This window comes from Barbatula barbatula (genome assembly GCF_947034865.1).
Source record: "Barbatula barbatula genome assembly, chromosome: 9".
Classification (NCBI taxonomy): domain Eukaryota; kingdom Metazoa; phylum Chordata; class Actinopteri; order Cypriniformes; family Nemacheilidae; genus Barbatula; species Barbatula barbatula.
Genome location: NC_136772.1, coordinates 16,289,188 through 16,577,545, shown reverse-complemented (window position 1 = coordinate 16,577,545; position 288,358 = coordinate 16,289,188). Strand labels below are relative to the sequence as shown.

Below are 288,358 nucleotides of genomic sequence, written 5' to 3'. Positions count from 1 at the left end.
TTCATTGGCCTTTTCAAAGAGTCGGAGATGACTGGTTCTCAAGTCAAACTCCATTCTGTCAGTCTCGACACAACGTCTCGTTCCCTCCATCAGGGAACCGAGGTTACATACGTAACCAAGACGTTACAAAATGTGAGGCCGTGAAGGTGGGAACGATTTAAAGAGATCGCTGAAAGACGGCATCGCTCCAAAATAAAATGACTGTTTTCGCAGGTAAACAAATCTCCATACTGTTGACTGTTTGAGTCCTTGCTGTGTACATCATCACCCCTCCGCCTTTCAATAACACTCACCTAAAAACATTCCTTCACTGTTAGTCACTCTCTCTACACACACACAGATCTCAAACAGCGCAAAAAAGCCCAACACTGCTCTGATTTAGTGTCCTGCTGGTAAAGATCAGGTTTCGATGATGGCAAGGGTTCCCCTGCTAAGCATCTCATGCATGCAGTGTTTTACCTCCTGTGCTGGCACAGTGGAGGATAAGCCGTTTGTACACCAGCAGAGAGCTGCTTGACAGCTCACCAGAGATCCAACATCTGAGAGACAGAAATGTTGTGGTGAGTTTCTGACTGAGAGTGATGTTATTCAAGCTGTTTAACTGAGGGTGAGTCACTGATGCCTTACCTGAAAAGACTATAGTTTCCAGTTTGGAAAAATGATGGTTATGCTTTTCTGCTGCTTGTGATAAAGAACAAACATAAACATTAAAATAAATGTTTCGAAACATTGAGTATAATATAATGAAAAGTATTGATCAAATGTATTTTCTCGCTGTCCTTCTGAAATCTTGGATGTCCAAATTCACAGTTTTCGAGGAAACGGAAATACAGTACTTTTAAAATAATTAAATAGTACTGTATTGTTAAAATTGACTAGCACTTTTAAATGCTTTGCAAAATCCAGTGACAAAGATAAATGGTGACTTATAATAGTGATTAATGGCAACAAAAAACAAATCACAAAACATGGAGATACAAAGATTCAGCAGCAGGGATTTGCTAACTGAATTTGGCTGTCTACACTGGAAGTTTCAAGTATACAAAGAAATCCTTTGGTGTGTTAGCATACTTGGCAATAAAGCTCTTTCTGATTCTGATAAAAAGCAAATCTGTTTATTCCCAGAAAGTGTGGACAATGAAATCTGTTAAAAGACGTAAACAAAGCAACAGATTTGCAGAGAGACCAAATATAGCCACAGGACTGTACTCAACTGGTAGACCATGAGACTTGCAATGCCAAGGTCATGGGTTCAACAGCTTAAACGGAAACCAAAGTAGGCCTTAGAGTCCTCATGAACTCAAAATAAAAGTTTTGGGCTTTTAATATCATCACAATCCCTTATGTTCACCTGCCAGTTTCCCCGTGTTTTTACCCTATGGACTTCATTCCCCAGTATGCACCTCACCACGTCAACCATCTTTGATTTCACCCACACCTTACTCTCATTACCTGGACACTATATATGTTACTTACTCTTTGTAAGTCGCTTTGGATAAAAGCTTCTGCTAAATGACTAAACGTAAGCGTAAATATGTTTGCCCATTGTCTTTGTAAGTTGATACATCTAGTTGTTTATTTGTGTTCACTAGTTCAGACCATATGATTATTCCTATGGATACCTGTGGATGTTACCTGTTTGTTTTCCTGTGGCTATATACTCACCTGTGGATAATACCTGTTTGCTTCACGTTGATATACCAGTCATTAAAACATTGAAATTCATCTGAGTGCACATCATTCACCTGTTATCGATAAAGTGTTACAGATGGTCTTAAAAGAATAGTTCACCCAAAAATGAATATTTTTCCCACCATTTGCTCACCCAACCTTGTTCCAAACCTGTATAAATGTATTTGTTCTGTTAAACAAAATGGGCGATATTTGGAATAATGACAGTAAGACCAGTAACTCATCCCCCATTGACTCCCGTAGTATTTATTTTCCCTACTATGGCAGTAAATGGAGGATGAGATTTGTTTGGTTACAGTGTTTCTGTAGCTCAGATTGTGTAATGGGTTTGCTTCCCTGTACAAATGCATTCTGATAAATGTACAAGTCTGCCAAATACTTGAGATCATATAATAGTATTCACCACAACTCAAATATTTACTTACAGAACGTATATCAAGCAATGTTGATATTTTAGATGCAACCAGTCACCAAACCAGTAGCGTAGCCACTAGGGCTCCTTAACATGGACGGCCCCCTCAGATTTTTGATTGCTTAAAATAAACAATTATTGATTTGTAACTCTGGTTGATCAACCAATCAGTCCTCCCCGCCGTTTGAAAGTTATTTGTTTAATTATGTCACTGAAATTAACTTCAGCCGATTTCCTGTGTGCAGGGAGTAGAGAGCAATGAACACTGGTGGTCGCGAGGCCCAGGATTTAGAACCACTAGGCAAGGTTTATGTTAGCTAAAATGGTGAAATGTGCTGTAAAGTACTGGTATATTATTTTGGTAATAGATAGTAACCTAATGATATGGCTATATACATATACATAATGGTCCCCTAATTTACAGACAGGTCCCCTCAAAAATAAAAAATTCTGGCTACGCCAATGCACTGTAATATAAGACAATGGCATTAGCTCACCCATTACACTCCAGCAATTACCTTTGTTAGAGACAGGCTGTGTGTAATGAAGTATGATGATAGGACGGTCTCCGAGCCGGGCTTTCATCATGTATTTAACTGACAGCACTTTCCTGCAACTAATCCGCCAAGCTCCTCCATTTCTGACTTCACTCAGTTTCCCAGGGCTGGACTGTATGAACATGCTTACACTGGACGCATTGAAGCGTGCACAGCTGAATTGAGTACAGGAATGGAATTTTGGTCTTCTAGACGGATTGTCACCACAGCAGGGTGGGCTCAAGATAAGGACTGTGTAGAGAAAATAGTGCCGCAGGGGCCCATTTGATAACCTGATGGAACCTTAGATGGGTACATAGGCCCTGAAAGAAAAGAGTTTTGCCTTTTACAAAGGCTTAAGTTTCATCTTAGTCAATGGCTAATCTCAGAATTGATAAAAAGTGGGCCAATACTACTGATAAGATATGTATCTTAAAGCGATAGTGTTGCAAATTAACAGCAGAAATATGGAGGGAGGAATTTGGTTGAGGTAAAAGCAGGGTTTCCATTCCAAAATAAGTATTTGAAAGAGAAAGAAAAGGGTAGAGAGGAACTGTTTTCTTCAAAGAAACATGAAACAATTGAGTCAAAGTCTCTGCTCCGCAACCTATGACCTTACAACCCCCCGGAGTCCCGACTCAAGAGTAGAGATGGCAACAACTCTCGAGCCAGTTTCCAAAAAGAGAGAGAGAGAAAGGAAAATTTGAGTGGAAAGAGGGAGGGGCAGCTGCCAGTTACCAGTTTAATAGCAGCCTCTGAGTTTTAATAGAAAGGGGTGTTGACTGATTAATATTTATGAATTTGGGAACAGTTGTGTTTTTGTGTGGGACTCCACTTCTCAGGCAAGGTGGGTTGGCCAAGAGGAGGAATGTATTACCACTCTGAAGACCAGAAAAAGAAAAGAGGATGACTGAAGAATGCTGAAAGAGAGAAGCTGGACAAAAGGGGAAGAGTGAGAGAAGGTCTTCTCTGCCTTACGTCAAGTGAAATAAAGAAGGCTGACAAAAGAAAAGGAGCTGTTCCCTGAGATGGGGTGATATCAGATTTCTCAAACGTTTGAGAGGGCCGAACATGATCCAAACTATTGGCTTGGTGACAATACAAGTCGGTGCTGACTGAATAATTTTTCAGACCATTAATCATGGTATAAAAGTGCTGACAGACATTAAATATAGGCAGACATTCCATACCAGATACTTCATGTGGACCAAGTGGTCATTAAGAAACAACAAAAGTAAACAAAACCAATAACAGAGTTAGAAAGATAAATACATTTCTTTGAAAACTTGTTCCTGTCCAGATAGATGGCCCTTGTGAAGTGATCATTAGTCTTTGTGTCTATTACCTTGTGTATTCTAAGCTAATTTTATTTTCTTGATTTGTTAACACACATTCCTGCTGTAATTAATGATTAGTTAAGTTAGTTATAAAACATTTACTAGTTGTTAGATAACTCGATTTTGTGTGGTTTTTGCCACTTAAAATAAAAAAGTACAAAATAAAAAATGTCAAGCTTCATGGCTGTGTTAAAATTCTTTGTCATTTTATATCAAATCGTTTTATATTCATTAATATGTACAGTTTAATTTATTTTGCCTCTCATGTTCTGTATGCCTCTGTGTTGTGTTTTCCTTTTTCTGTTTAGAAGATAATTGAGCCTTTAACTCTCATTTGTAAATGCTTTACAAGGCATAAATAGTCCTCACTTTAGATGAGCTCACAAAAAAATAGTTATAAATGTTTTATAACTACCTTAACTAATCATGAATTACAGCAGGAATGTGTGTTAATAAACCATTTATTAACACATTGTAACTGTTACTATATGTCTGAATAATAAGATATATAAATGTGCATTAGAATAGTTTATTAATCATTTACTGACAACTCCCAACTAACTGGTTTGTAAGTAAGGTAATCCTTAATTTTGAAATGATGAATTTATCCTTAATAAAGTCTGAAATTTGATTATTAAGCATATTATATACATGCTTATAAATCAAGAATAACATTTTTATAGCTGTATTTATAAACTGCTTACTAATGTCTATTAATATGGGGCAAATGCTTCATAAATTATCAATTAACTATTTACTGATGCTTAACTAATGATTCATAGTGTGCAGTTATAGTAAAGAGTTACCAAGTTTTTAAGACGGGTCTAAAAAATTATAATCTGAATTAACTAATAACCTGTTAAAATGAATTTAGATTAATTAATATCTATTATTGAAAGTTATTATAACAGAAAAAGGTAGGCTACTTGAACATTTTAAAGAATGGAGTTGGGCATGGCACAAGCTGGTAAGACAGTTACATGTTACATACATATGACAATAACATCTGCAGAAATTTGTATTATGCCTCACTTATGTGTTACACTATGATCCTTGATAAGTAAATTATTGGGAAGGGCTGGTGACTAATTGTTTCTCTGTCTCTCTTCCTCTGAAGGAGGAGGGTTTTGTTCTCTCTCTCTCTCTCTCTCTCTCTCTCTCTCTCTCTCTCTCTCTCTCTCTCTCTCTCTCTCTCTCAGTGCAGCCTGGGGCCCATAACTTGTCTTGTTAATGGCCCTGAATTACACAGTAATGGGATGTAAGTACCATTCCACTTTTTTAACATAGCACCAAAGCACACCCATTCAAAAGTAGCCTCTCCCTATCTATTCAAGATTTCTGTCACCTATCTATAGGCGACTCTTAAAAACAATAATGAAAAAGATAAAACTTTTAATAGGAGATGGTCAAGGAGTGCTTGGTGGTTTCGTTGACGTATATCGAAAGCAGAGGGCCACTAGTTTTGGAATGCCAGGATAGAGGGGTAATGAGGGCTGAAGGGTTTTAGGCCACTCACAGACAGCAGCTATTTCAGACTGTTATACACCCGTATTACTCACAACTCCACTGTCATTAGGAGATTAAAGACTCAGCCATAACCATGACAGGCTTTTAACATGAAATTACACACAGAGAAAATGCTAAGAGCACAATTAGGCAGTTGAATGGGTCATGTTTATAGAGTAAAATAAGACAACTTGCCAGTCTCAAGTATTCTTGGAGCATCCTTATAGTAGATAAGTACACCAGTCTGTCTGTCAGCCAATTACTGGCGTTTATAGTCATCTTATCCTCTGGAACGCTGCCAATTTACATGCTTTCAAAGTATTCACAATTTTAGTAGCCAGGACTACATAGAAAACATAAAAAAAGAAAAGCGTTCATTAAAATTCATGTAGAGATACATAATACAGTGGAGTTCAGAAGTCAAAGACAACTTTGAAACCTGATTAAAGAAAAATATATTGTTTTGAAAATGTTTAATCAATAAGGAGTTGTGAAGTATCAGCCTGATCTCACTGTAATTCGTACCTACAAACTTTACAAAATGGATCATTTGTATGAATGCATATAAAATGAATCATAAGAAAAAACACCTGACTATTGGAAAAATATTACTGACCACTACTCAACCTAACCATGTTACCATGAAATTGTATTAGAAATGTTTATTTCCAGGTCACATGTGAGCAAATCTGTGACATTGTTTGTGCCATTGTAAGAAAAAAGGTCAAGTTTTCTCGATTCCATTAAAGCATGCAAGATGAACAATCTACATCCTGCTGGGATAACACAATCCATGCTGTCATTAAAGCAAATGGGAAACACAACAAATACTATTAAGAAACGTTTCATGTTTCACTAATTGTTATGATGAAAATATAATATATCAAATTTATTTTACAAATAAAAGTGAAATTGTGGCAAGCAAATGCAAGCCATCGCAACAGTGACTTATCTTGATTTTACTGTCTGTGCTCATTATAGTACATGAAGGGTTTATGATGGGTGTAACTAGTTCGATTTTTGCTCAAGGACCGGAAATGATCAGCCATGTGTGTTAGAATGACTCCACACAGACAGTTCTTGAAGAAAGGATTCAGCAGAAAAAGAATTTGAGGATGGAGAGAAGTTTAGAAGACATGACGGAGGAAGGAGCTTCAAGCTGGAGTGATAGGGTGGAGTAATAGAGATATGGATCCAACGAAAGGAAGAAAGGAAGGGGGTCAGCCTCCTGCTGGGGGCATTCTAGCTGATGGTCCCCACCATGGTTTTAGCTACCCTTTCTTCCTTTGTTTTAAGCTCTTCCTCCCTTAATTCCCTTTATCTCTGTTTCTTTTTTCCCCTCTCCCTACCCCTTTTTCTACAAGCACTCCCGAAAGAGGAAGATAAAGTCCTGGATATTCCTATAGATAACTTTAGATGTGTTTGATGAAGCACACACATGTGACCAAAGTGAATCATTCTTAGCCATTAATTGGGATGTTATTGCATTTTGAACGACAGAGAATACAATTTTGCTCTCAGACTCTTGCATCATGCAGCTACACTCTAAAAAAAATAGGGCACAATATACTGTATTTATATAAAGGAATTGTCCTTATTCATTTTTACAGTTATTTTATCTGTATGTCAAATCAAGTCAACTTTATTTATATACCGCTTTTTACAATGTTTCTTGTTACAAAGCAGCTGTACAAGAAAACATATTGACTATAAGCAAAATATAAGGTTATACAGATACAAGTCAAAACATAAAAGGTGAAAACACAGAAGACAGACACACCCACACACAAAACACTCCACACATCACACACCAACACACACAGACACACATACTGTACAAACGCGCACACAGACAGACATGCAGACACACACACACACACACACACACGCAGGGTTCGTTACCTAGAACCACACACCCAAGATAAGGAGAGAGAAACACAGGTCAAATATTAAACAGACTATAAATTCTTATATGCAGTATTAATGAAATAAAACGTAAACATTTTAGCAGCCCCTGCGGCCAGGCAAACAATACTATGCCAACGGTGGCGACGAACCCAAAACTCCATTGGTGGGAAAAAAAAAACTCAGAGGGAAACCAGGCCTAACCAGGGGATTCCAGTTCCCCTCTGGCAAAAGCTGCAGCCTCTGTACAAGCTCGACAGTACTTGCACAACAAGACAAAAAAACAAAAGATTTAAGATTATCTTTAATAATCTAATAGCAGCTGAAATTTTGTAGTGAATGTGTCAAATCGCCGCGTCCGAAAGCGGCACGAAAAATGGAGCGCAACTTTAAGAAAACTAAATTAGAGGTATTTTGTACTGCCTGGAAGGATAGTATTAAAAAATACAGGGAAGCCCTAAAAACGTCTCGATCTGCCTTCCTTTTATCACTAATAGAAGAAAACCAGCATAACCCTAGGTTTTTATTTGATACAGTGGCTAAATTAACCAAAAATAAATCGTCAGCGACTTCTGATTCCTTATACCAGCATAGCAGTGATGATTTTATGAACTATTTTACAAATAAAATCCAAGATATTAGAGAAAAAAATATAACTATGCAACCAGAAGTGAATCCCGCTGAACAAACGACTAACTACAGCGCCTCTAAGGAGAAATTATGTTTATTTTCTACTATAGATCACGATGAACTCTCTAAAATCATTAGATCATCTAAATCAACTTCATGCATGTTAGACCCTATACCTACAAATCTACTGAAAGAGATGCTCCCAGAAATTAAAGATCCTCTACTTAGCATTATTAACTCATCTCTGACATTAGGACATGTGCCTAAAGCATATAAGGTGGCTGTTATAAGGCCCCTTGTCGAAGAAACCCCATTTGGACCCTGGAGAACTAGTTAACTACAGACCTATTTCGAATCTACCTTTCTTATCTAAAGTTCTGGAAAAAGTAGTCTCAACTCCTCCAAAGGAATGAGATTAATGAAGATTTCCAGTCTGGATTTAGAGCACATCACAGTACAGAGACTGCTCTTATCAGAGTTACAAATGATCTGCTTATGGCGTCCGACCAAGGTTGTATCTCCTTATTGGTGCTGCTAGATCTTAGTACTGCATTCGACACCATTAACCACAGCATGCTCCTACATAGACTCGAAAATGATGTCGGTATTTAGGAAATAGCTTTGAAATGGCTTTGATCTTATTTATGCGACCGTTTTCAATATGTAGCAATAAACAATGAGGTATCACGCAAATCACAAGTCCAGTACGGTGTACCACAGGGCTCAGTCTTAGGGCCTATGCTCTTCGCATTATACATGCTACCTCTAGGAGATATAATAAAGCGACACAGAGTAAGCTTTTACTGTTATGCTGATGATATGCAACTTTATATTTCCTCGAAGCCTCATGAAACACAGCAATTCCATCGAATAGTGGAATGCATAGTCGATATAAAAAAGTGGATGAGTAGCAATTTTTTATTACTGAACTCGGACAAAACTGAAGTGTTACTTATCGGACCGAAAACCGCCCTACGGAAAAACCAAGAATACTGCTTAACTATTGATGGATCTTCCATAAAACCCTCATCTTCAGCTAAGAATCTTGGCTTTATATTCGATAGTACTCTGTCATTTGAGAACCAGGTCGCCAACACCTGTAAAATTGCGTTTTTCCATCTTAAAAATATATCTAAACTACGTCATATGCTGTCACCATCAGATGCAGAGAAGCTTATACATGCCTTTATGACATCAAGACTATATTACTGTAGTGCACTATTAGGTGGTTGCCCTGCAGGCATATTACAAAAACTCCAACTGGTCCAAAATGCGGCAGCTCGAGTTCTTAAAAAAGTATGAGCATATTAGCCCGGTTCTGTCAACCTTGCACTGGTTACCTATAAAGCATCGCATAAATTTTAAAATCTTGCTTATTACCTATAAAACCTTACATGGTTTAGCTCCCCACTACTTGAGAGAACTTCTAACGTATTATAGTCCATCACGTGCACTACGCTCTCAGGTGTCAGGTCAGTTGGTAATACCTAGAATTTCAAAATCAAGTGCAGGCGGCAGATCCTTTTCCTATCTAGCGCCTAAACTTTGGAACAGTCTTCCCTGCACTGTCCGGGAGGCAGACACACTCTGTCAGTTTAAATCTAGACTAAAGACGAATCTTTTTAATCTTGCATACACTACACTATCATAATATATATATATTTCAAAGATCTAGGCTGCACTAGTTAGATCAACCGGAACCAGGGACACTTCCAATAACAACTGATGAATTTGTTGCATCTCATTGTTCCAAGGTTACTAGAGCGGGCAGGATGAAGTCCAAGGTTACCGGAGCGGGCAGGGCGCAATCCATTCCCAGACCTGACAAATGCTGGACGAAGGACGTGGCGACTCTACACAACTTCAGTCGCTATTAGATTATTAATGATAACTTTAAATCTAACTTTTTAATTTTGCCTTGTTGTGCAAGCACTGTCGAGCTTGTGCAGAGGCAGTAGTTTTTGCCAGAGGAGAACTGGAATCCCCTGGTTAGTTTTTTTTTCTCCTCCAATGGAGTTTTGGGTTCCTCGCCACCATTTGCATACTGTTTTGCACTGTTTGCCTGGCCGGGGGTAGTCAATGTTTTCTTGTACAGCTGCTTTGTAACAATTAAAATTGTAAAAAGCGCTATATAAATAAAGCTGACTTGACTTGACTTGACTTCTTTATCCAGCTCATCTCAGCTTTTGTTAGTTCTGGGCATGAACTGTGTGAGACAATGGGATCAGCTATGGCCTAGTGGTTAGAGCATTGGGATCGTGATCAGACTCTACTCTACGGCTTGTGCCGGTTCAAATCTCAGTGCCAGCAGGTCATGACTGAAGTGCCCTTGAGCAAGGCACCTTTCCCTGATTGCTCAACAGTAATGTGCCACTGTAGAAAACTACTTGTAAGACGCTTTGGATAAAAGTGTCTGCCAAATGAATAAATGTAAATGTTGATGCAACAAATACATCAGTTGTTAGTGGAAGTGTTCCTGGTTCAGGTGTGTCTAAGTAGTGCAGCCTAAACCTTCAGAATATTTATATTATGATAGTGTAGTGTATGCAAGATTAAAAAGATGCATCTTTAGTCTAGATTTAAGCTGAGTGTGTCTGCCTCCCGGACAGTGTGGTGAAGACGGTTCCAAAGTTAAGGCGCTAGATAGGAACATTTTACATTTTGCAATGCATTCCATTGCATTTTAGCATTCAATTCAATTCAACTTTATTTACATAGCGCTTTTCACAATTTGCTTTGTTCCAAAGCAGCTTTACATGGAAAAAAATTAAAAATAAAACCCCTCGCCACGCTACATTGTGTTTTCTATAGTAAATTATATTATTCTAGTAAATAATATCTAATGTCAGCATCTCCTGGTGGTTTATTTAGCATATGTTGCATTAAGTGAATGCTTGGCTGAAAAGATGCGTCTTTAGTCTAGATTTAAATTGGGCGAGTGTGTCTGATCCTCGAATAATATCAGGAAGGCTATTCCAAAGTTTAGGTGCTACGTATGAGAAAGCTCGGCCCCCTTTGGTGGATTTAGTTATTCTAGGTATTATCAAAAGTCCTGCGTTTTGAGATCTTAGAGAGCGTGAAGGGTTGTAGTGTGATAGAAGCTCTGTTAGGTAGGTAGGGGCTATACCCTTTAAGGCTTTATAAGTGATTAAAAGAACTTTAAAGTCAATACGATACTTAATGGGTAGCCAGTGAAGGGTTGATAAAATTGGGGTTATGTGATCGTATTTTCTGGACCTGGTTAGAACTCTGGCAGCTGCATTCTGAACTAACTGTAGTTTGTTTATTGATGATGCATGACAACCACTAAGTAGCGCATTACAGTAGTCAAGTCTTGAGGTCGTAAATGCATGAATAAGCTTCTCCGTGTCAGCAACACATAGAATGTTTCGTAACTTGGCAACATTTCTTAGGTGGAAAAATGCTGTTTTTGTGACATTTGAGATGTGATTTCGAAATGACAGGTTGCTGTCTAATATAACGCCTAGATCTTTTACAGTATTAGTTGGAGGAACAGTACATCCTTCAACTTGCAGTTTATAATCAGAAATATTCGGTTTGCGTGTCTTTGGTCCGATAAGTAATATTTCTGTTTTATTAGAATTTAAAAGAAGGAAATTACAGGTCATCCAATGTTTTATATCTTCAATGCACTCTGCCAATTTGGATAGCTGGGAGGAATCATCTGGTCTTGATGAGATATATAGCTGAGTATCATCTGCATAGCAATGGAAGCTAATTCCATGTTTTTTAATAATGTTTCCGAGGGCCAGCATGTATATGGAGAACAGCACGGGTCCCAGAACCGATCCCTGAGGTAATCCATATTTTACTTGCGTTAGATTTGATGATTCCCCATTTAAATGGACAAATTGATGTCTGTCTGACAAGTAAGATCTAAACCATTGTAGTGCCTGTCCCTCAATACAGGCATAATTGTATAAACGATCTAGAAGTATGGTATGGTCTACGGTATCGAACGCAGCACTAAGGTCAAGCAGGACCAGGAGTGAGATGTTACCTTTATCTGATGCTATAAGCAGGTCGTTTGTAATTTTAACAAGCGCAGTTTCAGTGCTATGATGCGCTCTAAAGCCTGACTGATGTCGTTATTTTGTAAGAAAGAGCACAACTGAGTGCACACTTCTTTTTCTAGAATTTTAGACAGGTATGGGAGATTTGAAATCGGTCTATAGTTCCCTAGTTCATTTGGAATTAATGGAAAGGTAGGTAAAATAAAGGATTATTTTACAGTGTAGGGTGAGGCCAGGTGATTCCTTACTGGCGCAAGCTAAAAAAGGCCACCCAAGTCTTTACAACATTTTGGTCCCAAGATGTTCATCAAGTCCCAATGTGCATCTTTGGGAGATTTAAGGATTTTAAAAACTTAAAGCTATAAGTATGAGCAAAAGTCTATTAGGAAAATGTATGATGTTACGCTGTGGTAACTATTGAGAGCATGGTAACTTTGTAGTTGCTATAATTTTACAACTAATAAAACCAACAAACTTTCATAAGTGGTAGCAAGCACCACCAAATGTTATGCCTTCTTTATATTTTCTACTACATCCATTCCAGGCGCATAATCTTTTGTGGACCCTAGTGAACTGGATAGTGAAAAATGTGAAGTGATGTGATCGTTCAACCAGCTGCTGAAAACATCTGGCCAGCTAATCCTGAAAGATTCACCTGAACCGAGAAGTTCAGAGGTGTGTCATGGAGAGAGGGGCAAAGTAGGGGGTACTAATTATCTATTAGTACCCTTCATTAAAGACGTGTTTTTAACCAACCACAAAATCACGCAAGCAGTTTCTAATCATGTGACCCACACTTCTGCTTCTCTAAAGTAATCTTTGTTGTTTTCCCTTCCTACCCTGCTTTCTTCGCTTCTTTCTCACTCTTTGGCTCCAAATCATCTATCATACAACTGTGATATCGGCCTCTCTGTCTGAGATGATAATATATTCCAGCCTCAAAGCCATCTGAACAATGCAGGCTAAAGAAAAGCCTCTTGCTGCCTTCCTGAGCACTGTATAGCCTCAGCCCAGTGTTTTGAGTTTCCCCCCTTCTTTAAATGACAAAGTAAATCCTCCTGGCAACCCCCTCTGAGGGGCCCCACCCCCCAACCATTCCCCCTGAGCTCCTAAGCAGACCAACAAAAGGGCCCATTTGCACGGTGTGAAGATATAATGCAGTTATTAGTGTGATGAACTCCAGAGGAACCACCCCCCTGCCCCTGGACAATGCAGGACAGTGGGCAGAGCCGGGTGCTCGTCATCCTTACCTTCTACTGTGACTGTGTCTCATAGAAAACCTGTCAGAGTCACTGCTTTATAATTATCCTGAAACAAAATGAAAAAGTATGGTTTTTGGAACCGTTTCATTCACAAATGAGACTTGATTTCTTACATGAAAGATTAAAGTGTCGTAAAGATTAAGATTTAAGTGTTTTTTATTAGCCTTTCAACGAACGCATACTTCAATTAACTATCTATCCTTACTGTGCGTTCACACCTCCGCCGTCGAGAGCGTCAAATTGGCCGGAAGTCATTCATATTCAATGTGAGCCGGCAGCGAGCAGCAGCGTGTGTTGAGGGCCGTTGAGGGCGAGTTGGAAGACCTCAACGAAGGAGAGTTGAAATGAGGTCAACGTTATGGTAATGAGCTATAACGCGGTTCGGCGGTAATCTATCGGAACGTAGAGGTCCAACGCTTGAGAAGATTCCAGAGAACACAGCCCTGTAAACTTTGATTCCGAGCACATATGTCAGAGCGTCCACGAATCTTTCTACAGCATTGTTGGCAGGGCGGCCAGATCGATTTTTATGCTCTCAACAGCGGTGGTATGAATGCACAGTTAGTGGTCGATAAGACAGGTTTTGGTTTTCACCAGGTGTACGCATAGGTTTAAAATCATGTATATCAACATCCTAATAAAATGTGTATATTATTTATTTTGTATTATTTTTTTAAACATTATTTATGTTATTGAACATTTTTATAATTATAGGCTAACATGAAATATATGGCAATTCATATTTTTATGGAATACTGCATTTTTTATAAATGATATTTTTTTCATTGTTTTTATTCCTGTGCTGTCAAAATCTCTCTCATTTTTAATGACATCTTGGCCTGAAAGTGGGACTATATTGATAGTCCAATGGCCAAGCTTCCAACATCCAACAATTAAATCACATCCCAAAGGATAAAATAAAGCCACCCCAACATTTTTCTCCTTCCAAGAAGATACACCCTATTACGTCGCCATTTAGAAGAAAAATATTCACCTCTGTTTCATGCCAATATAAATATAACCTGTCCAGTGGGGGTAGCAGGTTGGAATCACATGACCAAATAAAGCTTTTTTTTTAATTTGTATTAATGATTAACAGGTATTACAAAAATACAACATATCACATACAAGGGAGCAGTACCTTCATATTAGAAGAGTCAGAAATCAGTCACATGTATATTTTCAAATCTTCAAGAAAACTTCAAAACAAAAAACCTTACGCTTACAAAATTTACATTTATGAATAAAATATTTGGCCAGAAACAAAATAAGGTTGAATAAATAATAAACATCAGATGATTTTTCACTCTCATCTGTATATACCCAATATGCTTTTACAGAGATTACTCACAGTACCAGAAAAGAATACAAATCTTCAGTTTGGTGACAACAAAAAGAACAATTTACATCAGAGTCTTCAGAAATAAACCTTTGGAGAAAACACTTTGTGGGATAGCATCGATGTTTCATTTTTCAAATGTATTAAAGTCACAAAGACAAAGAATTCCTGAGGTAAAGTCCATACTTTTGCCAGTTAATGTTACACTACATGTCTATTCTAATAAAAGACAGCATTAAGGCAAGAAACTATACCTCACGCTGGAGCGGTTAGAGATAATTTACCAACAGCTGTTAAAAACACATAAAGATGTGGCACAACCTGAGAAAACTGATAATTAAAACCTTTCATAAACATAACAATCCCAGAAGGAATGGCTCCAAAAACAATAGCAAATTCTCTTGCTGAAACTGGGATTTTATGTAAACCAAATAAAATACCACTCCCCATATCTTTTAAATTATCATGCAACGTTTCTGCAACAGCATCAGTAATTGCAAAGCATTTGCTTTACACTGCGTCCACACCAGACGTGTCGTATAATTTAAAGCAAATTAGTTTAAAACATGTATTGTAGCTAAGATTGAATAATGTTTTGACTTTTTAAACATTAACTAGCTCCCTTGATTCTTCTGGTCAGTTTTTCCTTCTGTTCAGAACATACTAAACATGGTCTTAAGACATCAGAGGACCCTGAATCATCAGTCTTCCTAACTATGAGTTAAAAGACAGCATCTGCAGACTGGTCAAAGCTCCATCCTCTGCCTTAAAGCCCATCCTTTCATTGGCCCCCTCTAGATAATTTTCTCTATTTGCACAGACTTCACTTGTCCTTTGATCCACGTCTCTGATCTATTTCTATTTCTCATCCAGTTAAGGTTCCTGTGACCTTTGATGAGGCACCTGGGTGATAAAGACTGAAGGCCGATCACGCAGCACATCATCAGTCTGATGCAGGGTCAGTTAGCATGAAAGAAACCTCAGACACACATGGGGAACTCATCACTCGCTCCTTTTTGCTCGCAACATGGCAAACAAGAGTGCAACTAAAGATCCACCACCTTCTCAATATGATCTCTGCCTCCAGATCTCCTTTTTGGACTTAAAGGCATAGTTTACTAAAAAAAAATTGACATTATATATTAAGCTTCATGTTCCTGTATTTGACTCTTTGTTCTGTGGAACACAAAATAAGATACAGTATTTTGAGAAATGTTCCATACAATGGAAGTTAATGTGGGCCAGTGTTGTCTTGTTACCAACGACCTTTAACGTTCTTCTTTTGTGTTTTGCACAAAGAATTATAATTTTTAGGTGAACTATCCCTTTAAGATTGTGATAGAGGCCTCATGACTCTCTGAAAAGATTCACACATGCCAGACAGAGCGTCTACCAGTCTGAGACGCTGTACTAGATACGGGTCATATGACGACAGGCCTGGCCACTGTCTGTTTACTGCAACAACGCAGATTTACAATATCCAGTCTCCTATCTATCCTGGAATCCAAGGAATGCGCTTTGTCCACCTCTACACATAGCACTATCAGGACAGGGTTAAAGACTCCTTCGGTTTATTGATAAAACAGACTCTCTCTCTCTCTCCCTCCCTCCTTCCCTCGTCCATTCTTTTTTATTCTGCTTTCTAGAAAGGACCAGTAAACACTCTCTGTTGAAATCATACTTATAAACACAGTACAAAAAACTAAGTTTGAAATGGAGATAATATAAAACAAATTCAGACGAGTTAATTTAAGCCAAAGCGGCGGATTGCAACCGCAACACAAAACTCTCAGACGCACACCCACATTTTATATTCCATATCCATTGCAAGTTTTATGGGAGTGTGCCATGTCTCATGTCATTCCAAACCTGGAAGGCAACCAAACAACACTGGCCCCCATTGACTTCCATTTTATATACATAAAACCATTTCTCAAAAAATCTTATTTTGTGTAAAGACAAGAGTGTAAATAAATAGATCAATTTTGGGTAAAATATCTTTAATCATCTAATTATTTAATAGTGTTTGTGAGTGTGTGTCTATATATATATACTGTATAGTACATACAACATAAAATAAGCAATATTTTGTGGTATATGCATTTGTGTTACATATAATGATGGATTATGTACTGTGGATTGTGAAGGGTTGGTCCCAGGCTGTTCACAAGTTAGTCTATGCAGATAATAACATTAGAGTGATGGCAGAAAGGTATGTGTATTTGGCGTGTTGTCCGAGGAACGGGAACCAAGCCCTGATTGGGGCGAAAAGCTCGGAACCGGAGTGCACCCCCGGGGTATTGCGGGACAAAGTGGGCTCAAGGAGAGTACCCACTGTGGTGGAGGGATGTTGAAGACTTGTAATAATGCAGGTAAGACAGCTTTGTCTATTTATGGGAGAGCTCGCTTGAGCTGATAGAGTAGATGCAGTGATATCTGCTCCGACTCCTCCCGAACTTTGTTATTTAAACATAATTTATTAACCCTCAAGACCTCTGCATTGAGCAAATTGCGTTTTCTTTCCTCGTTGGGGGTAAAAGGAAGTTTGAAAATGCTGAGAGACAGTAAACTGTTTTCGAACATTTCAAAGTCCCTTTGTTTCTGTAGGTGGGACATAGGATGAGTATATATGTTATATATATTACAACATTGCCTATGTGTTTTTACTAATATAACAGATTATAATATATATTAATATAACAGACAGACATTTCTGTTAAGTCTTGTCATTAACACTAGCTACGGTTAAAAGAACAAGCACTTATTCCGGGGATAACAATAGTCTCATGTTAAGCTTGTTTATTTTAAAGAAACCACATAACGTGGCTCAAGGCAGCGACAAAATGAGAACATAAACCTTTTCTGTTATCATGTTAATGTTTGATATCAGTGAAACAAAATCTATTTAAATTTGGGTTTCCATGGTTTTTGTTTCGGTATGTTAAGCTGTTTCCTTAAAATGAATTTTGGGAAAGAAACGCTTAGCGCAAGATTTTGTACTTTATATATCTAATAAGGGCTCGTTCTTTTAACAGAAGCTGGTGTTTATTACAAGAAGGTTTGGCAGAAATTTGGGCTTACCTGCTCATTGTTAAACATATTTACATCTAGTCATTTAGCAGACGCTTTTATCCAAAAGGTAAAAATGGAAGCAATTGGAACAACGTAAAGACAACAAAAAGCATAAGTGCAATAAAAAACTGGTCTCATATAGCCTACCACAGTATACAGAGCTAAGTTTGTTTTAAGAGTAGAAGAGAGATAGAAGTCAGAACTGATCAGTCAGGTGCTGACAGAAGAGATGTGTTTACAGCCGATTCTTAAAGATTCTGCTGGTCTTGTAGCAGCAGGCAGATCAACAATCCAGAGAAGGTGAGAGAGATTTTTTACCTTTTTGGGATGACGACATTTGTTTGCAGAGCATAGGGATCTTGCAGGTACATAAGTCTGCATTAGCGATTGGAGATAAGGGGGTGCCAAATCAGTGGTGGTCTTGTAGGCCAAGAGCAGAGTCTTGAATTTGATGGGAGCGATTATAGGGAGCCAATGTAATTTAATGAAGAGAGGAGTGATGTGTGCTTTCTTCGGTTCATTAAAGACTACTCTTGCCACTGAATTCTGGATCATCTGTAGAGGTTTTCTCGTGCAAGCAGGAAGACCAGCCAGTAGTGCATCGCTGTAGTCCAGTCTGGACAGAACAATAGCCCGGACTAGAAACTAGCCTTTGTTTGCAAGTTTCCTTGCCTTCTGTGTCAATGTAAATCCACTCAGGAAACACACGGAGTTTCACCTCACTGCAGCGGAATCGGTTTGTTGTATCACTGCACTTGTACTTTCTTTCATATTAGTGTATTTTATTCATAGCATACATTGTAACTTATCACTGCTGTTGCTAAACTTATCCTGATATCTCAATGACCATCTCCTGGTTATTTACTTGAAGATCTTAAACCAAAACACTCAGCGCCGTTAGCATAGCACAAGCGTGCTAGCGGGCTTTCTGTTTACACTGCTAAATATCATCTCGCCTTCTAGTTTTCTTGTGTGCTAACGGTTTCTCTCTTAAGCGTATATACTAAGAATCACCAACCAGCCTTGGTAAATTGGAATTACTCTTCAAACCCGGTGAGTTATGGCTTCTTCTCTTATTATTGTCACTTGCACCTCATGTCAAATGTTTAGCTTAGCCTTCTCTGTCAGCGGTGAGGGCTTTACATGCGATAAATGCAGGGAAATAGCTAGGCTGACAGAGAGGATCTCAGAATTAGAGTCTCGCATCCAATCTTTATCTGAGGATAGTAAGAATGTAAGGAGCTTAGAAAACACTTTGGATGCGAGCAAATTTAGCGCGCACAGTTCGGTTCCGGTTGAACAACCCCCGCAGCTGGGAAGCTTTGTGACTGTGAGACGGTGTAGTCGCAGGTCAAAACATCACTCAACCGTTCCGACTACAGTCTCGAACAGGTTTGCCCCGCTCAGTGACGCACCGACTGAGAAACCTGCTGAAAGTGCCCTAGTTATTGGTGATTCTATTGTTCGGAATGTTAACATAGAGACACCAGCCACCATAGTCAAATGTTTACCGGGAGCCAGAGCCCCTGACATCAAGTCAAATTTAAATGTGCTGGCTAAGGCTAATCGTAAATTCAGTAAGATTGTTATTCACGTCGGCACAAATGATGTTCGACTCCGTCAATCGGAGATCACAAAAGATAATATTAAAGAGGTGTGTGAGCTCGCAAGCACGATGTCAGACACTGTAATATTCTCTGGCCCCCTCCCCGCTTATCGTGGTGATGAGATACATAGCAGATTATCGTATCTAAATGGCTGGTTGTCTAAGTGGTGCCTGCAAAATGATATTGTTTTTATAAATAACTGGAAGAGTTTTGAGGGCAGACCTGACCTGTTGAAAAGTGATGGTCTCCACCCCTCCTGGGCTGGAGCTTTTCTTCTGTCTAGAAATATGGCACATAGTCTTAATGCTAAAACTTGACTCACTGGGGCCCAGGTCAGGGAGCAGACAGAATGGCTTAACCAACGGTCTGCTTGCCGTCTCACGTTGCAGAACACACTAAATACACAACATGCGATTATACTTTCTCCCAAACATCATAAAATAGAGACTGTGTCTGTCCCCCGGATTAGCAAACATAAAATAATGCGTAAACCTCTCAAAGGTAATTTAATTAACGTTAAACTAACTAAACATGAACATAATACAGATAATCAACTGTTTCGACTCGGATTGCTAAATATTAGATCTCTCTCTAATAAAGCACTTTTTATTAACGATATGATAACAGATCATAAAATAGACATGATCTGTCTGACAGAAACATGGCTGAAGCCAGATGATTATATTGGTTTAAATGAGTCTGTCCCCCAAGATTATTATTATAAACACGAGCCTCGCCTAAAAGGCAGAGGGGGTGTCATTGTAAGTTGTTTGCCTTTGTATGCCTTTCCCCATGCGCTACCTGTTTGTTGGATTATTCGTATCTTGAATTATTGTTACCTAGTAAGCTTGTCTTGTCTTGTCTTGTCTTGTCTTAGTATTTTATTTTGTTCAGTCTAGTTAGTCCGTGTCCTGTTGTTGTTATTATTTATCTATTCTTGTTTTACCTCCTCGTGGGTTTTTGTTTTGTGTTTATTGTCATTAAAGCTTTTGTTAACCCCTTCATCCCTGTTTTTGGCTGCCTGCACTTGGGTTCTCCTTCCACGATCGTGACGGGGGAGGTGTTGCTGCACTTTACCGTAACTCTTTTAGCATTTCTCAGAAGTCTAATCCTAAATATAATTCTTTTGAAGTCATGGTACTTGACGCATCAATACCTAATACTAAGGACAAAACATCTTTAAAATGTATTCTGGCTATTGTATATAGGCCTCCAGGGCACCACACAGATTTTATTAAAGAATTTGGTGGGTTCTTATCAGAACTAGTACTGGCTGCAGACAGAGTCCTTGTTGTTGGTGACTTTAACATTCATGTAGATAATGATACAGATGCTTTAGGAATGGCTTTTAAAGACACTCTTAACTCCATGGGCGTTAGTCAACATGTGCGGGGACCTACTCACCTTCGTAATCATACTTTAGATTTAATATTGTCTTACGGTATAAACGTGGGCGACGTAAATATCCTTCAGCAGAGCGAAGCCATTTCGGATCATTATCTGGTATCATGCTTGCTTCACTACCCAATGGTGGCAAATCAAACTCCAAGTTACAAATATTGTAGAACAATAACTTCGACTACAAAAGGTGCGTTTCTTGATAATTTGCCTGAATTGTCTCAAATCTCTAGCATTAGTAATAACATTGACGATCTTGACTTTACCATTGAAAATATTAATGCCACCTTCTCGGAAACGCTAGACATAGTTGCTCCTCTGCGCTTAAAGAAGATTAAAAATGACAGACCGACATCGTGGAATAATGAACTCACTCAGGCTCTAAAGAAAGCGGCAAGAAAAATGGAGCGAAACTTTAAGAAAACTAAATTAGAGGTATTTCGTACTGCCTGGAAGGATAGTATTAAAAAATACAGGAAAGCCCTAAAAACGTCTAGATCTGCCTACCTTTCATCCCTAATAGAAGAAAACCAGCATAACCCTAGGTTTTTATTTGATACAGTGGCTAAATTAACCAAAAATAAATCGTCAGTGACTTCTGATTTTGTATAACAGCATAGCAGTGATGATTTTATGAACTATTTCACAAATAAAATCCAAGATATTAGAGAAAAAATTATAACTATGCAACCAGAAGTGAATCCCGCTGAACAAACGACTAACTACAGCGCCTCTAAGGAGAAATTACGTTTATTTTCTACTATAGATCTCGATGAGCTCTCTAAAATCATTAGGTCATCTAAATCAACTTCATGCATGTTAGACCCTATACCTACAAATCTACTGAAAGAGATGCTCCCAGAAATTATAGATCCTCTACTTAGCATTATTAACTCATCTCTGACATTAGGACATATGCCTAAAGCATATAAGGTGGCTGTTATAAGGACCCTTGTCAAAAAACCCCATCTGGACCCTGGAGAACTAGTTAACTACAGACCTATTTCGAATCTACCTTTCTTATCTAAAGTTCTGGAAAAAGTAGTCTCAATTCAAATATGCTCCTTCCTCCAAAGGAATGAGATTAATGAAGATTTCCAGTCTGGATTTAGAGCACATCACAGTACAGAGACTGCTCTGATTAGAGTTACAAATGATCTGCTTATGGCGTCTGACCGAGGTTGTATCGCCTTATTGGTGCTGCTAGATCTTAGTGCTGCATTCGACACCATTGACCACAGCATGCTCCTACATAGACTCGAAAATGATGTCGGTATTAAGGAAATAGCTTTGGAATGGCTTAGATCTTATTTATGCGACCGTTTTCAATATGTAGCAATAAACAATGAGGTATCACGCAAATCGAAAGTCCAGTACGGTGTACCACAGGGCTCAGTCTTAGGGCCTATGCTCTTCGAATTATACATGCTGCCTCTAGGAGATATAATAAAGCGACACGGAGTAAGCTTTCACTGTTATGCTGATGATACGCAACTTTATATTTCCTCGAAGCCTCATGAAACACAGCAATTCCATCGAATAGTGGAATGCATAGTCGATATAAAAAAATGGATGAGTAGCAATTTTTTATTACTGAACTCGGACAAAACTGAAGTGTTACTTATCGGACCGAAAACCGCCCTACGTAACAACCAAGAATACTGCTTAACTATTGATGGATGTTCCATAAAACCCTCATCTTTAGCTAAGAATCTTGGCTTCATATTCGATAGTACTCTGTCATTTGAGAACCAGGTCGCCAACACCTGTAAAATTGCGTTTTTCCATCTTAAAAATATATCTAAATTACGTCATATGCTGTCACCATCGGATGCAGAGAAGCTTATACATGCCTTTATGACATCAAGACTAGATTACTGTAATGCACTATTAGGTGGTTGCCCTGCAGGCATATTACAAAAACTCCAACTGGTCCAAAATGCGGCAGCTCGAGTTCTTACGCGTACAAAAAAGTATGAGCATATTAGCCCGGTTCTGTCAACCTTGCACTGGTTACCTGCAAAGCATCGCATAAACTTTAAAATCTTGCTTATTACCTATAAAGCCTTGCATGGTTTAGCTCCTCACTACTTGAGAGAACTTCTAACGTATTATAGTCCATCACGTGCACTACGCTCTCAGGTGTCAGGTCAGTTGGTAATACCTAGAATTTCAAAATCAAGTGCAGGCGGCAGATCCTTTTCCTATCTAGCACCTAAACTTTGGAACAGTCTTCCCTGCACTGTCCGGGAGGCAGACACACTCTGTCAGTTTAAATCTAGACTAAAGACGCATCTTTTTAATCTTGCATACACTACACTATCATAATATACATATTTCAAAGATCTAGGCTGCACTAGTTAGATCAACCGGAACCAGGGACACTTCCAATAACAACTGATGCATTTGTTGCATCAAAGAGTGCAGAACAGTACTCTACTCTCAGCCAGTCTTGTCTCATTGTTCCAAGGTTACCAGAGCGGGCAGGACGCAGTTCAAGGCTACCGGAGCGGGCAGGGCGCAATCCATTCCCAGACCTTACAAATGCTGGACGAAGGATGTGGCGGCTCTACAAAACTTCAGTCGCTATTAGATTATTAATGATAATTTTAAATCTAAATTTGTTTTTTATTTTGCCTTGTTGTGCAAGCACTGTCGAGCTTGTGCAGAGGCAGCAGTTTTTGCCAGAGGGGAACTGGAATCCCCTGGTTAGGCCTGGTCTCCCTCTGAGGTTTTTTTTCTCCTCCAATGGAGTTTTGGGTTCCTCGCCACCGTTTGCATACTGTTTTTCACTGTTTGCCTGGCCGGGGGGGCTGCTAGAATTTGATAGTCTTATTTAATTAACTCTGCATATAGTAATTTATTGTGTGTCTGATATTTGAACTGTGTTTTGACTTCCATAACCTTTTATGTTTTACTTATAGTCAATGTTTTCTTGTACAGCTGCTTTGTAACAATGAAAATTGTAAAAAGCGCTATATAAATAAAGCTGACTTGACTTGACTTGACTTGCGTAGCATGCTCGGATAGGAAAGGTCAAATTTTCTAATATTGTTTAGGTTGAATCTAAATGACCTGATGGTGCTGTCAACCTGAACTTTGAAGTTTAGCTGATCGTCGATCACCACTCCCAGGCTTCTGGATGTTCTGGAAGATATCATGGTTGATAAGCCCAGTTGAATGGTTGATGAGCCCAGTTGAATGTAGAAGTTGTGATGAATCTTTGTGTGGGCCGGGATTACAAGCAGTTCTGTTTTTGCAAGGTTCTGCGGCATCCAGAGCGGAATGTCGGCCAGGCATGCAAAAATGCGTGCAGAAACTGTCGGATTGTCAGGCTTAAATGACAGGTGGAGTTGTGTATCATCCGAGATAGCAGTGACAGGAAACGTTTTGAGCCTAGGGATGTCATGTATACAGAAAATAGCAACGGACCAAGCACTGAGCCCTGAGGCACCCCTTTGTCGAGATATTGGGACCTCACCTTTCCAGGATACTCTAAATGGCCTACATGAGAGGTAAGACCTGAACCATTGTAGCACCATTCAAGAGACACCCATAGACTTGAGGGTCGACAGGAGGATGTGGTGGTTAGTGGTTTCAAATGCGTGCAGAAAGATTCAGTAGTATAAGTACAGATGAGTTAGAGGCTGCTCTTGCCAGTCTCAGGGATTCAATGACAGAGAGCGGCACAGTCTCAGACTGGTTGCTGTTCAGGAGGTTGTTTTGGGTGAGAAAGGATGAGAGCTGTTTACATATAACACGTTCAAGTGTTTTAGCAATGAAGGGGAGGAGAGATACCGGTCTGTAGTTAAAAGTGCAGGATTAAGAGTGGGTTTCTTCAGTAGTGGGGTTATACAGGCCTCTTTGAAGACTGTGGAAAATGTAACAGTGGTGAGAGACGAGTTGAAAATGTGGGTCAGAACGGGAACAACCAAAGGAGAGATGACCTGGAGATCTTGTACTCTAGTACTGAGTTTGTCATAGTGAATTCCAATGGCAATAATCACTTGCTTTCGTCCACGTGATTGAAAATAACCTTTCAGTGAGCTATTTTTAGAGTGTGCTTGCGTTACCTGCATCGAAACAGGCAGGCTGCTTGATGATGGCGTGCTAACAAACAAATTAGAAATTGGGGGGGACACGAACAGGATTTTGAAAAGTGGAGGGGACATTTCCCCCGTGTGCCAAGTGAAAATTACGCCTCTGCACCTACATATGCACCTACAATGGCCATGAACCAATAGTGGCTTGAAAGTGTTTACCGGTTCTGTTTGGTTTGCAGTGCCGAACTAGTGAAACAAATTGTCGTTTGGACCAGAGTTGTCGTTTTTTAATTTCAAATACAGTGTGTTGGGCCCTTTATAATGAATCCCTGGATACACTGCTGAGTCATGAAAGCTTTCAGAAGTGTACTGCTGGGACACAATCTAAGCACTGAGAGTAAAAATGGGAGTCGTGGCAATCTAACTTCTATTTCCCAAACAGCCAAAATGTGTATAAATCCCTTCCTGCAGCAATGCAAGGGCAGTGATCTGTTAATCCGGTTTACAGAGTTCATTTCTAAATTCTGAGTGTCGTAGAAACACAAAAAGTGCTAAAATAAACCCTGATTGCTGTGTGTATTTAGGGGCAGATTAGTTGGCATGGATATTAAGTTGGCTGCTTTTTTGTGTTGCAGTATATTCTGTGAGCAGAGGCAATGAGAAGTGTTCAAATTGGAGCACTAGTAAACAGATGGTAACAGCGGCAAGCAAGCATTGTTTCAACTTTCTGATAGTAGTCATGGAAACTGGAGACCTGTCATGCAGAGTTCAGAACATGCAGAACTACATGTCATCACAAACGCACACTCATGCCAAAACAAGACACAAAAAATTTAAACAAACCATCATTGTGTTGCTTTTACACTGGGACAATCTTTTAAATTGTCCCATCCTTGCCTACACTTTATTAAGAATTCTTCTTTGTAGCAGACTATATTTTTATACTGTACTATTTTTGACTAGATAAGATTCTTCAACAGGCTTTACGGTTCTTTAGAGAATACAGATGTCTTCCCTTTGCCTTTTACCTGTCATTAATTATGGAAAGCTTATTGATGCATGGCAAGCCCCTTTCTCTGTGGTCTGGCACTCCCTGATCCACTATCCTCTGATACCAACCATTCCCTCATCCATTCACATCATTCAGGCTTTCTTCCACCTTTCCTGTGAAACCTCCACTTCTTCATTCATATAAAGCACAGGCGGTGTCTGAATGAACAGTATGGATGTCTAAACTGATAGGAAAGGGCTGTGATGGGTACTGTCAGGAAAGTTTGAAACCGTGGTAGCATTTGACCCCGATTCTGCGTAGCTTTGAGGGTTTTTCGATACTATTACTGAGCATTCAGACCACCAGTGACATCCAACGACAAAGCAACATGATTCCATTCCTTTCACTGAAGAGCTGGCAACTTCCGTCGACACGAGTGACCGTTGGTGGAAGTTGGGCATGTCTACCGCAAGACAAAGTTGAGAATTGCTTAACTTTTTGTGAAAAAATGATGAGCAACTTTCGGAAGCAACTACCAAAAGGAGTAAAGCAGCAGACCTCACCTCATCCGTCTCTCGTCAGTTACTGCAAGGTTTGATTATAAATGTTACTAGAGCAACCAAAGCTAGGAACACCTTCTAACGACCTCGTAGCAAGCTACTAGCGACACACAGCGACACAGTTGATGGCCGTTTGAATGCACATTTAGGATCTATCAAAACCAAAATAGAGCACAAACACACACACACACACAAATTTTTCCACATAGCCAGAGGGGTCGAAACCGCATCCCGGCTCTCATGGGGCCAATTACTAGGAACATCTTCAAGCTCAAAAGAACTGCTTTTATAAACACAAATTATCTATATCTCCCTCTCCAAATTGCCCTAAAAAACACACATGCATGCAATATTCACCATGCACTGCAAGTACTGTGTTCAGAATGCAAACCCACCAAGGGCCGGATTATCCAATGGATATTATGGGCACCAGCCCAGGGGCCCATGCGCTTGGGGCCCACGAAGGGGGAGAACAATGTTTTCGCTATATTCATTCTGCCGGGTGCCTCTCCCGGCCCGCACAGATGCAAGTGTGCACACAAAACAGTGTTTATAACGTACGCAAGTCTGTCTCTTGATTTAGTAAGTTTTAAAAGCCCATCAGTAGCTTTTGTGCGTTAAGTCAGAATTGACAATAGAAACTGAAAATATGTAAATGAAAATATAATCTATTGGCTAATATTAGAATACATTTACACTTACATTCATTCATATGGGAGACGCTTTTATCCAAAGCGACTTACAAGTAGTTTTTTACAGTGGCACATTACTGCAGAGCAATCGGGGTAAGGTGCCTTGCTCAAGGGCACTTCAGTCATGGCCTGCTGGCACTGAGATTCGAGCCGGTAACCTTTTGAACACAAGCTCAACGCTCTAACCACTAGGCCACAGCTAAGAGTTTTTTACATGTATTTGGTGGTGAATCTTCACCAAGAATGAACTACACGAGTAGTGGGGTATCACAAATAAAATTTATCAAATGGACAAATTACTTTATAGTGTAATCATTGACAAAGTCTGACCTTTTATTCTTTGAAAAATGAATACGCTTATAAGAAAATATTTGAGAATTACACTTAAGAATATTCTTAAATACGTCCTATAATTTATCTAAATAAAGTTATTAGCTTTCCTGTAGCTCAGTGTTTGGAGCATGGCACTAGCAATGCCAAGGTTGTGGGTTTGATCCCAGGGCATTGCACACACTTAGAAACAAATGTGTGGTATAATGCAATGTAAAGTTGCTTTGGAAAAAAATGTGTCTGCCAAATGCGTAAATGTTAAGTTCTTATATTTTCTCATAAAAACTGTTTTGTTAATCCGTCGTGTTTGTGTGTTAATTATGGACGAATCTGATAGAATTGAATTGATAGGTAGAGATGAGGAAGTGTGTGCTTGCAAATGACAGTGAGTTACAGTATGCAGGGAAATGTCTTGATATTGTTGTTGCTGGTCCATAAAAGCATTGTTCTGGGGTAAATCCTGTATGATGGAGAATGTGTACAGGTGTTGATAATGTCCTTCAGGTTGTGATCATAGTTTGTAACTTGGCAATGTAATCTTGTATAAGACCCTGTAGGCTATTTCAAAACTTTATTGTGTGCCCGTGCGTGGGGGGGTGGTCTACAAGACACTTGTTCCAAGGGGCCCCTGAATTCTTAATCCGGGTCTGCACACACCATGGTCCCTCTTAAGGACATGCACGGCTAGACAGCCATCAAAACTCTCTCATCTCCCAAGCTGCTTAGTCTGTATTAAACAGCGTAATGAATGCGGTTTTTGAATTGTTCAGCCCCACGCTCAACAGCTCACCCAACGGGACTCATCCCTCTACTTGTAGCTGCTGTCTTGTAGCTGCTGTTAATACACTGTAAACAAAACTGTAATTTTACAGAATTTGTATGTATTTTTTATACGGCCAACTGCATTTACAAGAAAAACAGGAGGAACGTGTAATTTTACAGTTTATTTTATAAATACGGTCAAAACTATAAAATTACAGATCAAGACAACACATTTACGAGAAAAAAACAATTTAATAGTCAAGTCAAGTCAAGTCAAGTCAGCTTTATTTATATAGCGCTTTTTACAATTTTCATTGTTACAAAGCAGCTGTACAAGAAAAAATGACTATAAGTAAAACATAAAAGGTTATGGAATTCAAAACACAGGTCAAATATCAGACACACAATAAATTCCTATATGCAGTGTTAATTAAATAAGACTACCAAATTCTAGCAGCCCCCCCGGCCAGGCAAAACAGTGCAAAACAGTATGCAAACGGTGGCGAGGAACCCAAAACTCCATTGGAGGAGAAAAAAAACCTCGGAGGGAAACCAGGCCTAACCAGGGGATTCCAGTTCCCCTCTGGCAAAAACTGCAGCCTCTGCACAAGCTCAACAGTGCTTGCACAACAAGGCGAAAATAAATAAAAAAATTAGATTTAAAATTATCATTAATAATCTAATAGTGGCTGAAGTTTTGTAGGGACGTCACTTCCTTCGTCCAGCATTTGTCAGGTCTAGGAATGGATTGCGCCCTGCCCGCTCCGCTCTTGTAACCTTGGAACAAAGAGACAAGACTGGCTGAGAGTAGAGTACTGTTCTGCACTCTTTGATGCAACAAATGCATCAGTTGTTATTGGAAGTGTCCCTGGTTCCGGTTGATCTAACTAGTGCAGCCTAGATCTTTGAAATACATATATTATGATAATCTAGTGTATGCAAGATTAAAAAGATGCGTCTTTAGTCTAGATTTAAACTGACAGAGTGTGTCCGCCTCCCGGACATTGCAGGGAAGACTGTTCCAAAGTTTAGGCGCTAGATAGGAAAAGGATCTGCCGCCTGCACTTGATTTTGAAATTCTAGGTATTACCAACTGACCTGACGCCTGAGAGCGTAGTGCACGTGATGGACTATAATACGTAAGAAGTTCTCTCAAGTAGTGAGGAGCTAAACCATGCAAGGCTTTATAGGTAATAAGCAAGATTTTAAAATTTATGCGATGCTTTATAGGTAACCAGTGCAAGGTTGACAGAACCAGGCTAATATGCTCATACTTTTTTGTACGTGTAAGAACTCGAGCTGCCGCATTTTGGACCAGTTGGAGTTTTTGTAATAGGCCTGCAGGGCAACCACCTAATAGTGCATTACAGTAATCTAGTCTTGATGTCATAAAGGCATGTATAAGCTTCTCCGCATCTGATGATGACAGCATATGACGTAATTTAGATATATTTTTAAGATGGAAAAACGCAATCTTACAGGTTTTGGCGACCTGGTTCTCAAATGACAGAGTACTATCGAATATAAAGCCAAGATTCTTAGCTGAAGATGAGGGTTTTATGGAACATCCATCAATAGTTAAGCAGTATTCTTGGTTGTTACGTAGGGCGGTTTTCGGTCCGATAAGTAACACTTCAGTTTTGTCCGAGTTCAGTAATAAAAAATTGCTACTCATCCACTTTTTTATATCGACAATGCATTCCACTATTCGATGGAATTGCTGTGTTTCGTGAGGCTTCGAGGAAATATAAAGTTGCGTATCATCAGCATAGCAGTGAAAGCTTATTCCGTGTCGCTTTATTATATCTCCTAGGGGTAACATGTATAATGCGAAGAGCATAGGCCCTAGTACTGAGCCCTGTGGTACACCGTACTGGACTTGCGATTTGCGTGATACCTCATTGTTTATTTTTACATATTGGAAACGGTCGCATAAATAAGATCTAAGCCATTTCAAAGCTATTTCCTTAATACCGACATCATTTTCAAGTCTATGTAGGAGCATGCTGTGGTCAATGGTGTCGAATGCAGCACTAAGATCTAGCAGCACCAATAAGGAGATACAACCTCGGTCGGACGCCATAAACAGATCATTTGTAACTCTAATCAGAGCAGTCTCTGTACTGTAATGTGCTCTAAATCCAGACTGGAAATCTTCATTAATCTCATTCCTTTGGAGGAAGGAACATATTTGAGTTGAGACTACTTTTTCCAGAACTTTAGATAAGAAAGGTAGATTCGAAATAGGTCTATAGTTAACTAGTTCTCCAGGGTCCAGATGGGGTTTTTTGACAAGGGGCCTTATAACAGCCACCTTATATGCTTTAGGCACATGTCCTAATGTCAGAGATGAGTTAATAATGCTAAGTAGAGGATCTATAATTTCTGGGAGCATCTCTTTCAGAAGATTTGTAGGTATAGGGTCTAGCATGCATGTAGTCGATTTAGATGATCTAATGATTTTCGATAGTTCATCGTGATCTATAGTAGAAAATAAACGTAATTTCTCCTTAGGGGTGCTGTAGTAAGTCGTTTGTTCAGCGGGTTTCGCATCTGGTTGCATAGTTATAATTTTCTCTCGAATATCTTGGATTTTATTTGTGAAATAGTTCATAAAATCATCACTGCTATGCTGGTATACAGCATCAGAAGTCGCTGACGATTTATTTTTGGTTAATTTAGCCACTGTATCAAATAAAAACCTAGGGTTATGCTGGTTTTCTTCTATTAGTGATGAAATGTAGGCGGATCGAGACGTTTTTAGGGCTTTCCTGTATTTTTTTGTACTATCCTTCCAGGCAGTACGAAATACCTCTAATTTAGTCTTTTTAAAGTTGCGCTCCATTTTTCGTGCCGCTTTCTTTAGAGCCTGAGTGTGTTCATTTTTCCACGGTGTCGGTCTGTCATTTTAATATATATCCTTGTATCCTATGATTTTACAGAAAAACGCTTTTATTTACATTGTATATAAGACTAATAAGACTATGAAGCTCTAACCTCTTCATACCGCAGTCATGTAAAGTCAATTAGGTTTTGAAAAGCGCCTTGAACTACACTGTAAAACTACAGCCCTCAGCCTCACTAAATGCTTTTCTTTTTTCTCGCCAGCATAAAAAAATCTGCTGTAAAATCACCCGGGAACATTGATTTTACGTCAAGCTAAGAGCAAAACTTTCCAGACACAATGGCTACCTGCTTCAAATTGAACTTTCTGAGCTACGCGCTGGGCTGTTTGTTTAAAGAGGTTGATCGATACAGATGCCCATCAACACAGAAGGGTTTTCTCCATGGGGCAGCACAGAGAAGAACCAGAGGAGAAAATAATCGAAAGTATAAAAATAAAAGAAGACAAATGAATAGGGATAATGTCTCTTTCATCTGCCTTGAGATCGGTTTGGTTTTGTCGAGATATTAAAGCGGTGTCTTTATTTCAAAAATCCAAAGAAACAACATATCAAGACAGGTCTAAATGCATGAGGGTGGACAGCAACACACAAAGAGTCTGAGATATGATAGAGATAAGTGCTTTTTTACAACCCCCCTTGAAAAAAGCTTGGAGCAGCTGTTTCCTTCAGACCTTTGATTCAACTTAGTTTGCAGCTGTCAGGGTGCAAGGGATGATATTTGACAATATAGAACAGGCACTTCATTGTTTTATCACATGTCAGGCTTCACATGTGCTAAAACTGTTGCTAGCTAATCTAAAAATGTGCTTTCATAAGACATCATCACCTCCAAACAGTGACACACATACACAGTGTTGTCCACAATGTATCATAAACACAGAAAGGAACACTCCTCCAGCAATGCAGCACAATCGGTTCGCAGTGTTTATTAATCCAACGTTAAAATGCCACTTTCAAGTAACACCGAGCTCCCAGAGGTGCCCCTGCCTTGCTTTTTTTCGGACATTCGATAAACACAAGATGGCTACCCCCACCCCAGTTGGTTTACATAAGACTGTTAAAACATCCCTCCACCCCTGCCCTCTAAATCGGCACCACGTACGCTTCTCAGCACAGCACCACCATCCTGCTCATTTGCCAGCGGGCCGTACATGCTGTGTATTTGTGCTGCATAAATCACCCTTTCATCGCACGGTTTCCCCTGCCCGCCATCTTTTTTTCCAGGTTTGTGGAGGTAACATACTTCTGCCCTGTACTGTAGCAGCTCTGTAAACCATTGATAGATCCAGTCCAGCTGGCTGAGTGGGTGAGCAAACCCGGCCTCAACGTTCTCGCCCTCTTCTAGTCCGATCTGGGCAGGCTGAAGGCCCCCCGTCCTCCCCTACCAGCTTCAGTGACCATAAACAACCTCTTTTTCATCATTGTAAATCAGTGAAAATAAATTCTATGTGGAAAAACAGTAAATGAATGTTATGAGGAAGAAACATGATGCAGCTACAATGCAAGACACAACAAGGAGAGATTTTATTCTGCAAGACTAAAGAAAACATCTTAGTATGAATACCATTGTGTCTATTGAGAGGTCCTCACAGCTTTTAAGATCTGCGTGTATGTGTGTCCACGTATGTGTCTGTACACATGACTGCTCTTTCAATCCTGCCTTTGAGTCCACGTTTCTCTAAATTGTTTCCCCTAAAATGTATATTGCCAGACGGCTGTGTTTAGGTTAACGGTATAGTGTGTTTATATGGCAAGTACATCTTGCACTGGAGGAAAAAAGAAACTCTGAATCAAGGGATTATATAGGACGCTTGCCTGAACTCTGACAGCTGGCCACTTGAGTTTTACAAATGACAGACAAACTCCATCAGTAGAAAGTTTCAGAAGTATGTCGACCAGAACAGGAGGGGGTGGACTCTGTACATAGTCAGGAGAAACACACTAAGAAAAAAGCAAGAGCGAAGTATGAAAAATAAGATGAAACAAAATATGCACACGACAAAATGAACCTTGCGAATAAATTGAGATAATACCACTAATATGTGACAATAAAACATCATTAGCATCAAATTGTGGCATGGCTATTTGCAAACAAAAAGTATTGCGGAGAAAGCCTGGAGCTCTGTTTCCATAACACAGTGGGATGTTCAGTAAGTTGGATGATCAGATGCCTAAACCAAAGCTTTCCTGCCCTTTCTTGTCCCCTGTGACAACAGTACATGGAATGCTGGAAAGGGACTGAACTTTGGCACAAGGAGTTTTACCTACTAATTAATTGCAGATCAAGCATACACACATACACACACCCTAGAAATTGCCATACATGCTGACCCAAGTAAACTCTCTCAAACACACAAAACAAACATTGAAAAGCTCTGTCACAATGTGAAAGGTTTGAAAAAATTCCTCCTCCCCATAGTGAACTTTAGATGCAATATTTCTGTCAACAAACATACAGAATGAAGATTCTGCTATTTATTGTAAAGGGAAAACATTCACATAAAAGGATTACTTTGTTCAAAAATGGTAACTCTGACATAATTTATTTACCCTTACATTGTTAAAAAACTATATGACTTTCTTTCTTGTGTGGAACACAAAAGAAGATATTTTAAGAAATATCTCAGTGGTGTCCATACCAAGGACGTCATTGCGACGACTGTGCTGTTTGGTTACCAACGTTCTTCAAAATATCTTCTTTTGTGTTCTGCAGAAAAAAGAAAGGCATACATGTATGGAATGAAATGAAGGTAAATAATGAAGTAAGTTAAATTTTTGGGTGAACCATCCCTTTAAGCAAATCAGTGATCCCTTTAAACCCTGTAAAAAAGTTCTCATGCAATCAAGCAAAAATGTTTATTGCCACAAGATCATATAATATTATTAATAGCACTGCACAGCAGAGCCTTCATGAACCCCTCGACATTACACTGGGCCCTATTAGGCAAGCTGAATAAGCCCCTGTCATTTATGATTCACTGCCTGCAGCCTATCCTCAGGCAAAGCTCAAGAGTCCAGCATAACCTGCATTTCCTGTGGCTCTCGCAAACTCTTTCTGTGTCTCTCTTTCTCTTATGACTATCTGCATTCATTCCTTCAGTATATAGACAGCATCTCTTCATCTGCTGTCTGCACCTCTCTGGTGCATGAACTACTGTCACATGCACATTTGCCTGGGGCATTTTAAATATGGATGTGAATCATGATACTTTTTCTTGCCACTATGGAAATACTGTATAAGGCAAACAAAGGACATTTATATGGAGCTGAATGTTGATGTAGGCAGTGTTATCCTGCAGGTCCAGAAAGACGGAAAAAGTTACATAAACCTATCGTCTCTTACCTCACACATATCACTTTCATTAGTCTTAAAGGGATAGTTCGCCGCAAAATAAAAATTCTGTTCTCATGTTGTTTCAAATGTGACAAAAAGATGATTTGAGTTGAAAATTAACACAGCTGTGTATTTTGAAGTCACCAAATCGCTTTGTTGAAACAAGTTGAAATTTAAGGTATTCACTGAAAATTAAACTGCAAATTCAAACTGCCATAACACATTCAGTTACAATAAACACAAGCCAATGGTGCATACATAGTGCAACTGTTGTTTATCTTTCAAGGATTTCCATTGCATGACCTACATTTCTGTCTGTTCCTATCATTTTACTTTTAAAGGACATAGAATACAGAAGAATTGCCATATGGACTACTTTTGTGTTATTTTTAATGGTGTTTCAAGTCCTTTTGGAGCTTGACAGATATAATGAACTGCCAATGATTAATCTTCTTCAACATATTTTTGTTTTTTGCCTAGAAAAATAACAGCATAATGATTTGATGAATAATGTAAATAATGACAGAATTTAATTCGGTTAGTAAACCGGCACCAGAAAGCAGAGGTAAACAGGAAGTGGGTCTTTCCTCAGTTAAAGATTTCCAGGGAGCCAAGGCTTAACAGACTGACACAGTAGCTAAATGACCACAGTGATATACACTTGGCCCTGGATAACGCGACCCAAAGCGCTCACTGACCATCCTTAAGTGTTTTATTTGGCTTGTTTGTGTATGCAGTGCTGAGTTATGTGCCACAGGGTTCAGTAAGTTAGAGTTAGTGCCAAACTATGGGATACCCAGGGCTTGACCAAATCAAAACACACTCACCCACAAATGTACAGACCTGATACAAAGAGAGCTAAATAGCAGGGGGAGCATTAATTCTTTTCATTTTTCAAAGTATAGGCATATTACCTTTTTTAATTATTTACATATACATGTATTCATTTTGGCAGACGCTTTTATCCCAAAAAATTTTTACTGCAGAGCAATCAGGGAAACATGACAGACGAAAGCCTCGCTTCAGGACAACTATATATAAAAGGATGTCTAATACAGAATATTTATGAAAAATAAATGTCATGAACAGTTTTTTTGCATTTTTATATTGATTTCCTTATTGGTTAACCAATTACCAAATGGTTAACCAATTACTAAAATAACCAATACTTAAAGACAGAAAGTGTATCACAGACATTATCTGCCAATCTCATATTAATCTTGAGTGCCTATACAGTAGTATTGCATATGTCGTATCTTCGAAGAGTATTTAGTTTGATCAAATTTATGAAAGAGAGATACAGCTGTACGATTATTTCCGGAAAAACACGAGCTGCCAGAGGTGAGACTAGTGGGGAGAGTGGGATGGAACTAGACTAAGTAACACATCATTACATTAACCCTTCCTGTTTTTTATAATAAGCACATACACCCAATACACCCATCTTTCAGTTTCAAACGATCTCCAAATCCAGCATAATATCCACCGTTTATATAACATCCATCACTGAAGTGCTGTGAACAAACAAACCCACCTCAAACTGCTCTCCCTATTGCAACAATAAGCTGCAGGCCCACGGCTCTCACCAGACAATCTTGATAGTTGGCGGGTCTTCTTGCTCGTCGGTTGGCGCATGGGCTTTCTTTCGCCTTGCTGTGCTTTCCCGGGAGAATTGCCCATTAAAAGGAATAGACTTAGAAGTGCTGGGGGAGTGTACCAAGCACAGAAATTCTACGTCATACTTCCAACTCGTCTTTGAGCAAGATGACCATGTTAAGCATGAGAAGCCAGCATGTTCAACAGTGTAAAAAGTCAGAATACATGGCAAAGCATGATAAATACATCTCTGGGAGAGCATAAATGTAATAACATTTCCTCATGTCTAACACACCCTATCATGAGACTTTGATGTGAGAGACATCAATAGATCTATGAAACTGTAAAAAAAAATTGGGAAACATGTTAGGGTTTTTTCTTAAAGTGTAAGTGATTTAATCATAGCACCAAGGGGTTCTAATTGCATCCAGTGACAAGGGTCTGATGAGTACTAGTGGGTGTGCCTGAGTGACTCTCTTGGGAAATCAGCTTATCTGTAACTCATACTCACTGTCAGAATAAATAAACATACAATTCAAGATGTTTCACAAACCTGTAAACTAGTTGAAAAACTATTTCTTCAATTCCTTTAAGGGATACTCCACCCAAAAATGACAATTCTGTCATGAATTACTCACCCTCAAGTTGTTCCAAACCTGTGTAAATGTCTTTGATTGGTTTAGAATTTTAGAATAATGTTAGCAACAGAGATTTCTGGGGTAGTCAAAAAAATGGTAGTCAAAGGTGCCCTAGAACTTGTTTTGCGACATTCTTCAAAATATATTGTTTTGAGTTTAACAGAACTAAAAAATATACAATATTTGTTATACTATGGTAGTCAACGTGCCCCAGAAATCTCAGTTACAAACATTCAGCAAAAAATCTTTCAAAAACATTTATACAGGATGAGTAATTCATGACAGAGTTTTCATTATTGAGTGGACTAACCCTGTAAAATGAAATTTCTTCCCAACCAAATCTTTCAATAAATAAAGAATGTTTTTTCTTTCTAACCAAATGCATTTTGGTTAGAATGACAAGCAGTACATTGCCAAATGAAAGAAAATGCATAAAGCATTAATTTACTTGTCCAATCATCCAAACAAAAAAGGAGAAACACAGACTTGAAGATGGCCTATAAAACCCCGGAAGGACAGTAAATATTGACACACTAAAGCAGTTCTCATCTTGATTCGATTTTTTAGTCAAGACAGTTCCCTCTAATTCAATTAATCTCCAAAACAAGTAGCCTCAACAGGTCTATAAAGAACAGAGGATTGCAGAATTGCAAGCTGAGAGCTCACAAGTGATAGTTCAAATTATGCAAAAGAGTACAACAGATACAGTTTAATTTCACCAAATATTACTTTTATTTTTCTCATTTTCCGCGCAGAGTGAGCGCTAATAAGGTCCAGTGAGAAACCACAAATATTAATGAAGTCCATTTAAAACTCATTTAAACTACCCAAACTGCTCTAATCATCCAATTCATCGAAAAACATTTAGATATTTTTTGCAATGTAATCTTATTCATACCAACAAAATATATGTTAAGATTGTTTCATTGCAAATAGTTGGTATTGTTAAACATATTAAGCATTACAATCTATGCTATTTACAAAGGGGGTACATTAAAAAACAAATGATATTACAAATCACTCCAAAAGAGCACCATTCCATTTCAACCCTGTATTGTGAATAACGTAAATGTTCTGTTTCAAAACGGTACAGGAATCATAAATGTATAACGCCAGGGTGATTTCGTTCTACTAAAAAAACATTAACACAACTTTTTTCGAAACCAATTTATATGACCTAAGCCCAAAAAACTGAAAAAAAAAACATCCATCTATTACGTTACATGTTTTATGAAAGATTGAGTGAGTGAATGTTCTTGATGATCAAACACGGGATGCTGTAGAGCTGTGGTGGGAGAATCAGAATAAGCATGCGATGCTGCTCATTTACCAGGCAGCCGCTTTGGGCTCTGTGTGATTGATGTTGAAGTCCATGGAGCAGATCATCTCCCTCAGCCCTCACATTTACATATGGAGTAACCAGGCATGTGGCTATACGGCTCAGATCTATTTTTAAAACACACTCCAGAGGAGAAAATGTTTCTTATTCATGATTAAGATAAGTTATTTAATAAGCCAAAAGCTATGACTACCACTAGTCTCTGACTATTATTAATCAAATGTTTTATAATAGTAACAAGCTGTGATTTTTTTGCATTTCTGCACCACCGAAAACTATATCCTATAGTTTTTCCTTATTATCTTCAAATGCTGTTTTTTCCTTACATGAGAAATAGTTTTATGTTGCATTTGTATTACTCTGTATTCTTCATCCATATGTATTCCAAACTGTTTAGCTGATGGTCCCCTCCCTCCACAGTTGAGAATAATTCATATCAAAATGATTGAATGTTTATCCGATTACTATCACGGTATCCATGACTGAATAGTGGGTGTGGAATGGGTCTTTGGGGGGTGTATTTTCTTTTTGTAATGCTTAATTGACAGTTCATTAACACTTTGACCAGTTGGATAATCCCTCTCTTAATGTTAAATTAGCATGAAGATCAGACAAAGAGAATACTGCAATAAAGTATCAAGTAAAGAATATGAGTGAACTAATAAACTAATAATCAATGTAAACATTATGCACTGTGGAAGGAATTTGTGCATTCATCTGAAATTTTGCAGAAATCTGAATCTATTTATCTTACTTTGTCAATAGATTATGTGACTGTAACAAGAAAATGTATCATAAATTGGACACGTTTTTCCCTAAACCAATATCCCCCGATTTTATCTTTACATTATGTTTTCAAACGTTTAAATATAAGATGAAAATGAGTTTGGCAGAGAATTAATAATGTGTATAAGGTTTGAAATCTTGCGTGCACTTTTTTTCACATTGCCCTAGAAGGAAAGTTTTTGATAGTTGAAACCCTCCGCAATTATGCCCAATGACCAATCCAAAGCAAGATCCGAAAGACAACAAACGATGTGATTGGTCGAAAATATCTTGGTTTCAAGGCGCCCCGCAACGAAGGATAGTGAGTGTGAATGAGGGGTGTGTGGAAACCGACTACACATTATTGAATGTGAACCTCACTTGCGCTCAAACACTCAGTGAGAAGCGCATCTACACAGCAGGCAGGAGAAGAGAGTAGAAAAATACTTCCTTCTGGAGTTTTCCAGTACAACTTTAAATTCCGCCGAAGCCGGACTGAAAACTTGAGTAACGTTGAGGTGATTATCTCGCAACCCTGAAGAAAAAAGACGATCTTCTTGTGGATTTTGTTTGGATGTATGTTCGACTCTACGAACAAGTCAGATTTTTTTACTTTTTAACTACTTTTTGTCAGGGGTTTCCTCAGAAATTTGACTAACATGATTGCTTTTGGACTTCAAGTGTCGAATTGTTGACGAACGGGGAGCGATACGCGAAGATTTTGGTCCCGCATAAAACCGGTTGGCGAGAGTTGCGCAGGGGGAAACTTTTATTTGTCTTTTTCATTTTAAAACACGAATCGCGAATAATTTCCTCAAAATGCAGCACTGTTGTGGGATTATCAGGCATTTTCTTTTGTTTTTCTGTCTGGCCCTGCAGCCGACATTCGGTCAGTATCACGGAGAGAAGGGGATCTCCATTCCCGAGCACGGCTTCTGTCAGCCCATATCCATACCCCTCTGTACGGACATCGCCTACAATCAAACAATCATGCCTAACCTGTTGGGTCACACCAACCAGGAGGACGCCGGACTGGAAGTGCACCAGTTTTACCCCCTCGTCAAAGTGCAATGCTCAATGGACCTTAAGTTCTTCCTTTGCTCCATGTACGCGCCGGTGTGCACGGTGCTCGAGCAAGCCATCCCACCATGTCGCTCCTTATGCGAGCGTGCGAGACAAGGATGCGAGGCTCTCATGAACAAGTTTGGCTTCCAGTGGCCCGAGAGACTCCGCTGCGAGAATTTCCCGGTCCACGGCGCGGGAGAGATATGCGTGGGCCAGAATACGTCCGACACTGGAAGCCCGACCTCGGACCCGACGCCCTACGTTCCCGAACTGATCACATTACAACCGAAAGTGGACAGACCCAGCCACCAATTTACATGTCCACTGCAGCTGAAAGTGCCCACTTATCTCAAGTACCACTTCATGGGTGAAAAAGACTGCGGTGCGCCGTGCGAACCCACTAAGCCCAACGGATTTATGTATTTCCGAGAGGAAGAGGTCAAATTCGGTAGGCTCTGGGTGGGTATTTGGTCTATTTTGTGTTGCGTTAGTACACTGTTCACCGTTCTCACGTACTTGGTGGATATGAGACGGTTTCGGTACCCCGAGAGGCCCATTATATTTCTCTCCGGTTGCTATTTCATGGTGGCTGTGGCATACGCTGCGGGTTTCTTCCTTGAAGACAAAGTCGTTTGCATTGACAAATTTAATGATGATGGTTACAAGACGGTGGCCCAGGGCACCAAGAAGGAGGGCTGCACCATTCTTTTCATGATCCTCTATTTTTTCGGCATGGCGAGCTCTATTTGGTGGGTCATTCTGTCTCTTACATGGTTCCTTTCTGCGGGAATGAAGTGGGGTCACGAAGCCATAGAGGCCAACTCTCAGTATTTCCATCTCGCTGCTTGGGCTGTGCCAGCGGTCAAGACCATAACCATTCTTGCCATGGGCCAAGTGGACGGTGATCTCCTCACTGGGGTGTGCTATGTTGGCATCTACAACGTGGACTCTCTACGTGGTTTCGTCCTGGCGCCCCTATTCGTCTACCTCTTCATCGGCACCTCTTTTCTCCTGGCTGGGTTCGTGTCACTGTTTCGTATCAGAACCATCATGAAGCACGACGGAACCAAGACGGAGAAGCTGGAGAAGTTGATGGTGCGCATCGGTGTATTTAGCGTCCTCTACACGGTTCCTGCTACTATTGTCATTGCGTGTTATTTCTACGAGCAGGCGTTTCGGGAGCAATGGGAGAAGACCTGGCACATGCAAACGTGTAAGCGTTTTGCCGTGCCTTGCCCCGTCAATAACTTCGCCCCCATGTCTCCGGACTTTACCGTCTTCATGATAAAATACCTGATGACCATGATCGTAGGAATCACCTCTGGTTTTTGGATATGGTCTGGGAAAACGCTGCAGTCCTGGCGCAGATTTTATAAAAGACTCAGTAATAGCAACCAAGGTGAGACAACAGTATGAGAAAAAAATAAATGTTTATAGTTTGTGTCAATTTTGATCATGAAACTTTAGTCAGAGATACGTGTCTCAAGTGGAGCCATAAAAAGTGACTCGTCGACTGAATGATATGGACACTATAATGTGCTTAACAATTTCCACAATGGAAACGGACCACATGACCTCACAAACAGTGTTATCGAGTAAGTTTTAACTATGGGTTTTTGTTTATACACGCAAAAATGACATTCGACTATGTTTCTGTGTAATGCAATATAATTTACAGCTATACATTTCATGCCGTGCTCCGGCTGGTTCTGTACCAGAAAATTGGAAATTGCCTTATATGTAGGCTACCATCCCTTGTTTTAACTAGGGACTTGTATAACTTTCGCAGTGATCTGTTGACAATCATGCATACTTCTTTGTCAGAAATGGACCGTCAAATACGCAGGACAGGGATTGTAGTAATATGCATGTTCACAGGTGTGAATTTATGCAAGCTCCCTATAAACTATGTAACGTGTAAATACACCCTTTTCTTAAAGAATATATGTATTTATGAAAATAATCTTGCTGTTTTTACTTGATTTTTTCAAATTTGTATCTGTACAGTTTCGCTGAATAAAATGATTAGATTTTTAACAAACTGTCTCACTTTAATTCGGGTTGGCCTATGCCCGGATTTTCCCTTGTGTAATTTAGTTTGCGTTTATACTAACTTAATTTAAAGATTCTGAACAAGACGTATCAAGATAAAGCACATATTCTGTTATATAAAAATGTACAATTTATTGTAAAGAACGACATCAGAGATTGATAACAAAGACTATTTTTACATTTATATATATATATATAGAGAGAGAGAGAGAGAAACTTTACCTCAATGAGTGATTATATTAATGTGTAAATGGTCTATGCACATTTTTTATTTTAGATGTGATTTATGATGCTTTTATCGATTTGTAAAAAAAATACTTTTAAAATGATGTCCAGTGCTTTGGCGCCATCAATAGGGGACTGATGGTTTGTCACATATATTAGCTAATCAAATAAGACAAAGATGTGAAATAATGCTCCAGTGTGATCAGCTGTTTACACTTGCTGCAGATCAACATACATTAAAGCAAAGAAACCAATAAAAAATGACAAAAAATCATCACAGACATTCTGCAGGTCTCATACTAGTTGTATCTATCAACCTAATCTCCTTTATACTGTATATTTGATTGATGGTGTATTTGTGTGTAAACTGTTTTTCTTGTGTCAATATTCAAAAACACTTTTTATGTCATTTTGAGCTTTTGGCTGGATGGGATTTGGGACTTGTTTCGTTAAACTCTCTGAAAACCAAATACAGATTATTCACAAAAGGTTGTTTGGAAAAGTCAATCATCTTCCTTTTGTTTGTATGGGTATGGTGAGTTTGCAAAAAAACTGCTGGCTTGACAGGGAGGGTGTAATTTTCTTGGCTGCAACCAAGGCAACATGAAAACAGTGCTCTGCTGAGGAGTTGTGGAGAGCTTAGCAACAGCAAGGCTCAGCAAACAGAGACATTCGTAACATGGTCTGAAATTATTTTGCAGTGGTGTTAAAGCAGCCGGAGGGGATGCTGAAGAAACATCAAATGCATTCATAATAAGAGAGAAATGGTCACTGAGGAGAGGGTTGCTGGGGAAGAAACAGAGGTACGAGAGTGATAGTGTACAGAATGGTGCAATGAATGGATATGCAAATTACTGGTTTGAGTTCAATTTAAAATTCTAAAATGTAAAAATTAAAATGTTTTTACCAAATCTTTAAAACTTGATTAATAAATGTATTATAATAACTTATTGCTTATCATGAAATATATAAAAATTTGAAGCTGTTACCTTGACAAACTATTTTGACCCGACTATAAAAATGACAATTTTTGCATATTGCGAAGTATTAAGATAAATTTAGATATATTAATACATTTTTTACCTAAAAAAAGTTTACATAAACCACATTTAAAGGGTACCTGAACACTTGAATGATAATAGTATAACATTTATGAGAGAAAAATCTTTTTTCAGCATTCTTTCAAAGAAACATTATCAACACCACAATGAAAGATTTAGTTTTGTCTTTGCTGAGTCGTGGATTTGGTAAAATTGTGCCAGATGAAAGTTGTCATAATGGAAGACTGGAGGTCTGTTATGAACCCGAGGTAATATTTTTATATAACTGTCTGTATGTCCAACACACTTGAACACAATCAATGTTTGTGCATTGAACATTTTGTGATTCCCATTGTATTTTCTTCACTAGGACTACTACAACTGGAAATCCCAGCCTCCACTACTTCGTACTGGCTGTGGTCAGTTTCTTGGAGGCATGGAGCCAGTTCCTCCTAAAACCTACAGTACACGCAGAGGGCCGCTTATTCTCTATTCAGAGGACCTAGCCTTTTCATACCAAACCGGCCAGATTAACAGGAAAGGAAATACACCTACTGGCCCAAAACAAGACGTAGATAATCATCTACACACACTGCAAGATCTGACCGGAGCTATCTTGGCTTACGGAAAAAAGCAGGTATAGTCATGTAATTTAAGAATGTGGTGAGAAATGTTAAAACCACTGCAATATTCTATTAGTACAGTGACATAATACAATGTTTAGTATTCACACTGGAAAGTACTTCAAATCTTTGTGAGCCAGAAGTTGAGTTCTGTATTCTGACGCATTTTTGAGTGAAACGGAATTACGAATGAGAAAAATAGTGGGCAATGCTTGCTTTTTTCACTGCGAACTGAAACAGCCGGTGCATTTTGAAAGGGAACCAGACTCACAGTTGAAGGGAAGGAATTAATGGAATCTCGCACAAGCCGTTTTATGTCATTTGAGATGGATAGTCACTAGAGGGCGGAAGTTCATTTTCAGATTTGAATTGATTATGAGGGCACATGAATTTTAAAAAGTGAATGATAAGTTATTTACAATAAACACTGCGATATCAAAACAAATATTTCACTGGGACTTTAAAGAGATAGTTCACCCAAAAAAATGCTGTAATCCTTTACTCACCCTCATCTTTTTTAAATATGTATGGTTTTCTTTTTTCTGTAGAACACAAAAAAATTGGTGACCAAGTTGGTAGTTGGTAACCAAACAGTGACAGTACCCATCAACTTGCATTGGTTTTGTGTGCATAAAATGGGTACCGCCATTGTTTGGTAACCAACATATCCCTTTTAGATGGTCCACTTCTATATTTTGTTATTGTTATTCAATACTAATATATAAAATTAAATCGTAGACATTAATGTTAAGTGACTTAAATATTTTAAACAAAAAGGGCAACATGGTAAAAGGGATGAGACATTCAAGAACATATGCAAAGGTCATAAGATTTTGGAAACATCACTCAGATTTACTGTTCTGGATATGGCAAGTCTACATAACATTTGGGGCTGGAAGGGCTGCTGAATAGAACAGTCGTTTGATTAATGTATTAGTTAACATACACTAACATGGCCGCACACTGCATGGAACTGTTCCTTATCTGTCAAATTTCTTAAGCTAAGAGACCCAGACCGGCTATAAATGAACCATTGTGCAGACCAGCCTGAAGTTGCCGTCTGATTGCAGGAGAGCAAAAGAGTTGGGATGTAAAATTAAGAGACATGCCAGTGCTAAGTAAATCTTTCAGAATTTTACTGCCCAAAAAACTTGAAACTCGGGTTCAGGTCAGGGTGACAGACTTGGCTGCAGTATTAGTTTACTGGCTCTGATTATAGGACCACTTCTCTCCTGGCCTGAGAAGAGAGTAACCCCATCCTGAAGGCAAGTCAGTGAGGTGTGGTATTTTAATTTAACTTTTTTTTCCCCCTATACTGATCGCTTTAGCTGCACCTGGGCTAGGTAGATAAGGCTCTAGTCAATTTGAACCATACGCATGTGGTCAGTCCTCAAGGTGTCTCCAATTTTCCACACATTCCAGGTCATTCAAACTGGAAATTTACCTACAATTTGTTGTTTGACCTCCGGGACATGTGAGCTGCATATCTTAGTAAAGGTGTCCTTAGGGATTTCACATAAGCACAGTAATCTATCAAATTCCTGTCCATGTCAATCCGTTAATGTGCCAAAGCCTCCAACTGTTCCCTCATTATACACACGTAAATCTGTCCACTTTTTGCACTACAAACATTCCTCTTCTAATGCAGAAGGAGATCAAAAGTAGCCATGAACAAATCAGCTGTGAACTCCATGGTGGCCTTCTTTTTCCAATGTCCAAGAACAAGCTCCCATCATCCAAGCACCAACCCACATTAACCAGCCACAGAAAAACTGCACAAATATCAAGTCAATAATCGATGCTCATTCTCTCTATGCTTTTGGCAGAATTTGACAAAATGTTCATTTTACAAATTCTCCCAGATTTCATTGACCACACTAAAACTGAACACTCAATGGTCGTAAGAAACTTAGTGTTGGAGAGATGTGCAAGTGATCTGAAGGAATGGAGTAACTTCTTCTTACTTCTTCATCTTGTTGGGCAAAAGGGGGAACAATTGAATTGATGAGAGCTGAACAGCGTGTTTACCTCACAGAGATGAGGGTTTGGTCAGGGATTTGGATGGTTTCCAAAGCAAAGCGTCTTCTGTGTGGGTGGCCGGTGTGCAATCGATCCGTCACATTCTTACTCTGGAAGAACGTAACTAACATAGGTGTGCTCAAGAGCCACAAAACCTGAAAAATGGCCGCTGTAGTCATCCTCACCACCACCTGGAAAAAGTGGAGACAAATAATGCTCATAATCACGAACATTACAACGTGCAAATATTTTTTAAATAATTCTACTGTTACAAAATATTGTTGATCCCACTGTTGAAGGTCTGGCACTTGGCTTCTTTTTTTATTGTAAAACCTTCAACCCGGGAAATCATAACATTTTAGTTCTCTTATACTCTTTTGAATGAATTTCAAGGTATTTCATCCAAATGAATTCCAGTGTGACTTCAAGCACTACATTCACTTGCATTATCTGCTGACATTGACTACAGAGGGGAGGCTATGTGGAAAACATCCATCATACTAGTAATGATCATGTTTCATGTTTTGAGGGGTTTCAAAAGAGGCTGTTGCAGATAGATAATGTGGAACATTTCCATGTTTGGAAAGCCTAAAAATCATCAAGTGAAATCAAACACAGCTGTTCTTTACATCTGATTATTTGTTTCTGTCAGTCAATAGCTGGATCTCTTGCCAGTGTAACACACCCTTTAATACCAGGTACTAAACATGCCAGCAAGCACATCCACGAGCATCAGACAACAGGAGAGAAGTGCTATAATTTAAGCCCTAGTAAAGGTGAGCAAAGTCTCTAAAATTATAGGGCAGTATAAATTTACTATTTATGTGTTTACTGTAGGTAAAATGATAATTCTGTGGACTGCTAACAATATTTCTCCCAAATAACAAAAACAAAATGGTTTCTTTTGGCATTTAATTGCAGAAAATGATCAGTTAAATATACTGCCAGATCTTTATTTTTGAAGACCAACTTTTATACCAGAGGTTCTGGACATCTTGTTCAGATACAGTGGGGCAAAAAAGTATTTAGTCAGCCACCAATTGTGAAAGTTCTCCCGCTTAAAAAGATGAGAGAGGCTTGTAATTTTCATCATAGGTACACTTCAACTATGAGAGACAGAATAAGAAAAAAAATACAGAAAATCACATTGTCTGATTTTTAAAGAATTTATTAGCAAATTGTGGTGGAAAAGAAGTATTTGGTCACCTACAAAAAAGCAAGATTTCTGGCTCTCACAGACCTGTAACTTCTTCTTTAAGAGGCTCCTCTGTCCTCCACTCGTTATCAGTATAAAAGACACATGTCCACAACCTCAAACAGTCAGACTCCAAATTTCACTATGGCCAAGAACAAAGAGCTGTCAAAGGACACCAGAAACTAAATTGTAGACCTGTACCAGGCTGGGAAGACTGAATCTGCAATAGGTAAGCAGCTTGGTGTGAAGAAATCAACTGTGGCAGCAATAATTAGAAAATGGAAGACAAACAAGACCACTGATAATCTCCCTCGATCTGGGGCTCCATGCAAGATCTCACCCGTGGGGTTAAAATTATCACAAGAACGGTGAGCAAAAATCCCAGAACCACACGGGGGGACCTAGTGAATGAGCTGCAGAGAGCTGGGACCAAAGTAACAAAGGCTACCATCAGTAACACACTACGCCGCCAGGGACTCAAATCCTGCAGTGCCAGACGTGTCCCCCTGCTTAAGCCAGTACATGTCCGGGCCCGTCTAGAGAGCATTTGGATGATCCAGAAGAGGATTGGGAGAATGTCATATGGCCAGATGAAACCAAAATTGAAGTCTTTGGTAAAAACTCAACTTGTCGTGTTTGGAGGAGAAAGAATGCTGAGTTGCATCCAAAGAACACTTTACCTACTGTGAAACATGGGGGTGGAAACATCATGCTTTGGGGCTGTTTTTCTGTTTTCACTGCTCTAGAGGAGATCTGCAAGGAGGAATGGGCCAAACTACCAGCAGCAGTGTGTAAAAACCTTGTGGAGACTTACAGAAAAGTTTGTCCTCTGTCATTGCCAACAAAGGGTATATAACAAAGTATTGAGATTAACTTTTGTTATTGACCGAATACTTATTTTCCAACATAATTTGCAAATAAATTCTTTAAAAATCAGACGATGTGATTTTCTGGATTTTTTCTTCTCATTCTGTCTCTCATAGTTGAAGTGTACGTATTGTCATGACACTGAGACAAGGAAGAAGATTCAGAGACTCAGATGCAGGGCAAACAAGAGAGGTTTATTGAACAAGGCAGATAATCCACTCTGGCACCAGCATGGAGACAACCGCGTAAGCCCGGCGGGGAGGGGTCTCGACCCATCGGGACCTACGGGAGAACACGAAACCCACAACGGGAGAACAGTAACGGAGAATCCGTAGAAACCACAGGAGTCCGCGGGGAGGTGACTCGACCCGACACTCACGGGAGAGCTGCTTGAAGACCCAGACTGGGAGAAGTTCTAGAAGTGGATAAGGCGCACGGCGGGGAAAGCCTCGACCCGTCGGCTAGCCAAACGAGAGATGCTGGTTGAGTGGAGGTGAGCCAGCACCGTGCAAAGCACGAAGGTCCAGAGCGTCAACGCAAACTAATGGGCAAACAAAAACAAAACTTGCTAACAAGTGAACAGAACTATGAAGACTTTGACTAGACTAAGAAAATAAATAACAAGACTATGACTATGACTAATTTTCACTAAGACGATGACAAGAGGAGCCAGGAACGAAAGTAACACATACAACGATCTGACAAAGAACGAGAGGACAAGAGGGACTAAATAGGGGGGAACTACACAGCGGGGACAAGCTACAGGTGAGAATTAATTAAATATTAATGGGAACGAGTCAAAGGGGCATGAGGGAATGAATGAGTGGTAAAGTGATGTGATGGAAACCCGGTGCGGGGAAAAGCCTAGCGGAGACACGGAGGGCGGGGCCAATGACGTAGACACCGAACACATGCGGAGCTGTCAAAACAGCTCTGCACGAGTTCGACAACAATAACACAGTACACACAACCAAGACAAGGCTAGGATCATGACAGTATCCCCCCCCCACCGGCGTCACATGACGCCTAAGGAGGGGGCTTACCTTGCCTCCGGTGAAAATCCACAATGAGCGACTGGTCCAGATTGTCGCGAGACGGCACCCAACACCTCTCCTCTGAACCATAACCCTTCCAGTCCACCAAATACTGGTGCCCCCGGCCCTGCCGACGTACATCCAACAGCTTCCTGACGGTGTAAGTCGGCGTACCTTCCACGAGACGTGGGGGAGGAGGGGAGGGGCGTTTACTAGCTGGGTTGAGGGAGGAAACGACTACAGGCTTGACCCTGGAAACATGAAAAACAGGGTGGACCAAGATTTGGAGAAAGCTTGAGCCGGACGGCCACCGGATTAACCACCTTGGTGATACGGAATGGCCCAATGAACCTGGGTGCCAACTTCCGAGAGGGCACCCGAAAAGGAAGGTCCAAAGTGGAGAGCCATACCCGCTGACCACACACATAGATCGGGGGAGAGGTCCGGTGCCGATCGGCCGCTGTCTTGGTTCTCTGAGAGGTTTGGGCCAGAACCCCTCTGGCCCTCGTCCAGGTGCGACGACAGCGCCGAACGAAGGCCAGAGCAGAGGGAACCGCAGCGTCGAGCTCCTGAGAGGGGAACAAAGGCGGTTGGTAACCCACAGAACATTCAAAGGGGGACATACCTGAGGAGGAGACCAGAAGGGAATTATGAGCATATTCAATCCAGGAGAGCTGTTGGCTCCAGGTACCGGGAGTCTGAGATGTTAGACAGCGGAGTCTACGTTCGAGATCCTGGTTGGCTCGCTCACACTGCCCATTAGTCTGGGGATGAAAACCTGAAGACAGACTCGCTGAGGCCCCGATCTGTCTACAGAACTCTTTCCAAAACCGGGACGTGAACTGAGGCCCCCTATCGGACACAACATCAGAGGGCAACCCATGTAGCCGAAAGACGTTGTCCACCATCAATTGAGAAGTCTCCCGGGCAGAGGGAAGCTTGGGCAGGGGAATGAAATGGGCCGCTTTGGAGAAACGGTCCACCACCGTAAGAATGACGGTGTTGCCGCCAGAGGGAGGAAGACCAGTGACAAAATCCAAGGCAATGTGTGACCATGGGCGGGAGGGAATGGGAAGCGGACGTAGTAGACCAGCAGGAGGACGATGAGAGGATTTACATTGGGCGCAGACGGGGCAAGCCAACACAAACTGACTAACATCTGAGACTATGGAGGGCCACCAAAACCGCTGACGGACGGAAGCCAGGGTTCCCCGATTACCTGGATGGCCGACCAACTTGGAAGAATGAACCCACTGCAGGACCTCGGGACGCAACTTGACCGGAACAAACAACCTTCCCACCGGACACTCTCCCGGTACTTGCACCTCTCGGCCGGCCAGCTCCACTCGCCGTTCGAGATCCCAAGTGATCGCACCGACCACCATATTGCTGGGGAGAATGGCAACAACCGGAGGATCACCCCCTGGGGCCTCGAAGAGACGAGAGAGTGCATCAGGCTTGATATTCTTAGAACCTGGCCGGTACGAAATGGTGAAGCGAAACCGACCAAAGAAGAGTGCCCAGCGGGCCTGGCGTGAGTTAAGCCTCTTGGCTGAACGGATATATTCGAGGTTCTTATGATCCGTCCAGACCAAGAAGGGCTGTGTTGCTCCCTCCAGCCAGTGACGCCACTCACCCAAAGCCAGCCGAACCGCCAAAAACTCCCTGTTACCTATGTCGTAGTTTCGCTCGGCAGGGCTGAGGCGATGGGAGTAAAAGGCACAGGGAGACAGAACCGCGCCTACTCCGACATCGGACGCATCAACCTCGACAATGAACTGGCGTTCAGGTTCTGGAAAACAAAGCACAGGAGCAGAGACAAAACGGGACCTTAAGTTATCAAAGGCTACCTGTGCTAGGGCATTCCATCTGAACGCAACCTTGGTGGAAGTTAATGCTGTGAGCGGGACGGCAATCTGGCCGAAACCCCGGATGAATCGCCTGTAAAAATTGGTGAAACCCAGGAACAGCTGAAGAGCTTTACGAGAGTCGGGAACGGGCCACTCGGCGACGGCTCTGATCTTGGCAGGATCAGGGTTAATGCCCTTGGGAGTAACTACATAGCCAAGGAACGAAACTGAGACAGCATGGAATTCGCACTTCTCCTCCTTGACAAAAAGTTGATTCTCTAATAAACGCTGGAGAACCTCTCTAACGTGTCAGGTGTGTTCCTGGAGAGAACGGGAAAAAATCAGAATGTCATCCAGGTACACAAACACAAGGCGATTAAGCATGTCGCCCAACACGGCATTGACGAGGCCCTGGAAAACGGCAGGAGCATTGGTCAAACCGAAAGGGAGAACTCTATACTCAAAATGCCCCGAAGGTGTATTAAATGCCGTCTTCCACTCATCCCCCTCCCGGATACGAACCAGGTGATAGGCATTGCGTAGGTCTAGCTTAGTAAAGACCTGAGCTCCCTGCAAGTGTTCGAAAGCGGTTGACATGAGAGGTTAGGGGTACTTATTCTTAACAGTAATCTCATTCAAACCTCGATAATCAATGCAGGGACGCAAAGAGCCGTCCTTCTTCTGGACAAAAAATAATCCAGCACCTGCCGGGGAGGAGGAGTGGCAAATGAGTCCAGTCTGTAGGCTTTCCTGGATATACTTGTCCATCGCTTCTCTCTCCGGAGCGGACAATGAATAGAGACTCCCCTTGGGCGGAGAAGTGCCTGGAAGGAGGTCAATGGCGCAGTCGCAGAGGCGATGCGGAGGAAGTGAGGGGGCTCGCGATTTACTGAACACCGGACTCAAATCGTGATATTCCTCCGGGACCCCAGACAAGTCAGGGCTGTCAACCTGCAACACAGAAGACACACAGACAGGATACGGGGCAGCGCCCAAACAAGACACGTGACTAGAAGGCCTCCAGGCTAACACAGAATTCTTAACCCAATCAATGTGAGGATTGTGCTGTGACAACCAGGGATGCCCTAATATGAGTGGGGTATTGGGGGAATCGATGATGTACAGCTCAATACTCTCACAATGATTACCAGAAAGAAAAAGTCTTACGTGAGGCGTGACGTGAGTAATAGTGGCGAACGGGAGTCCTGCTAACGTCTGGACCGAAATTGGCTGGACGAGAGGCTTAATGGGAATCCTCCACAAGGCAGTGATGGTGGAATCAAGAAAGCTACCCTCTGCACCCGAGTCGAGAAGAGCCTCGCCGGTATGACTCCGCCCCTCAAACTGGATCCGGACGGCAGCATGGAACGAGAAATGGGAGAGGAAAAAGGGATGACGCCCACCCGGACTCTCCGCTCTACGGATGGGCGTGGTCTTTTAACGGACACCGTATTACTTGATGCCCCGACTTCCCACAATAGAAGCATAGTCCGCCGAGCAGCCGCTGTTGCTTCTGTATAGACGTCAGGCGAGAACTACCCACTTGCATCGGCTCCTCCATGGAGCTTGTTTCAGCAGACCTGGGACTCGCACTGACGTCTCGACCACGCCAGGGGGGAGGAGAAAGCTGCCGGCGTCGTCGGTTGTTGATACGTGCCTCGACGCGAAGGCAGAGGTTGGTTAGAGCCTCCAAATCCCGGGGGGCATCGAGGGCAGCAATCTCATCCGCGATGATCGGATTTACCCCGTCCAGGAACCGAGCCCGAAGAGCTCCCTCATTCCAGTCGCAAACGGCCGCCAAGGTCTGGAACTTTATAGAATAGTCCGTAATAGAACTCACAGTACAGAGTACACACAACCAAGACAAGGCTAGGATCATGACACGTATGATGAAAATTACAGGCCTTTCTCTTTTTAAGTGGGAGAACTTGCACAATTGGTGGCTGACTAAATACATTTTTGCCCCACTGTATATGGCATCATGAATTAACTAAAATACCAACAGATTAAAATATAGCTAGAAATGGGGTTGTGGTTAGATTTTCCATCAGGGCATTGGTTAAAATCACATAAAATATGGACCTAAGAATTATTGGAAAAACTTAAACTAAATGAAAAATATTGAAAGAAATATTGGAATTTTGTAGAATCTTTCAATAGAAAATCAAAAAGAGAAACAATGCAGATACATTTTCACAGCCTTCTTTGTTTTTTTCATATTTAACAAGGGTACCAACAATTGTGTCCACATATGTATGCATATATGTCTTTTTGACATTAAATGTATTATAAAATTATATTGTATTGTATTTCAGCAGGACAAGGAGGACAGGTCCCATACCAGCCACGTTTTCTCTGTTCCTCTCGACTCCGCAGGGCAACTCTGGGCCCTCTACCTCCCATGACAACAGGTTTATTACATGTACAAAGCCAGGAGTCAACTCATCTGGACTCAGGTAAAGCTAATAAATGCAAAACAAATTATACTAACAGTCAAATAAGGATAAGATTTACTATTACTTTAAAACTGGTTAATTTCATGGTTAAATGTATATGCATATTATCCTTTATATACTATACATTCATATGATTGAAATTCATGTCAGCAGAGACAGATGGACAAGTCAGACACAAGCCACATTTCTTCTGTAGTCCCCGGGCCCGTCCTGAACCTCTACCACCCATAAAGGAGGGTTTGGTACACATACAAAGCCAGAAGAAAAGTTATGAGAAACCAGGTAGAGCTTATGAAATCGAAAACAAATGACAGAAACAATCAGATAAGGGTTGGCAATTCAAAACTTTTCAACAACACTTCAACAACATCCTGTGAAGCATGAGATGCTTCAGATGGTACATCTTTATGAAACGCATATCAGATATTTGCTTCTGAATGTACTCTATTCATCTGATAGAACTGATAAAATTATGTTTGAATGTTTGCTGAATGTTTGCTGATCACACAAGTACAAAAAGCAAAATGTAACCAATTCTAACTTTACTGGACAAAAGCTCATTGACATCCATTTAATTAACAGTTTATATGTTTTCTGTGAAATACAGTTTCATTATTTTGAATCTAAGGTCTATATCAAACATAATTTCAGATGAACAAATGTCCCTTAAAACAAAAGGCCAACAGAAGCCAACAGTGAAGAGGAGTGTGAGGACAGTGGCTGACATATGCGGAAATCCAATGAGCCCAATCCCTGAGACAACAGTTGCTCAGACAGAACCCCTGGATCAGACAGTGGGTCAATAATCGATGCTCATTCTCTTCTATGCTTTTGGCAGAATTTGACAAAATTTTCATTTCATCAACATTTTACAGATTCTCCCAGATTTCATTGACCACACTAAGGATCTCAATGGTCGTAAAAAACTTAGTCTGGATGAGAATAAAATTGGTGTTGGAGAGATGTGCACTCTGAGGTCAGTGTATGTGGACTCATCTTTGGAAAGCTGCCCCCTCTCAAGGCTCAACTATTATGGGGGACACATGGAAGGATTTCGCCAGAGTAAGATTCAAAGATGACAACTAAATTACAAGGAGATTCATTAAATCAATATCCTTTAATACTTATTCTATAATCTGGTATTAGTGTTGAATAAATCAGGTATGATATGATGTCTGTATATGAATAAGAAGTTGTAACTATATATGTTCTCTGAACTTTGTTTGCTACAGTCAGACATTGTACAGGTGACACTCAGGTGAGGAGAGTGGCAGCAGATACAGATCCCATCTCTCATTTACCTCCCATTAAGACAAACCCAATGGTCAACTCAGCCTCTGACTTTAGCACTTTAAAGGTAATGATTCAATATTTGACAATTACAGTTCAGGGAAATACATGTTTGTCATATTTTATTTTAGATAGAAAAACAGACAACATTAGAGATAATACATTTAAGCAATATCCTTTTTTTAATATAATCTTATCATCAAACTCCTTTACCCCAATCCACAATAATAATAATATACTTCTAAAGATCAAAGTTAAGAATTGCCGCTTTAAAGAACAATTTTTTACTTTAAGTTAAGCAACCTTATTTAGTCACTCATTCAGTCATATTTTTTAGGTAATTTAGCAACCACCATATGTTGGGCTACTTCAAAAACATTTAATTCAGTAAACAACACCTTTGTAAGACACCTGTTAATTCCCTTTTACCTATTTAGAAATTATTATGTAGAAGTAGATACAATAAATCATTGTTTGTGATTTGTCGTGAAGAATAAATCGAAAACAATCAACATGGGAAGCTGTGAGACTTCACCACAACAAGAACTAAAAGTACATCTCCCTGACATCACACTTGAAACTACGCATTTTAAACACCCTGATAGAAGTGTGCACAGCAAAGTGCTGGTCCTTCTGCCTTCACAAACAGAAATCACAGAGACCCCTGCACTAGCTGGTAGGCAATATCATGTTGTGAGTTTTAACAATAAAAACAGCATCGTTTAATGCAAAAGTCAATGTCATAATTTTAGATGAACTGCATGAGACCCTCATTGAAGAGAATAAGCCTTGTGGTGACAAGGAGCTTACTGAAGAGGCCCCCCAAAAAAGACAGGACCCTTTCTCTGACATCAAGTGCAGGATTATAGAGATGGACCTAGGACGTGTTGTTTGGTCCAATGCTCCAGAACAGAGAGGTAATGGTATTCTACTTTCTTATTCATGGTCAACCCAGCATGGCAGCTGATCACAAAAAACTGTACTGTAGAGAAAGTGCTGACAGACCGAAATATTATGAATCATGAGACAGGAGGTAGCGTGATGCAGCTTGACAAACACTGTGTGCCAAATTATTTTGGTGTTTTTGATCTTTAATCTTTTGTGATTTTGATTGAATATCAACAAATATGCCTTCTGCACAACTTAGGTCTTAATAAACCAAATCAAAACCAGGTGTCAAACATTTCAAAACAGACTTGATATTACTATAAAATGTTATGTAGGCCTACTGTAAGAACACCTGGAGTTCAAGCGCAAATATCTGTTATAGACTCAACCTGTTGAAAGTTGATGTGATGACAACATTTACATTTATGCATTTGGCAGACGCAAAGCGACTTACATTGCATTTTCCTATACATTTGTTTCTAAGTAAGTTTCATAAAACTGCCAAACTTTGACCTGATGCACAAACATCAACAATCATTTGTTATAGGAATAAAATATTTTTATAGGAATATTTGTTGGTTCAAATGAACTTTTATAATTGCATCTTTACCATTCATACTTTTTATTCTGATGGGTGAAGTTACCATTAAAGCTACAGTTTGGCAAGTAAGCAGAATAAAAAATCAGTTAGCAAGTACATGTAGAATGTTCAAAACGTTCTCCGTATCTCACCACAATTCACAATGGTAGCCTTATTATAATGTCAGTTCATTTTAAACACAGTATAAACTTTAAAAATGACTTGAAAATGCCTTGTATAAAATCTTAAAAAGCTTAAAGTTTCAAACACGTTCTAGCTATCTATATTCACATACTAGAATGATTTAGAATTTTGTTTGCTTAAATTAACATTTCGCTCAAACGTTTCAGCATGTTGTTAACATAAATTAACTTTGCTAACATGATTTAGAATGAATTAGCATAATTGAAAAAATTGTTAACATGCTACTATAATGTTTTGGCATGTTAATAGCATGAATTAGCATATGCAAATATTTTAGCACTTTGCTAACAAGATTAGATTAGATTCAACTTTATTGTCATTACACATATACAAGTACAGTGTAACGAAATGTAGTTTAGGTCTAACCAGAAGTGCAATTAGCAAGTGCAGGATATGCAGTTAGAATTAATACAGAATACAATATTATGTTTAAGAATTATGTTATATAGGCCTATTTTGAGCTTTTGGGTCAGATTTAACAGGAAATCTGTTAGGTTTTAAACAGAGATGGCAATAGAGAGGTAAAAGTTACGGATTGCAGCTTGAATTAAATAATTCACCAAATTTTCTAAAGCAATTTTAACTTGCCACCATGCAATCCAACACATGTCATTCCAGTAAATAACTTTTACTGGTCCAATTTTTTTCGGATCATTTTTCTATATGGAAATGCAAACGCCATTTTCTCTTGTCATTAGTTCAAACATACTTTTGCCATACAGAGCTCAAATAAATTGTAAACATAAAGTCTGAAGTCAATGCTAGCAGCAGTAGCACTGGTGTAAAAGCACAACCCCCCTTTGAGGGCCGAGCACCTCTTCATGTGTGGCTCCGCTTGTTGTTTGATGCAAATTAAGTTAAGTGTTCTATAGGAACAGCCTAAACAGTAGGGATGGAGAACAGCAGTGTGGTGGAGAGATCTCAGGGTCTGATACGATAAATAACAACACAGAGGCAAGCATCACTTGTCCACTAGCGCTCTGGGGCTCAGGCAAAACAAGGGCCTCTGAGAACACTGTACTGTACACTTCCTGAACTATGCTGCAGGGTACAAGAAGAGGTTTAAGATGCAACAGAACTAAACTGCTCTTTTTCATTTGACATATTTCTGGAGTTAAGGCATCAAGAAACCGTTCGACAAACACTTCCTGTGCCAGGTTTTTTCACAGATAGAAATGCCTCCTTAGGTCCACTTCCCCCTCTGATGGGTCGGAGGGGTCCAGGTAAACAGAGCTCAATGGCTATCTACAGTCAGAGCGTAAAGGACCCTGTAGACATAGAAGAAGCCCAGACTGGAAACATCAGAGGCTGTCTCCCTCCAGAGTTGAGAGGTAACCTGTGTGCCTCTTTAAGTCTATTAAAAAAAAGCACGTCAGCCATGAGCTGGGCACTGTAGGGTTCATCCTAGAAATTGTGGGTGACAAGTAGGTCAAGGGTTAATCATTCATAAAGTCTATTCGAAAAACTATTCACAACAATGAACGAGAAAATGTCATACAGCATATAGTTTTAGTGAGCTAATTCTCCTTCAGTACAATTTACAAAGCCAATTACAACAAACAGTAAAATAACATGATTTCCGCAAATATGTAGAAATTTAGTGACCCTAAAAAACATAAAGATTAATAAATGTCACTATATTACATTATAAAATATACAAACAAATATTTAAACAAATGATGCTACACACTTTCTAAAAACTAAATGGATTTGCTTAGGTACTGCTAGTTTATAAATCATCCGTTATCCTCAAATTCACACAAGATGCCCTACAGTATCCAGAAGTCCATTCGGTTTCATTTTCTACATTTCTTTTGTGTGTGTGTCTCGTTTATACTTTACAACAAAGAATCTGAAATTTATCAAATTGTGCATGTGCTTTACAATTTATAATTTTTGGTTTGATGCTTTCTTGGCTCATCAAACAACACTGTTACAAGTGTGGCTTAAATCCCTCTAGCACATGTTGTTTTCTTAGACTTTTCCATTCTTTATAGGAAGGTTAACCTCAAAATAAAGTTTCTTTCATCATTTCATCACCTCTGCAGAACACAAAAGATTATATTTTTTATAAAGTTGGTAATCAAACAATATTAGCCCCATTGACTTTCATTGTCTGGACCTTGTTCATTGCCCACATTTCTCAAAATATCTTAATTTGTATTACAAAAAAAAAGAGTTATATACAGGCTTCGAACCACATGGGAGTACATTTATATATATAATTTTTGTGTGAATCATCCCCTTTACATCTTACTTGAATCTGTGTTTTCAGAAAGGCAGGCTGGTGAAGCAGTAGGCACCTTAATAATGGGTCCTGATGGTGAAATAATACGCTTGTCTCACTGGGATCCTGCGGTTGACACTGAGGACTACCCAATAATGAATGATGTCACTCAAGGCCACGGTAATCAAAGCATTACTTCGTTTTATATTATACCGAACCAAATAAACACTGAAAACAGAAATGTCTATACTGGCTTTGCTTTGACCACATTAAAACATTCAACAAGATGTTATTCTCACTGTGTATTATCAGGCTTATTATGTTAAAAATGTGACTTGGATTTTCAGGGGAGTCTGTGTTAGTGTATTACAAGGACAGAGGAGATGTTAGGTGAGAGTTTAGGTCTAATAGAACTCCAGAATAATGTCTATCTTTGTCTCCAGTTCTTAAAGTTGTGACTTCCGAGGGGGATGTGAAACAGCCTTGGATGATTCTTATACAGGACTGTACAGAAGATAAAGGTCAGTGATTCTATGTTTTTTAGTAATAAAAAATAGATTTAATCAAATGTCTCAAACTATAGATAAGCCTGCAACTAAAAGCCAAGAGATTTTAATATAAAAGTCAAGCATTTCAAAATTGTCTTCCAAGACCAAATTATCTAAACTAATCTCTCAATATTAACTTCACAGCTCCACACTTTGTACATCTGAGTTGATTGCTATTGCAGCTGTAATTGTTGATATATGGGCTCAGTGTTGGGTTCACTTATAAAACATCCACCAAACTAGCAATTTTATAGAAGCAATCTTTCTCAAGTAAATTTCAGTGCAAATAGTACAGTGTAACAAAACACAAGAGTAAATGCAAACATGCATTTAAATAGCACACACATCCCCCACCCAATGTTCTTTTGGCTGCTTCACATCTGCTAGTGGTTTGCAGTAGTGAGGTATTCCGGACAGAGAAACCTGATCGCCCCTCAGACTGTGGCCTTATCCCGGTCAAAGAAGTTTGTGTGACTGACAGAGGATGTGTTTTATCAACCCGACCTCTGGAGCTGCTCTGTTTCCTTTATCCTGTCACTGGTCAGAAACCCAACCCCCACCGATCCTCCTCTGCTCAGCAAAACCCCCTCCTACATCCTTCAGCTTTCCGTGCAAGCTTTTCTTTTCATCTCTTGAAAGAGATGCTCTCTAAATAAAGAGTTTTTGAGCAAATGGTTATGAGGGCCTACACCCACACGAACTATGACAAGAAGTCTCTAAACCCAGTGTGCTGGCATTCTTTGAAAAACACGCAACAAACATTTTTTTAATCATACATTTTAATATGTTACAAAATTATCAATTTGAGTCATTGTTTTCCACAGTTCTTGTAAATCCTTCCTATGCATTGATTTTCCAAAGAACCTAATGAGATGAAAAATACTCTAAGACATGTTAGGGCTACAGAATGGCCAGACGTGTATAGTCATTGGTGGTAAATCATCCATTAACAGACCCTAGTGCTGCAGACAGCTCTTTATGTTAACCTAACACCAAATGCCAATACGTGTGTTCTTGGGCTTATTCTGTGACGTTTAATGCCCGTCTGTCTTGACACTGACAACTTGCTTACAAGTCGTTCACTGAAAATAGCAAGGAGTGCCCCACAGCATTCTGGGGTTTCTGGAATGTGTGGGGGGGCTTCGTTACCGGAAGAGCTTCTACCAGCAGTGAAGATGTACTGTACAGAAGAAAGGGTGAAGAAAAATAAAAGACAACAATATTCCTCTTCTCAGAGCTCCTTTCATCCTATATGTATGATTTAATTTCTTTTGACCCAAGATTGATATACATTGGGTTGATTGGCCGATCATTCAGCGAAAGAAAATCGAAAATAGAAGAGGTGTTCACAAGGACCGCAGCAATGGACACATTTATGAATATAACATAACTTTGGCTATTATAAAGGTAAAACCTATTTCAGAATTATCAGTATTAACTGCAAAATAATGGGCATTGCCTGTACATGACTTTCCAAACTACTTTCTTAATAAAATTTATGGGAGCTAGATTATAAAAATACAAAAAAATCTGACAACAAACAGAATTTAGTGGAATAGTAGTCAGTCTCATATTGAAATCGTAGTAATTTGCACAATAATTCCAAAGACTTCCAGGACTGAACGTTAGCTTTTTTGGCACATAGCACCAGTGCTACAGAGGTTTAAAGTTTTGAAGCAGAGGCCAAACAGATGTAGCACAATTTTTCTGAGTTCTGTATTTTCAATGCTTTATGGTTATTGATGATGTAGAGGGAGAACACATGGACACAAGACCGCTGAAGAACGCAGACAAATCCACAAGTGTCACACTTGTAACATGTTAAAGTATGCAACTCTTTCGGTCATAGACAGGTAGAACAAGCAGAGGACATAATAAAATAGTAGAATTCCTCCTTCTGGATTGATCAATGGTTTGAATGCATCTGGAAAGTAAGTTTTATTTGCAAAAATGGAATAAGAATGAAAATAAATAGTGGTGCACCATTGGTTAACCTCACACACGAACAAATGGATATCACACAAACAAGCGGTTCTATCTAATGCACACTATTAAATATAGTTGTAGCACAGACCGATTTTCCGTAGCACCCTTGTCCTTGGCATTGTTAACGCTCTAACCACTTAGCTTCACGAAATATTTAAAATTTTATTTTGCATTTATGTGTACAACACATACATTTCTATTTATTTGTATTTTAAAATTGGCATGTCAAAAATCCATATACGTCATTGACCATACACACAGTAAATATACGTTCTATACATCACAGATTTTGCACTCGCATTATCGCATTCTTAATTTTGACTTGATAGATTTTGAAGCACTGTAGCAATATTCTGCACATCAATTATCACGATAGTGCACGTCTAGTGGCCAGTCTGTGCAACTACATGTAAATATAGAGGCAAAGAAGAGAAACGTCCTAAACTGCACCATACATCCCAACTCTTGGGTTGCTGTGTTTCATAATAGTGGGCTAAGATTGATGCAAGATTTTCTATACAGTTTGTCTTTGATTTGTAGGAAAATAAGTAAAAGTGCCAATCCAGATTAAACTGATATTCCTACCTTGGATGTTTTCGAAATTAGTTCAGTCATTTTTTGTCATGCAGGTTGAAGGATTGGCGTTGTTGGGTGGGTAAAATCAGAGGGCATGGAAGGGTAAATGGGGCGTGGAGAGAAAGAACAGAGGTCTCACTCTTAGCGCACACAAAGAATGTGGAACAAAATGCAGCCCTTCTCTCCAGAGGATGGGCTTGCTCCTATGCTCAGAGTTTTACAGGCAGAAATGCCACACTAGTTGGTTCTGTCCATCCAATCCACATACCCGTTTCTTTGCTTCATTGACATAAAAGCAGCACTGGAACCCATTAAAGCAGACAGACCTGCTGAAAAATAAACCACCACTGGCTGCTGCAGAATAACTTGCCGCTGTGTCCACTGTACATACTAATGCTCCTTGGCTGTTCAGACTTTGATCCAATGAGAGGCACAAAGAAAACAACACAGATCCTAAACCAGGACACTGAACATGCTCACTGTACAATGGTTTAATGTTGAAGACTGAAATTCTCCATGAGTCAAATACACTCAACAAGTGGTGCTACAAGAATTTGACATGTAAACATGCTATTGTAGATCAATTTTATCTGTAAAAAAGTTGTTTTTTGGTGCTTGGGACAGGCTTGACTTACTTGTGCCCCCTGGTGGAATGCTGCACACCTTGTGTTTCTGTCATTAGAGAAACCTCTAATAAGTTTAAAAAACATATTCAAAATTTCATTTAGTGGCACTAAAGGGATTTGTGTTTCATGAAGACTATATTGGCACGCATATGTAAGGGTTAAATGTAAATTTGTGAACCATTAGCATCATCAAATATACTGTAACAGCAAAAATAAAGACATTTATACATACAGTAAACAGGTTTCTCATTGGTTGGTCTAGAACACACTCATAAGATGTGGCTGAATTTGAATAAGTACCTACCTATCGTTAAAACAGTACATTTTGTATAGTCCATGCATTCCATTCCGAAGTGATCATCCATATGCCCAACTCCCTACGAAGAGAAAATTTATTCTAAATTTAATCCATCTCCATTTATTCTAACTGTATATCCTGCACTTGCTAATTGCACTTCTGGTTAGACCTAAACTACATTTCGTTACACTGTACTTGTATATGTGTAATGAAAATAAAGTTGAATCTAATCTAATCTAATCTAAAAAAAAAAGCTTTTGATGTGTAAACTCTAGATGTAAAAGGCAATAGTATCTCCTAATGTAATTAAATTGGCGAAAGCAAGTCAATGAAAAAAACTAAAATTATTCTCTTTATTTGGAGTGACGTATTGTGTTCCCTTCCCGAAGGGCCCTTCAGAGACGGTATATCCCATTTGGAACGCATCAAGTATGAGTGGAAGTATGAACACATACATATGAGATGTACTGCATCCCACATGTTTTATTGTCATGTGACCCATCTGCTCTTTGACATTTGAACTATGACGTATTACCAACAACATGTTTGTAGGTGTTGGTAAATCATCATTTTGTCTTGAAAATTTTATTTATCTGTTCTAACATTTGAAAAACGGTCTTGAAAGTTTTTCTCGCTATTTCTATTACTGCTACTATTTGCATGCTGAGGTTTTGAACGTACTATTCATGACTTATAGGCCTACTGATTTTTCCCTACTACTGTATATAGTTTGGAAGTATGCAACTTCGGCACAGGTATAGTCTTGGTACTAAACTCATTGCCATTGATACAGTTCATGTGACTGCGTCAGGATGTTAAAATAATTTTTTTTTGAAAGCACCACAGAGCCACGCTGGCTACACGGTGTTTTCAGGCAAATCAACATATGAATGCTGTTTTATTGTTGTATTTCCATAAAAGAAAATCAACATATAATGAATCATCTTAAGAGACAATTTGTCAAATAATTACTTATGTCATTAAAAACTTACTAAACGTTCTTCTGTGGAATACAAAAGAAATTATGCAAAATGTCTTGCTGTTTTTTTTATCCATGCCATAGAAGTCAATTGGGGCCAATGGCCCTTTTAGAGTGAACTATCTCTTTAAGGTCATAATAAAAGTCATGTAGAAAGGCAGTACAAACATCCCCAAAAATGTCCCTAAAAAAAACTGTTCTGTTCCTCAGGGGATGTCTTCACATACAAAACTGAAGCAACTTCTACTGTCAAGGAACAGCTTGTCTCTCGTCAAGAGGTATGACCCTTTTTACGCAAACTCATTTATTCCACCTGGAGCACCCAACCTCTCACTATATCCACTGAGTGCGCAGAAAACTTTAAATCTAATTTGAAATATTTTTACAGAGAATCAAAGACAGGAATTAACTGTTAGCTAGATTACAGTACACACCACCACTTTAAGACAAAATCAGATCATTCAATCCCAGCCAGCTATTTCTTTCTAATTGTTGTTGTTTTGACAATGTCTTGTAATAACAAGCCAAAATGATTCCCCCGTTAATAAATATTCCACTTGTACTGATTGTAATATTTGCTTCTTTATTACAAATTTAAGAATAACGTTTAACTGCTTTTTTGGCACTCAATGTATTCCTACCCAAAATGTTTAACATTGAGCAAAGCAATGGCAGAAATTAAATAACTTTACACCCCGAAGTAATTAAAGTAATTTTCTTTAGGGTTTTTACCATAACTAAGTCTTGATGATCAATGAACCATGTGTGGTGATGTTTTCTGTAGGTGTTTATAGCCAATAAACATGCATTGCAAACTGATGCCAAGAGAGGGAAGAATCATTTAAGATCACACAATAAGACTTTAAAGACAGAGGCAAGTATTTTTCCTTCTCTGTGTAGTATTTGCTTATAGTACACGCTAATATTATGAGCCCAAACCCCCTTTTGTGACAATCACAAACAAATGTGTGAGGTCCTCTTTTCTATAGACGTGTACTGTTAACACACGTACAAAGACTAATGCTGAGGAGGTAGAGGAGGAGGAAGATGAAGATGAGGAGGAAGATCATGAGCAGGAGGAGTATGTTGGGTTTCTTGAGGAGGAAGACAATTATTTAGGCTTTGACAATGAAATCAGTGATAAGGCACGGGTGAGTCTACATCTTTAACTAATTAGACAATTAAACACAATATTTTTAAATAGGGCTTTGCAATATTGAAGAAAACTGTAAAAGACGATAAATTGCTAAATAATGCGATATACTTTAAAGCATTATCGTATTGCGTAAGTTCAATGTGTAATTTTTTGGAGGATCTATTGACAAAAATTAAATATAATATACATAACAATGTCTTCAGGTGTATAAAGACCGTTATGTTTTTATTATCTTAGAATGAGCCATTTCTCTCAACATACACCTTGGGTCCTCTTGCATGGAAATTGCCATGTTGTTTCTACAGTAGCCCTAAATGGACAGACACAGACACAGACACAGACACAGACACAGACACAGACACAGACACAGACACAGACACAGACACAGACACAGACACAGTCCAAAAGGGCCAAAAAAAACTCTCTCCACACAAAACATGAGATTCTGTCATGATCCTGCCACTAAACCAAGAGAAACATGACATGATGCGGCAGAATCATGACAGGGAGGGGTGGAGTGAGCCATTGGTTGCAATTTGTAACCTAAAGATGCTGCAAAATTCCATACACTAGACCTTTAAGTCTGTAAAATGACTAAAACCTATATTAAAATATATTTAAAAACTGAAAATTATACAAGCAACATACATGTTTCATATTCTTCCTCAATACTGATCAACTACCACACATCAGGCAGAGTCGCTCTACTATCTGCATCAACTTGAACTTAACGTTCGGAATTTAAATATTTAGTTTAGCAAACCATTACGATATGCAATATTTCAATAATTTGTGCAGCCCTATTCTGAAATGAATTATAAAGGCAACAAAAAAACATTATATTTTAAATATGTGTAAAACATCTGCTTGACACATAAAAATATCTACAAAATAATGTAATATATTATAAATTAAAGGACCAGTCAGTAATATCTAGCAGCAAGGTTGCGAATTGCAACCAACCGCTCACTCCACCCCTCCCTTTTTACATGCAAGGGGCATGGAAGGGTGTTTACATGCAAGGGACCCAGCGGTGTATGTATATAGAAATATCTCCTTCAAAGATAATAAAAACATAACACTTCATTGTGTAAGCTCTTTATACACCTCTGAAGACATAGTTATGTATATTATGCATTTCTGTCAATAGATCATCCCAAAAAATACATAATAAAATAAATTATAATATAAATTGTGTGATGGATGGAACCAAAGAACAATGTTACTGTTAAGACAGAATGTGGTTGTTTTTGTAGGTGATTTTTGTGTATTCTCATGCAAAAACAAATTATGCAGAGGACAATGAAAACCATTTTGGTTCTGACAGTGAAATATTTCAGGAGGCACAGGCGAGTCTCTTTCCTTTACTTGTATACCATTTATCACACTATTATGAGATTAACTGAGGTGCCAGAAACTCTTAGTAACTTTTATGAAACCTATACCATATTGCAACAGTGTAATGTGTTGACACATGTGAGCTGCTGTTTCTGTAGGAGTTTAATGTTAGTTCTCGAGTCAAGCAGACTAATCCCAAGAGGAAGAAAAAGCATTTAGGCTCTGACACTGAAATAATTCAGGAAGCACAGGTAAGTCAGTACTTCCTTCAGCTGTATTGTAAGCTATTATGAGATTAGTTCTGTGTCATATGACCCTTAAAACCTACAGGATAAGTATTTTTTTGTAAATTACAGTAACATAATTTGGTCCTGTTTTGTATAGGTGATCAAGGTCAATTCACATGCAAAACACACCATTGCAAAGACGAATGAGGATTATTTAGGCTCAGACGATGTTATAGATCAGGAGGGACAGGTAAAATTTTCTCTTTTACATGTATACCATAAAATAAATTATAATTGCAACAAAAAAAGTAAATAATAATCCTAATTGTTTTAACCATTTCACAACCACAAGATAACTATCATACGAGTTCCATTATTTTGGTTAATCACGATCAAATATGTAAAGCGTTATTTCCGTACGTGTTGAAGAACAATTCCCATGGCAAGAAAACTACATTTACACTTACATTTAGTCATTTAGCATTTATACTCGGATACTGAAATAAATCATAATGAAAAGGTAAGTCTTCTGATTTTGCCATTCGGTGGTAAATATCCTATTATGGGTTATTTATTAATCTGCCCTATCTCTAAGGTCTGTTTACCTGAGGAGGACTTAGAGGAACACAGGTTCTCTACAACTCACCAGCCCGGCAGACGAGGTAACCAAAGACTGAGTAAAGTTTATGATCTAGTATACAATTCTGCTACAACTTGTTTCATTTTCAAAGAATGAAGAAGACAAAACTATCTATAATTTAATGTCATACATCTCATGATGTTCAACTGCAAAAAAGGGAAGATGGTTGACCGTGGCTAGTAAAAAAAAGTCAGGTGTGGACACTAGCACAAAACACACATTCTGGTTACTTCACCATATTTTATCTAAAAAAGTGAGACCCCGAAAACTGTTCTAAGTAGACTACCCAAAAATCTACCAATCCCCATCACCTCCATTCCCCTTTTGTATCGATACTTCACTACAACCTTGTATATTTTAGCAAGTTGATTCTCTCCGTAGGGGAGGGGACCACTGCAGTGCAAAGAAACAGAAAAGGAAAGACAACAACTTTACAGCCGGAAATAGGGGTGACACTGGGGTCAAGGAGGTCCAAAGGTGCAGCATCTGTTATTAACCCAAAATCAACCCAATTCACTCCCACAACAGATACACCAGAGCAATCTCTGTCTCCTCACAGACGGGCAGAAACAGGATTACCAGCGGAGGCAGCGTGAGTCTCAGTCTCTTGTGTTTAAAAAAATCTGTCCTGATATGCAGGATTGGAAAGTATGACTGACATGGTTGTGTATTTGGATATGAAATGACAATAAATTCCATGGATAATGTTCCCAGTGTGCACATGTAGCCCTCTTTCCTAATAAATGATTAATAAGGCATTGTGATTAGCTTGAAGTGATAATAATATTTTGCTAAATTGTGACCCGGTCAGAGTAAAATGGTAACAAAATACAGTTACAGTTAGTATAGTACTCATTGTTTACAATTATAGTTCCTGTAGACATTCATCAAAAGAGGATTTTTTAATAAATAAAAAAATCCTTATTACTTTAAACCCCCTCCCCTTCATTTTCTGCCATTTCATTGGCTCTTAACTCTTCAATCATCCGCCAGTATGTGTTCCATTTGTGTTTTGGGTGTACACAAACCAGGTTGCGAGTTCAGGTCAGAGGTCAGATTCAGGTCACCCAGCCTGGCTCCAAGGTTTTTAGGACTCTTTAATATCCTGTCTAATTACTGTTTGCTGTCCACTCTTGCCCCATCTCGTCACTCCATCTGCCCTGCTCTCCAATGCTCTTTGAAAACAGCTCAAATTTCAGGCAAAGCCCCCTGTGAGCAGTGAGAAAGCTGAGAGGAGATTAGGTTATCACTTCACATCTGAGGTCTTATCAGCAAATCTCTCTCACTCCCTTTATCACTCCTATCTCTCCATCTGGGCTGGTTCTTAACCAAAATTTCCAACCCTCCCTGCCCGTCGATTTCAATTAATATTTGATTTCCTCTGTTGTTAGTTTTGACAGCAAGGGTTATTCTAAAGGCGCACGTGGGGCAGAAGATGCAGAACATAAATCAAGTGTGAAAAAAAATAAACAAATGAAGCAAACCAGCAAATCAAAGAGGAAGACCGTTGAAATTCATAAAGATGATGAGACCAAGTACAGGGTCTTTGAGGACAACACTGCAACCTCAAAGCAAGTGAGTTACATATTAGTCCTTCTGCTTTTATCTCACACTTGCAGTTTGTACATTTGTCATAGTATACGTTCAATCTGCAGAAGAAAAAGAAAACTAAAGAAATGGCAGAAACTACAGAATCCCAGAACACAAAAGTGAAGACTAAAAAGAAGAAAAAGGGGCAACCAGCATTTGTTGTAGGTAAGAATATTTAGAAACAACAGAACAGGGCACGTATTTACAAAACATTTTATCTCACCACTAAGAGCTTTCCTAAACAGCAGTAAATGTTTTTTAGTTAAGAGTTTCCTGAGAGCAACTTTTACTAAGGAGCAGAAAGAAATCATAAAAGGGTTGTGGGTTTCATGCATTCTGACTTCTTTACAATGTTAAACCTGCTGGCTTCTCATGCCTGACATGGTCAACTTTTCACAAAATGGAATTGGATGTATCACATAGTATTTCTGTGCTCGATACACTCCTCCAAAAACATGAAAATCCATTTCACAACAACTTTTCTGAATCCCTTATTGGACAAAAACTTGTTAACATCCCATTTAAAAATACAGCTAACAAATTAGATAAAAGTCAAGTCAACTTATTTATATAGCGCTTTTTTTAAATTTCATTGTTACAAAGCAGCTGTACATGACAGCATATGATGTAGTTTAGATATATTCTTAAAATGGAAAAACATGGTTTTACATGGCTTTCAAATGACAGATTACTATCAAATAAAAGATTCTTTGCTGATGAGTATTTTATAGAACATACGTCAATAGTTAAGCAGTATTCTTGGTGGTTAAGTATGGCTGTTTTCGGTCCAATAAGTAACACTTCTGTTTTGTCCGAGTTAAGAAAGAAAAAGTTCTTACTCATACAGTTTTTATATCAACTGTGCATTCCATTATTCTATTGAACTGTTGTGTTTCTCGAGGCTTCCAGGAAATATAAAGTTGAGTAATATCAGCATAGCAGTGAAAGCTAACTCTGTGTCCCTTTATCGTATCTCCTAGAGGTAGCATGTGCGAATAGCAGATGCCCTAAAGATAAGCTCGAGATAGGTCAGTAGTTAACTAGTTATTTAGGGTTGAGTTAGAGTTATAACAGCCACCCCGCTTTAGGCTGTTTTGAGTTAGTTAGTTAATAAAGAGGATCTTTAATTTCTGGGAGCATCTCTTTCAATAGATTTGTAGGTATAGGGTCCAGTATACACACAATAAGCACATGATAACACAATAAAACATCATTTTTAAAATATTTTATGTTTTTGCATATAAACGATATGTTCATATAAACGATATGTTCATATTAAAATTATGTTCATATAAACGATATGTTCATATTAACGATATGTTCATATAAACGATATGTTCATATAAAGTATATGTTCAGAGTCCGTGTATCTTTTGGTCATTTCTTTTTCAGTTTGAAATTGAACAAACAGGAGTGAGAAAATGGTGCCATTTTCGTTTTTGTGAACAAAATGAAATCATTTATAAGCTCTCATTGGGTTATTATTTTTATATTTAGACGTACACTTTTTGTTATAAATATTTTGATAAATGCAGAACAACAAGCAGGGATGTGCAGTTAGAATGAACGCCATCTTAAACTAAATATAAATTGTCAAAATAAAACGTAATGCTAATTGTTTAGTCTGTTTAGTTGAAATATACAGAGCCTCAATATAAATTACAACGGAACACAGCTAATATTTTATGAAATACAATAAGTACATGCATCCACTGCGTCCTCTTCAGTGTTTCTCCAGCTTTGCCACGCACATTTAACCCTGGACAGCTAGTAACATGCAAACTGCATTAATATTTGTCATATAAATATTTATATGATATGGTGCCACAGAAGAAAGTCCAATGATCTGGCCTATATGGTTTGTGTAAGGTTGTTTAATGAGAGAATTGAAGAATCCACACTGTACTGCAGCAGAGGACTATTTATTCTGTTCATTCATTGAACCGAGGGACAGCCGAAGACGTCATTGCTGATCTTTGGTTTGCCAATCAGCGTAAAGGGGCGTTTTATACCACATGTGAAAAACCTGTTTTCAAGCTGTTTATTCGTTTTTATTCGTAAAGTCGAAAACTGAACATTTTGTTTAATAACCGATTAATGAAAAAAGGCGCAGTTTACTCACTCCCGTTTGTTCAGTTTCAAACTTAAAAACAAATGACGAAAAGATAAACGGACCATGCTGTCTGCATCTCATAAACAGTAAGCAGATATTAGTTGTCTATGGTTTATAGATGTAACAATGTTAAAATTTCACATCACAGTTATGCTGATGACATTATCACGGTTATAAATAATACCACGGTTTAATTTACATTTTATGTAGATGTCAGAAAAGTATTGATGCAAACTAAATTTAATATTGAGTTTACCTGTAAATGTACTTTTGTTTGATTTACATAAAATAAATAACATTAATATTAATCCTGGCACTTTGGGGGCATGAAGTAAAAGTTCCTAGTTCAGATTAAACAACCTTACGTGAGTAAATCAGATTTTCATATAAACACAACACAATTCAGCAGATCATCTGTGTGTGTTGTGAGAAAGGAGTTTCAAACTCATCATATAACATCATTTAATGAAAAATGAATAGGAATGATGGGTCTGTATGTGTCAGCATATTTCCACAAATGTGCACATTTTTTGGATTATAGTCATAATTAGCGAGGCCCTGTCATCACAAACTCACAGGAGCAGACGTGAATAAATAGGTATGTCTCGCTTTATTTTGTTATAATACAGTATATACAATATAATGTCAATACTCCTGATTCCTGATTTACTCTCCTGACATAAATGAACAAAACCCATGTTTCATGTTGCATCTACGTTATACTATTGATAACTTTGTTTGATACTGGACGGGGTTTTTTCAAGCTGTAACACTGGTACGCTTTAAAGGTCATTAAAATATGACGCAGTAATACTAACCATTGGAAGTTTTTATATCACAGTAAACCATTAACCGGTAATCGTTAAATCCCTATTATGGTTCATAGCTCATTGTCATGAAATCTTTCTAAAATGTTTACAGCCATTTTAGGATTGTTGTGAGTTAGTCTTAGTCCTTTTCACTTCTTCTAACGTTTCACAGATTTAGGATCTAGTTTTAGTGCAAAAACGCTTGGTGAAATACGCCCCAAAATTAGGAGTGAGACTAATTTTGGCCTTAGGATGTTTTGTGAATACGGGTCCAGAACAAAGAAATGTATACAGATTTGGATGTTAATGTTAACTTGAAGGTGAGTAAATGATGACAGAAGTTTTATTTTTGTGTGAACTGTTACTTTTAATGTGACTCCCATATAAAAATTGGAGGGTAAAAATTGAAGAAACTCTGAGAAATAAAAAACATTTGTTTGTGTCCCTGTGGTTTAATTACATTTAAAAAAATGTACCTTTCAAATTAATTTGCTAATTACTTGCATGCATTTTCTTTTTGAGGACCAAGACTGAAAATCTGTTTTTAATTCTGTAATGAAGATCCATAAAGGGGAAGGAAGGAGGCGAGAATAGTGAACTAACAACAAACTTTAATCAAAATAAACAAACAATAACATGGAAGTCTCCGTGAGATATGCCGACCAGTGTGCACAGCTGATTCCAATTATCACTCAAGCAACTGGCCCCGCCTCATGGCTCTCGTCCCGCCTTCCTCACCACAAATTAATTTACAGAGAGTATTTGGGGAATGATTGCAGAAATGTCAATGTGATTTAACTGCAAAAACTTAATACAAACAAATTCATCTTAACAAATGGGAAATTCTCACTAAAACACAATATAAACTGGCATAATCTTACATTAGTCATATTTAATAGTAAATAAAAGTAAATGTATATTTAAATATAATTATAAACAGGAAAATTAATGTGTAATAAAACAGAAACATCTAGTTAATGTTTTAACGTAATTTTTTGCAGTTTTAACATAATTGGTTTATTGTATATATGGATTATTATAACTTTAAACCATTTACATTATAAAACAAAAACTTAGTCTTAAGGTAATTCATTCTGACTTAATTCCTTAAAAATGTCTTTCTGATCCTTAGCCTCCTCTTATAATATTGAAAGGCTTTAAAAGCCTTTATCCAAATTACAATTAGCCTTTCTGGATAGGCCATTTCCACCTCTTTCAATATTTGGAAAGCCATGGCCTTTTAGCTAACAAAGTAAAGAAAAAAACGAACATATTTTAAACATTCACTTAAAGGGGATATATTACATGACATATTGGACATGTAACTGTGACGTTCAATCCTCTTGTTCTGTCACAGCAGACCTTCATCCTCTGATGCAAATTAATTATATTGGTTAGTGTGTACTGAAGTGTTAAACAAGTTTTTTTTCACAACTGTAGCAGTGTCTACAATTAAAAGAGCCTCCATCAGCAACTGTTCAAAATAAAGCTGATACATTGCAAAGTCAGTTTTCACAAAACCAAATAAAAGTTGTTATTTAAAGGAACAATTAAGAGGTTCAATATACAGCCTACACAATTAGCAATGTAATTAAATACAATAGACAAACAATAGACATGGCAAAATAATGGTTACAAACAAACATTATCTCAACAAATCTAACAGAGAAGAGCCATGAAGAATATATATTTTAAATATCTTAGTATAACAATACTTACAGTATATATAGTAGTCTACATATATCTAAACTATCTTTATATTTAATAGCATTGATAGTTTATAGTAGCTTCTTGGCCGTTTCCATAGTGACTCGTGAAATCTGTGATCCATTGGCAATGTCTTCATGTTGTTCCTGCGAGTGAGCGTTAACTCTTGGTAATTTGCTTGGTAATTAGGTTGATTAAAGTTACCATGTGCATACATTTTTCATAACAAAATATATGAAAAATATATTTTGTATATTTTGAGATCACTTACAATACATTTTCTTGTGAAGATATATTATTTATGAGTATGTTAACACTCCATTTGGTGGATTAAATATTAAATATGTTTCATTCTTTTTCAGTTACATAATTGACATTTTCAGGTACCCTATGTATTTACTTTTATACAAAATAGTGCAAATGTTATTTGTAATTACACAAAATTAACATAAATACATTAAGTACATTTTAAAATACCTGATGCATGCTTTTTATAAGATTCTTGATTTTCTTATCTTGCCAATCACTTTTTGTCTCTGACTCATGCCCTTGTTGATTAAACAATGTCATATTATCATATCTAAGTATAGACACTTTGAAGAAATTGCTATTTACATTTAACAGGAAAACCTCGAACACAGGAGGTAGAATGGAAAGCAAATCGAGTGGATGAGTCAGAGAGACAGACCCCTGAGACCTATGAGGGAGAGACCTATGAGGAGTCCTATGCAACCCATCAGAGAGAGGTGCTGTCCCACAACACAGATGATGATGATGATGATGATGATGATGATGAACTAGACAACAGTGTTTTACAAGAGCAAAACTATACTGACTCTGAGGATGACATGGATGCTGACACAAACTCAGTCAGTACAGAGGCGCATGAAGCACAAGACTCTCCCAGATCAGCATACACTGCTCCCAGATCCAATTATTCCCAGTTTTCAGCGCGCTCACATCCCAGCACACACCGATCCTCAGTGGGGGTGGTGGCCCAATGTGATCCGTGTAGCCCAGCACCTCTTTCCCTCATCCACCTACCACCTAAGACAGCACAACATCCTGCTTCTGACCCCACCAAATCTCAGTCAGGCAACAATGTGAGTATATAATTTAAATGATTTCTACCACATTATTACTATTACAAAATTATTTACAGACGCTATATGACAACTTTTGTAGTTATAATTTCACATTACTGTGATTAGGTTAAAAGCAGTGAGGAGCCAAATGCCAAAAAGCAAGTAGACACAAAAGCCTCAGCACTGGCTGAAAGGGCCGAGCGGCGGCGTATGGAGGTCGAGAGAAAACGAAAAGAGAAAGAAGAAGAAAAGAGCAGACACCAAGAGAAAGAGGCAACAGAGGAGAGGATGAGGATGGAGCTGGAAGAGGAACAGAATAAGAGAGCAGAGGATGCAAGGTACTGTACGTTCTACAGCTATGTAGTACACAAACTGTTACGCATAGACATCATAAGAATCTCTCACTGTTGTATGTGCAGGTTAAGAAAGATTAGAGAAGAGGAGGAGACACAGAGGAGACAAAGGGAAGAGATGGAGAGACAGAGGAGAGAGCAGGCAGAGAAGGAAAGAGGAAGACGACGACAGGAGGAGAAGAAGAGGCTGGTGGAACGGCTCCAGAAAGAAAGGAAGGAAGAGGAGAGACGGCAGGCTGGTAAATACCTGCGCAGATATTGCTTCTATTTGGTTGAGGCATCTTTTTGACTCTCACTGAAGTCCTGTGTGACCCTAAAGTGAAAACATACGAAAGGATTTGAATAAAGATATACATATACTGCATGTATGACTTAACACTGTGCTGATTTAAAGAAAGAGATGTTACTGCGTTTTATATAAATACATTTCTGTTGACAGCAGGCATATTGTTAAGTACAAATAAGTAAAAATAATTAAAACAAACAAGTTTTGATATGTATGACAAGAAGACATGCGTTGGTCTAAGTTAGATGAGAACAGAGGCGAAAGTAAAACTGCGATTTTTTCAGAGCCGTGACTACATTTGCATTCCAAGCTAAGACAGCATGTTCAGCACACAGCCCTTTAAGGTGCTGCCGAATATCATATGATTTTATCATCGTTTCCTGCAGTTAGGTCAAAAACAAGTAGTTTTTTCAAAAACAAGTTGTGTTTCTCATTTCATGTGTCACTGTATTGATTAATCTACAGGTAATTTAGTGCTGTAACACATCCTAAAGTTTGCTTTACTTGTTACCTTTGTCCTTTTGCTGATGTCATTATTTAGCTATATTATGCCAATTTAATTACATTTTCACATTGTTCATACTATGTTAACATGTTTTATAAAATGCATTGACATTGCCAATCATAAAGTATTCTAAACATTGATAAAACTGAAATTTAAAAAAACGATACAGGGTTTTTTAGGATGATCTATTGACGAAAACATTTCTTCAGATGTGTATAAAGACCATACGTAATGAACCGTTATGTTTTTAATACCTTAGAACTAATTATGTATATCTACATACAGAGCGGGCCTACGTTGAATTCGCTGCCATGTTTTGTACAGCAGCAAAATATCTCTGTCTAAAAACATTTATTTTAAAATATGTTTTTTCTTAAAAATGGTGCTTTCATCCCTGCTCTCCCCTATATCAAATGACGAGTGTTTAGAATTATATCTTGAACACAGCACTTTAGCTGTAAAACAAACTTTGGCCGCTTTCTTTGGTCAAGGCACGCCTACGAGGCCTTATGACTGACGGGTAAAGCAACCAATCACGTTTCGTTGTGTGCCGAATCATATTTAGAGGCTTAGAAATGTCAGGTCATTAACAGACCGCTACCAAAGAGAATCGAATACCAAGAGGCTAAACTCTGGTGCTTCGGTAGCTCGCCCGCCACTTTGGGGGTGGGGGGGAATGCCAGCTGGACAAACGTTGCGCGCTACTGTTTCCAGGTTGAATGACATCTTTTTCATTTACATTTATTCATTTGGCAGACGCTTTTATCCAAAGCGACTTACAAGTAGTTTTTTTACAGTGACACATTACTGCAGAGCAATCAGAGGGGTAAGGTGCCTTGCTCAAGGGCACTTCAGTCAAGACCTGCTGGCCCTGAGATTAGAACTGGCAACCTTCTGATCACAAGCCCAACTCTCTAACCACCAGGCCACAGCTGACCCCTAACTGATGTATTTTGCAGCATTAAACACGTATTTATTTTCCAAAAACACTACCCTTTGGCTCAAGACAATTCATTTTCAAACTGGACAAACTTATTCGATCTTTGTGTTCCAGCATATGGATTTAAGTTTTTATTGACATGTACGCGTCATTAAACATGGTGACAACAAGCGTCATCAAATTTGATAAATTGTACTGTAAATATCAGGCTTTTTGCATAAATGAACATATTAATAAATTATTTACCAGCTGAACTGGAACGTAAACGTTTGGATGAGAAAGCCGAGGAAGAGGAAGAGCGCATGAGGTTGTTAAAGATGGAGGAGGCTGAGAGACTGGAGTATCTGTGCAGACGGAAGGAGGAAGAGGAGGAGCGGAGGAAGGCTGCAGATGAGAGGAAGAGGAGGGAGGAAGAAGCAGCAATGCAAGCTGAAGAAGAGGCCAGACTGCAGGCTGAACTGTTTGCCAGGTAAATCACAGGTGTAAGACACAAGTTTACAAAGTGTTTGTTCATGTGATCATAATTTATTTCAAAATTACACCAAACTCTATAAAACAGCCAGTGTAGTTTTGTGATTTTTTTAAGCTTCTAATAAAACTTAATAGAGATTTTATTGTTGTAAAGGGCAAAATATAGGCCTACTCTAAATCTAAACTTCTCCCAAAAAAAGTGGGTTGTACTCAAACCGTCAGAATACTTTTGTGATGTCTTTTGTATTTCTCTGTAGGCAGAGGGCAGCACTGGAGCGGCACCTTAAGTTTCATCGAGGTCTGTTTGTGGAGGGTGGAGGGCTAGACCAGACACAGGATATCTCTCGTCCCTGGGTTTTCTCCTATTTTGCATTGCTGAAGCTGCTTGGTTTGGCTGATCACACATCTGCTCATGAAGATGCACCCACAGATATACTGTGATATTTTTATGTAAACCATAAAAATACATTTCTCACCAATACTTTCAACTATTGGCTCAGTTATGCTTTTTCATCTAATAAACAGTTTTGACTTGAGAAAAATGATAAAATGCTGGATTGTTCACAATGTCAAACTGCAAGCGAACGAACCCCCCATCAGCTGCCAAAGGTCCAGAATTTAATTTCTGGGTTGCTGTTTCAAATTAATATGATTATTGTTGCTGGGCGTGTGCGTGTATGTGTGCGCCACGCGTGCAGACAGAGAGAGTTCTCGCAATACACTTTTCAAAGCAACGTGAAGAAGCATCGCCTCTGAATGATGCGGGGGGTTATATATATATTTCTAATTAAAAGGATTTAGCCACTCAATACAACAGGGGTCCACAGACTACGTCCCGCGGGCCGAATGTGGCCCACCCACAGATTTGGAACGGCCCTCTGAACAATGCCTTATAGTGCGTCCACACCAAACGCAAATGAAGCGTTAAGCGCGAGTGATTTACATGTTAAGTCAATCCAAAGACGCGATGACCTATTTGCGGCGCGTTTCGCGCGCGATTCGAGCGTACGCGTCGCGCGAGTTGAAAATTTTAACTTTGGCGAAAATTCGCGCCGCGTCAACCAATCAGGAGCTTGCTCTATAGGGCCGTGAGCGAGCGTTGAAGATGCACGAATTTCACGCGCGAACGATGCGATGCGAGTAAACTCAAAATGTTCAAACGTCCAACTACATGCGAATAGTTTGGTGTGAACACTCTACATTTTAATGAGACATTTTAAAACTTTTTTTAAGTATAGGCCTACAGTTTCACTTATATTATGTCTATATTTGATAATAAATATTTGCTTTCAGACCCAAGTTACTCACATCTCTCGCACGAACCATCGGAAAATTTCAAAGAGATGACAAAATGGAAAGAGAAAGGTTAATTAATATGCATAAATAAATGTTTTGAATTTGAGTATCACTAAACTATTAACTATTAATAAACTATTCTACCATTAGGAGGCATAATAAATACATTTCAAATCATAATTAAATCTCCACAATAATTAAAGTAGTACCTCCGGCCCATGTCATTTTCTGTTACAAACCGACCCGGCTCCACATTAAAGTCAGGGAGAATTATGTGGCCCTTGCAGAAAAAAGTTTGGGGACCCCTGGTCTACAATATAATAGCCATATAAACGTAGCGTAATTATAATAATAAAACAGCAAAAAGGCATTGACAGAGAGTCAAGAAATGATAATGAGAAGAATTATTATTAATAGTTCAGTAAAGTTCATTAAATCTATTCTTTTGTTAGTGTGGTCTTTAAACTTATGAACTGTGTATGGACTGACAAAAGTGTTACATGAGGAAGCAATTTGACAACATTGCAATAAATATTTTAGGTGCATCAAAAAAGCGTGCTGGTTAAGATACCAGCAGACAAGCTAATCCAGCAGAAATTAGAGCATAAAGGTCATCAAAATGAAGTTTTGAACCTCATAATTAAATACAAAATGAGGAGAAAACTGAAAAAAGGTCCACTTTTTGAAAAAAGAACCTCCCCTTTCAATAGGCTGACTACGGACCTGAACTGTGTATCTGTTTACATCTTCAACAGAACTTTTATATCGCTTATTTTTCCCTGAATTCTTTATAAGTCACTTTGGATAAAAGAGTCTGCTAAATGACTAAATGTAAATGTAATGTTGTCCTAACTCAAAATAAACAATTATAAAAAATAATATTTTCATACGTTTTTCTGTGCAGCGCATATTTAGATAATAATATATTTCTTAGTGTTATTAAAATAAATACAAAAAAGCAAAGTGCTTACAATTGAAAAAGAATAAAGTCAAATATCATTACATGTGTGATCGATATACAAACAAAACAAAAGATAAAGGAAACATAGTACCTTAATTAATCAAAGGTCAAAGGGTTCATAAACAATCCAGAAATACTTTCCAGGTCTTTAAAAAACATTTTCTTATTGCTTTTAAATTATTGATTTAAAATATAACAGAAAATTATACTAAGCCATCAAGCAACCCTGGAACCAGTGAGTAATTGCTTAAACAAAACGTGCATATTTTAAATGTGAAGTAATAAGGGGTTCAGGGAAAATAACAAAATGGCTTGTTAATATGGCAAATTATCTTGACTAACTGTGGATTTAATCAAGGATATATGACCCTGTCAACAAAACCTGTCTATGGCTAAATGTTTCGAAATTTAGATGTTTACATCACCTGAATAATGAAGCTTTCTATTGATGTATGGGCTGTTAGGATGGCAATATCTGGCGATAATACAACCGTTTAAAACTCTAGAGTCTTGAGGTTGTAAAAAAATCTGAATGTTGAGGAAATTGCCCTAATTTTGAAAATGCTAACGTTTGCCTGCTGGCAGTGCAATCATACAATCCCTCCTTCTCGCGAATCACATTCCAAAGCCATGCCTCCTCTAAAACACATGTGTGTGCACAGACTAAATCTTGGATCGGTTCCAGTGAAGTCATGCCACATTCATGTTTACATCTTTTTTCTATATATACATTATTTAAAATAACAAAGACATGAGTTAGGAAGATCACACTAATTTTAAGAAACAATCTTTAATAGAGGTATAAATTCACTTCACTGGATTATTGGTTCACAAAACATATTGGCAAATATTAAACCATTTGTAAAATAACATTTATATGCAATTTATGTTTCCTATAATTTTAATTGCCTGTCACATCAATATTTTATTTACCCATCTCTTATAAACCATTTCGCAAGATTTAAACACTGGTCCAGAAGCATTTCCAGGTTTAAGTTGTATTTACTTATTATGATTATTTAAAATCCTGCATATATAATTAAATCTTAAAGATATTTGTTTAACATTTTAAATTGGATATAAATATTCTGTTGTTGGTATTTTGTTCAACCATTGTAGAAGTCTGGACCTTTGGAGAATACGTATGGAACATTGAAATCTAGCAGTTGAACATGAGATCGCAGTCTAAATTCTGAATATTGAGTCAAGTCTGGTCAAGTCAGCTTTATTTATATAGCGCTTTTTACAATTTTCATTGTTACAACGCAGCTGTAAAAGAAAACTTTGACTATAAGCAAAACATATAGGTGCGGTTTCCCGGACAGGGCTTAAGCCTAGTTCGAGACTAACTTAAATGTTAGAGGTGTCTTAATTGAAAACAACTTGCACTGACATATTTTAAAATATATAAATGTGATTGTTATGTCTCAGGATGTCCACCAGCAATTTTTATAAAGTATGTTTTTAAAACGACTTAAATATCCTAATTTAATCAAGGCCTAGTCTTGGCTTAAGCTAATGCATGTCCCGGAAACCACCCCATAAGGTTATACAAGTCAAAACACAGGTCAAATATCAGACAAACTATAAATTCCTACATGCAGTGTTAATTAAATAAAAATATTAAATTCTAGAAGCCCCCCCGGCCAGGCAAACAGTGCAAAACAGTATTCAAACGGTGGCGAGGAACCCAAAACTCAATTGGAAGTGAAAAAAAAAACTTAAAGGGAAACCAGGCCTAACCAGGGGATTCCAGTTCCCCTCTGGCAAAAGCTGCAGCCTCTGCACAAGCTCGACAGTGCTTGCACAACAATAAGATTAGATATTAGATTTAAGATTGTCATTAATAATCTAATAGCGGCTGAAATTTTGTAGAGTCGCCATGTCCTTTGTACAGCTCTATCATCACAGCATTTGTCTGGTCTGGACTGCGTCCTGCCCTCTCTGGTAACCTCAAACTGCGTACTGGCCGCTCTGGGAACCTTGGAAAATTGAGACATGACTGGCTCAGAGTAGAGTACTGTTCTGCACTCTATGATGCAACAAATTCATCAGTTGCTATTGGCAGTGTTCCTGGTTCCGGTTGATCTAACTAGTGCAGCCTAAACCTTCAGAATATATATATTATGATAGTGTAGTGTATGCAAGATTAAAAAGATGCGTCTTTAGTCTAGATTTAAACTGACAGTGTGTCTGCCTCCCGGACAGTGCGGGGAAGACTGTTCCAAAGTTTAGGCGCTAGATAGGAAAAGGATCTGCCCCCTGCACTTGATTTTGAAATTCTAGGTATTACCAACTAACCGGACGCCTGAGAGCGAAGTGCACGTGAAGGACTGTAATACGAGAGAAGTTCACTCAAGTAGTGAGGAGCTAAACCATGCAGGGCTTTATAGGGAATAAGCAAGATTTTAAAGTTAATGCGATGCTTTATAGGTAACCAGTGCAAGGTTGACAGAACCGGGCTAATATGCTCATACTTTTTTGTACATATAAGAACTCGAGTAGTCCCATTTTGGACCAGTTGGAGTTTTTGTAATAGGCCTGCAGGGCAACCACCTAATAGTGCATTACAATGATCTATGTCATAAATGCATGAATTAGCTTCTCTGCATCTGATGGTGACAGCACATGATGTAGTTTATATATATATATATATATGTCGTGTTGGCGACTTGTTTCTCAAATGACAGAGTACTATTGAATAAAACGCCAATATTCTTTGCTGAAGATGAGGGTTTTATGGAACATCTATCAATAGTTAAGCAGTCCAATAAGTAAAAATTCAGTTTTTTTCAGAGTTCAGTAATAAGAAATTGTTACTCATCCATTTTTTTATATGGATTATGCATTCCACAATTTGATGGAATAGCTGTTTCATGAGGCTTCGAGGAAATATAAAGTTGCGTATCATCAGCATAACAGTGAAAGCTAACTCTGTGTTGTCTTATTATATCTCCTAGAGGTAGCATAATGCGAAGAGCATAGGCCCTAAGACTGAGCCCTGTGGTACACCTTACTGGACACCTCATTGTTTATTGCTACATATTGGAAACGGTCAGATAAATCAGATCTAAGCCATTTCAGAGCTATTCCTTTAATACCGACCATTTTTGAGTCTATGTAGGAGCGTGCTGTGGTCAATGGTGTCGAATGCAGCACTAAGATCTAGCAGAACCAATAAGGAGTTTAGTTTAGTACCAAGTAATGGTTCTTATTATCAGCTTTTTATCAGAAATAATCTGAGTGAACTCTTTGCGGATGGGTAGAGGAAGTTACGTTTGGGCCACAAAAGCGTGCATGCACAAACAGTAACGTTTGTTTATGTTGTTGCTTTGAACGAATCTTTAATGGGACTCGGGAAGAACGAGTCGTCTCGGGGAGTGATTCATTCAGTCGCGCATGCACATTTCGCAACATTCTAAAGGTTATGTACTGGAATCAGTTCACCTGTCTCGAGTCTTCGGGTTTTTCGAGTCGTTCGTTCGTCACGTGACAGCCCCGTAGTCACGTGACGAACGAACAACTCAAACCAGAGACTCGAGAGATGAACTAATCAATTCTCTTTCCGGCTCAAAATGCATTAGTAAAGCATACGGGGCTGTCACGTGACGAACGAACGACTCAAACTCGAGACTCGAGAGGTGAACTAATCAATTCTCTTTCCGACTCAAAATGCATTAGTAAAGCATACGGGGCTGTCACGTGACGAACGAACGACTCATTTTGCTGAACGAGACTCAAAGGTCCGAGTCTATAAAATGATCCGAACTTCCCATCACTATTTGAAACCGTCTAGAAGAACACACAAGATCACATAAGAAAATTTAATAATTGTTTATGTGGAAGACATAAATACATACATGACTTCTAGCTATACATAATTAATTTTCATCCCTAGTCAAGTCGCTTGAATAAATAAAAATAGCAAAATGAGATCATAAACAAAAATATAAATAAATCTAAAATAAACATTGCATGTACTACAATGTTCACATAATACTGGAATAACTGCAATTAATCAGTCTCCAGTAATAAAAACAAATGTCACAGTGAAGCATCGTTTGCAGTCACAAATAAAGAAAAGCAAAGTGTACATTTATTTCTGTTCTCGTCTCATGATTGTAAGTGTCTATTTAAATCCTGCTCACGGTTTTGCAGAGGCTCAGGCTTTACCTGAGTGTCATCCGTGGAGGGAGTCAAAGCTGAGCAAAACCAAACAACAACAGAAGAATGAACCAACAAGCATCACTCTATGATTATTTCAAAGCAAAAGAATTGCTAAAATAATTTGTTACATATAAATGGTCATGGACAATATTAACATTATAATAAAGATATACATGCAAACTCACTTGGACTAGATGCGCCCACAATCTGGACTTGAATAGTCTGTCCATCCTCTAACAGGATCCGTGTGATGCCACTGTCTGTTCCAGCGTTAGTCACTGAGGTCACACTCACTAGCTGACTGGTGCTGAGCAGGGCCGGGGCGTCACACAGAGCTGTACTTTCTCCAGTGGAATTCGAATGAAGGAACTGGGATGGACTCAGCAGGAGAGCTTGTGGTGGTGGAGGACTTGTTGGATGGAGGGGTTCTGGTGTTGCTGGTGGATGCTGAGTAGTAGATTCTCCTGGACACAGGACAGGCTGTAGCTGGATAGCCTTGTTAGAAAAGAACATAAGCCAAGTGGTCAATATGTTTATAATTGATTTATTTGCAATAATCGTGCAAATGAAAGATTGTTCAAACACGTACAACAAGAGACTACATGGAGTTTATAATGAAATGTATCAAGGTTACCTGGAGCTGTGCAAAGATCTTGGGCTGCAGTGAGGTCAGAGAGCTAAAGAGCTGTACAGCTTCTGGAGAAAGTGTGTCTATCCCTTCTAAGAGTGCCCCCTTCTGAGAGGATACTGTCAATACAACACCAGTATATGAACGTAGTATGGTAAACAACAACAGTTTTGTAAGGATGACAGTCAAATTATCAATTTAATGAAAATTCTGTCTTAATTTACTCACCCTCAAGTTGTTCCAATTCTGTATAAATGTCTTTCTTCTAAATGTGTGGGAAGATATTATCAAACTGCCATCTAATATTTCAGTTTGCAATAGATTCAAAGAAATGCAATTTAATATTGTACATAGAGCGTACATATCTCCATACAACTACAGTAAAATAAATAAATCAGTATCTCCTCTATGTCCTAAATGCAAAAACAGTACTGGTACACTTTTTCATTGTCTTTGTGTATGCTCTAAGATCTCTGACATATGGAGCAATGTTTGTGATTAACTGCAAGCGAAAGGTTACAGCTTCACCACTCATGTGTCTATTGGGTATATTGCCAATTTTCATTTCTGGAATTTGCAGATGTTTTTAAAACTTTGCTGATGCTAGGTAGGAAGCTGATTATGAATGAGTGGGTCGGCAATGACCCACCCTAGACAGGCTGGCCCTGACTAAAGAAATTATTATCCTAGATAAAAACTGGATGCATGTTAAAAGGTAAATCTGAATCGTTTTATAAGTTGTGGGCTAGTTCTTTGGAATGTTTTGATATTGATTGCAAGCTCACTTACATATCCTTAAATAATACTGTAACATAAGATGATACTAGATAAGATGATGTATCTTTGTGATAGTCTACACTGCTTTTGTGGTTTTAACTACTTTTTCTTATTTTCTCTCTCAGTACTTCTACCTATTGTTGTTCTCTTGAAAATCCAAATAAAAATTATCTTCATCTTGTTTAAATTGATTAAATGATGACAGAATTTTTATTTTTGTTGAACTGTCCCTTTAAACATAGTATTTTACCATCCACAGTAGCAGGTTTCAAGGTCACATTGTCTGGTATCAGGTAATAAGGATCTGCTTTCCACTGTGAGAAAACACAAACATGAAAGATGTTTTTACACCTACCATAAAAATTATTTTACTGAATAAATGTAATGCTTTGGAAATGCATGTTGTGTTCACCTCTGTATCTGAGGTAACTCCCGCTGTCATCTGAAGAGCTTTCTGAGCCTCATGAATGTGGTTCTTGATGTCATTGACAGTTGGAAAGTAACACAGATTGTGTCTCTCAGGAACTTTATCTGGCTTGAACATCTCACGTTCCACAAACTTTCTAGAATGATGCAAGTAGCTGAAATGCCACTGTGTTCAGATACAGTATACGCTTTTTTGCAGGTTTTTTAAATTTGTAATGCTGAATCTGTACCTGAGCTGCTTGCGGACAGTGTAAACCTGGTTATGGCCTTGTGCCACCATCTCGCAGATCTTCTCTGCCACCAGTGGGTGCAGTCGAGAGGGTACGCATGTTCCGTCTTCCATCTGGATGTCCTGCATTGCATCGATTCCCTCCTCCTCTGTGTTGTCCTCTTCGGTTTTTTGTTCCTCAGCAAAGTAGATCTGTTCTGGAAGTTCAGGAAGGTTTGCAGTCTCCACATCATGGTAGAGATGAGCTTTCTCTGTAGGGAGCTGGATGTAATATCTATTTATGAATGCAACAAATAATAAACAAAACAGTGAGCGCTGAAATAATGCTGTAATGTTGATAGAACTGTGAAGATGTTATACTGTACCTCAGAACCCCTCCAACATTCCACAAGCTCTTCTTGAGGTTGATGAAGGCTTTCTCCTGATCCTGCCGCACTACTTTCTTGTCCACTGTGGGATCCATTGGAACCTTGTACTCTAGGAATTTTCGCACTTTTTTAATATATATCCTGATGGATGAATGAAGTCAGTTTAATCAACAGCATGGATGTTTCAAACAAATCTAAACATAAATCTGGTATTTGCGTCTGCTCAGACTGAAGGTTGGTTACCTGGCAGGGCATGTTGCTTTGTAATGGGTGTTTTGATGTGTTTCTGGTCCTTTTTTAGGCTGAGCACCTTTCCTCCGTGGACCAAATTGGCATTCCATCACAATGGCTCTGCTGCCTTAAAACCCACATAAAAAAACAAACATGAAATGACATGACATGACTAATCTTGAAAAACTTTTACATGATCTGTAACAACAGCATTAGAATAAAATATTGAATAACCAAAATTAAGTAAACAACTCCTCAATATGGTATTATCGGTTTTTTAACTCTTGCATTAGAACAGCTAAAACATTTTAGACTTAAATATTTAAGTGAGGAAATCTGATTACCTGCATTAACAAAAGGAATGCCATCATAGGGCACATACTGGGATTTCCACATGAGTCGGGAAGCAGGTTTTGCAGGTGAGGGTGATTGACGGGTGCCAAACACAGTGTGGGTCTGTTGCTTGTGTAGAAGCAGGATTGACTCCATCTCTACCTCTGTGTAACAGTAACCGCGATACGAGTCTCCGATTTTCTGCTCCCCATGAAACAATCACAAAAACACTTTAGCAAGCCACATAAGTGTGAGTTCAAAAGGTTGTCTCACTGAAATGAAAGTATTATGTTCTGTCATAAAACATGCAGCTTTCTATAGCACACACCTCACATTCACGCAGTCTCAAGGCCCAGTTTGGTGCTCCTGGAGACAATGCCTTCACCGGGGGCCCAAATACATAAGAAGAACTGAAAGAGATGAAAAAAATCAATAACTTAACTCAAATGTGTGACATTTAACAAGGTCTTAAATTTATCTGAAACCAGCTAGCCAATTCCTATTCATTCCAAATAAAAGAGCACCGTTAAATATTTTAAATAATCAGTGCTTCTTTAAAAAACCTTTTAATAAAAAGGAATAAACACTTTGTTATAATTAATGCCCGAAATGGTCGGAAGGACTCTTGCGTCCCACTGTATATGACATTTGCATAGCATTTATCTATCTGTGTAGAAAAAAGGAAATGCTATACACTGTATCCTCTATAATCCACGACAGGTAGAACTCCATCCCCCCATAAAATTCACTCTCTGGACTCCGACGCCTACGTTGCCCTCCATTTCCAGCCCTTGACCCTAGATTTACTCACCCTTTACTTTGAATCTTAGGATCAGTGACATTCTGTGTTGTGACTGTAGATGAAGTATTAGTGCCATCACTGTCTTTCATGGAAGTAACAGTTACTTGGGGTTTTGTTTTCTCTAAAAACACACCTGTTTAACAGAAGACACAGCAGTACTGAAGCGTGGCATGTATCTTTTTGAATCAGTTGCTTTTGATAGATTAAGATGAAAATCTATTTCTAAAGTCGATACAAAGTGGAGTGCCTAAATATATTGTGAGAATTTTGAGTTATTGTATGCCCACCAGACAATGCAAGTAAAGCATGGCAATAAAATCTCTGCTCCTTTCAGGGTTAGTAATGGTGTGAGACAAGTAGGAATTTTGTCCCCAGTCTTGTTCAATCTCTATATGGAAGATGTCTCTAAATATTTGAAAGACAGAATGATTGGGAATATTTTAGTGAATCACATCATGTGCTGGGCTTCAGGAGATTTTGTACCTATGTTCTGTTTATTGGCTTTGAACATGATATTTTATACAGAAAAATGCTGACAAGAGTACTATTATGGTTTGTAGAACGGAGGAGAAAAAGAGTTCAATTTCCCAGTTTTCACACTGTCAGATAAGAATCTAATGGTGGTTGAGAAAGTAAAATATCTTGGGTATTTTATTACTGAGTATTGGACAGATGATGATGATGATATAGAGAGGCAACGTTGAATGATGAATATACAGGCTAACATACTTTTACATAAATTTGGTTTCTGTACAGATGAAGTGAAAATATTATTATTTAAAGCATATTGCACAGCATTATATACTGTATAGTTCCATAATCTTGCAAAGGCTCCAAGTAGCCATAATGATGCAATGAGAATTTTGCTGCAGAGACCTAGGTGGCAAGTGAAATGTTTGTCGGACTACAAGTAAATACTTTCAGGCTGTTTTATAAAATCTTATGTATAAATGTATCTGTCGGCTTAATGATCAAAAAATGAAATTATTGAGGGCAAACTAATATAAGTGTAAGTTCTACACGGTATCAGTCCAGGCTGTGGAGGCATTGGTATCACTGTATTTATGTACTACATTGATTTCTTATGTGGTTACTGCTGTAACGGTGTTGTGTATTTATGTGTTTTATATCATTTGTTTGTAAAAAAATTTATTGGACTTTGAGTTTGTAATAAAAGTGATGATGATGATGCTGTACTATTCAATAACTGACCTTGAGGTAGTAACATTTGAGCGCCACCTAGAGTGAGAGGTGGGACACCATACAACTGTCCATTCTGCTCTGTCAAAATCACCTGTAAAATAAAATAAAAATCTGTTTAGTGTCGATGGCACGAAGCAAAACAGGCCATTAATGTGCATTATAGTGCAATGTCCTCACCAGCCGCTCATAGCGTACAGAATGTCCACTTTGGTCAATTAAGAGAATGTTTTCTGTTTGCACAGGAGCTGCAGAGAACTTCTGACTGTCCGTTGGATTGGCTGGTGGATATTCAGGACTCTCAGTTTCTGAGTTTTTGTCAGATTCCTTACACAACATAAAACAATACTCAGAATAGTTAGAACACCAACCACTAATAGCTGATACTTTTCAATAATGTTTACATTTTAGATTCATCCATTTAATCATAAATCATTAAATTGAGAAACCCCGTCCAGAAAATGTTCATGTCATGTTCGATGCTCAGGTTATAGTTTAACCAAACAAATTACACATGAAATGATACTTTAATTGTACATACAATCATTTTTATAAATTACTTTATACAAAATACACTTTATTGTATATTTAATTATTTGTCGCTTTTTAAAAATGGAAAAAATATGCCCAGGACTTTTTCGATAGGTTGAGAATGATGAAATATCTTGTCTTACCGGCTGAATTTTAGTTTCTACAGTCCTGTCCTCTCTCTCATCGGACTGAAGCTCCTCCTCCACCTCCTCCTCCATCTAACAGATATACACCGGTTTATTTCATGACAGAAAGACGGAGATCATATGGGGTGTATGAATTAAAATGTGGGTTATATTTTATACAGTTTAAAAATGTTGGGTGTGAAGGTTATCACATTTTATGTACAATTAGATGTTTTTTTAAATAATCATCTCCATCTTTTTAATGTACAGTTTGAAATTGAACAAAGCATCAACGGTAATCTATGGCAAAGCATCAATGGTAATCTATGGCAAAGCATCAATGGCAAATCTTACAACATTTCACCTTGAATTATAACTAATTTCAGAAGATAGTTTGTTAAAAAACTTTTGTTTCTTTTTTGGGCAGAATTCAGAGTTCGCTTAGTTACACGGACGTGATAAATTAATGTTATTTTAAGAATAAACGCCATGTTGGATTGCCGCTGGCTAACGTTAAATGACAGAACATTGCCAGACAAGCGAAAGACTACATCTGCAACCTCATTATGAATCTGTCCGTCTGACTACATATACCGACACACGGGACTCAGTGGAGTCCGCTCTTTATATCCAGGAAGGAGGTTAAAATGAAAACGAGTCTACTCAACCTCGTCTTCGTTCAGGATTCCTCACGTCGACAAACGCGGAAACCTGCGCGTCATCCGCATGTTTTTGTAGCTTCGCGGCTTCCGTAAGAATCACACCACGTTCTTTTTGTTTACAGCTGTTAAACTGCTTTGCACTGTTCTTTTTTATAATATTTATTTTCTTATTTCTTTTTTACAGAAAGGGAATAATTGGCAAAATAAGTGGCATTGCTTCCATGCAGTTTTGCTTTAGACATTTAATTTTTCATCTTAATATTCTTTGTATGAAGGGTTGTAAACTATGTAACGTTTTATTCTGTATTTTATCCGTATGTATTCCATTAAACCGGATGCATTATTTGTCGTCATAGTCACGGTATACTTGTAAGAAAATGCTGTTAACGTTATCCTTACAAAAATGTTCCAGTCCATGGTAGTATGGATAGATTACGATAAGCTAATTACTTACATGAAATACTTTTGGGAAGTTGATATTGTGTGACATGCTGCCCTTCATATAAACCTATATTACAGTGTATTTGTATTATTTTAGGCTAATTGAAATACAAAGAATACATGTACTTAACGCAAACGTGTTTTTAATTGTAAAAACGTGAGTATCGGTTGCAGCACCGAAACTACATTGTTTTTCTAATACAATCATATACGTTTTAAAACTTAATTTTTTTTTTTTAAATTTAAAAATGTTAATGCCTACATTTATATAAAATACCTTAATGTCTGTTGAATGCCTTTGCGAAAAATGTCTTACATTTATACCATATGTGCTATACATACTTCTACCGACAAGTGGCACTATGTTACCTCTTAACAAACAAAACCCGATGAATACTGATGTTTTAACTATAAACATTTACCTTTATTTTAATTCATGTAAGACATTTTTAAAGAGCTGAGCTTGTAACAATAAGTCTAGCATGCTCACTACATAGAGAAACGCAAGGAATCTGTCTGGGAGTCTACCCTTGTTTTTTCCCCACAGTGTGAGAGAATATATTATGAGTTGCCCCAGGGCCTCAGATCAGATGGGACCGAGCTCGACTCTGTCAGACGCATGTTCACACTTGGGCTTAGAGTCTCACAATGGTTTTGATGGAGCACATCAAAAGGCCCATTTCAAGAAATAAACAGTGAATAGAGAGCAGAGAAAACAATTTGGTGTGTAAAGGTTCTTTTGTAAGAGATCTGCCACTAAGAATTGACAAATGCCTTAACATACAATGCATATTAAAAATAAGTGGTGTTTCATAGTTTGATTGATCAATTTGCTCCCCCTAGGCTAAACACTTTCATGTCATATTGTTCAGAAAAAAAGGTTTCTCTAAGGACTTATTTTAGTTTTAAAGGGGTGGTGCCACAGTGTTTCGTGCATTCTGATTTCTTCACAATATTAAGTGTGCTGGCTTCTCATGGTCAACTTGTCAAAAAACGAGTCTGACATATGATATTGTATTTCTGTGCTTGATACACTCCCCAGCATTCCTATAGCGAGAGAGAGTTTTTTTTAACATGAAATTCTGTTACGTTACAACTTTTCTTAGTCCCTTATTAGACAAAATGCTGAAGGATATTGCGTGACATATGTCTGCTTTGAGGCCCAGGACTGTTCTGAAATACCGCTGTGTAATGTCTTCAGCAATGGATGAGGTGGGGGTAGGGAGTCATGGGGAAAAAACCCTGTTTTGACTACCCTCCGTGTGAACATTTTTGCCCCTACATTCACAAAAGCACAGACAAAAAGCAAAGGTGGGGGTGTCAGTGGACTAGGCCTACTGGACACTGGCTGAAGTGCTTGCATGACTGAACCATATCAAACACCTTTCAGCTACACTTGCACACACAACAGCTCGCTGGAACAACAGCACCCGTATGATATTACTGATGGCTTCACTAGAATTCATTTAATAACTTCACAAAAGGTTCATGAAGCAGCTGGCCTGTAATTGTGGTGGGACATCAGTTTGAGATCTAAATTGAGAAATAGGGTGTTTTAATATCGGACTCCTTTTTATTGTGATTGTAAATAGATGCGTTATTATGAGCAGCTGTGACCACATATACTTCAGCTCTGGTTTGCATGAACTAATACTGTGTGTGTAACACAGTGTGTAAAATCCAGGCTTCTTTATTTATATATTTTTCACATTATATAATAGTAGTAAACTCATCAAAACCATGGGATGATACAGCTTGGCTATGGGAATTACTGTATGTTGTGACTAAAGCATTTAAAATAAATGAACTCTACATTCTATTTTATCATAAACTAGAATTAGCAAAATCGTTCTCTTTGCATTTATAACCCAGCTTCTTGGTGTATCAACCTGGGACGCTTTTTAAACAGCATTAAAGGAATTTCTATCTATGCTGGACTCTTATTGGCAGCTTTCTTTTCATTATTTTGTCCATGTGATCCATAATTTATTTTTATAAAAATGTAGAATGTAAATGTTTATGTTGACATAAAATATTATGTTGACATAATTATATTTTTGTCCACACAAGTAATTTCAAACATTGAAACATACACCTTCAGATAAAAAGATTTTTAAGGGCATGAGAAACATTTTTGTCAAGGGATCCCAAACCATTGGCCGGTAGTGTAATATTACACTAAATTATATTAGTAGATGAAATTATTTTCTTTTAATTTTTATGTAGCCTAATGTTTTAATTTTATTGTTTGTGTCAGTCAGGTGAAGACATGCCTCTTTACCATGCATTGACCGCAAGTTGGTGTCTGTGCGCTGATCCCATTTTTGCCAGCACATAACTTTTTTTGTTAAATTGTTCTTAATGCGAAGTGAAACACTTTTCCATTGATGCTCTCAGACTTGGGCTGTTTTTGATATAAGCACAAAGTAGCTGACACTTTACATCCAATATATGAGGATATAATGGAAAATATATCGCACAATGTTAGCCAAGTGCTTATATTTTTCAATAGACAGTTTCATCGGATGCACATTCCTGGCCTGAAGCTAACTTCCTAAAATAATTTATTTTATTTTTAACTTATATTATTATTTTATTGTATTCAATTACATTAACACTACTTAACAGTTATTGATTCTTTGTGGAGGTCTACCGGAAAGTTACGTTTAGGCCACATACAGTTTATGTTGTTGCCTTGAAATAGTCTATATATGAAAAAGGGAATATCTTGTATAGAATAACACATTGTTAATATATAACAATTTATTGAATAATACATATTTCAAACATGTATAAGAAAATATATATTTTCTTTGCATAACACATATCAATAAAAAACCAATCCGCAAGGCTTGAAATAACACTCTCAGTCATTTAGTGCGAGTGCAACTTTATTCCGTTGACTATCATACGGCCACAAGTGGTGTTTGTAATGAGACAAACATCATACATCACTGTCCCAATGTTAATAAAACTGTCTGTGTGGATTGTTAATATCTGTCAGCTGCACCGCCATGTAACTTTGCCTCTGACTACATGTCACACTATGTAGAAAGATCAATTTAAGGCCACTATCCATTTGAAAGTGTATTAATATACTGGACCTATGGCGAGAAAGTTCTCTACTTCAAAACATATCCTAAGAAGATATACAAAGCGGTTGATAAAACATCAATTTGTATTCAAGCGAGAAACATTTGAATTCTTGTGTGGTTGCCAGAGGAGATTGCTGCTTTTACATTCCTGAGTACTGATCTACGCTAGTAATCACAGGCCAGGAGCTTATTATAGTTTAAACATAGCGCTGGTAAAAGTGCTAAAATATGCCAGGTTCATGTTGCTGAAAAGAAACCTTAACCTAGAACTTTAGATAAAAAAAACAGGAACTTCAGGAGGAAATTCCTCCAAACAAAACAACTGTGAGGAACTCCACCCCGCATACAAAGCACATACGTAAATGGAGGCACTGAGAGATGGTCTCAAGCCAAGCGGCTGGTGTGAAATCCACCAGAACTTAAGTTTTGAGCTACAATGCCTACATTTATTATTTACTTTATTGACACGGCATTAGACTAGTTCATGTTACATTTAATCAACTTATTCTGTCCTTTATATTTAAGAGCCATAGGAAGTTATCTTTGGCTAGTCTACTAAAGCACTTGTGTGAGTCACATAAAATGGCAGCCTGTTATCACGTTCAAATTATGAATTTAAAAAACAGGACTGTACAGGTATGTAGTGTTGGAAGAAGTCCGATACGTAACAGAAATAAAGCAGCCAAGTCATGTTTGATGATATTTTGGCTTCAAAGAACACTGGTCCTACTTTAATTTATTTATTTCTAACAAAGATGGAGGCACATTCCCCAGAATGCAATGCACCATCATTCATACATGACCATTTTGTGCTGTCTTTGTAAACTATTTAACTGGATATCATAGGCAACATTACATAAATGTTTGGATACATATCTCAAGTCGCTAATGTCCCTGCACATTTTTTTCAGTTTTTTTTTGTCGTGTGCTTTTTATTTGCTATGCCCTCCTTTCAAACATTCTTCCAGCTAAATCGGCTTAATCATTGAGAGAGGTGAGAAAACATCTCATCTGTTCTCCTCTCACACACTTTGTTCCTTGTTGGGTATAAAGTTCGGATCCGCAAGCATTTGAAATGCATTTTATAGCTATGCTAACAATAGAATCAGGTTTACAGGGTGCTTGTCCTGTAGTGGAATGGCAGTTCTAATGGTGATGCTCTCTCACAGTGTCAGAAGCACAGATCTCACTCTCTGTTCTCATATTCAGCACCCTTCTGTCTCTTATGAACAAGCGAGACAGGAAGAGAAGAAAAGGCTGACAACTGGTCCTTACTGTTCCCTTAAGGATTTGTTCTGGACTGAACAGAAAAGACGGCCTGCTATTTCATCAGAAAATACCTTCATCAACCTGGACTCATTTAACCAGGTCTCTCTGCCTCTATTCCAAATGCTTAAAGAAACAATTTAACATCATGTATTCACTTTCATGTTATTTCAAATCCGCACTACTTATTTTTGTTTTGCAGAATGTTCTGGTCTCTATTTTAAATTAAAATGAATGGGGACTGGAGCCCTCAAGCTTCACAAAGAATGTAAAGCACAATTAAAGTATCATATAAATTGTGACTATGATTTAAATACTATATTTCAAGTTATCTTAAGTCATATGACAGCTTTGAGTAAGAGAAAGAGCTTATTTTAACTTGCTGTTTACTGAAAATCTTTCTCTCCAGTGAGATGACTGGAGCAGTGAATTCAACTTTTTAACTGTATTAGTTTAGATATCTTGTCAGATGTCAAGATTTTCAGTAAATAAAGCTCACTTTAAGTTATTGTATAATTCAGAATACATGATGACATAATGGACAATTTATAGAGATATTTTGATACTTTCATGGTGCTTCTGAAGTTGGAAAGACCCAGTCACCATTAACTGTAATTGGATAGAAAAGTGTAACCGATACTTCAAATACGTTTTTGGGAATTCTGCAAAAATTAAGTCAGACTGGTTTGGAATGACACGAGTGTGAGTAAACAATGACCAAATAATTTTTTTGTATGAACAGCCCCTTAAAAAAGCATCATTTGTATTAGATGATGTGCTGGTCCTCTTAATATATAGAAATCATTTCACACAAAAGAGATCCACTGCAAACTATTATAAAATATACATCAATATCTCACAAAAATCTGCTCCATGCAGCTCCTGAAAAACTGAGGAAGCTCATGTAGATCAGATTGTACGAGTGTGCGTTCATAGTGATTTCATAGTGACACATTCTCAGTCATATGAATGGTAGAGGAATAATACAAAACTAATATATTCATCACAAATATATGTTTATCAAAAACCTAACCCCAAAACTGCCTTCTTACTCTGGGAACAAGCACAAACCTGATCAAACACAAGCAGACGTCATTCACAATCACTTTGTCCTCTAAGTGTCGACCACTTTTGATTATTAAAATGAGCCATGCAGAGTTTGTGAACAGTCGCTAGGACGCTTGTTGAGGGGGTGTGTCTAACTCTGACAGACAGGAGGAGGAGCCTGAGGGTTGCTGGGAAGGCAGGCAGGTTCTCCAAGATGCTCTCTGCTCGGGTTCCGGCACAAGACGACTGTTGCTTTGATTCTTGAGGTTGTTAAGCTCCTGTGTGGGCATTGGTGGTTTGGCAATACTGACCACGCAGAACGCAGAGCCACTCTTGGGGATGAAATTGACCTTGTTCCTATCTGGGCATAAGAACTGAGGGATCTCCTGCGCAGGCCTGGCCCTGAGCAGATGAAAATAAAGGAGAGATAAGAGACAACTGAAGGCACATACTCAACATTGAAGTCACGCTATCATCATTTCAAGGCTCTGCGGAGCAGAACGTGACGCTGAAGAACAGAATGCAAAGACAGAGCAGATAAAATAGTGGATTAGGAGAAACTCCAGCACTTACTGTGTTTCTTCTGTGAAGACCTTAACTCGCTCACAGCCCTCAGGTGGCTCACGTTTGAACATGTAGCTGTTGTTTGGCTTTGGGGAGGAGGCGTACTTGAGCTGAGGTGAGCCAGGGGCGAGATCTGTGGATGCGGTAAAAGACAAAAATGATGATATATGTGTATTAAGTGGAGTGCAATCTTGTCTGTCAATCAGATTTCCACAGTATTGAAACCCCCATTATTAAACAAGTTCTGCACATTCCTCGGCCTTTGAGTGAAGTTTAAGGGAATTTACTTTTTCTACTAATCATACCTTTTTATACGATTCACCTCGCAAAAATTAGCCACCTCATAAAGTAGTTACAAATACCTGTGAGATCAGGCTGGTTCAGCCCTGAGTGTGTTCGCTTGTGGTTTGTCCTGTGTCTACACTGTACCTTTCTCATGGCCATCAGTCAATGCTTCGTCCTCGTTGGGAGAGGGACTATCGCTGCAGGGCTCGCTGGGAATATTCAGGAACGTGGGTGAGATGGACTGAGAACGGCTGCTGCTGTTGCTGTGGTTACTGCCCGCCGCTGTGTCCAGGGGCGTCTGGGTGTCAATGCTGCGGGAGCTAGCGCTGCGCTGGAAGATGGGAGGAGGGGCCCTGTGCCCATCCGGGGCCTCCTGAGGCTGGAGTAAGAGAATGGGGTCGAGGAGTTATATAGATTATTGTTTTGATCGGTAGACACAGTGTTTCAGTATTTGGACATACCATGGAGAAAAAATTGCTTTATAAAATGTCTTTGTTCTGTTGAACTCAAAATATATTTTGAAGAATGTAGAAAAGCTAACAGTTCTGGGGCACTTTTAACTACAATTGTAAATTCTCCTACTAAGGTAGTCAATGGTGGCCACTGTTTGTTTCAAGCATTCTTTCAAATATCTTTCTCTGTGTTCATTAGAACAAAAAAATACACAGATTTAGAGTAAATGATGACAGAATTTACATTTTTGGGTGAACTGTCCCTTTAAGTAAGATATTAGTCTGAAAACACTTAAAACCCATGTGTATTTTACAGCCATTTATTTGGATATGTTGTAATCCAAGTATTTAGACACTTATGGTTTATATTGTGTTACTTTGTTTCTCTGATGACCCAAAGTTGTACAACACACTGCATTGGAGAAAACCTCCATCTGAATCACATTGTAATCCCTTACAATAAACAGCTCCTCTCTGTTGCTTGTGTCTCGGATAATGATGCGTTCAATCTCCTGATTTAGCCCTTCCACGCTGTTCCGGAAACGTGAAACGGAAGACTTAGAGATGGGAATTGAGATCAGAACACTCTTTGGAATAGGAGCCTGGAACAGGAAAGAATATGTGTGTCATTATTTGGTGAATGTGTTCTTTTTTAAATGAGTCACAGGTGTTAAACTGTGTTTTTTGTATTTGTTCTAACATGTTGAGCTATGGTGCTCATATTACAAAGGCTGGTTTGACTCAGGCTTGGAACATGTTCCCATCATCCCTATTCCAATAACAATAAAATATATGTACCAGGCAGAAAAGGTTTTTTATTAAGCTTTATTTTTTTAGCTCCTCTTGGGCATTTTCACTTTCTTGAAACATTGTGTTTGATACTTGGGTGAAATACATGTTATAAACGAATTCAAATTGCTCTGTGTGGAAGCACATGCCCTTGTGTGTTTGATCCCTCGTGGGAAGTTTGCAGTGGTGATTAGTTTTTCCCCATCGTGGGTTGTTTGCTGTTAAAGTTTTCTTGTTTGCTACATCGCTGTCTGGATTTGGGATCTCTTTCCGATACCCTGACAGAGTGAACAAGGCTGTTATGAACCCAGCAGACAGCACCTCGTCACCTGCTAGCATCGGTGTCAGTCAACTTCTGCCATGGTCCTGAAGGGTGAGGCCTGTTTCCCCCCAGGGCGATCGGCCCTTTGGGAAGTATGCCCGGGCCTCTGCGACTAGGAGGGGTATTTTTCCCTAGATCTTGATGAACGTCTACTTCATTGCAGGCCTCGGCCCTGCTCCTCCCCTAGCGGAGCGGAAAAGGATGATCTGTGCTTCATTCCAGGAGCTGGTGAACGACCTCAGCCCGACCAAGAGGGAGGACTCCAGGGCCCCTTCTGACCCTTCACGTTCCTGGCTGCCTCCCATTCTGGATAACTGCACCCTGTGTGGCAACATGCTGCACTCAGACTGTGGGGAAAGCGGATCAGGAGGATATCCACAAAGTCCACCTACGAGTCTGTCGACCCCTCACTCGCTACCCCTGTGCCAGCACTTCTCTTAGCTACCTCCTCGGAGGCAGGATTATAAATCCTGGAGCCTGCCCTAAGAAGAAGAAATGCATGAAGGGGTCGCTGACACCCAGCCGGCATCCAGTCCCGTCCAGCCAGCTCTCACGGAAGCACCGGTCCATTCGGCATTCATGTCAGCCCCAGTCATGGCTAGCCCTTCCTGCTCTGTCACCCCACCTCTGTCTGTTGCCCTGGTCTAGTCTGGGTTCCGAGTTACTGTTTCCCCTAGGACTTTCCCCCCGCCCTGCCCCCTGAAGTTTGGACCTCCCAACGAACTGACAGCACTACATTGGAGCATTGTGCCTCTGTGATCAAGCCTCAAATAATTGCAAAAGTTTTTCTATTTTTATTATTTGTAGGTATATCTTGAAACAAACAGCCTGAATCCTTTCTCCTTTTTGCTTGTCGATGTATGACTTAGTATTTGGGTATTTGCAGAAGAAAGTCATACAGGTTTGAAATGACAAGAGTAATTTAGTAAATAATAACATAATTTATTTATTTTTGGGTGAACTATCATTTAAAGGAACGATCTTTGTTTGTTACGGTGATAATCAGCCAAAATAACTAAATAGTAATGGAGTATACGTTTGTTGGTGTGTGTGTATAACATCAGATAGAGATATGACTTGAAATTAGCCCTATCTGATCTCTGTTAAGTAAATAACAGCGATTGCTCTTCAGTATGTGCGCAGCAACAGCATCTCTCAGCAGCTGAATCAAGCCTCACATATATATTCTCACAGTGTCAGCAGAAATCTCAGTTTGAATGTAAAACTAACAAGGGCTATGTGTTATCAGACCACAACACACACAGAGGACTTGTGTGCTAGGGCACTTGGCTGCAGCATTGCTCATGATCACACCAGGACATACAGTGAGATAGGCTAATGGGCAACAATCACACTCATGCAAAACACACGCTTACTGTGTTAAATCAGTATGCATGTAAAACATGGAGTCTATGCTTTGGTGGCGTTAGATACAAACTGAACAAATGTGTAATCTTTTCTGAAAGCTCACTTCCTGTCATCCTGAGAACAAGTCCTCTTTAGCCTGTCCCCTGGCTTCTGGTGTCTCTTTATAATTTAAAAATGTTCTGATCATTCCTCTGCATTTCTAAATTCTACCCTCTTTCTTAAAACGTCAACCACCGCTGTCCCCCTCGTGCCTTCCTCCTATGAGGGAACAATGTAAGGGCATAAGCAGTGTTGTGTGACCCTGCAGTGGCCCTTGCTTGAAGCACGCCAGATCTGCTTCATTAGCATGTAAATAGAGCGGCCCGGGCTATAAACTCACACGCACTCCATCCCTCTCCTCACTGACCTTAACGTGCATGTGTGCGTAACGAACATCATACCGTTTAACATAAAACTCATTTCTCCTAGGTGGTTTGGTTGTTTATAGGCTCATCAAAGCATACAGAATACAAAACAACTGAGTGAAACGTTCTGATCCGAGAGGTCTCAATGCACAGTTAAGTGATCTGGTCCATTTCCTAGCAACTACATAGTGTGCGGTTGCTAGGAGACAAATATTTGTTTACTTATCAGATTTCCAGGGGCGTGCTGTGACATTCACAGGAGTAATATATGACCTAACCGACACGTGGTGCGTTTAGATCCTCGGGTCATTCCCACACCAACAGCAGCATCATTCCACACTGATTGCTGTCATCTTCAGACAGAGGAAACATGGATCAGCACTTAGTGGGATCCATAGAGACTGTAGAGTTAACAAACCCATTCCAACTGCTCCACCACAGATGGCAGGCTTTCACATGTCCACATTAACCAAAACAAGTGGAAAAGGTGTCTGATAGAGAATCAAAAGTCAAAGCTTACCAGACTCAAACCTGTACATGAGAATTCATTTATAAAATAAATTAAAAGTTCAGTGTAATCCATCGTGACTATTTCAAACTATTCCAATCGGATATGCACAAAAGTCTGATTTGGACCGACAGCGTGAACGCAGTCAATGTGAACATAGACCAGGATGTTGACTATGTGGGGAGCAGACAGCAGAGCGGCTAAACTTCAGCATTTGTTTTTGTGACTCCTGCATTCCTAAAGTAAAATAAAAAGACTAGAATTACAGGGGTGAACACGAACGCAATAAAACAGAACTTCATTTGCGGGAATGTGACATCTGTGGGTTATAAAAGAACAACAATTAGTTTTTTAACTCTATAATTACGAGAAACTGTGTCCATGGCCAGTGAATTCTTGGTAAAAAAGGTTACTGAAAGTCTACCTGACAGCATGTAAAAGTCTTTCTGTACTCTTATGGAGGTTTGTATTGGTTACCACAGTCTGCTTTTAAAACAAGAGGTTAGACAGAAGAATCTCTTTGAAAGGTCTCCAGGCCTTGATAGCTATACTGAGCACTTTCACATCAGCCTGTCTCTGACCAATGTGGTCTTTATAAAAACAAGAGATTCATGGGGCTGTAGTTGTTGACCAGTGCTTAACTAAAGGTTTGTGCAGAGACTCAAAGGCATGACCCCTCCAAAGCCTCACGCAACTCAAGTACAAATGACTCATGAATACATACAAGTCTCCCTGGATTCACAGCACACCCTAAATTCTAGGGTGTCCCTCACAAGAGATCAAACATAATCTGACAGCCCTCCATTGTTGTGGTCACGGTTTGGATACAAGGTTAGTCATAAATCACCAGAAAAGCTAAACTATCTGAAGTCCTGCCAATGAATAAATCAAAACCTCTCTGTACCCTCAAAAAAATTAGCAAATATTTTCTACATCCCACCCGCGGACAACAACCGGCTAGAGGCCCAAAATGATATACTGTACAGTCACAGTCCAGGGGTCTCATGTATACAACACTGCATACATTTTATTCTTAAATGTGCGTAGAGTATTGCATACGCACAATTCAATGACCATTTTGTTTAAAGTTGTGTTATAGCCAGTATATTTCTTGACATGGTGTCTAACTCATTCCTAAATAAAAGACTGAAATTTGATCAGACTAAAGCTAAACAGAGTAGAATGCTTCATCATTTCCTTTGAATGCTCCAGGGATGGAACAAACCAAACACTGCCTCTGCACATCTAATTTCTGACACTAGCAGGCGCTGTGGTCTCCAAACAGAGAGAACGGCAAGAATGCAGGGAAAGACATGCTCACATAAACATATGAGCAGTCAAACTGAGAAACCAAAAACTGCTTATTATTTATCCTCGTTCATAGACTGTGTGTTAAGATGCACAGTTAGGATTTGTTATCACCTGCAATGCATAACACATAAACATCAAACTCCAAATATCTTAAGGGACTTAACATTCTGCTAATATACGTGAACTAAAAAGTAAACAAACCGTTTTCAGATCATATACCTATGGTACGACAAGTTATTGTATGCTCTGTTATTGGATTTATTTATTTTATTTTATTATTACTAATGCTAATACACCTAGCATGGCTAAGAAGTATGTTATGAACATTAGTCTGTAAACCAAAATGTATTTTGAAGTTTTAAAGTTAGGGATGGGATTCTGTTTAATGTGGTAACATTTTACATTCCTATGAAACAACTTTGTCAGTCTGATTTGTGATCATTTGTGAGGGGCAGTGGCTGAAACCAAAAAAATGGGCAGGAGAAGATAGCACACGCTCTTAGAAATGTCTTTCTACTTATCACACTTTAGCACTCAATAAATATGTCAATCTATATTGTATGTTGTATTATGTTAACAATGTTTAAAACATTTATAGTAGGCATTACAGCATTTTCACAATATTGGTGATTTGTTGAATTTTGACATTATTTGCGGGTGCAAAAGTTATATTTACATTTATTCACTTGGCAGACGCTTTTATCCAACGTGACTTATTTTGCATTGTACCAGAGGTGGAAAGTAAGAAATTACATTTACTTGCGTTACTGTATTAAGCAGGTTGCGTTACTGTATTAAGCAAGTACTTGTAGTTTTTTGAGTAGCTTTTAAAATCTGTAATTTTACTCAAGTATTATTTGTGTGATGTATTTACATCGTTATATTTCAAATCACAGTAAAAAAAAGAAAACATTGCAGGGAAAAAAACACGACCAGAAATCACACCAGTGAATGATGTGCACGAGTATGAGTTTGCGCCAATACCAGAAGAGTGATCGGTAAGACTTCAGTCTTAGTGCACCTGTCCTAAAGGTGAAACCCCATCAAACTCTAAATGCTGAAGACAACGAAGTAAACCCCTGGTCATATTTCAGCAACCATTTCAGCATCAAGACAGAGTATGGACGCTGTGCAAACTAGCATTTTAAAAAAATCCTTATTTGCAAGAATTTAGAGGTTAGATAAAAAATATTTGTTTAAATAATGCTCGTACCCTTAGTTGCATTGGTAACTAATAAGAAGTTTGGACAGTTTAGTAAAAGCCAAAACGACATTGGGGCAATGCTATATTTTACGCGTTTAATCCCGTTTTGTAGACGCATGGCTCACTATCTATACCACATTTTCGCAGTGTGTATGGAACCGAACTGAGCAACTTCTGCTATAATGACATATTTAAACGTGCATCATATCTCTCTCTCTTCTGTAAGCGCGGTGCAAGAAAGTGTTTTGAAAAGCCTCATCAGCACTGCCATAAAAATGACCAATGACAAGCCCAAATATCTGCAGCTTCATAAGAAAAGACTAAACAACAAATGCAAATCTCTTAAAAATGTGTGAACATGGCAACACTGAAAGAGCGCGCTGTGAAGCACTGAACATAAACAAAACACAGCGTCTATGTCTGTATTTTAGTTAAAATGGCCTCACTTAACCAGTCGTTGGCCAAAACAGCAGAGACATATCAAATGGATTAAACTCTTGGGATTCATGTTTCTTGCTCACTGCGATCACAACTGTCAATCATCACATTTCTCTCACTCTTTTCCTGGATGCTTTTCTGTAGCTCCTGTTGTTAGAGCATGGTGCTAGCAACGCCAAGGTCAGGGGTTCGATCCCAGGGATTGCACATACTCAGTTACAAATGAATAGAATAATGCAATGCAAGTCGCTTAAGAAGCGTCTGCCAAATGCATACATGTAAATTATGTACAAAAGTGAAACCCTGTGGGGAACGATTTATATCTGGTTTCAATACTGAAACTTAGGAGTGTGAACCTTTTATAATGTATTAATACAATAAGGCTTAAAATATTTTAGGCTTAATTTTGCTTCTGAAGAAAATGTATATTGTTTTAATAATTGTTTAGTTAATATTTCTGCTATATGATTATGTGATATTTCTGCAAAAAATAATGTAGTTGTTGCAGTGCACTTGTAACCCGTTTTAAGATATAAAATTAGTCACTGATGACTATTGTTGATGTTGCACAAAACAGGAAAGGTCTCCCTCACGCTTTTAAAAAGTAACTTTTACTTTGAGTACATATTAAACAAGCTACTTTTTACTTTTACTTGAGTACATTTTTTTGACTGGAAATTTTACTTGTTCTCAAGTACAATTTCATCAAAGTAGTAGTACTTGTATTTGAGTTTCATATTTTTGTACTTTTTCCACCTCTGCATTAGATTATAAATTTGTCTCGGAGCATGAGTAATCCCAATCGAACCCATGATTTTGGGGTTGCTAGTGCCATGCTCTAACCACTGAGCTATAGGAAATAGTGAAGCATTAACATTTACATATGATTCAATGGTTTTCACATGCTCTCCTGCTATCTGGGCTCCAATCAGTTTGGTCTTAATAAATGTTTATTCATATGATATATGTTACAGATTACTGGTTTCAACTAAGAAAATATATAATGTGAAATATACAGCATAGCAGTTACAGTGTGACAAACTGTCAACAAGCCATTCAACAAGTTTGATTTGACAAGAATTCTCATTTTCTTATGAGAACATGGATATTTTGTACAAGTTGTTAGCAGTTAGCACCCATAATAGAAAACCAGGACCAAAACATAAAATGAACTTCTGAAACTGTCGTCTTCACACACGTATGCGCACAGAGACTGTCTGTGATTGACACTGGGCCTGGGGAGCGAGCGAGAAAACGTGGAGCAGAAAAGTGGAATCAGATGATGTTTAGCGGGACGTATTTTAGCAGGAATCTTAAATTGATGCCAGGAGGTGGGGGTGGGGTTGAGAGGGGCACCTTAGAGATTGAGGGCAGAGAGGTAGTGGCCCTAGCCACCGGGCCACCCCCCTGTGCACGGATGTAGATGACAGTGAGTGAGAGAAAAATGAAAGTGTATGATAAACTTTGTGGTTATTCTATATCTGAGATTTACCAATGAGTGTTACCAAACACACACACACACACACACAGAGCGAATTAGGGCTGTGTATTGGCAAGGGCCACACGATACGATACATATCACGATAGATGGGTCCCGATACAATATATCACAATACATTCGATACGATACAAACGTTCGACATATTGAAATAATTTGTTTTAAATAAATACAAATTAAGAGTGAGCTAAAAATACATGTTGGTGTGTACGATCTATGGTATTCTGGTATGTTCATCACATTATAGTGATAACTCTGCAGACACAAAAGATTCCATTCAATTTTATTAACAAAGCTATTTATAAGAGGTATTTGTCATCTTGCTTACACAGTGTTACTGAACTGCGAACATATAATGTTTAAAGTGCATATTTAGTCATTAAACATTTAAATGCAAATGCCACAAAAAACGTATTTTTTTCAGTATGTTGTTAATAAAAAACAAAGTACATTAAAATGTATTCATAAAACTGAAATTGTCAGTATGACTCTCTTTTATATCCCACTCCACCAGTGCAGTTTTCAGTAACTCCGCAATGTTTATGCCAGTATGGCTCGTCTCATGCATTGCACGTGTCTGTGGTTGTGATGTAATCCTAACATACGATGCATTGCAAGTCAGGGTCACTCGCTCTACCGAGCTAAGGGATTTTTTTACATCTTCATAAATCCCGGGTATTTCTACGTCCGTTATGTGCCTGCGAATCGGAATCACATAACACAGCTAGTGTTCACCATATGCCCGAAGCCGGGGTTTTCAACCACACTGTCGCAAATCCTTACAAATAAAATACACCACCGACTCTGTTATTTTCTTTGCACGAGCTAAGATATACGGAAGCTTGTTGGTGATATTATATGAATGAATCTACTTTACGCCATTTGCTTTCTCGCACCCGCTTACTTTTGAGACATTGTCCGTATGACAGCGAATCACAGCGACATCAACAGGAACGGAAAAAATGGTTATGCAATGAAACGTCATTTTGAATCCATTCAAAACATGACTTATTTAAGGTATCGATACTATTGGTTGGACTATCGATAAACTATCGTGAAAAAATTTATCGCAATAGTTAGCTGTATCGATAATTTTGCACAGCTCTAGAGCGAATACATACAGGTAAGTTCAGCTGAGGTAATTGTAAGGATTTGATCTACAGTCCATCAAAAATAATATGAGAAAATGAGGTCAAACTGAACGTATGGGTCTCAAGCATCTTTAAAGCTAAACAATTTGTAACATCTTAGAAATGATGCAACGCCAAAAGGAGCCTGTCTGCATCATATTACAAAATCTAACTATTTAACTTTATTAACTAATCAGTCATTATGCCAACTAGTCCATGGTGTCCCATCTCTAATCCGCATCACCCCTTCTATGCACTCGACAGGCACTCAACCTGACAGCCCGGCCGAGAAACATCACAAGCACTCAAGCCCGAGGCATACAAACATGACCTCTCACCTCACATCCAAATAAATCCAGGCCTGTTATAATCACCAGGCCTGGGCATACACAAGAGCCTGTTGCTTTCTCTTGTGTAGCTAAAAACTCCATCTCACCTGCTTCAAATTACAGCTAATACACAGCAGAGAAACCCCACAGAATAAATAAACCACCAAAAGACGAATCCAACTACCACCACGCCTGCTATGAAGAGAGTTAAAAGTTAAGTTCTCAGGCCGAACGAGACAACCGTGCAATCACATCTGCCGGAGGAGTTCGGGTTTACAAATGCAAGTGTGTATTTGTGTCTGAGGCAAAATGATCACATGGTTCTTGGAATGGTAAATTACCACTTCCATATGTTTTCTCATAGTCAGGCGGCGCTGTGAAACTCTCACTGAGGCGGAGTGTGGGGAGAGAAATCAAGCACACACATCTCTGCAAAATCACAAACCTCACCAGTTTGATGTTCAATATTAATAGTCATTATATGAATTAATAACATTTAGAAAGTAAAGAAATATCAATTTAATCTTCAGAATTTTGTTAACCATCAGTGCATCTCTTCAAAACTTCTGAAACCCATTTCTTACCCTATTGCTCACATTTTATAATAAAAATAAACTCATCAAAACTGTGGAAAAAACTAATTGTATCTGTAGGAATTATATCATGAAGTTATCATATTTAAAAGTAAAAAAATATGTATTTATCTTTTTTAATGAAAAAGTACTATGATGGCACAATTATATTTTTGTCAACAAAAGTAATACAAAAAATGTCATATACACACCTTACAGTTAGGTGTTTTAAAACCTAAACATTACTGTATATTAATGTGAGCTTTCCTGTACGCAATACTGACAAAATGTACCTTGAATGCACTATTCACTTTTAATAAAAGCATTTGACTAATCCACAAACTTTTACACAGTTTTACTAACAAAGTATATATTGCATCAAAATGCAAAAAACACTTACAAATACAAGAACATTTTAAAACAGTTTGACTAGATTTAAATGATCTGCATAGCTTTTCGTGGCTGTTTTACAAAACACTGTATCCCACAATGCAATGCACTTGAACTGACCCTGACCAGAGCAAGTCATTAAAACTGCAGTTTTTACAATTTTTCTACTAATTATTTAATCAGACTGCCATAAGACAGATACGTAATTGAATTCCAAATGCAAAGTAATTTAATTCCAATAACCGTAAATGTTTATATCTGTACACTGTGCAATGTGAGTCACGTGACAAAATTTAAGCACATTACTGCTTGAAATGTTTATCTACATATAATCTCAAAAGCTGCAATTTGAAGCAGTATAGTGACTTTTGTCACTATAAAAGCAGCCTAAAAAGATTTTTCACAGTGCACACCAGTCAGCTGTGAGCGAGGAACCTGTAAAGTTACATCTAAAGGTGTTCAGCGTTGATCTCAAATCAGTATTCTTGTCCAGTCCGGGCGTGCCGTGAATGGTTTGGTGTTTTGTGCAACAGAGGGGCTGAGTACAGTTTAGAGGATTAAACACAAAAGATGAATACAGTGAGACGACAGATGGTGCTTGAGCCCGCCACATGCACTTTAGAAAAAAAATGCCCAGCCTCACAACAGGCCTCTGAAACACACATCCAGCAGGCCAGACAGAGTGTGGTCTTTAATTGACTGGCTGGCAGCTATAGTACAGTAAAGACCAGGCGTGCGGCACATTCGCCACATGCTGAACTACTTCATAGACAAAAAAAAAGAGTGAGACAGCGAGAAAAAGACTAAGGGAGAGGTAGGGAGGGGTGAAACCGAACGAGAGGGAGACACGGCTGAGTGAGAGGCCACAGTAATTTATTCACTGTTTCTGTCTTTATGAAGAGAGCTCTTTCACTCTGAATCAGCCTTCGAGCTTGCACCTGGCCCTGCCAATTAGGACCAGTGTGTAAAGTACACACACAAAGTACGCACGCTTTCATGCGCCACCATGCTTAATCACAAACAAACACGCTCGCAACATGAGAGAAGACGACTTCAAAACCAAAGAAATACAAAATAAACTAGGTATGGTTTAAAAGTACTACAGCTAAAACAAACTGAAATAGTTGAGTACCAAAATGGCACATTTCTGAGCTTGTACTTGAGGAAATTTGCTAAAGGATTCGTGTGTAATACCTTCTGTTTTTGTAGCATACATATGTGCTTGTATTATCAAAATCTATAAAATCTATCAAAATAATTGCATTGCTTGTATATCTATAAAGCTTTACTATATTTGTAAAAATGCTAAACAATATTTAAACATTACAAGACACCTTATTTTTGTAGTACTGCAATAATGTTTCCAGAATTATTGGGTTTGGCTCTGAATGTTTTCATTTCATTGCATCCCCAAGATAATATCCAACCAATGAACAACAGACTGACCCCAAAACTCTTCTTCTCTTGGTAACGGTTAACACAACACCTCAGTATCTCATCCATCTGCGTCTGCTGGAAATAACTCACCTGTGATTGGCTTATAGCAGTGTGGTTGCCATTGAAGGGTGATTTGCGGTCCTTGTTGCGATGGTGATGGCTACTGTGTTTACTGCGCTGAAGCTGCTGCCTCAACTTTACAATCTGAAACACAGAGACAGACTTTCTCACCAACTGTCACTCTCAACAAAGCTCTCACAGAATCACATTGAAGGAATCTCTTTAGTATGTTAGTTGGTCAGAATAATGTGCAAGAGTAGTATGTGTCTCATGGCTGTATTATATAACATCCTTCACTGACTTTGGTGCAAGGTGTATTTAGGTCAACCGAATGCAGTGCTTGGACCAGAAACTTTAGCTTCACCCCTACACTGAAGATACTAAGGATGGGCATTTAAAAAACAATTATATTCAAATAAATATATTATCTTAATAAGTTAATAAAGGTGTAATTTTTTACGTTTTTATTTAGTAGCAATTTCACATCAAGCTTATAATTATCTTTAAATAACATCCTTTATACAGGTTTTTTAATGTTGAAAAAATAAGAGACGTTGAAAAACAAAAACAAACATCTAAGCTAAGTGAAATCATAAAAAAACAGCAAATATAAACAAAATGAACAGAACGTATATTGACAGTGTGTGATCTTGTTTATATTGTTTTACATGCTCTTGATTAGAAAAACAAGCATATGTACCTATTTTACTCTGGTGAAAGTTCCTAAGCCAGTTAACAAGCATTTATAATGTTGACACGCTTTACTTTAGTCCATGCCGACTGATAAAATCAAAAAAGCCTAAAAAAGCCTGCAACAAAGATGGAGCGATTGTAGTGCTTGTGACCGTCATCTGAGGAAGATATTTACTCATCCTGCTGATCACCACCGCATATAATGAATAAGTGTAAATATTAATATGGTTTTCCTTGTCGTTTCATGATCAGTGTCTGTCTTGTTTAGCTTTGCATTTGCATCAATAAATAATATCAACGAAGGAATTACAGCGCCTTTTAAAACAAAAAAACATCCATGCAAATTTATTACAGGCTATATTTTGAAGGCGACGACCCCATCTGAACTTTTAAGGTTTTTAGCTCTATTTGACTATGTCCCTGTCCTAATGTCACCTGCAACTAGTTAGCAAGTATCAAATCACAGTTAATGGCTGTAACATTAAATCTATGGACCTTTTTTAAAAAGGCTAAGGCGCTCCACCCAAACAGGAAGGAAAGCTGCAGTCATTTCACTGGATCTTTACAGCATCACAGCTAAAAATATGACAGCTAAAACAAAACTCGAAAAAACAGTGGTGGACAACCAGCCCATCTTGATCTCTTACAAAGAATGACAACAAAGCGAGGAGAAACATGATATGGTAGTAATGCTGAATAGACAACTCTAGTTGCTAGAGGATGTGACCAGGCAATGAAGGGTGAACACACACACATGTTGGAGGAAGGGAGGGTGTAATGAGTGGTGACACCAGACTGCTTCTGGTTCACTAGAGCCTGCCAATAACATGATAATGACACAGCCTCCCCACCCAACATCCCATGGCCCCGTCTACTCATCCACAGTCTCACAAGGGGGAAATGAAAAACATCTAGGGGTCCAGCCCGGCCCTGCAACCGCTGCATGTAACAAAGTGCGGGGGAGGAGAGGAGATCAGACCCTTAAAGCGTCCTGACCTCTTTAAGCTGGTCAGTGCTGCCGCAGGAGGCTGAGCGTTTGTGGCAGCCCCTCTTCTTCTGTCCGTATTCATCGGCCCAGGCGCTGGGGGTCTGCGGAGAGAGACATATGAGACAGTCAGACATGAATGTGAGAGAAAACTTCTAGCTGAAGTTACATGGCTTAAAAACTTGGCAGGTGTGGCAACAAAGCTCATTCTGGACCCTGCTCCTGTTTGCTATGCGGTTTGAGAGCAAGAAAAGAGATCTTTCCACTGCTAATGTTTTATGCCCATATCAATGGGCAGTCTAGTCAACCCTTTAAATTCATTCATGCATAACCTCACAAAACGACCCCTGACAGGAGAGATCACCCTCACCCACACACAGACACATAAACACATGCACCGAACGAAACAAAAAAATGCGGAGGGGTGGTAAATCTATATTAGGATTGTTTTCCTGCAAACCAAACGCTTAATGCTCATCTAGTATACAGATACTTTAGTTGGTGTAACCATCCTTGCAAACGTCCTTCCTAAATAAATATAAAACACCCCGTTGAGAAGTGTGCCGGGGATGCAGGATTGCTGTTGCTGAGTTCCTTTTCAAAAGAAATTTGCTGAGAAGATTGAAGTCTCAGGAGTGAAATAGTGTAATGTATATTTAAACAGGACACACACTCCAGCAAGACATAACCGAGAGTCTTTCAAACATAAAATCCATTTTGACAGTACTTAAATTGAATGTATGACTCTGCTGCTTTTCTCATGGCAGGTTTGAATTGGTTACAAATGAGCTAATACAATATTTCAAATCAATATTTTATGTCCAATTATTTACTCATCGGGCAAACAGCAAGTAATAGGCAAGACAATGTACATCAACCCAGCTGTTATGACAAAATAAAATAATTCAGGGTGATACAAGACACAATCTGTATTTATTTTGTGACAAATGGACATTATCCTCCTATATAGATCCATTTACACCTTGTTTTATACAGTTTATTATATAGTTAATAATATAAATTTTCAACCTGTTGAATGTTCAATTTAGATAATTGTTTTTATAGATAATGTTGACAAATTTATTAGACCACCTATCATAATCAACAAATATTTTAGGAATCTGTCAAAAAAAAACTAACAACACTTATTATTGTGACGTATAAGGCAAATAACATACTGATGAACACAGAGAATGCTTGAAACCAAACAGTTCATGTTGGAAGTGCCCCAGAATTGCTTTCCTACATTCTTCAAAATATCTTCTTTGTTCAACAGAAGACATTTTTAATACTATGGTAGTCAGTGATTGCAAAAAACATTTTGGTTACAAGCACTCTTCCAAATATCTTTCTCACTGTTCATTGGAACAAGGACATTTATACAGATTTGGAACAAGTTGAGGGTGAGTAAATGATTACAGAAATTACATTGTTGGGTGAACCGTTCCTTTAAAGACTGCAGGTAAATAACTATACTTGGATATCTGAAAAAAACAATTATACAGTGCTTTATTCTTTTTCTGTCTTTCTTGTAAAACAGTCAAATTCATGGATAACAAAAATATTTATATTTTAGCATAAGAAATATTACAGTAACAAAATATCTTACACAAACATAGGTTTGTTATATTTATTAAACATAGTAAATGCCCTTGGTAATCACCAATACTGTTAGTTTAGAGCAGCTGTGGAAAAAACCTTACATGGGGTGGTCTAACAGAATTGAGCACTATATGTTAATAAAATCTTGGCAGTCCTGTCAAATAATAAATAAAATCGAATTTAGTCCAGATCAATACTTATATATGCTGAATGCTGAAAACTATTTACCAGTAACTTTATGTACACAGTAAACATGTGTGACATAGCTAATGCATGAATTGCCTGGTTTGAACTTGACTTTCCTCGTGCTAAACTGACAGGAACCACAAACAAGAGAACAGCAGCTCTGACAAAGCAGCTGGAAAAACCTGCCTTGGATGCCCTCATAACAGTACAGCACACCTCTCTTAACCCCAACATGAGCTTCATTAATCAAACATGTATGACTAAATCACATGCCTTGGGTCCGATCCCAGGGATTGCTCATACTCAGAAACATATGTATAGTATAATGCAATGAAAGTCGCTTTGGATAAAAGCATCTGCCAAATGCATAAAATGTAAATGTGATGTTACGCCTTTCCATACCTTTAGCAATAAACAGTAATGTTTTTTTGTTTCACCTAGTTCACCACACAAATTAATCAGAAGCCTTTCTTTCAAACTTAATGGAGGCCAGCAAGTGTGTGAAAGTGTGCACGTGTAATTGTCAATCCTTGTGAGAGATCACAATCTTGTGAGAGATCACAATGTTTCACAGATCTAGTTGTGTGTCAGATTGGTTCCACAAATAGTAATAACAAATGCAATACAATCTGAAACAGCATGTAATAAGAGACTAATTCTAGTTTATGTGGATTATATAAAAAGAAGCAAGTGGATTTTTACCATCATAGGCTGGTTTTTACAGACACTATTGACACATATTAGTATTCAAACACCTTATAAAAGTGAATTTTCCAGAATATGTCTCCTATAAAGGAAAACACAACTGGAAGCTTCTTGCAGGGTTGAAGAATGTACTGAAAGACACGACACCTACAGTTCTTATAAACAGTAATCAAACATCAGCGTGAACAGATGAGTCACTGAAGTCACTGTCATGTATTTAGTAAACAGACATATATACAGTATACAACCACAAGAATTGCTTTCCAGTGTGTTTCGGTCACTTGGTTTACACCATAAACAACACTAGAAACTGGATCATTCTACATCGAACACTTAAAAGGCAGAGTAGATCATTTTTAAAATGCTAACGTTTCCTTGCTAGCAGTGCAATCAAATGATCCCTCCCTCGCGCGAATCACCATCCAAAGCAACTCCTCCTCCAAAACACACATGCGTGCACACAGAACAGCTGTTGGATCAGTTCCAGTGAAGTCATGTCACATGCACCAGTGAGAAAACATTACAATACAAAGTGAATTACATTTATACAATAACTAACATCTCCAGGTACCTGCTCTCTGTCGCCATTGTCCCGCTGCCTGCCTGCACATCGCACATGAACGCACTGATGACGTATGATGTCTGCGTGAACGGTGCACAGTGGGACGCAAAATATGCTGACTGAAAATGTACACATGACATTACATTGCCCTCAGACAGTAATTGCTCCAACGTTTTTTGACCCTACGCCTTTCACAGACGATATACAATTATAAAAAAACAATGTTTCACTCTACTTTTTGATTTCGATCAGGATGTAAAGAGACTTACAACCAGCATGACAAAAAATGTTTCTTGACCGGATTGCGTACTCTACCTTTAACATGTCCGTACTAGCACATTCGCAAACATTCGATTAAAACGTTTAATGAAAAGTATTATCTGTCAGCCGTAGCCTTTGGATTGTGGAAGCTTATTAAAACGTATCTCCAACCCTTCAGAGAGTTCCACAGAGGCAGGATGTCTGGCACAGAGGAGGTGAGATTGTATATTTGGAGGTATGGAAAAGCAATTTCTCTCATAGGTATGAGCCAAAACTGTATAATGCAGTATAGGATAATAAAACCTGTGGCATTGGAAACAGCCCAGTGCATGAGCTGCCGAAGCACAGCCAATTAAAAGACATCTTAATAAGAGATCAGTCTTATTCCCAACTTTTGCATCATATTTTAAAATATGTTTGGCAGTTCTGTTCCATACTGGTGTCAGAATTTACTGATGCTTCACAGATATGTAGATCTGATGCAAACATTCAACATTCTGACACAATAACTATTAGCAAGTCAATTCATCAGGGCAACATGTTGACACTTTCCTTCAATAGAAAACAACACAAACATGCCGGGAAACCAGTCACCTCCTCAGTCATGTACGGCCTAAGGCCCTGGCTACACTTCCTAGACATAAATCTCACATATGCTCAGATTTACATTCGCAAGACTCTAAACATCAGACAGCGAAAAACGCATTTACACTAACAAGACAAAGGCAAACCTTGATCTGTACCTCAACATATAGCTTAAAAGAAAAATGCTTAAAATGCCATAATTTGACCCAATTTCTCTGTTTATAAATATAAGTGGTTTGGTTGTTCACAAATCATCAATGCAAGAAAGTTTCAGAATTTGTCATAAACATTCATCAAATTGTAATAACTTGACAATAACTGGACCAATCACATCACAGTCCACTTTGGGGATCCAGTGAAGTTCAGAAGGATAACAAGTCCATCACATTCTCATGACAACTCTTACTTTCACAAGCTTAAAAGTTGTTTCTTTGCGCACAATTTATGTTGGGCTGTGTTAACGTTGGACTGTGGACTTCAGAAAACACAGTGGACCAAAGTCCTCTTTTCAGATGAAAATAAATTTTGCATTTAATTTGGAAATCAAGGTCCCCGATTCTGGAGGAAGAGTAGAGAGGCACAGAATCCATCTTGCTTGAAGTCCATTGTGAAGTTTTCACAGTCAGTGATGATTTGGGCTACCATGTCATCTGCTGGTGTTGCTCCACTGTGTTTTCTCAAGTCCACAGTCAACGCAGCAATCTACCAGGAAATTTAAGAGCACTTCATGCTTCCTTTAGCTTTATGGAGATGCTAATTTTATATTCAAGCAGGACTGGGCACCTGCTCACAGTGCCAAATGTACCAAAAGCTGGTTCAATGACCATGGTGTTACTGTGCTTGATTGGCCAGCAAACTTGCCTGACCTGAATACCATCCTGGTATTGTCATGAGGAAGATGAGAGACACCAGACCCAACAATGCAGATGACTTGGACATTATTAAAGCAACCTGGGTTTCCATTACACCTGAGCAGTGCCAGAGACTGATTGCCTCCATGCCACACTGCATTGATGCAGTAATTCATGCAAAAGGAGGCCCAACCGAGTATTTAGTGCATAGAAATGAACATACTTTTCAAAAGCCTGACATTTCTGTTTAAATATCCTTTTTTTATGGATCTTATGTAATATTCTAATTTTCTGAGACACTGAATTTAGTTGTCTTTATCTGTAAGCCATAATCATTAAAATTTCAAGAAATAAATGCTTGAAATATTTCACTCTATGTGTAACGAATCTATATAATATATTGGTTTTACTTTCTGAAATGAGTGACAAAAAAATATTGACCTTTTTCACGATATTCAAATTAATTGAGATGCACCTGTAGGTCTTCTGAAGCGAATCGGTGCATTTGTTTAAGAGAAATATCCACTTTTAACGATAATGTCTAACATTCGTTATCCCCCAATCACTCCCATTCTACCGCTTGGAAATAAAAGGATACGTATTATTATAACTCTGACAGCATTATTCTTTAAGAAGAAAGTCATATTCACTTAGGATGCCTTGAGGGTGAGTAAAACAAGGCAACATTTTTATCCAAGGCTGAAGTATCGCTTTAATTTGCATTCTGAAAACCGGGCATTAAAGTGCATGTACTCTTAACACACATACTGTTGTCTAAATACAATAAGTAATGTAAGCCAGCACAACACCATTAAACTTGGACCCACCTCGCGATAAAAGGTTCTGTCACAGTTCAACAATTCAGATCTACACGAAAGACATTCCAAAAGGCCTTTTTCACATGACGTCACGCATCTTGCATTCTGCCGCGAAGCAGTGTATCGTTACTACCACTAGCGCCTCAGAATGGAGTTTACCAAGTCCCTTGCACAGCTGCCACAAATACGACTAGATGACAAGTCACTATCGACAAGGACAAAAGCTAGATAACAAATACAAATTCTTAATTGAACAGTACTTGTTTGATTACCAATTTGCATTAGTGAAGGTTCTGGGATAAGTACTTGAATAAGTGTTCTGTCAGTCAATAACGTTACAAAATATTAACATGCCTGATACTTAACACTATAATAATAATCTTACCGATGTCTTGACCGTATTTTCAGTCACTGTTGTTAAATTCTAGTGCGACAGCAAAACAGAAGTTCTTCTTTTATTTGCAAAAAAAGGCTTAAGTCGAATGACGTCATTGTGAAAAGGGCCTATAGGTTCATTCCCATTTCCAGTCCAAAAAAATTAAACCATGATACATTTTGACTGATTTCAGTCTGTCCTGTGATGTCTCAGGCCAATGGCTTACTAAATTGCTTTGAGAAAGATAATACACAGTCCCTTTCTCTCTCATACTGACTCCAGCTCCTGTAAGCATGTGGGTCGTCTTTTAGCTGTGCCGCTCTGCAGCAGGCAGGCCTCAGTGACTGATTCTGTTGTATTGGGTGAGGGACCAGGCCGCCCAGCTCCCATCTCGCTCTCAGAGCTGCAGCCAACTGCCAGAATCACTTCCTCCTTCCCAGCAGTTTAAGATTTCCAGCAGAGCGGCCTGGCTGCACACAAACACTGCTCTGTTCAGCAGCTGTGGACACTGCACAGGGGGGCCTTCTGCTGTGTGCATCTGTCTGCTCAGGACTATACAAAGTGTGTGTGTGTGTGTGTGTTGGTGTGGTATTCTCCGTAGTTTGTGGATTCACTCGTATTTTCTGCACATCTCACCCTAAGACAAAGTTTTTGCACATAAGCCATTTAGAAAACATAAGCTCTCACTGCAGGCTACCATTACAATTAATGTACTCTAAATTTTTTGCCGCAAAAAATGTAACTAAACTATAGCTCTATATCTAGTAAAGGTACAGTTAAGACCTCCATAGATGGTAGCTATTACAAATAAGAATTAGCTCTCAGATATTTAAAAAAATAAGTGTTTTGTAATATGATTTGTAATGAAAACTTGGCTAACAAAATGTTTACACTGTACAGTATTTTTGTGAAAACAATGGTTACTAGGATAAAGTCTTGCAGAAGGAGCCATGAGTCTGGATTTCTGGATCAGGCTTCCTTGTGTGTGGGTTGAAGTTACAGTAGGGCCTATGCTCAAAGTAGATTAACAGAGAAACAAAAGGCTCTTTATAAAGACGGGGCACTGTGTTTGGACTTGCTTTGAAGCACAGGTCATGAGTGGAGGTCCTGGGTGTGTGATTAAACCCCAGTCAGGAAATGGAATCTCATGAGGAGTCACTAGTATTTGGCACTAGGTACTAGGCAGACAATGAGAAAACATACTAAGCACTGGTGGAAGACCTCAAGTGAAAAAAATAGACTGAAAATAACAGAACAAATTATGTCAGGCAATAAAAACAAACAAACATCAGCCATCTGAAGCACACTCGAATGTGGCACGGAAGTTTTTTTGTGAAAAATGCAGTATTTGCATTTCTTGCTCTACTCCCTTCCACTACAGGCTTATCCCAAATACCGAAATAATATATTTTAAAAAATTTGTCAGTGGATTTGTATACATACTGTTTAAGTCAATGGGGGCCAGTGTTGTTTGGTTATTTGCCTTCTTTAAAATATCTTCTTTTGTGTTTTGCTGAAGAAAGTAAGTCATGCAGGTTTGAAATGACCTACAGTAAAGGTAAGAAAATGATGAATTCATTCCAGATGATGCACGTCCTATGATCTGCATCCATTATTCATTATTTTAGCCTATTGGATGCCCTTTCTACTGAACATTTTACCTGTTTGACTACATTGTAGTGAGGTAGGGGGGACAAGAGCCGGGATTCGAGGCCGGAGGAGATTGGGAGCATAAGAGGACGAGCGACCGGACCGTCAGCGAGAGAGACCAGGCCTGCACTTTATGTTGTGATTTATTGTTTGTTTATTTATTTAAATAAAAGTATTTTATGTTCACTGGTTCCCGCCTCCCTCCTTCCCTTTTATGGATCTTTGTTACCTACACTAACTATTATTTTTTATTAATAAACGTTCAAAGGCAGGCATTTATGGGGAAGAGTGACACTAAATGTAGAAAAAGATCAGATTACCATTACATATAAAACATATTTAGCACAAATAAATAAACGGCATGCAAAAAGTGGTTTAATCATATTAGCAGCAGTTAAAATGTATCTGTATCTGCATTTTTTTATTATGGTGAGTAAGGCGGAACGAAAGCTGTGAGGCGGGGCCGGTGGCGTGAGTGATAGTTGGAATCAGCTGTACGCGCACCGGTCCCGCATATCTTACGGAGGAGATCGGGAGCTTAAAAGGACGACCGGCAGGACTGTTGATGAGAGGGGACCGTGCTCGCACATATGTTTAGTTTGTGTTTATGTTCTGTATGGCCGGCAATCATCCGTGAGGGCGCTGCCGGCATTTTACTTCCGTGTTTATTGTTTATTTGATTTAATTAAAGTTGTTCGCCGGTTCCCGCCTCCTTCCTTCCCTTCTATGGAACTTTGTTACAAATGTATTTAGCAGTTAACTTATTAGGCTAAAGCAAACTGTCCTTCCAGACTTACCTAGGCTATGTTTCTAGGATGTTTAAAGCTGAAGTAAGGGATAAAGATGAAATAATGTCTTTATTAGTAGACATAAAAACAGACAGTTATTGGTTAGTATGTTTTGAGTTGTTTTTTTAAAGTATGATCAAAATTATATATGGGACATGCAAAATCAGAGTTGGAAAAATCTTTTATGCCTGGGAACAGCAGCCGCCCCCCCCATCGGAGTGTAATTGAGCATGCGCAGCAAATGAGTCAACGGATCGAGCACCTTGTAAGGGAGCACCTCGTGGAGGCCCAGCAATGGTTGTATGACCGGCCCGCCCAACCCCGGGAATTTCAGGCCGGGTCCTGACCCTGACCCCCACAGCCACCTCCAAGTTCCTGGCTTCCTAGATAGGGCCGTGCACCGTCCTGGAAAAGGTGGGGCCGGTCACCTACAGAGTCAGTCAGCCGGGACGACGGAAGGCAGAACAGCTCTATCATATAAACTTGTTTAAGAAGTGGGTGGCCCCGTCCCAGGAGATGGCCGAATCTGAGCCACCAGTCGTGGCCATTGGAGAGCAGGCCGATTTGACCGCCCTGGTTCGTCAGTTCTCCGACGTCTTCCAGGAACGGCCCAGGCAGACTCGGATAATCCAGCATGAGATCTGAACATCGCCAGGAGTGATCGTTCGGCAACGTCCCAACTGGGTCCCAAAAGCTTGTAGGCTGGCTATCGAAGAGGAGGTTGCACGGATGAAAGAACTGGAAGTCATTGAACCATTGCGTTATTCGTTTGGGTTGCACGGGGCACCGGCGACGCTCCACCGCTTGATGGACATGCTGCTGCGGCCCCACCAGCCCTACGCAGCCACCAACATCGATGACATCGTCGTCCACTTGAAGAGCTGGGAGGACCACCTAACCAGGCTGTGGAACACCCTGTTAGATCTCAGAAGGAGGGGCTGACCACGAACCCAGGGAAGTGCCGCATGGGCCTAGCAGAGGCACAATATCTGGGGTTCTGGGTCGGCCGGGGAGTCATCCAACCCCAACTCCAGAAGGTAGAGACATTTCAAAAGGCCTCCCGACCCACCACCAAGACCCAGGTACGTGCCTTTCTTGGGTTAGCAGGGTACTACAGATGCTTCATACTTGCATTCTCTTCTCTAGCCAGCCCTCTGAACCCTCCGGGGGTACAAACTGTGAACAAACTTTGTCTGTGTTACTTTCTGCCTGCCACAATATATATATATGATATTTTATGCCATTTCAAAGAAATTCCACATGTAAATCAATAACATGTTCTTTGTAAAAGGCTTAAAAGTAATCATACCGATTTCAAAGTTAAGGATTCATTAGTTTACATATATAAATTGAACCAAACGCTATCAAAACTAATTTTATGTAAACTATAATTTAATATAAAATATCTATAATATATTTTATTCGGTAATGACACACACATAATCAGTAGCGATGGTAATGTTTTGGTTGTGATCACAATATTTAATTTGAACAGCTGAATTAGACTTTAATATTAACATTTTATGTTAATACAAATAACTAACTATGTTGAACATATGCAGCCAGCACGCTCACATTCCTTTTCTCACTACCGAAACAAATTTTGTCACAAACAAAACAATGATACCCAGTGATACGTTTTGGTCATGACGATTTTTGAAGTGGCTATTTTTGTAGAGACATTTTTTAAATACTTTTGAGCCTAGTTTAACTATGCAAATCAGTACATGTACTCAGACTCGAGGCATCCTCATTGAATATTGTTTTCTTCTTGAAGAAAAATGCAGTCTGAGTTATAATACCACATATAATTTTACTGTGTGGTATGTGGTAGAATGGGAGTGAATGGGTGTCGACTTTGACGCTGCAAAAAGTCCATCCATAGATCAAAGAACTGCTCAAAACAGCTCTGTGGTCTTAAAGGTGTTCTGTAGCGAATCGATGCATTTGTTTGTTTTAGTGCAGTGTGTTTTAGGTTTAATTTTGGCGTGTTGTGTTATATTTTATTATATATTTTTGTGTGTCCAAAGTGACTACTGTCTTTCTCTCATGCTATGTATGATAATTATGACGCTTAATTTTAGTCATTTTGAGTCATGATTAGGGTCGGATTATGTTTTAATTTATCTTCTTTATTTATGTGATATTAAATTATGATAATCAAATTATAAATCTTAGTTTAAATAACATAAAACGCATAGAATTAAAGGTGGAGTGGTTGATTTGGAAATGTGCCAACTTTAGCCTGCTAGCACTGATATAGAGGGTATGGACGTGTCGTCACTTTACCACGTGAACTCCACATGAGCACCCTCAGCAAAATGATTGCTTACAATATCAGGAATTCCACCCAACATTTCAGTGTCCCGGAACACCTGATTCCTTTGTAAGTCGCAGTGAAGCAGTAAGCGCAAGAGATCGTAACCGTCAAGTCCAGCTGCTTGTAATGTCAGGAAAAAAATGGTGGTTTAGTCCCGCATTCTTTGTTTCTCCTATTCCTCTTAGCCATTTCGCTGCATGTTTTACCACTCATGGGAACATGTCCTGGCTCACAAGGGGGGCATATCCCAGCGTCTTCACGTGGAAAAGGGACGTCTATATCCTCTATTACTGTATAATGCCACCCTCAATGCAGTTAGTCGTCCAAGGCCACGCCTCCTCCAATCTCACAACGAATTACAAACTAAATCTACTCAATTCTTCCCGAAGCATGTACATGCTTGTACCTGTCCAAAAGAAAGAGAACAAATATGGTATTGTCTTTCAGACTCTTTGCCTGCTGGAGCTGTCTCCATCATGTAAAAGCTGAACCGATGTTAATTTTTAACATTAATCTTTTAACATTCATGTTTTTTTCGTCACAGCTCTTTCAAAAACAGACTTTCGTTTTGTAGATTTACTTATTGTCGGTTCCACAGGAAAGTTTGGTTGTTGCTGATTGTCCACCATTCTCCCTACATGACACAGCAGACGTGAGCAGGCTGATGACGTATGATGTATGAGTGAACAGGGTGCGCAGTGGTATGCAAAATACGTCGGCTGAAAATGTACACCTGACCAGTCACAGCGTTCGGGCAGAATGTTTTGATTGGTCCTACCTTTGATTATTTTGGTCCTACACCTTTCACAGACGATATATAATTATTAAATTATTATTTGTCCACTTTACCTATTCATTGCTATCAGGATGTGAAGAGATTTCCAACCAGCATAACAGAAAAAAATTCTGGACAGGATCACCTATAATGCCTTCAATTAAAAAAATAAACTGAACTGCTGTAGTTAAAAAAATGACAGATTAAAACATTTTAGTAGAATGAACTTTAAAACTAGTTGAGCAAACATACTTTTTAATGTTTGCGTCAAGTATGGGCCAACTAAAAAACAATTCAAGTAACACTTTGGAGACAGAAATTGAGTGAACGTAACATTTCTGTGGAACTAGTTACTAAATAATAATTAGTAGAAACAGCTTGATAATTTTTTATGTGTACCCTTTTATACAGTTTTTTTCCACCTTTCTTTTTGCGAAGATAACTCTGAGTCTTCACCTATACTGCTGAATGAGTTTAGAGAACAAGTTTGGATCTTCCAACAGGACAATGGCCTAAAAAAGAAAGATCAAAACATAACGGGTCACTGAACACAAGACAAAGCATCTACCATGGCCATCCCAGTTCTCAGACTTGAACCCTATAGAACACCAGTGGGGAGAACTGAAAAGGAGAAGCAATAACATGGAGCTGGAAATCTGAAGGGTCTGGGGTGATTTCTGTACGAAGGAATTGTCTCTGATATCTTGTCATGGGGCACTTGTTAAGAGTTAATTCTTGTTTTCCACAGGTTTTTGGTGTTATGAATAGAAATATCCCAGACGACAGCACAGATGTATCCAAAGGAAGAGCAAAACAACAATTTATCTGTTGGGAAACAATGGCCTTAAAATGAAACTGATGCGTCATGGATCTCTTGTGGCACATGCATTCCACACTCATTAATAGAAAACTCCAAAAGTGTGGGTGGTTGTCATGATGAGCATTGAGAAGCCCATGCAAGTAACTAAGTTTTCTAAAAACATGAGCCGTGCTTGGCTCTGGAAAACCCAGTTGTTTTCTGGGTGGTTGCTTAGGGTGGCTACACAGTTGCTATGGCATTAAAGTCATGGCATTTGAGATGAAAAGTGTCCTTAATACACAATAAAGTCATCATAAGAACGTATTAAGAGGAGCCATTCGTTTTGCTTTAACACTATAAACAATAAAATATATACTTGTTCATACAAAATGACATTAATTGGTTCAAATTAATTCAGTCCAAGTTTGGTCTGGTGTATTCAGAGTTTCTCTGAAAGTCTCTTTACTTAGCACTTAAAGCTTCTCTGAACAAATCTAAACGCATTTAAAACTGTTCCACACAATTCTGCAGATTTTTCCTATATTTTAGCATAGAATTAACAAAAATGTCTTCAGATTCCATATGTCCCTGGTATTGAGTAATGTCATATACCTATCAAATGAAAATTAAACTGCACATTTAAATTTCTGTGAGTTGAGCCTATTTATTATCAAAGTATTTGTCAGCAGTGATGGAAATAACGTTGTTATAAATAAACAGCTTTACTTACACCGTTCCTTTTTTAGTTAATAATCAAACGAATCACTGTTTCCCACGTTACAGTTACTGACAATAAAATGCAGCATTGCTATAATTAAGCTCACTGAAGCAGTTTTCATCCGAAAAGCTCTCTCTCATCCAAAGGACCTGCAAAGTTTTTTTCTTTGTTGTGTGTGTTGGGGGTGGGACACATAGAAAATCGCAATTAAGATTATTTTTCTAAATCGTTCAGCCCTAGCTCTCTGGACGTGTTTAAGATTTACATTTCAAACCCAGCTGTGGCCTAGTGGTTAGAGCGTTGGGCTTGTGATCAGAAGTTTTTCAGTTCAAATCTCAGTGTCAGCACTCACCCTTGAGCAAGGCACCTTACCCCTGATTGCTCTGCAGTAATGTTCCACTGTGAAAAAACTACTTGTAAGTCGCTTTGGATAAAAGCGTCTGCCAAATGAATAAATGTAAATGTTATGTTACCTTCGCTTGAGGTAGGATAGATGCAGTTGGCTTGCCGCTATGTTTAATTTCCTTTATTTCCTGCCGTTGACGGTCCATGCGCATGGATATCACACATACGTCGAGCAACCTTTGGCCACTTGATGACTTATTCAGGGATGGAAAATGACAAACAGCAGCAGTAGCCTCTAATTCTCCATTAATCACTTAATTAGATAAAACAACGCAAGTATCGATAACAGTATCGTTTGTCCTGAAGCTTAACGATACTCTGGTGCCGACCCAATTATGGGCCGGTCCAAAAAACTACCGGTTCTCGGTCCCTCGCCCCCTTTCCAAACTGAATGCACCACAACAAACAACTGAGTAACGGTTTCTGTAGCTCAATATGTATTAGCAAGACAAAGGATATAGGTTTGATACCCAGTGGAAACCCGTTGAATGCTCTGCAAGTTGCTTTGGATAGAAGCAAATATAATATGGGAGAGTATGTTCTCTCTTCAACATAACTGATGAGGAACAGTAAGTTGCCAAGCTCTACCACAAACATTTTGATGCTGCACTACCTCACAAATGCAGCATATTTCTCAAATATCCAGAAGGCCATTCATTTATCTTAAATGTGGATGTTTTAAAGTCTTGCTTCTCCAGAGCGACTGTGAGTAAGGCATAGCATGCATGTCTGATAAGGTTACTGTATTATTGTAAGCATGATGCGCCGTGGCTCATGTAGATCTCTTCTCAATTTCCTCCTGTGACTTTCTCAGGGTGTCTGTCAAAGCATGAAACATAACCTACAGCTCTGGATCTAGCAGCTATAATATACGTAGCCCATGCATGTACAGAACTGCTTCAAAACGTGACGCAGGACATCTCGTTTCATTGCATTGGCCATAAATATGTTACAGCTGGTGTATACAGATTCACACAGAGCGTATTCATTCATATTCAGGTAGTGTATGTGTGCTTACATGCAAAGCTTCATATTTCTCTACTGCATGGAGCAGACAGGGAGAGGAGCAAAGGCTTCATTCTGTGTTGTTGTTTGGTCACTAGGTGTGAGCTCAGCTCCCTGGCAACTGACACCAGTGTACTGATCCAAGATCTGGTTATTTTGGCATGGCGGTTCAGGAAAAAAGAGTGAGCTCTACAAATGTCGCCCAAATTCCACATTCAGCCCCAACTCGCCAAGTTCCCTTTGCACTTATTGTGAGACTGCTGACAGAAGGAACTGGGTGGAGGGTATGTGATCTCCCGAGGAAAAAACACAAACGGTCAGGGCTTCAGGCTTTGATGACAGACCTGATGACCCTACAGAACAACAGGCCCTGTAAGCTGTGATGCTTTAATGATGGCAATACTGGAATTAAGCAATATAAATGTCTCATGCAATATCTTGAAAAGGAAATTATGTCATATGCACGTGAAACTCAAAATATAAATCATTTGTCAAAATTAGGGCCATACATGCAAGCTTAAAGCAAAACTTTTTGAAGCTTTTTATGGGACTTTCAAGACCAAATCTTTCATTTTTGTGGAATATCTATTACCTTAATGTTTGCATGTGAAGTAGCCCTGTTAAAAATCGTTTTTAGAAATGCTGGAAAATCGAGGCAGCTCTGAGAAAGGCATGCTTGATGGTGGACAATCTGCCTTCACCAAAAATATGCCGCAGTTTCCTCTCATCGCTCAACAAACCAGGGAGAGGCTTCCTCCTTTTCTCTCTCTCTCCAGACCGGAGTTATTTATCTGGCTAACTGCTCTTTGATCCCTGTTCTCTATATTTTCATGCATAATAAATCTGTGTAAATCCATGTTTCATATCAGACCATTCTTATTTTTATAGTAAAAAACAACATTAAAATCTCACAGTAATAATAGATGTAAATAGCTTTTCTCAAACTAAGCATGTGCAAGTGAAAGCACATTTGGGTGGTGTAGGCTCTTTTTATGTTGCAGAGTGGGCTTTAGCTTTTGTATAAACTTTAGCTTTTGAGAAGAATTTAAGAAGATTTGGCAAAAGAAATGACACTAAGCAAAGACAGTCCAAAAACAAGATCAAATCTAAATTAATACCATAAATTTGTGTATGTTTTCTGTATAATTTCAATAATACTTAGCTTATATTATACTGTGTACTATTCAATTAGATAAACCAGCCCTAAATAAACAAAGACAAAAAAAACAAACTGTGGATGGTCGACTGCTCTTCATAGGTGACGAGAATACACTTAAGACATGTTTTTAGTGGTTTTCTGGGTTTGTGTTTGCCCAAAGCAAATGTTTCTCCAGTGATTCATCCTGGTGGTTTGCAAAACACGTGTCTATGCAAGTAGGTATTTAAAAGTTTGTGACCGAGGGGGTGGAGTGGAGGTATTCTTAATAACTGGCTGATCAATAGAAGGTGTGTGTGATGTTGTCTAACATGCAATCTGGGTAATAAATTATCTTGTGTAAGAGAGGATGGCTCACCTGGGTGGATTTGTCCCTCATGCAGGGGGCACAAGGGGAGTGGCTGGCATCCCGGGGCCAGTGTCCAGACAGGTAGGGGGCCGAGAGGGCATCCAAAGAGGAGGTACGACGGATGCTACCGTTGCTGTTGGTGGTACACAAAGACCCTGCCACAGGAAATCTAGGCTTGTCTGCAAGACAGCCAGAAAAGCAGAGAAGATATAGAGGGGAAGGAAGGATGGGGGGACCAGGGGCCGGTCGAAGGTGACAAATGAGACGTGGAGAGGAGAAAGAACAGATGGGAGCAGAACAGAGGAAGGAAAAAAAATGTTAGCGAGTGCGTCTCATGAACTTGCAAACACAATAAGCAATCTGGCAAGTGCACACTATGACTGAACGTCCCCACACTAGTTACAGCATCTCACTAGTGCTCCCACTCAACAAAGAATTTTCTAAAAATGTTTTGCTAACCTTCCCATTAAGTAATGAACTTTTAAGCAATGTGAGAGTGACGTTTTTATAATGTGTAACATTTTAAAAACATTAAGCAATGACATAATGTTTATAAAATGCTCTTTTGATGTTAACACAAAGTTTTTATATTGAACTTAGAAGTTTTAGAAAATGTTAGCCGAAGTTTTAAAATGTTGGAATGGAATGTGCAAGCTAGACTAAATATCGGCTGCTATGATAATGATGAATGCTTACACCCAGCAGATTTGGACAGAATTAGTCTGGTGTCCAGTAGCATTTTCAATAAAACTAAAGCTGATTAACAGCTCGCTGAATGGCTGTGAAAGACTGGCATTAAGGAAGCTGCCTGCGTGTCTTGACCTACATTCGGTGCGGCTCTGTGAGTAATTGCCCCCCTTTACTAACCCTTTATCTCTTGTCTGCGCTGGGTTGCACACAATCGATGGCTTTTTCTCTCACTCATCCTCTATCCATCTGTCTGACCCTTTTAAAGTCTATTCTTTCTTGTTAATACACACCATTGAATACAACGTGCAGGCAGACGTACAGTAAGAAAGTGTGGGCTGATGTTTTGTACTCTTCTGAAGAGATGAGGGAGTTTACACAGGATGCGAGAGGAGATACCCTGTTCTATTCAAAAACCTTTTACCACTGAAATGACACAAAGTTATGTGTTTGTGCTCAAGTTTATCCTCTCCTGATTTTAAATGGAACTTCTCAGAAAGGGAATTGTTAAATTTGTTTGCATCTGATAGTCAAATGGAAATCTCAACACACACTTCATCACGAAAACAACTACTTCACAATGTTGTGTAAATCTTTCATTATTTGAAAAAACTTAAATGTTTCTTAGAAAAAAAGCAGAAGAGAGTTCTTGCAAATTTGAATTCATTTGGACTATGCTTTAAACATGCACAGAGCATTTATAAAGGAGGAACCAGTAAGGATTTTTAGGGGAAGTCATGCGGGTGAGATAAAAGTCCTTTCATGTGTGTTGCAACTCAAGGCCTGAAATACAGGCTGCTCTGTGCAATGTGAATGCTAATGCAACTCAAAATTACACAAAGTTCTAACAGGTTAATAATACCTGTTAACCTGTTAAGTTTGCATCTTAACAGACTACACGAAACACAATGCCAAAATATAGAGCACATTCAGAACAACAAATCAGGTTCAGGTCCAGTTTGTTATGGTCAACTTCCTCATAATTGTAATAGATGTGAAAAGGCCTTTATTGTTGGTTTCTCCTACCACCACAGTTCACCACATTGTGCAACAGGAAAACGCAACCACTTATGTCAAGTTTATATACAACACAAAAAAGCTAAATAATCAATGTACTCGCAAAGAACTGGTAAATCATTAGTCAATTGGCGTAGCTTATATCTTGCCTGTATCTTATGTCTTGCTATTAACTATGTAATGTTCCACAACTAAATGCATGATAAGGCTTTGTGTGCCAGTTTGGGCATTTAATTACGTTCACATACAGTACAAGCATGCATACAATCTCTGATTGGCTCATACAAGAGATGCTATGATGCACTTCTGAGCATTGAAATCTCTTTTCATTCCTGAATTCCAGGTTATCTTATTGTGTCTATCCTCCATCTCACTCAGCAGATCCTGCAAACTCGCTGATAACATTCGAGGGCTGATTTACGAGAAGTACATCCTTGGGAAATCTATGCTCTTGATATTTGTCTTCTCGAAGCAGTGAATGTACAGTATCTAGACCAAAACAACAACTGCGTTAATGCAATTCATCAACATCGTGATGAATTATTGAATTCTAAGATGAACAGATAAATCTTATAATCTCAATTTGCAGAAACACATGTGAATGTTGACTTGTGACCTATTTAACACACCTTTCAAGCTTTAATGCACCAAAATGCTTGCCTTCCACCAAGATATCTCTAGACAAATTTTTTCCTACTGGTCGCACTGGTGTGACCTACTTTCTCAGTTTGTCACACCAATTTAGAATTTGGTTACACCATTTTTTACAGTAATCATAATGACCTTGAATAATGACCTAAGTCATGGCTCGACATTAACACTTGTCTGGGACAAGTGAATGTTTTGTACGGCAAGTGAGAGATAATTTAACTTGCCCGTCCCGACAAGTAACTTGAAAAAAATTAAAACAGTCTGACATATGTACAATAATAAGAATATGTGCATTAGATAGAGCTGCAGGTTTGTGTGAAGTGTATTTGTCGTGGTTGTGCTTGTTTGTGTGTGACAATAATCAATACCCATGTAACTAGATGCGGAGTCGGAAAACTGTTTTTTTTAAATGTCATCAGGCTGTTCTGCGTGTCAGAGTGAATTATGTGCATAGTTTAACATACACAAGTGATGGTCGAGGATTTGTCTGCGTCTGCACTGTATGAGGATATGAACACATGAACTTCATCTTCAGAGTTGCTCTGAGAGTTTATTTTAACAGCGTTTAACTGTTTGAGTGAAGCTATTGGCAAACACTCAAAAACCCAAAGACTCATCAAAACAAAAGTCCAGTTAAATTGAATACTCAGATATTGTAGAGTACTATAGTATTTGCTATTGAAAATTGTAGTGCCCTTGTAGTAAATTGATTAACACTGTATACTATAGTAAACTTCAAAAACACTATAGTATCTAAGAATTTTACTGCAGTTTACTATAGTAATAAATACTATATTATAAAACGTTCAGTTCTGGTCCTTGATTCTGATTGGCTGAGCAGAGTTTTAAGCAGCTATACAATACCCCGATTTATAATGGCTGACTGCATTACACAGCCTAAATATCTACTTTATTGTATGATGCATATGGAATAACCATTTAATAAAACTAATAAGCCCCGCAAAGCAGTAGGTCACAGTGCATTTTATAACGGCTAAGGGCGTTGTGGCACGACGCGAAGCAATCCATTGGCCCTAAATTATATATCTGTATGTAACATTAATGTCTTTTGACAGTTACCTGCCTATTCATGATGAACTGCACATGCATCTATTTTTAAATGATGACAACAGACGATTTATACTTGTGCCAAATAAATCCAAAATAAATGCAAAGAAACTTTGTAGGGATGCATGATAAATTGGAAATTTTTTATGTTATCGTATCGGCCAATAATACAATTTAGGCCGATATATTATAGTAGGTCAATTATTAATCATTTGCTCTGGTTAAACTTCTTCAGCTGGACGCTGCTCACAGTTAAATTACAGTACAGAATCTTTCCGTAGTGATCATTCACTTACTGCTATTAGCAAAACATTGTTGATGTAGGAACAGTAGGATGTTCAAGTCTTGAAACCTGTTAGACTTTTAGACTATTGTGAACACCTTTCTGGGTTACTCTGGAAGAACATATTTAATTTGTTTATTAAATAAACATTATACCAAACAAGTTTAAAAGTCCTTGTTATAACAAGGACCGTGACGTCGCCCAGTATGGCGCAACCGGGGCACCACCCTGGAGCCAGGCCCGGGGTCGGTGCTCGTATGCGAGCGCCTGGTGGCCGGGCCTTTCCCCACGGGGTCCGGCCGGGCTCAGCCCGAAGGAGCAACGTGGGGCCGCCTTCCCGTGGGCTCACCACGTGCGGGAGGGACCATAGGGGGTCGGTGCGTAGTGGATCGGGCGGCAGTCGGAGGAGAGTGCCTCGACAGCCCGATCCCTGGACACGGAAGCTAGCTCTAGGGAAGTGGAACGTCACCTCGCTGGCGGGGAAGGAGCCTGAGATGGTGCGTGAGGTTGAGAGGTTCCGACTAGAGATAGTCGGGATCACCTCTACGCATGGCTTGGGCTCTGGAACCACACTCCTCGAGAGAGGATGGACACTTCGTCACTCTGGAGTTGCCCATGGGGAGAGGCGGCGGGCTGGTGTGGGTCTGCTTTTAGCCCCCCAGCTCTCCCGCCATGTGTTGGAGTTTACCCCGGTGAACGAGAGGGTCGTTTCCCTGCGCCTACGGGTCGGGGTTAGGTCTCTCACTGTTGTTTGTGCCTACGGGCCGAATGGCAGTGCAGAGTACCCGACCTTCTTGGAGTCTCTGGGAGGGGTGCTGGAAAGTACTCCGACTGGGGACTCCGTCGTCCTACTGGGGGACTTCAACGCCCATGTCGGCAACGACAGTGACAGCTGGAGGGGCGTGATTGGGAGGAACGGCCCCCCTGATCTGAACCCGAGCGGTGTTCAGTTATTGGACTTCTGTGCTAGTCACAGTTTGTCTATAACGAACACCATGTTCAAGCATAAGGGTGTCCATCAGTGCACGTGGCACCAGGACACCCTAGGCCGCAGGTCGATGATCGACTTTGTGGTCGTTTCATCCGACCTGCGACCATATGTTTTGGACACTCGGGTTAAGAGAGGGGCGGAGCTGTCAACTGATCACCACCTGGTGGTGAGTTGGATCCGATGGCAGGAGAGGAAGCTGGACAGACACGGCAGACCCAAACGTACTGTGAGGGTCTGCTGGGAACACCTGGCCGAGTCTCCTGTCAGAGAGATCTTTAACTCCCACCTCCGGCAGAGCTTCAACCAGATCCCGAGGGAGGCTGGAGACATTGAGTCCGAGAGGACCATGTTCTCCGCCTCCATTGTCGAAGCGGCCACTCGGAGCTGTGGCTGTAAAGTCTCCGGTGCCTGTTGAGGCGGGAATCCCCGAACCTGGTGGTGGACACCGGAAGTAAGGGAAACCGTCAAGCTGAAGAAGGAGTCTTATCGGGCCTGGTTGGCTTATGGGACTCCTGAGGCAGCTGACAGGTACCGGCAGGCCAAGCGGACTGCTGCCCGGGTGGTTGTGGAGGCAAAGACTCGGGCCTGGGAGGAGTTTGGTGAGGCCATGGAGAAGGACTATCGACTGGCCTCGAAGAGATTCTGGCAAACCGTCCGGCGCCTCAGGAGAGGGAAACAGTCCCCTACCAATGCTGTTTACAGTGGAGGTGGGAGGCTGTTGACCTCAACTGGGGATGTCGTCGGACGGTGGAAGGAGTACTTCGAGGATCTCCTCAATCCCACCGTCACGTCCTCCATTGAGGAAGCAGAAGCTGAGGGCTCAGAGGTGGACTCGTCCATCACCCAAGCCGAAGTCACTGAGGTAGTCAAGAAACTCCTCAGTGGCAAGGCACCGGGGGTGGATGAGATTCGCCCTGAGTACCTCAAGTCTCTGGATGTTGTGGGGCTGTCATGGCTGACACGCCTCTGCAGCATCGCGTGGCGGTCGGGGACAGTGCCTCTGGGATGGCAGCCCGGGGTGGTGGTCCCTCTTTTTAAGAGGGGGGACTGGAGGGTGTGTTCCAACTACAGGGGATCACACTTCTCAGCCTTCCCGGGAAAGTCTATGCCAGGGTACTGGAGAGGAGAATACGGCCGATAGTAGAACCTCGGATTCAGGAGGAACAGTGTGGTTTTCGTCCAGGCCGTGGAACGCTGGACCAGCTCTACACCCTCTACAGGGTGCTGGAGGGTTCATGGGAGTTTGCTCAACCAATCCACATGTGTTTTGTGGATTTGGAGAAGGCATTCGACTGTGTCCCTCGACTGTGGCATCCTGTGGAGGGTGCTTCAGGAGTATGGGGTCTGGGTCCTTTGCTAAGGGCTGTCAGGTCCCTGTACGGCCGAAGCAGGAGATTGGTTCGCATTGCCGGCAGTAAGTCGGACTTGTTCCCAGTGCATGTCGGACTCCGGCAGGGCTGCCCTTTGTCACCGGTTCTGTTCGTAATTTTTATGGACAGAATTTCTAGGCGCAGCCAGGGGCCGGAGGGTGTCAGGTTTGGGGACGACACTGCTATTATTTGCGGATGATGTTGTCGTGTTGGCTCGGAGTAGAGCCTCTGCTCCTCCACATCGAGAGGGGTCAGCTGAGGTGGCTTGGGCATCTGTTACGGATGCCTGCTGGACGCCTTCCCCGGAAGGTGATCTGGGCCCGTCCGACCTGGAGGAGACCCCGGGGAAGACCTAGGACACGCTGGTGGGACTATGTCTCCCGGCTGGCCTGGGAACGCCTCGGTGTCCCCCCGGAAGAGCTGGAGGAAGTGTCTAGGGTGAGGGATGTCTGGGCATCTCTGCTTAGACTGCTGCCCCCGCGACCCGGCCCCGGATAAGCGGTAGAAAATGGATGGATGAATGGAAGTTTAAAAGTTAAAGAATCTTTCACTAGTGTAAAGTAGGCTTGGTACATGATTTTCAGGTGAAAAATAGAATGTTCAGTCTCAGAATATGTTATATTAATATTTCAATACTGTATATCGGTCAATATATCGGCTATCGGCTTTCAATGTTAAAAACGAATAGTTTATCGTTATCGGCCAAAATTTATATCAGTGCATCCCTATTTGTAAAAGAGCATATGTCGCAATAAATGTTGCAAAAACACATAAAAATTTAAATTTAGAGATAATGTATAAAAAACTATTTTCGTGTGATATTTAAAAAAAAATTATTTTATGAGCATGTTTACATTCTATATAGGTGGATAAAATGTTTAATATGTCTCATTCTTTGCCAGTTACACACCTTTTGTAAAAATGGTGCAAATGTTATTTGGTATTACACAAAATCAACATATATACACCAAGTAGATTTAAAAATATCGGATACATGCTTTTAAAACCAGTTTTTTTAAAGATTTTTAAATTTTCTCATCTTGCCAACCCTGTTTTGTCACTGACCTATGATAATGCTTTATGTTTGTAAAATCAAATTATATTAAAATATATTTAAAAACTGAAACCTTTCACAAAAGGTTATTTGGGCCAAAAATGGTCTTCAGTTTATAAAAGGGTAGAAAGAGATGGTTCTTTAAAGAACCTTTGACAAAAGAGTTATTTGTGGAACCAAAAATGGCGAAGAACCTTTAAAGCAACTTTATTTTTAAGACTGTAACCAAGAACACATACATTTCTAGAAAAAAAAACACTCACACACTTGGATACTGTAAAAAGGCTTTCTCTCTTTGAGTTTGGTAAAAATATCCATCCTTTCTGTCTCTCCTTCTCAGTGCTTTCATGAGATCTTAGGCAAGTCTGATGATCTGGAAAATTACTGGACATACCAGAGCGGAGTGTTTTCAGTGGGATACAGTGAAAAAGGGGAGCCATGGCTCAGGACACTGAAACCAGTAATCACAAGAGCATTCCAACAGCCATGTGAAACGTGGAGCCAAGGTCAAGTTTCCCTTGTTTCAACTGATCATGTCATTCTGGACTAAAAAAACAACATTGTCACAGAAACATAAAGACATACTGTACGGATGACTTGATTAGTCTGAGGTGAAGGTGCAATTGCCAACCCCCTCTTGCAACATCGTGTAGCTGGATGGTGGGTTAATTTACGTAGAGCCAGACCCGTCAATCAAGAAAACTGTCAAACTGTCAAAGAAAATCTTTATCCTGAATTTTCTGTGGCGCCATTTACCAGATTGCAACAAGAGGAGCAACGATTTATTGCCCTATCAACTTCATTTTTATGGACCTATTTCGTTTTTCATATCCACTGGTTACAACTGAAACACGAATTCTGAAATCACAATAACACAAAATATAGGCTAATGCGTAAAATGAAATGAAAATAACTGGAGCAGCGAGCCGCACTGGTTACCAGGCCACTGAGATTTGTTTCTGTAACTAACCTCCAATGGTCAAGGCTGGTGAGGTCGGCTGCAGACATACGTATGTCGAAGACGTTCACATTCGGGTCAAGTCAGGTTCGAAAAAGATTACGCTGGGTCTGACTTGGGTTTAACTTTATTGGGTCTCAGTCTGGTCTTTCTTTTAAAAAAATATTTATGCCCAATGGGTTACATTTAAGTTTGTTTTTAACTGAAGAAGGGAAATATGGAAAGTATGAGATAATTTTCCTGTTTGGGTGAACGATTCCTTTCAATTCTGCATATCTAAGCCTACCAATACTTAACCTTCCTGTAAAGGAAAGAGCAAGTGTATTTGAAATCACATAAACCCTGGTTTGGCGCAAAGTGGATTTCTTCATAAATATGTGGTACCTGTCACAAAGCCAATTCAAACAGTTACAGTAAACTGCAGCTCAACACTCTTGAAAAAAGCTTGAAACCGATCACAAAATAAACCTCTGGGTGTCAAAAGGCCAAGCCAGGCAGCAACCATCGACCAAACATTTGCCTTCTTACCAGTCAGCACCAAGAGAAAAGCCTCTGGAGCAGCCACCTCAAACCACAGCACCAAGACCAGCATTCTCTCCCACAAACAATTTTAGGAATGAGACATCTGAAATACTGTGCATCAAACCACATACAATGAGATCGTTTCTGTCATGTTTTTTTATCGTGCATTCCAATTAATATGGAAGCCATAAAACTAAAAAATACAGTTTACTACAACATAAAAACATGTTAACATAATAAAAAACATGATTTTTGAACTATTTTAAAAACAGAGTTCTAATTTTGGAACTAAACTCTTCATGTGTGCTTATGTGTGAACAAAACATGGTATTATAACGTTTACATAATACCCACAATTTCCTAGACTACAGCTCTGTACATTCTGGGCATGCTCTCAACAAATGTCATGAGGGTTTTGAAGAAATTTCCATGCATGCCGGGCAGAGGAGTCATGCCGATTCAAACAGAGGGGGCATGTGCCCCCTCAGACTTTTGAATAGTCAGTTTTGCACGCAACCCATGTCCCCTTTTGTAGATTTTCCCCGTTTTGATCACTTACAGAAGCTTAACATTTATCAATCCAACAGAAGCAACAGCACTGGCTAATGATGTAATCAGCATCTGCCCTCAGTCGGGAGCTTGGCTAACGGAAACACCTGCGTCCCCGAAACAAGACTTTCAGACTAATTCTATGCTATTATGCCCCGTCATTTAGGCAAAGCATTTGTCACCGACTTTCATTTAGACCCTAAGACTAAACAGGGGTGAGAGAACTGGACCCATGAACTGGGTTTTTGACTTAAGTGGCCCAGACCGATCCCAGTATGTCACAAACTACTGTGAGAACAGACTGCTTTCAAATGGTTCTTGCGATAAGTTGGTTTAGTCTGCGCAGTCAAACACACTTCTTGGCAATTTGCATACAGTTAGCATCGTTTCACGTGAATATCTTTTATGTTACAGTTCATTTTCAGGGTGCAACAACTTACAAAGAATGAGAAAAAAGTTTCCTCTAAATAAACCATCAATAATATCTCAAATAATTTTATATATATTTGGAAATAAATAGAGTGGTATATTAGTTAAAATAATATATTCAATATTTTAAATAATACATAATGAATTTACACTTTTCAAATATTTAGATGCACTTAAATTAATGTATGATGTAATATATTGCATTATATATTTTCCTTTCATAATGGAAGGAATTTCGTAATGGAAAAAAATTACTGGGAAGAAGATCAATCAGATTTTAAATGTAATTTCTTGCAATGATTTGTGGGATGTTTTGAATACGCTTAAGAAATATTCGCTATAATATTGCTTTAAATGTATGTATTTGTACATAGGACATGTTTCTGTGTGTTGTGCACACTGTGCCCCCTTAAAAAAATGGGTGCATGACACCCCTGATGCCGGGCACCCGTTGGCAGCTTTTCATTCAAAATCTTGTCCGAATCATAAACTAAAGAATGTTTTAAAAACACAAGCACTATTTATACTAGTCTACAGCTAATGTCAAGCATCTCAACGGAAGTCTTAAAACTTTTGAGGTCTCTAAGATCATGAGTAACGAACGTAATGCTCCTTTATGATTGACGTTTGAAATTCGGGAAACTGTAATCTGACGAGTTTCAATTGCATCTCGAGAAACAAAGACAGAGCATGACTTTATTGCCAAGGTGAACAATCCTGTCAGGAGGAGTGCTCCTGAAATTACACCTCAAACCGCATGGACCAATGTGTGTTTACGAGTCACCACAGTAACAGTAATAAAACAAACATTCGGCACTAAGTCTGCCTTTTAATAAACGACGCATTATTTATTAAAATGAATGATTCAATTGACAAACTGTGGATTACCTCTGTAGACAGGTGAGCCGGGGCTTTGGGACTCAGGAGGGAGTATGTCATGCTCAGGGGTCTGCTGGGATTTAACCCTATGGCCACAAGACCACGAGGAGGAAGAAGACGGAGAGGCTGATAACTGAGGGGTAAGGGATGAACTGTCCGAGCTGACCTGGCAGGGTGAGCAGCATTGGGTGACGTGCACACCCGTGTAGGGCACGGGTACCTGCGCGTGGGCTCTCGGGGTTGTCGCGTGAACAGAGATAACGGGGCTAGTTCTTGATGACGAATGTGAGGATGAACCCACTGTGGATGTGATGCACTGTGGACACATCGCAGAAGAAGTGAACGTGACAGGAGAAATGTTTGAGGCAGTGGTGGAAGAAAGAGATCGCGTGGGGCTCCGGCTGTGGGTTCCGGGTGGATCACATCCGCTGCTGAGGCATTTACCGTTACCGGTGGAGAGGATCGTCCGTGTCTGTAGAGGGTGCTGTGTCTGCGATTTCAGCTGGAATGGAACCGTGGCTTTCATGGGAAGCAGGCGACCCAGTAAACCCACTCCGGTGGCGCAGATCCCCGCAGTTCCGGTAGGGCTTCCCGTGTTCACTCCGGTACCGCTAACGTTAGACGTCGGAGAACCGTTTCTGCGAGCTCTCTGAGACATGTTCGGGGGTATATGATTAAAAAAGTCAACATAAGCACTTAAAGCAAACGATGAAGCCTATCTAAGCTGGTCCTCGGTTTCTCTATATTATGGCTGTTTGTTTCGTTTTTTCTTGCGCAGCCGGTCGTAACTGCCGCAGCTGAACCGTTTCACAAGCTGAAGTAAACTGAGGAGATTCAGAGCCACGCACCGTCAATTCGACCCAGCGCTCTGCCTCCTCACCTCTGATTGGCTGTTCGCTCTTCCTTTACAACTTCTGATTGGCTAGAAAGTGGATCCCTTAATTTTGTTAAATTAAACGTATAATGATTTAGTTTAATTATGCATATGTTCTAAGAATGAGACATTTGAGTTTGAGATGCAATTTAATATTAAATGAGATACATTATTTTTTTGTAGATATTATAATGGATCCGTTCTTTGTATTCTAAACAATGCTATGTAACGCGACCATATTGTTTATATGTGTTTACAGCTGATTTAATACTGGATGATCATTACATATATGCAGACTGCCAGATCAACTTTTATCTGTATGACTTGCAGATAAATGGAAATTCTCTTTGTTGTGACGGACACGTGGTTTGGTATTGTGGTTGCCTTTGACACCCTCATGTGGCCAGTCAATAAATTGAACATTTCGTTTTTTACATTTTGTACCAGGCATATGGAAAGAAAAGACGACTAAACCTCATATACAGGTTTTAATTAATATAATCTTTAATCAACTGAGTAATGCAGGGTTGTACAGCAAGCTATATTTTCTAAATGGTATCTTAAAACATTTTCCGTATAGACTAAAAGCACAAGGTATAATTTGTTCTTGTTCTCGAAGTGCTTATTTTACAAGCTGCAATAAAAAAAAACATGTCAGTGGCTTTTTTTAAACAACCATCTTTGCAGGGCTGAATGAACCGTCAGCAAGAATGTGAACTTGTAAATAAAAAAAGCAGCACATACACATACCCACGATTAATTCTTTATCTCACACCTCAAAAGTTACTTTATATAAGGGGCCATTAATTTTGACGTCAGTAAATTTTTACTCTTTATGCAAAGCTGTATGTGTATTATGGTTACAGCTGGGTATACTCCTGCAACTTGACTCAATTTAAAAATACAAACTTGTCAAGGCCTCAAGACAAAAAAAACGAAACAATTCAAGACTTGGGGGTTATATCTGCACACATTTGTGAGCAGTACAGTAAATGGTTTCGATAGTGAACCGTGTGCTGTAAAACTGGACAAGGTCTCTTGTGTAGCAAATAACACTTAATTGTGTCCTCCAGACAGCATCCAGCTTTAACACTGGTCTAAATCCTTCCTTTTTGATAAATCTTTCCATTAAAATTAGCATTGGAGATGTACTTTATATCATGTTTTTTCTCATTATCTACTGTAGGGTTTATGAACAGCATGCAAATTGAACTGTAGCTGAGAACAGTCTGACATTGCTGTGTTTATCTTTAGATAAGTAATTTAGTGTTGTTCATGGTCCCAAAGCAACAGATGAAAAGTCTGTTTACGTGCATGCATGTGCACTACAGACACTGTATATTTACACCACAGAGGTTAACCTATATTACATACATATACAAAAGTCACACTGTAGCGTTGAACCGCTGAACTACTCTACACCCTTATTTGCTGACAAAAAAGTCACTAGACCAGGGAAAAAACAGATGACTTCAGAAAGTCCCCTTTGTGAAGTGTACGAAGTCCAAAGATAATGCTGGCTTGTTCCGAATCACGGTTAATCCCCAGTCTCATTATTGAACTCACGCACAGCATATGCAGGCTAAGCATTCTTTAATTCAACACGCGCGCTATCTTAGATGTTTCTTATATTTTCCAGGGATTTGCCATATGAGGGAATTTTCTTCATCATTATGTAATTATTTGAATGGCTCGTCTCCATAGTTTTCCACAACACACGATAACATGCAGCAATAGTGGGGTACATTATGAGGCTGGCACAAAAATTGACTGCTCTCCGACTGCAAAATCCCTTTACAGGCTAGATTATAAAAAATGATGATGCGGCACTTAAAATGGCCTGTATTTTTGGTTGACAAATAACTTGGAACAGTTGTTTTTGAAGTGCATCCAAATTTTCAAAAGAAGGGTAAAATCCTGTGAGACAAACAGCCTCTAAGCTGCAACACAAAGCTGGTATTCAATGAAAGTATCATTCAAATCTGATAATTTTACATGATTATACAAATTTTACTGATTTGATTTCATGAGAATAATAAAACTTAACAAAGGGTTGAAGATTGGCCCTGGGCACTACATAAATTAAAGGTTTACAAACAAATAAAAGGATGAAATAATAATAGTAGAAACAGCTATTATGATTTTTTATGTTACACTATTAAGTCTGAGCTTATCTTTAAAAGGTTAAAACCAAACTGAAGAAGCTGTAGTCTGTACATACAGTACAGTATATACTGTTTATGCATGGGTTTTCTCAATTACTGTTAGTATTGAAACACAGAGTCTCCGGACAGCTGTGGGAAGTGGAAAATCTCACTTGTCTGACGCCACATTAGCTTTACTTGCCGACACAACAGCGATCTGAGAAGCTCCATTAGGCAGAAGTCTCTTCATACATTAAACACAGACCCATACATAAACATTCAGATACACTCTCTCTATAATTCACAGAGGTAACTGCACTGAGCATGATCAGAGAGAAGATTCAGTCTCTTCAGAAAACTTGATTTCCAGCAAATAGTCCAGATTGTTGCATGACTTGTAGTGTTACAGTAAACCCACTCTCATTTTAGTTTTGGAGAAGTTGTCAATTATCACGAATAATGTTTTAACGGTCTTGCCTTTTCAAGACTGATGGGTTTGTCGAAAAGGATTGTCATTTGTAGAACGTTTCTCAAACGTAGTCAGATTGGACACAGGATTGGTGCTTAGCTTGAAATATCCAAACACTAAACAAATGCAGCAAAAATACCTAGCAAATTGGAGCACCTCAAAGCTAAAGTCTATTGCACATTTTAAAATATTATACATAAAAGGGCTACACAGATACGCACAACAAATACATAACATATGAATGTACCGTGGGGTAAAAGGTATTAAAGATCCAGTCAACCCTGTCTCAGAGACCACTGCCTTTTTCCCCCCGATATTTTCTTAAAAGGACTTGATTTCGATTTTGTCCGCTATGATTGTTAATCATCACATTGTAATTTTTCATTTTTGAGACCAGCCTCTAAACGTGGTCGGAGGAACTGTGATTAAGATTACATTCAGAAAGTGCAACAAATGAAAGAAAGTATCAAACAACCATAAAAACAATCATACTTGATTGAAGAAGTAACACAAAAACAATGGAAGCATTTTATGCCAGGGTTGCTGCATAGCTGGGTTCAGTTTAAAGCGATTTCTTCAAAACAACTTGGAGAAATTTGACAATATCACATCGTTAAGTGCTTGCCAAAATTAAGTCCCTTCAACAGTCCGCTTTCCAAAAACATTCTGCGTATTTCTTTCCATCATTTACTGGGTCAGGAGCACAAAAGCACAGATAAACCCTCCAGTTTCTCAAGTCCGGGCTCATCTTCAATTACAGATGTGAGTTCACAGGCAGGTCATATCTGGCGGGTCAGAGGTTCGAGTGGAGGTAGCCGTTCCTCCGCTGACCAGGAACACAGCGATGCTGGATTTTGATTGGCCGGAACTTGTGTGATTTCCTCTGGCTGCTGTCTGCTGACTGTGCCCGTTGTTGTTTACCTCTCCATCCAGCGTTTCCGTGGAGATGACCCACGTGGAAGGACGCCACCTTTTTAAAGAATAAGGTGTCTTGACACGCTTTTTGATTTTTTCTGCCGATCCAGCTTTTCCCTCTTGTGACACGGCCTCATCTGAAAGAGAGAAGAATCTTAGAAATCATACAAATCCATTTTAAAAATTCTTGATTCACATACCAAGAAACAATGAATAACAGAGACAGTGTTGCAATATGTCAATCGGGGACACTGCTCAAAACATCCCGCCCTAATGAAGCAACAGCGAGTATTTTTTTAGTGTACTAAAACTTGTGCTTGGCCTTTCACACATTCTTCAAATCATAGATTGCTCGAGTCTGATTTATTTTTTAGCTGCTCACGTATCCACAGAAATCCAGCAGAATGTAAACAACCGTGCATCTTGTTTCAACTTCATCCTGTTTAGCGTCTGCCCCGGGTCCCTGCATCATTCTCACATCTACTTGCATGTATCACTATATCGCTGCTGCCGACTAAGGCAGAATGTTTTCTGGATTCTTATCAATTCTGTGGAATTTACTTTCATGTCCACATGTAAACATTCAACCACAAAGCACAGAACAGAGAGAGAGCATTGAGCTTATGAGAAGCTGTGCTCTTAATTATCTGGACAAAACAGGATATAGTTTACAGATGAGAAACAGCCTGGCTTTCTATTTTGGGCGGTTATTGTTGGCATCTTTACTGACACTCACACTGACTTCTCCACCCTACTCATGGGGACAGTGTTCTCCCCACACTGATAAACAGCCAAATGCGTACGAGCATACTTATATGTGTTGGTTGAGACAATAAAGGCATTTTTTTTAATGAAGACAGTAAAGGCCTGTTCACACCACTGATGACTTACCGCATATGTAGAGCTATTTACATAAAGCGCATACGCTACCATTCAAGTTTATCTTTTCTAGATTGTAGAATACTAAAAAGACTTATCAAAAAACAATTTGATGATGAGAATTATGTTGTGACTAAAAAAACTATGACAAATAAAAGCTATGTTATATTTTAGTGTCTTCAAAGTAGCTTCCATTTACCTTGAGTTGGCAGAATTGGAATTTTATCAGCCAGTTTCTACAGGTCTCACCCTGAATTACTTTTGAAACAGTACTGAAGTAGTTCCCGTGTATTCTGGGCTTTTATTGGCTGCCTTTTCCTAACTATTTGGTCCAAATCATTATTTCAAAAGCATTTTTACAAGATAAGTTTTCCAGCAAGAGAAGTTATTTTTTCAATTACATTTCTTTCTACAATTTTTATATATTATTATATATATATACTGTATAAGCAAAGGCCTTTTGATCAAATGAGCTTTAAGATCACAAATTGCATTTCTGTCAAGTGATACTAAACTTTTGAACATCAGTGTAGGAGACTAGACTCATGATTTATGTGCAAGCTAAAAAGTGTAGAGAGCAGCATAATGATACGCCCTACTGTGTGGGGAACAGAAATAGTGACTTTAGAGCCAAAAAAATTCTTACTCAAAAGAGAACAATCCTGGGAGCTGGTTGACAGATCCAGTGAGTTTGGCCGTTCAGGTCTCCTGGGTTTATTCTGTCTCAGTGGAACCCCGTCCCTTCCGTCTGGTGCTCCTGGAGGGCAGGCTAATGTCTCCATCTGCCCATCTGCAGGGGGTAACGCACAAACACTGCTCACCGTGGCAGAGGCAGTTGTATGGATGTTATTAGAATTGTTGTTATTAGAATTCGTGAGGCCGGAATGGTCTCGCGCCGCCGGCTGCTCTCTCCTCAGCAGAGGCTCATGTTCATCGGGGCTGGAGTTAATATTAATGTTGAGACGGCTGTCTTCTCCACTCAGCTGACTCTGGAGCAGAGGTGCACCTCCGTCACCCTGCGGCCCAGTCGGGTTTGTGTTTCCGAATGCCTCAGAGGAGCCTGCGCCATTGCCCCCTCCATATCCGTTAACAACAACCACCCCCACACCACTACGAACACTGGGCCCGTTGTTGGTCATGGTGACTATGTGCGGCTCCACGGCCACGACGGTGTTCATCTTCGCCACGCCTGTCTCAACCTGCTTCAGGTTGGATTTGTGCTTGCCGAACTTCAACCGCGTTGATGTAGACTCCCTACCAGGGTTTTTGGTATTGAGGGGCAGGCTGGTGGGCCGCTTGGGCAGATTCTGTTGCTTGGGCAGGGGGTACATGGCAGTGGGAGCATCACCCATTCCGTTGCTGCTCATCCCAAAATCTGCTTGTCCACCAGCCCCGGACCCTCCGGTCACCTCTGTGGCGAGTTTGATCAACGGGTACAAGAGACTGGAACTACCCGAACTGAGTGGATCAGGAGCGCTGAACTGCTTCTGTGAATGCTCCATCAGGTTTTCATCAGAGCTTTCTTTTAGGTTTTTGTCCACCTCCTTAGGGTCCAGTTTGGTGGTTTCCAGGTCTTCCTCTGTGAGCTGAAGGCACACTGGCATGCTTCCTCCAGCTCCTGTGTCCTCCGAATGGCCAGATTCAGAGATGGTGGTCATGATTGTGCTGGGAGTAAGGCCTGTTGTGGTGGTCGTGGTGGACAGACTCGCGCCGCTGGTTTCCGGGCTGGGCAGCCGGGCTTGGGCCTGCTGCCTCTCGTAGTTTATAGAGTTTCTGTTCTTCTCTCCTGCGACTGGCACGCCACTGCTGATCCCACTCACGCCCATGCCACCCAAGGAGGAGGTGCCAGATGTCGCAACGTCACCTTGAAGGTTCTTCACCATGCCCTCATGATCCTCGATGTACGAGGATGACGAATAATCTGGATATGAACCCATTTTGGGAGCTCTGCGACTGTGGGTGAGGTTCCTGGAAGAATAAAAGAACGATGGTCAGAATTGATAAAAGATGATCAATTTATTTAAATATTCAACAAACCTCAGCAATAAAAGTAGGTGTCACTGCTAAAAAATGAGCTTACACTGCAGTACAAATCAAGATTTTAGTATTTTTTACTATTTAATTTTTGTATCCCAACTGGCAAATATTTGTGCTTGTTGTAAGAATAGGAATAATTTTTTTCTCAGAAAAACAACATCAACATCCAAAGTTATTTTGCTTGTCAAGGAAATGTACTTTGATTTAAGAATTTTTAGACATTAGAAATAATTAATAAACAATTTTCATTTTATCAGCATTTCTAGATGTATTGTGGCCATTTCAGTCTGTTGAATCTCAACAAAATCAAATCTCAGGAGTGACAAAGTCATCCAACAGTAATGTAAAAGACTTACAGCAAGACAAGACACATGAAAACTGTGATAAAACCAAATAATTTGTAACTATTCCTAGATACAAATATTACTAAAAAAGTGAATATGAACTTGTTTTCTTAGCAGTATTTGAGGTATGAAAAAATATAGAGCATCTTTTTTTTTATTTTAAATTTGGGAAAAATAATATAAGTAGTTCATAGAATGATACATACCTATAAATTGTAATTTCAGAAACACTGAAAATAGTTATCTTAATGTACTGTAAACAAGACAAAAATACTGAGATATAATTTTTTTTAAGCAGCCTAAAACCACTCCAACTGTCATGCAACATCGCTAAAATGATCTTTTCCATGTTATTTAGAGTTTTTGTCCACACCAACTGTGATGGCACTACATTTAAGTTGTTACAAATTAATACAAATTAAGTGTTGTGCATTGCATCTAGTGTGGACACAGTATATATGACAGTTTGTTGGCTGATCAACCAGCATGACAAACGGTAGACGACAAACAATAAGAGAACAGATACACGGCTGCCTCATCATGAACTGAGCCTGAAGGATCTATATGACTGCTGTGTGAGGTGTGGTCAGACCTCTCGTTCTGCAGTGCTGTGCTCATGGGATTGATGGTGGGGCTGACAGGTTTGTTCCGTTCCCAGATCAGCAGCAGTTCTGCCATACGCTCCTCGGCACACTGTGCTGTAAGGCGTGCCTCTGCGTCCTGATCCCAGCAGTCCTCCATCGTCTCCTTCAGAGAGCGTACGGCCTGAGAGACAGAGATGGAGAAATGAGTCAAAAAACATAGAATGAGAGACATTGTGACGTTTTTTTCAAACATGAAAATCCGTACTTTTCTTAGTTCCTTATATGACAATTCTCCCGGAAAAGCACGCCGCAGGCCCACGCATCATTGATTTGGAGATTGTTTGAAACTGATAGATGGAGCGGATTTCCCAGCCCTTTACAATGCCGGACATGAACCGCACGTTAAGAGTAACTGTCTGTTTTGTTGGCAATGTGTTAACACATGCTTTAGAACCGCCCCCCCACACGCTTTACATGTTTTCGGAAATAATCGTACAGCTGTATCTGTCTTTTATAAATGTGATCAAAATAAAGACCCTACGGATATTTCAAGGGTACGATACTATTCTGTAAGTACTCATGATTAACATGAGATATGCAGAAACTATCTTGAGTTATGGCCACTTTAAAATCTAATGCTGCTAATCTTGCATTTCACGCTGCTTTAATCAAGCATGCACAGTTTTATGTTTGCTTCATTAATTTTTTTCTCTTTCAGATCTGTCAGAGGCAAGAACCAGAGGTCTTCAGCCTAAACTCTCATACATTTTTTTACACCAAAGCCCCTGTTAACCAATTAAGGTAATACTTAATAAGTTAAAGGGATACTTCTAAATCTGTCATCATTTATTCCCAATCATGTTGTGAAAAACATGTACAGGTATATGACACTTTCTTCTGTGGAACAGAAAAGAAGATATTTTGAGAAAGTTCAGTAGTTTTGTGTCCATACAAAGGAAGTCAATGTGGGGCCAGTGATGTTGGTTCTTTTGTGTTTTTGTGTGTAGAGTAAAGAAAGTTTGACGTGACATGAGAAAAAAAACTGCGGTGAACTGTCCCTTTAAGTGAACCAGTCATTAAAGTGGTTGAAAGAAAAGAGGGAAATCAATCCCAGTTAACAGCTTTATTCAAACATTTTACTTTCTCTTGGCAAACACACAGCCCTGCTAGAAAAAAACACATTCATGTTTTTATAAATATAAAAGCGCTCTGTGTTGTTCCACTTTTATGAGATCTGGACAGCCTGCAGCAGAACATTTGGGAGCTAAAGTAAACACAGGTCTGGGAAAGAGCTTCAGCTGATGTTACAGCAATAATCTCACCACTTCATGTCACAAACACATAATGTGATCATCTCAGTCTCTCACCAGGCTGTTCTCTTTCCAGGCCTCAGGGAACTTCGGTCTCTGTTTCTCTCTGGACACCAGCACCTGCATGTCCTCAAAGGAGGGGTGATTCCCAGCCTCAGCTTGGAAAGCCATCTGGTATTCTGGCACTGTTTCTCCTTTTAAAAAACAAAATAAAAGTCAGTCTCAAGAGACCTTCACACCCGCTGCAGAATTACTGAAATACTGAATTCAATTCATACAGGAGATGTGGCACCTCATGCTCCCTTAATATAATGAGCAGAATAAAGAGTCTTTGTTGCTACCTACTGGTTAAAGACAGATGTTTGACTAGTTGGCAGAGCTGGGTTGTTAAAGAACTGCAGCTAAAAACTAAATCTAAAGTTGATTTCTCAATAAAAAATTGGTGTATCTTGTGGTGTTCACCCCACGTTTTTTAATCATGCGAATGTTCAGAAAACTCATGATGTTGTGTCTTAAAGTGATAGTTCGACGTAAAAGGAAAATCCTTTTATCATTTGTAACCCTCATGTCATTCCAAAACTGTTACTTAACTTTCTTTCTTCTGCAGAACACAAAAGAAGCTATTTTAAAGAATGTTGGTAATCAAACAACATTGACTCTTATTGACTTCCATTGCATGGACATGCAAACACGCAGAGACATTTCTATGGTGTTAGAAATTGGACACAACTACGTGAGCAAGTAAACACAGTGCACAAGCAGATTACAGCTGTGCGAGCATGCTGAATGTGAACCTGTAGAAACCAAGATTGTGCACATAAATCAGCACTTGCGTGTGGAAATAACAAACCCCCAAATCAAAGTAGATCGCTCGCACACAGTATTAACTACACGCGCAAGTGCTGCCCTACTCGCGCGAGCTGGGATTCTTCACACGCGCAAGTCATTTTGACTTTAGGCACTAAGTTGGTGGGACACTGCGATTTTATGACAACAAATGCAATTAGCCCTGCTCTTTTCTGGAACTCCCGTTGTGATTGGCTGTTGCTGGCCCTCAAGTCGATGACAGAAAAGGAGAGATGGCAGAGAATTGGGAAAAATAGGATCTAAGAAATTCCCATTAAATTATATTTTATATGTTCGCCCAAATGCAGGAAAACGATTGAGTGCAGTAAGGAGATTTATAAAAAAGACTGGGAAATTAAATAAATAAATATTTCTATTTATATGAAAGCACTTCTGCTCTGCATTAGACCATAGCAAATGTGCATTACCAGTGATCACCTTTTTGTAGATTAGCCAGTTATATAGACTAGTAAAATGTGTTATAATATAACATTACATATAATATTATAATTGAGCGTTTTTAATGTTCCGCGTTTACATACCCGGACGTGATGGTCCAGGCATTGGCGTGTCCCGTTTTATGAGGTTTCCCAGAGGTTCAACCGCCAATGGTGTTTTGGGGAAGTCCAGCGGTCCCCAAAAAATTGTTACGTGTCTGGTTAGCTCCTGCCATGATTCAGGACAACCGACATCTAACGTCCCCCTTACAGAACGAAGTGTCAAAACGAATACCCCTTTCAGAGAAGTTGGCAGCGAGCGTGGAGACTACTGCCAGATATCTCCCTGTAGTGAGGTGCGTGAGTGATAACGAGTGATAGCTGTACATGCTCTCGTATCACGGAGGAGATCGGGATTATAAGAGGATGAATGACTGGACCGTCAGTGAGAGAGGACCAGGCCTGGCTTTTAGTTATGGTTTGTGTGTGTGTGTCGCCAGCAGTCACCCACGAGGGGGCTGCCGGCTGTCTATTTATGTTTATATTTATTTATTAAAGATGTTAAATGTTTATCGGTTCCCGTCTCCTTCCTTTTGTTGAACGTTTTTACAGTGGTGCAAAAACCCAGGAAGGAGACACATGCTGTCGGGGATTCCTCACCGCCGAGTGGCCTCCCGGTGCCGGGGGAAGTACGGGAAACAGATGATAGACGACCACCAGCGGCTGCCCGAAGCGTTGGTTCTGGAGCAGAGGAGACCTTGGCTGCCTCCCCAGAGGGAGCGGGGAACCGGAGCCTGCCTCGTCGGCCCAAGAGGGGACGAGCGGGGGAGCCGAGAGCGGCCACTGCCTGTCAGAGGCCAGAGCCGTAGTCCGTCCGCCCGAGGGGAAGGAGCAAGGGGCAGAAGAGCCGGGAGGGACCACTGCCTGCCAGAGGCCGGAGCCTGCGTCCGTCTGCCCAAGGGGGAGGAAAAGGGGACGGGTGGCCCGCTGCCGTCTCCCTACCAGAGTAGCCACCGCCGGCCGGCGGGGGGTGCATGGTCGAGTACCCCGAATGAGAGTGCCCTGGCAGGTTGCGGTGGCTGCCTGCTGTCTATTTACGTTTATATTTATTTATTAAAGATGTTAAATGTTTGCCGGTTCCCGTCTCCTTCCCTCCTTTTATTGAATGTTGTTACACTCCCTTTGGGTAGTAAGGACTCTAGGCACAGGCTACAGAATTCAGTTTGCATATCATCCTCCGCGTTTCTACAGCATGGTCTCCATTTCCATCTCCAACCAGAACAAGTGCATTTGTTGAAACAGGAGTTGCAAGCTCTGCTGGACAAAGGGGCCAAAGAACGTGTTCCCCTGTTAGACAGAGAGGCGGGCTATTGCGTCCAAATGCTAGGATTGACACTAAACACTGTTTCAGTTGTGGCTAAGATCCAGGGGATTTCATACAAGGGCCAATCCCCTGTAAAGGTTACATGCCAGGGGCTTCGAACCCTTTCTATGTGGTTCAGACCTCGGTTTCTTACAACACTTCAGGGTGGACAACACTTCAGTAGTCTCAACGCTGCAGTCGTGCCACCAGAACAAATAGGCCCAGCAGATCCTGCCTTGGGCAGAGGGTAAATTCCTGTTCCTCAGAACGATTCACATTCCGGGGAATATGAATATGGGAGCAGACTTACTGTCCAGACAAGCTGTGATGACAGGGAATGGAAACTCCACCCCAGAAAGTCAAAGAAATCTAGGAAAGATTTTACGAAGCAGAGGTGAACCTCTTTGCTACGCAGGAGACAGCAAAATGTCCCCTCTACTTCTCTCTGACTTCTCCAGCCGCCCCTGGATCTGGACGCGATGGCCCATGCGTGGCCCAGACGGTGCCTTTACGCATTCCCTCCGACCAGGAGTGATTGATGGGGTTTCTGTACGAAAACACCCTTTAGTTAGAATGAAGTATCCCTGCTTGCGCGCGCATAGAGTAGCACTTGCATGTGTGGTCAATACTGTACGCGAGTGATCTGCTTTGATTCGAGGGTTTGTTATTTCCACTCGCAAGTGTTGATTTATGTGCACAATCTTGGTTTTCGTGTTCAAGTTAGAGATTTGCGATTTCTACAGGTTCACATTTTACGCTCAAGTGTTTTCAGTGTGCTCGAGCATCTGTGATCTGCTTGCGCGCTGTGTACACGCTCACTTAGTTTTGTTCAATTTCTAACGCCATAAATTTCTCAAAATATAATCTTTTGTGTTCCACAAAACAAAAGAGTCATATACAGGTTTTATATTTAGATTAACTATGTTTGTGTACAGTTCTTGATGCCTGGTTCTCACCTGGAAAGAGGTCAGTGCATCTCATGAAGGTCTCCCAGTAGATGAGTCCGATAGCATACATATCCACCTGTTTCAAAGCTGACTCGCAGTCCCTGAGGTTCACCGCTCCCTCTAGCACTTCCGGGGCCATGTAACGTATAGTTCCCACCTAGACAGCAGAGCAATGCAAGTGTGAGGGGAGAAGTACTGCTTTCATCAGCAGTTTTGGGCACTGCATTCATAAACAACTACAATCATGTTCATAATGGGTCATCTATCCTACAAAAACAGATAAAAGAAAAACAGACCTCACTGATTGCAGCGTTGTCCTCTTCACCCGGCCGTACAAGACGATTTCCAGTCAGCTTCATGGACAGGCCAAAATCACTAATCACACTCATCCCATCGTTCTTCACCAGAACATTACGACTGTTTAAATCCCGGTGTGATACGGCAGGTTTATATACATCTGGGAAAGACGGAAAGTTTTTGTTATAGTTCATACAAATTGTGATTTTACATAGTTGTGTTTTCCATTGTGTTTGGCGCTTTCATGAACTGGAGAGGAGGAACATGTTTCATTTATGTATGAAGGATGGATGAGTGAACACATGTATGAGTAAAGTTTACCTAAACCTTTTAAGACCTGTACACAAAGAATGGGAAATACGCAAGGTTTATTCATATACAGCCACAAAAAAAGTTAGGAAATAGTTTTATTCAGCATTTCTACTTGTACAGAGGCATTTCTAGTCCAGTGTCTGTTGAAATTCAACATAACAAAAGTCAGGAATGACATAAAGTCACCCCACAGCAATGTGAGAGACTGAATGAGAAAAGCAATTTAAAAAGAGAGAATGCATTTTCATATTTATATGGTTTGTTAGGATAGGGCACTATTTGGCAGATATACGACTCTCTGAAAATCTGGACATCAGTCGCACTGTCGCAGGTCGTTGCTAAGAAGCAAGAGGTTTGTTGAAACGCTCTCTATTGGCTTACCACTGTAATGATGTTGTGGAGAGTAGATGAACCCGAAAGCAGAAATTCTATGCTTTACCTAGATACCAAACTTGAATTTGTAAAGCCCGGCTCTATACATTCAGACCTATTGTATGGCTGCTGTAATACCATGTATAAAAAGCGGGTAATATAAAGCAATATGTGATGATATACATTTTTTTTTACTTTACTGACAACCCATGTGCACAACACAACCACCAGAGGGCACTCACAGAAGCACATGATGTAAGTAATGGCTTCTGAATGGAGTGCCTGCTCTCCCAGCCCTCCCCCTTTCCCTCTGTGTGCTGCCTGTCTGGCTCTAAAGTACAATCAGTAATGAGGGCAGCGGCGGAGCAATCTCAACTGCGGCTGTACTGAGACCAGTGTTTAATGAAGGCAGACAGTGAAAGCCGGTGGTCGGCTGTTCAGAGATCAGAGCTGTAATGAGGGCAGGGCCAGAGACAGTTAAAATGGAAATGATCCGAGGTCTGATCAGTCGAAGATTGTCTGCGGATCTCTGGTAACGCTCCAGCACCCGGAGAAACAGCGCACAAATTAGTCGCGTGTTATCGCTTTTACTCAGTGTGCTGGCCCTTTTAGAAGCATCGAAGGAGCCAAGGGCTCAATTAAACCACGCAAAAAAAACCTTGAGCCTCAAGAATGTCTTCATGCTGCGTTAAAAATGCAGAGACTGTTTATTTTTAAAGGATGTTGAAGACTACAGGGATATTTTAACCTTGATTTTAAATTCTATGGGCATTCTTATGTGTAAGTCGACACGTTGTTAAAAGTTAAGATGCATCATTATTAAAAATATTTTTTTCTTTTGTATGTTACATATAGCATTTAGTCTGACCCAAATGTGCAGATTAGAGCCGTCTGGAGAAGACTGCATTGGTGCACCAGTCCACCGGCAGATCGAACGATGTTCTTTGGGTGGATTCACACAGCTTTTTTTAACCTACTGTATGTGGTTAGAGGCACATTCCAGCTGGGCTATGGACACAGCAATAAGGCCGCTGTAAGTACAAAGTGTTCCTAACATTGCAGAGAAAGCCATATCTACAGCGGGATTCCCAAAATGAGACGCCTAGATTCTCAATACCAGCAGCACGTACAGAAAATGAAGACAACACAAACGTTCGCCTAAACTGAGACTGTATTCGACCTTTATGGAACATACAACGTTCACTTCAACAAACAGGATTTTGAAAGTAAGGGGACATGTCCCCTCGGTCCCCAGTGGAAATTACACCCCTGTATGTACGAGACTAAGAACGACTTTAAAGATACGTTTTTGAATTAGACATCAAATATCAAACAGCGTTTCAATAGCAGTTAGTCTTTGAAAATCTTCAAAGTCAGACTTGTCTGTACAGCTGGTGCAAAACTGCAAAGAGGGTCTGTTATGATTCACGTCTTTCACCAGATTTCTACTAAATGAAATGCCAATCAAATTGGTAGCAAAGATGTTTGACACAAAATGAGGGTTTATTGAGGGTTTGGTAGTGGACAGACAACAATTCTAGATATGTCTGAACTGCAAGTCCATGCCCAACTAGATTTATTTCTCCCACCAGATTTACTAAATTACATGTCCATCACAGTCGTGGCAAACAAGACATCAATATTAACTTTACACAACCTTAAACGAATGACATTATAAATGTAAGTGTACTATATATTTTAACAATACTTAAAGATGATGTCATTTCTGAAACACTGGCAGCAACAATGAATTGTAACCCTGTCCGTGAAATGCAGATTAGCAGCATCCAAGTCAGAAAATGAACAAAATAGGTTGTGTGTTTATGTAAATTATAGATTATATGATTGATTTCGACATAAAGTATTCAAATTTTCGATTGTAATGCTGGAATTAATGATTTTAAATACTGAAATACTGTATTTGCTGCGCTGTAAATTTAAACGCTGAAAAAATGCTGAAACTTATTTATTTTCCACAAAAATTTCTTCCTAAACATAGATTGTAATTGTGACATAATCTTACACAAGATATCAAGGTTATTTCACAGAATGTTTTCAACACATGTAGAATTATTTTATACAAAAAAACAACAACAGTATAATGACTTTAGTTTTCAAAAGCAGGGTCACATTAGTTCCCTTAATACGAACAAGAAGTCTGACCCTTAACTGAACATGTAATATCCTCACTCTTTTTCACTCAAAAATCAGGCTAGCAGAAATAACCTTAACCTTCAAACCCCTGTAAACTGATTTTTAGCCACAAGTCTTTGTGTGGACCAGCTATACTATACAGTACTTCAATGTGATGGAAACTAGGAAGATAGCATTTGCCTATAAAAATAATTGGGCGAATGTGCGTGAATATATGTATAGTCGAGCCTCACCTCCTCTCAGGAGCTCAGTGTGCAGGTAGGCCAGGCCTCTCGTAAGCGAATGCGCCAGACGACAGCAGCTCACCCAGTCCAATGTATGCAGACTCAGATATCGACACAAAGAACCCTACAAAAAGAAACAGCCCAGTTAAACACGCACATGCATACACACACACTAAACGTACAACTTTAATTGCTAAAACGCACCACTAATCGGGTCATAAAACAAAGAACATGATAGTTATTGCAGTACCCGTAAGATCTGGAAATGATGCACTGCACTTTTAACACCGCTTTACAAAGACAATCTGTCCAGGTCAGTGGTCAAACCTACTCTTACAGCAGCATTTCAAATCTCTGCAGAGGCTTGTGAACCTTTTAAATAATAAATTGAAGACTCAACAGTTGAAATGTAACTCCGTCTGCTACTAATTTAAGTGACAACTCTATTAAAACAACGATATAACGTATTTAAGGAATGTCAACAAAAAGGAATGTTCATACCCGAGTTAAATTTTTCAACGAAACTACTGAAAAAAACACTATGAACAATATTTAATTAAAGAGTGTTGTAAAAACATCAATAGCTGTCATACTGTGAGCTTAGTCAAGGTGGGGCAAATTGGTACTTGTGAATCATGCACTTCTTGGTTATTTCTTGATAGTTATTTCTTGATAGTCATCCACAGCTGTTAGGGGTAAATCACTGCTCAAGCCACAAAGCTATCTCAACACTTGAAGAATTGAAATATAGTATACAAGTCCTATGGTTATCTAAATAAGGGAGCACGGCTAAATTATGTTCAATTAGAGCAGAGCAACCGCTTGAATAAAATCATTTTTTTCGAAGTATGAATGACATAGATGCGGCATCTAGTGGCTGTGTATAGAAGTCTATTGAGGCCACAGTATTATTTTTGTGTTCAATTATTGTTTAATGAATTATTGCTGATTACAATCAAATTAAAAGAAGGCCTAATATAAACTACTCAAGGAATCTTATTTGACATTAGCATAAGATTTTTGCACGAACCATTAACCTATTTATTAATATTGTTTAGGTCACTGTTAAAATAACAAACATTGGAACTGATATTTCCAAAATTCGGGTAATTATAATAGTTTGTTTTTGTGTTGCTAAATGATAAGTCATATCTATTTTTGGCAAACAGTTGTATGTTTTTATTCATGTTACATTTAATTAGTAACATTAAAGAGGGTGCGTGCAGTCTTCCTTTTATTGTTCTTGGGTGATCACATGCCTGAATAAGGTTGTACACTTTTCAACAGCATAAATCACACAAAATATCATTGCAGTCACAATGCACTTTGGGATTGCCTTTTCTTCTTACAGCTTACAATTCAGACAAATCATTTTGGCAAATTAAACATCATTTAAATAATGTTTAAATGACTATAATAAAAGAGCTAAGTTTACATGACAAATTGAATTCCTTCATTATTTATTCATATGTTATTTTTCCCCTTTAGAAAGATGTTGAAATATTTGACACATTTTAAAATGATGAACCACTCAAGCTTGTTATGTACACAAGGTAGAAGACAAATTATTATATAACTACTTTTCACGAAACAACAACGAATGAGTCGTAACATTTTTATAGCGTAGGCGAAAAATAATGCCTTTACTTGCAGTACCTCTTCTACTGCTCAAGTACTCAGCCTGCAGCTTAATCGACCTTCCTAAATTCAGCCAAATGGTTGTAGAGTCGCATGCAAAAATGTGTCTGTTAATAGAAACGATATGGACAGCGCAACACATGTATCCTTGTGCTTACACGAGCGCAAAGGGTGGATTCATGTTGCATTAGGCAACCCATGTTGACAACAAATGCTGTAGACAGCTCATCGGGTTTTGAAGCAAGAGAAGTGTCTAAATTATTGAAACATGTCTAAATAGGAAATGACAATTTTTATAATATTTCCAGTTCCTCGACTTAAGGCTACTAGTTGAGAAGTGGAATAAGAGCATACACAGGACTGTGCCAAGAGTCTTTAGCCAGACACAACAAAGGTGTGCCTCATTCCTCACTGCCATTCAAAAGGCTCAGGCGGGTAAAACAGGCACACACAGACAAACGTGCAAGTTATGACATGTTCATCAGGAATGTTAAGGAAAATATGTTGCACAGAATGTTGGGTTAATGTCATTGGGCATGTTTTGCATGAGTTGATATTTAAGGTAAAATCGGACTGTGCCCAGAGTTTGCAGAGTGTTTACCTTGTCTTAGTTTTAGAACAAGATTGATTTTGGTAACCTACGGTTGCAAAATGGTGCATTTTGTTTACCAGGTTGAATAATAATGCCGCGTCAATTGCACTAGGCAGTATTTGCGAAAAAGGCAGGGATTAAAGTTTGCCTCATTCACATAGAAAGCTGGATTTCAATCGAAAAGAATGATAATGACTTAATTCTGTCATGAATCTGCCTTCATGTCATGTCTATTCTTGGTCTTGAGGCAGATTCATGACAAAGTCTTATGTTTTATGTGAGAGAGAGATGTTGGCTATCGGCTTTCTATGCTCTCTCTCTGGTCCGTGTCTTTGTTCCCGCCATCTCGTTTCCTCGTTAACCTTCCCTGAGTGTTTCATTACCCGCACCTGACCCTTGTCAATTATCCTGTGTTTGTTTCCCCTTTAAAACATCCTCGTGTTCATTGTCCTGTGCTCGTTCGTTGTACATGTTTCATGCTTTTTGCCATGTCATGTCTTGGAGTCTTTGTCTTAGAAAGGTTTTGCTAGTCTTTGTGAGAGTTCATGGCAGTCTTAGTGGTTTTTTGTTAAGTCCTCCTTCAAGTCTTGTATGTTCTTTTACCCCATTGTGGGCTTTGGTTTTGTTCCTGTTTTTTGAATAAATCCCTTGTTAGCCCCTTCATCTCGTTTCGCTGCCTGCAATTGGGTTCTCCTTCCACGATCATAACATAATTCAGACTGATTAAAAACAGACCTGGGCCGTGCTTCCCGAAACCTTCTTATCGCTACTTCGATCTTTAGTTATACCTTATCATCAATATGTGTTTCCCGAAACGTTCTCAGTTAAATATACCTTCATACGTTCGGAAGGTTGATCTGGAGCGCTCTTAGCTATACCTTTCCGCTGTTAATAGTTCACCCTGTGGCACGGCTGCTTTACATCACAGTCTATTATATATTATCACAGTCTACTATATTGACCTGTTTTCATGCAAAGAATATAATTGTCTTTACATTGATGGTTGTTAGCTTTTTAATGATATTATCTAAATAAGGTGCATCAGCTGGCAACCCAAATAATTTGGAGTATATTTAAAGAGCAAGATTGTGTTATAAAGTTTAGTCAAACTGCAGCGATACTGCAATTGTTTGGCTAAATTAAAGACGGCACCATCCGCGGAGTATTTTAGTGCATTTAATCCGTGAAAATCTGCAGGTTTGCACACTAATTTCACAATAAAATGATATACATGGTACGATTAAATTTGCAATTTTGTTTATTTTATCATATGAGTCCTAATAAGTGCAACTTCAACTATTTCTAAAGTGCTAATTATATAAAAAACGCCTCTACCTCACAAAACGCAGTGAAGCAGTCCCTCTATAGAGTGAATAGTTAATTGTCAGATGATCGATATACATGAATTCAGCACCACCGCCATGGATAGCACCTGGTAACGTGGGACGTAAGAAAGTAACCTCCTACGGCATTTGGTTTTCAACCGGGGATTTGCGACCCCTGAAACTGTAAGGGGTCCGCTACTTACGGTTTACTCACAGGCAACTTTTTGTTAAAAATTGGTTAGCATGGGTACAAAAATATTACAACCAATGTTCTCTTTAAGTATGCATAAGTTCAGAGAACGCATGAAAGGAGTTACATGCAAATAAAGTTAATTCTCATATATTTCTGAACTTCTGTTAAAAAAATTTAAAGCTGTAAAGTACTAGCTAATTTGACAGGCAAATGACACCACACTGCTTCTGCATTGTAAACTCTGACAAAACTATCGTACGTGTTTGAAATCAATGAAACGCGGTCCCTGTACTGGTGGTGCACGTCAAACAAGTTGCCACAAAAATTACTCGTTGCATGTTGCTCTCCTTAGTCTGATATGATGCTCTGCAGAAAAAAAAGACAACTGGGCTCAGAATCATAACATAGCGGTGTGTTCTGCACAAAAAAAAGAACTTTTCAACAGAATGCATAACATCTGTACTGATTTCTTTCGCATCCAGAGAGAGCCTCTACCTCTACTAGAATTGTCCTTATGCCATTTACCAGGGTCAGTCATCTCATTGAAGCCTTAACGAAGGTTCAGGACTAAAAGTTAATGTTTAACTGTCTATCTCACAAGTAAAATGAAAATGCAAATACCTTAAAATAATCAAACAATCTATATTAACAATAAAAATTATTTACAGAAGAGTATGAACTGTATGTGCAACAATAACATGCATAATAGTGCTAATGTAATGTATAAACATAACATTGCTGTGACAATAATATTCTATTTAAATATACACATTTAGTACAAGGGGGTCCCTGCTACGTGCATCTCTCATCTAAAGGGTCCTTGCCCCAAACAACTTTGAAGTTTTTCCTTGTCCTAAGGTTAAGGAAACATGGCTAGAAAAGGACTCCATCAGGGAACAGAGGTTACATACGTAACCGAGACGTTCCCTTTCTGTCGGTCTCTCGACGTTGTGTCGAACCGACAGATGGGGTTCCTATTGAAAACGCCACAGCACTAAGCCGCGTCACAATCTCTAGCGAAGCGACGTTGACCGGCCTGGGCGAGCCACACGTGAGCGATATCGCGAATTTTGTAACCTTCCAGTGGGCAGGCAGGGGCTCCCAGAGCTTTTGGCAAAGATGAGTAGCCCCTGCCCTCGGCCACCACAAACGGAGGCCTTGTTCTCTAAACGAGAAGCCGTCCGGTACCGTAGGGCTACTGGGTAAGCGCTGTTCCCTCAATGTGGACGTACGCTACGGAGACCACTTCCCACCATAGGGGGAATACAGTGGAGAAACCAACATGGTCTCACCAAATAGGGGAGAACTCATGGGAGGTATGTGCGGAATGCCGCAAGGTGGATGTCCACCTGGGGGAGGTCATGGGTTGCCACGCGGGGAACCACCTCATGACGACATCTCAGACGGAACCACCCTAGTGGGGGGTTACTACGTGTGGGGCACTAGGTCCGGTTAGAGCTATATGTAATAACTCAGCTTGATACCCAGCCATAGAGTGCTTATTGATGGATGGACGGACTGCCTATTCTTAACCCTTGGGGAAAGAAGGGAGGCAGCCCATAGCGCACTGATCCACCTAAGAAGGGGAATGGCGCTATACGCAGGCGTACGCCCTACGACCGCTGGTCTCACCTGTTGGCAAGACTCGTGCTGCCGGTTCCCCACGGAGGTTGCAAGCCTCTGCGAGGTATAGCGTAGCCCAACCCGCAACTCTACAGATGTCTGCCAGAGAGGCGCACTGAGCCGATGCCCACGAGGAGGCCACACCCCGAGCGGAGTGTACCGTCACTCAAATGGGCACGGGCTAGGATCGGCACGCAGTAGTGACGGCGTGTGCGATCCAGTGCGACAACTCTCCTCGGAGACAGCACTCCCGTTGCTGACCTCCATAACAGACAAGAGCTGCTCAGGGCCTTGAAGCCCTCGGTGTGGTTCGAGTAGAGGCGCAATGCGCTTACTGGACACCCCACGTACAGGTTGGGTCTTTCTCCCGGTGTGGGAGCGCCTGCAAGTTCACCACCTAGTTCCCAAAGGGAGGCGGCGGAACTTTGGGCACGTAAGTCGGCCGGGGTCTCAGGATCAAGGCCCCAAGAGGGTACGGGGCGCGGACGAGGCCTTAGCCCCTCGCGCCCTAGAGGAACCTAATAATCAGGACATGCCGCACCAGAGGCTCACCTGCAACTGGTACGTGATAACCGCGACAGCGGGTACCCACGCTCCAATGTGGAAGGGGAGATTACTCCCCAGCCTCTCCTGCAATAGGACAGCACGTTCCTGAGCGAGCAATTCCGCGGGTCTTCTCCTCGAGAAGAGCACCAGGACGAGAAGGGGCGCCACTTTAAAGGCATCCAGCCTTGTGGGCATGGCCCTTGCCTCAGTGATAGTCTCCACCACTGTGGGGGGTAGATCATCCAGGAACTCCTCGTCCCATCCAGGAGCCAGACCCAAAGGTCCGGCTCAGTGCCACAACGTGCCCATCCCCTGTGAGTAGGCCCTTCGCCAGGGGATTTGGCCAGGGGGAGTTGTCGTCAGGAGTATTAGCTCCGAGGACCAAGTGTAGTTGGGCCCGTAAGGCGCAACTAGCAGCACTTGATACTCCCTTCCCAGACCTTGCACAGGAATTGCGCAATGAGGCTCACTGGGGGGACGCGTACTTCCGCTTGTCCAGCGGCCAGCTGCGCGCTAGGGCCTCCGTGTCGAGGGGGGGCCTCGTCCAGGGAGTACCCAGCGGTACTGGGTGGTGTTCAGGGAGGCAACAGGTCCCCCTGTGCCCGCCCAAACCACACCCAAGCCGGCCCGCAGGGGTGGAGTCGTCACTTCCCACGAGGTGTCAACTGACGAGAGAGCGCTTGGCTGTCTGGTTCAGGACACCCGGTGGGCGTGTGACATGCAGGGGCTTTTCCACCTGCTGTCTCCACCAGGGGTGGAGTCGTCACTTCCCACGAGGTGTCAACTGACGAGAGAGCGCTTGGCTGTCTGGTTCAGGACACCCGGTGGGCGTGTGACATGCAGGGGCTTTGCCACCTGCTGTCTCCACGGGAGGAGGCGTTTGGGCGAGTTGCGATGACTGCAGTGAGCGAATGCCAGCCTGAGGTTTAGTACGCTACGCCGGTCGTGCTGTCCGGGCCAGTATGCTGGCTCTGCACGAGAGGCCGGAGCCTCATCAGTGCAGGCAGGACAGCTAGCAACTTGAGGGCAGTGATATGCCAAACGCAGGCAGGGGCCCGTCCAGCGACCCGACACTGCGCGCCCGTTGCACACCGCACCCGCACTCCGTAGGGAGGCGTCTGTCGTTACCACGACCGGCCTCAAGACCTGCCCGGGGTTAGGATGCGACGGCAGCAGGCGTAATGACGATACGCCTACTGCCAGTGCGCCACGCTCTCCAGGGAACTCATCTCTGTAGTCAGTGCTGTCACGGTCCCATGTGTGTCAACCCGAGGGGGACAGGCCACCCCCGAGGACACCATGCCCAGGAGCCTCTGAAACTGATTTCAGGGGACCGCTGGCTGCTGCCTGAAAGTTCAAGCAGCTCAGCGCTGACTGTGCGTGCTCGTGAGCGAGCACGCCATCATGGAGACAGTGTTGAGTTCTCTACAAGGAAAAGGGGAGCTCTGCGCCAGGGAGAGCTGCTCATTTTCCCGGCTGACCCGTTACTGACATGCCAGCCCCTCGACAGTGCCGAGGGAACTGGACATGAGAGTATGCGGTCAGTTGTCATGAACCACTCCTGGCATCTGACAGACACCAGGACGCGCTTCTGCGCCTCCTGAACGGCACCCTTGCAAAGTGCTGCTCAAGGTATGCAGCGACCCCTGGTTTTGGGGATGAAGAAGTGCGGCTGTAGAAGCCACTGGACATCTCGGCCGAGGGGACGGTTCGATCGCCTTCGCCAGAGGGGTGGCAGCCCCGGCCTGGAGCACGGGAACATCCCTGCCTCTGCTGAGGTAAGAGGATGCCCGAAGTCCAGGTCTTACTGAACTCCTTATGCAGCTCGGTAAAACCTGGCACTTGAGCCGGGCAAGGCTTGGAGGCGCGCCCGGACCCAATGTGCAAAGTATCCAGCCTTGAGCGCCAGGGCTGCGGAGCACCACAATCCGACACTCACGGCGGTCCGAACGAGCATGGCTGACATCTTGACGTCTGCTCTCACCTGTGCTCGACCTCCCGAGGGAGGGAGCTTCAGGGAATTGCCAGAGTCTGATGCCAGCAGGTCGCGCTCCGGTGTTGCAAGAGACACCTCATCTCCACGGCTCGTGTCCGAGCGCGTGGCTGAGGAATAAGACGGCTTAGGACCATCCTTGGGGAACTGCTAAACAAGCGAGACGGGGCGCGAGCGGTCCGCGAGCCGGCCGGCTGACGGATTAACGCTCACGATAATCCCCACATCACCCTCGCTGCTCGCCACCGCTGACGGCAGGGCCGTAGCCGCTGTGGTCACAGAACGGGAAGCAAACGAGGTGGTGGCTGGATCTTGACAGAACCTAGCCACCGTGACGCAACGTCTGAATAGCCATCCGCCCGCAGTGCGAGCAGGACGAATCCACGAGGCTGCCATAGTGGTCGGACCCCCGAACACCTGCGGCAACCACCGTGTCCGTCCCCGTCCTCGATGAGTGTACTGCACCCAAGAGATCAGCGGGCAATGCCACGCTGAGGAAATTGCTCTTTTAGAAAAACACCTCTGGAACTGCCAGGACGCCCAGGGGAATCTCCGCTGCATCGCGTCGTAGAATTCGGCAATTCGAAGAATGTCATCAGATGCGAAGGCTCCGAAGAACAAAAGGTGAATGAATGAGCACGCTGGCTCCCCTTTTATACCCGGATATCCGGGGGCGGAGCCCGGCATGCAAATTTCATTCGCCAATTTCATTGGCCTTTTCAAAATAGTCAGAAGATGATAGGTTCTCAGGGGCGAACCCCATCTGTCGGTTCGACACAACGTCGAGAGACCGACAGAAAGGGAACTGGAGTTAAGGTGTACCTTAAGAGTCTTCATAGCGCGCTAAGAGACAACATTATCAGGAAATGCAGCCCTGGTTTAACCAGATTGCAGGTGCTAAACTGCTGGGTGCCAAAGTCATGCAACATCACAGTGAATTCACTCCTTATTGGGAAGCAGTCAGCAACTTTATCTGGAGTGCAATGCTCCATGAATCCAGACAGAGTGAAAAAAGAAAAGTAATATGTTGAAAGAGAAAGGGTTGAACAGGCACCAGCTAACACACAAAGGTGATATCAAAGTGTCTCTTCTGGTGCTGCCTTCTGGAAATTCATCTGAATCACAGATAAAAATATCTACCTAGATAGCAGCAAGACATTCGATTCCACTCCTGACTTCGACAGAAATAGTCAAGAGAAACCAATAAAGTAAAGAGATGAGGAAAAAAGTGCATATGAAGGTAAAATGTTGTAAAAGCTACGAAACCGGTCACCAGTTTTGTATCACATAGAGCAGAACAGAAATCAAAGAATAAAGTGCCTTTGCTTACATGAGGGTAATACTCCATGACCAGCAGGTATTCCATGCGCCCATCTCCTGTGAGGCGTTCATCACCGACGATGAAGCGAGCAATGTTTTCATGCTCCAGAAGAGGGATTCGGTAGATGGAGCGCTCATTAACAAAGTTCTGTCGGTTGTTGTATGTAAACACTTTTACAGCAACCGGACGTTCGTCAAGCGAGCCCTTATAGACAGAACCGTAGCGCCCTCGACCAATCAGCTGCGAAGAAAATTATTCAGGTGTGAATTGTAGCAGGTGTTCAACGAAAAACAAACACAGATGGTTCAAGTTCATTACAATGCAATGCATAATCAAGACATGATCCTTTCTGCATGTGTTTGGTAAATGAAACAATACTCACCTCTAAAAGCTTCAAACTGTCTAAATCCAAAGAGGGTTCTGATGGTGCTGCCTCTATCATATCCAAATTGTGCAGACCCTGTTTACACTCACCTGTAATATACACATGACAATTCGGTTACAATATGATGGGTCCTCTATTCTCGAATAACCAATCACAGCTGGAGGTCGACCGTTTTGGGTCTTTCTCTGGCCGATGCCAATTTTTAGAAATCAGGCAAGCCGATGGCCAATATATGGGGCCGATTTTCTTTTTCCCACCTTCATCTCATAGAATCTAATTAAGTAATAAGAAGTGATACAGAATATGGCTTAAATTAAACATTTATTGAAGACATGTCTCTTCAAATCCATGCATTGAGTAAGATTGAGTAAGTGTTTATCGCAGGGTACAAGATAGCAGTCTAATTCAAAGTAATAATACATTGCTCAAAACTTTTATGCACCTTCTCAAACTGTTCTGACGCATGCTTTTTGTTTATGTTTGTTGGCAGACACTGCTATTAGACAAATGGTCCACCAGTTCCACAACAACGCTAAGCTGCTCTGCTCATAGATGCACCTGCCTGTTAATCGGCCTAATTTGCAGCAAAATCGTCCGATGACAAGTAATTAAAAAATCAATCGATCTCAGCTCAAGAGTACTGTGTCTTACCTATCATCATGCGATAGCCAAAGAATAGCGCCACAATCAGAACTGCCACTATGGAGACAGATGCCAAGGCGATGAAAATGGCCTCATCTCTGTGTAGTGGCTGTTGATCTTCTGAAGGAAGAGAAAAAAGCCAAGTTAATTTTTTATTTCACTGAAAGTCAATATATATAATTGTCCCCCAGCTAAAATATGCAATTCATCTAGTGTACAGTTTTGATGCAAAGAAAAAAATCACATCTGCAAATTCATCTGTGAGTCATCAAATTGTCTGGTCGGTCACATCTGTGAACCATGAGGCTTCTGCCTCAAAAATCCAATTAAATCCACAACTAGCTTTTTGATTCTTTTCAAGCTTTTCATGCACCATTTTCTCACATGTGATACAGACACAGCCTTGCATACACGAGAGCGAGCTTCAAGAAAGAAAGCTGAAAAGACAAAGATGAGTGGGACACAGCTATGAGCTTCAGTTTCAACCAAAGAGAAAATCTTAAAAAAGCAGTACAGCCACTTGAAAGTCAACACACTTTCACGGACGAAATGACGCTAAGACTTGACTTGAGATGAAGCAGGGCTTGACACATCCTGTCTGCTCACATATTTCATTGACTTTGAGAATCAATACACATGGAACTCAGCGGAAAATATGACGTTAAGCTTTGATGCGTTCATCTGCAACAGCAAGGATGTCGGACAACAAAAATCTACACTATATACAGTTTGTATACAGTTTGCAAAACTAGTCGAACAAATACAGACCACCCTCTCAAGCACTGCACACTTCTCATTTTGAGGTGTACCCTCTCAGGTTCACTGCAGATGCTGGAATCACATGCTCAGAAAGGCTTGGATTTCTCAAGACAGATCAATAAATATGAAATTTAAACCACAGCAGTGCGTCAGGCTGTATACCGGTGCTCACTTCTGGAAAATAATCCCACAACACACACTCAGGTAGAGCCACTCACATTTAACACTCACAGGATCAAACAAATAAAGGCATTTATAGATATCGACATAGGGAAAAAACTCTGCCATTCTCACATAGACACTGTTTACATGTCTTGGAGCCGGCGGAATTCAGCTCGGAGGCAGAATGTCTGAGCATTCCTCCCTCTACCAGACTACATGAACAATCCTGTTTCACTTCCTGTATATTTGTCTCCATCATTAGAGCTCGCCTTTTTCCTGTTTGTTTAATAGTCTTAAATTTTTCATTGTTTTATTATTTTTCTTATTGTTTTATACATAATAACAAACAAAAACTTACCGTGATATTACACTTTGGTGTTGCATTTACATTTATGCATTTTGGCAGATCCAAAGCGACTTACAATGCATTATACTATACATTTAGTTCCTGACTATGTGCAATCCCCTGTGATTGAATCCATGACCTTGGCATTGTTAGCGCCATGTTATAACCACTGAGCCACAGGAAAGCTACAAAATATTGTATCATTAAATGCTATACATACACAAACATAGCAAAAATACAAATATAAATGTAATGAACTTCAAATAACAAGATCAAATTTCATTCTTGCATAGAATACCATATGTTTTTGTTATTTACCATATGTTTGGTTAAAAAAATAAGAACTGATGGGACATTTAGTTAGTTAGGTTGAACTTGTTTTAGTATTATTGATGTTATTTGCAGTAAAAAAAGGAGAATCAAGCTTACTCAGTAGTTGACATGAGTTGGTCATGAATTCTTCCAATATTTTGTTATAATATGATTAAGTACATTAAATAAGCACAATGCAGTCACTTAAAATAAACCAGGATCAGCTGACTACAAGTAATTGAATACACATAAAAAATGGCAACGAAAAGTAAGGTTAGCTCAACAAAATGTGTATTCAATTATAGTACCAAGAGGTCCGGTCTTTATATTTTCTTCCAAACGGAGGTCCGGACACTATGTTTTTTGAAAATAAATAAATATTTAATCAATTTAGCCCAGTTGAATATATATGAAGAGTTTTGTTCCAAAATTAGATAACTCCAAGGCTGGAGACATATAGAAAAATAAAACAGACTGACAGATACAAATACTTTAATATTGCTGCATTTTGTTTACAAGTGTGTGTCCATTTACCTGCTCTGCATTTTTCCACTACTTTTGTTAAAATAAGCACGTGTCTGCTGCTCTTCATGCTGCGCGTCTTGCGGGAGAGAAGCAGCGCACGCAGAGCGGAAAGGGTTCAAATGAAGCCATATTACCAATTGAGGATGACTGCTCTACAAGGTCTACATTTGAAATCCATACTTTTCTGTTTGGTAAAGTTCTATGGTATTAGCATCAATGTGTTGTCAACTATATCGTCATTTGATTTTATAGGGGTCCTTTGATTTTATAGGAGTTAGTTGACATGGTACAGGCCTCCACAGACTTTTTGGGATTAGCTCAACCAAAAGCTAAGCTTCTTTGCTGTTTCGCTCTGTATCACCATGTTTGTCTTCATTCGTCCTGTAGTTAAATCACACATAGAGCTTATCTTCTGTCCTTCATAGTCTCTGAGACAGTGCATCTGGACAGATGCTGTTTCCCTGGGTAACCAGAAACTAAATAAAAAAAACCACTTATTATGCCTGGCAACTATGTATAGTCACAGCCTTTCTGCTATTAAAGAGCCAGATCACCCAAAAATGTATATGTGGTCATCATTTTTTTCACTCATGTCATTCAAAACCTGTATACGACTTCCGTGGAACACAAAATGTGTCCATACAATGAAAGTCAATGGGTTTGGTTACCAACATTCTTCCAAATATCTTCTGTGTTTTGCAAAAGAAAGTAAAATTGGTTTGGAAAGACATGACGATGAGAAAATGATGACAGAATTTTCATTTTTTGGTCTGTCGACGTACCTTTTCTGTTTGGAAAGAAAGGAGACTATGGAGATGTGGTTTGTAATGTGAGGGTTAAAAGCACAAAGAGGAAAAGCAAGAAAAAAGTCCTCAGAATTAGTGTGACTGGATATAAATCAGAACTTTGCTTCACATCCTCCTTTACCAAGTCAAAAGTTACTGTGATGCACAACTTAAAAATATTTAAAAGGAAAAGTTAACAGTTAAAGCTACTGTATGTACAATATCATATGATTTAGACTAAAGTGCACTGAATGTAGAATATAATAAAGTAAGATCCCAAATTACATAAGTGGTGTGCAAACTTGTTATGGATGTTCCCACATTCAGATTAAAAGTCATTTAAGTCAAATAAACAATTTATGAACTGAAGCAAAACAACTAAGAGACACTTCTACGCTAATGCTGGAGCTATTTTTGGTTGTGATTTTGACCCACAAATCTGTGATTGTGTTTTGTCTTCCTGTTTGTTTCCCTGATCCAGAACTATAGACAATCCATCACAATCACTCCATGTATAGTCTATAAAACAGATAAGTTTATTCATTAAAATGCATAAAGAGGGACAAATAAATCAAGTCTCCCATGTGCAAAACACCTACAAAAAATATTTTAAATAGCAGTGAATAGCGTAAATCATTTCCCACTTGGGGACTAAACACCATTTTTTTCATGGATATTTTCCAACAGACAAGCAGTGACATCTTAGATATTTATTACATTCATAATATGAGGCCCATGTGTGTGAGAATTTTACAGACCGCAAGCGCATAGACACCGGGGATTCATTCATGTGCGGAAAGCCTTTCATTCAACCATTACCTCAACAGGACTTAACAATCATACCTGAATCTCCCACCGCTGAGGACAACAAAAGTCTCTCTGTGGGAATTCTCTGGCCTACATTCAGCTTTTCGCTGCTGGATGCCGGAGAAGAGAAAACTACAGTCATCTTCTTCCAGCCACGTGAAACTGCGCTTCAATCTTCTGTTAAGTACTATTCATATCAGCACTTACTTTATGTGAGCACACAAGTGGTTTCTTTGCCTCTATATACTATGCTCGTTATATATATATACATATATATATATATATATATATATATATATATGTTATATGTATATTATTTAAAATAAACTGAGGTGTTTTTAAGCAAGGCTAACCACTCCTGATAATATTTCTTTAGAAAAGGAAGTGACCGCATAAATGTTCTGTAATATACAACATTGCATTTAATTCGGACATTTTAATTTCATAGACAAAAATCACACAGTTTGAATATTTATGCTGCAAAATAATATTTCCAGTTTTCATCAGCGATTTGTGATGTTATATGTTGCATTGAACTTGATTTGAATGAGCTTTACAAGGTAATTTTAGGAGCACTGTCATTTCACTACAGTTTCTTTCAGCAAACTCATTTTCATTTTTCCAATCACTCTTGCTATTGACTGTGTAAAGGTTAAGGTTAAAATAGGCAGCGCTAATGAATAAATACATTAAAGGATATGAGCAGATGTTTGTTCGCTGCCAGACAGCTTATTAGCACCATAAAATGATGCAGCCACAATCTGGCAACCCTCATGGGGAATTTTAAGGTATGGTTCCCGTAAAAATATTATTGCTTATAATTTATTCAACCTCACGTCACAGTCCAAACTGGTGTGCCTTTCTTTCTTATTCTTTCGAAGAAAGTTGGTAAAGTAAACAACACTGGCTTCTATTGACTTCCATTGTATGGGCACACGACCACAGAGACATTTCTCAAAATATCTTCTTTTGTGTTCCACCAAAGAAAGAGTCATATACAGGTTTTGAACGACATGACGGTGAATAAATGGTAACAGAATTTTTATATTTGGGTGCAGTATCCCATTAATTTCTACAGATAAACCAAAACCTAAAAGTAGCTTTGCATGAAGCACAAACATCTAGGCTTACATTTTACAACGTTTATCTGCCAACAAAACTCAGTGTATTTTGTATGTGAAATGCAAATAATGAACTGCAATATTTGCGTGTCAATCATCAAAATAAATAAAATGGTTGAATTCCAGATAAATCAGGAATATCAGTTTCAGTGGGACACAGAGTCTTTTCCTCCTTGACTTTTCTCGTCTTAGTAACAGTAGCTGTACAGAAGCTCTTTGATACTCCTATCATCCTATCAGGAACACACTTTCCGGCAGTTAGCAGTTTGGCAGCAAGCGAGTCAAAAAGGCACTTCCTCTGTGGATAACCTAGTCCTTTCTCCCACATTCACATCCTGCGTCTTTTTCTCTCATCCCATACGATTGGCTTTAATCCACTCGTCGCTGATTCATTTAGGAACAGCGTCCCTCTTTCTTCATTTCTTATTGACTGCTGTGTAATTCCTGGCTGTCTGAGCCCACTGCAATTCAGCCCACTTTGACAAATAATCTCACAGAGAGCCAATGGATTTTCAAAATATGAGGAACGGTGACAAAAAAACAGCGATGTGAGCCAGACTCATTTACATACGTGAGTCAAAATGAAGGAGATTCCACAACAGTGTGGGTGTAACCATTTGCTCAACGTTTTTTAATGTCGGCCATTATGATTTTGATCATGTCTGGAATCAGGATACTGAGTTTGGGAGAGCGAGAGGGAAAACTGATTATTTGACTATGCTGCAAGAGTATCTGCATTTACACACCGTCCACACCCACTCTGCTCCACCGGTGCCACACAAATACAGAAACAAGAGCTTTGCTTGTTCCAGGGACTGGTTAAGACCAAGGTAATCTAGCTGGTTAAGATAGTGAACCTAGTCTGAATGACAGTATAGTGTATGAGCATCCATTTGTGAGGACCAACACAACATATTCTGTGGTGAGTGAGAAGGAGAGAGTATGAGGAACGGGGTAAGAGGTGAAGTAGTTTAAAGTTGTCAAGCATTAAGTTTCAAAGCGTGAATTAAGTGCAACACAGCACCGGGGGTAACACTGTAGCTTGACACTTCTGTCAGCCTCAGATGGCATGTCCACAGACTACCCACAGTCCCTACACCCATAGACTGATGTGTACTGCACCGACTGTTTTTATCAGTACAGCTTTGAACACAATTGTGAATTTTCTACATTTTACTGAGTTTGTGAATTCAGATGCTTTATAATTATTAAGAAATGTGTTAGCAGCAGACAAACCCAATCTTTCAAAAGCTTTCAGTTTGTGAAAGAAATCTTCCTTATTACTATTGGTTGGACAGAAATTCTGATCAGATTCTAAAGCTGTGTCTGAATTCGATTGGATTAGTACAAAGAATAGATTGTTTAGTAAAATGGTACAGTTCATTTTCACCTTATTATAGTGAACGGGTGTACTTTGGATGTACACTGAAAATAAGAGTGCATTGTGGGTAGAAAGAGTGAACGAATGTATGGAATGAAGTAGTTTCGTACACCACTACAAAATGGCGGACCCTCGATATAGTGCACTATATAGGACATAGGGTGCAGTTTCAGACAGCTTAAAAGTCTACACACATTTCTGCTAACTGTGCCAACGGGTAAATGGTACACAATGCAGTATTGTTTTAATTGCTCATATGTCATTTAAATACATTTATAAAAAATAAATAATATTTGGACCAGATTTCATATATATACAGTACATACAGTATATTTGCCATCATGTAAATCATATTTAAAATACAAGTGCTCATAGAGAGAGAATTTGTAACTATTGTGGCTCTAAGGGCAAATGTGAACACGATATTTATAATCATGGTTTATAAAGGAACAGTTCACCCCCAAAATATTCTGTCATCCTTTACTCACCCTCAAGTTGCTCCAAATCTGTATACAGCACATTTCTTTTGAACACAGAGGAAGATATTTGGACGAATGCTTGTAACCAAACAGTTCTTGGCCACCATTGCTTAATACAATTCTTTGAGTTGTTGAACAAAAAATAATATATTTTGAAGAATCTAGGAAAGCAAAGATTTCTGGGGCACTTTTTGCTACCATTATAATGTTTCCTACTATGGTGTCCAAGAACTGTTTGGTTTCAAGCATACAAATATCTTTCTCTGTGTTCATTGGAAGACATTTACATTTATTCATTTGGCAGATGCTTTTATTCAGTCATGACCTGCTGGCACTTTTGAACCTGCAACCTTCTGATCACAAGCCCAACGTTCTAACCCCCAATGATAATATTTTCCCAAAGATTAATATTTTTGCTTGAACTGTTCTATAATGTCACTGTTACAGTCTTTCTATAAGGGCAATAACATTTGCAAAAATGTCATGAATTTTACCAGATATGTTACCTATATGTACTGTTTTTGTTGTTGATTTCTTTGAAACAATGCAACATTGTAAAAAAGCACTATACAAATAAATGTGAATTGAATTGTCAATACTGGTTTACTACTTGATATCTTTACTCCATGCATTTCAATAAATTAGGGAATAAAATGCGGAAGAAACAACAGAACAATCAGGTTACAAAATGGACAAACACTGAACTAAAGCCCTCACTGAAATAAATTGAATGCCCACTTTAAACTTCCTGGTTTAGATCAGACGCAAGGGGTCTGTTGAACGGCTAGACGTCTGTAGACCAATGTATAGGCATGAGCTCAGGTTTCTCACAGCAGATTGCACATCTGTAACCTTGAACCCTTCGACCTTGGATCTGTTGACCTCTACGACCCCTGTCACAGAGAAGCACATCTGGGGTCCCTGGTGGAGAGAGTGCTGACAAAGCCATGAATCAGAGACACATATTTATCTCAGCCCATCACCACGAAAGCGGTCATTATCCCATCAATTAAACTGACTGTCATGTTCCTCCGGACGAATTAGTCTGACAGAAAGAGAACATATCCTCTTGTTCGGCTTATGGCACACTGTCTCAGATTGTACTCCCTTAATGAGCATCTTAGTGGGTGAAAACAGAACACTATATATACGGCCACACTGTCTCCTTTATAATTTGTGAATGTGCGTGTGTATATCACTCAGAAACGTACTCTACACTAATGCTCCAATTTCACACAGTGTTAATTTATTTTTGAAAATGCACACGTACAGTATGTGGTAACAGTACCCAAATGGATGCCAAGAGGTAACTGCACATCTGTTTTAATAACACAGACATCTTTTAGGGACTTCTATCGACTTTTGGAAGTTTCTTTCCTTCACTGTAAAGCAAGAAGTCATGTACCAAGCATTCAGCATCTTGCCAGGCCTTCACGCCTGCGTTTGCATGCTCATATAGATTGTGCTCCTTACGGAGCATCTTAGTGGGTGAAAGCACAATGCCTTATCTCCATAACTTTCTAGCATCCAGAAGGATTTCAATACTAATTCTGTTAATTTGTTCCTGCCAGAGGCACATTTGAATAAATGATTCTCTACACAAAAACAGAATCGAATGCTCAAAGTCCCTCTTCAGGAATCTTATATGATAATGAGACAGTCCAGTAGCGGTAGCCACCTGTCTGTTATTAAGTCAAGGTGAGTCATGGTGAAGGCAGGTACATTTCCAGCACTCTGCCATCTCGACACATGCTCATGCTCCAAACACAAACACACGCAAACATGTCGCATATGTGCCTCAATGTCAACATACATCAACATGCATCTGCAATAAACACAAACATTTATATTCGTACATATTTTAGATTTAGGCATTTGGCAGCTGCTTTTATCCAAAGTGATTTACATTGCATTATCCTAGACATTTTAGATAGGTATCTGCAATTCCCTGGCATCCAATCCACAACCTTGCATTGTTAACGCAATGCTCTTACCACTGAGCTACAGGAAAGCTGACAGCATATGACAGACCCTTTTATCTCAAACAACTTACAATCAATTCACATTTCATCATGACGTGTTGACAACAGGATGATTATACATTTAATTTTATAAAATATTATTTACAATTTTACAAAATATTATTTACAATATTACAATATAATTATGTACACTGTATAATAAAATTGCACAGATATTGTAGTTAATTATGTTCTATGTAATTGAAACTGAAAATGTTAATATCCATTTCTGTATATACACTTATACTGTATGGGTAGTTCTCTTATAAATCTCTTATGCTATTCTATATGATAAATGGAAAAATTAATAATGTAAAACAATATAATATTAACAGTTTATGTTCTAAATGTTTGCTATGTCTCACAGTCACAACATAGGACACATGTATGATTTATTCTTCATGTACCTGTATATATTTATTCTCTCTCATGTCGTTCAAAATCTTTATATGACTTATTTCTGTGAAACACAAAAGAATATATTCAGAATTTGCAAAAATGTCTCAGTGGTTTTGTGTCCATACAATGGAAGCCATCTTAAATTTTTGTGCTCTGCAGATAATGACATGAGGGTTAGTAAAATATGAATTCTAATTTTAAGGTGAACCTAGACTGTAATGGAAAGTTTAAAGGAACAGTTCACCCAAAAATCCAAATTTTGTCGTTTTTTACACGCACAACGTTTTAAGAACTTCCTGTGTCTTCGGAACACAAATAAAGATATTTTTTATGACAACCGTGCGCTTTCCAGGCCTCCTCGTAGAAACATGGTAATTCTCACTGTCAATGTCCAGAAAAGTACTAAAGTAGACATTGTTAAAATGGTCCATCTGATTATAGTGGTTCAACTGAATTTTTATGAAGCAACGAGAATATTTTATGTGCGCAAAAGAAACCAAAATGACGACTTTAATCAACAATATTCTTCTCTTCCATGTCAGTATACGACGCATGTTCATGAGAGCACCACAACACTTACGCATCTGGGCTGTGCAGCGAACGCTGCTTGGCGCATGCGTCTGCGCTCATGCATGCACGAGAGCAAATGGGACAAATCAAACAAGATTGAACTTGATACTAACACGCCTTATTTTTTTTAAATCAATTTTACACACACTCTGGTTGTGCATTGCTTTAATATATTATTTTTGTTTAGTTTGATTAATATTATCGGCTGAGAAAAACAAACAACATAAACTACAGCGGTGTGCCACTAGAAAGCAAAGAATTTAGACAAGCCTTATTTATGCTGTGCACCTATGAAACCAGAGCAGAGAGGTGCATAGAGCACCATACCTGAGACAGGAAAGCAGACAGGTTAATTTATGGCCAGGGGGAAGGGAGTGGAAGTGAGATAGTGATAGGGGAGGTAAGAGGAGGAGATGTGTAGCTGTGTACTGTATGTGTGAGATCATTCCCCTTCTGCAATTACAACAGCTGCCAAGGTTAATCTATGCCTGATCGATCAGAGTCTCCCCACAGTGTTCAGCTTCAGAGTCTGCACTGACCATCTAAATGAAGCAATGTGTATACATGTATGTGTAAGGAGAGGATCGTTTTCCAGCAGGTGCACGGCTCACAATACACATGATGTACAATCTCAGACAGCGGCATAAAAGTGGCCCAAAGACCTGCAGCCTTCTGCAAGACAACAGACCTGTTTAGTGTGATGAGAAAAGCTGGCATGAACATCTGCAAAGGTTTTGCATATTAAAATAAAAAAGCGCGGTACATTCCCTATATCATAGGGAATATCATGGTTTACATAGTTACATTAGTGTGACAGAAGTTTAAAGTACATTACACTATTTCCAAAAGACAAAAATAAAGAAAAGTTAGTATTAGTATTAAAATCGAATCAAACAGATATTATAAAAATATCGCAATACTACAATGGTTTGCAACAACTAAATCATGTTGATATGTATAGTCAAAGGTTTTAGGTTGATGCAGATAGCAGTGAGACTGACATGAGACAGACTCTGTTACATATGATTTAGTTATTGCATTTTTTCTTCAATATCCCAAGTACCTCACTATTTTTTTAAAGTGATTGTACTTTAATTTAGGATTGTCTAACATTATGAGTGTCTTTCGATGTATGATAGTACAAAAAAAACACATTTCCATTTAGTTACCGATTGTCAAATTACTTCTTTTGGCGTTTTTTCTTGTGGATAAATTACTTGTTTGTTGTCATTATGAAATTTATATATTAACAAAGTCCGTTTACAGAAGTCGTTCCACTTGGCGGCCATGTTTGCAATGCCTCTATTTCCGTCACAACAAGACTACACTCCTATTCTAAAATCGCTGACAAAAATCCCAATCAAATAGCATATTGCTGATAAACAAATAAACCTGATATCAACTCTACCACAAACTTTGTTTCCGTAGCTTCCTAATACTCCTAAAATACAATTTTTTGCATTCCCTCCCCATTCATAGAACCAGTGTGGATGTTTTACTATTATTTAGCTTTTACATTAATTCTTTGTACTCAACTACCAACATGATTAATTCTGGGCAATACTGTATTTTATTAGTCATTGAGTTTTGTTCTCTGTCCAATGACATCCATTTTTGCGTGCAGTTACAGTGTACTATGATGTTAAAACAGCTGGCCCACACCACAGGCTCATTGCTCATCACAGTCAGCAGGTAAGCACACACCCTCTCAAACACACACAAATATCTCTCCAAATCTCTATAATGAATCCAAAGTGCATGTTTGATGAATGATATAAACAAAATCTAAATAAATGTGGTATTTAACATGTTTTTGTACCTTATGCTCTCTTTAGTTAATAAGATTGTCCCAACATTAGTAAAGTGTCCCGTACACTACAGAGGCTGGAAAGCTTTTAAAATACATTTTTCAATTTGGAACACAATGTCTTTCTATTTGAATCACCACACGATCATAGAGAACTTCTACGTGTGTGCTCCTCTATAGGATTAAAGGTGAAATAATTTCTCCTTTCAGCCTATGGTTTTATCAATACAAAATAAAATCCTGTTTACACCAAATTTTTGAGTGTTGTTGTTGTGCAATGTTTTAGTGAGGCTGAAAAGCTTCCATAAATTGGTACAAAAACAAATGAGTCACCACAGCAGCAGCTTTCCAAATGCACAGAGTTTGCTGAGGAAACATTTCGAAATCTCTCTTTCACTTATCTATAAAAAACCTCTTGCATTCACAGAATAATACATCCGGTGCCGGGAATTCTGTGTCCGAGTGGTGAAAATATTGCTTAATGGATTGTTTAAACAAGCGAGAATGTCGGCTGCCTAGTACTTAAAGAAAAACACATCAGAAACGTGTGTGTGAGGAGAGTTGGCCTGAACGGAGGACTTCATCAATACATATGAGTGTCCATATGAGACACAAGGGCTACATTTTACTCAAGGCTGCAGATTCTATTCGCATACATGTGCTGCAGACTGCCAATGCGACCTCAGTGAGAACCCTGCCGCCATACAGCGTCAAATAAAACGTTTCAGTGCCGTCATAGGATACAGAAGATGCAAGAGTGCTCTGCCTAGCAACAAGCGAAAGATGCAAGACTGTATGATTGAGTCTTTAGTTCTAACATTCTGGGGCCCCTTCACGCTGACACCCAGCTAACCGCAGGGCCTCCTTCCATGCATTAATAAATTAACGCTCTCATCCTTTCTTGACAGATTAATCTGAATGCCGTCATGTTAAGTTGATTTCCAGGGTCAAGCTTTAAAGTTATGCATTCATTAAGCATGGGCTTTGAAATGCCCCAAGCTTTATTTTTTCATCCTTATTCTCTAAATAAAAACTCAAGGTTATTCATCTAAGAACTCTGAAAACTTGTTGAAATAAAATGAGAAATAGTGAGAGGGACTTACATAAAAATTATCAAAAAGGAAAGCTATTCTGTGGAAAAGAGGGTTTGAGCAGTATGGCTGCCTGCTAATAACACGCTCCTGCTACATTTGACAGTCGTTGATTTTTTTTCACTGCATTGTTCGGTTGCGTATTCGGTGTGACTGAGCTCCATTCCATCAGCAGGGTCATCCGGCACTTTCTTTACAGACTCTCTCAAAGGAAACTCACAAAAGGAGATAAAGAACTGAAAGACTGAGTGAGAGAATAAGACTGAACAAAGCATGAAAAGCTGCTCATGTAGCTAGGTTGGTACATCGTCATGCTAGCAACGCCAAAATAGTTTCTGTCAGAAGAGTTGAGCTATAAAACAAAAATGCTATATATGTAACCTACACGGTAACCTATGACTTTAACAACATAGGAATTATGATAGAATTTTGTTTATTTTATATTTTTAAAGCATGATTTTGCATACTGAGGTAAGTGCCCCTTGCAGCATTGTCACATCCATTATGGTCCATAGTTTTTAAAAGCTAATGGAAGAACAGCACTGGACCTTATTTACCATCATTTGGTCCAAATAAAGTACTGCATTGCATTCTGACCAGGGCTTGCCAATTTACCAAACAAATCTAAACATTGTCTTTTGGACTAGAGCTGCGAAAAAAAATCTGATTTCTAGTTGTATTGTGGCCATTCCAGCCCAGTGTCTGTTGAATTTCAACAAAATCAAACCTCAGGACAGACACAAAATACAGAGCATCTTTTCTGTTATTTTCACCTGTTTGTCCAGTTTTCATTTTCTCCAAACAAATGCAATAATAAACAATATTTTTATAAATAATTGTTAGTAGTTCACAGAATGATCGATTTACCTAAACACTGTAACAAGGTTCAATAAAAGGAAGGACGTAGGCGGGAACCGGTGAAGGTAAAACAGACTTTTAATAAAATAAACAAACAAAAAAACGAAAGTAAAGTGCCGGCAGCTCCCTCACAGTCCACAATAACACACCCCACACTGACGTTAGCTAGCCCCGCTCTGATAGCCGCCAGTCCAGAGTCCGCTTGCAAGATGCCTACTACGCCAGAGCTAGTGTCAGCAGTCGAGATGGTCGCCATACCAGTGTCAGCAGTCAAGATGGTCGCCACGCCAGAAACTTCAGCCATTATGAAAGCCACAACTAGACCCCAGTCGTCATGAGTGTTGCGTCTGAGGACTTGAAAGGCTTTCACTAGGCGTTTGAGGCTGGCTTCCAGTTTGGCAGACCCACCTATGATGATGGTGAGAGCAGCTGGCATTCCAAGTCTTTCAGCGGGGGAGATTGTTGAGGTGTGTTGTCTGTCTACTGTGCTTCCTGTGGTAGCTACAGCTCTGTGGTGTGTGGTCTACGCTCCTGTTCCTCAGTCTTCCCAGAGGTTGCCTCAATCCATGAACCTGAGTCTAGTTTAACCCAAGAGTCCACTCCTGAGTCTATTCAAGTCCAAGAGCCCATTCCTTAACCAAGTCCAGTGCATGACTCCACCCCTGAGCCAAGTCAACTCCAAGAATCCGTGCAAGTCAAGTCAAGAGCCAAGTCAAGCCCAAGCATCAGCAGGAAAATCTACTCCACCCGCTCTGCCTCTGCTCTAGTCACCGTACTCTGCCCTGCCACCACCACACTGGCCGCAGCCTTCAGCTCAGTCAGCTCTGTTCCTGCTGTGGCCGCCCACTAAGCTGCTGACTGCACCCAGGCCGCCGTCTCCAGTTCCATCAGCTTTGTCTCTGGTTCTGGCCTTCAGTTCTCCTGACTCCTCCGTGGCCTTGGCCTTCAGCTCAGCCAGCTCCACCTCCTGCTCTGCAGAGACCGCCCCCTGCTTTGCCAGCTCTGGCCTGGCCTCCGCCTCCAGGTCAGTCATCTCTCCGTCCCCTGCTCTGCCAACTCCGCCCTGGACACCTGGCCCTTCATCCTGCCCCCTGTTCTGCCTCTGCTCCACCACCCACCTGGACCTTTTGTTTCTTAGGAGCATCTGGAATCCACTCCTAAGGGGTGGGTTCTGTCACAATTTAGATTGTTGTCTTTTAGTTTTTATTGTATTTCCTGTTTTATGTTGTAGTCTTTTGTAGTAAAATCTTACAGATGTTTCTTGTTACTGTATTAGTTCTCCATGTTTTTAAACCCAAGTGTGTTTTTGTCTAGCGTAAGCTCTTCGGATCTATACAAATCACAAAAGAATAAATCACTTCTGCAATCGCAAAGACATAAGTCACAAATCATAAAAGTTGAGATCACAATCATGAATCATTTCAATAACAATTGTAGCTTAAAATAGCTCACTAAAAAGATCATACATAGTCTTAAGTAGTCCCTTAAAAGAATCAAGAGATGCAGCAGTTCTGATTGAAGATGGCAGTGAGTTCTGAGAAAAATACCTCAATCCCATAGTTTTAGGTTTACAATGGGGCTGAAAGCTCTTAAGTGAATCAGCACAGCGGAGAAGTGTTACAGTGCAACCAGGTTACACATATATGCAAGTGCCAGCCTATGTACTGCTTTATAAGCTAAGACAAGAACTTTTAAATCAATCCAAGATCGTACCGGAAGCCAGTATAGTTGAGAAAGTACAGGAGTAATGTGTTCTCTTGAAGACGTGAAAGTCAATACATGAGCAGCAGAGTTTTTATATATTGCAACCTCTTAATAGACTTTGCTGGTAAACCTGAAAAAAGTGAGTTGAATAAGCTGGTCCAGAGAACTACCTGTTTCAGTTCTTAACACTACACAAATGTTTGAGCAAAATTCAACTAACATATAACCGTATACGATTTTTTAACAAATATCTTTAAGATTTTAATATAAGATTTAAGATTAAATAAATAAAAACTGAAACTGTAAGTGCTTCTGGAACAGTGTTTATATCTTGCAAAGTGGTTTATGGCTAAAGTGCTTAAAAACATAACAATATTAAAGATTGTATATATAATATTAAAAATATTCTGAATATACAGATGCCCTAAATATGAAATTTAAATAACAGCATTTCGTGATTAAGTTACCAATATCACATGTGAAGACAGTAACGAGCAGATCTCTTAAAATAAGAACATCACAGAAATGACCGTGAATGCTGCAGGGCCAGTTCTACTTAGCCACAGCAATCTAATATGGGCATTGCCGCTCAGACTAGGGCGTGGAGGTTTCAGATGCAGATCAGCTCTAGCGTTTGGTGTTTGAAGGACTTACGGGTAGTGGTGCTGGTGGGACTCGGCACCCAGTTCTCTGTGAAGTTGACGTTGCACATGTTGGTGCTGCAGCAGCAGAATCGGTAGGTGCCGTTCTGGATCTGTGATGGCGTGGTGGTAACCACGCAACGGTCGTCATGGCAGTCCTGCTGGTCGCTAATGTAAGCCCAACAGCCTGTGATAGAGATGCAGATGGTGTATGAGTGAAATGAAATGAAACTGAAATATAATGGCTGTAAGATAAATCTTGAGGAACCAAGTATGTGTTTTTTTGGACAGGGGTTGAAGTTTTGCCTACATTGTGAGAATAGAAAAAACTTTTACATTGTTGGGAATAGAAAAACAAAAAGGCCTGATTTTAGAAGTGAGGTACAGAAAATATGATTAACATGACAAAACATATATGGGTGTGTGTGTTTATTTTGCTATACTTGTGAGAGGTAAATTAGTATTAGAATGTATCTGCAAGGGACGGAAAACTTGTAAACCCCTTCAACCCCTATGACCAAATTTAAAAAACAAACATTTGACATATTGTCTAAAACTTACCAAATATAATCACTTATATTCAGAGCTGTACATTAACTTTTTTTCCACATAGCACCGGTGCAACAGAGGCTTAACGTTTTGTAGCACAGGTCAAATAGTATAATATATAAAAAGCATGTTTTTGTAGAACAAACTACAGTTAGTTCAGAATGCAGCTGCCAGAGTTCTAACCAGGTCCAGAAAATACGATCACATAACCCCAATCTTATCAACCCTTCACTGGCTACCCATTAAGTATCGTATTGACTTTAAAGTTCTTTTAATCACTTATAAAGCCTTAAAGGGTTTAGCCCCTACCTACCTAACAGAGCTTCTATCACACTACAACCCATCACGCTCTCTAAGATCTCAAAACGCAGGACTTTTGATAATACCTAGAATAACTAAATCCACCAAAGGAGGCCGAGCTTTCTCATACGTAGCACCTAAACTCTGGAATAGCCTTCCTGATATTATTCGAGGATCAGACACACTCGCCCAATTTAAATCTAGACTAAAGATGCATCTTTTCAGCCAAGCATTCACTTAATGCAACATATGCTAAATAAACCACCAGGAGATGCTGACATTAGATATTATTTACTAGAAAAATTTAATTTACTATATAAAACACCATGTAGCGTGTTTTACCCTTTTTTTGGGGTTTTTATTTTTCCCCTGTAAAGCTGCTTTGGAACGATGCAAATTGAGGAACGCGCTATATAAATAAAGTTGAATTGAATTGAATAAAAAGCGCAGTTCATTACATAAATAGGAAGGTAAATGACAAAAGATGTTACATATAGATGGATAAATTAAGGCCATATCAATTTTACTTTGCAAATTCTTTTTTCCTTTTAAGTTGTTCTGAGTTCTGTATTTTCAATGTTTTTTTATACAATAGTAAATACATTTGACCTTAAAAAAACTTTAGTATACTATTTTATGATATAATAATAATTTATGATAGTTTAATTCTTGGGTACTACAGTATTGTTTAACCACACTATAGTAAATATTAAAGTATACTATAGTGTTTACTGCAGTTTATAAATTTACAACAAAATTTATTTTTCATCTGGTTCAAATTAAGCTGACTTTTACTTTGGAAGGTCGTCTCAAAGACTTTGAGGTTCAGTGTGTTTGACAGTGGCTTCACTCAAATAGTGAAACGCTTGTAAAATAAAAGTGGAAGAAGTTCACATGTTCATGTACTCGTATAGTGAGATACAGACAAATCCATGAGTGTCACGCTTGTAACATGTTAAAGTGTGCAGCTTGTTCACTCGTACACACGCAGAACAAGCAGATCCTATTTATATAGTTCTATGTCCTTCTATGTTTTCCCAAATCGCGCAGATCAGAGCTCTAGATAAATGGACTCAATGCAGCAGGAAAACAAGTTTTAATCTAAACTTAAATAAATAGTTGTGCACTAATTTGTTAACCTCACACACGAACAAGCACAATTACACAAACAAGCGGCTCTGTCTAATGCACATTCAAAACTGTATCACACGCGTGCTCACTTTTAAATGTATTCTTAGCACAGACCGCTTTTTCCGTGCATGTTTATTATTTTAATATTTTTATAAAGATTATACGTAATTTCTTTTGGATGTTTTGTAACTTCAAATACCTAAAGCTTACCCAGATAAGAAAGGACTGTGTTCGAGTAATTTAAAGGAACACTCCAGTCAGAAAATAAAGTTCTGTCATTATCTACATTATTTATCTTCAGACCATTACAAACCTGTAATGCATATTTTATAAGAAAGCTGCAGCAAAAGTAAATTACTCTGTGAATTTTCATTATTATTCCTTGATTCGGACAAAGGTCATATAGAGCAGGTGTTTTCAAACCTTTTCATGCCAAGGACCCCAGAGACACAAAGTGTTTATTATAAAAATAAATAGTAAGTGTGATATTATTCTTTTAATCGTTAGACAACATATTGTTTGAAGAAAATAAACTTTTAAATTGACCAAAAAGTTGACATTATAAAACGGTCAGTTCTGGTGTTCTAAGCCGTTATAAAATACCCAGTCACCCACTGCTTCTTGGGGCTTATTGATTTTGTAGTAGTTTACAACTTTTGCTGTCTTTTGTATCTCAAACATTTTCTGGGCGAGATAGAGAGTAAAAAATGACAGGAATTCTTCTTTTTTTTCTTTCAGAACAGCACATGTAAAAGTAAGCTCCTTACAAGTATGTGTTATACTGTATATAAGTTTGGGTATGCGTGTGACCTTGTTTGACGAGGCGGATCTCTCCGTCGTGTGTTTTCTCCCACAGGCCATAGCAGCGGCTGCTCTTGCTGCACAGGATAGTGTTATTTTCTCTGGGTTCCCCAGCCACACTCTGTTCATCCACTTGCTGATGTTGGTCATTAGAGGCACACTCCCTCTCTCTCTCCTCGCTCTGAGCAGCTGCAGAGATACAAAAGGGGAAAGACAGATGAGAACGTACACTTCCTGTAGATTGACATACAGAACACAACAAGGAAAGGTGATCATTAAAGGCATATTGTAGTTCACCCCAAAATATAAATGATTTCTTAATTTATTTACCCCCATGGCATTTCAAACCTTTATGACTTTCATTCTTCTCCAGAACATACAAAAAAAGCTATTTTGAACAATGTTGGTTACCAAACAACACTGGATTCTGTTGACTTTCACTGTACAGACACAAAACCACTACAACATTTCTTAAAACATCATCTTTTGTGCTTCACATAGAAAAGAGAGTCATACCAGTTTGGAATGACATGAGGATGAAATTATGACAGATTTTTCATTACTATCACTTTTAATATACCAAAGTTACTTTAATGCAAGTAAGGCAGCCTCTAGGCAGACATCTTGGTAACAGACCAAAGCAGCTATACAACTATACAGCACAACACCTGGAAGCTGCACATGCTGTTAACTTGTGCACAGTACACAGAACTCCACTGCAATGCTTTGTGCAGGTCAACATCACAGCAACACATGAAGGGAGGAGAAAGTGACATTGCGCCGCGTCTACGTACAGAAAATGTTCAGTGAACACAAAACAGTGATGACTAATAAGGGCCCTAATCGACAGGACTGCCCTCATTTCCATGAGTAGAGCCAGCGGGGCTGAATTCTGCTGTCGGCTGATGGCAATCTCTCCTGCAGCTGGTCTGCGCTCACCTCGACTGTATCCAATGAATTAATCCTCTCTCTCTCTTTCCGGCACTGTCATGCAAATTGAGAAACCGAGAGAGAAAAATCATAATGGCACTCGTTTAACAGGGTTGGTGAAGTCTCTACAATTGTATTCAGTTCGTACAAGCGTTTGGGGAGGACAGAAACCCCCAAGTAGCATCATCTCTGGTCTCAAAGTTGGGACAGAGAGAGAGAGAGAAAATTGCCGCTGTATGGCCCAGGGGGAAGCTTTGTCTGGTGCTCTACGGGGCTAAGCCTTAAATGGCTGCACCAGTGCACACACACCAGCCAGCGGTCACACCAGGCCAGATAAATGTGTCCTCTGCATAGTCGTGTCCGCTTGACGCTGCATGACTCCTCATTATACCATCCAGGCCTTAATCTAACACAGGGCAGCTCAGCTCGAGACCAAGCCTTAAAAACATTCCATCAGCTTGAAAAAAACTTCAACCAGAGCAAAAATACTAGAGCCCGTCTCAACACAAAACCGAGACTGGGGGCCTTAAAGGGCCGCTGATTATTTGGAGATGACTTCCAATTACAGAGGAAGCTGTATTTCTGCTCCTCTCCAAAATGCCATGCAGTCTCTGAGCGTCAGTGTTTGTGCACTTTTATCTGCGTGCAGTTACGAGAGTGACCGTGGGTGTAACGATGCATGTTGATGGAGTATTGTGGGCATAGTCTGTTTTAAAGGCACAGAGACAGGTCATGGCGCGACAGTTTCCTGTAATTTGGATTAGAAACTGCGTCTGTGTAGAGGAACATGACCAGCCTACAGCGGGACTTTCAGATCCAATCACAAAGCAGCACACGGCTAAGGAAAAACATCACAGTGCTTGAGTAACACCTCAGGCTCTGAGCTGTGTTGGAGATCAGTAGAACACATGCTTAAAATGCCTTAGCCCTGCTAGAAATTACTTGAGGGGCATAAATCGCTGGACCAACCAGCTGTCTTTCTCATAATACTGTTTGACAGAGAGATCTGCTGGTTAAAGGAACAGTTCACCCAAAAATAAAAATGAATTATTTTTCAACACCTTTATGTGAAAAAAAGAAGATATTTTTATAAATGTATCTGTGGTTTTGTGTCCATACAATGGAAGTAAATGGGGGCCAATGTTGTTTGGTAACCAATGTTCTTCATAATTCATTCTTTTATGTTCTGCAGAAGAAAATCATACAGGTTTGGAATGACATGACGGAGAGTAAATAGGGAAGGAGAGCCATTTTTGGGAGTATAACTTTAACCTAATAAAGAATATACCAGCATCCAAAACACAACATATGCCAGTCAGTCAGTAATTTATAAATATACTTATTCTCAGCTCAATTTAAATTGCTCAATGTTATATTTACGTTTAACATTACCGGGTGTTACAATGCATTGCTCAGGAGTTCATGCCTGAAAATGTCCAAAGTTTGTTTTCAGTCCCAAAGAGAAGAATTCTTTAACATCCAGGGAAATGTACAACTTACAGATATCTTGACCAAAACGTACACCGTATACCAGATGCTGAGATCCAAAGCAACTTCAAGTGCATTTATTACAGATTACAGATAGAATTGTCAATATTTTAGAAACCTTATCCCACTCCCCGGTAGCAATTTCCAATATTTCTTCTTTACGTACACAGTGACAGTACTAGAGCACATTTCAACTCTATACATGTAGAATTGGAAAAGTTTACTTTGCATCAGTACGGTCACTTCTTTTCATAAACTGATTTAATAGACACTATAAAGACACTAAATTCCCTTTCATTCCCCTTCAGTGCAGCTGCATGTCTTCTTCAAAGTCATAAATGATTCATCTTTTATCAACACACTCGTTTCTATCAGGAAAAAGGATGAGCCAACCAGATGAGCAGCACAACATCCAATCATATTTCTGAATGACTTTGCTTTTAATTAGTAATAACGATTTCTGTCATGTGCCAAGAGAAACGTCCTCCACCTCTTGGTGGCGCAGTGGCCTGTGCTTGAACCAGAGAGGACAGCAGAAGGGAGGTGGTGATGAAACAGGAGGGGAGAGGGGGATTGTGGGATTGTTTTGGGGCAGTGGAGGCAGTCTGTAACAGTCTGACTCCGCTACTGTTTGTACACTGGCTCAAGGTTAGAGCTGCCGCTCGGAGGCCTGTCAGCATTTTCAGCAGATAACGCTCAACTCTGCCTTACTGAGAACCTTCAGGCCTACCCTCACCCCCCCGGTATTTATTTAAAAGCACACTCTAAAACCTTCGTGGTGTCAGAAAAAACAGAGCATTAGTATAAAGAATACATGAGACTAAAGACTGCACAAACTTAATCTGTGTACTAATCGTGATTAATTTATGGCGTCTCCAACGAGGCCGGAAGCTGAGGTTGCCACTGCCAAAAAAGGAGGCTCCAACTCCTGCCAAACTCTCTATGGACATGGAAGCTGTCACGCTCGCTGGCTCACAAATACAGGAAGTCAAAAGGTGGTTGCTGGCACAGAGGGTAACGTAGAAAGCTTACTTAGCCTAGGAGAACTCAAGGGCGTAATAAAACAATGGAGGACGAATCAGTGAGTCCAGCGGGCAGGGCACAAGTACATCTGAACATCGGACAGCTCTTGGTTTAATGTTGAATTAATGTTCTTGTATTATATTAAGGAATGTGTAGTAAAGCCCGATATATGCTAGATGTAAGAACATTTACGACAGCAGAGTAACAATAATGTGTAAGCAGCAAGCCATAAGGTACGAGAGGCTGTGCTTTATAGTGAATAAATCAGAGCTAAAGGGCGAGCGTATAAACCGGTTATCACACACTACAGATATTAAAGCCGAAAAATATTCATCAATGCAACTTTAGGTATAATCCCCTTAAGCATTCCTTCCCCCGAATTGTTTTTACCTGACCCTTTAAATAAAACACAGCCATTGACCAATCAGAATCAAGGACTGTAACAAATCATTACAAAATGTACTGTATGACCATGGATGGTTCCTGACTGTCACATCAATATCACTCGTTTTCATACAACAGAACTTGTCATACATTCTTCATAAGCACTGGTTTAGATTGAACTTGTACGCTTGATCTTGACTTGATCCTTAAGATGAGCGGTTATGCCTCCAAAGCAATCAAAAAAGTCATTAGACTGTAACGGCAATTACAAGCCATGTTCTCATGAGGATGCATAGATGCACTCATGGCCGAGATAAATCACACAAGTGAAACAACAAATCCATCTAATAAACAATTCAGAAGAGTCTTTTTACCTCAGGACAGATGTTTGTTGGGCCTCTGTGTGCTGGCATAATCAAACAAACAGTCGAAAAACACTTGCAATACACCAAACACTCGAGTCAAACACATTTGAGATTCAGCTGCAGGCCAATAACATTACAAATACATGGAAATTCAGTCTATAATGCTTTTAATGTCAACACTATCTGGTTTCATATCTTTTATGAAACAAAAACAGACCTTGATAATTATCCGGAAGGAGAGTGTTTTAGTGAGACAGTAGAGCTTGGCTAAAAAGCCTGCGGTGATGCTTGCTTTATTAATAATAATCAAAGTCTTCCTTCCCGTCCAGGACATTAACTCTTATCTATCCATCTATCCTCTGGATCAAGACACAAGGTTTCATCCCTGGACACAAACACACTCACATCTGCTTTACATCATGGTCACCTCAATGAGAACTTAATTACTGTGAAAGCAAAACGGAGGAAGATGACCACAAGTGAGCAAAATGTGATCATCTTGTGATGTTTACTACGAAACAAAGCTGAAAGGATAAACAAAAGTTTTAGTAATCAATATTTATTATGTAATTAGTAATTTGTGCAGTTCTTTGAAATGTATCCTACTTTAATAATCAGTAATAGATTATGTAATATTATTCTTATTTTTTTGTATCTTTACTGGTACTGGTTCAGATGAACCAAATGTTCCTTTTATTAAAAATAAAATTATAATTTGAATTATTGTTATATTTGCAAAACCCACAGACAAACACGATGGGTGACCAAAAGTAATGATTTAAGAAAAATACAAGTCGAGGTACAAGGTTTTAGTCCAACAGCGACGAAATGTAATATTAGTGTGCAGTGCAGTGCTTGTTTGGGTGCATGGAGTCCTGTTGCCATTCTTCAGAAGCTAGTGGTTCAATTCCATCTCACAACATTAACTTCCAGGAATCAGTGCAGTGTATTATACCGCCGGGATGCGTCATCCGCCCAATACTCTATGAATGCAGATGAAGAGAGAGGAGGTTTCCCCTGAAATCCGTTTCCTCAGGACAATTCTGCCCGCTTCCTTAAAGTCCAGTGATGGATAATTCATGCAGCTTCTCCAACATTTGCTGCAGTCTCATGTTAGAGTTTTGTTGCCATCTGCCCTAAGGGATGTTTACACAAGAGCAGCCCGCAAGTCACGCATTACTCACGTGAGCAACAGAAAAATCTTCTTTCCGAATGGACGCTGCGGTTCGGCAATGCAACTCTATGAGACCAATTAATGCTCTCCTGAATCAAAATTGATGTTTGAATAGTTTTGTGTGCGTGTAAAGAGTTACTCAAATTGTCTTAAGGGTAAATATCTCCTTCGCAAATCTAAGTTTGTTCACTAAAACTAACTCTGAAATTCAGACTGTTGGAATAGCCTTTATTATATTCTATGTGTGAGAGGGGATTACACAGTACACAACAAGCCACTCTGACCTGAAACTCACAAAAAACAACACTGAACCTAATAAACAATCATGACCTCTGACCAGATCCTACTGCCCGGTGTTCGGACAGCTGGCAGAGAGATGTGTGCCGCGTGTGTGTGTAAATCTATGTCCAGACTCTGGGGGGTTGAGGGGGGAGCTGCTAAGTCTGTCTGGACCCTTCCCCCTTTTCCCGACGCGCCCGGCTCTCCCTTAACACCAGGGGGTCCTAAAAGCTGTTTTGGCCAAAGGAACACCAGTCTCTCTCTGTCTGGGTAAACTCAGGCGGGAACGATTGGCCTTTCAGGGGTTAGTTTGGGTACAAGTTGAGGTTGCTACAGGAGAACAGAAAGGCTGAAAACTCAAACCTACACCCAAATATTATTAAAAAAATATATTTTTTAAAAAGGTTCAGGCTTTGGAGTGATCCTGGATTCTGACTAAATGGACCATGTGCAGATAAACACACCTGTGTAGTGTCACTACATTGCAACTAGATTTGTTATTAATTATAATATAACATAAGTATACTATTATTTTCATGCATACATATTAGAATTAATAAATTATATTTTTTATGTGTCACTACATTGCAACTATATTTTTCCTTAATAATATTAACATGCATTTGTATTAAATAATAATAATGTGTATTATTGTTGTTATTATTATGAATGTCACTATTTATATACAGTACATGTATGTTGGCAATATAATACTTCTTTAGCAGTGTATTCGGAACAAACACACACCTTTTGGAGGTGCAAGTTAGAAAGAAAAGCTTCAACATTAGGTCTGAATAAAATATTTTTATGCTCATGAGTAATGAAATTTTAAATTAATGTATTAAAATGCAGAACAGTGTGTTAAAAACAACAGAAAACACAGACAGAAAACAACAGGACTAACAATGTCGTCTGAATGAAATTTGGGACTTTCGGTTGCATTATCACATTATGGTTGTTTGCCAGAGACAGAAAGCATCATTGTCTCCCTGTTGCTTTATGTACCACCAGGTAAAGATTAAACGCTCTGGTGTGCATTTAACACAAAAGTGCTCTATCCCATCATTCAGCTCATCACCCAGGCAACAGACATCATGTATTTGAGTCTGGTTTCTGTGTCTAGGTAGCAGCAGTCGTCTGTCATAGCTACACACAGTCATAACATGTTCAAAGTTAAACTCATATACTTGTAAACCTTGAGGTGAAATACCGTAAGGCCACAAGAGGAAGTTATATGCAATCTTAACAAAGAGGAAAGCTGGTAAAATGAAACCGAGTTTAGGAGTTGCAGGCGTGAATTTCCCCTTAGTTTGCGTAGGCACAAGACATTCTCCTACCTTCCTGCCCAAAGAGCGTATGTAAAACCCACCATTGTCAACCAATGCGCCTTTAATTGCTCTGACAACTGTGAAACATTCACAGGAACAGCCTCATTGCGGTTATTCTTCTCAACCTGGCACTGGTTCAAAATGAGAACCAGACGGTATTACAGCGATGACGTCATTCAAAGACAAGGAAACACTTCCTTGTTTGGCTCACCTGTCGTCTCACCTGCAAGAAGCCACCAGAGGCGAGGACACACCCTGATATGCCAGTCTTACTCTTGGCACTAAAACCAAACTTTCTGTCTCCCAGACTTCTACTTGGACAAGCCGTTACACGCTCCGCCTGAAGATAGCAAGTCATTTTACAATGGCGTTCCTTTTTGTCATTGCCTAGACGGTGAAATTTCCGCATGGGGCAAGTAAAGATGATTAACAACTATTACTAACAACAGACCACCTTTTTTTGAAATGCAAAGAAAGACTAATAAACATACATAATCCTGAATATAAGGCCATGTTAAGCTTCATTAAGAGGGGAAGGTTGAAATACAGTAGGGAGAAAGGAAATTAATGACTGTTATAAAGAATGCTGACGCTGATGAGCTTCCAAAGGAGCCAGAATAGAAAACCGCTAAAACGTAATTTAATTTCACCCTGCTTCATACAGGCAATGTTCTCATTAAAAATGATGATCTAAGAAAAAAGGGATGCTATGACATGAAAAATACACTTTCTTGTAGCTTTCGTGTACAGACAGTTAAAGTGAACAGTCATTTTGACATTTTGAGTTTATTAGTAAAAGATAGACCGCACCTGCTCTCTCAGTCTGCCACACTCCACAACCTGAACACCATTCATGTTCCCTGAATTCCTCCATACGTTCATCCATCTGCTCCAAAGAGAGCCTGGACTTCACAACTAATTGCATTATTGGATGGAACACATCAACACTGGAGCCATCATTAGCAATTAATCTAGTGTGTTGTGCGCAAATTGCTTGTTATGCTATATTTAGAGCAAATTTAATATTGTGGTCATCACCAATGTTTCTTCTAGTCTGTGCATACGTGCTCAACGTTGCTACCATGCAGAAGGAAAAGAAATCAGGTAAAAGGCAGACTTAAGAGTATGTTTACTAGGGCTGTAGTTATTGATTATTTTAGTAATCGAGTATTCTACCAATTATTCCATCGATTAATCAAGTATTCGGATTATAAGTACATTTTCTTTATAAAAGAGCAATACTAAATATACAAGAGAAAATAAGACAGGTCTCTTAAAATGCACAACTAATTTGTTTCCATTTTAGAAAATTTTTAATTTGTATTGCTGAAATTGCTTACATTAAAGTCCCGATCATTTTAGGTTCTGTATTCTGACACATTTCCGAGTGAAAACAAATTTTAAAGGATCAAATTTCACTGCGAATTGATTGGATGTGTAAGAACAGCTATTGCACTGATTTTGAAATCAAACTGGCAGCAGACATGGATCCGCAAAAACATGTTAAGACGCTGTATTATGCATGCCAGGCCAGTAGTCGCCAATGTCACTTAGCAAAGAAATACACACACCTGGATACAAACACATATCAGATACAACCCAAAAGTGCTTTTTGAGATCCTTTGTCTGTGTAAAAGTGTGTTTAGAATTATCAAATGTAAATCATTTATATTTGCTGGATCTAGTGGTGCAGTAAATCAACTTTTTGCTGGAGAAATGTTAATAAGTATGTTGAATAGTACAAACACACAGACTGCACACGCTATAGACTGAACCCATGCGCATGACAACAGCATTTTCACAAAAGTTAGCATTTTTAGTCACCCAAAACATTCTTGTCATGTAAAACAAGCAGCCAATCGCAGAAAGCTTTTGCATTTTAAATTGAAAATGCTGTATTCAAGAATCCTGTATTCAATATGAAAGCCGTTTATCATGATTATTGATTTTAGGTATGCACCGATACACCACTTTTTACTTTACTGATACAATCCAGATACCTGAATTCTGAGTATCTGCCGATACTTATGCAAATGCTCTGTTTTTCCTGATCAATGTAGAATTGCATATATTTTAATATTTTATTGCCAGGTGGATAGTACTTCAGAGTTTTTACTATCAAGTATATTTTCAAATATCTGTATTAGCAGGCTGTTGCTAAGGCAGTGTTTCCCATTCATTAATTAGAAGTTTCCAAACCAACCAAATTTGTTATACTTCTCATAACAACACATTGTTGTGTTGTCTGTTTCCCATATTGATTTCTTAATTTGGCCTGCCACACTATCAACACTGGTCACTTTGAATAGATTTTTCATGATTCCAATTTACATTTTTATTTTACTATTTAAAATTGTTTCATTCATTGTTGCGTAGAAACCATGACAACACAGTCACGTGGACAAATGTGAAAGTTTTATCCTTTACTGATTGCAGCTGGTTCTGTCAACAAAGACATTTTTACCAGACAGAAATTCTGATCTTGCATGTGTTTTACTAGACAGGTGAGAAACTGTTTATATTGCGTTACTGACAGAAAACGTATGATTATTATATCGACAACAAGGTTAGTATTATTGTTTGAATGTGTTTTTCTTAATTTTGCACGAGTGTCATGCATTTATTTCCTGAACAAGCAGTAATTGATTTTAGATCATTTGACTACATTATTTTTATGAATTACATCTAATTCAGTATAATGGAAAAATTCACGTCATCAAACGCAACATTTATACAAGGTGTTATCGGGTCGTGTTTAGTCACTATACTCGTTTTATATCTGACAACAGAACGGATAATATGTGAAAATAGCATTCAGTTGTGTTAAAATTCAATATAATAGAAGTATTATAATACTACCTTTCTCTTTTTATTGCACAAACTATCACCATTTAAAATCTCCAATGCAGAGCACAAAAGTGCTCATGCGCATCCTTGAAACAGAATGATGCGCTTAATGCATTTGCTTCCACGTATTTCCAGTTATGCGCATAGCAGAAGCAGGTTGATGCGATTAATGCATCCACCTCATTACACTCACAGAACGTGCATATATATTAATAATATTTCTCTGAAATCACAGCAGCGTTCTATCAATAAGCCCCAAATCCTTGAAAACAACCCTCGCTTATTTTATAAACAAAAACCCATGATAAGAAGATTGTACATATCTATTTAATGATGCTAATATCCTTTTTAATGCAATTAATAAAGCTTCATGGAGCAAGTTGTATAAAAGTATTGCTATAGACAAGTTTGCTATTGAGTAAAATTTCTGATGTATGTAATATAATACAGAATACCATGTACACATATACCATACTGTCACATGCTCAGTTGAAGTCAAATGACATCAAACTGACATTACTCATGAAATCCATACCAGCAGATCAAATTATAAATAGTTAAATCATTAATATAAATGTATTGTAATCTAAAGGTAAGGGGACCAATTTGAACACTGATTATTTTTTCTACAAAAATTTAATTTCAGTTGTTTCTTGAATGTGTTTAAAATGAATGTCCTCTGAAAGTTAATTGACTTTTTATCATGAAATTGAACCTGTGCAGCAACTATAACTTTACACTAGAATGAAACAAATCACAAAATGGCTGTTGGCATTGCCAATATCACACCTGCTCGCAAAAAAGATTTGCCTAGAGAGCCACTGTTGCCCCAGATCTCGTATAAAACAAGCAAGAATGACCAAATATTTTATGTCACAACATTGTGCCAAATGCACGTAACAAACCACCTGATCTCTGTTCATCTCCAATGCTAGTCAAAATATGAGATATGGAAGTTTTACAAAGGCAGTAACTTCTTGACAGCAAATCGTTGCCTTAAGGCCACGAGATGGGCTCAATAAAACAATGCTGGAGCTGAAAAGTAGAAGGTCAGCGAAGCTCTTGTGGGACAGCCACTATTTATAGTCCAATCCTATCTGAATGACGCCAAGCCGAAACCCGAACAGAGCCTCAGAAATCACGTCCACAAGAATAAAGCAACTCTCTGCACGCGATTTTCACATCTGAGGCTGAGATGCACATTCACATGCAAAGCATCACCTTTTGCCTTCCTTTGAGGGGCTGGGAGAAAGAGAGAGGGTCCCAGCAGGGGCAACAGGCATAGATTCAGAACCGTCTCAAAGCTCCAAGTACCTCAATAAATGCCAAATGAGCGAACAGCAGCATTTTGTCCTAAAGAACTCAAATCAAGCAAAAAAATTGGGAGACTTGCTGAGCGTGCAAAGAGAACTGGCGGTCATTTAGGACCCTCACGTCACGATGTAAAGGTTCAGCTTGAAGACAGCCAACGCATTCCCACGTTTACGAGACAGAATCACGATGAAACATGACATCGGGTTACAATAAAAGAAGGCAAGTACCACCGCAAGATAAAATTATGACGCTGTGATTTATTGGCAAGAGGTAATGTAACTAGGAACAGCCTTTTATCGCACATTACAGCAGAGACTGTAAGCCCCTGGCTTCTTTCACAAATGGAAAGTACGCAACATGACAGTGTGAGGAATGTAAGGCATTAGAGCAGTAAAGGAGGAAGTAGACGCCAGTCCCCAAATGATTCAGACTAAAGAAAGCTCAGACACTTTCACAATCTATGCAGAAAAGGGATGGCTAGTAGTGACTAGTCAACTAGTGGATCTAAACATGCTAGTGCTTTAAAGAGCATTATTTTATAAGGGTCTTACAATATTGAGACATGATATATCACAATACATAATGATATGATGTCTGTTGATTCCTACTGTTCGAGCTGTGTAAAGTTTTTTTTTGTTTTTTTGTTTGATTGTTTTGTTTTAGGCTGTAAATTTTCCTTTTTTTGTGCTATTTTGAATGAATCAATTATCAGCATTGTCCAATATATCTTTATTGGAATAATATATAACTGACTTAAATTTCACCATGTCCCTTTTAGTGAATTACTACATTGTTCGCTAACAAAACTTGATTTAATATCCACGGTATCTAAACTGTCCATGATTAACATAATATTATCCATGAGTTTCCATTTTATGTGATAAAGTTTGTTAACCTTTCTGTAAAATGTTTCATTGTTATGTTATATTTTTTAATGACAGACCAACACTATAAAAAATTCTGCATTATTTTCTGTGTTTGTGTTTGGTCAAAAAATGACAAACTGTTGGGTTAAATTAACCTAGAAACCAAAGTCGTCGGGCATGTTTGCAGCACATGGTGGAATGCATATATTTCTAACCAGAGTTTGTGTTAAACTTTTTCATTGTCCGTCATTTTGAGAATGCAAACAAAATAAAGCCACATTTGGCCTATTATATGAACGAATTAATAAAAAACTAAATGAAATACTGCAACAATGAAGACAGCTATACCAAACTCGCGTCATTGTTTTTCCTTCGATGTTAGTTCTGGTATTATGTGAAATATACGGCGGGCCATCCTAAAATTCTTATTCTTTGCGTTCACATTCAGGGCTGTTCCGCATTTCTGTAACCTACTCTTTTTAGTCATCTGGTCTGAAGATTAAGCAACATTAAGCATAGTACACCAGTCGTGATAGCGAGGTCCATGGACGTTAAAGGGATAGAGTAGACTATAGGCACTTAGCAAATCTTGCAAGCTTATAGCATTTTTGTTCCACCATGCCCCCATACATGTTGCGGATATTGAGCAAAATGTTTAGCATAAGTTTAAAGAGGGTAAACTTGATAATTTAACTGAACTGAACACATACATTTTAGACACTTAACGTTCTCCGTCCAAGCAAATCCTTGAATGAGTGTGGTTTCATTGTATCTAGACTTCAGTTATTTAAAATGCTTAAATTTAACAATATTTGGATTTATCATCTGAGAATATAGATTAAACATTATTATACTAAATCACAAAATTTCGTATATTAATATTGTATAAACTACACTTAAAAATTAACTAGACTATAGTCTAATATAAAAGTATAATATGAAATACAATGTTCCAAACAGCAACATCTACAGATCTAGTTGTGTATATTGGCATGGAGCACTGTTTTCTAACCAGTAATTAAAGATATTTTTTCACTGCTCAGCCATGCAAACTGACTTGCGTTGAGGTGTATGTTAGAGGTCCTTATGAGTCCCAGCGGCTTCGGGTCTAAAACGTTGACAAAATATTACTTTGTCAAGTCAAGTCAAGTCAGCTTTATTTATATAGCGCTTTTTACAATTTTCATTGTTACAAAGCAGCTGTACAAGAAAAAAATGACTATAAGTAAAACATAAAAGGTTATGGAATTCAAAACACAGGTCAAATATCAGACACACAATAAATTCCTATATGCAGTGTTAATTAAATAAGACAACCAAATTCTAGCAGCCCCCCCCGGCCAGGCAAAACAGTGCAAAACAGTATGCAAACGGTGGCGAGGAACCCAAAACTCCATTGGAGGAGAAAAAAAACCTCGGAGGGAAACCAGGCCTAACCAGGGGATTCCAGTTCCCCTCTGGCAAAAACTGCAGCCTCTGCACAAGCTCAACAGTGCTTGCACAACAAGGCGAAAATAAAAAAAAAATTGATTTAAAATTATCATTAATAATCTAATAGTGGCTGAAGTTTTGTAGGGACGTCACTTCCTTCGTCCAGCATTTGTCACAGTGTCACAGGTCGTGTCCGATATGACATCAGGTCTCTGGTCATTTAAAATGAATGTGCTTTTACCAAATCGACCCGAAAGACACAAATGAAATATATTTTATGGTTAGGTAAAAAACGTATATATGTTACGCCAAACTTTACGAGACATAATTAGGTTAATACCGTGAGTGATTGACATTTTAGTATTTCATGAACAGACAGCAACTCAAGCAATTTGGCATGTCGTCATACTCGCATACAACAAAAGTTTGTATCTTTCACTTAAAACCATCTTACAGCTGTTAGATCCATAACGCATTGAGGTATATTGCTTGGCTGCACAAGACGTTTCAGGTCTAGTCAGGTTCTAAAGAAAGTGGTGTCTATTTTTATGGGGTCTATTTTATCTGGCCTGCTCAAGAAGCCCGCTGGGCTAAAAGATTAGCTTTTTTCTGTCTTGTATTAACAAAATAAAAAATGACGAACGTTTCCACAGTTCCACAACATCCAGCATTTTCTGAGAGTCGCAAATTAAAACAAGATCATGTGAGGAAAATAAGAAGAACTTTTGTAGAGATTGCTGCTATGTCATATAAACAGAAGCACATACTGGTAGAGTATGCTTTAAAATCAGAGCAGTTGTCAACAAGCTCCTAGTTTAGATCTCAGTTATTTGACCCCTTTAAACTCAATAAATACACTCTAAATGCTGATGATGCATAGTATTTATGTGAACATGATGTGCTGAAGAGAAAAATTATTTAATTCCTTCAAGCCAGAGCAGGAGGGCAGTCAAAGCCTGAGCATAATAGTGTGCCTGTGCGGACTGCAAGCGTCAGTAAAATGACGTCAGTGCAAGCGTCAGTAAAATGACTGAAAATGTTGATGATGAAGAGATCTATGAGAAAAAATAAATTCACTTAATTGAGCAGATGAGTGTACTTTGAGTCCAGCATATTAAAACTATCTGCATTCTTGCTTTGGTCTTCGTCAGAACCGACTTGCACCACCTGCTGGCAGCAACTAGAGATCATGCATTGGCGGAATCGCCGCTCCATTGCTTCTTCTGGGATTCCCGGATGAGAAACTTTGAATTTCAAGCAGAATTTTAACAACAGAATTTGTGGAAGCAGATTTTTTAACCGAAATAATATGGACTGAAAATTGTCTGTCGAATATTAAAGGTTGTATTTAAAAAAGTATTTAAATAAATTTTAAATGATGAAACTGTGTTTGAGATGTTTTGATAAAAAGAATTCAGAGGTTAAATAGGCAACCATGTTGAATTACAGAACCTTAAAGTGCAAGCACTGTTAATACAATGCATTTTATGCATCAGTTCAGCTCGTCTTTTTGCTTCAAGCACATTTGTCACTATTTTACTTCCATAGATCTAGGCCTGTTAGAAAATCGTCAGTCAGACAGTAAACAGCATAAATGATTTTGACTAAATAGAAAGTGCTGTTTGTGTCGGATATACATTTCTAAACAATCAGCAAAGTCCTTTAGTCAATTAATCATTCAAACAACCAACCAACCAAATTGACAAAAAATACACAGTTTGCACATTTCTAGTATAGACATGACTTCTTTCCTCTTAAGTGTCATTAGGCTAACATCAGATTGCAAAATGTGGGATTCCAATAAACAGAGGAAGCCAGATTAAGGCGTTTGGATGAAACACAAACATAGTTTCCAACAAACAATCTACAAAGCTCAGGAGGCGAGTGATTTCAGAAAGAGTGGGATATCAGTGGCCGCCAGTAGCACAAGCCCACCCTCTGCTTTTACGGTGTGAAATATGAGCGCCTGCACCTCCTGATTGACGACCTGGAATCTGATTATGTGCCAGTCCTGAACCAAACACACTAGGCTCTTTTTCCAAACCGCCCCCAGCATCCCCATAAACGTACACTTGTACACCCAAAGTCTGTATGCCTTTCAATGAGGAAGACACAGGCTTAATCTTGCTGATTCATATTTCAAGCCCCAAGGAAATGAGGAAGTCGAAGATGTCAAAAGGTAAAAGGAAACCAAAATAAGCTTGTGTCTCTTAAAGCGCGATGGCCTCATACGGCAACTCGACTCAAAGAGGATTAGAGCCTGAGCAGCCTACAGACAACAATAAAACAAGAAAAAAGTTATTCTCCTCTCTGTTCTCCTTTGCGCTAATTCCCCACCTCCTCCGTTCCCTCTCTACCTACTTGCTCCCTCATTCACTACCTCCCTCTCCGTAAAGTCGCGATGAATACCGCACAGACCCACATCTGAGTGGCTGGCAGGCGTCCAGACTTCAGTTATGCACTAATGAGTATTTGGAGACTCCCCTCAGCATTGCCGACGCCATTTGGGACATGAAAAGGACAAAAAGAAAAAGGGAAGAGGGAGAAAAAGAGAGCGAACAACATTGGCTGGCGTGGTGGACTATTGTACATTCATTTACTGTAACTTACGGTTAACTGAAGTACAGTATATACCTCACGTATACATTAACAGACACGCTCAACGTCTGTGATGTTACAAGCTTGACATATGCCACTGCTAAAACACACTAAACAAACAAAGACACACACAAAAGAACAAAGAGGTGCTGACTGGCGCCAGCACAGCAAACATAAACTCATAGAAGGGAAGATATATGTACATAAAATGTGTAATACTGTATAAAGGTCTGTAAAGACGTAAACAACACTCAGGGTATATACAGGAATCATGGAGCCACTTTTTGTTTGGCGACACTTTAACTTACATTTACTATATACCGATTATAAGATAGCACAACTAAACAGTCTTATAACTCCGTATTAATCAATTTGTGATAACTCTGTATTAATGCAACATAATTCAGAAGGGTGGGAACACGAATTAGAGTGACTAACCCATGCAAGGTTTATTGGAAAGAGAAACGAAGCTACGCTAATAGTCTTCAGACACACAGAGCAGTACACCTCAGGGTTATTCCCAGAGACGGCCCTCAGCCGTTTCCCCAGTAGTCAACAATGTTGTTTAACAACCGTATGTAAATGTCCCTCCCACTATTCACCTACACAATGATCAAATTCAGGCAAACTTTAGTATATGACCTCTTTGGACAAATATAAAAAGATTATACAAAATTTAGTACATTGTAAAATGGCATTTAAGACTTTTTAATACTTTTAAGGGCCTTTATTTTCTCCAAATTTATTTATCAACATTTATTCTTTTTTTAAGAACCCGCAGACACCCTGAACACTGGTCCAGAAGCACTTTTTTCTTTAACATATACAATAGGGCTTAAAGAAGCCAATTTTCTGTTGATTGCATGTTGTTCTAGCGTTTGTGTAATGTTAAAAAAAATGAAACAGTGTTTATGTCTTTAAAATGTTTTACTTATTATCACATCGGTTCTCGGTATCGGCCAATACTGAATCTCAGGTATCGGAATCGGAAGCAAAAAAGGTGCATCCCTAGTCCATTCCATTTACGTCTTCGGGGATTAATCACCTCGTCCCAGTAATGCCCAATGTTACGTAGCCACGATGAATATAGGAATGAATCATAAAGGTACGTCGATGGAACATTATTTGGTACGTCGTGGCAACAAAGTTATCACAACGTAACTGTGTTACCTGGGTATGTACACTCACCTAAAGGATTATTAGGAACACCATACTAATACTGTGTTTGACCCCCTTTCGCCTTCAGAACTGCATTAATTCTATGTGGCATTGATTCAACAAGGTGCTGAAAGTTTTGGCCCATATTGATAGTATAGCATCTCGCAATTGATGGAGATTTGTGGGACGCACATCCAGGGCACGAAGCTCCCGTTCCACCACATCCCAAAGATGCTCTATTGGGTTGAGATCTGGTGACTGTGGGGGGCATTTTAGTACTGTGAACTCATTGCCATGTTCAAGAAACCAATTTGAAATGATTCGAGCTTTGTGGCATGGTGCATGGAAGTAGCCATCAGAGGATGGGTACACGGTGGTCATAAAGGGATGGACACGGTCAGAAACAATGCTCAGGTAGGCCTTGACATTTAAACAATGCCCAATTGGCAATAACAGGCCTAAAGTGTGCCAAGAAAACATCCCCCACACCATTACACCACCACCACCAGCTTGCACAGTGGTTACAAGGCATGATGGATCCATGTTCTAATTCTGTTTACGCCAAATTCTGACTCTACCATCTGAATGTCTCAACAGAAATCGAGACTCATCAGACCAGGCAACATTTTTCCAGTCTTCAACTGTCCAATTTTGGTGAGCTCTTGCAAATTGTAGCCTCTTTTTCCTATTTGCAGTGGAGATGAGTGGTACCCGGTGGGGTCTTCTGCTGTTGTAGCCCATCCGCCTCAAGGTTGTGCGTGTTGTGGCTTCACAAATGCTTTGCTGCATACCTCGGTTGTAACGAGTGGATATTTCAGTCAAAGTTGCTCTTCTATCAGCTTGAATCAGTCGGCTCATTCTTCTCTGACCTCTAGCATCAACAAGGCATTTTCGCCCACAGGACTGCCGCATACTGGATGTTTTTCCCTTTTAACACCATTCTTTGTAGACCCTAGAATTGGTGTGTGTGAAAATCCCAGTAACTGAGCAGATTGTGAAATACTCAGATCGGCCCGTCTGGCACCAACTACCATGCCACGCTCAAAATTGCTTAGATCACCTTTCTTTCCCATTCTGACATTCAGTTTGGAGTTCAGGAGATTGTCTTGACCAGGACCACACCCCTAAATGCATTGAAGCAACTGACATGTGATTGGTTGATTACATAATTGAATTAATGAGAAATTGAACAGGTGTTTTTAATAATCCTTTAGGTGAGTGTATATTATATTGCATTTCTGTCAATAAATCCTCCAAAGAATGTCAAGAAACGAATTTCAAGACAAATAATGTCAGAGCTTAAACACAGAGCTGAAGAAGGTGAAAACAGAGAAAGAAACGTGTGTATGAATCGCCAGTTTAAATACGCACCCACCTCAACAGTTATAAGTCCCAGTTCTCTATTTCTGTGTGTTATTACCAGGTCAGCGATTCTCCAGCGTGTGTAAATAGAGTTATTTTTTATAACTCATATTTATAAATCATATTTTTATTTGTTTATGTTGTGCTGTAATACCACAACACCATCACAAACTGAACTTGGTGTCTCGGTTGTATTTTACACAGTGCATAAACGTTGCTTGTGATCTTGCAAGGAAAATGTCTACAAGCATTAAAACCGGCACAGAACGTAAAAGCGCATTTTCGTTGATCCATCCATTTCGTTAAATTCCTTTGTTCTGTTTAACACAGAGAAAGATATTAGGAGGAATACTTGTAACCAGACAGATTTTGCCCCCACTGACTACCATAGTAGAAAAAAATACAATGGTAGTCAAAAGTGCCTAGAACTTTTTGCTTTCCTACATTCATCAAAATGTCTTTTTTTGTGTTTCAAACAGAACAAAAAAACTTGATGGGAGTCAATAGGGGGCAAAATCTTTTCGGTTATAAGCATTGTTATAATTTACCAGTTATAAGCATTATTAGAACAAATACATTTATACAGATTTGGAACAATTCAAAGCTGAGTAAATGATGACAGAATTTTAATTTCTGGGTGAAGTTCAGGATCATGTGTTTGACCAATGAAGCTGTCAATACAGCAGGGTCTACAGAAGAACCAGCACACACTTGTGTCTTTATCAACTCTTCCATAACAATAAAGGAAATTTATAATGACAGTTAGTTATGATGTGGACTCCAATACTCTTCCACGTTAAGAAAAAAAATTTAAACGTAATTTTTATAATAAACATTATCGTCCTTGTTGTGAACAGGCCTTAACTCTACCCCCAATTCTAGACAAAGTCTAGAATTAAACCACGCAGATCAGAGCACTGCTAAACCAGATGGTGTCTCCGTCTCCATCCATCACACCCCATTACAAGACCCAGATTAGCAATCTCCAGACTTGTTTACCCATCACCAACGAGAAGTTATGTCCAAGATTATCCCTGCAAAGGATCAGGAGGTTTGCGAATACACGGTGGAGGGAATTTATACTCGCTGAACGTGCAGAAACAGCAGGTTTTTACTTTCACTATAGGAACCTGCTGTGTGAAGACTCTACATGGTTAAAATAACACAATGGCTAGCAGATACGAGGGTGAATATTGTCACTAAGCGACTGGCTATCTCCTACACAATGACAGAGAGAGAGACAATATTTAAAGACACTCCTGCACACCCTCAAGTTAATGAAGAAGGTGAAGGACCTCAATACATGAGTATTGAAACATTCCAAAGAAGCCACTCGGCTGGTTGTGGAGACAGACGCAGAGGACACCTACATGACTGGAATTGGACAAACGGGGCAAGGCTGTGTAAAACAATACCATATTGTGTGCGAACATAATATTGCCAAGACACAATGATGACATGAAAGGCCACAGTTGTTGCATCCTAGCTTTAGTTTCCCAGGTAAGCATCAGGATGAAGATGTGGTCAGGAATGTGAACAAAAAAGACGTTCTTAAACTGTTGATGGCTTCGGCTGGAGGTCAAAGGTAAGCTATTGTTGATGTGTCAACAGTTAGCTTTCACTGGGATGTATGAAGTATGTTTGCTCTGAAATCACATAGAGATCTTCAACAAGTTCAATTTACCAGAAAAGCACAAATAGCCGTTTTATTACCCAAAATGTAAAAAAGTACAAAAACACAATTCACACTCTGAATTAGCATGCAGCACACATTTCAATTGAAGCCTGTCACGCTAACTTCCATGTCAACACCAAAACAAGACCGGGGGACTTTTACGGGCAGCCAGGTTTGTCTCCTCTTCAGATTTTCCACTTGGTCAGGTTTGCCGTGTGACTGTCACGGAGAACAGCTCGAAAGGCTTCGGAATTGAGCCTCTGACCACAGAGAAGGCCGTGCCAGGATTTTGAAATACCCCTCTACAAATACACCTCCCTTCCAGAGACCTCTGGTTTGCGCTTGCCTCTCACCACCCAGACATGTAGGCGCTGTTGGCAAGAGAATGGATCCCCCTCCCTTTGCTTGAGCGGCTACAAGAGACTCCGGCAAGTTTTACAACGCAGCTCAACTCTGTAGCGTAAAGTCTGTCAGCCCAAGGCTGGTTAATTTTTCAAATGTCAACTGTGACAAAAATGTCAGAAGAGGTTTCAAATACATGTGTCAAAAACATATTGAGCGCTATTAGCGTTGATGTCTAACCTCCGTTATCCCTCAGCTGTGTGTGAATCTGAGGCTATTCTTTCAGGCAAAAGACGTAGCATGGACTACCAATCTCACAGTCTAATCATTTTTAGGGTTGGATACCAAAACTCACGGCGTATATGAGCGAGAGGTCGGCTAATGAACAGGGGCGGTTCTAAGGTGAGTGGTAATCCAGGGCTTAGCCCAGAGACCTCCACATGTGTGTTCGAATACAGTGGCATAGCATGTCAGGTCAGCCCATATGCAAAAACTTTTATCGGGGCACCTCCGTCTGTTCGCAACCACGTGGCGCATTACTGGACATACTCAGGTTTATTATTTAAATGTTATTGCGCGTTACTCGCGCTCATATAGTAACGGCAGACCCCAAGGGAGCGCAAACTCCGAAGGGCCAGAAAGAGGAAGAAAAAGTCGGCGCCAATAGCCCTGTGGCTAGTGCACTGACATTTAAAGCCAGTGCACTTGCAGCGCTAGCTTAGTTCGATTCCCGTCTCAAGAGTCTTTTACCGCTCCCACTCCCCTGTCTCTAACCAAAGCTTTCCTGTCTTTTCTCCACTGTCCAATCAAATAAAGGCAAAAAGCTCCTAAAATATAACTGGTAGTTTATTGATATTGAATGTGCTGTATTCCCGTTTATAAAAAATAATTCATTATTATCGAGTAGATTTGAAAAAAGTTTTGAGGCGAGATCTGGTCTAGTAAGTGACACAGCATTGTTATGTGATGTTTAAGAAAAGTTTCATTAATTTTACTATTTGTGGCTTGTGTTTTGAATATATGTTCCCCTGAGTTTCAGACATTTTGTACATTTATTTTAATTAATTAATTATATAGGTATATTCTGTTTTAAACCAATTCTGTACAATAATGTTTAATTGTTTTTTGGTGCATCAATGTTGCCTTGTTAACCACCTGGTGTTGTACACACACACGCGCGTCTATCAGTCGAATACAGGCAAGACGTGACAATTCTAATTCGACTATATAAATCCTTAGTCGAGGACACCCCTAACAGGGACTAATTTTTCTTTGTTCTGATGAAGACAGAGAAAGATATTTGGAAGAATGCTTGTAACCAAACTTAGCCACCATTAACAACAAAGAAATCTATACAGATTTGGTACAACTTGAGGATGAGTAAATGATGAAAGCAATTCCTTTTTGGGTGAACTGTTCCTTTAAAGGGACAATGCAGTTTTGTAAGTAACAGCTGATTTAAAAGCAATTTTCCCGTGTTCATTGACCATTCTTCATTGTAACAAATCAATCAAAAGTGCATTTGTTATTTCATCATAAGACAGTGAACACGTCTCCATATTTCTGAAAGCAGCACAACTGTGCTCAAAAACAGCTGAGGTAAAGAAGACCGTGATGGAGAGAAGGTGGCAGACAGCCAGAGGAGCAAGACTGCATTTTAATGTGTGTGTGTCATTGCAAAAGGAGGTCAAATGTGTGCAGGTACTCCTTGCAATATTAGAGCTAACAAATTTGACTTACTGTTACTTAAAGTTTAAAATTGACATTCTTAAATTGTTTTCTGTGGGACTTCTGTGTTTTCGAAATAAGAGTAATTGTACATGTTTAATACAACAAAACTATCCTTGACGTTCTTTTCTTAGCGTGTCTTGTTGATAAAGACCTTAGTAGCTAATTCATAAAAAAATATTTAAATTAAGTAATTTGCTGTATTTGTATAAAATATCAATGATAAGGTCACAAAATCCTTCTTTAGCATCAAGTGCCTTTGTCTATAGGGTTGGGTATGAATTTTTTAATTGAGGTTTGAATGCTATCAATTCCAAATCCAATTCCGCTACTCGATTCCGATTATTATCGATTCCCAGTTTCGATTCCACAACTGAAGTAAAACATTTAGATATCAACCCTTATAGTCATTTAGCCTGCTTATTGACAGGTTAGCAGAAAATATAGATTTATGAGCATTGTTTTGTGTATATATATAGAAAACTATGAAATCATGGTAAATTTCTGGTGCCTGTGCTTTATCACAGGTTAACACAAGCGCATTTCTTAAAATATGCAAACAGGAATTGATAATAGATAGAGCAATAAACTCTTTCATTTATAGCATACGATTCAAATTCTTTTCGATTCCAGTCTGATTCCTAACCTTTTTCAATTCCGAATTTCTATTTCTCTATACTTAAAGAGAAATTCATAAGATTGATCAAAATTAAATATTTTATAAAAAAATCACTTTAAGACCTTATGTCTTTTTGTATTGGACATAGTTGTTGTTGATTGAAGGTACACAATATTTCAACCTGAACAGACTGTACTTACTTTAAAGCTATGTTTTTGTTTGGGTTACATTAAATAAGGCATGTAACCTAACTAAGCTCCATTTACTAAAATCGCAATATGCACAATGGATACATCAAATGCTCTGCAAGATTAAACTGTCTAGTAACCGTGCAGTGTCTTGTTGGGCAGTTATTGATAGAGCATTCCTATACTAAGAATTGAATGCAAAAAAATTCTGATACTGTGCACTAGTAAACACCAGCACTCATGTGTAGAATCTACCCATATGTGCACCGCCCAACTCTTAAAGACAATCAATTATGCAACACACCCATAAACTCCTCATAATTTCCTGTAGAAGTAATTGAAGAAAACAATAACAGAGTAGGTGGCACTCAAAAACCTGTTCTACGTGAGCTATTAGACAAAAAATGAGACTGGAATAATATGATTTAGAATATAGGGTGTTTTGTCCCCCTAAGCAACTTGAAGAAGGGCAAAGGGGCCATGTTACATTCCTCCAGTGAAATGATTTTTCAATTAGTGTGTGAACTGCGTTCGAGGGGCGAGTCTGGCAGAGGAGGGGTCTCAGATTCAATCAGTTCTGCTGCAGACTGAGCGAGATGTGTGAATGTGTTGGGGGGGTTGGCGTCACCACAGGGGAATGTCTCTCTCTCTTCCTCTCTCTCTTCCCCCTCCCGGCCGCCTGCCCGTGGAGCCAACGAGAGACACATTGTTTAGTCTAAACCCTGCTGGTGCGGGACTACACACTCCAGATCTCCACCACACACATGGCAATAGACACAAACAGGACACAATGCGGCATTAAAAACAGCCCAGGACCTCAGCAGCAAAACCTCTGCGCTTTATTTTGTGTTCATGTGATATAGCATGAAACGTAGACACCGCTCTGACATAGCAGACAGACACACGCAATACACTGCGTGACTAATGCTACACTCTCAAACACACACACCTTTGGCAACTCGCACAGTCCGCCCGCAATGCACCTTTAATGCCAAAGGCGGTTTGCGGATCATTTGCTACAAACGTATCTGCACTGCACAATCAGTGTACAAATCACAAACGTGGACTTCTTGACAGAGTCAGACAGCCAACTCCCACTTCCTGCCCTCCCCCACAGACAGACAGACGAATTCCTTGAGGCCGACAGCGCTCACACGTGCACACGCAGACGGGTGGGGGTAACAAGTAAGACGCAGGGCAATAAACACACAGCTGCAGTGGAACCATGGTGGATTTCAAGGAAAATATCAGAAACTATCCAAGAATGTCACATGTGCACTAAAATGAGTTGGTATTATTATTCTGCTGAGATAATTGTCTCCGTTCATCAAATTAGAGATGGAAAAACCTCAAAGGAAATTATATTAGGATCAGACGTTTAAAATTATGGAAATTACAGAACAGGATCCAAGGTAACACGCCCTGCGTATAAAATTATTCTCTGCCAGATGAAGGAGAAATGTCAAAACTCAAGCACCACCTTTCAATAGCAAAAGCTTTATATTCTTACCTAAAAACACTAAGGGGGTTCTTTGATACAGTGATGATATTTAATGGTAATACCAAGGCATCCGATATTAGCACTGCCAATATTTTGGCTTCTGTACATGCTGTACAACATTTTTCCTGTGTAAGTAAAGTCATTCTGAAGTGTCAACTAATCCAGTGTTTCCCAACCTTTTTTCTTCCATGGCAGAGTTTAGACAAGTAAAATAATCGCATGATGACTCACTACTATCACAACAAACATTAAAATACAAAAAAACTGCACAAACCTGCATAGCAGAGTATCAAATGACACATTAAAATGGCACTACTGAAAGTACTTTTAACCATGAATGATTTGGAAATATTTACAGTAATTGTAGTAACACTGCAGTAAATGTATTTTATTTGTTCATTTTTGCCAAAAATAAATATGTTTTCGCACCACACCTTACAACCTGTCACGGCTTATGTGTTGGAAAACAGTGAACTGAATGATTAAAGGCATAGTTTATCCAAACTGTAAATTATTTCATCAATTACTCATCCTTATGTCATCCCAAACATGTATGACTTTCTTGGGCAGAAACAAAATACATTTTGAAGAACATTGGTAGCCAAACAACACTGGCCTCCAATAACTTCCATTGTATGGACAACTTGTGAGACAATCCTCAAAATATATTTTGCGTTCCACAGAAGAAAGAGTCAAATCATCTACAGTTTATGAACAACATAATGGTGAATATATGATGACAAAAATTATATTTCTTGGGTGAAATATCTTTAAATGCAACTGTACCATGTCTGTACATAATGTAATCCATACATAAAAAATAACAATTTAAGTCACATTGCAAGTGGAATTTAGCTACCGTCAGTGAAATACGCTGCTGGTTTGGCAACAAGGTCTGATACCAAATTCAAGATAAGCTTCCACACAGCCTGTGATGCAGTAACTGATGTGCAGTACTAAAGGCTCTGGAGAATGTCCTTGATCAAGAACACAATATCTTTCTTCATGGCTCAGCTCGAAGCTCCTACAGTGCCTCTTTAAAGGGCTATGCGGCACTACGGCGTATGAACTATCACTGCAGCTTTAATAGGCATGTTAGATGTGTGTGTGTGTGTGTGTGTGTGTGTGTGTGTGTTCTAAGTGGTGATGGGTTTAACAAAGTGGCAACAGAGCCATATCTTCATGCTCCATCACTGGTCACAGACAGGGTAATGACTCTCACACACACATACAGTCAAAACACCCACATTTCCAATGCTCAAAAAGCCATCGTCTAGCTGCAGGGCCCAACCCGACTGCAGCACATTACGACACTAAACTCCCTCAAGTGTTACTAACTACCCATCCAGGGCGAGCTCACATCTAAATCACAGTGGCAGCTCCGAACAGCTTTAAAATGAGATTGTGATGAGACCTCGAACCGGTTTACCAGCATGGCCGGGCCAGGCCGCACTTTTAATTACAGCGTCTGTCTCCACCGTAAACCTCATTGCATGGTCATACCTCAGCAGTCACGACCGCAGGGCGCAGATCGCATTTTGAGGGGTTTGCAGGATAGATGATGGTCAGAGGCCACAGGGTGGAACCTCAGATCACGGTTCTATCACTGAAAGTCAGAGATAGGCTAACAAGATTTATAAGGTATTAAAAAATTGCCTCTTTTTTGCAAATGTTGTATGGACAATGACCATCCTTTACTTTATTGTATATTTCTGATCGCTCACAAAACGGTCATGTGATTTCAACATGATGGGCCCCTTTTACCCATAAGGAGGCCACTCACTCTACTGTATGTAGAAAAAACACATTTTCCGACAGAAATCTACAGTTTTCGTGAGTGCTCATCATATTTGTCACAGATGTTATTCATGTCTTTGTGCAAAACGTTATCAACTAGAAAATAAATGATTAAATACAGCTCAATCATAAAATTGTTCTTCTTCATTCTCTTTTTAATCGGTTGTACCAGTAGAGACAGAACACTTATCTTATCAAGGTCAAAGCTGAACACAAATACATTCCAACCTTAAAATACTTAACACAAACTGCTCCACAACACTTATGATGGCCAACGTTTAAGGGAATTTACAAGGGTCTCAAAACAATGGTACAACATCCAACGCTTCTAACCGAATGATGCATAACAGCGGGGTAAACACCCTCTAATGACCCAAACACAGCATATTTTGATCCGATCATTTAAACCCCCCAAAAATGTATGCCAAAAACTCTCTCAAAGTAATTTCTAATGTTATTTACACATGTGTAAAGCCTTGGTATTTTTTTATTTTGCGAATCAACTAATGCCAACTGTCAACCAATGCCAACAACAAGAGTCTGAAAAACAAACTGTGATGAAACCAAACCATCGAGCAACTTTTCTTGGAAAAGCATCCAAGTAGCTTGTGTAACTGCAAACCAATGCAGAGACTCAATCGACTTTGGTTTTAAATGAACTAAAACGCAGAAAAAAACATTATGTTGACAGTGAACTTGCCGCAACTTGATAAACCACAAAAAAACTATTGGATAAAGATAAACCAGCAAGAATTTAGGATAATACACACATTCACTGGATAAACCAATTCGGATTTTAACTCGCATTACAGCGCAGTAATTCGCGACAAACACGCACACGTTGCTAGTGTAACATGAATACTGCATTGTCAAATATAAACAGTGTATAAAAGAAATATATATAGAAATTCGGTTTACCGGCCACAGCACTGAGCAGAAGCATTGAGCAGAGCCCCAGTGAGATAAGTGATGCTCGGTTCAGGACCAGTACTCTCATCCTGGTGGTGGTTTCGATGCTTCGGGATCAGTTCAACTCCAAATGAGCTCCACTAAAGTTTCCGTAGATTTTCCCCGCAGCCTCCCGTATCACTGAAGTTCAAGCTCATGTACTTGGTGGTAATCGTACGAAGTGAGACGTACACTTGTATGTTTGAAGATTATACATGATTTTAAAGGTATAAAACGTGTGTATATATATATATATATATACATATATATGACATGTCTTTATAATTAGATTATAAACGCATTTTATCCATGTCGGTAAGGAGTTTGAGCGGTTACACTCCGCGAATTACTGCATGCGAGCCACTGTCTCGCATTTCTTCTTTTTCGACACTTCAGAAATTTTAAAACAACCGAAACACCTGCGACTACCACGCATTTGGTCATATATGTGTATATAGAAACAGATTTAGCTGCTATCTGTTCGGTTCTGATCCAGATGGTCGTGCGGTAACGTTATCTCAATATGGGTCAGTTCTGCTCATGTCAGCCCGCGTCAGTTGATGATTAAGTTAGCTTCACGCGCTAACGACATCTCCGACATTTCTCTTCTTTTACTTGATGTTATTACTCCACAAAAGCTGAAATTGCGAATTTGAAATAAAGTCGATGTACTGCAGAAGGCGTCGAGCCCATCGGTCGGTTCAAGCGGCCGTACGGGAGCGACATTGAGTCCAATCCAGAGAGAGAGGCCTGTAAGAAACGTCGCAGTGAGTCTCGGTCTGTAACAGCTGGTAAAGTGATCGCCGGACGGGCTCCCCAATGGATAAATCGGCGTATTTTTCCCGGTGTGGATGATTATCGTCCCGCAGATCGTGTCGAGCTCCCGCGGCCGCTCTCGGTAACTTCAGCTCCGCCTAGAGCAGACAGATGAAGGGCAGCCAGTCCTCCAGCTCCCCCCTCTCCGTCTCTCTCCGTCTCTCTCTCTCTCTCTCTCTCTCTCTCTCTGCTATTGACTTCTAGTTTTCTCTCAAGAAAATAGCCATGGTTTTATTATTGTAAAAGTGTAACTATGTTTTTGGCGCATTAATAAAAATTGATATAACACTGTATTAAGACGATGGTAAATGTGTGATTCAAATTAATAGGGCAAATGTCGTAAAACCATCGTAAATTTTCAGAAATTGTTTTTGGGTGTTCAAGCTGTTCTTGTTTAATACGTATGATGTAAGCTCTACCTGAAGATAGAGATTTGTAAAGTGGTAAGTATGCCTTTTTGTTTGTAATTGTTAAGCAATAACGTTCTGTAGTAAAAAACAATTAGTTATTAGTTACTGATTCTTCTCTACAATAAATGAATGAATAAATAAATTGGTAGACCTACTGTTGTAGTTCCGTGCCAATCTTTGCTCAAAATGCCAAGTAGGCTACTGTAGTCTACATTTCTGTCACTGTAGCGCAGCTGCTTGCATAAAGACTACAAAATTGGCAGAAACTATATTTGGCACAGCCAATTTTTATAAGATTGAAAATAAATGTTTGGTTATTTGTTTTGCAGGTCACACTTTCCATCTGTGTTTGATTTTTTCTTATGACAAGAGTTCAAGTGCTCTTTTCTCATACAGGATGTTACTACGTGAACTCTCTTACTTCGGTGGTACATGTGTAGACCTCAGTATGAAAATTAACATGTTTATGAAAATAAGTTTTGAATAAATATTTGTAGCATATTATGGAGTGAACTATATATGCTTTTGTGAGATTAAATCATTTGTTACAAACACGCATCAGAAAATTAATACAGAAACGAAGGGCTGCTTATCTTCAATTTGACAAACATCAAAGCAAAAGTGACTTGGCATTGAAACACTGCTTATTTGGCCTTGTTAATATGTATAGGGAAATGGATTTTTTGTGTTTTAGGTCGAGTAAGAGTTAAAAGGATTTATTACTGCTTTGGAAAATCTTTCCATACAAACAATGCCCCCTGGTGACCATTACACAGCAACAGTTCATATGAGGTAACGCAACAAGGCCTCAAGAGATTTTCAACAGCATTACCCTGTAATTTACAATCAAGTGGTCTTTAATTATGAGTCAGCTTGAAAGTCAACAACATATAGAATTTTAAGACAAACATGGGAAAACAATGTATGGATACGATGTGGGTTTTTTTTAAATATCCTTGAGGTGGTAATACAGTAGGCTCTAAATGAATGTCATTTAAAATAAAAAAGTTAACATTTCTTAAATAATAGAATGCTTGTATTGCACAGACAATAACACTGACAGAATAGCTTTTAAAAGTAAACAAATACAAAGCAAATACAGTAAATAATCTGCCTATCCATAATACAGAAAGTAACAGCTCTTTAGAAACCAAAATATTAATCTAAATATCATCTAAAAATGTGACATTCTGTTATTACTTAACAGGAATTATTACATAAAAATACATACAGTATTTGTATGGATATAAGGTAGTAAAATAGTAAAACCCTGAGTCTGGATAAAACAAATATATTGGGCCCACTGTCAGAATTACAGAATGATCATTCTGGCATCTCATTTAGTGCAAAAACATAATGTCAAACTATATTATAGTCAATGTACTGAAGGAGTGTTTGTTTCCTTTAGATTTTGCTAAGAGACAATCTAAGTTCCTGCTCTCGAAAGCTTCTGTCCAGCTTCTGTGTCTCTGACTTCAGCACTGAAGGAACGAGCTGTTGGGACACCACAGCTAAAGACTCATTCAGATCCTGTCTCAGAGACATCACGCTCCGACTGTTCTTCAGAGAGCGATCTATAATCTCTGCCCTCTGCTTATGATCTGCAGCCAACATGAGACGGAGATGATGAACCTAGAAAAGTGGCTTGAAGTTAATTTAAATTCAAAGCAGCTTTGCAGAAAACATTTTAGTGAAAGGAAATGAGTGAATTAAAGGCGACCAAACAATACATAAGACATATACACTTAGGATGGCGCAAGGAGTAAATTATGAATTCAAATTAATTTCAAATCAAATCCCTTAATTGTCACTCAAACATACACACAAGTGCAATAGTAGGTGAATAACTTGAGTGCAATTCCGACCAACATGGCAGTATGACAGAATGTATGAGAGAATTGTTACAACCAAAATTACAATACTTTACAATAGACCTCCTCCTGTACACATTTACACAATAAACATTTCAGTACAAGTATTTACTTGTACAGGACTTACCTGGTCTTCTAGCTCATTGGCTCGGATTCTCAATCGTTTTAGCTCCTCCTTGTCGCTACCACCTGACAGGCTCTATAAAGACAGTCAGCATTTACTGAAACGTAACCTTGTAAGTGACTGGTGTCTTACAATGCTGTCTCCTTGGGGAGCTCACAACATTTTGGCACAGAGCCATTATCTTAAAGTACCTCTGTGACAATAAATCACACAGACATCCAAAAAGATATTTATTCCAAATGCAGTAGCTCCATCATACCTGAACTCCGGCTTCTGACTGTGACAGCTGATGCCTAAGTTTTCCCCTCTCCAGCTCAACCTGCTTATAGCAAACATAAACAAGAACAATAATCATTCATATGAATCATGCTGACATTATGATTTATGATTCCTCCCATCCTAATGCCTGTCTATAACCCCACCTGTGTCAAGGTCTCTCTCAGGTGCTGTCGCTCAGATCGCAGCCTCTCAATCTTTTTCTCTAGATGAGTGTTTCTCCTCTGCAGAAGGTTCTGCTCTATCTCTAGTTGGGCAACGGCCTGCTGCATAGCTGACAGACGGTGCTGCACACCAGAGTACGTGTTCGACTCATCTACTGCTTGGGCATTTGGTTCAGTCTTTTTCTCCTATTATTACAGTCCAAAAAAGAAAACACAAACTATTCACTGAATAATGTCTTCAAATAGGACATGTAATAATAAACAGGATTTATATGAGTTCAATGTCCTATGCAGACACACTCTAATGTGTATAAAGTTTATTTGGAAGTCCATCCATCCACAGGTCATTTGTATAAACTAAAATGCAAACAGTTACATTGAGCTCATTAAAGGAATTAGTTTATCCAAATATAAAATTCTCTCATAATTTATTTATCATCATGCTATCTCATCTACTGTATATAATTACCTTTCTTTAACTAAATAATTTCATATAAAAGTACCATCATGTTATATTCTAATTCAGGGAAATTCTCCTAAAACTATATATGATACATCCATCATTAAAGTAATCCTCCAGACACCAGTGGGTTAACAAATGTCTTCTGAAGTGAATGTTTTTTTTTCCAGAGAAAATAATTAATATTTTGATTTTATTTAGCAATCAATACTGTGTGTATTAATCTATATCAGCGTTATTCAAATATGACAATAACTTTAAATTTAATTGGTTCTTGCATGTCTTGTGATACAACATGCATAAGCCAACAAACTCCTAAGAACCAATGAGAAATGTAAAATTTGATATATGTTATATTTGTGAACAACACCTTTAAAGCTACAATCTATGATCATTTTGGGGTAGAAATAATTAGAAATAAATTATTTAGTAAATACATAGACAGATCAGTGTTCAAAAAGATTGTCTTATCTTACCTACAACACAAAAACAAACTATTTTAATTACCCATTTCTGACTGGCAATTTTGGAAATATCAGTTCAAATGATTATTAGTTTAACAGTCACCTAAACAATATTTAATACAAACTAATAAGATGGCATTAACAAATGGCACCCCTGAGTAGTTTATAATAGGCTGAAGTGAGGTAGGCGGGACGAGAGCCGGGATATGCGAGGCCTGTTAACGAGCGTCAGCTGTACACGCACCGGTCTCGTATCACAGAGGAGATTGGGGAGCATAAGAGGACGAGCGACCGGACCGCCAGGGAGAGAGGACCGAGCCCGGACATTTGTTAAGATTTGTGTGTGTCGCGGCAGTGAGGGGGCTGCCGGCTTTGTTAATTTACGTTAGATTTTTATTAATTAAAAGTTATTTTAAGTTCGCCGGTTCCCGTCTCCTTCCTTCCCTTTCATTGAACATTTTTTACAATGGTGCTGAAACCGGGGGAAGGAGAGACATGCTGTCAGAGTCCTCGCCGCCGAGTGGCCTCGCGCTGCCGGAAAGTCAGGGGACAAGAGATGTCCACCAGCAGCTGCCCAAAGCGGTGGTTCTGGAGCAAAGGAGACCTCACTACCAAGCACCTAGGGATGGCTGCCTCCCGATAGGGAGCGGGTCGCCACCGTCTGCCTTTGGTTGTAATTTGCAACCACAGCCCTAGATTTTAGACTGGTCCTTTAATATTGTATTATTTCTTTATATTTTTTACTTTACTTGAGAACTCCTCATACTAGTTAGCATTGACACAAAACACTATTAAGAGCACAAATTCATTTAAATTAGTTGATTATTATATTAATAGAAAGCAGTAGCGAACCGCGACGTTTGACCCTTGGCCCTTTGCGCATGCGCACGTTAAAGTGCCATGTTAAAATGCAGAACTTTAAGAAAAAAAAACATGTTGACAGACTTGTATAAAAATATACATAGCTAATTTGAGCCTTTGTGACGACCGTAAAAAGGGTGAATAATTTTATAACTCACCCGTGTTAAGCCTTAAAATTCAGCAAATTAGGTGCGTGGCCACCAGGCGCCTCAGCTCCAACTACGTCCTGCCTGATTTTCGATTATCCGGGAGTGACACGCTGCTAAGATGGTGACGGCCGGCTCCGCCCACTTTAAGCTTCAAAACAGCTATTCAGAAACCTACGAGTGACGTCATGGAGAATCCATAGCTTTATCGCATTATAGCTACCTGAACTCTCTGCAAGTGACTAAATGTATATGTAATCCGCAGGCTACATGCATATTGAATCGTGAGGGGCGATACGTACGAACGCGGATAAACTCTGATCAAATTCTTTACACCAATTGCATAATAATTGGCTAATTTCAAAAGTGCTGCAGAATCAATACAGAGGCAGATGTATTGATGCGTGCATCATCAGGAGCTCATGACTAAGCATAGCCATATCAATATTTTGAACACAGCCCTAGTACACAATACCAGTTTAAAAAGCGACACCTCATGAGAGTGCTCTCAGCAAAGAAAACCGCTGACAACACTAGCAGACAGTAAACTGAGATTTACCAGCGAATAAACTATGATTATAATAATTTTTTATATTAAACTTGTACTGTGGAACTAAACGTATGGAACTAAACACTAGTAAATTGGCCATTTATCTGATAAAATGTCACTGTTACGCAGAATAACAGCAAATATGCACAATGTGTTAAATTTAAGACTGACCACAGTCGAAAATCACTTGTCTCAAATAAAGCTAAGCAACATAAAGAATGAATTGAGGCCCCCTAAGTAAGCACGGATTCGACTTCTTACAGTATGCAAAGGCTGCTTAGACAGCATATGACATCACAGAACTGCGGCTGCTCCGTGATCTTGAAATTCTTGGAAATCTCACGTGTATAGAGTCTCCATCCAGGAAGTCAAACATAAAGCACATATCTTACTTTCATGGAAAATAATGTTTTTAAATAAAAAAGAATTACGATCGTGTAGGTCATCACAGAGGGCATAGAGGGTACGCTACTTATAGAAAGAATGTTCTTATATTAAAAGTCCTCTCAGAAATTATTTCGTAATGTGTAAAAAAGCTCCTGGGTGCCAATATTGCCATTTAAGACAATGGTCTGTAGTAGTCTATCGGGTAATCTAATTCATTCATATTTAAGTTGCTTACCTGTGTCACGTCTGTTCCTGGTTGCGTTCTCTTGTGCTCTTGCTGTCCCAGTCTGTCTTTATAGCTAATCAGCATGGCTTCAGTATTCTCCAGAGCTACCCTAATCCGGTCTCTGTCTTTACCCAGCTCCTCTGCGCTCTCTTTCAGAGTGTATACTGCTATGTCCTTCTCTCTTAGTAGTTTGTCTCTCTCCTCCTTTTCTAACAGTACGATAAACATTTGTTTCTTTAACCTCTCCAAGTCTTCATTCTCTGATGTGCTCTGTTTTCTCAGTCTGTCTATGTCTGTCTGTAGGCTCTGAGCTTTAATCCTCATCATCTCGACTTCCTGATCTTTTCTTGTCAGTTCCTTTCGAAGTGTCTCTATTTCTAACCATCTATCATCATGAGAATGATATTCATAATTTAAGTCTGTTAGTGTTCCGTGGCCACTATCAACCTTTGCACTTCGGTACTTGTTTTCTCTAACGTTACGTATTTCCTCTTCAAATTTGGTATTTAGCTTCAAAGTTGGTATTTGGTATTTCTCCAACATTTCCACTTGCTCTTTCAATCTCCCTGTATTTATTTTATCATCTTCAAACTTATCCTGCAATTTAAGTCTGACTGACTCCTCTTTGAAAGCTGTTTCTCGAATGCTCTCCAACTTGGTTTCTTTATCTTTAAGTCTTTCCGACAACATCCGTATCTGTTCGGCATTACGCTCCTCATCTTGCTCTAACCTCTCGTTGTTTCTTGTCTCATCTTCACGTCTCTCCTTCATCAGTTCCGTCTCCCTCTCTCTACATGTTTTTCTAAGGAGCTCCAGCTCTTCTACCGCTCGTTGTTTCTCTTCATTTTCTCGTATGTTGTCTTCTTTCAGACCGTTCACCTCCTGTCTCAGCTCTCTGTTCTTTAAACTCAGATCTTCTGCCTCTCGGCTCCTCTCTGCTGCCATTGAGCTGAGTTCAGTCCTCTGTTGTTCTAACACATCCATTCGAGCTCTCGCTCTGGTCAGCTCAGATTCCTTCCTCTCAGCAATGCTCTCGACAACCTTAAACTCTTCCTCAAACTTCTCCTCTCGTCTATTAATTTCTTCCTTTTCCTGCATTCGTTCATCTTGGTTCTTCTTGAGTTCTTCCTCTTGGAGTCGTAGCGCAGTCCTGCACTCTTTGTTTTCCTTTTCTAACATCTGAACTTTGAGTAGAAGATCTTTGGCTTCAGCTTGCGCCAACCTAACGCATTCGTCTCTGTTTCGCACCAGCTCATCCTTCTTTTCCTGCACCATGGACCTGAGTCTCTCTCCCTCGCGATGACTCTCCTCCAACAATTCCTTCAAAGTCGACATCTCCTGGAGACCTGCAATAAGCCCCTCTCGCATCTTCTGGTTCTGTTCTTCATGTTCCTTAACCTTTGATCGAGTTTGCTCTTTGGTTTTTGCAAAAACAACAACCTCTTCTTGTAAAGTTTCCAGTTTTTCTTTCACCTCATTCAGTGAAGAGCAAAATTTTTCCTTCTCTTGTCTCTCTCGTAGCACTTCTTCGTTCAGATCCCTGATCTCTCTCTCTTTCCTTCGAAGCTCTGCAGATAGACCATCTCTCCCCTCCTCCAATTCTTTTACGCGAGCCCCAAGCTTGTCTAAACGTCCTGTATTTTCCTTCATCAGGATTCGTTGATCTTTCTGAAGATCTCCAAGTCTGGCCTTCAAGCTTTCTCCTCCTGTTTTCTCAACCCTCAGTTGAGTCTCCAGACGTCTCGTATCGTTCTCAATCTGACTCAGCGATCTTTTCATTCTTTCTTTTTCTTCTTCACTCTTCTCCACGTTGGCTTTGAGCACCTCGGAATCTTCTCGCAACCCCTTCACCTCCTCTGATTTTTCATCATATTTTCTTGTCAACGTCTTTAATTCTTTACTCTGTTCATCCATCATCGTCTGCAGTTCTTCAACTTTCTCCCTCTCCTGATCTCGTTCACGCATGACCAACAACAACTCTTGTTTACAATCCAGAAACTCTTGTTCTTTCTCTCTTCGCTGATGTTTTTCCTTCTCAAAAGCGGATTCTGTCTCCCGCAGATGGTTTGAGAGTTGACTGCTCCTCTGCTCAATCTCTTGCAGTTTTTCTCTCAAAATTCTCATCTCCCCTTCCTCATGAAGAACTCGCTCTCTTTCTTGTTTTTCTTTTTGTTGTAAACTCTTTTTCAATGTCTGCACCTCTTCATCGCTGTCTCTTAGGAGGGTAGTTTGTCGTTCGAGATCTTCTTGTAGCTCTAGTCGTGTTGTCTTGTCTTGTTCATTCTCTTCATTCAACTGATCTATCTTCATTCTCGATCGTCTCAACTCAAACTCTTTCTGAAGGAGCTCTTCTCTCAATCTCCGCTCCTTCTCTCTTTCTTTCATCTCATGGTTTTTACTTCTCTCCTCTTCCCTTTCCTCCCAACTTTTTCGGTCTGCTTCTATCTCTGCCAACTTGGCTTTCCACCTGTTTATCTCTTCACGTTCTGCTTTTAGCTTCTGTTCAAATACGTTTTGTTCATTTGTTAGTTTGGTTTGGAACGCTTCTTTTGTCTTTTCTTCCCTTTCTAGCATCCTCTCTTTTTCCCAAACAACTCCCTCCATTTTGGTCTTGAGATCTTCAAATTCTTGTCTCAGTTGTTTCTCCTGTTCCTTCAGCTCTGTTTGCTTCCTCTCCATCTCTCTCTGTTTCTCTATCTCTCTTTCTTGTATCTGTGAGTTTTGCTCGTGTAAGAGTTTAAGTTGACTTTCCTTCATCTCAGCATCAGTCTTTAGTTTAATTCTGATCTCTTCTAATGACTGAATTCTACCTTTGAGATCTTCAATGTCATCCTCTCTCTTCTGTATCTCTTCCTCTCTTTCTCGAAGACATTCTGTCAGTTCAGCTTTCTCTCTTTCCGAGACCAGCTTTACTTGTTCCTTCTCTTCCCCACTATCGCCAGCTTGTCTCTTCCACCAATCCGTGTTGTCCTTTGCCTCTTTCAGTCTTAGTTCATACGTTTTCTTTTCTGTGAACATCGCGGTCTGTAATTTTTCAATGTCTTGTTCTCGTTCTTTCATGAGAAATGACATATGTTCTTTCTCTCTCATCAGTTCCTCAACTCTGCTTTTGAGCTTGATCAATTCTCCATCTTTCTGCTCCAGCTGTCCTCTCAACCTTTTTTCTAATTCACCTTTTGTCTTTTGTCTGCTTTCATTCTCTTTGGTTTTCTCTATTTCTCTCCGTCTCAGTTGAACGTTCTGTTCCTCCAGGGCTGCTACTCGTCTCTCCAATGTCTCTTTCTCTTTTAACTCAATTTCCAGACTGTCAATGACTCTCTCATGTGATTGGACTTTTAATTTCAGCTCTTCAATGGCTTCCTCTTTCTTTCGTATGTCATCCTCTTTCTTATTCAATAGATCAGACATCTTAGCCCTCTCTCTCTCTGTAATTTTACGGTTCTGGCTCTCCATATCCACTCTTTCTATAAACCTAAGATTCAACTCATTTTTTTCTCTCTGAAACTCATTGTCTTTCTGCTTGCACCTCTCTATTTCATCATACGTCTCTTTCAATCTTAGTTCGGCTGTTTTCATCTTGGCTACCAATTTCTCTAGTTCTGCATTTCTCTCGTTCAAGAGCTCTAAAAGCTCTTCATTTTCTTTTAATAATCCATCTACCCGATTCCTTAATATTTCAACTTCTCCATCTTTCTGTCCAAGTTCAGTGTTCTGAGCTTCTTTCTCTCTTTGCCATTTTTCTCGCTCTATTTTGCTCTGCTCCTCCTGTAGCTTGTTCTTCTCTAAGGTTTGCTCGATGTCACATTGAAGCTTTGTGAATGCTGACCGCCAGTTTTCTATCTCTCTTTCACTCCTACTTTTTTCCTCCACTGCTCCTTGTTTTACTCGTTCTCTTTGTGCTGTCTCTCTCTGCAGGTCTGTTTGTAGACACTGAATCTCTCCTGAGCAAGGTAGGTAAGAGGAAAATTACAATGAATGCTGTCAAGCTATGTGAGCCAGAAGACTACATGAATATATCAACCTGTCTTAAAAACAAATCAGGTTCTGACCTTGCAAGACATCTTTGGTCTGTGTAAGCATTTCCACCTGTGTTTGAAGCTGACTGCATTGTATCTCCAGACCTGAGGCTTGTTCCTGAACCTGAGCCATGTGCTCTTGGAGACAAGCAACCACACCTCTGAAAAGACAAAAGCAGACCACAATAAAAATGCAGATCTATACCAAAATATGCCCTTTCATCTATTATCAACACCACCATTGACTACCTTAGTAGGAAAATTGCTTTATATTTTTCTTTGTGTTCATCAGAACTAAGTTTAAACAAAAATGTATACAGATTTGGAACAACTTGAGGGTGAGTTAAATAATGCCAGAATTTAAATATTTGAGTGAATTTCATCCAAGAAACAAAATGTCCTCATGTTTTACTCACCCTCAAGGCATCCTATTTGAATATTACTTTCTTCTTTAAGAATAATACAGTCGGAGTTGTAATACCACATATAATTTTTCTTCCAAGCATTAGAATGGGAGTGAATTGTGAATTAAATTTTAAAGCTCCAAAAAGTACATCCATCAATCAAAAAACTGCTCCATGCGGCTTAGTGGGTCTAATACAGTCCTAATTCTGACACGAATCCATGGATTTATTTTGAAGAAAAATGTCTATATTGACAACGTTATAAACGAAAATGTCTGACGCTTTTGATCGGTGGATGCACTTTTCGGAGCTTCAAAATCTTCTCCACAATTTACTCGCAGTCTAACACTTTAAAGAATAATGCAGTCGGAATTGTAATACCATGTATCCTTATTCTTTTAAGAAAAAGTAACATTCAAATAGATAAAAGTGTCTGCTAAATGACTAAATGTAAATGTAAATAGGGTGCTTTGAGCGCCAGTAAAACGCCGGGAAATTTTGTTTCTTTGAAACAAATTTTAATAAACTTAAGAATTCGATGAAATATTTACATTTACATTTACATTTATTCATTTGGCAGACGCTTTTATCCAAAGCGACTTACAAGTAGTTTTTATACAGTGTCACATTACTGCAGAGCAATCAGGGGTAAGGTGCCTTGCTCAAGGGCCCTTCAGTCATGACCTGCTGGCACTGAGATTAGAACCGGCAACCTTCTGATCACAAGCCCAACGCTCTAACCATTAGGCCACAGCTGACCCGTAAATATTATAGGAAATAATATAATAAGAATATAATAAGATGTATTGTTTTGTTAGAGATTGCCTTTTTCATACCAATAAACACATCTATAATCTCACTCTACCCTAGTTCCTCTTTGACTCGTGCAAGTTCCTCCTTCTCTCTCTCAAGTGCACATGTTGTATCCTCAAGTCTCTCACTATCTCGCAGCAGGTCGTGTCTCTCTCGCACGGCTCTTCTCTGCTGCTCTATCGATTTAAGCAGTTCTGCCTGGACGCCCTGTAGCTCTTTCATCACGGTGCTGTTCTGCTCTGACAACTGACACACAAACACAACACTATTCATTAGTACAAAAATGTAAAAGTCAGCACAATATAAATAAAAGCAATGCACAGTGAGACAGTTTCTATCAAAAATATAAAAGGTGACCAGATGGTCTGTTATCAACGTGAATTTGTTTCGTTTTGTGATGATGACAGGCTAACCACACATGAAACTGCTTTCATTAAATGGATAATTCACCCCAAAATAATATATTCTGCAAATATTCACCCTCACATCATACAAAACCTTATGAAACACATAAGAAATGGGTCGGTGGATTTGTATCCATACAACGGAAATCAATGAGGAACAATGTTGTTTGGTTACCAGCATTGTTCACAATATCATCTTGTTCTGCTCAAGAAAATCATAAAGGTATAGACTGATATGAGGGTGAATAAATACACTTTCCTTTTTGAGTCGAACTGTCCATTTAAGTATAATTTTATCAATAGCCACCTTGTTTTCTATAATACATATTTTCAAAAGGCCTGCAGAAAAATCAAGCAACCACTAGTCACCATTTAAAAACATTTACCAAACAAGTATTCCAGAGAACTATCAAACTATAAACCGTTTCATTGGATCCGTGCATTTCTGACTTAACTTCCGGTTGGTGTTTGGCTAGTGTCTAATAATATAACCTTATATATTTTATTAAATGTTCATTTTTATTTGAATTATTACCAAGTAACGGTTATTCTCTATTTCTTTTGATTGTTATCAGATATAATCTACAGGCACTGTATTTTTGTGAATGTGTACCGGAAGTTAAGTTGGGGTCACAAAAATGTGCATAAGCTAATGATTGTTTATGTTGTTAAGATGAAACCATCTATAAACCACATCTTTTCTGAACTGGCCGTGATTTTGGCACTTTGTGCAACTTGACAAATGACCTGTCGCCTGATATCTTGACAGAACACAGTGTAATTTCACCATTTTGTTTCTGGCATCACAGTCTCATTGACAGAGCTGTCGGTGCCACCTGAATGTATCACCTCTGCAATTCTTTGTTCATTGTTAGCCTTCTCTTGCATGAGAGCGGTCACTTCCCTCACTCTCTCCTCTTTCTCAGAGTCCAGCTTATTATCCAGCTCTCTCTCTCGGCCTCGGAGTTGCTGTAAGGTTTTCTGCTCCGTCTCTCTCCGTTCCCTGGAATGCAGTGCAACAGCAGCAAATCATAACTGGCTGTGAGAACATAGGACCAGCGCGCAGCCGCCAAATCTAACAGCTGTTGAGATAAACTGTAACATTTACAGTGTCAACTAAACCGCCATGTATTCATTTGCATTATTAGCAAACTTATCCAAGCTCATGGGGCACTCGATTAGAGTTACAGGCACAGTGCAGATTTCGACTTAAAAATTTTTCTGCATTGTGCATGGCAATATAAAAAAATGTATTTCACAATAATTATTTTTATTATTATAGTGACTACTGTCTTATAAACACTTTTGTTATCTTGTCACATATTGCCTAGCAATTATTATTGTTGCTGTCTAATTCTTACATTTTGTAATATCACATTTGTTGCTGTCCTTCCAAAACCTCAGATGTCCAAATTCCGTTCTTCATGGTTAAATACTGTGTTGGCGAAGTTTACAAGCACTTTTAATACTTTTTATTGGTTAGATATTTGTAAAACCCAGAGTCAAACAAAAAGGGGGACTAATAATTATTCAGGGTAATAATTATTCAGTGTGTGTGTACAAGTTTAGCTATATTTGTAAAGGCCAAATGTCCTCAGTAATAACATTGAATAATCATTACAACCAACTTGGTAGGACATTTTACTGGTCCTCACCAAATAAAAAGGCTCATAATAGTTGTGCGGGCCGCACTGCCTGCCGCGCGTCTACATTTAAAATAACAAATATGCTCGCAGAAAAGACGCGAAATGTGAATCGGGCCTTAAGGGAAAGAATATATCAAAAGCTTGATACAAAATCAATGTGTGTGTGTGTGTGTGTGTCAATATTTTCATGGGACCTAACAGCAGTGCTAACTGTAAACTTTAATGGTTGTCTGTAAGATTCTAAACACAAACAGAATTATTGACAAAATAATAAGATGGACGGGCAGTATTTTACATTAAGAAAATGTAGGAAAAAAATGGTGTACGGTATATCATATCTTGAGATATTTAGTCAAATAACACAATTATTGCTACAAATTATTGGTTAGATTGATCAAGTTATCTATTTTTTGTGCAATAAATCATTATCAAAATAGATTGTATAGGTGTACCTACTTTGTTGGAGAAAGTTTTTCATCGTACTTGTGTATTTGACTATAAATGAAATGAGCTGCACATAGCTAGCAAAATAGTATAATTTCAATATTTATACATTTTATTTTGAAGAGAGAGACCATTTTAACCAAACTGCCACTGTTGTCAGGCAGATTCTTTGTGCAAGCAGCCTTTCAACTATTTCATGGAATGTTTCTAAGCTAAGACTTCTTTCGATACCATGTTTAGAATATATCAATAATCTTTATATCAGCTGTCTGTTATGAAATCCTAAAACAGCTCAATGGTAAAACAATGTAGCACCTTAAATCATTGGCCTCCAGAGACGCTGTCTTCAGTTCCCTGCGTAAACTCGCCATCTCAGAGCCAAATGCCTGGATCTGGGCTTGGGCTTCTGCCACCTCCGTCTCCAGCTGAGAGGTCAGGAAGACAAAAATCACACCTTTCATCCCTCCAACCCAAACCTGGCACTACCAGCAACTCAATCTGGCGTTGGATCACGTAATTAAAGGTAAGAGGACTATGACAGCTTGCAGGGATTTGCTCACATCCCCAGGCAGTATAAGTGATCTATGCTAAAGATGGGCTAAACCCGCCTGACAGACCTGCAGAGCACGAACACAGAGTTCTCTCTTGTCCTTGGCAAGGGCTTCATTTAAAGTGCCCATTCTCTCCAGGGCTTCTCGACCTTCTGCCAGCTCTCTCTTCAGCTGGGCTTGACTGGAGGACAGGCCCAATAATGACTCTCGGGCCTGGAGAGAACAGAGGGACAATGAAAAAGAAATTAAGGGGATGAATACAATTCATGGGTGAATTCAAGGAACATACGCATGAATTAATCAATATAAACAAACTTCTCAGATATGAAATCGCTACATTTCTGTCATTGTGTTGTTTGATTTATTTTAATGTTAAGATCATTTAAAGTAGGTGCGTTCACTTTCTTGTGAATTACAGGTGGTATGTTTTGATAAATTCTGAGGTAACTCGAGAATTTCATCATGCCAAAAACAGCAACCTGTTTGAGATGGTAACTGTGAAACATACTTTGGCTTTATATTAAACCTCACTCCACTGTCATTTTATGCATTTACCTTAAGTAAAGAATCTTTTGTCTCGGTCGCCTCCTGCTCGGCTAGTTTTCTGTCCAACTTCTCTCTCTCTAGTGCCCCCTGCAGACTGTGCAACCCCAGACGACTGCGTGTCTCTCTCTCACACAGCTGAGTGACCTCCAGCATCTCTGCCTCCACTCTGAACCCACAATAACAAATAACTTTATAATTGATAATACCTACAAAATAACTGATGGAAAAACAACCTCTTATGCTACAAACATGTCTGCTAGATCAAACGTACCGTTTCTGTCTCTCTCTCTCCATCTGGATTTTCTCTTCCTCTTCTCTCTCTCTCTGTCGTCTCATATGTTCGTTTTCTTTCCTCAGTCCTTCCATGATTTTCTCAGCCTCTTCCACCTGACTGCGTAAACTGGCCACCATCTCTCTCTCACTTTCACACAAAATGTATTTGTAGATTAGACCGTGATGATCTTAATTGTGGTCCCGGGAGCCCCAGCATGTTACACTTTGTCGACTTGGAACTATAAGGTTCTATCTGCGTTCTGAGAGATTTTGAGATATTGAGCTTAAAAAAATATATATTATAAGTAACAAATCTCTTTCATTCGTGAAAAAGAAAGAGACCCTTAAACTCTGTGGACCTGCCGGCGGATCCTAAAATTACAACATATAAGTATTCCCTTAATGTTTACATGCATTTCTGTAACTCTAACTATTATAAGTGGTATCGTTTGAAAGCTTGAAGTCCCTAGTTTCTGGAGAAGTGCACCATTTTGGCATTTTTCATACATAAAATAACTTGATTAGGCTGAAATTCATCATATCCCCATGTCATAGTCCTTTTAAATAATTTATGTTAATGTCATGAACATGAACACTTGTCATGACGCTCAAATATGTTACATTTACATTTACATTTACATTTATTCATTTGGCAGACGCTTTTATCCAAAGCGACTTACAAGTAGTTTTTATACAGTGACACATTACTGCAGAGCAATCAGGGGTAAGGTGCCTTGCTCAAGGGCCCTTCAGTCATGACCTGCTGGCACTGAGATTAGAACCGGCAACCTTCTGATCACAAGCCCAACGCTCTAACCATTAGACCACAACTGACTCAACATGTTCAACATGTTCAAGTTACAGAATGTATGTACAGAATATAGACCTTTAGTTGGATTTATTGATATTTTAGCACAGATCGAATGCAACATAAAATGAATTATGATGTATGAAATTTATATTTGTAAACAAACAACATATCCATCGAATATCTAAGCTAATAACTGCATACCACTATTACACTTAGCCACAAATGCTACAATCTTTTTCGGCAGGTTATGTTTTCTACAAAATACCTCTTTTCGTGGTTTTAAAAGTAAAATCTCCGCCTCCAATGTCTCCCATCAACGTGCTGCATCAGCAACGTGACATAAAAGCTTGGATAGTTAAACATTCTGTAAACTCTGTCTATCCACATGATATCCATATTAAACGGAAGACTCTGACATCTATGTAGACCCCTCATTTGTTCAAATAGGAAATCAGAGGCTGATGCGCAACAAAGGCGGCGGACCAAAACACAAGTAGCACGTTTCAAATATCTTTCTCCGTGTTCATCAGATCAAATAAATTCATATGGATTTGGAGCAACCCGAAGGTGAGTAAATGACGACAGAATTTTCATTATTGGGTGAAGTATCCCTTTAACTCATTCTAAATGTACAATATTAATATTTGATATTCTGAAATTTGTAAATGGGGATTTTTGGAACAGGTCAAACGCAGATAGGACCCTCTAATTCTGGTCGCATCCGGTGTAGATACAGTTAGAATTATAAGGTTCTATCTATCTATAAAACATTCACTAAAGCAATCTATTTTTAAACAATGTAAAAATGTACCTATATTTTGTGTAAAAACATGCAATTAGTGTTGTAATAATTTTTATGACAATTATTTCATGTTGAAATATTATATGACGCTTCTTTCTCGTACAAGCAATGCATAAAAGGCTGTGCTAATTGTTGTAACTAAATGTTTTATCCACAGAAGGTGGTACAGAGATGAGTATGGCTGAAATAACATGATAATGTTGATTTTAGTGAATAAGAATGTTGACATTGTTTACTATTTGGCTTATTATTTAAAAAAAATATTTCAAGGCATTAATCGCATTATAAGAGTGTTTGTTAGGGATGAGCGAGTACAGCATTATCTGTATCTGTATCTGTATCTGTTAACCATATGAATTATCTGTATCTGTACTCGGACTGGGCGGGGCCTAACCTGGAAGTGGGCGGGGTTTAACCCGGAAGTGGTCGGGTTGTCTTGAAAGGGGCGGGGCTTTAACCAGTATGTTATTTTTAATCATGCAATTGCTATGGGTTGATCAGAAATTGTTATATTTATTGCTGATTAGAAAACTATTTACATGACAGCATCAGCATTGAGCTTCAGATCAATGGTTTTGATCACGATAACAAACGAACTATATACAGAACAAGTTTTGCAACAATTAATACAACACATGTGGTTGCAATTATGAAGAAAAATGTAATGAACAAGAGTTTTCATCTAAACATAACTTTCTTTTTTTAACTTTTAATTTTTTTATGATCAGTGTTTTTTTTTGGTTACTTTTTTTTTTTTTTTACACCAGGTGTGTGTGTGTGTGTGTGTGTGAGTTAGAGAGAGACAGAGAGAGAGAAAGAGTGAGAGGGGGGCTGAGGGGACTGTGTGTTCTAAGGATCAAATAGTCCGACGCTGTTTTTAAGATCTGCATTGACTTTAATGAAGACCAGTTGTTCCACATGGCTAGGGTCTAAGTTTGCACGCTTTGGACTGACCACATTTCCAGCTGTGCTAAAAACACGCTCAGACTGGACACTTGTAGGTGGACAACTGAGATACTGCAGGGCAAAGCGTGTAAGATTGGGCCAGCACTGAAGCTTGCCTGACCAGTATTTCACTGGGTCATCTGTAAGGCTGATGTCCCCATCTGCCAGGTAGGCCTCCACATCACCTGATGGTAAATGTGTCCTCATTGGAATAGCCAATTTCTTTTTCTGCAGGAAAGACAAGACTGAAGTGCTGCTGGTGGCAGGTGTCTCTTCTGTGTTTCTTGCAGGTGTAGCCACAGGGTCACAGAGCTCCATCCTGAGGAGTAATGTCCTCTTCAGTGCCTCCACATCAACATTGTTTGGAAAACAGCTGGCCTTATATCTGGGGTCAAGTAGAGTGGCAAGCAGAAATGTGGAGTTTGCAAAAATTGGTTCGAAACGCCATTCTAGTTCTTTGCTCAGATTGGCTGCCAGTTTCCTTGCTGCTGTGCCTAACCCTTCCCTGGACTCAGCCGCAACATCTTGGCCCAGCCCCACTGTGTCATCCTGATCATCATCAACAGCCATGAACTGATCAGATACATCCTCAGATTCCTCACCAGCATGCAGTGACCTGATGATGGAGCACAGGCCATGCAGGAGGGGGATGACCTCAGAGATGGAGGCGCTGTGTTTTGAGAGCGCCCGTGTGACCTCCTCAAAAGGACTAAGAACAGTGAGCATGTCTGATGCTAACCCCCACTCATTTGGATAGATGATTGTTGGAGCTTTACCCATGTTCGTCTCCTGTGTCATAATCTGCACAGCCCTCCGCTGCTCCACCAGCCGCTGGAGCATGTAGAACGTATAGTTCCACCTTGTTTTTATATCTGTTATAAGCGTGTGCTGGGGGAGGTTCAACTGTGTTTGCAGCTCATGTAGTCTGTTGCTGGCTTTGCTTGAGCGATGAACATGGCCAGATATGCTCCTGGCTTTGGAGAGAAGGGATGTCACAACCCTGTCCTTCTCCAGTGCTTTGATCACCACCAAGTGAAGCGTATGAGACACGCAACGGATGTGCCCATATTCAGTCAAAGCTTTTACCATGTTCGCTGCATTATCTGAAACAACAAACCGTATTGTGACAGACTGACCAACAGACTCTTCCCACTCTCTCATCTTTTCCTTAAGGCAGCACAGAATGTTGTTTGATGTGTGCTCAATGTCCAGCACACCAACATTTAGCAGCCCTGCTTTCCTCTGTACTGAAGCTTCCCCTACACGTTCACACCAGTGCCCAGTAAGACAGAGATATGCATGTGCGTTGTGATTGCTGGTCCAGAGATCTGTAGTGAGGTTGATGACACCTCCTTCAGCTGCCTTAAGTGACTGGACCAACTCTCCTCTCATTGCCTCATACAGCTCAGGCACTACAGTTCGACTGAAATAGTGCCTCGATGGGATCTTATACTTGGGCTCTAAAAAGCCAACAAGTGTCTTGAAGCCTTTCCTCTCCACCACAGAGAAAGGTTCAAGATCAGTGCAGATCATTTTACCAATAATCTCTGTAATTTGTTTTGACCGGGGATGGTTTCCTGAGAATGGCTGCTTTGCTGCAAATGCAGTGAATATTGGTGAAGAGGAAGATGAATGTGAGCCCTTAGCAGCACCCAGCTGAACACCAGTGACCCGAGAAGGAAGAGGAGAGAAGGAGGTGGCTGATACAGTGGGCTTTTTCATGTGATGAACATATAGCAGATGGTTATGTAGAGATGTTGTGTTGTAATGTTTTGCATCTCTACCTCTGCTAAGCTTGGACTTGCAAAGCTTGCAAATGGCTTTGGAGTGATCATTTTCAGAAACAGTGAAAGAGTTCCATACTGCAGAATTCCTCTTGGTCTTTGGTGGAGGAGGACCTCCATCCCCAGATGCAATATTGGTCTCAGTGGGGGAAAGGTGGGTGCTACTGCCACTGTTTTCATTGTCACTGATTTGACCCTCACTGTCCTGCAAGGTTAAGCAAACTCTGACTGGTGGTGCAGTGTCAGCCGAAGTACTCTCTGTATCACTCATTATTCTGTATCACTGATCACTGTGTGTGTGTGTGTGTGTGTGTAGCTTAATTTGTAATATTATTTATACCACAACCACCTTTATTTTTTTTAATAAAACACAGCAAGAAAGTGTCAGACACTCAGTGCCTGAAGTAAAAAAACTGGTTAGAGCCAGCAGACGTTAAAAAAAAAATTAGATGACCAGCGGAGGGAGGGAGAGAGAGAGTGTGTGTGTAGCTAATTAATTTGAAATATTATAGTTTTATACATGAAGTCAAAAAACTGGTTGGAGCCAGCAGACGGTTAAAAAAAGAAAAAAAAATCTCAGACAGGCAGAGACGCAACGCTAGTCGCGTTCTACCAAGCACCACGTCTGAACAAACCCCACGTTTACCAGAACTCTACTGGTTAATAAGTACTGCAAAAAAAACGAAATAAAAAACAAACCTGAAGCTGAAGAAACCCTAAACGTTAACGGAAAAGACCCGCGAACCTGAGTGACTGAGGGAGAGACAGAGAGAGAAAGAGAGCTGTTCTCTTCTCAGCGTTCTGTGTGTGAGTGAGTGAGCTGAGAGGATTTATTTTTCTGCGGTGATTTAATTATTTTAGACAAAGAACATTTTATATCTCAAGCTGAATTCAGCCAGCGGCGGCTTTCTGCGCATGCGCGCGATCATTTGCAGTCTGGACGGGGAGGGGTGAACATCTCCTGCTCTGACTGCAGCCGGGGGAGGGGCTGCTTCGCGAGGACTGAGCCGCCTGTGAGTGCTTTGGTGCGGGCATGCGGCTCTCGGCAGGACCCGCTGCTCGTTGTGAAGATTAAGAACGATATGTGCTTTCACGTCAGAGTCTCCAAAAGTCTCCAATAACATCAGAAAAAGTCGTTAGATTTGTCGCTAGTCGCTTTTTTAAAAATGTGTCGCTAGAGGGGTCTGAATACTCGCTAAATATAGCGACAAAGGCGCTAAGTTGGCAACACTGAGTGAGCAGAGCGGGACACAGCAAATCTGTATGTGTAAGGGAGGGGCGCTGTGACTAGCCTATCACAGAACGCAGACACAGTCAGCTACCCAATGAGGATTTTTATTCCATCCGAGCACAGATATTGACTCGTATTACTCGTATAATACTTGTACTCGGCAAATATGCTTTATCCGTACCGGATACTCGTTTCAGCCGAGTATCCGGCTCAACTCTAGTGTTTGTAAACACAGAAATTAGGAAGCTAGGGCTCCAGGCTAGTGTTGCGTTTATAACAATAAACTCCCAAAAAAAACTAAAACTACAAAATACTGTAGTTTGAGCTGCTCTCCTTGACAAGAGTATTAAGAAAAGAGCCAACCTTTAGGTTTCTTTTTAACATTGTTTAGTGTTGCACGGTTTCCTCAGATATTTCCCACTGTCACTGAGGAATCCGGTCACATTACAAAGACAGCTGATCCGGATTGGTCCTCTTGTGTGCATTCAAATTGCTGATTGGCTTACAGATACAACCCTATAGCACCAAATTATTGACTGTCACTGCCCAGTACAAGGATTAGGACCAATGCAGTAATATTATGGGCTATTTGTCGTTAATGTTAAAGTAATAAAGCATCCATCACCTGTTTAGTAGTTCCTGAGTGTGTTTAGTGTCCAGTGCTCCCTGATTGGTCTGTTCCTGAAGCTCCTCCCTCTCCCTCTCCAACTGTGCCAATTTTTGTTCCAGAGTTTCTTTCTCTGCTCCCAGTCTTCGCATGCTTATCTGAGCATCCTAATAAAAGAAGCACGCATCAAAATAAACCACATACAGGTCAAAGTAGTTCCCTTTAGTCTGTAAAATAAGAAACTTATTTATGGTGCCAAATTAAACAAAAATATGTATAGAAACACAAATGAATTCAAAATTGATAAAAAAGAACAGAATTTCCCAACCTTTTTCCCATCATAGCACCCTTTAAAAATTGCAAATGTTTGTGGCATCCTACACCAACACTATGCTCTATATAAAATATATGCAGGACTTAATTTGTGCTGGAACAAGCCAGATCTGGCACCTCCGAAATCCGATCCAGCACCTCATTTGGCAAATCCCTCTCGTCCTCAATCACTAATGAAAAACATTCGGCGGCGAAATCGCTTGAACTTTTATAACGGCATAATAACGACAACTCTTTGATGATTTAAGGTCAAACAGATATGACTATGAGTACGTCATTAGATACTGCAAAGTAAACCTTTAGTTGTGTACACACTTAACAAAAACTTACAGGATGCGCCCTGTCATCTCCTTTCCTTTAACTTATTTGAGGAGCGCTGCGCCTCACCAACTGAACCAAACTATGCAGCATATTGACACCGTTTTGTCAATCTGTTAATTTATAAATATTCTGCATATATATTTATTAGCGTCGCATGTTTGCATTATATATTGAAGGGAACTTGTTGTGAGGGAGAGAGATATTTGTGTTGCTGGACAAATTCTGCGAAGATGCAGAAGAACTGATGAATTATAGTTATCTTAATAAACGTTATACATGGCAGCCTCCACCTACACCCGTAGGTGTAATTTACGTTTACCGTTTAACTTCTGAATTCTACACACATGTTGATGGTGGTGTTGTATTTGTTTACAAGCACAAATTATAACAACATCATCATTATGACAATAAACTGTTTCCATCACCTTAACGCGCAGGCATGCAAAATGATGAGATTATTTTTGCATATCCGTTTCCATTTAGGCTTTTTAATGCGCATTTTCATCAAAATAGTTCGATAGAAAAACCTAGAGCCTCTATTATGCACGACGACTGCGTCTCATGCTTGGGACCTTCCCACACTGAAGACGCACTCAGAGAGACGGAATGCCCTCATTGCAAGAGCATAAGACTATGTCCTCTCTGCGCTCGTGGATATCTTTCATTTCAGAGAGCGAATCCGCCTCTCGATTCCTCACAGGACTCTGTGCGGATGAAGCAGCGGGGTAGAGGAACTAAGCCCGGGGAAGTGCAAGCTCAAGTCCACTCGACGTGCCTCGTCTTCTCCACAGAGACATTTTGTCGGTTCATTTCTACCAGCCTGATCAGCCTCCACTGGCAGCCGCCAGTGGCATGATTTTATTCGGTGGAGGAAACGAACTCGAGGAAGACGACAGCATGTCGCCAGGGGCTCCAGACACGGAGGAGCTGTCAGGCTCAGAATCTGACCCCGCCCCCATACCGTTTATGGAGCACAGCGAACCCATGCCGGGTGTGGACCTGCTCGCAGCCACTTGGGAGTTCCGCCAGATGCTTGGCATCTCGGACGCCTACGCGTTTTGGTGGACCAAGTCTGCGTAACTGCCCTAGCCCCATGGAAGGATCCCCTTTGGCTGGAGCAGGGTGTGCCCCTAGGCACCACATGTAGATGGAAGGTGGTCACTAAAGACGCCTCCAACACAGGTTGGGGGGCTCTGTGCGATGGCGAGCCAGCCTTCGGCCACTGGTCGTATCTGGAAAGAAGCCTGCACATCAACTGTCTGGAGATGCAGGCGGTATGACTGGCCTTTCACTACTTCCTGCCGGTCATACGGGACCGCCACGTCTTAGTCCGATCAGACAGCATGATGGTAGTATCCTACATAAATCACCAGGGAGGCTGCTTCTCAAGACTGTTGAGGAAGGGCAGGGACTTATTTTTCGAAGGGCAGGGACGTCTTGGCCTACAATTGGCCCAACCGGCTCCTCTATGCTTTTCTCCTGATCGCTCTCATACAGCAGATGATCAGGAGGATCAGAGAACAGGCGCACACGGTGTAGTTCTTAGCCCCACTGTGGCAGAACCAGTCTTGGGTCCCCTGAGACGGGACCACCTCTCTCAGGCAGGCAACACGATCTGGCACCTCCAGCCAGCGCTGTGGGCTCTGCACCTTTGGCCTCTCGATGGGAGCCTACGGTGACTTTGTCACTGTATGTTGCTTGTCTCTTGCTATGAGATCGTTTGAAGGCATTCCTAGCTTTGGTTGTCCTAGTAACAGTTTGAACGAACCCTCCAGTAACTGACGCGAGACGGATGACATGAGTACCACTACTTTACTCCTATTGGTAGTCGCTCGCGAAAGTAGTTCATCATTTGCATATGACCAAACCAACTTTTGTAGCTTGACTCCCGTCACTGGATATGCCCACTTCCTGTGACCAACGGTCACTGTCGCGCATGTCGTGGGAAGTCGGCAGCTCTCCTGAAATGAATGAGATCGGGTTTCTGCAGGTCTGAAAGGGGCGTAACACGGCATACAACACATGCAACACAATTCGTTATCATTGCCGTTTTGTAGATTGACACGAACATGTCTTCCGACGGTTGAAAATAATTGTCAGATTGCATCACACACACGAAATCAACAAACTTTTCCCGCGAGTAATACAGAGCGTGGAACGCGATTGTTCACCCATCATTAGGCCAAACCCAAATGCTCTCATTAGTTGAGACGCGTGGTGACGCCCATCCCAAGCAAGTACCAATCAACATTCCACCCCTTCTGTGACCCATGGTTTTTCTGTAAGTTTCAGAGCCAGTGAGCAAAGGACTTTCGAAATAAAATAGGAATAAAAAAAAGAACAGTGTTAAAGGTCCAGTGTGTAATTTTTGGGTTGATCTATTGATAGAAATGTAATATAATATACATGGCTATGTCTTTAGAGGTGTATAAGAGCTTACCCAATAAAGTTTTTTGTTTTAATTACCATAGAATGAGCTATTTCTATCTACATACACAGAGGGTCCCTTGCATGTAATTCGCCATGTTCTGTCAGCTGTCGAAGTGTTTCGAAAGGGAGGGGTAGAGGGGAGTGGTTGGTTGCAATTTGCATCCTTGCCACTAGATATTACTGACTTGACCTTTAATACACGATAAAATGATTGTGGATGTTAATTAATGTGTTAACGTAATAATAACGTGTTAACGTACCTAGCCCTACTTTCTTTATATCTATATTGCGTTTTGTTTTATTGTGAAATGTTTTTTGTTTATCCTACCCACCCCTAATTCAGAAAGAAAATACATTTTACATTCACCAACCTGCACTTCCTGTTGTCTCCATTGTAGGGCAGTCTCAGCATTAGCGATGGTCGAGAGGACACTAGGCAGTCCTTCAATGGAAACATCATCTACAGACAGAGAGTCTGTTCCGCTCTTCTGCTGAGAGTTCACAACCCTCCACTGACCATAAGTTACAAGAGAACAAGACCAAAGATCATTAAAATAATCAATAGGTGGTGTATCTACCATTTCCTGTTTCCACACAGACTTACCAGTGTCCTGACAGCATGCCTGACAGATTCAAAATTTCTCTCAAGTTCTATCCGTTTCTCCCAGTTACTCTCTTGCTCTCTCTCTCTCTCCATCTCCTGTCTGTGTCTTCTCTCCATCTCTGCCTCTTGCTTCTCTCTTTCAGATTCATGAGCTTTTACGGTCATATTTAGCTCTGTGATTCTGGAAAAAAACAATACATCATCAATGCACAATATTCATGATGATTATGTTTATGATTATGATGTTTTGTACATTTCCCACTGTAAATATATAAAAACTTTATTTTTGTGAGTGGATGAAGCAAAATAGCTAACAAAAATGGCCAAAAAACACGCCTACAAACTTCCCTTGCTGCTGCCCGCTCTTTGAGAATTACCCTCTCAAGTATGGTATCTATGTAAAGCTTAAAATTTCTGCTTTTGGCTTCATCTAGTTTCCACAACGTCATAACAGTGGTAAGCCAATAGAGAGCGTTAAAAGAAACCTTATTCTTCTAAGCAACGGCCTGCTACAGCGTCTCTAATTAACAACTTCAAAGGCTATTTCTCAATATTAGGATTTTTTTGTACCTTCAGATTCCAGAGTTTTAAACAGTTGTATCTCGGCCAAATATTGTCATATTAAACCATACATCAATGGAAAGCTTATTTATTCAGCTTTTTAAATGATGTATAAATCTCAATTTTGAAAAATTGTCCAGGGTCACACGTTTTTTATTGTTGTCAGAATCATTGATATTACTATTTTTTATAATGGCCCATACAAATGGAAACAAATAGTGTCTTTTAAATCTTGCATCTAAAAGGTAGAATCTACTCAGGAATAATGGCTGTTTGATTAAAATGATACTTTCCTGATTGAAAAATACCCTTTTGGCCATTTAAAGCAAATACATAAATCACACATTTGAGCTTTATCACCCAGCCCTGATCCTCATACCTGTTCCTGAGTTCCAGGGTCTCTGACTGGAGGTCTACTTTTAATTCATTTGACCGATCATGTTCCAGATCATCTAGTGAGAGCGGTCCCTGTGTGGAGGAGAGTGGATGTGCTGCGGCGGAAATGGGGGGTAGGGTGAGGGCCGACTGAGCAGAAGTCCACACAAAGAGCATAGAAGACGAGACACGAGAAACTTCAGCTCTCAGCTCCCACAGATCCCTGCAGAACACAACCCATGGCCAACACTCTTACTGGAAAAATGTGTATTTCATTGAGAATGATGTCATTTCTATGACACAGTTACATTTATATTTTGCCATAAATTTGCATATACTCACTTGTCAGTAGCAGTCTTTAGAGAGTGACACTGGCGTTTGAGTGTGACCACACGTCCCCAGAGAGTCATCAGCCTGGTCTGCTCTTTTCCTATGTGACCTGTCAGAGACTATATCGACAGTTTCTATTAACAAACAGGCTACACCAGAGAGAAACTCTGTTACTCTTCTCATTGAGTTCCTGTAGATAGTAGTAACACAATGATTAAAAAAAGTATACCATTAATTCACAGAAAGTCGCTTTGAAAATAAGCATCAATAAAATATATAAAAATCATCGCCAGGAATTAGAAGGTGTCTGCATTAGGAGCAGTTTTGAGATATTGAGCTTCAAAGTTTCTTCACGCTATTTTGTAGAGGAAACTTTTTTTGTTTTCTAAATAAAGTTCCCAAATGTACACAACGTAAAGAAAAATGTCACTGAAGGATGACAGGTCGTCTCAAAATAAGAATATTTGATAATGTGAATAACGCGATATTGAAAAAATGTCAGATAGAACCTTAGAAATTCCAAGGTGACAAATGTTTAGGCTGTCAAATTGATTAATCGCAATTAATCGCTTCTAAAATAAAAGCTTGTGTTTATATAATATACAGTTAGGCCCATATATATTTGGACAGAAGCACATATTTTGTTATTTTAGCTGTTTATCAAAATGTATTCGAGTTACAGTTTTATAATAAATTTTGTCTTAAAGTACATACTCTCTGCTTTATTTAGAGTGTATTTACATCCAGTTTAGCTGACGGATTTAGAAATTACAGCTCTTTAATATGAAACTCCCCACTTTTCAAGAGACCAAATGTAATTGGACAGTTGAAATCAAAAGCTGTTTTAGTCACAGGTTTTTGCTTAAATAATTTCTTCATAAATGAAGCATGTCAGGTGTTGATTCGGTGTTTGCATTTGGAAGCTGTTGCTGTGAACCCACATCATGCGATTCAGGGAGATCTCCACGCAAGTGAGGCAGACCATAGTTAGATTTCAACAACACAACAAATTCATCAGAAAGATACCATGAACATTAAGAGTGGCCAAATCAACAATTTGGTACATTAAAAAAAAAAAAACGTTGAGCTCAGCAGCAAAAGAATCCTGAGCGTCCATATGAAATAAACCTGGTTGATGATGACATTATCATCTCCATGATAAAGACAAACACCTTCAAAACGTCCAGACAAGTGAAGAACACTCTCCAAGAGGAATTTATTTCAATATTTGACAATAAAAAATGTACTATAAAAAGAGAATACAAGGAAAAATACAGAGGATTCACAACAAGGTGCAAAAGCCTCAAGAATAGAATGGCTAGATTTGACTTCTAAAATAGCCGATCAAGCTCTAAAAAAGCTTTTTTTGGAGAGATTAAATTAATATCCACCTGCAAATGTCTAAAAAGAATAAACGATACGGTGAAGGCTTTGAAACAACTTGTGGTGATGGAGGTGCAGTTTCCCTTTATTTTTATCATATGCTTTCTGACCTCAAAATTCAACTGATTACTGCAATTTTCCATCTGTGCTCTTTAAAGAGTCTTTGGCCACTTAAATTCTTCTCCTCGCTGTGCATCGAGACAATATAGACTTTTTCAGGCAGATTTTCAACATCTCAAGTCCATTTAAACTTTTTTCTCATTGCCCTGATGTTGGAAATTAGATTTATTTATTTTTTTAATTATTACCTTAAAGCCATTTTGTATTTTGTGTAGCTCAACAGAAATATATTGCACATCAGGGGGCCTATTACAGAAAGATTTTAACTTGAAAATCGTATCCTTTTGACAGTAAAACCTGTCCTTTAGGGATTGTATAGATTTGATATCTAAGGCTATATGTAACGCTTAACTGGCTGAGTTAAACATGATTAACAAAACCAGCAAGTCCCCCCAGCTGCTTTTGCTATTGCTATTGAAATCATGCTTGAAATACATTTTTCAGCATGCTCTTGATTAAATATAGAGGCATACTCTTTGAATTTGTGAGAGTGGTGGTGCTCATGGGTTGGCGATCTGGGACGGGTGAGTTGGCCTGGGGGAGGAATCAGAGTACTACAAAAGACTACACCACAGCCTACTCACAACTGAAAGAACTACAAATAACAGTACATTACAGAGACAGAAATATATGTCAACCTAAGTAAGAGCAGCCAAAGCACTATAAAAAATGCTAAACTTATGAGAAAAATCTAATACAGTAGGCCAGATAAGTTTGACAAAGTTTGACGTAAAGTTGGCCTATTCAAAATGTTATTTAGGACACGATAAACGATACAATCTTTACACGTCAGTGTGCAATAAGATGCCCTACCAGGTGTTAGTGATTACATTATGTTATACATACAGTCAATGTTTCTTTGTACAGCTTTCATTGTAACAATGAAAATTGTCAAAAGCGTTATATAAATAAAGCTGACTTGACTTGACATAATTTACATTGGCTTTACATATGTCTGCGCATCTGGCTTTGTATAAAGACGATGTGTGTCTGCGCAGCCCGCATTATCCACCTTTTTCACAATGCGCGAAACTAACCCACTACGCCTTGCGTAAGCGTGTAGGGCTGATGCTTAAGACTTGCATTTATTTCTATTTCCTGAGTAATCCAATGTGAATATGTATATTTGAATAAAGCGCAATTGTAATATTAACTTAAACTTTGTTTGATATTATAATACATTATTGTAATGTCACTTAGCCCTGGATGTATGCTTCATGGGTTAATGGGGATGTACTATGCAATAACAATAAAGTAAATAACGAAGTAAACAATGTTGGGATGTTTTTGAGAGGTGCAGAAAGCAGTAGTCAGAGCTAAGATCAAGCTGTCTTTAAATGTTATTTACTTTACGCTCTTGTTGTGTCACGTGGTAACACTCGTTCGTAAGGTTTTCGGAGCTTTCTATAGCTGTTGCGGCAACCTTTTACTGCAAAATGTTTTCGAGAAACTTTATTTTTAACCATTAACAGAAATGTCCTCTACCATAGTAACAAATACGGAAGTGCGGAGCATCAAACAGGAAGTCATACCCAGTAATGGCAGCCTCCATGGAGACGTCAAGAAAAAGGTGGATATAAAGACTCGAGCCTGGACAGCCCGCGTTGTGTAAAGATGCGCCTCACTTTATAACGCCCAACCCTATATGCCCTTCTCACAATGACGTAACTTAACTTCCGCCTTTTCGCAAAGCAGTGTATCATAACATCCGACAAACAAAGAGAAGAAGAACTTCAGTTTTGCCGTTGCACTGGAATTTAACAACAAGTATTCAAGTACTTTTCCTAGCACCTGCGCTAAAACAAAAAAAAACACAACTTCATAATCAAACAGGTACTGTTCAAAGAAGAGTTTATATCCTTTATTTAGCTTTGATCTTGTCGTAGCGAAAATTGGTGTGAAAGATGTTCATCTTGCTGTGCAAGGGACTTGGTTAACTCCATTCTGAGGTGCTAGTGGAAATAACGATACACTGCTCCGCGGCAGAACGGAAGATGTGTGAAAAGGGCCTATTAATCGTGATTATACTTTTACCCATGATTGTGCAAAACTAGTCAGTAGATCTAAAAGAAAATATAAAGTAATGTTTGTGCCTTGTTACATCTCACCTACATCTGTATTTACTGTGTCATGATAAAACAATGTCTCTCAGTTACTTCTTTTAATGCACTAAATCGTGACAAGGTTGTAGCTTATCAAATGGAGCTCTGAATTGTTGTCTTTGTGATTGCCTTCACATGATTTATGTTTGGGGCTAAAGTTCTGTGCGTTCCCGTAGGAAAAGCACAATCAACGTAACCTTGGAGTTTATTTTAAAATCAAGTTGCCAAAGGACAAAAACAGTGAGGAAACTCAAGGAACTCTTTGACATGGAGCAAAGTCCCCTTTAAAGCCCTGGGAGACAAAACACTATTCTTGTTTCTAGTGCCAGAAAAAACAAAATTTATATTTTACGGTCTCATTGCACTTTATTTTATGAAACAATTTGAAGATTTCTATTCACAAACATCCATTAATAAACGATACGAATGTATAATGTTTCATGGCTCAGTTGCTTGGTGACAATATATTAGTCCATGTTTCCCTAATGCACCAATGAAATCAACCCTCAGAAAAACTAACCTATTGCTAAGCAACAACTAAATAGATAGTAATCTAGTTTAGTCACATACACACTGCCAGGTCTTCGTAATGATGCTTGTATTTAATGCAGTGCTCATGTCGAGTTGTGCTGTACTTTCTTGATGACTAATGGATTTTCTGCTCAGAGATTTCTATGGTAACACTAATAACACTTATGTGGATAATTGTTGATATAAAGTGTTAACAAAAACAAAAAAGTGAATTAATGATGCAGCTAGTTTTTTTTTTACATGACGTCAGTGTTTAAAATAGAATGACTGTATTATGCTGAAGTGTGTATGTGACCCAAGACCTTTCTTCACGAAGTTACATTGATATGAGACAAATTTATATTTACTTGGCAGATGCTTATACAACTGAGCTAAAAGGACCACAAGCCAGGACTCAAACTCGGGTCGCCTGGACCACAACAGCGCAACATTATGTCTGAGCAAAGAATGTATTTTACTAATGTAGGTGTGATCCCTGGGTATTGCTTGCTCCATGCTTACCATCATTAGGACCTACATGATAATGTGCAAATAGATACCTTACCTCCTTCTCTTTTTGCCACTCGATTTCTTTTTGCATCACCTCCTCCACTGCATTGGACCAGTCAGCTGTTAGCTTTCGCAGGTCGTCTCTCAGGGCATCATTCGCCACGGTTGATTGGCTGAGCTGACTTCGCAGAAGAACATTGACCTCAGTGAGCCCTGTACATCTGCTCCAGTAAAGAAACACAACTCAGCCACAAGAATACATTTTCAGAAGACATAAAAGGTTAAATTGAGGTATTTTTTGACAGGTCTGCTCTGTTTTGCTCTATCAATTGACATCCCACACCTCTGCTGTTCCTCCTCCACTCTGATGAGGGTGCTCTCCAGGGTGTCACTGCGTTCATCCCGCAACAATCTCTATGAAACCCACAAAAACATTAAAATTTTCAATGCAACACTTACAGATAGCCAGGATATGACGGATTAATGTTGTTTGTCTCACTTCTCTCGCCCTCAGCTCTCTCTCCTCGCTGATCACCTGCTGCTCCAGTGCCTGACAACGAGCCCTGTACTCCACCACCTGAAATATGCAAGCGTGAGCACATTTGTTAATAAACTTTTCTCAAAATAAGATATCTATTTTTGCAAAAGGGTGCTTTGTCTACTTCTATACACAGTGAAGGAAATAATTATTTGATCCCCTACTGATTTTGTATGTTTGCCTGCTTACAAAGACATAATATTTTAAGAAATCAGGGGAAAACAATGTTATAAAAGCTTATAAATTGAATTGGATTTCAGTCAGTGAAATAAGTATTTGATCCCAGAGCAAAACATAACCTTGTACTTCATGGAGAAACCCTTGCTGGCAAGCCCAGAGGTCAGACATTTCTGATAGTTGGTCACCAGGTTCGCACACGTGACAGGATACATTTGAGTCCACTCCTCTGTGAATCTTTAAGGTTTCTTAGTGGTCGCTCAGCAAATTGGAGTTTTAGCCTCCTTCACAGGTTTTTATAGGACTAGGATCTAGAGACTGGCTACTAGGACATTTAATGTGCTTCTCCTTAAGCCACTCATTGGTTGGCTTAGCAATATGTTTTGGGTCTTTGTCATGTTAAAAGCACATCCACAACCATCTTCAGTGATCTAGTTAAGGGAAGGTTCTTGCCCAAAATTTTACGGTACATGGGCCCGTCCCTCAGCCCCTCAATGCGGTGAAGTCATCTATTACCCGAGCAGAGAAAAAGCCCTTAAACATAATGTTTCCAAAACTGTGCTTCTCTGTAGGGATGGTATTCTTGGGGTCATAGTCGGCATTTCTCTCCTTCCAAAAACAGGTGTCAATCTACTTTCATTGGAGGATAAGAATTTTAAATAGTAGGATGTCATTATGAAATAAATGTGTTTTTCTCTAATACACATTGCTCATAATTATTCAACCACTTTTACAACCTCTTATTTTTGCCAAGATAAAAGCTCTAAATCTTCACCTATAATGCCTAATAAATTTGGAAAACACCTACCAAGAGATTCTTTATAGAGAATTGCTCAAGACCCTTCAGAGTTCCAGCTCCATGTTGGTGCTTCTCCTCTTCATTTTCCATATGATTCCTTTCCCTAGGGCCCCAATTATGACTTCTGGCAGGCACAGTAAGGTTTTGATTTTTTTATCTGTTAATATTTGCTAGAATCCATGATGCCATCTATCTGAAGAAGACATCCAGGATCTTCAGCAGAACAATTAGTTCCAAAACATGAGAGATACAGCAGTAGATTTACCACAATTTTGGTCTCACAGCACTTTCTCCAAAGCCTATTCTGAATCATTTGATGTTCATTGTCAAACTTCAGACAGGCCAGGCAGGCCTTCATGGGCAGGAGGACCTTGCGGGTGCTTCAAGATTCAATGTATTGTGACATAGCGTGTTACCAATGGTAAGCTTGCTAACTGTGGTACCAACTCTCTTGATTTCATTAACAAGTTTCTTCGTGTAGTTCTGAAATTATCTTTAACCTTTCTCATGATCCTCTTCACCCCACTGGGGGTCTTGCAGGGAGCTCCAGACCAAGGACAATTGATAGTTATTTTGATTTCTTCTTTTTCCAAATTATACTAAATAATCGCACCAACAGTGTTCTCCTTCTAAACCAGCTTCTGACTGTAGCCTATTCAATGTTTGTGCAGGTATACGATCGTAAAGTAAATCAAAACGTATTTGGTCTTGACAATGGTTGTGGAGAGGTTGAAATGGAAGATACGGATTCTTTTGAAAGGCATCTTTTATATATGTAACAAGCTGACTTAGGAGTACTTTCTTAAAGGGACAGGACTAATCTGTGGTCCATAGGCTATATGCAAATAACCAATTTGTGGAGCTAGAATTCTTGTTGGTTGGTTGGGATCAAATACTTAATTCACTGACTGAAATGCTAATCACTTTATAACCTTTATATAACAATTTTTCCGTTAATAAAAATAATAGACCCTTCATTTCTTTGCAAGCAGGCAAACTTACAAAATCAGCAGGGGATCAAATAATTTTTTCCTCACTGTATATGCAGACCTTGTTCTGAAGTTTATGGATGAGCAGGGCCTGTCTGGCTTCTCTCTCTCTGCCCTCTCTGAGCTTTTTCCGCCATTCTCGCTGTTCATCATCCAGACGCAAAGATAATGATAGAGACGGGTCCAACGTCTGAGACAGCTAGCATACAAACACACAGAGAGCTCATGAGTTCTTATTGATGAGGTATATTGAAGATGAAGAACTGAGCCCATCAATGACTCCCTCCTCACCCTGTCAGTCAAAGCCTGAGCACGGGACTCAAGCTCCTCCCTCTCCGCTCTGCTCTCAGCCAACTCATCCTGTAGATGGGAAAGCTCCTCTCTCAGCTCCGCCCGCTCCTCCTGCCAGCCAACCAGAAGTTCTGACTCCATATTCTGCCATCAGCTGTAAAAAACACACCGATATATTTCATTGAAATAAAATTGTTAAAATCAACATGGGCCATACTTCGGAGTAAAACAACCACAACACACACCTTTTATGAGAATACGTTAATGACATTTAAAAATGTTGCTAGGGGAAAAACAATGCAGTCAGCCTGTTAACACACAAAATAACCAATATATCACTATACACTAAACATCATAAAATGTATAGTTTAATGCAATGTAATTCGCTTTGGATAAAAGCGTCTGCCAAGTGCATGAATGTCAATGTAATATTGGATGCCTGCAGAGCTCATCTTTAAAAAAAGGAACAATTTGCACATTGTGAAAAGCGCTATATAAATAAAATTGAATTGAACATTTGACACAAATAAGGTAACTATATATAAAATATACTTACAATGATATATGTAAGACTTTCTTGAGACTATTTGACAGCTTCACTTCACTTCGTTACTTTATTGTAATTTCAATAGGAACGACGTTTTTAGAGAGGTTGCATTAATTAACCAGATTAATAAAGACTGTATACACAGGTTTACAGACTAATAAGGTTTGTAAACATATCTTAACAGTACACCGTTAAAAAACTGTGTGTGCATATCAGAGAGCTAATTCGTTTTTCGACAACACTGCAACAAAGACAGAGCAATCTCTTACTTTTTAGACACGAATCACTTCACCATATCCATTGACATAATGCAGTCGAAGCAGTAAGCAAAACACCGAATATTTGTGTTTAAATCTTGTATATTTGCCTACCGTGAAACTGTTAATCTCACAATTGTTGAGTGTTTTGAACGAGCGTCCCGCGTGCTTTCACTGCTCTTATGCTAAACAGCGCCGCCGCGCGGCCCGGAGACACGCTGGCGCTATATGACTGAAATAGACTATATTGGATATATTTTTTACTAGAAAATTAATCCCTCAACAGTGAAACAGTGACACCTGCTGGTGGCACAACAAGTGCTTCTGAGCTGCGTTTAATTGCTGAGACCTCTTTAGGTAGATGTACAGTTATGATGGCTTGTGATATTATTTCTAACAGCATATCATAATAATGATTCCAGACAGAAGCATGCATCGTTTGTGATGTGTTTTATTTGATCCTTTACTAAAATAATCTTAGAGTGACTTCTGGTATTGTGTTGCTGATCATTTCACTAGAAGGCTAAGGAAACTTCAGATGTAGAGACAATTATCCTGTCCAAATAAATATTAGTTTAAAAGACACACTTTCAGATTGAAGCAGCCACATTTCAACAAACATCTCAATGCATCATATAACAACGTGAGAGAATGGTATACAGAGTATATTGTCCAGGCTCTGGATTAAGGTCGTTCCATTTTTTGTCTGTTTGACAAATCAAATTTCACACCCAGCCACCTAGAGAACATAAGTAGAGGCAATGATATCAGTCAGACAGTCAGAAAACAAGCAAGTTTATTTCATTAAATTAATTCTTACCACAATTATACAATAGGTTTATCTTATGAATGTCCGTAGGACTTGGTCCATCTCGTTGGCCAATAGGAATGTAAGGGTCTGGTTTAGGGATGATAGTGGGTCCCCCGTCCTCAGAGAAAGCATACCTGTGTATACATCAGTAAATCATTTTAGTATTTTCATGAATAGTTACACACATTCATATAGGTCTGCATACTACTTACCTTCCATAGTGCATGACAGAACTGTAGTCATATGCAGTATTGAGATTGTTTGTCTCATACTTCCTAAAATTGTGCCTTTGATCTAAATAAAAGAAGGTATAGAGCAAAATACATCACTGTAACTGAAAACACCGGCCCCAATAACTAATTTTGCATTCACAAACATACTCTCTATTATGTTTTCCCACAGGATGGTGACATATCGATCACGATCAGAGCGGGACTGCTCGTGTACAAATCCCAGAGCGTGCATCATTTCATGGGATGCCACCCCTGACCACATACAGCCAGGAGTCTGCAAAGACACAATCTGACTCCCACCTGTCATACCCAGATATGACCAGCACCTAAGGTGACACCAGTGAGACAGAAATGAAGATAACATCTAAATCAACATCTAATGATTGTCACTTTTTTTTAAATGAATATGTTTTGTTAGGATACATAGTTATAATTAGACTATGTTTAGACTAGACATAAAATGCTGTGTATGAATGAAATGGACTCACCCTGATCTAGCCTGGATATTAAGGAAGTTTGCTTCGTGTGTGCGAGGCACAAACTTTACACATGTTTTAGAGGAAATGTCCAACATTCCTATTTCAATAGTGATTCTGTCCATATCATCTGTGACAGAAGGTAACTTTAGCTTTAAAAGGTATTGCATTGAGTTCATAGAGACACGTGGTATGCCTTTTCATGTAAAGATGTTACTAACCATAAAGCTGGGAAATGATGTAAGGTACATACACAAAACCATCAACAGATTTCGGCCAGAGGCAGGAGTTTCCTGCACATGTGATGGCTGATCTGGGTGAGCCTGAACTAAATATGTCACCCTCTCTGAATAAAACTCCTCTAGACCCTGGTGGAAGAAAAATTACCATGTGTCACACATAAGGTCTAATGTAAATGTAAAATATGTTTACATCTGCACATACGTTCATTTGCTCTGAGAATCCTGTCCATTGCATTCATTTCCTCTGGCTCCAGATATCGCTCTGTATTAGTAAAGATACATTCACATTAGTGCTTTCCAACAAACTATAAACATTCAAACAACAAGACATTTAATTATTTACCTGAATATCCTCTCTTTGACCTCAGCCTGGCCTGATGAATTAATGAGGAATTCTAATACAATAAAATTCATTCATTAAGTCACCATACCACACAAGATACTATATCACAACAACAGTATTTGGCTGTTCTTACCTGCACAGGTAAAGACCAAGACTCCAACACCAATCCCAAAAAAATACCCACACAGAGCATTATGCTAGTCACTTTTCTGTATATTCTGATCTTCTGGATGCAACCAGGTTTTGTATTAACTAAAGTAAAGTTAGGGCTCCGAGAGCTTGAATATATACACTTAGAGTACCACCCTCAAGGTTAAAGATGTAGGGTTAGCATGTCTTTCTATATCATTATTTTATATTAGTGTATTTTCCTAATAGAAGGCTTGGCAGGTCGGAAAGCATTCAGATTACTCTGTAGTAGCTTATTGTTAGTTCTGACTCTGCACTTCAGCATTTTTAAGATTGATCACTACAACGGCCATTTAAAGACTTGCAGATTCTTGTCCTGACCAAACATAATTTCTCTCACTCACATGCACGCACACACGCACGCAGAGAGACACACGCACGCACACACATGTATGTTTTATTAACTCTGTGGGGACAGTCCATATAGGCGTAATGAATTGTATACTGTACAAACTGTATATTTTATTCCCTAACCCAGCGTTTCTCAAAGTGTGGGGCGGGTCCCACTGGTGGGGAATAGAGACATGACAGATGGGGCGCTACAAACGGGAGGAAAGTGGGTCATTTTTATGAATTCCTTTATTTATTGACTGTGCACTCAAAACAAGTGCACTCAAAACAAAAAAACGATGCATTTAAATGTAAGCCTTACGTAAAACAATATCAGACTGCGAAGAAAATGTCACACAGAACCACAGCAGCCTTGGAGAATGAAGCGGCACCCCTACCTCCAAATGGGGAAGGGCAGAAAAAGTTTGAGAAACACTGCCCTAACCCAACCCCTAAAGCTAAAGATCGTAGCAAGCTTTTTGCATTTTTAGATTTTCAAAACATATAGTTCTTCACAGTCTATAAGCTTTTTTTGTCCGTGGGGACCAAAATTGAGATGACACAAGTCCCCATGAGTTGGTGTGCATTCAGGTATAGGTCCTCACCGGGATATAAAAACAAGGCCGCACATACACACACACACACACACAGTAGTTATTTCAGTAGTTACACATGTGCTTTTACCCTAATCTCAACAGCCATGCTGTGCTCACAACATGTAAATACATGGAGCAAATAGGATCACCCATAATTTAAAAAGTATAATAACAGCTTATTTGGGTGTGTCCTTTTTAGGGTGATGCCACCCTGCTTATTTATTACATTAGCTCTGAGATCAGCTGATATTAAAACTTAGAATTAATTCTAACTTTGACATGTGTTGGCTTTACGGATTTAATTGCAGTCTTTTTTTATATTTTCTTGTTCACCTATGATAATAACGTAAAATATGTAGTATTCATAATATTAGAATAATGTGCAAAAATAAGATGTTGAAAAGACACATATATTTATGAATAAAGTTTATTAATGTGTGTTACAAGATCATCAAAATATCAGAATAAACAAAGGAAATCTATTAAAACTTATAAAAAAATAATAATAAAGAAATAAGGTTATACAAAAGTATTAAAAAAGGTTAGAAGAACTATTACATAATATAACATTTCATCACCATTGTGGCAATTCTCAACAGTTCTACCTTAAACAATGTCAAATTAAATTTTAAAAGAACTTAAGGATTAATTGCAATAATAATGTCAGGTTTTTAGCCCTCTGATGTGTGTAAATGGATTCTGTTACACATCACAATTATAAAGTTTATTGATCTTCATTATATCTAAGTCACTGGGTCCAAATCTCTGTCCAATCTTCACATTGCGATTCCGTTTTGGTATAATGGTAGGACCACCATCCTCAGAGTAGGCATACCTGAAATAGTACAATATGCAATACTATAATAATAGTTAATTTGACCAAAAGGTATATTTTCTTACATATGTTATTATTATTTCCATACTTTCCAAAATGCATGATAGAGCCGTAGTCATATGGGGTGTCCAAGTTGCTTGTTTTGAACTTTTCGAAATTCCTCAACCTGTCTTTATATAGGAACAGACGAATACAAAAATTAATGAATTTTTTAAAATAAGAAATTATAATGTTACCTCACTACATTACCTTTCCATATATTGGACCACACGATGGAGACATACTTGTCCCGGTCGGCTCGTGACTGCTCATGGACGAAGCCCAGGGCATGCATGAGCTCATGGGAGGTGACCCCTGATACAGTACACTCGGGGGACTGTAGAGAAAGGGTTTGTCTGCCACCACGAGCCCCCAGATATGACCAGCATCTGCATATCAATCACTTATCAGTTTTCACTATTTCAGACATGACCCCATTTTTAAACAACATTAATTCGGCAAGAAAGAAACACTGTGTTTGTACCCTGATTTGGGCTGAATATTCAAGTAGTCCCGCTGATGTGTTCTGGACACAAAGCGCACACAGGTATCATGTTCAATTAGCTTCATGCCTCCATTAATGTTCTGTGTGTCCACTTCACCTTTGCAGAGGAACAAATGAAACAAATTAACAAGCTAGAGAATTAGCGCTTTGGGTTTTAGAAAAGCGCATTATAAATAAAATGTATTATTATTGTTATTATTATTATAATTTTTATTATGACATCAATTGTTAATGTTTGAAAACAGAGACATACCCGTACTGAAAAAATGTATATACCTTAAATGCACTGTAAAAATGATAGAAAACTTGTTTAAAAAAGAATGATACAGTGTTTACTTACTGTACTCGGGAGAAAGTGTGTAAGCAATGTACACATGTCCATCAACAGACTTGTTCCACAGACAGCTCCTGGCGAAACAACTCCTCTGGCTCCTTCCAGAAACAACTATGTCTCCCTCTCTGAGGCTAGTGCCATCCACAGAAAAGATGCCTGCAACAGGACGGTACTGATATGTATTAAACGAAACTGGAATTTGCATTTCACAAGAATGATTGAGGAATATTGCAGAAGAAAAACAGGATTACCTTGATAGTCATTTATGTCTATAATCTCATCCATGGCAGTTTTATCATTTTCCTCAATGTTATCTGGGATAAGAGGTAAAAGTGTTTAAATCATTATCTGATACATGTTTGGTTATTATGTTCAAATAAATATAGTGTATTTACCAGAGTAACTTCTCTTATGTCTGTTTGCTTCGAAATGTGAAGAATTCTACCAGAGATTTAAAAATACATAAGGCACCAAAAAAACAAATATATTATTTATAAATAACACAAACTAAATCATATGCAAAATAAGACAGTATTTTTACCTGAACAGGCAATGAAAAACATCCTCCTACCAAGAACAAGAGGATGTTGATAGCCAAGGAGTACTGCATGTCTGCAGACATTTGCTGTCTGACTTCAAGGTGTCTGCCTTTTAAATGCTTTTCATCGAGCCTACTTCCTGTTAGATCACGTCTGCTCTAAATAACCAAATATTTGTGATTATTTTAAGCGTGCTGTATTTGCTTGGACTCTTACGCATAGCTAACTACCATTTTCATTTGATGATAACGGTGTTCTGAATTGTTCGTGCTTGCATAAAACTTGTTCGCCCGAACAGGGACTTGAACCCTGGACCCTCAGATTAAAAGTCTGATGCTCTACCGACTGAGCTATCCGGGCTCTTACTTTGACTTCTTCTAGCGGAAGTTATAAAAATGTGACTCAAAAAGTGCAAACGTTTCTTTCTGTGCTATATAATAATGTTATTGTTGATCGCGTTTGTGTGTCATTCACACATTTCACTATGATCATAAATGCATATTTATATGAATTAAGATTGATTTATTAATTATATCAAATTAAGCTGTAATAATCAACTGATGTGCTGTCACCTGCGCGTAGCCTACACCAATAAACGACTCTTTGCACGTGGCTCACGGTTTAAGGATCCGTTAATACATCGCAGAGCCGGTTTATCTCGAGGAATTTGTAGTAGGAGTAAATACCTTACGGTCATCAGGTTTGTCTCCGTGCGCGAATATTTTTTGCGTTGTTGTAATGAACACCCCACAAAACACTTTAAACGTCACTTTTAACGACGATAGAGAAATACAGGTGAGTCTCACCACCACGTGTATGTTCCTTTATCGCAAACGTTACGTATACAATTATTGACGTTAATGTTTTCTAGGATTTGTCAAAACAACTCAGTGAGGCCAAGACTGAACTTCAACTTACCAAGGATGAGTTGGAACAAGTAAATAAAGATGTGAAGAAATGGTATAATTATTATTTACTCTCACTGAGGATTTAGCATATAATTTGTAAGGACATCATCGGATGACAGCGTGTCGTTTAACCCATGAAACTATTTGAAGTTCAGCCATACTCAGCTATAATAAATTGTTTAAACGATCCGATTAATGTAACTTCAGTAGAGATGAGATGGACCGGAGGATGGTGATGATGGTCCAGATGGATGAATACCTGTGGAATTCACTTCTTGAACTGGATTCTGTCATGCAGGAGAAGAAAAGTATTGTTGATCAGTTACAAGACATAACTTTGTCTAGGTAAGACCACCCAGCTAGACTGCCAGTCCTCTTTCATCTAGCCCATCAAGTCTGTCCCACCAAAATAATTCCCAATGACCGTCTGAAAATAATCCTATTTACTATTCCTATACATTTGAAACAATGTTGTCACAGCACCATAGAGTCAAAGCAAGCTCTTCTGAGTGGTTTGCAGAAGGAGGAAAGTAGTCTGCTAGACCAAGAGCGTAACCTAAAACTCAAACTTGATCAGCTGAAGGAAGCACTGGAATATCCTTCTTCAAACAAACAGGAAGGTACAAATTAAACAGATAGTTGAAGATGCAACTGGCACCAGTGAATAAAATGATGTGTTGATTTAATTTCTCTCAATTTTAAGTTTCACAGGGTGAAAGTCCAATTCATCAGGACTCCACCAGTCAGAATAAGCCCACTGTAAAATCTGTTAGAAAACGAGGAGGACGGAAGTGAATGTACGCAATATCTTAAATTATGCTAAAAATGTGTTTTTTTAAATGAAGTCTTCGTAAACTGAATAAAACATTGCTGCCTTGTAGGTATGCTGTATTAGGGATAATGATTATATTGATGATTTAAATGTTTTTGAAGCTTCATTAGCTTACTGGAAATAAATAATTCTGTTCCCTGGACTAAATTGTGTATTTTATTTTAATAATTTGAAGCAAGGGAGTTAAATCATGAGAATAGACGTTTTACATGAATCAGTCAATGTTACTTTATTTAGATCAGGGATTTTAAAACGTTTGTCAGCTGAACCCCTTTGACCTAAATCATTTACTTTAAGTGTTTGAGATTTAGTCCCTACCCTATGATTTGGTTTTTACAACATATTCAACAATTTGAACATTTCAAAAACATTTTTTTAGGTTTTTTTTATTACAGAACTATAGTTATATCTTTAGATTATTTCTAAATAATAATTTCTTGCAATGTACATTTTGTAAAGTAATGAAACTTGTTTGTGCACTAGTAGACTGTTTACTTTACGAACCCCTTGCAATTCCATCGTGACCCACCAGGGGATCGCGAACTATCGTTCCAAACGGGATATAGCGCCCTCCGAATGGATTTTCCTTCGGGAAGGGGACACCATACAAAACGTCATTCTAATTAAAGTAAAAATTACGTTGTTTCTAATACTCCTTTTGCCAAGTGAATTTTAAACGGACAAATTAAGAGATACACTTGCGTTTCCTCTCTAGAGTTTACACATTAAGAGCTTTACTCTTCGAAGGGAGCGGGGCATAGGGATGATCGTTTACGCAGGGTATGTAGACGTTTGCGCCTTTCGTACTTTTTGACACTAGTCAGCCACCGTGGAGCCCAAACACGTGGGTAATCTTACAATGCTGGACTCCGTAGGATAAAAAAAGAAACTAACAGAGATCTATGCCACTGCCAAGGTAAGTCAGTACATGTATGATATTGGCTTCTTAAAGATAACGTACTGATATCAACATTTGAAGCATTAACTTAGCACATATGACGTGTACACTTCGCTATGTGCTAGGGAAGTAGCTAGCTGTCAGATTGACAGTTCCAGTTTCATCAGGGGTTGAGGATTCCTGTTGTTTAGAGAATCTAGCGATTTTGTTACGTGTTGTGGAAAAACCTACCACGGGTCATTTATTAGTGGGAACAAAGTTGCGTATATTGCAATATGCCCACCAGTCGTGTTCATGTTAACTGGCAGTTACATTTTTATTTTATTCAGGTGTAATTGGTGGTGTGTGTTTTAATGATGGCATCATCGGAGTTGCGGTGTGTGTTTAATCTGTGTGGAGATCAGAATGTTATAGCGGGGCTGAGAGAAGTGGCAGGTCCGCTGCCTCAGCACGAACTTCCTCAGCCCTCATTTATTGAAGGTAAGATACCGTGTCCCAGTTGGGTATAGATAACACACCATCACGTACAAAAAATATGCAAGTGCAGCTCATGACATGAATATTCAGGTAACTGATACATTACATTAATGTTACAGATGTATAAATTAGGGCCATATCATTTTATTTACCTACATTTGTTTAAATTATCTAAGTTATGTCTTTTTTTACTATACAATAGTGGTATATTTGTCTACATAAATTACTTTAAAAAATGTGTGTTACATTTAAAGGCGCCCCGCCCGTCCGATTTCCGAATTAGGCTTGTTTAGACAAAGTCGGGCCGAGTACCAAAACAACCTTGTAGCCAATCAGCACAAATGTGCACAGTGCACAGGACGGACATTAGTCGAGCGAGCGCTGACAAAAGCGAAAGATGAGGATGGGGTGTTTTTTAGGTGATTTGAACATGAGAAATCGGACTAAATCAAGACTGAGATTCTGGTTTTAATTTATTTTGAGAGATGTTCCTATAAAAAAAATATATTTATCCTACGGAGTCCAGCATTTTAAGGTTACGCACGTGTTTGGGCTCCACGGTGGCTGACTAGTGTCATAAAGTATGAAAGGCGCAAACGTCTACATACCCTACGTTCCCTTTCAGTGATCATCCCTATGCCCTGCTCCCTTCGAAGAGTAAAGCTCTTCGTGTGTAAACTCTAGAGGGAAAACGCAAGTGTATCTCTTAATTTGTCAAATCAAAATTCACTTGGCAAAAGGAGTATTAGAAACAACGTAATTTTCTCTTTAATTAGAATGACATTTTGCATGGTGTCCCCTTCCCGAAGGAAAAGCCCTTCGGAGGGTGATATATCCCGTTTATTTGGGGAATGAGTGCAGAAATATCTATGTGGTGTAACCATATAAACTTGCCAAAAAAGCCTTTTAAAAATAGGTGAAATTCTCACTAAAACACCAAGCTAAAGTCGGCATAATCTTACGTTAGTCCAATTTAATAGTAAATAAAAGTAAATGGAACTCCATTGTTCTATATAATTAATTTGGGGAATAATGTGAGTCGAGTCAAATTCATGAAATGTCAAGGTGTCAACCACCAATGTCAACCACCATTCAAGGAGCAATTTAATTAATACTGTACAAGACAGTTGACAGGAAATGAAATCAAAGAGAAGAACACCTGAGGATGCTAATTTCTTCATGCAAAGGTTAGAAACTCTTTGTTATTTGACATTTGGTCAAGTATTATTAGGTATACATGTCAACTGGAATGCATTGACAATTCATCATTATTATGAAACATAATATTAACTTAAAAAATTCCATATGAAATATTCCCATCAATGCCATATTTGTGTACATAGGTACGTACACATTTTTTTTAAACTAAATTATTATTTATTTTGCATATGTATGCGACATTCTCTTAATTGTACAACAATTAGTGCAGCTTTTTTGTTTAACTGTTTTACTGCTTCTTTAAACCAACAGAAGATTATAGATACATTGTATAATTAGTTACAAAACAGAATGAAATTCCTAAATATTAATATGCAGTTACTGTACAAATAAATCACATTAAATTATCTTACTCTGTATGTTTCACTTTCTTAAATTTGTTTAAAGTTTAAAAAAAATAAAACTTGACTAATAAAGATTTATGTCTGTTTTTGTGTTTTGTCTCAGTGAAAACAATACAAAACGACAACAAAAAGCACAGCCTATATATTTGCTTAGTTAGTGGCATGTAAAACAGAACAGACTAAAACGTACACTCCAGTAGGGATGCTCGATTATACCAACAATCATAATCGCAATTATTTTGGCCAATTTTGAGATCCCGATTACTCATTAACCTTTAAAATAACATAGAAAATAAAAAACTTTGCTTTTAAACTGAATGTTTTTGTATGAATTGATGAAGGTTAAAATTTACGATTACGATTCATTTTCGATTAATTGCACAGCTCTACAGTCCAGTCCACACATTAAGTTACCATGGAAAGTTAGATGTGGAGGATATTAAATAAAAATACATAGGAATGCAAATGTATTATTTTTTAACATATAGTATATGTGTCTCTGTCTTGTTCACCTCACACATGACACAGCTCTCATGCTGGGATTAGAGTGACAGGTTCCTGAGAGCGTGGGAAATGGCGTCTTGTTAGTAACACATATCTTGAGTGTATGTTGCATTGCTGTTTATGTGGAGAGTCAGAAATCTCTGATGTCATCAAACCTTTCTTAATTTGTGTTCTTAAGATGAACAAAGGTTTTACAGTTGTGAAACGATTTGAGGATTAGTAATTCATGACAGAATTTTTATTATGATTTCAGCAAATGTCCCAATAAAAGCATTAAAATTTATATTTTGAGATAACTTCCGTGTGATATTTTAAAATAAATTATTTATTTTTATGAGTACGTTTACGTTCCATCTAGGTGGATTAAATATGTAATATTTCTCATTCTTTGACAGTTAGACTATTTGACATTTTCAGGAACCTTCAGTCTAAACTTATTAAAAACTTTATTAAAATTGTGGAAAAGTTATTTGTAATTACACAAACATAAAAAATATACATACATTCTAGAAATCTGATGCATGCTTTTTAAAAATATTTTGTCATCTTGCCGCCAGTCCTGTTTTGACACAGACTCATAAACAGATGAAATGTTAATACTCCATGTACAATGTATAATGGCAGATGGAGATTCAAGAATGACAGGCTTGTCCGGTGAAGTGTCGGACAGGATGTTCTGCTCAGCTTGTCAGTGTCCTTTCGAGAGTCGAGATGAGCAGGTATGAATGGAAAAGCAGCAGTGATTTAAATACATACTTCATCTCCCAATATTAAATATTCAGTTCTATGAAATGTAAATGTGATTTTTCTTAGATGGAGCACTACAAACTAGACTGGCATCGATTTAACCTGAGACAGCGTCTGGAAGGAAGATCAGCTGTCACAGTGGATGAGTTTGAGAAGAAAACTGGCACCGGTAGGTATGCTCATGATCTTACTGACAACTCACTCTTATCTCGTATTGTAATCTTGTCCATCTGTCTGTTTTTTTCTGTCAACAGGAGATATATCAAGCATTTCAGGTTCAGATTCAGAGAGTGAGGATGAGATTCTTGCAGATGATGTGACCTCTGAGGGAACAGATAAAACTCTGGACACAGATCCGTCCCTATGTCGGTTGTCTTCTAAAGTAGCTTTTCAGAATGAGCAGGGACAGTACTTGACATTGTATCGCTGTGTTCTGCAGAGCAAGAGAGTGAGTAAACCTAACCATAACTTTTGTTAGATTGCACTCTTTGTTTAATAAAATGAGGAAATGTCCAAAAATGTTACAACCTCCTTTATATTGCATCGCTACACCTCTCACTTAAATAGTACGTAACATTGGATTTTTAAGGTCCTACTTTAGTTTACGGAGTATCCAACAACAAGTTTATGTACACACAAGGTGTAAAAACACTATTATAGCATAAAAATAAGCAGTAATTCTTACCTTACTTCTTGACTGACTCTCAAATAATTAGTTCCGCAATTCATCGGTCTTATCTCCTCCTAATCGCTAGCCTAGTGTCATGTGATTGGTCAGATGGTGTAGTCTGTTGTGATTGGTCAAACGCGATCATCATGTGTCGCAAATGGAACGCCTATCATCATTAGTGGATTACGGTTTACAGGTGGTTGGATATTATATACAGTGTATCGATAGCAGTTTGAGGCAGAGTCTGACAAAGAAACATCTGAAGACAGTAATGAACAAGAAAGTCTAGCACGACTGGAGTACGATGTTTCTCAGTGGTGACTCTTGTCATCAAAACTTCCAGTGTGACAACACGCATGTTGTGCTTTTGCTCATCATTGAAATATATATATTTTTCCTTAAAATACTGTTAATACGTCAGAAATAGTATTATATTGTCTTTACTGTGCGACGTTGTTATGTTACATAGAGCATTTTAGAAAGTCGACATTACAAAAAAGATTTTAGTTTCACCCCTATATATCTATATAGGTGCACAAAAGACATTTAAACCTCTCTAGTAACGGTATTATACTTGGATAGTTGTCAGGGTATACAGTGTACGTTGTTCGTATCTTCAGATGTTATTACAATACAGATAGTACTCCACTCAGTTCTTGAAATAAATACTTTGAGAGTTAATAGATTGAACACTTAAATTAGCCGAGTTCATAGGTAGATAAACAAACTGTAATAGCCCAGAAACAACGGTACATGTTAACGTTAGTGTATGCATTAGCTAAACACAGACAGTATTTGCGGCAGTCCTAGCAAAATGTAGGCGTGGACTATTTCTAGTGACGTAGATACGCAGCGGTTAGAGACTCGGACTAGGTCACGTCTCGTATGCGTGATTCGGAGTCGACTCCCTTTTTTAAAAGCCAATAACTTTGTTATTATTTTACCTTCGGACTTACAACTTTGCAGACTGCTTACTTTCAAACACAGCAATATAACACACTGCATGAAATGTAATTTTTATGATCTAACGTTACTTGCTCTTTAATAATATTATTTGGTGAAATTTTTAAACAGACTTGAAAATATTGGCAAAAATATTGCCTTACACCGACGCAATAACATTATATTATGTATGTATTTTCAGAAGTATAATATGTATATTGAACGTCTGTACGAAATAATTTTGACTAGTTATTTATCCTTTCAGTCTCATCTACTTTTTTTGTTATTTTCATATTTAGGACAGTGAAGAAGACTTGGTTTCATCTTTACAAAAAATATCACACAACACTATTTGGGTCATCCTGATGACTGGTGGTGGACACTTTGCTGGAGCTGTTTTTAAGGGGTCAGTAATTTTTTTTATTGCACAGACAGGTATTTAAATGTTATTTTTAACTCATTTGTGTAACGTCCAGGAAAGAGATTCTGCAGCATAAGACGTTTCATCGGTACACCGTGAGAGCAAAAAGAGGGACTGCGCAGGGACTGAAGGACTCTCAGAATCGTGGTCACACACCAAAATCTGCAGGGGCCGCCCTCCGGCGCTACAACGAGGCTGCACTGGTGAAGGTACATTGTCTGTTTTGAAATTTGATGCTTTGTTTTATTTACTGACAAAGTTTCATAAAACACATGTCTAGAAGGTATGACTGAGTATTGTAACCTTTCTTCACAAGGATATTCATGATCTTCTGGAAAGCTGGGCTGAGTATTTAAAGGAGGCAAGTGCCATCTTTCTACGAGCGCCAAGTTACAACAAGACCATATTATTTGGAGGCCGAGGAGCACCAATGGACAAAACAGACCAGAGGGTCCGGATACTTCCTTTCGCCACCCGGAGAGCCACGTTCAGTGAAATAAAACGAGCCTTTAATCTGCTCTCAACTCTACATATTTATCGTACATTGAGACTTTTGATACTTTATATTATTAACAGTGTGTTGTTCTATTACTATTTTATAACTTTTTTTTGTGTCTGCTCAATTTCAGATAAAGACACTGACATGTCCAGTATTCTCAGTTTGTCGAAGAAAGTGTGGAAGAAAAAAAAACCTAAACCTATTAGTCAAACCAAGCCTGAGCCGAACACAAATGGTGTGTCTGAATCCATGTGTATTATGAAGATGCCCGGTTTCTGATGTGCTTATTTATGGACTGTTTTGTGGTCAGTGCCTTTAGAAGCTGAAGAGGCAGAGGAAATAAGTTCAGATGAGGAAGACTCGGGAGTGTTGGAGACAGTGGAGGTGACGATGGGAACCCTGGACCTCAGAGAATACGAAGTCCAGCCTAATAAGAAGAAAAGAAAGAAATGGAAAGAGAAAAGAGAAGGTAATCTAGAGGCTTTATGTTTTATAAACAAAAAATTAGAGTATAATAAGATCATAACCACGTTGTTGTTTGCGTTTCAAGCCTCAAGCAGCAGAGAAATAACAGAAACAAAGGCTGATGATACGGTGGAAGTAGAAGTACCTGAAGGTGAAAATGATCCTAAAGAGACACAGACGAAGTTGAAAAGCAAAAGTAGACCCAAAGGCAAAAAACGTCAGCCTGAAGAAGGTGAATATTTTATTGAGATACACCAAGATGAGTATAAAACAGCGCTTTAAGCAGGGCTTGATGTTAAGCATTCTCATGTGGTTGTCCTTTGGACAAGCAAATATGTCATTCACTTGTCCGAAGATAAAAAATGACATTTCATATACTTAGCTTGCTTCTAAGCATTTTACCTAGTGTCCGCTGCGACCGCCTGGATTTGTTTATACTCTCTGTGATTGCTATGGAGCAAAGGCAAGCAATAAGGATTAGTGTCAGGGCTGCAGGTTCACCTTTTTGCACATAGCACTGGTGCTACAGAGGTTTAAGGTTTTGTGTCAATGGCCAAACAATTGTTACGCAAGTTTAAAATGTCTGGACGAAAACAGAGACTTTGAATGTGGGCAACCACGCCTGCGTATTCTCTTACTGATTGGGTCGTCTGTATCATTGCATTTGCTTCCCTGATTCATTAAGCCCCTGTCATATGAGCCATTACGCTACCTGAAGGCGACAATGACCAGCCTTACAAGGATTGTGTAAACAACAGGCTTGTATTACTTGAAGCTGCGCTGCGTACACGGATCGACACAGTGACATTACAGCAACACGAGAGAGAATCGAGAGCTGTATGCTTTTAAATGGCTCACTAAGTACTGCTATGTCATCCGTCGATCGGTCTGAGTGGCGCCAGATGAAATCATACAAGCCTAATAATAATATATAAAACCCATAAAACAAAAATAACATGGATAACCTAATCCAACGTTATCCACACGAAGACGTCTTTGCTTTTCCTCGCCATCATGTTCATTTTGTACTGGTCTGTCTGTGATTAGGTACCAACTGTCGTCAACAACCAACTTTTGTATGCCCGTACAACTGTTTATATTTGTTTGCGCATGCCCAGCATGTCTTAATGGTCATGTGACGTGCATTTTAAGTAGTTTATTGTAAACGCAGATTGTTTCTAGAACGTAGTGGAAACTGCAGTATAAACGACGATCTGTTTTGTTTACAAACGCAGTTTTCGTACGACAATGGGCCAATATAAACACCACCTTAGTGTCTATGTGATAGTTTAACACAAATTGTAAAATGCTCGTGAAATAAACTCTCAGAGCAACTCTGGAGATGGAGTTCATGTATTTATATCCTCATTCAGTGTAGATACAGACAAAGCCACGAGCGTCACAAGTCTAGCACATTAAACAGTGTAGTTCTTTCACTCATACAAGCAGAACAGTCATAAATAATAACAGGATTGTGCGTCCATGAGTCTGCGTCTAGTTATATGGACTCAATGCCAGACATCCCAAGTCTCCCGCATATTGATAGCGGCTCCCTGATGCCCGCAAATGAGTTAAAATATCCCAGAATCTAGAGCGAGTGATCAAGAGGGGGGGGGGTTGGCTTTGGGATACCTCCCTGAAATGACTTTTTGCTGGTTGCAATGTCTGCAATGCAGCCGGAAAACTCGCATACTAGTCTAAAACTAAGTAAAATAGTAGTGCGCAATTGATTAGTGTCACACACAAACAAATACGACACACTTCACACGCAACTCTGTGTGCTCGCACGTGAGCTACACTGGCTAATTTATTACTATCACAGACAACTTTTATTTATTTTTCAAGTTACTTCTCCTGTCAGGCAAGTAAAATTCTCTCTCACTTGCCCATACAAAACATTCAACAAACATTAATGTTGATAATAATCATATACATCAACTTTCTTTTTAGATGAAGTGGATGACTCGTGGGAATACAGTTTGAGGGATGCGCTGTATACTGCCTGTAAAACTGGGGATATCAAAACCTTGTGCACACTTATGCAACTTTCAGAAGATCAGGAGAATGGAATTGAGAGCGATACTCGAGAGAAATCTACCTCGGACACCACCAATGTTTCATGCCTTCTTAACAAGCCCATAGACTCAGCGGGCTTCACTTTATTGCACGTGGCATCCGCAGCTGCACAGAAATCTGTCATCAGACTGTTATTGGATGCAGGGAGTGATCCAGCACAGAAGTACGCATATGTAGAATTGAAGCTAAGATAAATCTACTACATTACATTTCAAGAGACCTGAGGGGTTCTTGATAGTAAAAAGAGGTTTTTTTCAGGGATAAGAAAGGACAGACTCCATATGTCGTCGCTCCCGAAAAAGATACCCGAAGCATTTTCAGAAAATACATGGCTGAGCACCCACATAAGTATGACTACACTAAAGCACAGGTACATCATTATTTTTGTTAGTATTAGTAATAAACAAAACCTTAATTTAATGGCATAAGCCTAATGTTGGACACACCATTACTATTCTTTACTATTATCGCTACACAATTTTAAATAGTGGATAAAACTAAATGCTAGAATGGAAATTGTGTAGTTATTGAAAATGTTACGTTGTGAATTTTACCTACTTAAGAGTAGCTACTTTTTACACATGCATTCTCTCAAGAAACTTCATAAGATTTTTCCAGGAAATGTTTTGAAAATACTTGCTGTATATTTTGTTCTTGATTGTGTTTTAAGGTTCCAGGACCACTGACTGAAGAAATAGAATCTAAAAAGGCTGAGAGGAAGAAAGCCCAAAAAGTAGCACGGAAACAAAAGGAGAAAGAGCAGAAAGAAGAGAAACTAAAGAAACAGCAGGAAGAGGAAGAAAAGAAAAGGTTCACAGCACTCAGTGACAGAGAGAAGGTCTGAATCAATCTTATTTATTCAGTATAGAGTACCTCAGAGATGAATTTTTGTAGGCCAACTCGCACTTGTTCCCACTGTCATTAATTTACATGTTTTGTCTATTAAGATAATCTTTACAAATGAACACAAAATGTGTTACTTTTAAAGCCTTTAGGGCGATGCAAACTCGCTTCTGGGGTTTGCATACAAAAATACGCCGGTTACTGACGTAAGTGTGGTTCTATGACTAAGTGGAAGACTGCCAGAGGTAGTGCTGAAAGCACCATTGGAAAACCCTTCTCGTGCTTGACCGAGAACAGAATAATAAAAGTTGTCACCTCGTGACTTATGATGTGTCTGAAGATATATAAACTCTGTAGCACGTCATATCGATCTCTAGACGATTCTCTCAATACAGAGTGACCAGAGACTCTGGGGGTCTTCCACAGTTACGTTAGTAACCAGCGCTCAATTTCCTTTCGTTCCGAGTGCCTGAGGCAGTGCTGGAAACACTAGTGGATGACGAATTCCTTCTCATTCACGAAGTATCCCTTGCAAGGTATCCAAACAGGCAGAAAGCACTGCAGCACACATCGCTGGCAAGGAAGTCACTTCACTTTGTAAAAATGGGAAAACGTGCAGGCTGAGCTGCAAGTCCCTGCAGCACAAATCTCAAAGTGAAACTCATCTGAAAGCCACCCAAGATGTTGACAAATCATTGGTCTGTCCTGCGCCATGCTGCTGTCTTATCCACATAAACCTTTAGGGGCGGTTTCCCGGACAGGGCTTAAAACGTAACACCTCTTTAATATTATCTTTTGTGATCTCCGATTGACGGAGTCGGACATCGTTTGTGCTGATGTGAATAACAATCTTACTGAATTTACAGCACATTTAAATTTAACTTTATGTCAGGCGCTCTGGCTCCCAGCAAACATTTGACTATGCGGCTGGTGCCTCTATGTTAACGTTACGAAAGATAGAATCACTGATAACTAGGGTAGTTTCAGCAGGTTTCTCAGTCGGTGCATCACTAAGTGGGGCAAACCTCTTCGTGACTGTAATTGGAATGGTTTAGTGATGTTTTGACCTGCGACTACGCCGTCTCGCAGTCAGAAAGTTTCCCTGCTGCGTGGGATCTTCAACCGGTACCGAGCTGTGCGCACTAACGTTGGTCCCATCCATAGTGTTTTCTATGTCCATTACACAATTACTATCCTCAAATAAAGATTGGATGCGAGACGCTAATTCTAAGATCTTCTCTGTCAGCCTAACTATTTCCATGAATGGAAATCGCATGTAAAACCCTCGCCACTGACAGAGACGGTAGCCTTCACTTGGCTTTTCTTTAAAAGTGCAGCGCTTCCGTTGTAAACACTTTAAAAATTTGCATGGCCGCCACAAAATCTCACAAATGCAACCATTTTAGTCAGTCTGGAGTCCTGCAGTGTAGTGTTGGGTATGGCCCACATGAAGGCATCTTACATACCACCCTCAAAATCGACCAGGCCAAACATCATAACCCTGAATTGATATATTTGTCCCATGACTGCAAACAGAAGAAACCGCCTGTGTTCCAGAAGAATCAGAACATGGAAATAGGTAGGGCTGCCCTTGACCTAGAGATTTTTGAAGACGACTAGTACTCATCTCAACTTTTATTTACAGTATATAGCGCTTTTTAAAATTTTCATTGTTACAAAGCAGCTGTAAATGAAAACATGTTAACTATAAGTAATACATTAAATAACTGACACGCACATGTTTTATGTAACATTGCTAACATTGTTCTATGTTACAGAGATGTACCAAACCATTATAATAAGCACTTAATTTATAATTTAAAGACTCAAGCACACGCATAATGCAATCCGCTGTGACACCACCACAAGTTATTATTATTATATGTCTCAATATAATAGGCTATTTTACTATACAACAAGTAAGAAACAGACACACGTCAATCCAAAGCTTCCTGACTTCGACCAGGATATATTCGACCAGGAACCAGTGGTAGCCGTCGCAAATTGCTGCAGAATACTGTACAAACATGCCAGTGAGCCTGTACAAGAGTGTCTAAAGCTGTGCCAAAATTATTACACCCATGGCATTTAATGCAAGCTCAGTCAGTTCAGTCATCAATGGGTCAGATGAAGCTTTGCCCAAAGAATAATGTAAAGCCGCAGGCATGTGTGCTAAGGAATTAGAAACCTGGTATATACACCCTGCCACAGGGTGTATATAACTTTTTCACTAGTGCTTTTAGCACTGCTTGGTCTGAACGAAAGGAAATGGAACCTTGGTACTCTGTTGTATTTCTTTTTCATGAGTAATCTGTTGTCATTAGCTAATGTTTATGATGTCACACAGCGAGCTCTGGCTGCAGAGAGGAGATTAGCTCAACATATGGCCGCAGCTGGAGAGATACTTACCAACATCAGGTATTGTCTCTTTATATCATTTAAGGAAGTTTACTTGGAAAATGAAAAATCTCAGAATGTACTCACCCTCATGCCATCCCAGGTGTATATTACTTACTTTCTTAGGTTAACACAAGAGTAAGCGGTGTGTTAATAAGTGTTTTCAAAAGCCAAATGACGAATGTTTTATATTTCAAATCTTATTTACCAAATAAAGAAACCAAGACAAGCACATTCAGTATAAGCACTCATTTAAAATATGGCAACAATATGCAGTACCTAACCTTATAGGTATTTTGTGTCTTGTGACAAAATATTAGGATTCGTTATCCCAAAACTGAGAATTTTGTTTTAATTCACCCATAGCCATGCCATACCAACTACCCAGTTCACCCAAAAATGAAAATTCTTTAATCTCCCCCTCATGTCATTGCTAACCTGTTTGGCTTTCTTCCATCGTTAACAACCGTTTGTAAGTCACTTTGGATAAAAGCATCTGCTAAATAACTAAATGTGAATTAACATTTTAATTATTAATAAATTCTATTAAAATAAATTGTGCTGGTTGTACTGAAACATGGGTGTTATTGTTTCTGTAGGAGATGTTTTCAGTGTGGAGAGTCATTGCTGGGGAAAATTCCCTTTGAGTATCTGGAATACTCGTTCTGCACACCTCGCTGTGTCCAAGCCCACCGCAAAGCCAACACTGCCGCCCGGCCCTAACCTCTCACCATCTGTGATCTGTGAACGAACTGACTATGATATACAGTCTGATTATGGAAATCAATCTATGGAGTAACATCATAACAGAACGACTGCTGGGAAATTAAAAAGATAATTACTATTGAGAGAAAAATGGACTACAGATGCATTTGAGTACATGTTGTGCAAGTCTAGTTACTATAATTCACATTAAAACATTAATCAATGTGATTTTTATTCTTCAATAAAATGAAAGCTGAAGCACTGGAACAGCTCTGCTCTTGGAAAAAGGGAAATCACAGTTTTGTGTTAATTTATGGGAGACAAACATCAGGTCATTACCATTTTTACTTTCCTGTGGCTACAGCTTTTATGGACTGTACAAATACATTATGATATTTAAAACCTGTTTGGTCAGTTATTGTTTCCAAACCACCAGGAATAGTGACAAAAGCAACAAGTAGCAAAGTTAACAGGAGAAAATGCTTAATTATTTTTTTCAGTTGTTAAAATGCAGTTGATTTATATAATATAACTTGCATCATGATATTGTGATATAATTCATCTTATTTGAAGCAAATTGTTTTCATACTAAAATAATCAGCTTTTGTGTAATGTCCTGGGCCCCCATCAGACCAGTAAACTGTGCTAAATATGAAGTAATATGACACAAACCACAGCGTGTTATGATGGCTTATGAAGACATCATGAAACATTCTTTCAGTTGTTTGTAGTCATGCTACATTGAAGAGTGGACGAGGCTTTCCAGTGCAATATAAGTGTTATGTCTTCTGTCCAGTGTTGTCCAGCTGAGGTCGATCCATAAACAGAATTCTGCCATGTGATGGAGCTCTTTCAAGCTCCAGTACTGTGATGATGTTTGGCTGAGTGGCATTAAGGAAAGGTCCGGGGACATACAGTGTCTCCTGGGGACCCCTCTGGGGCCAATACCTTCCCAGATTTACACCGTTTACCCACACCTGACCCTGAGAGACAAAAATAATTACATGCATGTACACTGGCATAAGTGCCCCTGTGGTCGATATTTTTATATCTTAAAACTAATCTTTAAACATAAAAATGACATATTTAAACGTTTTTCCCTTTGAAAAAGAGTTATTCATTGTGTATACTTTAAGTGTACGTAGAAACATGAATATGCAAATTAGCCCCGCCTCCACGCAATTGGCAGTTCCAGATGCTGAAAGTGAGCTGACACAGCAGTGCAACGATCATTTTAGCCCAAATCTATCAGCAATGGTTTAAAATTAGACATTTGCACATGGTTTGTCTTAAAACATTGAAAACAAAACATAAACATTAAAAACTTATTATTATTCCATTACAGATACACTGTAAGCTACAGCCTCACCTTAGTCCATCCATTAAGTTTTAAAAAAGAGTCCCATGCTAGGCCTTTGGTCTTTAAGGTTCCTGAGTAGATCATTGGTCCATCTCCTGGTTCCAGCTCCGGACCTGGTAGAACCTCTGAGTGATCTGACTGTAGCCAGCCACTGACTACTGCAGTATTAATGTCTAATGGGTAGATTAACCAATCAGTGAGGACGTCATTACCAAGGATGAGGTTGCCCAGGAGACCCTGAAAAACACAGAAGAGAAATGATGCACGAATTAAACTATCTTTGGTAGTATATTCTAAACAATGGAGTATCTAACATCACTCGCCTTATTATCATTGATATAAGTTCCAAAATTAATCCTTCCCATGTTTTCCACAAGAATGTCCAACTGATCTCCTTGTCTTCCAGTAACATTCATCACCAGTGTAGTGTCCCTCTCCATGAACCCCAGGTACACCTGCTCACAAACAAGCTCACATTTAGTCTTGATGTATTTTTCTGGCAAATGTCATTAAAAAGGTTAATATGATCATCTAAGTATACCTCGCAGTTTATGTGAACAAAATAATACTAGAGTAACAATGCATTTTCAGGTATGCACATTGTTAGAGACTGAGCGTGGTGAACAATTGTGTGACTTTAACAAGTGGTCTGCTCACCCCATTCACAGAGATGTATGCACGGTCACGGATGCCATTGAGGGGCGAGATGAGCGGTGTCGGCTCGGGAACATTCCGTGGCAGTGTTGTTCGGTAAAGCATGAAGCCGTAGTACTACATAGAGTTGACATAACGAGATCAGACCAGAGATATTACTGAATCAAGACCAACTTCCCAGCCTAACATATCAACAGTACATCTCAGGCCATTTGTAAAACTCTACATTGACCTGTATTATTATATATTGTAATTGCATAACTGCATTGTATTAAATGTCTTACATGTTTAACCTCTTCAAAAGTTAAAGGATATTGAGATCGAACTGGACCCTGGGGTGACAGTGTATCCAACAAGCTACTAATGTTACCAACCTATAAAGGAAAGTAAAATCACATAAAATATTTTGTGTTTTTTTTGATAGTATGGATATTAAACCATTCAATTGAACAGGAGGTTTTAATATCCGCACCTTTAGTAGAGTCACAAAACCGTAAGCTAGCTTTGGGGTGGCTGGTGGCATGGGACCTACAGGGATATCACGAAACTAAAAAAATAAAATTATATTACAACTATAATTATATAAGAACGAAAGGGGTGGACCCTTAAGTAAATCAATAGCTTAAGGAATTTAAATGTATAGAATACCACTCAGTATATACACACAGTCTTAATAATGTCTCTAATTGCAAACAGTTTGTCTGTAGGATCTCCCGCCTCAGATAAAGGTGCATTATAATCATAACTGGTCACCACAGACTGGAATCTGGTATCATAATCGGCTCCTATACAAGATAAAATTACAATCAGACATTAAAATAACTACAACATCAGATATTGTAATTAATATGGGAAAAGGTGCACCGAGCTTTACCATTCCAGTAGCCAAAGTTGGTTCCTCCCTCAAACATGTACCTGAAATGAAAAACAATTTAATGTGCAGTGTCATCGAGGATTTGTTAGGAGTACAAAATGGCTTTTAATATTTATATTTAGCGTTTTGAGATTATTTACATTATGGGAATCGTTACTTACATGTTGACACTGGCACCCATGACTAACATTTCTCCCAGCATTTTGCTTACTTTTTCAGTGTCCACAGAAGCATGTTTATCTCCCCAGTGATCCAACCAACCCGTGTAGAACTCAGAATTTACCTGAAATATACAAAGATGATCAATGAATCATGTCCAGAGCCTGTAGCTCAAACCCATCAAAACATTTAATACATGTTTGCTCTTACCAGTGGACCTTTAGGTTCAAATCTTCTTTGTCGATTAAAGGCTGTTGTGATGTTGGTGTCTGAAGGAAAAAAAGTCATTATCAATAAATCACATACAGCCTGATGTATAATTGTCTTAAATGCACAAAATGGGCATTGAAATGTGCAGTTAAATATTTCTACACAAATGCATTTATAAAAAAATGGTTGTTACGTAAAACATTTTATTTACTAAATAACATTACTTGGGGTACAAACACAACCGTTTCCTTTAAATTTTTTACCCTTTTCATGCTTTAGACAGGACAGTAGAGACAGACAGGAAAGCGCGGGTGGAGATAGGGAACAGGTTTGGCAAAAGACCTCAAGTCAGGATTCGAACTCAGGTCACCAGAGATATAGTTGAACTATAATATGTCAGTGTGGTAACCACTAAGACCTTTTTATTTTATTATAATTCCGATATTGATTAATTCTGATTAATGATAAGTAGAAAAGTGCAAATATCAGTTTAAAAAGTGGATCAAACTCTCTCTACACAGAAATTATTATTTGCAAATAGTCATACATTGTCTGGTTCATGGCCAATAACAACGTACAAAGGCTGGATGTGCATCAGACAGACAATGTCTTTTCATTATAATGGCCACTGCAGCAGTTTTTTTTACCTGTCCCAAAGTCTATAGTAGCGTACAGGCCCTCGAGTGTACCACATATCATCTCTTTGTCTGTGTTTCCATCAGTAGTAAAGAGGATGACGTCCTCTCCCAGGAACAAACGGAACAGAGTGTGAAGATGCCGCATATAGTTATAATCACAAGCAAAGTAACTGCCGTATTCATTCTCAACCTAATAGAGACAACAAAAAAAAGAAACAAAAAAGAAAAATATAAACTTGAACACAAAAGTTTAAAGATTTAAACCCAATGATGAGCTTCGAGTACTGGGCAAAGTTTGATTTCTTATTTTTACGTTGACTCAAAATTGTACCTGAACACTGATAATATTTCCTCCGTTCTGATAAAGCCATGGTTTCATTTTAGTGAGCAGGACAGCCAACCAGTCACTCACTGCCTGTAAATACTCTGAAAGACACCAATACTAAAATTAAAAACTTGACCGTACGTGATGTTACGTCTCAAACAGAATAACATGTACCTGCGTCAGCTGAACGAAGGATAATGTTCGGTTTGTGTAGCAACCAGGCAGGCAAACCTCCCTGTTGGACAAATAAGAACTCACAATTTAGACTTCCATATAAATAGCAATTATTCAATAATGTTTAGTTTTACAAAGTACATGTTATATACAATAACATGTGTTTTGACAAATGACTAGTATTATGGATGAAATTCTTGTTACAAACACAAACTCTGTAAAATAGTCTAAACACAGATGAAAATAACACAAACCATTTCCCATTCTGCACAGATGTATGGCCCTGGCCGAAGGATGACTAACAGCCCTGTCTGGTTGGCCAGGTTCAAGAAGTACTCCAGGTCTCTGTCCCCTGAAAAGTTCAACACCCCCTGTATAGTCTCATGGAAGTTCCACGGCACATAACTTCAATAAAAACGAATGACACGTTAGGGCAACATGTTTAACATGAATGTGTACTTATGTGAAACTAAGATGAAGTTGGGTCAATGACGTGACGTTAATTTTTTTGTGTGTCCCTGTGATTTAATTACACTTAAAAGGGTTCAAATAAAAAAAACTAAATGCAGATTATTGCATACTTGTTTCTGAGGACCAAGACTGATATTCTAATTTCAATTCTTTTTGAGAGAATAATTGAGGAATGATTGCAGAAATGTGTAACTGTAAAAACGTGATACAAAACAACTCGTCTTGGTGAAATTCTAAAACACCATATCAGCTAGTTTGGCATAATCTTACGTTAGACCTATTTGATAGTAATTAAAAGTAAACAGACCATTGTTCTAAATATTATAATTCATTTGGGCAATCATGTGAGTCGCATCATATTCATGAAATGTCAAGGTGTAACACCCATTCAAGGAGCAATTTTGTTAATATTGTGCAAGAAGACATGTGACAGGAAATGAAATAACAGAGAAGAACGACTGGTGACGCTAACTTCTGCATGCAAAGGTTAGACACTATTTTAAATCTGAGATCATTTGACATTTTTATGGTCAGGTACACCCAGGAATATATTGAAGATTCATCAATATTATAAAAATGAGTATTCACTTTAAAAGATTCATTTTAAATATTCCGACAAATGTCATATTTGTTTACATAAGTGTCAATTTGTGTCTGTCAAATTTAAATTGTAGAGTTAATTACAAACAGTGTAACTGTTTAAACCTTTCTGTTAGGGGCCAGTTTAAACGAATATCACTAGTTTATGATGCTAATTAAAGATGTCAAATAAATTAAACTATTATTTGGAACAATTTTCAAGTATTGAAGTATTTTTTTAAAAGTGGTGCTTTATCCACAACTTCAGAATTAAAGCTCTGAAAGTCCAAGATAAAAAATGATAAGATAATTATATGAGTTGAAATATTTAACTTGAATACATATATCTATTACATTCATTTGAAAGTTTAAGCTATGTATAATATCATAATATAATATACTGTAATATACACATAGATGATTTTATAATGTAGCAGAATGAAGTGGGTCCCCTACATTTGAACATTAATTCAGTGCTCAAAGAAATGATCAAACTTCTGATATTTTATCATTAATACATAGAACTACTATTAATACAATAGGACTACTCTTGTGGAATGGCATTGGAGACTGGCGCAGAAGTCAGGAAATTGTTGAATAAAGTTGTGACTTTTGTTTAATTGCGCACAAAAAATCCTCTTCTCGCTTCATAAATTGAGGATTGAACCACTGTAGTCACATGGACTATTTTAATGATGTCTTAATACTTATTTTTATGTGCTTTTAGTGTATGTTGGATTGATGTCTATGTGGGGAGTATATAATTATATACAGGAAAATTAATGTGTAATAAAAGAAAAGCATCTAGTTTACTGTATGAATGTTTTTTTATTATTATTATTTAGAAAACAAAGGTGCAAAAACGCATTCAAATTTATATTATGAGAGAACTTTAATACAATCTATTTTCGTTTGATATTTTAAAATAAATTATTTATTTTATATAAAATATATAATATACAAGAATTTTCTCATCTTGCCAACCGTTTGTCACTGACCCAGTTTCACTTACACCTGAATAGCATTGAGTCCAGTCATGTACATCTTGAGCAGTCTGTCCTTCCAGTAATCCCGAGAGATGCGGGAATAGTGGATGCTTCCTGAGATGTACTGGAATGGTTTTCCATCCTTTCGGAAACAGTTGTTCTCATAGTCAATGGAAAATGAGCGTGTATCTGCCTTTGAACAGTAAAGTCATACAAGTTATTTTTGGTATTTGTCGTTGAAGCATTTAAACGTTGATATAAACGATGTATACAATTCTATATGAAACCATATACAGTATAAACACAGACTATTGGGTCATTCCGAGTCAAATCAACCAATTTTGTATCAGATGTAGATTTTCACCCTCTGACTTGTATGCAAACTTTCATGAGTTTTCGAGCATGTCTAGGCTTTTAAAAAATGAAGCAAGTCCTCACTTCATCAGTGCTCGGGCCATAATTAACAACATCCCTTTAAAAAGAAAGGTTGGTCGAAGACAAGAATCTAAACGGACATTAAGATATCTCTAAAGGTTCTGGAGTGACATGCACTTTTTATAAAAAGAACAAAAAAAGCCATTCCTTCATTTTTGAGCTGTCACCATTGGCATTAAATGCACCAGATTTTACTAACAGATATGTCATGATGCAGGCATATTTCACGTGTCATTTTTAAGCTCCTCTAATATGGCTCCAAATTTCAGATGAATATTTAAATTTTTACCTCCCTCTACAAATTATTGGATTACTTAATACTGTAACTGTTCATCGGTGGCATTTAAAACCCCTTACTTGGCGCATCCCTTTTTAATGACATGAAAACGTACTGTTGGCACTAAAATGGCTGTAACTCATGGATTATTTGGAATAAATACCTACGATTGGTCTCGTTTGAAAGAAAATAATTAGCAGATTATTGCTGAAAAAAATATAATAAAAAAATTCATTTTGTTATGTTTATAGCTAAAATATTTATGTTTTTCTTTTATTAGAAAACACAAAATTTCATAAGTCAAAGTACCAAGGGTCACGAAGTCTTGATACACCAAATGATTTGACGTGTCTGAATTTTTTAGCTGCTCTACCACCAAAATCCCCTAGGGGGCCCCATAGGCTTCCATTCGTTTTAACACTAAATCTGAAATTTTATCACAGATGCTTTTGTCACTGTTTTACTTTCACAATTAATAGACACAATAAAAAATTAAAGCTGCAAGCAGCCTTTAAGCGGGTTTCGAGGTTTAAGGCAGTCAAAAGCAGTCATGCATTCATGAACAGGTTAGGGGGTCACACCTCAACACACGCGTGAAGGATCAAAGTCCAACACACACACACACACGCACAGAAAAATCACAGGTATCAACTCATAGAAACTATGCATGCTTACAGAAACATGCACCTCTATTACAAGCATGTCAAATAATTTGGACAATACGTTAATGAGTATCCGATTTTCATTGTTGTTGGCTTTTAAATTGAGGCGAAGGTGCTTTCTAACTCAAGAAGTCTGAAGTTCCTGGGCCGAGACGTTTATTTTCAAAGCGTATCAGAACCTGTAGATGTATAACCGTTGCATAATTACAGTATTTAGTGCCATTGTTCCCGTTATAGCGCCCCCTAGTGTCCAATCACCGCGATTTCTTTTGATGTGAGCTCAGAGCGAAGGTTTACACATATGTTTTAAGCCCCGTGAAGCTATCTCAAACCCTTCTCTAACAACGTATGTTTAAGTGTCTTAGGCTCCGCCCAGTTCAGTTTTGGCCCCCCCTACAGTGTACGAATACAAATTTTAATTTCTTTTCAATGATTATATACATTCACACTCCACAGAAGTCATCTGCATTGGTTTGGTTACAATCGGTTGAAAAACCAGGGACTAGTTTGTGAAAGTAGGTTTTTGACATTATCAGCGATAACTCACGAACCGTTTGATCGACATAAATGGTTCTAGAGGCAAAGTTGTTCAGAATGAGAAGAGATATCATATGATGTAAATAGTTTGGGTATATGTCAAATGTCACATGATACACAATTGTTTAAGTAATGAAATACGCGTCAATTTAACCATTTCTACTGGTCTAGCGCCACCTAGTGTCAAAACGGCACCTTCTTTTGTAGGTGACCTCGGAGTGATGGTCTACACATATGTTCCAAGCCCCATGATGATGTGTTAATCCGTTCTGGATTTATGGCCATTTTAATGTGATAGGCTCCGCCCAGTTCAGTTTTTGCCCCCCCCTACCGTGTATGAATACAAATTTCAACTTTTTTTCAATGATTATTTACATTCACACTCCAGAGAAGTCATCTGCATTGGTTTGGTCCCGATCGGTTGAAAAACCAGGGACTAGTTCGCGAAAGTAGATTTTTGACATCATCAGCGATAATTCACGAACCGTTCAATTGACAGAAGCGTGTCCAGAGGCAAAGTTGTTCAGAATGAGAAGAGCTATCATATGATGTAAATAGTTTGAGTATATGTCAAATGTCACGTGATACACAATTGTTTATGCACTGCAAAAACGTTTTTTCGCCCCCAGTGGCCGAATCAATTCATATTTCTTACAGACCTTCAGGACCACGAGTCGAACAAGCCCAGCGAGTGTCGTTTCGATCGGCCCCCGTTAACCCTGTCTAATGAGGGCTCAAAATTCATTGGGCGATGGCGGCCATGTTTTTTGAGAAACGCCAAAGTCCTTTTATACAGTCACGGTGCATGACACAAAGACACACCATACCAAATAATAAGTCGATCGGGCAAACGGTTGCGTAGTTATAGCCCTTTTCGAGTTCTTTGCTATTATAGCGCCACCTAGTGGCCAAACACCGCGTCTTTTTTATTGTGACCCCGGACTGAGGGTCTACACATACGGTCTAAGCCCGGTGAAGATAGCTCAAACGGTTCACGAGTTATTGTCATTTTAGTGAAATAGGCTACTTCCGGTTCGAACGTTTTGATGCCCCCCAGCGACCCTGAATCGAAATTTCAACTTTTTTTCAATGAATATTCATATTCACACTCCACAGAATTCATCAGCGTCGGTTTGGTTCCGATCGGGCAAAAATCCAGGGACTAGTTCATTTTTTTTTTTTTTCATAAAATGCAAATTAGCGGAAAAATTTGCATACCGGAAATGAAATCGGAGATAGCCATTTTTTAAGTTTGGAGCCAAGGATTCCAATGACACCAAACATTTTGTTGTGCGACATCCGGTTTATGAGCATTGAGCTCAAACGCATTGGCTATCGCTATAGCGCCACCTATGGGCTGATTTGGCTGGCTCCGAGTATCTGAGTAGCGTGCAAGACTACTACCATTTGACAAAGTCTCGAGTTTCTACGACTTACGGTTTGGGCTGGGCTACGCGTTTTATGGCGGAATAATAATAAAGAAATATAGCTGCAAGCAGCAATTATCGGGTTTCGAGAAGTTTAGGCAAGTAAATGTCGACCAGCCTCAGGGATGGCAAACTAACATGTCAACAATCGACAATATAACCCCACACCCAGAATAATGTGTCAGACGGTCAGCATTGGCTCATACACACCCAGGCATGCTCAAACACACATGGACATAGATTACATTTTCTCATATCAAGTCATTCGGACAATTCAGTAGCGAGACTCACGTTATCAGGATAAATTAGTCAAATCCATTTCAGAAATGGCCCTAACACACATCCTCAATGAATGATAGGCCTTTAGATCCAGAATTTTGACTTAGGTGATCAGTAACGGTCTATGCAGACTACACATGCTTACAAAGACATGTATGAAAAGTCCATTTGAATGAATATTTCACCTTTTGGACTTTTATGAAGGCATGCCTCTTCTGATGAGCATGCTTGTTTTGAGTCATAATATGTATAATACTACTTAATTGCAAGTCAGTTGGATTATTTATTAAGGAGTAGCAACCTTTAACGTACATTTTTCACGTTAATATAATAAAGGACCCTGTAATGGTCACACAACAAAAAAAACTCAACATGTTTTTAATCATTATTGACCTAGAGAGTCCAGAGAAATTGTACTATGGTGGAAATTTTGAAATTGCTTGGAAATCAAAGAACTAGTTTGCAAAAGTACGTTTTTAACATCATCAGCAATAACTCCTGAACCGTTTGATTGACATCAATGGATCAAGAGGCAAATTTGTTCAGAATGAGAAGAGCTATCATATGATATCAATAGTTTGTGTGTTTGTCAAATGTCACGTGATACACAATTGTTTAAGTAATGAAATACGCGTCAATTTAGCAATTTCTACTGGTCTAGCGCCACCTAGTGTCCAAACGCCACCTTCTTTTGTAGGTGACCTCGGAGTGATGGTCTACACATATGTTCCAAGCCCCATGATGATGTTTTAATCCGTTCTGGATTTATGGCCATTTTAATGCGATAGGCTCCGCCCAGTTCAGTTTTTGGCTCCCCCTACCGTGTATGAATACAAATTTCCAAATTTTTTCAATGATTATTTACATTCACACTCCACAGAAGTCATCTGCTTTGGTTTGGTTCCGATCGGTTGAAAAACCAAGGACTAGTTCGCGAAAGTAGGTTTTTGACATCATCAGCAATAACTCACGAACCGTTTGATCGACAGAAGCATTTCCAGAGGCAAAGTTGTTCAGAATGAGAAGAGCTATCATATGATGTAAATAGTTTGAGTATATGTCAAATGTCACGTGATACAGAATTGTTTATGCACTCCAAAAGCGTTACTTCGCCCCCTAGTGGCCGAATGAGTTCATATTTCTTACAGACCTTCAGGGCCACGAGTCGAACAAGCCCAGCGAGTGTCGTTTTGATCGGCCTCCGTTAACCCTGTGTAATGAGTGCTCAAATTTCATTGGCCGATGGCGGCCATGTTTTTTGAGAAACCCCAAAGTCCTTTTATACAGTCATGGTGCATGACACAAAGACACACCATACCAAATAATAAGTCAATCGGGCCAACGGTTGGGTAGTTATTGCCGATTTTGAGATATTTGCTATTATAGCGCCACCTAGTGGCCAAACACCGAGTCTTTTTTATTGTGACCCCGGACTAAGGGTCTACACATACGGTCTAAGCCCCGTGAAGATAGTTGAAACGGTTCACGAGTTATGGTAATTTGAGTGAAACAGGCTACTTCCGGTTCAGACGTTTTGATGCCCCCTAGCGACCCTGAATCGAAATTTCAACTTCTTTTTATGATTATTCATATTCACACTCCATAGAATTCATCAGCATTGGTTTGGTTCCGATCGGGCAAAAATCCAGGGACTAGTTCATTTTTTTTTTTTTTTATAAAATGCAAATTAGCGGAAAAATTTGCATACCGGAAATGAAATCGGAGATAGCCATTTTTTAAGTTTGGAGCCAAGGATTCCAATGACACCAAAAACTTTGTTGTGCGACATCCGGTTTACGAGCAATGAGCCCAAACGCATTGGCCATCGCTATAGCGCCCCCTATTGGCCGATTTGGCTGGGTCACTGTATCTGAGTAACCTGCACATATACAACCAGTTGACAAAGTCTCGAGTTTCTACGACTTACGGTTTGGGCTGGCCAACGCGTTTTATCGTGGAAAAATAATAATAAGAAGAAGAATAAAAATCCTTACAAAAACAATAGGTTTTCAGCACTTCGTGCTCGAAACCCTAATTAAAGCTGCAAGCAGCATTTATCGGGTTTCGAGTTTTAAGGCAGTCAAAAGCAGTCGTGCATTCATGAACAGTTTAGGGGGTCACACCACAACAAACGCATGAAGGTTCAAAGTCCAACACACACAGACACAGAAAAATGACAGGTATGAACTCATAGAAACTATGCATGCTTACAGAAACATGCACATATACTACAATAATGTTATTTTCCTGACTGTCAAATCATTTGGACAATTCGTTAATGAGTATCCGATTTTCATTGTTGTTGGCATTTAAATTGAAGCGAAGGTGCTTTCAAACTCAAGAAGTCTGAAGTTCCTGGGCCGAGAGGTTTATTTTCAAAGCGTATCAGAACCTGTAGATGTATAACAGTTGCATAATTACAGTATTTATTGCCATTGTTCCCGTTAAAGCGCCACCTAGTGTCCAATCACCGTGTTATTTTTACCGTGAGCTCAGAGCGATGGTCTACACATATGTTTAAAGCCCCGTGAAGCTATCTCAAACCCTTCTCTAACAACGTTTGTTTAAGTGTTATAGGCTTCGCCCAGTTCAGTTTTTGGGCCCCCTTACCGTTTATGAATTTAAATTTCAACTTTTTTTCAAGTACTTTTGATGTTCACACGCCACAGAAGCACTCTGCGTTTGTTTGGTTCCAATAGGGCGTAAAACCGCGAAGTAGTTAGCAATAGTAGGTATTTAACGTTATCATCGATATCTAATGGACGGTTTTATTGACAGCAATGCTTCAAGAGGCAAAGTTGTTCAGAATGAAGAGAACTATGATTTGATGTAAATATTTTGGGTATAAGTCAAATGTAACGTGATACACAACTGTTTAAGAATTGAAATGCGTCTAAATTTTGCCATTTTAACTGGTTTAGCGCCACCTAGTGTCCAAACACCACTTTCTTTTGTAAGTGACGTTAGAGTGATGGTCTACACATATGTTCCAAGCCCCATGATGATGTGTTAATCCGTTCTATATTTATGGCCATTTTAATGTGATAGGCTCCGCCCAGTTCAGTTTTTGGCCCCCCCCTACCGTGTATGAATCGAAATTTCAACTTTTTTTCAATGAATATTTACATTCACACTCCACAGAAGTCATCTGCATTGGTTTGGTTCCTATCGGTTGAAAAACCAAGGACTAGTTCGCGAAAGTAGTTTTTTAACATCATCAGCGATAACTCATGATCCGTTTGATCGACAGAAGCGTGTCCAGAGGCAAAGTTGTTCAGAATGAGGAGAGCTATCATATGATGTAAATAGTTTGAGTATATGTCAAATGTCACGTGATACACAATTGTTTATGCAACCAAAAACGTTATTTCGCCCCCAGTGGCCGAATGAGTTCATATTTCTTACAGACCTTCAGGACCATGAGTCGAACAAGCCCAGCGAGTGTCGTTTCGATCGGCCTCTGTTAACCCTGTCTAATGAGTGCTCAAACTTCATTGGCCGATGGCGGCCATGTTTTTTGAGAAACCCCAAAGTCCTTTTATACAGTGATGGTGCATGATACAAAGACACACCATACCAAATAATAAGTCGATCGGGCAAACTGTTGGGTAGTTATAGCCCTTTTAGAGTTCATGTATATTATAGCGCCACCTAGTGGCCAAACGCCAACTCCTTCTTACTGTGACCCTGGACTGAGAGTCTACACATAGGGTCCAAGCCTCGTGAAGATAGCTCAAACATTTCACGAGTTATGGCCATTTTAGTTACATTTTCTACTTCCGGTTCGGACGTTTTGATGCCCCCTAGCGACCATGAATCGAAATTTCAACTTTTTTTCAATGAATATTTACATTCACACTCCACAGAATTCATCAGCGTTGGTTTGGTTCAGATCGGGCAAAAATCCAGGGACTAGTTCATTTTTTTTTTTTTTTATACAATGCAAATTAGCGGAAAAATTTGCATACCGGAAATGAAATCGGAGATAGCCATTTTTTAAGTTTGGAGCCAAGGATTCCAATGACACCAAAAACTTTGTTGTGCGACATCCGGTTTACGAGCATTGAGCCCAAACGCATTGGCCATCGCTATAGCGCCACCTATGGACCGACATGGCTGGCTCCAAGTATCTGAGTAGCGAGCAAGACTACTACCATCCGACAAAGTCTCGAGTTTCTACGACTTACGGTTTGGGCTGGGCGACGCGTTTTATGGCGGAAGAATAATAATAAGAAGAATAAAAATCCTTACAAATACAATAGGTTTTCAGCCCTTCGGGCTCGAAACCCTAAATATAGCTGCAAGCAGCAATTATCGGGTTTCGAGAAGTTTAGGTAAGTAAACGTCGACCAGTCTCAGGGATGGCAAACTAACATGTCCACAAACGACAATACAACCCCACACCCAGAAAAATGAGTCAAAGGGTCAGCATTGGCTCATACAGACCCAGGCATGCTCACACACACATGCACATATAGGACATACATTACATTTTCTCATATCAAGTCATTCGGACAATTCAGTAGCAAGACTCACGTTATCAGGATAAATAGGTCAAATCCATTTCAGAAATGGCCCTAACACACATCCTCAATGAATGATAGCCTTTAGACCCAGAATTTTGACTTAGGTGATCAGTAACAGTCTATGCAGACTACGCATGCTTACAAAGACATGTATGAAAAGCCCATTTGAATGAATATTTCACCTTTTGGACTTTTATGAAGGCATGCCTCTTCTGATGAGCATGCTTGTTTTGAGTCAAAATATGTATAATACTACTTAATTGCAAGTCCTTTGCATTATTTATTAAGGAGTAGCAACCTTTAACGTACATTATTCACCTTAATATAAAAAAGGACCCTGTAATGGACACACAACAAAAAAAAACTCAACATGTTTTTAATCATTGTTGACCTATAGAGTCCAGAGAATTGTACTATGGTGGAAATTTTGAAATTGCTTGAAAATCAAAGAACTAGTTTGCAAAAGTACGATTTTAACATCATCAGCAATAACTCCTGAACCGTTTGATTGACATCAATAGATCAAGAGGCAAATTTGTTCAGAATGAGAAGAGCTATCATATGATATCAATAGTTTGTGTGTATGTCAAATGTCACGTGATACACAATTGTTTAAGTAATGAAATACGCGTCAATTTTGCCATTTCTACTGTTTTAGCGCCACCTAGTATCCAAACGGCACCTTCTTTTGTAGGTGACCTCGGAGTGATGGTCTACACATATGTTCCAAGCCCCATGATGATGTGTTAATCCGTTCTGGATTTATGGCCATTTTAATGTGATAGGCTCCGCCCAGTTCAGTTTTTGCCCCCCCCCACCGTGTATGAATATAAATTTCAACTTTTTTTCAATGATTATTTACATTCACACTCCACAGAAGTCATCTGCATTGGTTTGGTTCCGATCGGTTGAAAAACCAAGGACTAGTTCGCGAAAGTAGATTTTTGACATCGTCAGCGATAACTCTCGATCCGTTTGATCGACAGAAGCGTGTCCAGAGGCAAAGTTGTTAAGAATGAGAAGAGCAAACATATGATGTAAATAGTTTGAGTATGTGTCAAATGTCACGTGATACAGAATTGTTTATGCACTCTAAAACCGTTACTTCGCCCCCTAGTGGCCGAATGAGTTCATATTTCTTACAGACCTTCAGGACCACGAGTCGAACATGCCCAGCGAGTGTCGTTTCGATCGGCCTCCGTTAACCCTGTGTAATGAGTGCTCAAAATTCATTGGCCGCTGGCGGCCATGTTTTTTGAGAAACCCCAAAGTCCTTTTATACAGTCATGGTGCATGACACAAAGACACACCATACCAAATAATAAGTCGATCGGGCCAACGGTTGGGTAGTTATTGCCGTTTTCGAGATATTTGCTATTATAGCGCCACCTAGTGGCCAAACACCGAGTCTTTTTTATTATGACCCCGTACTGAGGGTCCTCACATATGGTCTAAGCCCCGTGAAGATTGCTCAAACCGTTCTCTAGGTATAGCCATTTTAGCGAAATAGGCAACTTTCGGTTCGAATGTTTTGATGCCCCCTAGCGACCCTGAATCGAATTTTCAACTTTCTTTTATGATTATTTATATTCACACTCCACAGAATTCATCAGCGTTGGTTTGGTTCCGATCGGGCAAAAATCCAGGGACTAGTTCATTTTTTTTTTTTTTCATAAAATGCAAATTAGCGAAAAAATTTGCATACCGGAAATGAAATCGGAGATATACGTTTTTTAAGTTTGGAGCCAAGGATTCCAATGACACCAAACACTTTGTTGTGTGACATCCGGTTTACGAGCATTGAGCCCAAACGCATTGGCCATCGCTATAGCGCCACCTATGGACCGACATGGCTGGCTCCGAGTATCTGAGTAGCGTGCAAGACTACTACCATCTGACCAAGTCTCGAGTTTCTACGACTTACGGTTTGGGCTGGGCGACGCGTTTTATGGCGGAATAATAATAATAAGAAGAAGAAGAAGAAGAAGAAGAATAAAAATCCTTACAAAAACAATAGGTTTTCAGCACTTCGTGCTCGAAACCCTAATAAAAATCCTTACAAAAACAATAGGTTTTCAGCCCTTCGGGCTCGAAACCCTAATTACAAAAGCATAGGAACATGTCAACAAAACAAGAAATTAGTATGAGACTATATATTTGATGCACACTCATTTATCATCATTTATGAATCAATTACTCTCATAAATAATTTGATAAAACACGGATCAAATGTGTTCTAGAGTCTCAGACCTTTCCAATGATATATAGTTTGTCAGAATTCCCACAAAAAATATGGAAGCAAATGTGGGTGTCCCTTATATTCTGTGACAAGTGAAAAGACTTTTAAGCACGCTCTTTGAAAAAAAGAAACAATTACTCTGCCTACGTACATTATTCTGTAAAACTGTAATAAAAAAAGTTTTCTAGAGACTTATTTCCAACGATATAAGGTTTGTCACAATAAGATGCGCCAGGTATCACTACTGATGTTGGTCTTGCTTGTGTAAAAATAAAAAAACTCCCGATGAGTTGACACGGAATGACCCTATTGCGCGGCTTTATGAAGGTGTCACCTGGGTTCCCACATCCTGAATTTCAAAATTCCTTTTTATTAATGCTTTAGGATTTCTTGTTTTCATAACTTTTCTTGGACTAAAACTGAACACGAACATGAAGTTTAGTTTACTACACTGTATACCTTTAACAGTAACCTAACGGTATACGACAGACATTTCACTCTAAAATAGGTAGGCCTACTTACCAGCACAGAAAATACTGTCAGAACAAACAAGCTTATTAAAACGAAAGGAACGTGTGACTTCATCTTAATATGAAACAGGTAGAAGCATTAAAACTCTTCCGCTTTGCATCATAGACGCGCGTGATTAGAACGTGTTAAGAAATATGTAAACTGTTCAATGTTTCCGTGCTGTATGATTGCAACTCGCGGTCCCCTCATTTAGTTTCATGGACTCGCAGCTTTTCTTCTCTTTACAAACGACAATCATGTGATTTAGTCTGTTTATGTTAAACTGGGTCCTAAAGTCCGTCAAAACATGGTTCCTTCAAAAAAGTTAAACACCCTTTTAATTGTTTACACACTGCACGTGGACTATTCCATTATGAAACGTTTTTAAAAGTTCGTTTAAATAATGCTCAGTTGATATATATCGTTCGTTTATGACTGACTTGATATAATTATTGATTACATAATTTGCACGGGTATAGCCTAAAAAAAACCTCTTGGTTATAAATATAAATAAATAACGTAGAGTAAGTTCACTTGTAATTAATGAATGTGATGGACCATATACAGTCACTGATATGTATAGCACTGTTGTGTTTTCTGACACTGAAGCCAGCTAAAGGACTGACCTTTTCTTACATTCTCATTTAGGGCAGCAAAATCACAAGTAATGAATTCTTAATTCTGCATTAATATTATAATATACTTTTGATTCGACCTTGTATTCAAACAGCAAAAATATAATATTAGCAATGATAAACAGCAGTTTTGTTTCTCTCATTTAACACAAGCGTACAATTAAAGTCTCTGTTTCAACCATTAAGAGTCGCTACAGGATAACTGACTATACTCCCAAGCGCATTCATTTACACGCTCTCGAGCGACCTCTAGTGGTAAGATGACGTGTAGTCATCAATTAAATGTGTGTTTAAGACCCCAGTTTAAATCTTATGTATTGTTCATTGTATTTATGTTGATTTTATTTGTAGTTTATTGACGCTACGTACATAATAAAATGAATGAAGCTTGACATCCTCATTTCACAAACCAACATTTGTCAGCACTGTGTAAATGTATATTTCCGCATGTTTCTTCAGGCCTTTTATTAAGACAGGTGGGCTGTTGAAGCGACTTGTCACCAAATATTATTTGTGCTTATTGTAAATATTTACTGCTGGACCCAGACACCCAGACAAACAAGGACTGTGCAGTCATGTTGACACATATTCACACCATGGCCTTTGTCTCCCACCATCTGCCTAGCACCATAAAGATCTACACTGCACTGAATTTAGGAGAACTCAAAGACAATACTAAGATGTTGTTCAAGACAGATGCTATGGATTACAGATTGCTGTGATGTGTAAGGTAAATTACCCCATAGGTGGGAAAAGCAAGTCTTTCTTTTTTAAAGACATTCTTTTAAATATTCTCCAGACTAATGCTGTTAGGCAGCAATGTGTTCATTACCCAGCTGAGCTGAGTAAGCAAATACACGTCTCCTGTGTAACCATAACACACACAGATGCATGTGAACACATAACATCACCACCAACATATTGTGTGAACACATTCTTTATCTGTTCTGCTTTGCATGTTCTGTTTTTTGTTTATTTCACACTAAAGTGAAATCTACCATCATTTTATAACTCCTCATGTCAGCAAGTGTCTGTGGTTCTTTGCCTGTACATGGAAGTCAATGGGTTCAGTGTTGTTTCTATATTCGTCGAAATATCTTCTTTTATTTAATGCACAAGCATGTCATGCAGGTTTGACACGAGGATGTTTTCATACTATTTTATGATATTCATATGGCCATATTTGCAACCTTTTGGAGATACTGGAGATAATGTCAGTAATAAATTCAGCAGGGGTCCATTAGACTTTCTTTAAGGACAACACTCCTCCCCCACACACACCCTTAGAACTTTTGAATAAACAATAATTATTAATAGTATTTGCAGAGATTGAGACAGGCTGAGAAAATAAGCACATGTTCTTTGTGTCACATGGCTCTGTTTGTCTTGGCAGTGGAATGCAGTATAAATGAGTCAATCCTGAGAATGAGTTGGCTGTGAGTCAAGTCCTCAATCCTCATGAACCACTAACAGGATACAGGAATCGGTATATTGTGAAGGATTACTCATTCTAGCAAATGACTGTGGTCGTTCTGATTATGATGTCATAATCCTAAATACCGAAATGTAACTTTAAACAAAAATGTAACTATCCACTAACTTTCAGCCAAATTTGAATATAGATCAATACAAAAGTACAGACAGTGCCTTTAATTCCTGAATGAGAGGCATTTTTAAATGTAGGCCAGAAATGTGTGCTTCACCTTAAAACTTTTTATGACTCACATAGCAAGACCACAATTCTTTCATGTCAGCAATTATCAACCGACTTAACCAAACACACTCCTTCAGATTGTTTCATGGTGGTTTTGGCCATTTTGGGATTACTCTGGATGTATGTGTTTCGGTGCATATTTCTCAATTTTCCAACAGTTTTATACAAAGCCTATGGCACCGGTCATGTTTCTCTAATACATTGATCAATGTTGCAAAGATACTCAAAATAGGGAGTGAATCTGCTGAACCTTTTCTTTTTTTTCTTTCTCCCTATCCTATTTAAAGTCATCTGTAATACAACCCCTCATGAACAAGAACAACAAAATACAGAAATATACAACTAAATCTGATTTATATCATAATAATTGTGAGAGCTTTTCAACTTACACTTAAAACTGTCCATAAGCTGATCAATTTTACATAACACTTTTCAGTGCGACAAATTTAGGATGGGCTTCTAAATGTAATGAAATATAATATAGGCTATATAGGATATCTGTGCTGGGAAATTGAACAGGTAGGTGATGTGCCTCTTTTTACATATATTGAATGTTAGTAGATGAGGACTGTTGCGAGCATTACATTACATTACTGATGGTCTCTGCAGACCAACTCAAGATCACTAAAATACAGATAAGAACTCAAAATATGTAGGGTTTTTTTTGTCATGATCTGGAACTGCTAGTGTCACAGCAGGACTTCTCTTTATCTTCTTACACAGTTACAATGTAAGGCCATTTTAAACCCCCCTTTGTCGCCCCCCATGATCTTTTGCATTCCATACCTCTCTGTATGTGTCTCATGCACGGCAGGATGATGGTTCCACAAACAAATCTATCTCCTCTAAAATTCTACTCTTTGTCTACATCATTTGTTTTATTCTCTGCAAAGAAAATATTAAACATGTGTCATTATTCACAATATAGTCCAACCTCAAAGGCCGTCACATTTTTGCTTCTTTGCCGAAGGCGATAACATATTGTTTAGGGCTACTGTAGAAACAAAATGGCAAATTTCATGTTAGGGGACCCACTGTGTATGTGGATAATAGCTCAATCTAAGGTAATAAAAACATTATGTTTCATTATGTAAGGTCTTTATACACCTCTGATGAAATAGTTATACATATATATTGCATTTCTGTCAATAGATTCTCCAAAAAATGAAACATTGAACCTTTAAGGTTTAATTTTCTAGATATACTTCCTAAACAGTTAAAGAACATTGCAACATAAACAATTATCTATGTGCTTTTCAATTACATAAATAGTAACTTGGTACAGTAAAGAGGTCTGTGAGGTCATATATCACAGCAATTGATTCAGAGCGTTCAGCATCACATTTACATTTAGTCATTTCGCAGACGCTTTTATCCAAAGCGACTTACAGAGAGTTCAGGGAGCAATAAAGCAATAGGTCATTGAAGCAATAATACAATAGGTAGGTGCTTATACCAAGTTACTTATTTCAACAAAAGCTGGAACATAACCTGTTGAGTTTTCTCTCTTTCATTTGTCTGTCAAGTATTCACAGAAGAGATGTGTTTTAAATAGTTTTTTGAAGGTTGTAAGAGATGTGGTTGACCGGACCGAGTTAGGAAGAATGTTCCACCAGGAAGGAGTTGTGAAGGAGAATCAGTGGTAAAGCGATTTACTGCCCTTTTGAGAAGGCAATAGAAGACGCTGCTCAAGAATAAAAACTATCCGTTTTCTAACAAACACTAAAGAGCAATATTTTAAAATCATGTAACACTTAAGATCTGTTTTCTATCACTCTGAGGAAATCCACCAAATTAGAGTTTAATGACATGAGATAAATGTTTCTCAGCATTAATGTCTTGTGTAGTAAATGCATTGTGACTTAGAACAGAGAGAATGAATGAGATCATCCAGGTTACCCAGACGCTATTTGTTTGTTTTGTTACATGGGGTGCATTGAGAAAGCCTCAGTTTAGTTTAAAAGACACTGGTTTTTAGAAAATGTAAAAGGTTGAAGTTTGTTTATTTGAAGACATGAGGTTAAACCCGCTGGACACAGTGCTTATGTGCACTGTCCTTATTCAACACATCAAACTTCTTGGGTAGTGGGTTTTTCAAAATTGTATCATCAGTTAATGTTGCAAAGTAGTTTCTGTAAAAATATAACATTAAATTATGTTTCATCAACAAAGTTCGGGAGGAGCATGTGCAGATGATTAACCCGGCTGGCTCACCATGACTAGCCTCACCAGTCATCCTTACAAATAGACAAGATGTCTTACCGGCCTTCTCCCTACATTTTCGCCACATTCCTCCTCCACCCCGACTCCTCACCATCAGCCTGTTTTTAGAGCATAACGGGGGTAACTACCCGAGTCCGGGCACATACCGGGCCCTCTCCCTGGACAAGGGGTGGGTGCTCCGAGTTCGGGAGGAATTACCGAGCTCAGAGCTCCCTCCCTGGGACAAGACGCCAAATACGCATACTATTCGTCCCACCTTACTATCTGCGAGGCGAACTTGTGAAATGCATATTTAGGGTCAGATTGTTTATAAATTGCAAAACAAAGTCTGCGTTTCTGCAGTTCACTGGAAAGGTGTTGTGACTACAGTGCAAATGTTCAAATTCAATTCAGGACATTGCATTGTATCAAGGCAGCTGTATAGCTTTATATACTGTAAGTACAGAGAAGCAAACTACTAAAAAAAGTCAGGATAGAAAGTATGAAAAGTGCTGTTGACAGAAAGAACGGCTGTACAAAGGTATTTTATGTTCAGCGAGACAGATTCTTTATATGCTCTGAGCTATTGTTTTATGAGTTATATCATTAGTCCAAATGTGTTGTTGTTCAACTGTTGCATCAAGTCATTGCTATTTGGTTTGGAGACTTTTACATGATCACTACAAGGCTTGTCATGTGATAACATAGTGATTGCACTACAATTGAGCCCCATTAAAAAGACTCCTTATCTAACATGCTCTCCATCATATAGTGACAGCTCCTTTTATACACCATTAACTCAGATGTGATGCTTTCAGCCGAGGGTTAATTGACCTTGCCTCGGGCTTGATTCAGGGTCAGAACCATTACAAAGACTCCTATTAATCCACAGGAACTCTCTGTCAAAACAGGGAGCATCATACAAATATGTGTTTGTAGACGCTGTGTCTAATTTGGGTGGCAAGTAAACTGATTCAGGATAGGATTGCAAGTAAGTAAAGAAGCTCCGAGATAAACAAAACTGACTTCGAAGTTTGTATGCCAGAGCGAGAGAGCAGATCTGGGATCAGAGCACAGCCAAGCTATGCTATACGAACTACACAACTTGTCTACTGATTAACACTGCTGTAATATTATATACTCATTTTATACAATTACTTATTATCTAATATTGAAAAGTGTGTGAGAGACAGTGAGAGTGTGTCTGAGAGAGACATAGAGAGGGAGGGAGAATGAATGGAGGGCAGAGAGATGCTGACTGTGAGTTGTCTGCTCACACACAGAAGGGCTATTCAGTCGCTCAGTGGATCTTCTGACAGCTCACTCATCTGGGAGCAGCTTTGTTCTATTTTTTAGAGAGAGATGGCAGACTAGATCTGTTGCCTCATGATTCTGTTTTTGAAGGGAATGCCCACTTGGTGCCATGGTCCCAATAAGTTGTCACCAAAGAAAATAAATTGTCAATTCGTTATGTACATGCAAGACATGTTGGTCTAGTTGTTGAAGAAAACCTGCAATCGCAAAGAGTGATACAGGGGGGTACTATCTACGTCCTCTCGTGCCCATAAAAGTTACAACCAAGGAACTTTCTTCAATTATATTTAAGCAGGGTTAGGTTCATCATGGCTATCAAGGTTAAAAAATACTGTAGTTACAGATACTGCACATTGGCAGTTGCGGCTAAGAGAGATTAGATTTATTGCACAGAATGCCTGAGTAGATGACTATTTAATTATTGTCACAGCATGGCTGAGAAACTACAATAATTCTTCACTTTACACAGATATATAATTATTCGAAACTTTGGAAGTTGCATTCAAAATCCACTTGCCTCAAAAATCTGATAGGGCATGTGAATGAGTGACACAGCTGTTTGAATTTGCAGTAGGCACACATTCTCCATTAAACATGCTTCCAAATGAAGATAAAACATGACTGTATGAAAATGTCAGTGCTTGTTTATGATGATAT

General features: G+C 39.2%; 10 protein-coding genes across 14 annotated transcripts; 3 read left to right on the top strand and 7 right to left on the bottom strand.

Moving 5' to 3' along the window:
• Positions 1-39,085: 39,085 nt before the first annotated feature.
• On the top strand, positions 39,086-41,780 carry fzd7a (frizzled class receptor 7a). The gene has a single exon (XM_079464819.1). The coding sequence runs from the start codon at positions 39,506-39,508 to the stop codon at positions 41,165-41,167; it is 1,662 nt and encodes a 553-aa protein (XP_079320945.1). The 5' UTR covers positions 39,086-39,505; the 3' UTR covers positions 41,168-41,780.
• A 40,823-nt stretch (positions 41,781-82,603) lies between these two features.
• carf (calcium responsive transcription factor) lies at positions 82,604-89,358 on the bottom strand. The gene is made up of 15 exons (XM_079463844.1): positions 89,277-89,358; positions 88,627-88,701; positions 88,133-88,279; positions 87,965-88,046; positions 86,762-86,885; positions 86,279-86,360; positions 85,962-86,151; positions 85,630-85,744; positions 85,384-85,527; positions 85,020-85,292; positions 84,776-84,926; positions 84,614-84,677; positions 83,593-83,705; positions 83,144-83,453; positions 82,604-82,993 (listed from the first exon to the last, which is right to left on the bottom strand). Exons 2-15 carry the CDS (start codon positions 88,699-88,701, stop codon positions 82,905-82,907), a joined length of 1,959 nt encoding a protein of 652 aa, XP_079319970.1. The 5' UTR covers positions 89,277-89,358; the 3' UTR covers positions 82,604-82,904.
• A 3,229-nt stretch (positions 89,359-92,587) lies between these two features.
• fam117bb (family with sequence similarity 117 member Bb) lies at positions 92,588-137,163 on the bottom strand. The gene is made up of 8 exons (XM_079464442.1): positions 136,237-137,163; positions 125,779-125,948; positions 109,870-109,962; positions 108,211-108,324; positions 96,879-97,022; positions 96,113-96,347; positions 95,693-95,816; positions 92,588-95,521 (listed from the first exon to the last, which is right to left on the bottom strand). Exons 1-8 carry the CDS (start codon positions 136,883-136,885, stop codon positions 95,245-95,247), a joined length of 1,806 nt encoding a protein of 601 aa, XP_079320568.1. The 5' UTR covers positions 136,886-137,163; the 3' UTR covers positions 92,588-95,244.
• Positions 137,164-137,581: 418 nt separating this feature from the next.
• On the bottom strand, positions 137,582-209,085 carry bmpr2b (bone morphogenetic protein receptor, type II b (serine/threonine kinase)). Its single transcript, XM_079464654.1, has 13 exons — positions 208,858-209,085; positions 181,552-181,731; positions 178,775-178,948; positions 163,003-163,113; positions 162,349-162,440; positions 161,976-162,206; positions 152,745-152,859; positions 149,673-149,833; positions 149,386-149,533; positions 145,841-145,977; positions 144,482-144,654; positions 142,155-143,476; positions 137,582-140,766 (listed from the first exon to the last, which is right to left on the bottom strand). Exons 1-13 carry the CDS (start codon positions 208,934-208,936, stop codon positions 140,483-140,485), a joined length of 3,207 nt encoding a protein of 1,068 aa, XP_079320780.1. The 5' UTR covers positions 208,937-209,085; the 3' UTR covers positions 137,582-140,482.
• Positions 209,086-210,944: 1,859 nt separating this feature from the next.
• On the bottom strand, positions 210,945-244,305 carry LOC306898828 (uncharacterized protein). Of its 2 annotated transcripts, none has more exons than XM_079464653.1 (23): positions 244,211-244,305; positions 243,293-243,446; positions 243,063-243,200; positions 240,998-241,075; positions 240,842-240,912; positions 240,554-240,719; positions 235,886-235,992; positions 235,548-235,766; positions 234,608-234,788; positions 234,375-234,515; positions 230,938-231,086; positions 224,738-224,887; positions 224,476-224,632; positions 223,987-224,133; positions 223,685-223,794; positions 222,129-222,282; positions 220,928-221,121; positions 219,692-219,819; positions 215,652-219,583; positions 212,531-212,734; positions 212,368-212,427; positions 212,112-212,183; positions 210,945-211,745 (listed from the first exon to the last, which is right to left on the bottom strand). In XM_079464653.1, the coding sequence occupies exons 2-23, from the start codon at positions 243,431-243,433 to the stop codon at positions 211,518-211,520; spliced, it is 6,927 nt and encodes a 2,308-aa protein (XP_079320779.1). In that variant the 5' UTR covers positions 243,434-243,446; positions 244,211-244,305; the 3' UTR covers positions 210,945-211,517. The 2 variants fall into 2 exon arrangements, with proteins under 2 accessions (XP_079320779.1, XP_079320778.1); XM_079464652.1 differs by having other exon boundaries at positions 244,109-244,298.
• A 516-nt stretch (positions 244,306-244,821) lies between these two features.
• hce2l1 (high choriolytic enzyme 2-like 1) lies at positions 244,822-246,394 on the bottom strand (the record flags this gene model as incomplete). Its single annotated transcript, XM_079464488.1, has 9 exons — positions 244,822-244,835; positions 244,917-245,041; positions 245,120-245,201; positions 245,288-245,466; positions 245,629-245,746; positions 245,838-245,984; positions 246,061-246,120; positions 246,202-246,253; positions 246,335-246,394. 9 exons carry the CDS (start codon positions 246,392-246,394, stop codon positions 244,822-244,824), a joined length of 837 nt encoding a protein of 278 aa, XP_079320614.1.
• A 1,338-nt stretch (positions 246,395-247,732) lies between these two features.
• hce2l2 (high choriolytic enzyme 2-like 2) lies at positions 247,733-249,916 on the bottom strand. Its single transcript, XM_079463982.1, has 8 exons — positions 249,571-249,916; positions 249,425-249,470; positions 249,281-249,343; positions 249,036-249,185; positions 248,675-248,792; positions 248,401-248,579; positions 248,240-248,321; positions 247,733-248,151 (listed from the first exon to the last, which is right to left on the bottom strand). Exons 1-8 carry the CDS (start codon positions 249,649-249,651, stop codon positions 248,019-248,021), a joined length of 852 nt encoding a protein of 283 aa, XP_079320108.1. The 5' UTR covers positions 249,652-249,916; the 3' UTR covers positions 247,733-248,018.
• A 72-nt stretch (positions 249,917-249,988) lies between these two features.
• LOC306898477 (uncharacterized protein) lies at positions 249,989-251,858 on the top strand. The gene is made up of 5 exons (XM_079463981.1): positions 249,989-250,363; positions 250,440-250,528; positions 250,684-250,821; positions 250,957-251,096; positions 251,180-251,858. Exons 1-5 carry the CDS (start codon positions 250,307-250,309, stop codon positions 251,269-251,271), a joined length of 516 nt encoding a protein of 171 aa, XP_079320107.1. The 5' UTR covers positions 249,989-250,306; the 3' UTR covers positions 251,272-251,858.
• On the top strand, positions 251,831-264,913 carry ankzf1 (ankyrin repeat and zinc finger peptidyl tRNA hydrolase 1). 4 transcript variants are annotated; one of them, XM_079463978.1, is made up of 16 exons: positions 251,831-252,224; positions 252,536-252,686; positions 255,374-255,468; positions 255,563-255,665; positions 255,751-255,944; positions 257,408-257,514; positions 257,585-257,738; positions 257,846-258,068; positions 258,159-258,263; positions 258,339-258,497; positions 258,579-258,725; positions 260,444-260,732; positions 260,828-260,939; positions 261,240-261,407; positions 263,760-263,830; positions 264,409-264,913. In XM_079463978.1, the coding sequence occupies exons 2-16, from the start codon at positions 252,560-252,562 to the stop codon at positions 264,530-264,532; spliced, it is 2,178 nt and encodes a 725-aa protein (XP_079320104.1). In that variant the 5' UTR covers positions 251,831-252,224; positions 252,536-252,559; the 3' UTR covers positions 264,533-264,913. The 4 variants fall into 4 exon arrangements, with proteins under 4 accessions (XP_079320104.1, XP_079320105.1, XP_079320102.1 ...); XM_079463979.1 differs by having other exon boundaries at positions 251,899-252,224; positions 258,348-258,497; positions 264,409-264,804; XM_079463976.1 differs by having other exon boundaries at positions 252,063-252,224; positions 257,846-258,263; positions 264,409-264,804.
• On the bottom strand, positions 264,678-282,093 carry glb1l (galactosidase, beta 1-like). The gene is made up of 16 exons (XM_079463980.1): positions 281,849-282,093; positions 270,971-271,137; positions 269,163-269,313; positions 268,909-268,969; positions 268,741-268,835; positions 268,419-268,599; positions 267,772-267,830; positions 267,564-267,685; positions 267,403-267,443; positions 267,195-267,313; positions 267,001-267,075; positions 266,813-266,902; positions 266,532-266,645; positions 266,198-266,329; positions 265,884-266,111; positions 264,678-265,497 (listed from the first exon to the last, which is right to left on the bottom strand). The coding sequence occupies exons 1-16, from the start codon at positions 281,909-281,911 to the stop codon at positions 265,294-265,296; spliced, it is 1,902 nt and encodes a 633-aa protein (XP_079320106.1). The 5' UTR covers positions 281,912-282,093; the 3' UTR covers positions 264,678-265,293.
• Positions 282,094-288,358: the final 6,265 nt, after the last annotated feature.

Bases quoted from the DNA above. Each gene is read 5' to 3' on its own strand.
- LOC306898828 (XM_079464653.1), bottom strand. From the start codon at position 243,433: ATGGAGTCAGAACTTCTGGTTGGCTGGCAGGAGGAGCGGGCGGAGCTG. The intron at 224,134-224,475 runs GTAAATGCATAA...TGTTCTCTCCAG, and splicing joins CAAAAGATTCTTTACTTAAG to GCCCGAGAGTCATTATTGGG. The intron at 221,122-222,128 runs GTGATACATTCA...TTTGTGTGTCAG, and splicing joins ATGAACAAAGAATTGCAGAG to TTGTCAGAGCAGAACAGCAC.
- fzd7a (XM_079464819.1), top strand. From the start codon at position 39,506: ATGCAGCACTGTTGTGGGATTATCAGGCATTTTCTTTTGTTTTTCTGT.
- glb1l (XM_079463980.1), bottom strand. From the start codon at position 281,911: ATGAAGTCACACGTTCCTTTCGTTTTAATAAGCTTGTTTGTTCTGACA. The intron at 268,600-268,740 runs GTACAATTTTGA...TGTCTCTATTAG, and splicing joins GAAATATTATCAGTGTTCAG to GTTGAGAATGAATACGGCAG. The intron at 266,330-266,531 runs GTGAGCAGACCA...GTTTGTGAGCAG, and splicing joins CATACATCTCTGTGAATGGG to GTGTACCTGGGGTTCATGGA.
- hce2l2 (XM_079463982.1), bottom strand. From the start codon at position 249,651: ATGTCTGCAGACATGCAGTACTCCTTGGCTATCAACATCCTCTTGTTC. The intron at 249,344-249,424 runs GTAAATACACTA...CTCTTATCCCAG, and splicing joins ACATAAGAGAAGTTACTCTG to ATAACATTGAGGAAAATGAT. The intron at 248,152-248,239 runs GTATGGAAATAA...GTACTATTTCAG, and splicing joins TCTATCATGCATTTTGGAAA to GTATGCCTACTCTGAGGATG.
- carf (XM_079463844.1), bottom strand. From the start codon at position 88,701: ATGGAGGAGGAGGTGGAGGAGGAGCTTCAGTCCGATGAGAGAGAGGAC. The intron at 84,927-85,019 runs GTACAGATTCAG...GCATCATTCTAG, and splicing joins ACTGTCCGCAAGCAGCTCAG to AAAGTTTGTGGAACGTGAGA. The intron at 83,706-84,613 runs GTAAAATACTAT...TTGTATTGACAG, and splicing joins GAAACCTGCTACTGTGGATG to TATCCTCTCAGAAGGGGGCA.
- bmpr2b (XM_079464654.1), bottom strand. From the start codon at position 208,936: ATGAGAGTACTGGTCCTGAACCGAGCATCACTTATCTCACTGGGGCTC. The intron at 162,441-163,002 runs GTAAGACACAGT...TGTATATTACAG, and splicing joins TGGCTATCGCATGATGATAG to GTGAGTGTAAACAGGGTCTG. The intron at 162,207-162,348 runs GTGAGTATTGTT...TTTTCTTCGCAG, and splicing joins ACAGTTTGAAGCTTTTAGAG to CTGATTGGTCGAGGGCGCTA.
- ankzf1 (XM_079463976.1), top strand. From the start codon at position 252,560: ATGATGGCATCATCGGAGTTGCGGTGTGTGTTTAATCTGTGTGGAGAT. The intron at 260,940-261,239 runs GTACATCATTAT...TTGTGTTTTAAG, and splicing joins ATGACTACACTAAAGCACAG to GTTCCAGGACCACTGACTGA. The intron at 261,408-263,759 runs GTCTGAATCAAT...GATGTCACACAG, and splicing joins CACTCAGTGACAGAGAGAAG to CGAGCTCTGGCTGCAGAGAG.
- LOC306898477 (XM_079463981.1), top strand. From the start codon at position 250,307: ATGAACACCCCACAAAACACTTTAAACGTCACTTTTAACGACGATAGA. The intron at 250,529-250,683 runs GTATAATTATTA...ATGTAACTTCAG, and splicing joins AATAAAGATGTGAAGAAATG to TAGAGATGAGATGGACCGGA. The intron at 251,097-251,179 runs GTACAAATTAAA...CTCAATTTTAAG, and splicing joins TTCTTCAAACAAACAGGAAG to TTTCACAGGGTGAAAGTCCA.
- fam117bb (XM_079464442.1), bottom strand. From the start codon at position 136,885: ATGTCTCAGAGAGCTCGCAGAAACGGTTCTCCGACGTCTAACGTTAGC. The intron at 125,949-136,236 runs GTAATCCACAGT...GCTGTCTTGCAG, and splicing joins CGGCTCACCTGTCTACAGAG to ACAAGCCTAGATTTCCTGTG. The intron at 97,023-108,210 runs GTGAGTTATTTC...TTCCTGTTCCAG, and splicing joins CTGCTATAAGCCAATCACAG to GCTCCTATTCCAAAGAGTGT.